At 38.0% G+C, this 288,358-nt stretch overlaps 2 protein-coding genes across 11 annotated transcripts; one reads left to right on the plus strand and one right to left on the minus strand.

The window, feature by feature from the left end:
• Positions 1-54,211: 54,211 nt before the first annotated feature.
• STS (steroid sulfatase) lies at positions 54,212-172,170 on the minus strand. 4 transcript variants are annotated; one of them, XM_072849525.1, is made up of 11 exons: positions 171,865-172,170; positions 170,968-171,103; positions 146,494-146,660; positions 144,594-144,715; positions 141,868-141,990; positions 131,678-132,101; positions 122,906-123,042; positions 96,065-96,202; positions 84,773-84,932; positions 81,982-82,103; positions 54,212-55,530 (listed from the first exon to the last, which is right to left on the minus strand). In XM_072849525.1, the coding sequence occupies exons 2-11, from the start codon at positions 170,968-170,970 to the stop codon at positions 55,148-55,150; spliced, it is 1,779 nt and encodes a 592-aa protein (XP_072705626.1). In that variant the 5' UTR covers positions 170,971-171,103; positions 171,865-172,170; the 3' UTR covers positions 54,212-55,147. The 4 variants fall into 4 exon arrangements, with proteins under 4 accessions (XP_072705626.1, XP_072705629.1, XP_072705628.1 ...); XM_072849528.1 differs by having other exon boundaries at positions 170,920-171,103; XM_072849527.1 differs by having other exon boundaries at positions 171,188-172,170.
• On the plus strand, positions 171,660-241,087 carry PUDP (pseudouridine 5'-phosphatase). Of its 7 annotated transcripts, XM_072849532.1 has the most exons (8): positions 171,824-171,895; positions 175,106-175,256; positions 176,782-176,881; positions 182,102-182,216; positions 192,615-192,704; positions 196,095-196,313; positions 207,524-207,753; positions 240,688-241,087. In XM_072849532.1, exons 5-8 carry the CDS (start codon positions 192,665-192,667, stop codon positions 240,862-240,864), a joined length of 666 nt encoding a protein of 221 aa, XP_072705633.1. In that variant the 5' UTR covers positions 171,824-171,895; positions 175,106-175,256; positions 176,782-176,881; positions 182,102-182,216; positions 192,615-192,664; the 3' UTR covers positions 240,865-241,087. The 7 variants fall into 7 exon arrangements, with proteins under 7 accessions (XP_072705636.1, XP_072705630.1, XP_072705632.1 ...); XM_072849531.1 differs by lacking the exon at positions 175,106-175,256 and having other exon boundaries at positions 171,755-171,895; XM_072849533.1 differs by lacking the exons at positions 171,824-171,895; positions 175,106-175,256 and adding an exon at positions 175,359-175,374.
• The last annotated feature ends 47,271 nt before the right edge of the window (positions 241,088-288,358 follow it).

The raw sequence follows: 288,358 nt of genomic DNA on the forward strand, positions 1-288,358 counted from the left end.
GCTGCAATATGTGTGGGAGGTGCTACTGATTTTAATAGTCCATACTGACTGCATCAGTCTGGTCCTTATTTTTCTAGCCTCTATGTACCTGCAAGGTAAATGCTTGCCACATTTAGTAACAGTAGAGCTTTAGCTGACAACAATATAATATGGCTTCAATATTATTTCAGAAGATACTCTAATTTAGGAGTGTTAAAAATAACAACATAAAGCATTTTTCCTGGAGCAATTTTACTTTTTTCTCAAAATTCACTATAAAGGTTGATGAGTTTTCATGCTCCCCTGGGAGGCTTGTTTGTTTGCTTTCAGTTTTGTGGATTTTTTGTTTTGCTTTGTTTTTGTTTTATTTCTTTCATTGTTATCTTTTTTACTTGTGATGTTGCAGGAAATGACAAAAATGTTCAAAAGTGAGGATAAATACATTAAACTTCAGATTCTGTGGGTTTGTTTGAAACAATTCAAGCTGATAAAAAATATTAATTTTGATTAAAAGGTCATTTTTCACTAATGTGCATGAATGTTCTCATGAATTTCTTCTCTCTACACTTATCTGCTATCACCTTGAGTCTAGAAGAAACTTATTTTTTTTTTCTTTATCCCCAAAGAACTTCACCAGGCCCAACCTCCAGCACTATTTCCTACATAAACAAATGTCATCCCACACTTTTCCCTCAGAGTAGGAAATCATAGAATCATTTAGGTTGGAAAGGACCGTTAAGATCATCGAGTCCAGCCATAAACTTCGCACTACCAAGTCCACCACTAAATCATGTCCCTAAGCACCACATCCACACGTTTTTTTAATACCTCCAGGGATGGTGACTCAATCACTTTCCTGGGCACCCTGTTCCAATGCTTGACAACCCTTTTGGTGAAGAAATTTTTTCTAATATCCAACCTAAACCTCCCCTGGTGCAACTTGAGGCCATTTCCTCTCATCCTATCAATTGTTACTTGGGAAAAGAGACCGACACCCACCTCACTACAACCTCCTTCCAGGTAGTTGTAGAGAGTGATAAGGTCTCCCCTCAGCCTCCACTTCTTCAGGTTAAACAACCCCAGTTCCCCCAGCGGCTCCTCATAAGTCTTCTTTACCCTTCTTAGGTGAAGACTTCTAGACCTTTCACCAGCTTCACTGCCCTTCTTTGGACACTCTCCAGCACCTCCATGTCTTTCTTGTAGTGAGGGGCCCAAAACTGAACACAGCATTCAGGGTGCGGCCTCACCAGTGCCCAATACAGGTGTACGATCACTTTCCTAGTCCTGCTGGCCACACTATTTCTGATAAAAGCCAGGATGTTATTGGCCTTCTTGGCCACCTGGGCACACTGCTGGTTCATATTCAGCTGGCTGTCGAATGACGCTCCCAGGTCCTTTTCCACCGGGCAGTTTTCCAGCCACTCTTTCCCAAGCCTGTTGCGTTACATGGGGTTGTTGTGACCAAAGAGCAGGACCCGGCACTTAGCCTTGTTGACCCTTATACAGTTGGCCTCTGCCCATCGATCCAGCCTGTCCAGGTCCCTCTGCAGAGCCTTCCTACCCTCCAGCAGATCAACACTCCCGCCCAGTTTGGTGTCATCTGCAAACTTACTGAGGGTGCACTCAATCCCCTCCTCCCAATCATTGATAAATATATTAAACAGAACTGGCCCCAATACTGAGCCCTGGAGAACACCAGTTGTGACTGGCTGCAAACTGGAGTAAAATCCATTCACCACAACTCTTTGGGCCCGGCCATCCAGCCAGTTTTTTACCCAGCAAAGAGTATGCTCATCCAAGCCATGAGCAGCCAGTGTCTCCAGAATGCTGTGGGAAATGGGGTCAAAGGCTTTACTAAAGTACAGGTAAACAGTATCCACAGCCTTTCCCTCATCCACTAAGCAGGTCACCTTGTCATAGAAGGAGATCAGGTTGGTTAAGCAGGACCTGCCTTTCATAAACCCATGCTGACTGGGCTTGATCACCTGGTTGTCCTGTACATGCCGTATAATGGCACTCACTCAAGATGATGTGCTCCATAACCTTCCCTGGCACCAAGGTCAGGCTGTCAGGCCTGTAGTTCCCTGGATCCTCCTTCCAGCCCTTCTTTTAGACGGGTGTCACATTTGCTAACCTCCAGTCAACTGAGACCTCCCTGATTAGTCAGGACTGCTGATAAAGGGTTGAAAGTGGTTTGGTAAGCACTTCTGCCAGCTCCCTCAATACCCTTGGGTGGATCCCATCCAGTCCCGTAGACTTGTATATGTCTAAGTGGTGTAGCAGGTCGCTAACCATTTCCCCTTGGATTATGGGGGCTTCCTTCTGCTCCCTGTTCCTGTCTTCCAGCTCAGGGGGCTGGGTACCTGGAGAACAACTGGTCTTACTACTAAAGACTGAGGCAAAGAAGACATTAAGTTCTTCAGCCTTTTCCTCATCCTTTGTCACTATGTTTCCCCGCACATCCAACAAAGGATGGAGAATCTCCTTAGTCCTCCTTTTGTTGCTAATGTATTTATAGAAACATTTTTTATTGTCTTTTATGGCAGTAGCCAGATTAAGTTCTAGTTGGGCTTTGGCACTTCTAATTTTCTGCCTGCATAAACTCACAACATCCTTGTAGTCCTCCTGAGTTGCCTGCCCCTTCTTCCAAAGGTCATAAACTCTTTTTTTTTTCCTGAGTTCCAGTCAAAGCTCTCTGTTCAGCCAGGACATTCTTCTTCCCCACTGGCTTGTCTTTTGGCACATGGGGATGGCCTGGTCTTGTGCCTTTAAGATTTCCTTCTTGAAGGATGTCCAGCCTTCCTGGACTCCTTTGCCCTTCAGGACTGCCTCCCAAAGGACTTTGTCAACCAGTCTCCTAAACAGGCTAAAGTCTGCCCTCCAGAAGTTCAAGGCAGCAGTTCTGCTGACCCCCATCCTTACTTCTCCGAGAATCAAAAACTCTTATCATTTTGTGATCGCTATGCCCAAGACGGCCTCCAACCATCACATCACCCACAAGTCCTTCTCTGTTCGCAAACAACAGGTCCAGCGGGGCACCTTCCCTAGCTGGCTCACTCACCAGCTGTCTCAGGAAGTTATCATCTTCCACACACTCCAGGAGCCTCCTAGACTGTTTCCTCCCTGCTGCATTGTATTTCCAGCAGACATCTGGTAAGTTGAAGTCCCCTGTGAGAACAAGTGCTAGCGATTGTGAGACTTCTCCGAGCTGCTTATAGACTATTTCATCCATCTCTTCATCCTGGTTGTGTGGTCTATGGCAGAATCCTACCATGATATCTGCATTGTTGGCCTTTCTCCTGTTTCTTACCCATAAACACTTGACCCTTCCATCACCATCATTAAGCTCTAGACAGTCAAAAAAATCCCTAAAATACAGGGCTACCCCACCACCTCTCCTTCCTTGCCTATCCCTTCTGAAGACTTTATAGTCATACATTGCAGTACTCCAGTTGTATGAGTCTTCCCACCATGTTTCTGTGATTGCAACTATACCATAGTTTTCCAGCTGCACAATGGCTTCCAACTTCTCCTGTTATCCATGCTGCATGCATTGGTGTAGATGCACTTCAGTTGGGTTATTGATCCCACCACCTTTTTGGGGGAGAAGCCCTAATTCCTATGTGGCTGTTCTCAGGCACTTCCATGGTTTCTAACTCATTAATAACCCTTGCGCCTTTGCTGCCACGTGTATCTCCATCCCCTGCCTCCACTGAGATGGCAGACTGAAGGACCTCCCTAGCATACTGTCCCTCAAACACTGGCAAGCCTGGTTTTATCCCTTTTCCCCTTCAAATCTAATTTAAAGCTCTTTCAGTGAGCCCTGCTAACTCCTGTGCAAAGATCCTTTTCCCTCTTTGAGACAGGTGTACCCCATCTGTTGCCAGCAGGCCTGGTTTCATGTAGATGGACCCATGATCAAAAACCCCTAAATTTTGCCAGTGACACCAGGCTCAGAGCCAGGTATTGATCTCCTGGTTCTTCCTGTTTCTTTCCTCACTATTCCCTGCAACTGAAAGAATAGGGGAGAACACTACTTGTGCTCCTGATCCCTTAACGAGTCGTCCCAAGGCCCTGAAGTGTCTCTTGATTGCCCTCGGACTTCTTGTTGCAACTTCATCGCTGCCAACATGAAAAATTAATAATGGATAATAATCTGATGGCCATACCAGGGTAGGAAGTCTTCTTGTCACATCTTTAACCCAGTCCCCAGAGAGGCAGCAGACTTCCCTAAGAAGTGGGGCCGGTTGGCATGTTGAGCCTTCTGTTCCCCTCAGAAGAGAGTCTCCTATGACAGTGATCAGTCTTTTTTTCTTTATGAAGGTGGTTTTGGTGCAGGACGTAGGCTGACTTAACCTTGGCGACACCTCCAATGTCGATGAACCATCATCCTCATCATTGTTTGGTTCCACTTGCAGAGTCTCATAGCTATTATGCAAGGGCTCCTGGGAAGGTGGAATCCCTGTTTGCAGTTTGAAATACCTCCTGGAAAACTTCCACAGGAGTGGATGGCACATGCCTGATTTCCCTTTTTATCTGTTGCTCTCATAGACAGTCTGCCAACAGTAGCAAACACAAATTTTTGGTAGCTTGCATGCTCCATCCTGCAGAGAGCAGTAGCAGTCACCAGGGAATGGCATAAGCAGAACTAATATATTACATTTAAGGCTGGGCCTGAGACTTGTATCCGTGTCTGCCATTACTCACAGAGGTAGATTTTATGATGTTGCCATCTTAGATTTTTCTGGTTTAAGAACTTGATACTGTAGATGTTATTTCCTCTTTTAGTAGCCCCTGGAGTGTCTCAGATATTACTTTATATTATTGATAGCAGACGCAGCCATAGTCTCTATGGTATATGGGACATTTCTGGTGAAACTGCTATCATTTGCTGTTAAATCTAATTTGAGAAAAGAAACCAACTGCCTCACACATTGTGTATGTATTAGAAAAATAAAGGAACAAAACACTAATATCTCAAAATAATGGAAGTAGTAGGTTTCCTTCTGTGGAATCACAGACTGCTCAATTGCAAGCCCTCTACATTGTGACTAAGCTCTCCAGACACCAGGGGTCTTCAAAAGGTCCCATTGTGAATTTTTCTGCTGTGAAACACAATAAAGGAATGTTCTGAAAAACAATTAAACCAATCTATTTTGGAATTATTAACACAGTAATAAAAATACATTACATTTCCTTTATGGTTCAAGCATAGATGTTACTGCCATATAGAGACTCAGTTTGGAAGTCCATAACCAGTCTTATGTTCTACTAGGGAAGTTTCTGCACTAAATCATAAATTATTGACAGTAGGTGCATGCAAACTTTTTGACTTTGAATTCTTGCCTTTCATTCCTTGTAGCTCTTCAAAGCTTATTAAAAGGCATCACAGGTGTTTGAATCAATCCACTTACTTCTTGTATCACTTTCCCATAAAGATAATCTTGACAAAAAGCAGCACACTTTTTAATTATTGTCTTTTCCCAAGAGAAGGCAGTTATCCTGATCATGAAAATTAGATATAAGCCAGTCCAAATCTAAGTGTCCCCCAACACCACTTGAGTTTCATCTGTGATTAGACCAGAAATTAGACCAAACCTTTAATGAAGGTCTGTAATATTCAGATAACGTTTCATTTTTATATACACAAATTTTCCTTATGGGTTCCAGCTGGAACTGCAAATGATGAAACACCAACAGGGTTTGTTGTAGTCTTTCAGAACCAAAAGCAGGCTTTAAATTTCCCAAGAAAATCTCTTCTTGTAACATCTCCAGATTTGTTCTAAATCTCAAACTATTCAAAGAGTTCAGCTGAACTCTGTCTACTCATCAAAATTTACTATATTTAGAGGAATGGAACTTAAACAAAAAACATTTATAATTTTACTTACTTTAATGAAAACCCACGTCAAATGTGTTTTCAGTGGCAACCAGGATGAAAAGATAAAAAGTGAGACATGGAGGACTGGGAAAGGTGTGTGTGGGGAGAAGTGAGAATACTGAGACTTAGTTTTAGTGATAACATTGTGATAGATATAGGGAGGAAAAATGCTCTGTGTGTTGTAGTGGTTTAAATCAGTACTGAAATTATTAAGACTTTTGGTGACTTTAATAGGTGCTATATCGTGTTCTTACGGAACAGGAAGAAATAGAAAGATGTATAGAAAAGTATTACTATCTGCCTTGTAATCACTGAACAAAAGTGTTTAAGATCCAAAAACATACCAATGTAAAAATTTGCCAAAACCAGCCTATCAGACAGTTTGGCCCTTTAATTTCTCATCTTAAGTGCTAGCAGTTATGAAAGAAATTAAGCTTGAAAGTCCCATTAATGGTGGACTTTATTACATGATCTGAGAATGAAGAACTTTACGAAAGTATGTGAATAACTTTCTATTTTCTTAAGTCAAGGAACTGGAAAAGCCAGAAAAATTAAATCTATCAGCAGAGCTTTTTTGCCTTTGTACGGTACATCAGCCTTACTCAAAAGCAACTTACTCAAAAGCAAAGAAGTATGTGCGAATATAAATAAACCAAAGTTAATTTGGAGCATGCAACGTTGTTAACCATTTTAAAAATGTGATAAAGCATTGTACCCTGAGAGTGAATCAAGAAATTAATGTATACCTTTTAAAATATAGGAATGCCATGTTCCCAAGAAAACTTTAACAGGGCATAACTGTGTAATTTGCTCTTTATAACTCCTAATTCTCTTCCTGCTTTGTCTAGAAACTGGACTACCTTCCATTTGCTTTTTGTAACTTGGAATAATTAAAAATCCATTATACTTCACTCTCTCCAATGACAGTACATAAATTAAGCCTCAGTAGTGTTGAAACACATGCAAAAAGTGATATGACCCTTTCAAAGTGTCACTTATCTGCAATGCAAATTTCTCCTGGGTGATCAGAAATTCAGCAAATATTTTTCATTTAAAACTCAATCTTTTACAGCTAAGTAGTGTTCATTTGTTGATTCACAGTTCACAAGTTACTGGGGTGTTTATTTTTGTTAATCAAATGCGCACTTCTCTAGTTATTTTTATACTCCAAAACTCCCAGTAGTCAGCCTCAAGGATGCCTCAGTGGCTCTCAACACTGAAAGCTGCAGAAATACGCAGCCAAGCTTTCACTTTAAAAAGTGTCCATTTTCAGTAACCCAACAAGATGTAACATGAAGCCAGTTCTGCTTTTCTAGTATTTACCTTTTTTCCTCTTTGGTATTTACATATTTCTATTTTAGATGTAGGAAATAATAATTAACCTAACCCAGTGCTCCTCAGATCTCTTTGACTCAAACCTAGTATCAGCTGATTGAATCTAACCTTGCAATTGTGTAGTTGCATGAAACCAAGGCTCATGCAGATCTGTAGTTAGCCTAGGTTAGATATGTGTATAACTTTTCGCAAGCATCTGACATTATTTCTCTTGATTAACGCTTTTCATTTTTAGTTTTATCCTGTGAAAAAAAATTTGTTCTTCTAAGCTTTTCTGAAGATGCTGCACAAGTTTTCCACTTCTCATTCTCAAACCTTGGCAAGTGCTACCAAGGTATGTACTGAAAATAATCATAGAAACGTTGGCTGGAAGCAACCTCTAGAAGTCATGTAGTAGAACCTCTTGTTCAAAGCACAATCAAGTCATATAGGACTTTGCCCAGGGGTCAGGAAGGCCAAGGCACAGCTGGAGCTGAACTTGGCAAGGGACACAAAGAATAATAATATGTACTTCTATAGGTATGCTAGCCAGAAAAGAAAGGTCAAAGAAAGTGTACCCCCCGATGAAAATGACTCCAAACTGGTAACAACAGATGAGGAGAAGGCTGTGGTACTCAGCCTATACAACTGGAAGGAAACAACTTTTTTCCTCAGTATTCACTAGCAATCTCTCTTCCCACACCTTTCGAGTGCATGGACCTCAAGGCATGGACTGGGGGAGCAAAGTCCCTCCCACTGTAAGAGAAGATCAGATTTGTGACCACCTGAGGAACCTGAACATATAGAAGTCTACAAGACCTGACAAGATGCATCCCAGAGTCCTGAGGGAATTGGCCGATGTAGTTGCCAAGCCACTCTCCACTATATTTGAAAAGACATGGCAGTCAGGTGAAGTCCCTGGTGACTGGAAAAATTGAAACATTGCACCCATTTTTAAAAAGGGTAGAAAGGAGGACCCTGGGAACTACCGAGCTGTCAGCCTCACCTCTGTGCCTGGGAAGACCACGGAACAGATCCTCCTAGAAGCTATGCTAAGGCACATGGAGTTCAGGGAGGTGATTCAAGACAGCCAGCATGGCTTGACCAAGGGCAGGTCTTGCCTGACCAACCTAGTGGCCTTCTATAATGGAGTGACATCAGTGGGCAAGGGAAGAGCCATGGATGTAATCTATCTGGACTTCTGTAAGGCCTTTGACACAGTCCCCCACAACATCCTTCTCTCTAAATTGGAGAGATATGGATTTGATGGGTGGACTGTTCAGTGGATGAGGAATTGGTTGGATGGTCTCATCCAGAGGGCAGTGGTCAATGGCTTAATGTCCAGATGGAGATTAGTGACAAGTGGTGTCCCCGTATTTGGACGACTACTGTTTAATATTTTCATCAATGACATAGACAGTGGGATTGAGTGCACCCTCAGCAAGTTTGCAGATGACACCAAACTGAGTGGTGTGGCTGACATGCCTGAGGAACAGGATGCCATCCAGAGGGACCCGGATGAGCTCAAGAAGTGGGCCCATGTGAACCTCATGAGGTTCAGCAAGGCCAAGAGCAAGGTCCTGCACATGGGTCAGTGCAACCCCCAGTATCAACACTGGCTGGGGGATGAAGGGATGAGTGCAGCCCTGTGGAGGACTTGGGGGTACTGGTGGATGAAAAGCTGGACGTGACGCGGCAATGTGCTCTCGCAACCCAGAAAGCCAAGCATATCCTGGGCTGCATAAAAAGAATTGTGGCCAGCAGGTTGAGAGAGGTGATTCTGCCACTCCAGAACCCACCATCAGTGAAGGAAGAGTTGGTATGTGAACTGTTACAGGAGCTTGACCCCTACAAATCAATGGGCCCTGACAATATCGCAGAATCACAGAATCGCAGAATCACAGAATCACAGAATCGTATAGGTTGGAAAAGACCTTTCAGAGCATCGAGTCCAACCATAAACCTAACACTACCAAGACCACCACTATACCATGTCCCTAAGCACCTCATCCAAACGTCTTTTAAATACCTCCAGGGATGGCGACTCAACCACTTCCCTGGGCAGCCTGTTCCAATGCTTGATAACCCTTTCAGGGAAGTAACATTTCCTAATATCCAGTCTAAACCTCCCCTGGTGCAACTTGAGGCCATTTCCTCTTGTCCTATCACTTTTTACCTGGGAGAAGAGACCAATCCCCACCTCTCCACAACCTCCTTTCAGGTAGTTGTAGAGAGCAATAAGGTCTCCCCTCAGCCTCCACTTCTCCAGGCTAAACAGCCCCAGTTCCCTCAGCTGCTCCTCATAAGACTTCTGCTCTAGACCCTTCACCAGCTTCGTTGCCCTTCTCTGGACACGCTCCAGCACCTCAATGTCTCTCTTGTAGTGAGGGGCCCAAAACTGAACACAGCATTTGAGGTGAGGCCTCACCAGTGCCCAGTACAGGGGCACGATCACTTCCCTAGTCCTGCTGGTGACGCTATTTTTGATACAAGCCAGGATGCCATTGGCTTTCTTGGCCACCTTGGCACACTGCTGGCTCATATTCAGCTGGCTGTCCACCAACACCCCCAGGTCCTTTTCTGCCAGGCAGCTTTCCAGCCACTCTTCCCCAAGCCTGTTGCGTTGCATGGGGTTGCTGTGGCCCAAGTGCAGGACCTTGCACTTGGCCTTGTTGAACCTCATACAATTGGCCTCGGTCCATCGATCCAGCCTGTCCAGGTCCCTCTGTAGAGCCTTCCTCCCCTCCAGCAGATCAACACTCCCGCACAACTTGGTGTCATCTGCAAACTTACTGAGGGTGCACTCGATCCCTTCATCCAGATCATTGATAAAGATATTAAACAGAACTGGCCCCAACACAGAGCCCTGGGGAACACTGCTTGTGACTGGCCGCCAACTGGAGTAAACTCCCATCACCACCAGTCTTTGGGCCCGGCCATCCAGCCAGTTCTTTACCCAGCGAAGAGCACACCCGTCCAAAACATGCGCAGCCAGTTTCTCCAGGAGAATGCTGTGGGAAACCATGTCAAAGGCTTTACTGAAGTCTAAATAGACAACATCCACAGCCTTTCCCTCATCCACTAGGCGGGTCACCTTGTCGTAGAAGGAGATCATGTTGGTTAAGCAGGACCTGCCTTTCATAAACCCATGCTGGCTGGGCTTGATCACTTGGTTATCCTCTACATGCCGTGTGATAGTACTCAGGATGATCTGCTCCATCAGCTTCCCCGGTACCGAGGTCAGGCTGACAGGCCTGTAGTTCCCCTGGGGCTCCTTCTGGCCCTTCTTGTAGATGGGCATCACATTAGCTAATCTCCAGTCAGCAGGGACCTCCCCAGTTAGCCAGGACTGCTGGTAAATGATGGAAAGGGGCTTGGTGAGCACATCTGCCTGTTCCTTCAGTACTCTCGGGTGGATCTCATCAGGCCCCATAGACTTGTGAGTGTCTAAGTGGTGCAGCAGGTCACTAACCATTTCCCCCTGGATTATGGGGGCTCCATTCTGGTCCCTGTCCCTATCTTCCGACTCCAGGGGTTGGGTACCCAGAGAACAATTGGCCCTGCTATTAAAGACTGAGGCAAAGAAAGCATTAAGTACCTCAGCCTTTTCCTCATCTGTGATCACTGTGTTCCCTCCCCATCTACTAGGGGCTGGAGATTCTCCTTATCTCTCCTTTTGCTGCTAATGTATTTGAAGAAGTATTTTTTGTTGTCTTTTACAGCAGTAGCCAGGTTGAGCTCTAGCTCAGCTTTGGCCCTTCTAATTTTCTCCCTGCACAGCCTTGCTACACCTTTGTAGTCCTCCTGAGTTGCCTGCCCCTTCTTCCAGAGGTCATAGACTCTCCTCTTTTCCTGAGTTCGAGCCAGAGCTCTCTAGTCAGCCAGGCCGGTCTTCTTCCCCGCCAGCTCATCTTTCAGCACCTGGGGACAGCCTGCTCTTGTGTCTTTAGGACTTCCTCCTTAAAGAATGTCCAGCCTTCCTGGAATCCTTTGCCCTTTAGGGCTGCCTCCCAGGGGACTCTGTTGACCAGTCTCCTAAACAGGCCAAAGTCTGCCCTCCAGAAGTCTAAGGTGGCAGTTCTGCTGACCCCCCTCGCCGCTCCTCCACGTATCAAGAACTCTATCATTTCGTGATAGGCCACGATCACGATCGGCCCCCCAAGATGGCCTCCAACCATCACATGGCTCACAAGTCCTTCTCTGTTCGTGAACAAGAGGTCCAGCGAGGTACCTTCCCTAGTTGGCTCACTCATCAGCTGTGTCAGGAAGTTATCTGCCACATGCTCTAGGAACCTCCTAGACTGTTTCCTCTCTGCTGTATTGTATTTCCAGCAGACATCCGGTAGGTTGAAGTCCCCCACAAGAACAAGGGCTAGCGATCGTGAGGCTTCTCCCAGCTGCTTATAGAATAGTTCGTCAGTCTCCTCATCCTGGTTGGGTAGTCTGTAACAGACTCCTACCACAATATCTGCCTTGTTGGCCTTCCCCCTGATTCTTACCCATAGACACTCCACCCTCTCGTCACCACCATTGAGCTCTAAACTATCCAGACAGTCCCTAATGTATAGGGCTACCCTACCACCTCTCCTGCCTCGCCTATCCCTCCTGAAGAGTTTATAGCCATCCATCGCCGCACTCCAGTTGTGCGAGTCATTCCACCACGTTTCCGTGATGGCGACCATATCATAGTTTTCCTGATGTACAATGGCTTCCAGCTCCTCCTGCTTGTTGCCCATGCTGTGTGCATTGGTGTAGAGGCCCTTCAGCCGGGCTGTCGTCTGTGTGTCCTTCATAGAAGAACACCCCTTGTGTACTTTGAGACGTTTCACTGGCATTTCCCTTTTGGCTCCTATTGCCTCAGTATCCCCTAGCTCAACTCTGTGCTCAACCCTCATATCCACACGAGGGCTTTAAGAGAGCTGACTGACGTCATTGCAAGGCTGCTCTCCATAATCTTTAAGAAGTCATGGAGATTGGGGGGCATCCCAGAAGACTGGAAGAAGGCTACTGTCACTGTCACCTACAAGAAGGGCTTAAAGGAGGATCCAGGAAATTATAGACCCATCAGTCTTACTCCAGTCCCTGGGAAGGTTATGGAATGAATCCTCCTGGGGTCTATCACAAGTCAAATGAAGCACGTGATTGGGAAAAGCCAGCATGGATTCATCAAGGGTAAATCGTGCTTGACAAACCTCATAACCTTTTACAACAAAGAAAACTGCTTGGTTGATGTGGGGTGAGCGGTGGACATTGTCTACTTGGATTTCTCCAAGGCTTTCGATACTGTTTCCCATAGCCTCCTCCTAGAGAAACTGATGCGTTACAGTCTAGACAAGTGGTCTGTGTGGTGGGTGGGGAAATGGTCGATAGGCTGCACCCAGAGGGTTGTGGTAAATAACTCCTTTTCAAACTGGCAACCTGTCACAAGTGGGGTCTCCCGGGGATTGATATTGGGCCCAATGCTGTTTAATATCTTCATAAGTGATCTGGATGGTGGGATCAAGTGTACCCAGATGAAGTTTGCTGATGATACCAAACTGAGTGGGGAAGTGGACACCTTGGAAGAGAGAGCCACCTAGCAGGAAGACCTGGATAGGCTGGAAGAGTGGGCTAACAAGAACCTTATGAAGTTCAACAAAGACAAATGTAAAGTCTTGCACCTGGGAAAACATAATCCAGGAGTGCAGCACAGGTTGGGATTTACCTGGCTGGGGAGCAGCTCTCTGGAAAGGGACCCAAGGGTCCTGGTGGACAACAAGCTCAATATGAGTGAACAGTGTGCTGCTGCAGCAAAGCAAGCCAACAGGATGCCGGGTTGCATGAACAAGGGCATTACCAGGAGAGATAGATAAGTCATTATCCCACTCTACTCAGGGCTTGTCAGGCCACACCTGGAATATTACATTCAGTTTTTTTCCCCGCTATACAAAAAGATGTGGACAGGCTGGAGAGGGTCCAGAGAAGGGCCACAAAAACGATCAAAGGACTGGGAAGCCTGCTATATGAGAAAAGGCTGAGAGAACCGGGGTTGTTCAGCCTTCAGAAAAGAAGGCTGAGGGGATACCTTATCACTGTGTTCCAGTATTTAAAGGGTTGCTACAATAAAAATTGAGACTCCCTTTTTACAAGAAGTCACATGGAAAAGATGAGCAGTAATGGGTACAAGTTACTCCTGGGGAGATTCCGATTGGACACAAGAGGAAAATTTTTCACAATGAGAACAAGCAGCCATTGGAATAATCTCCCCATGGAAGTGGTGGATTCCCCAGCACTGGACACCTTTAAGATTTGGCTGGACAGGGTGCTGGGCCGTCTTGTCTAGACTGTGCTTTTGCCGAGAAAGGTTGGACCAGATGATCCTTGAGGTCCCTTCCAACCTGGTATTCTATGATTCTATGATTGGAAATCAAGGTGGTGGCAGCCAGGATCTCTTGCAGTAATACTGAAGTATTTTTTCCACTCAACTGGCTATGTCAAATCAGTGAAAAATTGGTGGCTTATGTGCCAGGGGCCTATGTGCACCCTTCCCATGACCCCAGGGCCCACCTGGCTGCCCATACTCTGGACCAGACCTTCAGGCTGGCTCCTGATCGGACCTCGGTCCTCCCCATCATTGCAGTCTTGCCAGGAAGTTGTGGGCTCTGGTCTGGCCCTAGTCACTGTCCCTAACCCAGCCCTGCTCCCTCACTGGGTGCTGTGGGATGGGACCCTGCTTCGGGTGGGCATGGCTCTGCTGGCCCCATGGCCACTCTTGGCTCTCTCCTGCAGGGCAGCCGACCCTCACAGACACCCGATGGTCAGCTCCAGTCTGTCTGTAAGAATTTACTGCATTTTTGTGAACTAGAGAACAGGTTGCATCTTTGAAGACCTCATTGCCTTTCAAAAAGGTAGTAATTTTTCTGCTTTCCAGTGCTTTACCAGAAAAGCTTGAGCAAAAATCAAACTTAAACATTCCTGTATCCCTAACATCTACTTTTCTTCTTGCCTTGTTTCAAGTCTACTGATTTTTGTCTTCATGCATGGTCCACCTCACTATGAGATCATGAGATCTTTACCAGACTTCTTATCACTGCAGCTGTTTTCTTCAGTGAATCACACTTTCAACAACTCGGTTAAATGAAAAATGTTGAAAATTTGCTAATTCTGTGTGTAACTTGTCTCTTTTGTATTGAATAAGGCAGGTTTCTGGGAAAAACAGGAATCTGAAAAACTAAAAAATAGGCATAATAACTATGAATTGTCACATAAAAAGGGAAAAACTTTGAATGCTTGACTTTATGACTAACAGCTATAACTTTCATTTAGCTTTGCTTTGTGTTCTTGCAAATGTGTGAGCAAATTGATCTTAGCACAAAATGGAAACTTACAAGCAAGTCTTTTCTTTTTCCTTATTTCTTTCAGTTATTGGTTTGAATCTTCCCCAAGGGGTGACTTGACTGAAGTCTTCACATTACTTTCTGATGGCTTGAACTCCTTGTGGTATTGCTGTGCAGTGAAATGAGTAGAGGCCAAGGGTAAATCAAAGGGGGTAGGCATTCACTTCAGAGATGCTCACGTCACTATTGTGTCTCTGAAAATATTCTGTTCGTGTTTGGAAAGTTTCCTCCACATTTATTATAACGGCTAGAAGCCCTTTAGTTTAGTTTAGTTCTATTTTTAATTAAGTCTTAGGTTCTTTAAAAGGAGTTCATTATTGCATTTATTATGTGAATCATGAATATTTTTATTCACCTTTTCACTTTTTAATGCATCTACTCTCTGGTCTCATCTATTGTCTTGATGTATTTGTAAAGAACCCTTAGGCAGCTTTAATTTATGCTCATTTTTTTTTGCTCCTCTTCACTTTTTCTTTTCTTTTTTTTTTTCTTACTTAAACTGACTGTGAGGTATCAGATTAATCTTGGATGTTTGAGCAGCTATTATGATGCTATTGGCTGATGCTGGGCACCATAGGTAAGATTCGCTTTCATTCAGAAATAGTTCATAAGGTTTTAGTAGTAGCATTGTTCTTGTGTTTTCCTCTAGGTGGGACTTACCAGAGTAAATGTAAAACTCTGGCTCTATGTCTTAATTTCCTTAAGGTCCCTGTCTAGCTAAGTGAGTGAAGTAGGAACTTCCAGGTCATGACTAATCCTACTAATTAGCTAAAATAGAACAGATGAATAGAAGTCTAGAAGTGCCTCCTTTTCTCTGTTGACTGTAGAAGGAGACAATGAGAGTCAGCTCAGCTTTAGATATTTATATCATGGACATCTAAATGTAGGTTAGAAGAATCTTGCCAGAGATTAGTTAAATAAAAATTACTTGGAAGCAATGGACTCTGTGTGGGTGTTTTATTTTCTATTCTGTTTGGAATTAGAGGAAAATTATTTAAGTTAAGAATATTTAGTGAAGAATACTCCAGAAAACAATACTTGGGCATGTTGTAGAATCCCAGTTACTGGAGGATTTTATGACAGGGTAGACAAATATTTGTCCAGAATACATTGAGGAACAGAGAAAATAAAAGCCTCTTATAATTTCGATAAGATATACATGGAAAAGATGAGAGAAATATGTGGGCATTATTGCACTGGTATCAGGGACACAGTGCACAGATTTCTGTTATTCTTCCCTTGTAACATGAGACTAAAAAGAGTGGGAAAATGATGGTCATCTGTTTGTACATTGGATACTATGAAATAATTTTTCTTGTACTGGATATGAGGAACACTACATAATTTTCTACATCCCTGAGTAGGTCTTTCTTTCCAATACACTTCCAATTAGAGTTCCTCAGGGAGCCAGTATGTCGAACAAGTAAAAACACCTTGCAAGTGGAGACAACATGAATCCTATAACCCACTCACCATCCTACACTGTTCTGGGATGACAAAAATACTTAATTTTATCCCTCAGGAAACTAGGACATCCTGAAACCTTCTCCTATTATGATCTCAAAGCTGTGGGGTGGGTGGGGTGAAGGAGGAAATTAATCAGGATTTAGACAAGTATCTGAAACAGGCACAGTGACCTGGGGTGTCAGGCAGCCCTGATGGTGTGTCCAATGGCAAACTGGTCTATACTGCACTTTCTGTCTAATCACTCAGCCAAAACACTTATAAGCAAGCTGAAAACCTAAGGAAAAGGAAGGAAGCAGAGGGAGGGATAGTTCATAAAGGGTTATAAATTGGTTTCTGTTTGCCAGGTTAAGGTCTCCACTTTGGGATTACAAAGAGAGAATGATTTTTCTCAGCCCTGGCTTAACAATTTTTGAAGTGGTGACAGGGCGGCAGGAAGGGGTAAGACAAAGTTTGTGAGATAATAAGTGCTACAAGGACTTTGGGAAGAAAGGACAGAAAAGAACTTTTAAATGTGAATGTTCCAGTGAGTACCAGAAGAAGAGATAAAAGATATTACCCCCCAGTCTTTCCAGATGAAGGTCTGAAGAGAGAGAAAAATATTTTCTTCACACTATTTCTTGGTTGTGTCTGAGTTTATAGGAACTTGTCACACATCCCAATATATAACACCAAGATTCACAGATATTTCTTTGTGCCTGTATAAAGTAGTTGTCTTCTGTAGAGAATAATCCAATTTTTCATTTTCAGAGCTACTTTGCTAAAATTTGCTGCCTGCAGCCACCAGGTATCTCCTGAGAAATTATTTTAAGCAAACAATGGCAACGGACAAAATATCAACAAAAATAGACTCAGTAAAAGCAACCTCTGCATGCTCCTCAAAATAAGTGTCCTTTTAGGTAATAAAAGAACCCCAGTGTTGAATTCCTCTGGCTCCAATTCCTTTCTAAGTTGCCTTTTGCTTTTGTATGCTTCTTTTCCTTCCCCCCGTGATTGTTCCCTACGTGCAGCTGTTAAAGATATTTTTAGGTACAGACAGAGATTGCCTGTAGCACCGACTAAATGAGACTGTCACATAGGAAGGCTGTAAATGCACACAAATAATAAAGCAAAATCTAGGACTTCGGCTACCACCACCTGTTCCTAATATTCTCTCATGGCCCCTGGCAAAGAAAGAGACTGAAGATGAAACAATACTTTCAATTGCATAAGGGGGTTGTTTTGCCTGGGTGGTACTATGCAAAAGGTGTGTTGCAGGAATCATTGTGAGGGCTGGTGTAGAAAAGACATGATGGGAATGCAGGCCACTGTGAAAGCTCCCACATAAAGCTTATAGAAAGCTGTGCAGCGCCCTCCAAAGAGAAGTGCGAGCATTTGGCCTGTTTAAAACTGAACAATGCAGTTTCCTGATACACTGCTGGAAGGAAGAACGGGGCACTTGTAGGAGTATAGATGGAGGCAGAACGACTTTACTCCTTCTGCTCCAGAGGGTCAGTGCATGAGCCCATCTGTGGGTACAGATCAGACCTCTTGGTGTAAGGTTGTGTAGTTTGCTCAGAAGGAAAAGAAAGGTCAGTGAAGCATCAAAACTTTTAAGAACAAAAAAAGAGACCATATATAAAATGTTATCATTGGTCAGTCCTTACAGGGCCCCCTTCTTCTACCAGCTAGTGGCTGCTCTGCCCCACTGGCCACTATCAGCTCTCCAGGACATTTCAGCAACTCTGTCCTACTCATGTCATACCAGGTGCAGATTCTTTTCCCCTGGTCACCACTGTCTGGTCCAGAGTTTACATCTAACTCTATCTTCTTTAGGGAACATATTCATTTAGTGCTTGACCAGCTTGATATTGCTTTTGTCAGTCAGATTTCTTTATCTGAGGGCCCTTATGGTGGTTAACAAACCTATACATAGCACTGTGATCAAACAAAATTGGATGTCCTTGGCCAGGAGTCCAATATAAAAAATCAAAACTACAATTCCTCTTCACACAAGTAAGCAGTTCCATAGGCAGTACACTATTGATTTCCCATTGGTTATCATCTTCCAACATGAATTTTCTAATTAGTCAGTTATGCTCTTTGTATGCTGAGTATGTGCATAAGCAGCAGTCATTAGTAGCACTCTATTCAGTATACATTATGTATCTTTTAATGACACATTTGAATATTTTCCTCCATAAAGCATCATAGGAATCCTGTGAGAGCTCTGCTAGTCCCTAGACAAACTACAACTTTCTCATTAGATTGCTCTCCAAGTATTTGAGAGTCACATTTTCAAACTACTTAGCCATCATATTTTTCAGACCTTAGCACTTTGGTTTAGCAGTTATTAAATGAGGGCAATGGGCAATTATTATTCACAGACCGCCCTTATCAGAAATGGCTGGCTGAGGACTGCAGCAGTATCTGAAACATCTTTATATGCCCTGTCTTGGCTCTTCAGTCTTGACTTGTCCTAAACTGAAATACCTGACACTGATACCAGAAAACTGTGATGCCTCATTAAGCTTCCTACCTGGCAGGGCTTCCCCTGAAAGAAGTATAGTTATATCCAAAACTGCAAGGGTGGGCCTGAGCACCCCAGCCAGCTGTGGGCTACCACAGATGAACAGCTGTCCAGCTCCCGATGTGTGTCTCCTGAGTGGCAGCACATGTCTGTGTTCGAACTCAAGTGGGCAACAGCTTAAGCAAGGGTGTCTGAAACCTTCCCTCATTACAGCAGAGGCATATCCTGCCAGATGCCTTGCACAGCACTGCTGGGCTCCTGCACTGTTGAAAAAAAAGTAAATAAAGTCCACTTCCCAAACCCGTAAATTCATGGCACAAAAAGGAGATGTCACTCACAGTTGATTGAGCACCTCTTCAGAGAACAAACTCTCTCTTTTCTGACATGCTTTGATGAACAGTGAAATAGTTAACAGTCTTGACATTTATAGATTCTCAAGAACAAGTACACTCGCTAGAGCATACTGCCTCATGGTGGACCAAGTCAAGCCTTCATTGTCAGCTTCTACTTACAGGCCTATAATGCATTGACATGGGAAGATTTTTATGAAATTAAGGAGAAGAACAAATGATAATTTAAAATGCCTCTGGCAGAAACATTTTATACACATAAATGTACATGCAGTGGTTTTCTGTTATATAAAGACAGGTAATGCGTTTTTTGTATCTTTCCCAGAGATTAATACTCTTTGATGAAAACTATTCTGTAATCACATGAAAATATGAGACACTAAGATTCAGTGAGCTCATCTAAAAAGAAGATCAAATTCCCATGTTTCATTATCTTAAACATCTGTTGGGGCAAGAGCAAAACAAACAACAATATGAAATAGAAATAATTGGTACCTCAATTGAAAAAGCATGTAGGTGTGTGAGAGCAAAAGAGAGACAGAAATCTTTAATGAACCTACATCTGTTCACTCCTTGCCCAACAGTTAATTCTGCCCTTAAATCTCAGAATCAATATCGTTCTTTCCAGCATGAACCCAGTAAGTCTGTTCCTCCTTTAACTCTGTTTCTCACATAGCATCTGGGATTATTTAACATCATTCCTAAGGCTGGGATGCTGGTCTGCACCTCAGTCCTCCCTCTGCTTTTGCAGAGTCTCTGTGTATGAGCATTTATTAGGGATCTGGGTAGTTAAGGATCTGTCCTGTTGCTGTCAGACAGATAGATGATGTAGGAACGAGTGGCACAGTCCTGGTTTCTGCTTTATTTTTTCCCTTTTTCCTGTCAATGGAAGAAGGGAAGGGAGCTCATTTTACTCTTCATAATGTCCCAGATTGGTTGTTCTTCCCCAGAGGTGCGGTTTAAAAAAAAAGTAAAAATCCTGTCAAGCCAGAGAAAGAAGGTGGCTTCTTCAGATGACACTACATATATGCATAATCTCCAGAAAGGAGGATCACATTGTAAGGATTGGGTTCTTTTGTCTGTGGCTCGTAAGCACTGAAAATAATCAGCACATTCCTGTGTAGGTTCAGGCAGTTATCCACTAAGTTAAACCTCTGTTTTTGGAGCACTAATATCAGAGCTTTTGTAAAAGATGCTAATTTTCGAGCATGGCCATTTAGCAAGCTATTGTGGGCTTGCTGATATTTTAAAATAATCTGGGATGAGACTTTAATCCTCTGTAACTGCATGGCTTGTGGTGATACTGACCATTAACATCTGGAAAAATTGATACCTGATAAGGCTGTTCTTCGTAGCCTATTTGTGCAAGACAAATAAAGTGGGTCCATCATTGCAGTGAAAAAAATGTTCACCTGACCAGACAATGACACTAATTAAAGCTGATGATTAAGTAGATGTCCATTCTCTAGGCTCCTCCTAAAACCTGCATGAGAGCTCAATAGTCTAAGTGTCTTGTTTTCCAAACATAATTTTAGAGTAAACCCAACATAATTTAGAAACAGAGAAGAAATAAATCAGAGAGTATTAAGTTTATCTTGTACCCACTGTAAGAGACAGGCAGGAAAACATCTGGAATATGCCAGCTGGGTATTAAATACACAAATCAGGTCGACTAGGTCTAACTTACATTAGACCATTCATGAGGCCACGTGAAACATTCAAACAGAAAACAGCTTACAATTTTTAAGTATACTTTCAGGCAGGATGTTGGGAAGAAAACTGAAAGTCTGAAGTGAGAATGAGTGAGGTAGGGTTATCCACGTAATACAAAATACATGGAAAAAAATGTCATCCACCCAGCTCCATGTTTAGGAAACATTCAGCAAGCTAGAAGCTTTCTTGATACCCCTAGAGCCATCCTGTAAAACTGATGTTGTTTTCCACTAATTCCACTTGTAGACTTGACAAGATCATCAATGTCACTTAGCAGCTGCCAGGGGCTCCCCAGCCCACTGCTCCCAGTCAGGAGTGACAGTAGTCCTGGTGAGTGGCGAGTCCTGTCTTAAAACCAGAGAAAGTTCTCTGAACCCAATACTTTTTTCTTCTTATTTTTTAATATTTTGAGCTCAATAAATGCACACTTTTTTCTGAAACTTTGCTTTTGTGAGAACTTTGGGGTTTACTCTGGTGACGATTTACAGCTCCCTTGCTGATTTGGCAGCTGGGAAGAGGAAGGAGGTGGGGATATGCCTGTTGTAGGGAAGGTAATTCAGCAGGAAACAAGAGAAGACATCTGATAAAAAAAGTAAGTGGATGCAAACAATTAAGGGAGTATAAGAAGAAAAGGGAAATGAAGCAAAGGTATCACAACAGCGTGATGGTGCCTACTACAAATAAAGGTCCTGATAAACAATCAAAGTTGGGGGCATAATTTGATTATCACTCATAACTGTGAAAACCTGATTTAATAACTTCATGTCTCAACTGCTAGGTAAACTAGCTAATATTCTAGTTAGCTGATTTAAGGTGTGTTGCAGTACCAAATGGAAAGTTTTTATTTAAATGACCATGTAATCACATTGCAATCAAATGTACAAATAAACCTTTAAACATTGCATAAAACCTGTTTTAACTGATCGTTTTTATAAGCTTCCACTCAAATCTGTGGAAGTTTAGAACACAATTAAAAAGCTCCTTGTCTTTGTTCATTAAATATTCCCAGTGACATAGCGCTGCAGAGGGATAAACCATATCACAATAGTCTTGTATGCTTCAAAACTATATTGCAAAATCTGTCTATTAACTGTTATGTCAGCACAGACTAATGTGGATAGCCTTTAGTCATAAACAAAAATGTCTAGTAGCTGTTCAGATTTATTTTGAAAAGTCATGAGGATTTTCAGCTGAGCACTAAAAGTGAAATATGAACTGTATTTTGAGGCTTGTGTTTTGAAAGCACATTGTGTATTAATATTTAATTTCTAATATAACAGTTTTATAATCTGTATTTATATAAAGCAGTAAGATGTTACAGTATAATAAAGAACTATGACATATTTGTAATATAGGGTACTTTACACATGAAGTTGGAGGTACACTTAAGGGATGACAATGCACATAGATTTTCATGCCTTCAAAAGATGGACAGTATTTTGTTTAAAAGGGACCTATAAGTATATGTGGATCATTGCCTGAATTTCTGAAAATAGGGTCATACATTTCTGAGCTTATATTTTGCCACAACAGTTTGCACAGAAAAGTACAGGAATTAATACAGTTTTTATTATCAGTGAAAAAAGACAATAAACAGACTAAAGGATGGGTGAATGGGCAACTAAATTGTTTCTGGGTTTAATTAAATTATTGTGCCACAGAATCTTTCAATTGCCTTAAACAGAATTTTTCCCTTGCTTTCAATATTCCTTGTATTTACTAATATGAAATATAGGGTATACCAATTACAGGAGATAAATTATGTGTCAAATGCCATTTATTACATAAATATTTGTTTGACTTTGTTGTCACTACTGTTAATTTCCTTAACTGAGATAACTCCATGATATCAAAGTATTTAAAGGATCAAAGGTGAATCTGAGTTATGTAGAAAATAATTTTTTGGCTGAATATATTTTCTTAAGACTCCTACAGACTTTTTCCCTTCAAATAAGATTTTTAAAAAGTTCATGCATTTTCTGCAGCTAAAATCCTACAGTTTCCATAATTTAGTGCAAGATATGTATTGCAACAATTCAAAATATCACTACAATTTTTTAAAAATCATCTAATGAGTTTTAAGAAAAATTCATCTAAAGTTTAATCCTGAATCCTGCAATACTCATAGTTCTTGAGATGCCCTTTAGACACTCTCTCAACAGTAACAAATTTACCGAAACTTTGAGGGAGACTACAAAAGGACATATCGGTATGCATTTTATTTTCTGAAGCAGCTGACCTGTGAGTTGAGATTCATATTATCTATGACACCTACACTTTGTCTGCATGTGGATATTTCCATTTTTAAAAAAATCTGAATGATGTCTATATATTGTAATCAACATGTTTGATGGGAAAGGATGGGTTTAGATTTTTTTTTTTTGTTTTAAAGAAAATGTCAGAGAAAATCTTTAGGTATTTTACAAGTAGCAGAGGGAGCTGATGATCTTCTGTATTTATAAAGATCTAGAAAAGTTGCAATTTTTTTTCCAACAGTGGCAGCCTAAGAAAATGTCATGATAAACTAAAGTGACTGAACTATGACTGGCATGTGAGAAAATTCCAGGTCTACCTAAAATCTGACCTCTCCCTTCTGTCCAATGCAAAAGTAAGAGGGCGGATGACGAAATTTTATTCTTTCTCCTGCAGCTGCACTGGAGGTGAGGAGACGAGATCTTGGCAGAGCAGCTCTGGATGTATTAATGTCCTTGGATACAGATTATATGTTAAGAGCATCTGGGTATTCTGCATCATCTTGGAGTATTTTCCTCCAAATTTCAGTGGGGGAAAGGTCAATACAGAAGGAAGAGTGATTAGTTCAGTAAGCCAGTAGTAAAATGATTAGGGATATAGAGTGTAGTGGATGCTTTACCTTCCAACATCAAGAAATGTTTGACCTTAGTAGCCTCCTTTCATATCTGAGTGATCTGATCAGGAAACCTGTCCAAGAGAGGAAGAATCTTTTCACTAACCACCTATCTAGAGGCCACCCTGACACTGCACTGCAGTGAACTCCTGCTCTGGGTGACCACAAAGAAGAGGATACTGGCTGAACTTCTTTCTTGTCAGCCGGAGTTTGGGCACTGTGATCTTGCTCATCTGCAGAGAGGAGCTTGCCTTTCTGGACCATCATCACGAATCTCAAAAATTATGTAGGCTGGGGTTGGAGCACACGTGCAGGGTCAGCCTAATGCCCTGGAAATGAGAAAAATAGACTGCCCACTGATACCAAGTAGTTAACACTACATTTTCTTAACAAATATGGGTCTTTTCACAATCTGCAGTATTCTCTGTGTGTTTCTAAGATATCTCATTTTATATCTACAAAGGATTCCTTGAAAATCAATTCTTCTATAAGAGTGTTTGAAATTGCAATGTATCATTTTATGTTGGTAGGATAGGGTTTGTAGGTTTTTGTTGGCTTTTCTGGCAGGGATTTTAGAAATGATTCAGAGATTATAGAGCAACATAGACATAAAGACCAGCTTTGAAATATAGGATATACTGCTCACTATGATTTGTATGAACTAATCTCTAATGCCTCTTTGGGAAAAAACATCAACTGAAGCCTATAGTCCATTGCATACATTAGCAATGACTACATATTAATCTTATAACATTTTCTAATTAGCAGAGTAAATTCTAAAATGAATACAAATTGAATATATCCAAGGGTAAAATATATTCAGCTATGAAATGTGCCCTTACGTTTGCTGAGATATCTATGAAGTGGTGTGTCACAGAAATAATCTGTTTTATTTCTTTTTTGTTTGCTTATAGTCAACAAGAAAAGAAGTGCCAGCAGCTGGCACTTTGCAAGTAACACATCTGTGTCAATCTTATATATTATTATAGGCATGGCTAGTAAAATTGCATTGTTGTTGCCGCTGTTGCCATTGCAGCTGTTGCTGTTTACTATGTGCTACAGTTCTTTCTTCTAAATGCATGACCAATGAAAAATAGAAGAGAAATCTGAAGGGCAAATTTAGAACAAACATCTTAAAGTCATAAAGTGCAATATACAAATTAATCCCTGGAATGAGTGATGCTTATCAAAAAGATGTAAGTATAAATTGATGCTGTATGGAAATTCAGCTGTGTATGTTTCAATGAACAGTTTTTTCCATAAAATCCAGCACAGACAAAAGATAGTGCATGCAGCAACCATTACAATAAACAGAGGTACAAACGTCTATAGAGATCAGGACATGGCAAGATGCAGAAAAAATAGCTATGGTTATTTCCTAGCAGGAATCAAACTGTTATAGTTACATGAACAAGAAGTAAAAAATATACAGAGATTGGATCTAGTGGTAGACAAAATTGTATAGTTTGGTATCTCAAGGAAGGGAAAGAATTTATGTGCAGTCCTTTAGAGGCACCTGATTCTCATTCCACTGTCTCAACTGGGAATACAGAAGCTGCATTAAACCACCCAGCTTGAATTATTCTTTCTTATCCAGGAACCAAACAGAGGTCCTAGAGTAGAAGTGATGCATTACTTCAGCTGGCACCTATTTAGGCAAACTGAACTCTAGAATAGAAATATACATGTTTTTTATTTGGGGGAAAACAACTCAAATTCCAGGGCACATCTGCAGAACCAGAATTAATATTATACTGGGAAAAATTACTTAGAGAAAATGGGAAACATGAAGCATATAAGAATAAAAGCAGGACTGGTTTTCATTTATACTTGCCATAACAAAAACTCTAAAATTTCCAGTTAAGACAATTGTATCAATTACAGTGATATGCCAAACAAGTTAGGTAGCAAGAGGCATAAATCTGAGAATAATTGTGGCTCTATGTACGCCTTTGAACGTACATTTATGTGTGTAAGAATATATGTGTATAGGCAGGTAGGACCCAGACTCATTTCAGTGGTGCCCAGTGACAAGACCAGAGGCAATAGGCACAAACTGAAACACAAGAGGCTCTGTCTGAGCATCAGGAAACACTTTTCCTGTGAGGGTGACTGAGCACTGGCACAGGTTACCCAGCGAGGTTGTGGAGTTTCCATCCTCAAGATACTCAAAAGCCATGTGGACATGGTCCTGAGCAACCGGCTCTAGGTGGCCCTGCTTGAGCAGGGGGTTGGACCAGATGACCTCTGGAGGTCCCTTCCCAGCTCAACCATTCTGTGGTCCTGTGATAGCATCATTAAATCATGTATGATCATAATAAAAATCTGTGACTTAATGAAGTTTTCTGTTTAGTTAAGATAAGCAACTTCCATAGTTATGCCATAAAGCAAAATTGTAACTTCTTTGCAGTTGAGTAAGTTTATCCCAGAGACATTTTATAGGTGTTAATCTGTGTGGCTGAATGTAGATATTAAATATGTTGAGTCTTTTTGACCTACATCCCAAAAGGCATTTAGATGCTAAAGTTCCATGGACTGAAATTAATGAAATTATGATTAAATTGAAATTAACCAACTTTTCAGTGCCTAAATCTCTCTGAGGTATTTCGTCCTCTCTCCTCAACAGGGAAACATATCAAACAGGAAAAGTCCATCACTACATAGTTGCCTTGGTACAGCTCTTGTTTCCTGAGTTGTATGACTGACTTTGTGTTCTGTAAAATTGCCAAAATGAAACCTGATTTTTGAATGGCATTTTCTCTTCTTACTACCCCTCCAAAATGTATACAAATATTACCAAAAGAATAACTGAAAGTTAAAGCAATATCGTCAATGTACATACAGTTTTATATCAATATTTTCTTTCAAATAAGGCAACTTCCTTATAACTTTCTTTGAATGCTGTAAAGACAAAACCAGAGATGCTATACTAGAAAAAATATTAGATAAGCACAGAAAACAAGAAAGACCTGTGAAAAGCGAGACCTAAAAATGGAGTACAACAACCTCTTTCTTGAATTTGTACTGTATCTGGCTCCAAAAGACCACAGGATTCTGGGACACTTTTTCTGTCTTGTAAAGATTGTATTGTATGTCCTATTGTATTACCATGATTAGACGAGCATATCCATGCACACCAACATTAATATCTTTTTAACAATTCATAAGAAAGATTTAATCAGTGTTTTTAAATTAATTTCCACAACTTTGCAGTTGATATTAATTCATCAGAAGCATTCTTTGAGTTTTTATTGTAAGTTAGCATACTGCATCCTACCACCTAGTTTGGGAATATTGGATATATCTGACATAATTAAAGGAAGATTCTCACATCAAGGTTATTTGAGTTACATACATCTATTAAAGGATTCTGTATTAATTTGCCGTGTGAGATAAGCAAGGAGTCAGAGCTTTGGATGGTATGGAAAAGCTGTCAGACATCTCAAAATCTGAGTTTTGTAATTTGCAGTCCAAGCACACAGGCAAAAATCATAATCATTGCAGATGGGTGCTCTCTTGACTGAAAAAACAGCAACAACAAACAAACAACCCCCCCAGAAAACCCACATTTTGCATACAGAATAGAGTATCTGCTGGAGGGAAATAAAAATATGTTAAGTTTTATTTTGAGCAATACTAAACCCAGGTTTTTGTCACTTACTTTTTTTACTAACAGAGTGATAGAGAGACATGGAGCCACCACAGCATTAATGCAACCATTCTTCATAGCAGTTACTAACTCCTGATGTCAGACCATCTCCTTCACAGCTAGAACTATGGCAGGCAACACCACATAGCACTAATTTTTTTTTTAATCATTCAAACAAGTCTTCACTATTAGAAAGATCTGTGTTCTCATCTGGATATTCTTACAAGCTTTTTTGTAAAAAAGCAACTGATATTGCAGTGAGAAGGAAATATGGCAATGCAGGCAATTCATGTCTCTGCGGTGACCTCTGGATAGCTTCAGCTCCACAGGCAGCAGGATCTGGTAGTCTGCAATCCCTGACTGAGAGTTTGCTTGCTGACTGGCAGTATCATTTCAGAAGTATGTATGTAGGTAAATACAATTAATTATTCTCTGAATATAATCAAGCCCTAGCTCACTTAGACTCATCTTATGTTTCACAACTTTTTGTATTCACTGGAAATCTGAGCTGCAATGTCACAGGCATCTCCTACTGTTCAGCAAACAGATGACACAGGTGTTTAAATAGGACAAAAGTATTGGAAACACTAGCAATATCCAAGCATTCTGTTTCAGCATACTCTCCCATCTGCAGTCTGCCATCCATTTCTAGGCTACCATTCAAGAGTCTGGTTTTTTAAACTTGTCATTTTGCTCTGATTTTATATGCAAACTAGCACCTTGTGCATACAAATTCTTAGTAGCTGTTATGCACTCAGTTGTTTAGTTTGAGTACTTCCAGTGACAAACCATGCAACTGAAAGATAAAGCTCCACGCCTCCAGTTATTTGAAACAAGGTTTCTTAATATTCTGTATATGTTAAATCCTCTTTGCTTGCTGCTTCCTCAGTTTATCATAAAAGGACATCGTTCCCTATGAGATCAAACTTACAATAAAATTTGCATTCAATGGGTAACAGTTTCCCCTCACACAGCTGGAAAATGATTATTCTCTATCTGGCATCTTATATCAGAAAATCCAGTTTCCCCCTATGTTAAGCTTACCACCAGTGCAATTATCACAGAATCACAGAATCACAGAATTGTATAGGTTGGAAAAGACCTTTAAGATCATCGAGTCCAACCATAAACCTAACACTACCAAGACCACCACTATACCATGTCTATAAGCACCTCATCCAAACGTCTTTTAAATACTTCCAGGGAAGGTGACTCAACCACTTAACTGGGCAGCCTGTTCCAATGCTTGATAACCCTTTCAGTGAAGTAAAATTTCCTAATATCCAGTCTAAACCTCCCCTGGCACAACTTGAGGCAATTTCCTCTCATCCTATCGCTTGTTGCCTGGGAGAAGAGACCGATCCCCACCTCTCCACAACCTCCTTTCAGGTAGTTGTAGAGAGCAATAAGGTCTCCCCTCAGCCTCCACTTCTCCAGGCTAAACAACCCCAGTTCCCTCAGCCGCTCCTCATAAGACTTCTGCTCTAGACCCTTCACCAGCTTCGTTGCCCTTCTCTGGACACGCTCCAGCACCTCCATGTCTCTCTTGTAGTGAGGGGCCCAAAACTGAACACAGCATTTGAGGTGAGGCCTCACCAGTGCCCAGTACAGGGGCACGATCACTTCCCTAGTCCTGCTAGCCACACTATTTCTGATACAAGCCTGGATGCCATTGGCTTTCTTGGCCACCTGGGCACACTGCTGGCTCATATTCAGGCGGCTGTCAACCAACACCCCCAGGTCCTTCTCTGCCAGGCAGCTTTCCAGCCACTCTTCCCCAAGCCTGTTGCGTTGCATGGGGTTGCTGTGGCCCAAGTGCAGGACCTTGCACTTGGCCTTGTTGAACCTCATACAATTGGCCTCGGTCCATCGATCCAGCCTGTCCAGGTCCCTCTGTAGAGCCTTCCTACCCTCCAGCAGATCAACACTCCCGCACAACTTGGTGTCATCTGCAAACTTACTGAGGGTGCACTCGATCCCTTCATCCAGATCATTGATAAAGATATTAAACAGAACTGGCCCCAACACAGAGCCCTGGGGAACACCGCTTGTGACCGGCCACCAACTGGAGTAAACTCCATTCACCACCACTCTTTGGGCCCGGCCATCCAGCCAGTTCTTTACCCAGCAAAGAGTACACCTGTCCAAGCCATGAGCAGCCAATTTCTCCAGGAGAATGCTGTGGGAAACTGTGTCAAAGGCTTTACTGAAGTTTAGATAGACAACATCCATAGCCTTTCCCTCATCCTTTAGGCGGGTCATCTTGTCGTGGAAGGACATCAGGTTTGTCAAGCAGGACCTGCCTTTCCTGAACCCATGCTGGCTGGGCTTGATCCCTTGGTTATTCTGTATGTGCCGTGTGATGGCACTCAGGATGATCTGCTCCATCAGCTTCCCCAGTACTGAGGTCAGACTGACAGGCCTGTAGTTCCCCGGGGCCTCCTTCTGGCCCTTATTGTAGATGGGCGTGACATTTGCTAATCTCCAGTCATCTGGGACCTCCCCATTATGACTGTCACAATTATGACCCTCCCAGTTATGAATGTCACAACATAGTTGTCCCAGAGTAATGGGCTGAGTGCATCCCACTCAAATAAGAAACAATTAGTAATTAAAGTTCTCATTCTCACAAATTCCATTCCACACTGTACTTTTGAGAAAAGGGGAGTTAAACACAAGCCCTAGCTGCTGTATATGATTCCTGACCCACCACAGGCCTGAGGTTGCCTTCCTTACTGTCTGAATTAATTTTGTTCCTTCAGGAAGAAATTACAGCTGTCATTTCAAACTCTTATGTTTCAGGAAGCATTTTGCTGTCTTCCTCAGCAAGTACTCTTTCTTTATTCCCTCTTGGTTATATTTAAGCCACTTCCTACTTTCCCTGTCCTTATTTTCAGGTTTCTTTCATACTTTAGTTAACTTGGTTGATCTCCCTTCAAACATAGGGTCAAAGCTTTATAAAGCAACATATATACCCACTAGAATATATAGGAGGTCTGCTTGGTATAACATGGTACTTCAGAGTCACCAGTTCTTGGAGTGTGATTATGTTGTGGTTTAGTCCCAGTCAGCAACTAAGCACCACACAGCCACTCGCTCACCCTCCCCCATCCCCCCCCCCAGTGGGATGAGGGAGAGAATCAAAAGAGCAAAAGTAAGAAAACTTGTGGGTTGAGATAAGAACAGTTTAAGAACTGGAACGAACAAACAAACAAAGAAACAGATTCTAATGAGAAAGAAAACAAGAGAGTGAGAGAGGAACAAAACCAAGGAAAAAAACAAGTGATGCAACTGCTCACCACCCACCGACCAATGTCCAGCCAGTCCCCAAGCAGCTATCACTACCCCCTGGCTAACTCTCCCCAGTTTCTGTACTGAGCATGACATCATATGGTATGAAATAGCCCTTTGGTCAGTTTGGATCAACTATCTTGGCTCTGCCCCCTCCCAGCTTCTTGTGCACCTGGCAGATCATGGGAAGCTGAAAAGTCCTTGACTAGTGTAAACATTACTTAGCAACAACTAAAACATCAGTGTGTTATCAACATTATTCTGATACTAAATCCAAAACACAGCACTATACCAGCTACTAGGAAGAAAATTAAATCTACCCCAGTCAAAGCAAGGACAGTATCCACCCCTTATTCTGTACCATCTACATCATGCCCAGGTTCTACCCTTTCTAATACATTTAAATTAATCACCACCACTTTCCCTGTGTTTTGATATATACACACAGATATCATTCCCTTGGTCTATGGGCCATCCCTCTAAAATGTCCGTTGAGTTCATTTAGTTCATGACTTTGGGCTCCACCTGTCATAACAGTCCTTCAGGGCAGGAGAGCTGGTGTGTGGTGTTGGATCATTGCATGCTGAAGCCAGTTCTGGTTCCATCACGGCTGCACTTTGCTTGGTTTCATCAAAGTTCATTCTTCATTAATCTGGATGATTCTCACTGAAATACCATTGATATGGCGTATAGCAACAATAACAATTATGATATACAGTATTATATAGCAATTAACATCATACCATTCAGTTCATTGGCTATTCTCACACAAAATCAAATCCCCTTGAGGTACACAGCGGACTTCCCCAGCCTTCTGCATTACCCACCAAGTACACCCGGGTCCTTGAGCAAAACCAATCCCATGAATGGGCTTGCCTTTGCCCGAGGCAGGAATAACGCAGGCTGTCTTCCCCAGCATATTTTTTATGTGCACTACAGGGACTTTATCCCCTTCCACAGTGCGTAAAAGTCTTGATTGGGCAGAGCCAGCTCAATTGGCAGATGCCCTAGTGTTGACTAACCAGGTGGCTTTTGCTAAATGCGTATCCCAATGTTTGAATGTCCCATCACCCATTGCTCTCCGTGCAGCCTTTAACAGTCCATTGTATCATTCGATTTTCCCGGAGGCTGGTGTATGATAGGGGATGTGATATACCCACTCAATGCCGTGCTGTTTGGCCCAGGTGACTATGAGGTTGTTTTGGAAATGAGTCCCATTGTGTGACTCAGTTCTTTCAGGGGTGCCATGTCTCCATAGGACTTGCTTTTCAAGGCCCAGGATAGTGTTCCGGGCGGTGGCATGGGGCACAGGATATGTTTCTAGCCATCCGGTGGTGGCTTCCACCATGGTAAGCGCATGGCATTTGCCTTGGTGGGTTTGTGGGAGTGTGATATAATCGATCTGCCAGGCCTCCCCATACTTGTGTTTCAGCCATTGCCCTCCATACCAGAGAGACTTTAAGCACTTGGCTTGTTTAATTGCAGCGCATGTTTCACATTCATGGATAACCTGTGCAATACAGGTGGACTCAATGTTCACCCCTCAATCACGAGTCCATCTATATGTTGCATCTCTTCCTTCATGGCCTGAGGTGTCATGGGCCCACTGAGCTATAAATAATTCACCCTTATGTTGCCAGTCCAGATCCACCTGAGCCACTTCAATCTTAGCAGCCTGACCCACCTGCTGATTGTTTTGATGTTCTTCAGTGGGCTGACTCTTGGGTATGTGAGCATCTACGTGGTGTACTTTTAAAACCAGGTTCTCTACCCAGGCAGCAATATCTTGCAACAATGCTGCAGGCCAGATGGGTTTGCATCTGCACTGCCAGTTGCTCTGCTTCCATTGCTGCAACCACCCCCACAGGGCATTTGCCACTATCCATGAGTCAGTACAGAGATAGAGCACTGGCCACTTTTCTCATTCAGCAATGTCTAAAGCCATCTGGATGGCCTTTACTTCTGCAAATTGGCTCAATTCACCGTCTCCTTCAGCAGTTTCTACAACTTGTCATGTAGGACTCCGTACGGAAGCTTTCTATCTCAATGCTTTCCTATAATATGACAGGACTCATCAGTGAACAGGGCATATTGCTTCTCATTTTCTGGTAGTTTGTTGTACAGTGGGGCTGCCTCAGCACACGTCACCTCCTCCTCTGGTGATATTCCAAAATCTTTGCCTACTGGACAGTCCATCATTACTTCCAAGATTCCTGAGCAACTGGGGTTTCCTATTCAAGCCCGTTGCGTGATCAGTGCAACCCACTTACTCCACATAGCATTAGTTGTATGATGTGTAGAGGGGACCCTCCCTTTGAACATCCAGCCCAGCACCAGCAGTCGGGGTGCCAGGAGGAGCAGTGCTTCAGCACCAACCACTTCTGACAGAGCTCGAACCCCTTCATATGCTGCCAATATCTCTTTTTCGGTTGGAGTATAGTGGGCCTTGGATCCTCTGTATCTCTGACTCCAAAATGCTAAGGGTTGACCTCGAGTCTCCCCTGGTGCTTTCTGCCAGAGGCTCCAGGTAGGGCCATTCTCCCTGGCTGTGGTGTAAAGCACATTTTTTACATCTTGTCCTGCCTGGACTGGCCCAAGGGCTACTGCATGACCTATCTCCTGTTTAATTTGTTCAAAGGCTTGTCATTGCTCAGGGCCCCGTTTGAAATCATTCTTCTTTTGGGTCACTTCATAGAGAGGGCTTACAATCAGACTGTAATTTGGAATATACATTCTCCAAAAACCCACAACAACTAAGAAAGCTTGTGTTTGCTTTTTGCTAGTTGGTGGAGACATAGCTGTTATTTTGTTAATCAATCACATCCATTGGGATCTGACAACGTCTGTCTTGCCTTTTTATTCCTAAAAACTGGATCTCCTGTGCAGGTCCCTTGACCTTACTTTGTTTTATGTCAAAACCGGCTTTCAGGAAGATCTGGACTATTTTCTTCCCTTTCTCAGAAACCTCTTCTGCTGTATTGCCCCACACGATGAGGTCATCAATGTATTGCAGGTGTTTTGGAGCCTCACCCTGTTCCAGTGCAGTCTGGATCAGCCCATGGCAAATGGTAGGGCTGTGTTTCCACCCCTGGGGCAATCGATTCCAAGTGTACTGAACGCCCCTCCAAGTGAAAGCAAAGTGTGGCCTGCACTCTGCTGCCAAAGGGATCGAGAAAAACGCATTAGCGATATCAATTGTAGCATACCATTTGGCTGCTTTGGGCTCCAGTTCGTATTCATGTTCCAGCATGTCTGGCATGGCAGCACTCAGTGGCAGCGTGACTTCATTCAGGCCACAATAGTCTACTGTCAGTCTCCACTCTCCGTTAGACTTTCGCACTGGCCATATGGGACTGTTAAAGGGTGAGCGAGTCTTGCTGATCCCTCCTTGGCTCTCCAGTCGATGAATCAGCTTATGGATGGGAATCAGGGAGTCTCGGTTGGTGCGATGTTGCCTCTGGTGCACCGTTGTGGTAGCAACTGGCACCTGTTGTTATTCGACCCTCAGCAACCCCACAACAGAAGGGCCTTCTGAGAGACCGGGCAAGGTAGACAGCTGTTTAATTTCCTCCTTCTCCAAGGCAGCTATACCAAAATCCCACCGGTATCCTTTTGGGTCCTTGAAATGCCCTCTCCTGAGGTAGTCTATGCCAAGGATGCACAGAGCCTCTGGGCCAGTCACCATGGGGTGCTTTTGCCACTCATTCCCAGTTAGGCTCACTTCAGCCTCCAATACAGTCAGCTGTTGGGATCCCACTGTCACTCCAGAAATACAGATGGATTCTGCCCCTTTATAGCTTGATGGCATTCGGGTGCACTGTGCACCGGTGTCTACTAGAGCCTTATACTCCTGTGGGTCTGATGTGCCAGGCCATTGAATCCAGTCCAGTAAGGCCGGTTGTCCCTTTCCTCCACCTGGCTGGAGGCAGGGCCCCTCTAGTCCTGGTCATAGTATTCATTACCCACTTCTTGTATATACAAGTCAGGAGCTCCTTCATTAAAATCAGGAGTAAGATCAGCCCTTTTACTCTGTCTGGGGAACTGCCCACTGGAAACCAGAGCAGCAATTTTCCTGGAAGAACCCCCTTGTGTGATTGTTTTTCTTTGCAACTCACGTACCTGTGCCTCTAGGGTCAAGGTAGGTTTTCCATCCCACTTCCTCATGTCCTCTCCATGGTCATGCAGGTAAAACCATAGGGTGCCCCGTGGTGTGGACCCTCTTATCCTCTCTCTTGAGCAGAGGAATGCTGACTCCTAATAGCTGAGACACTGGTCTGTATAGGTGGAAAGTAGGACCTATCCTCTTCGAGTCGTTGGACCTTCCAGGACAGTTTCTCCACAGCCGAGACAAGGGAGGAAGAGATACTTTCTTTGTCTTCCCAGAGCTGGCTAGCTGCTTCATCCACTGTTGGACCCTCTCCGTCTTTCCAGGTCAGTATTGCCAATGAGTTGGCACACGACGTTGGTGTGCTCCGTACCAACTTCTGCCACACGGGTTGTGTGCACTGGACCTCACCTGGATCTTTGTGTAACTGCTCGTTGTCCAGGTCACCATATATCACCTCCAGCATGGCTAATTCCCTCAGGTACTGGATACCTTTCTGCATGCTGGTCCATTCCCCAGGGTAATATATAACATGTTCCTTGAAGGGATCTCTTTCCTTCATAGCTGACAGGAGTCGCCTCCAGAGGCTGAGGGCTGGTGCCCCTTTTCCAATTGCTCTGTCAATGCTCCCTTCCCTAGAAAGGGAACCCAGCTGTTTGGCTTCCTTACCCTCTAATTCCAGGCTACTGGCCCCGTTATCCCAGCATCGGAGCAGCCAAGTGACAACGTGCTCGCCTGGACAAAAGCTGAAATCTTTTCACATATGTCGCAGCTCACTCAGGGATAGGGATCGGGTGGTTTCTGTCTCATCCACAAGTTCTTCCTCTTCCTCTCCTTGTGATGGCCCTGCTTTTTCATCTTCCCTTTCTAAACGGGCTGACTTTCACTTCCAAGATTTCTTCTTGTGTATAGGGGTGACTGATACTGACACAGGCTGGTTCCCTGGTTGAACCCCAGTGCCTGTCACAGGAGGGCTGGAGTAGCTGCAGTGCCTGTCATTTTGTCACCAGATCCAGAGACCTTCTCTTCCCCTTGAAGGTCCTGAATAGTGTTGAGCAGGGCTCTGTAGGCACGGGCCAGGCCCCAGCACATTGCAGTGATTTGTATCTTCTTAGAATTGTCAGGGTGACAACATATTTTTTCCAAATACTTTACTAGTTTTTCAGGATTCTGCACCTGTTCAGAGGTGAAGTTCCAGAACACTGCAGGTGCCCACCGTCCTCGGCATTTGCCCATGCTATCTCACACACCCTGCCACTCATAACTATCCAGCCTTGGGGCAGATCTCTGGATGATATTCTTAAATTGCTTACTAACCTTAGACAAAACCGAAGCAATATTCCCAAGCAATATCAATAGATGTATCTTAACTATCCAAGGATGTTCAAGATACTGAAAAGTTATTGTAACGAAGGAGGAAACATTGTAGAAGAAGGTAGTGAAGGTGCCTTTTTCTATTTCCTCCATAAAAAACCTCTCAGAGGAAGAAGTATAATCGCTAATTGTCTCCACGAGGTGGTACACGATGTACAGTAATATTTTCAGTACGAAACTTGGATACCAAAATAAACTCAAGGTCACTGTTTTAATAACAAATCTCCCAGGCAAAACATCACTAATCACTGCAGAGCACAGCAAACTGCAAAAACCAACACCAATCTTTAGCGTGTACAGCAAAAAAGTGAGCATGGTGCAGATCAGGTAAACCAATATCGAGAACAGATGAATCAATATCATGGCCCGCAACTATTAACAGATCTAGATTCCTTAATACGCTCTGGTTAATGTTATTATCTCAAACCCTTTGTACCCCACGTTGAGTGCCAAAAAGGACTGTTGTGGTTTAGCCCCAGTCAGCAACTAAGCACCACACAGCTGCTTGCTCACCCTCCCCCCCCGTTGGGATGGGGGAGAGAATCAAAAGACCAAAAGTAAGAAAACTTGAGGTTTGAGATAAGAACAGTTTAATAATTGGAACAAAATAATAATAATAATAATAATAATAATAATAATAATAATAATAATAATAATAATAATAAATGTAATGAGAAGGAAAACAACAAGAGAGCGAGAGAGGAACAAAACCGAGGAAAAAAACAAGTGATGCAACCACTCATCACCCACCGACTGACACGCAGCCAGTCCCAGAGCAGCGATTGCTGCCCCCCAGCCAACTGCCCCCAATTTATATACTGAGCATGACGTCATATGGTATGGAATAGCCCTTTGGTCAATTTGGATCAACTATCCTGGCTGTGCTCCCTCCCAGCTTCTTGTGTACCTGGCATAGCGTGGGAAGCTGAAAAGTCCTTGGCTAGTGTAAGCATTACTTAGCAACAACTAAAATATCAGTGTGTTATCAACATTATTCTGATACTAAATCCAAAACACAGCACTATACCAGCTACTAGGAAGATAATTAACTGTATCCCAGGCAAAACCAGGACAGATTGCAAGGAATAATGCAATTTGGCTACCTTCTACCGGCCCACTCCATGTGATGGGAAAACTCCAACCTCCAGTACTTTAAGACCCTGCCAGTGAGAAATATTTTGGTCTCTCTCCAGTCTGTATGCGACACACAGCCAATGAAAGATCTTTTGTAAAGTATTTCTCCTCCCCTGAGGAGGTGGCAGACAGGCATGGGGATGGGAGAGGGTCAGAGGCATCAGCTGATACCTTTTACAAGCAGTTGGTAGGGCAAAACAGAAAAATCCTGTTACATTCAAAGCCACTTCTTCCCTTCCCTCCCTATCATTCCTCTGCTCTGTCACGTGTTTCTCACTTGAAACAGCTGTAGGGTGACACAGATAAAGCCAAAAGCTTGGGAAGGGGAATGGACCAGAGATCGCTGGAGCTGCCTGCTCCAGTACTGGGGTGGCAGGGGGACAGCAAAGCCCCCCCGAGAAATACAGCTGTCTTGGGGAATGAGTCCAAAACTGATCTACTCCTGTGAAAAAAATAGAAGGAGGAGGGGCAGGGGAAGTGCGTGATAGCTGAAAAGACTAGAAGCCACAAGACTGACTTTCAGGCTGAAGACATGGCCTCACCTCAAGTTACTGATTACCCCCATGACAGAGCTGGCAATTCCGGTTGTCCCAGATAGTACAATGCCAGCAGGTCTTTTTCTTAACCAAAAAAAAAAAAAAAAAAAAGCTAAACCTACAACTTTATGTTTTTTATTTGTTTTTTAAGCCTTTATGGCTGGGTTTGGAAAGGATCTCTCCTTTGGGGGAAACCCTGGCGTTGGGGTTGGCAGTTCCAGGTTTCCTAATGCTGCATTTATAAGAAGGACATCCTGTGCATCATGTCTGAATTAATGGAAAACTATAAGTGGTATGTCATGATGGCTTGATTGATGGCAAACAAGCTTGTGGTGAGGATGCAGAAGAGTCAGAGCTCTTGCAACACAACACAGAAGATTAATGCTATGTATATCAGTATTGATGCGGTCAGTAGTTACACATAATAAACTCTTTTAAACAGTATCAACCACCAAAAAATGAAAATTAGAATGAAATGGATGCAAGGAACTCACACAGACTGATAAACAATTGAATTTCAGAAGTTCTTTACAAGATCAGATATATCATAATAACACAGAATAGTTACAGTTCAGTTAGTAACTTCATCTTTATTGTTTCAGTGTTATAGCCAAAAGACTTGCATTCCAACACAGGGAAAAAACATCAGAAAACCAAGAAAAAACTTCCCCCACAGTCCCTTCTTTCTCATCATTAGGAATCAGTACTATATCTGATGAACTTCTCCAGGATGAAAAATACGGTTGTTTGTTACCTTGTACCTTTTATGTGAGAGGCCATTGCACACCCTATAAATTCAAAGATATGGATGTGGTAAAAGTACTACATATGATAGAGACTGATTTCTTAGCTATATGGTTTTGCTCCGCTTCTGTAATCTCGTTCAAGAATCTGTTATCTAACACTGAGCTGAATGGGACCTATCTGTGCTCTGGCAGTAACAGAGTGCCCTACTGAAATGTTGACTGAAACGATAACGTGTCTTGAACACTGAAATAATACATGCTTCAAAGACTTTCAAAAAAGGGCAGGCTCCACAATATGCTTCTAAAAGTGAGGGGCAGAGGGCAAGGAATACTCACAGAGCAGTAATACATATCACAAAAAACCCCCTCACCCTTTAGTTGAGAAAAAACTTTGTGTTCCTTGGAGACGAAAAATCTAAACTGGCTGAAAAATGTCTTTTTAAGCAATGTTGCATCACAACAAACTGTTATATCTGGTTGCAAAACATATGGTGTCTACCTCTCAGAGTTAAGTCACAGATAGCTGTGAGTACTTAGTATTTGAAAAATGATCCCCTTCTACTTATGAGTTGATATATGGATTTATATCCCTGATTGTAGGCACCAGATGTACATCCTTCCTTTTAACTTGGAATAATGTTTTCAGGGCATACACAAGAGCAGTGCCTTACAGAAAACAGGGGAATAACAACACTGACTTACCAGCAAAATTGTTCTTATATTTTCCACTAATGGAAGATAGCTTTTTTGTAAAAAATTAAAGTTCATCAAAATATGTTCATGTTTGTCTCAAAAAAGGAAAGAGAAAGGAAAAAAAGTCCAAATTTGCATAATCCTAAAACCAAATCTCTCAACAAAAAAGACAGAGGAGAAGGCAAAAGGAAGAAAAAAGGAAAGGAATAGCCCAGGAAAGAAAAATAATTTTGTCAAAATATTTCTTTTAAGATTAAAAAAAAAATCCAACCAGATTTATTTCACCCTGTTTTCCCCTATAATTACACAATCAAATGTTTTGTAATAAAAACAAAATTCACCAAGTCAACGTGACCCCCTAGTACCATATTCATTCTTGCCCACCTTCAGATGAATATTCTGCTTCACTACAGATAGTTATTTGAAAATATTGTGATTGCTGGGAAATGTTTGCCACCGTGACTACATATCTCACAGTTTGAATATGAACTAGTGTGGTAAACATTTGAAAAATAATTTAGAATGTATATTCTATAACCAGCAATCATGACTTTACAAGTACCACACAGACATTGCAAAGCTTTCAATCATCTCCTGCAGCTCCAGCCTTTCACAGAAAAATGTTTTTCTGTTACACTTTAAATTCCCTTTTTTTCTGTGAAGAAAAACTGCTTACATTAAGAATCCATTTATGTTCCTAGATTCCCAACACATAACATGTATTTTTATTTTATGTTGTATTTTGTTTATGATATTCCAAAGAGCACTCCATTCTGTGTGACAGTGGTATGCACTTTACCATTCTTATATCTTACAGAAAGATAGGTGCAATATTTTCTTAGGGGAACATAATTATTGATGAAAACTTATTAGAATCATTTTCACCCATTGATATTGTGGGTAAAATGAAGAACATATTGTCAATGTCACCTGTTCTGGTACTTTGCAGGAAGCAATTTAACAGCAAGTGTGGAAAATGAGATCATAAATGTTAACAGGGTAGAGATCATAACAATCATTTTAATGGAGTTTTAGAGATTCAAGTTGTATCCTTTTTCTTTTTTTTTTTTTCCCTGCAAAGGATATTCTGAAGGTTTATAAAGGAAACTTAATGATGTGCATGCTTGTGCATGAAGAGAGTTTGTGCATCAGTATTCCAGAACTGAAAGCACAACCAAGAAGACCTCTTTGCAATATGTTAGTTGTTGGTGTGCCTTTAGGGTAAAATAGTTACATTATTTTATCTGGGAGCCATGGCAACATGGAAGTACAAGATCAAGTACGGACTGAGTTCAAAGGATCAGGTTGTCAAGCAACATCTTAAATGAACTCAAGCCTGGCATGGATCTCCAGATATATCTATGCAAGTTAAACCAAGGCTTTTTAACTGTCAGTATTATTTAATCTTGCTGATACAAGGACACTGAGAAAAAGATGAGAACAGACAATGTAGTTGAACGGGCAGCATCACACAATGGCTTTAGTACCTGTTTTCAAAGGGCTCCTGACAATAAATTAGTTTAAATAAATAAAAAAAATCCTTATTGTATGGAAATCTCTAGAGCCTTTCCTCCAAAATGTTTACTGTTTAGTGTTTAGTGGCTCTCATTGAATGCAGTCATCATGAACCACTATATATTTTCATCATATACCCTTGAACAATAAGAAGCCTATGTAGCCAGGGAAACCATGTAGTCCAAGTCTATTTATAAAAAGTGGCATTCAAAGGACTGATGGAAACGTTCACTTTACTTTTTAGGGCTAAGATATTACTCTGCTTTGTAGTTTGGTGAAAAGAATATGTTTGTTGATTCTACAGCTTTGTTTCTCTGATGTATTTGCTGTTTTGTTCTGGTGCTTTGATCATACCTTCAAGTCTTTCTTCCCCTCACCTTCAACACTTTAGCTGGTAGTTCTTCTCCTCGCTCAGCTTGTATGCTACCACTCTAGCGATGGCTATCCAAACCCCTCCTCTGCACATATGCCCTTTGCTGCCTCCACCTTAGCTTTCTTATCTTTCCTCTCTTAGGTCTGGGAGACATTTGTAGAGGAATGTCAGTGTAGTGAAAGATTTAAAATCAATCAATATCACTACACAGCTGTGAGTTTAGCAGTACTTCACCTGATTAAAGCATACTTGAAAAAAAAAGAGAAGAGAAGAGAAGAGAAGAGAAGAGAAGAGAAGAGAAGAGAAGAGAAGAGAAGAGAAGAGAAGAGAAGAGAAGAGAAGAGAAGAGAAGAGAAGGTTTATATGAAATTGAAATTATTTAAGGGTGTTTTATTAGAGGTGTCCACCAGTTAAGGGAGCTTAGCTGCAGATTCACTTAATTGCATGGGTGTATCCTTTGAAACAGCGATTAAACCTTACTTCTCAACCTCATTCCCCCACTTTCCTGTATTTCCACCCTGAATATCTCCTGTTAATCACTTCTTAAAGTTGGTAACAGTGTTCATCTCTTCTTTAGAAAATGCTGCTTCTCATTGATGATGAAAATGAGCAAAATCGCAATGGCATAAAGAGGACAAAAACTTGATGGATATTTTTTATGTGGAAAAACTTTTCTGTCACACCATTCTCACCCCTTTCTACACTTCCCTTTGAAGGCTGAGAGTCTTTTCATATACTGCACTTAGGAATCATTTCTGGCCAATCAAAGTGACAATGACAAAAAAGCGCTTCAATTCAAGATACATCAATCATCTGCATTGTTCATGGCTGGGTAAGAATCTGAACATGGAAGATATGAACTTGAAAACTGCTTCTGGATTAGTGTTAGCCCTTAGTAGAACTTCAGGATTCTGGGGGGAAAAAAAAGGAGAAGAGAAAAAAAAAGAAAAAACAACCCCAGCATCAAAATCATATAATTGCTGAATTTGAACAATCAGGTTTGCAGAACTGACCGAATACATTGAAAACACCGCTGTGATTACCACACTGGGACTGGATGTTTCTGCCAGCTGCTGCACCAACTTTTAGAGTGCTGCTGACTGTACTGCAGGAGGAGGGAAATTGCTAAGCAGAACCGTAATGCCTGTACAGTGCCATCCTTTGCATTGGTGCATGCATGCTTCACCACTGGTATTATTCATCACAGAAATAGCTGGAACTAGATACTGCATTATGGCCCCAAATAAAAATGAATTTTGGGGGTTTTGGGACACTTAGCCAAAGTGCTTTTTTGTGTGTGAATTAGCAATTGAACAGAAAGAGAGGTACTCGGAAATCTGATGGGTCAGGTGGTGTGTGGTCAGTTGACAAAGTGTTTTCTCTAAGTATCATGACCACCTTTCAAATGACAGTATCTTCATGCCACATAATGTAGTCAGTATGGACAATGGTACGTGTCCATGAATTGGTCAGTTATGAATCATTTACATCTTAATAAGTATTATGTTAATAACTTTTCTTATTTTAACACAAAATTTGAATAAATCCTCTATTTACTGTATTCTAGGCTTTCACAATCAGGGTTTATGAGTAGATGATGGTTGTCATATATTGTAAAATGAGATCACAGGACAAAAATAGAAGAAAAATATAGAAAGACATTTCTGTGAAACTGAAATTAATCTTTCTGCTGAAATCAGGTTACTGACTTCTTAACTATTTGACACACATTTATTCCAATTAATTTCAGTTACACAAAAACAAAGGTAAATGGATATTGAAACATGGATAAAGGAACTGTACTTGTTGTCTGTGATCACTAGGCCTGATTTTCATCTGAGGTGATTAGCAGGACTTGTAGACAGTCCACTAAAATTTGCACATTACCTCTCCTAAACAATCAGTTATATTGGGTAGGCTTCAAAATATGACAGTATTTAAATAGATTATTATGCTTTGAATTTTCTAATGAATGTTGACATGTACATGATACTTTTGTTAAGACAGTTAATAATACACAAGAATGGAGAGTCTGCTACTTCAACTCTGAATTCTTTCTTTTTCACTATTTTATGTTCCAGAAAGATTCACACACTGGAATCTTTAGAAATATCTACTTCTCTTCTTGTTTTCTGGAGGATGCCCTGCTAATTTCTGTATTGTGTTCTTCTGTGAATTAAGAATTACTAGTGACAGAAACAAAAAATCTGGATCACAGCCTGTTTAGACAGTTAGCTGTCCTTTCCATCAGTGGAAATCTGCATCATCCTTTGGATATATTGTTTCTTGGATATATTGTATCTTGCTACATTGTCTGTTCTCTATAGTAAAACCAGTGCCAATAATTCATAAAAATGTGTGGGGAAATGTATGCTTATATTATTCATACAAAAAGAAAAGAAAAGTGTGTGCTATAGATCTGAGTCAGATATTTTGCTAACATCAAATTACTTCAGTTTTGGATATGGTTGTACTTCAGATTTCAGTGTAGCTAATGTAGATAGAATGAGTTTTTTACTGAGCTTACCCAGCTGCTGGTTTGCAGTTTAACCTTGTCAGCACAGAACTGAACAAAGGTTAATTTATGCTGCTAAGCAATGTTATTCACTATTCCTTTTGGAAGATACATTTTAAGAGGCTTTAGAATTTTATTTACTGGTGGTAGTAGTAGTAGTAGTAGTAGTAACTCTTAGTATTACTATTTTATTTGGCATTATATTTGACATATTATTTGACAGTACTTAGGATCATAATGTTACATTGCAATGCAAGTAGGTAAAGAGCAGAGTTGAAGCAGGGGAGGAAAATGAGAATGCAGAACTACTGACTTAGTGATTCATACCAAAACAAACTTACATGTTCCTAAGCATAGATGTGTTTAAAAAAAAAATTAGAAACACATGTATATATCACATTTTCAGTCCGGGATCAGAGCATTTAGTCCAACAAATCTGAGTCAGTTCCTGATAATGTCTTCCATTCAGAAAAGATAGAAGCAAATGAAAATAAGAGACTTGTCCAAACATAACATATTTTGAACATAGGTGAGGTAAAGAATAATTTCTTCATGCCTACAGTCAGTCATCATGTTTCTTAAATTAACATGTTTTATCTTCCACAAAATTTATTTTGTCTGTCTAATTATTTGGCCTATTATAACATTGACCAAAATAGTCTGGTGAAATCACACTTAAATGTTTATTTCACTTTATTCAGAGAATAAGAAAAGACTTACCATAAATGCTGTTGATGATGCTGGAGGATATCCTCTGTCCCAGATCTCCAATGACTTCAAAACCACTACTTCTAGATTGCTTCTTCCTCTAAAATTAGCCTTGAAAGCTTCTGTTTCTGCATATCTGGAGGGGGAACCTATGTGTTTAATTTTGTTGCTTACAATTAACACAAATTTGACCTTCTTCTAGAAACCTTCAAAGGCATCTATATTTCTGCACTAAATATATGTACGAAAAGTAGGCATTTAGAGGGACTTCTTCCACTGTGCACCCAATAATAATGCTTCATAGGTGTCTAAATGAAATAGTTTTTTTCCCATCCAAGTATAAGATTATAGGATAAGCCAGGCATCTGCCTTTCCCTACTCATTTCAATGAGAAATGTTTCTCTCTAATGCACCACCCATGGCAATAATTGTAAACGTGCTTTCTTATTCTGGTCTAGATTTTTTAATTTTGTATTTTCCTCTCTGTTCTGCTTATGAAGGTCAGTGGAGCTGGCATACATTTTTTTTCTTTTTTTATATCTTTCTCTGGTTACTTGTCTAATTCATATACTTCATGCTTGCATCCAGTTTTTCTTTCAGTTTATTTTCAGTCCTGCCAACAGTGTTTTATTTCTATGAAGCCATAAGCCAATGTGATGGTAGTTAATGCTGGGCTTAGCTTGTTTGTAACTCCATGTGAGAAACGTTTCTTTCATCTCTCATTTAAATTTTGTTTGTCCTCTGTTATTAAAAATGGAATCTAACAGATTCAGTTTTGCTTCTTGTGACCCACGTAAAAAGGTACATTTTATAGCTGGATAGTAGTTGACCCTCAGTGCCTTTGGATTTATCCCCTCTGAAAGTTTTTCATTGTTCTGTTAGGGTTTTTTTTATCTTTTTTAGCCACTACATTCTACATCATGATCCTTATGGTAAACGGTATCCTAGTAACAGAAATAATTGGCTGTTGAACTCAGAAAAAAAAATTAGCTTGCATTGTATTACCAACAAAGAGCAAGGCTGGAGGCAACCTTACAAATATCTGATGAACACAGCCTGAAATTACAGAATGGGAAAGATTGGAAACACCTGGCATTTAAACCATACACAAGATTTTTGGTTTAGAGTGAATTAAAGGTATTGACAATAAAAGTAAAATACTATACATGAATCAGTCTGTGTATCTTCTGTTGCTGAAGGGTCTCACTCAGCAAAGTTCCTGAACATTGTGGGATGATGAAGACAGCTAAATTGCAAGCCCATGGTCAAATGCCTTGCTGAACTAGGATCTTTCTGCTCATATTCTTACTAGATATGTACTTAGTTGTGATAACACAGAGTATGAAGAAATAAAATCCATTAAGGTGCTGCAACTAGTTTTATACCCATATAATGCAGGGTAAACATTTTTAACTTAAGAAACAAGCTCTAAAAAATGCTTAGCAGATGGAGCCTTAAAGTAATTTTTCATGCATAATTCAGAACAGTTTATTTGTTTGCTTGGCTAAGAAGTATTTCTAAAGATACAAGAAGGTGGAAAATGTATGATATGCATATAATAATGTAAACTTTTTAACACAGCAGGTAAACATTCACTGTAGTAGAGATTGACAGTTGTATATTAAATGTCATGATTTTTTCCAGAAGTTGAGCAGTATTCTTCGAGTCCAGTTCTTTCAACACAATCATAATTGATGTTAACAGAAAATGTAAATTGGAAAAGATCTTAATTTACTGTTGCCAAAACTCTATTCTAATTGAAATATCTCACCCTAGTAAAATAATTAAAATGTTGGCATACAAAATGATTAATATGACCTTAAAAACAAATTGCTTGACCTTGTATAGTGATGACACTTCTTTTAAATACTTTCAATAGGAAATTTCTTCACAGATTTGCAGAGCATGGTGGAGACAATAAGAACTGAAGGTCAGAGCCAAAAAACAAGCAAGCAAACAAACAAGCAAAGAAGCTTAGCCTTTACAAAAGTGTTTTAAGTGAAACTTAGGCATTTAGTTGCAAAATTCTGATTGTGAAAATCTCTATTTGGGTACTGTTGAAAGCATTTAAATTTCATACATACCTCACTTTTTAAAAAAGATTTTAAAGATTCCAGGACACAGAAGTGGGATTCAACTCCCTAAACACAGATGTCTTGAGATTTATGCTGTTTATACCAGTTATCCTATGCCTTTTTTTTTAGCCTATGAAAAAGCAAAAAAAGAATATTCTTAGGCATGACTGTTATAATCATTATGTAGCCATACAAGCTAGGCTAGATACGTCTTGTTTTTCTCTCCTTTAGGTAGAAATGCTCAGCTCAGCTCTAGATATCTTCATTGTAGGAGTATGAACTTAAATAAGATAAATCTCAGACCTACAACTACACTGCTACCTACAGTGATTTCTAAATCCTTCTGGAGCCAGGGAATACATCCTCCCTGTGACGTCTAAAGACTCTGATCCTACTTTCAGAGCACTCCTGGCAATGCAACAATGAGGTTCTTCCTGGATAAGCACAGTTTTCTTTCAAACCCTGGGATCAAAGAAGACAGATAATTCTTTTGAGTCTTCCCTCTTCAACATTTTTCTATATGGGACATGCAGTTAAAACAAAGCATTCCTAAGCAGCTGGCTGGGTGTGAGGAGAGGGTGGGCAAGGAGAAGCACAATGCACTTTCTGCCTTTCCTGTACAAGCTTTGCTACTCTGCAGGAAAGACTCCCAGACTTACCAGGTCAGGGAGTGAGTAACGGCAACAGAAAGTGACTTCGTAGCCATAAGGTATGTCCTTCTCTGCTCCAGAGGCAATGTGTGTACTTCATGTGATTAAAAATACTTAATCAGTCTTGAAGTTTTGTAGCAAAGCTGTCATCACAAGCCAGGTGAGTGCCCTTACTGCTAGGGAATATTACCCTCTTCCTGATTCCCTGGATTTAAAATTGTTCGCTACTGAGTGGCACAGTTTCAACCAGAAGATGAAGAGTGATTTTTTTTTTCATTCCCAGCTTGTACACTTTCCTAGATCTTGATTTCATCCCAGCCTGTATACTTGCATAGATCTTGCATCCCTCAGCCTCCTGACAACATTCTTACCTTCTCTAAGCTGGCTTGTGGATGCGTGCTCTGATGAACTCCACAGTCTTCTTTTTTCAAAAGTAAATAAATAAATAAATAGGCACCATGCAGGCTTATCCATGCCCATTTGGTCCACGGACTCTGTACCTTCTCCCCTATCACAGCAAGGCCTGCCAGTATGGAATGAGAGTGTGGCTGGGGCCCATAGCTGGTGTCAGAAGATGGAAAGCATGCCTAAGGCCTCAGTTTGTAAATCTACTCTGCATCGCCTTTTTATTCTACCTCTTTCCTGACTATGTATGCTTTTGGATTTGTCAGGCTAGTGTAACTACACAGGCTCATTTTTGGGACCAGTATTATTTAACATATTTGTCAGGGACATGGACAGTGCACCCTCAGCAAGTTTGTGGATGACACCAAGCTGAGTGGTGTGGTTGATACTCTAGAGGGAAGGGATGCCATCCAGAGGGACCTTGGTACGCCAGAGAGGTGGGCCTGTATGAACCTCATGAAATTCAACAAGGCCAAGCACAAGGTCCTGCACATGGGTCAGGATAATCCCAAACATAGATACAGACTGGGCGATGAGTGGATTGAGAGCAGCCCTACGGAGAAGGACTTGAGGATACTGGTGGATGAAAAACTGAATATGAGCCAGCAATGTGCGCTCATAGCCCAGAAAGCCAACCATATCCTGGGCTGCATCCAAAGAAACATGACCAGCAGGTCGAGGGAAGTGATTCTGCCCCTCTCTGCTCTCTGAGAGCTCTCTGCTCTCTGATTACTCTGCTCTTGTGAGAGCCCGCTTGGAGTACCATGTTCAGCTCTGGGGCCCCCAGCATAAGAAAGACATGGACTTGCTTGAGCAGGTCCAGAGGAGGGCCACAAGGATCATCGGGGGGGCTGGAGCACCTCCCCTGTGAGGACAGGCTGCAAGAGTTGGGGTTGTTTAGCCTAGAGAAGAGAAGGCTCCTGGGAGACCTTATAGTGGCGTACCAGTACTTAAAGGGGGCCTACAGGAAAGATGGGGAGGGACTCTTTATCAGGAAGTGTAGTGATAGGATGAAGGGTAATGGTTTTAAACTGAAAGAGGGTAGATTTAGATTAGATATTAGGAAGAAATTCTTTACGATGAGAGTGGTGAGACACAGGAATAGGTTGCCCAGAGAAGTTGTGGATTGTGTAACAACCATTAGAGTAACCATTAGAGTTGTGTAACAACCTCTCGAAAAGAGTTGTTACACTGTTAGATCAAGGTGATCATCCATTAAGATGCAGATTCTGGCTTTAATCTGTGAAGGCCAGAGTCTGGATCTTAATGGACGATCACCTTGATCCTATGGTGTAACAACCTTTCACGCAAAGAAAGGATTTACATTCATAAAACAGTCTTGGGTAAATCTGTCAAGCCAACTTTTAAAAGTGAAACTGCATTCCCCAACATGGGTCTGGAGAGCAAAAGGGAGAAACACCTGAAACTGAAAGGGAGAAACACCTGATACCTGAAACTGAGCTTAGGTTTAAAATGTGAAGATGGCATCCCTCTACATAGTCTGGTACTGAGTGCTTAAAAACTGATGGGAAAAACTAAGCGTCTGCAGCATTTATGTAGTGCACATTAATGCAGCTGCCTGAGCTCTAGCAAAACACTTTTATCATTGTCATTCATTTCCAGAAAGGGCAGAATGCCATCTAGCTGCTAGGGATGACCTCTCACAATTGAATTTTTTTGAAAGATAATCAAAGAGGGTTGTCATTCAGTAGCATAAATCTTAGTATCAGAGAGGATTTCCCTTTATTTTTAGTAAGTATCATAGGGGAGAAGGATGGGGCACAAAGCAGCTCCTTTTGCAGAATAATATGTTTTTTAAAAGCTTGGTGTGTGATGACATGTCACTGGATGACTGTGCTTTTCAAGTGTATCAGACAGGCAAGTGTTAGGATCTAAAATTCCTATTCTAACGATCCCCCTGGAGCTTAAATAGTTATCCGGACAGTGGCATTAATCAGTTACTTCCCAATGCATTACATATAACAGTGTAAGGTTGGCAATTACAAACCATATCAGCACATTTTCCTAAACCTGAATATTTTGACTGTTTGGCAGGAGGAGGTATAACATAAAAGATAAAAATAAGGAAAAAATGAAAGAAGTTCTCTCAGATGGTACAAACTTCTAGTATTCTTTTTATCACTATCAGCACAGGCAAATAATTTTTAAAGTTGACAGTTTTTTTCTTCATAGCTTGTTTTTTCATTTGTGAGCAATGAAGACAATATTAAACCAAAGTTATTCTCTTGCAGCCCAACTTGAGTCCATAAGGCTTTTGAGATGCTTTGTGCCTAGTCTTTTGTAATAAATATTGTTACCCAAAGCAACTTCATATCAAATTCTCTTAAAATAATTGTTACAATGAAGAGGTCTGCCTTATAATTTCAACTACTTCACAGTATTTTTCACATAAATCAGGTACAATAAAATATTATCTGCATAAAAAGGCTTTATTATTTGGTAACTGTAGAATAAATACTGTTGGAGGGTTTTTTGTAACTGAGCTGACCATATATGCTGAATCTGTTCTCTTCAAATATAGTTTTCTTTTTCAAGGAAAATACCTGTGGCACCATTCTTTTATAAATAAGACTAACATTAATCTGCATAAGGAATCTAGCATGATTTATATTAAAGAAATGTTTTTTAAGTATTCAGGAGATGCTGTATAAGCATTGCAAAGCCTATAATCCACACCCTGCAAGGTCTGCAATGTTTCATCACTTTGACAGTACAATTAGAGACGTGAGGATAATCAAACCAGTTTTTATCTTACTAGCCAGCATATGCAAACTTCAGTGGGAGTCTGGAATTCGGCATCTTTTCATATGCATAAGAAACCTTCAGTTGCTGAACCTTTTGTTGGCACAAGCTCACTGCTCTCAGTACTGAACTAACAGGTTAAAGCTATCGTGGGTAGTCTTAAAAACAATTTGCAATATCCTTTGTTTGCTGTACAGGTGAAGTTTTAGGCAGATTCTCATTGTTTTTTTATGTAAATAGAAGCTACCAAGAACACCAAAATGTTTTGGAAAAGCCATATGATTTATCAGGGTGTTTCCAGGGCTCCCTGAAATATTTGCAGTTTTAGCAGCCTGTAAAACCAGGAGTCAGTAGAGCCCGTCTCAAGTATTCTGGTCTTCCAGTCTTCCAGGGAACAAAATGTGTGACTGTTGCTGTCCTAGGCCCAGAGCTTCAGATTAAGATCTGTCTCCTCCTGAATGATGATTCAGGAGTAGCCTGTCTGGTGTGTTTACTCAGAGGCAAGGGGTCCTGCATCCTGTGGGCCCCTAGCACATTTCCACTGGACAGTCTGACACTGAAGGATACTGCTGCAGAATACACTGCAGTCCAGCCAGCCACAGAGGTGTTCTCCTTCCTCCTGGTCACCTGCAGTCCCCAACAGACCCAGAGGAACCAGCAATTCTTAGGCCTCTGTCTTCAGGTTGGAGATAACCCCCAGAAACCATTTGCTCCCTGGTGGTTCCCAGTGCAGAGTTTTGCTATGCCAGCCCTTCCTCCTGCCCACACGGCCAGCCACTCTGCTCGTAGTGTACTCAGGAAGGATGGACTCCTCTTGAAAGTGAGCTCCTCAGAGCATATTGTGGATGGTGCACAGGCAATGCCAGAGGAAAGAGAAATGACAGAGAAGATGAAAAGGTCTGTCTAGTGCACAGAACTATCATGTCCTAATGTAAGTCAAAACCACCTATGTTTAATGTATGTACTCTATTAGAACATAGGATTTTTGTAGCTATGCTTGCCCTCTTTTTCTTTCTTTTTTCCATTTGTTCCTATATCAGGTGACATCTTTTGTGAAATTTTCTACATTGTCCATGCATCTGAACACCCAGATCTCACATTACTACAATGTGAAAGAAGCTATTGCTGGCAAATGATGATTCTTACTGAGCTGTGAAGGATATGGACCTTATTCACTTAGTTCTCTTCAAACTTTCAGTTGGATTTCAGTAAGCTGACACCTATCTCCAAAGGCTTATATTTCCCTTTTTCTTTTTCTTTTTTTTCTTTTCTGACACAGTAATTTGAGGCAAGTCAGGAGACCTCAATTTTTAAGAGCCAGGAACCTGTGACATCCAGTCCCTGAGGGGGGAATACTATTTAAATAATTCCATGTAGTCTCCTATGTCTGCTAAAAGAGCGACTAAATATAATTAGAAAAATGTGACTAAAATCTTTCTCTGAATCCCCAGTGTGCATCTTTTTTAGCTACCTGTTGTCTCTCCTTCAGGCCCTGATCCCATATGTGCTAAACAGTAAGCACAGAACTTATCTGCAAACCTGAAGTTAAGGGTATCTTATACCTCCTAGTATAGGGGGATCTTATACATCTTAGTTTTCCAGCTCTTAAACTGTACCTTCTGTAGAGAAGGAGCTTATTGACTAGAAAGTGCACCTTTATCAGCTTACCACTTTCAGCATTTTTTGTTCTTTCAGTATACCCAACAGTTAAAGAAATACAGTTATCTTTCTTTGGGCACAGAGGAGGAACTGAGAAACAGAGTTAAATGACTTGCTCTGGGCCATACAGGGACTCTGTGACAAACTAGGATGTGATACTGTTAAATAATACTGTAGAGGAATACACTTTCCTCTGAAGCTTAACTCCCAGTTTAAACTGACATATTCTACAAACAGGCACCATGTTACAATACCAATGCTCGTTAAATGATAGATTGAAAGCCAGCCTCAAAGTACCAGAGCAGCACATTCTCCTTGAGCCTTCCTTGTTAATAAATTGTGAATCACGTACATCCCATCAATAACCTGTTGTGAAAAACAAAACTTTTCCTTGTTAGATCAGGCAGTGCCATTACAAAAATGGTATATTGTGCTTCTCATTTTATTTTGCAGATAAACAAGACCACTTTAATTGCCATGATGTGACATGCCATTTCCAGAACAAAAGGTACAGTACTGAAAGGCATACATTTGCAATACAGTACTGAAAGGTATAACATATTTGCAATAATGCATTAATATAGAGTATGAAAAATACTTCCCTATTCTTAATAGAATCTTTCTTGAAGGAACAATTGTAAAAATGGATTTCAGACTTTACTGCTTAAGTCAAAATATTAAATGTTGTACTAAATTATATTTTGGAAAAGATGAAGCTTGTGCCACAAACAAGAAATAACTTTTGTTATTCAGGGTGTCCTGGGTGTGTTTTAGTTTCTTAGATTTCTTAATGCAAAGTTAATCCTTACTAGGCCTTAAATAAGTAGGAGGTTAGCAGAGTCAAGGAGCCCTAAAAGTCAAACCTTTTCACAAAGACCACTTTTCATTTTCTGATTGATTAAGGCAAAATAGCCATCACTATCAATATGACAAGCAAATGGGAGGACTGAGTGGCAAAGAAATAGGTGGAAAAGCATTTGAAGGGTGTGGATGTTTTAAGAAAGGAGATTAGAAAGACAGCACCAGAAGTCAAGGAGGGTATAAAAGAAAGGCCACATTCAGGCAAGAAGAAATCAGAGCAGTAGAAAAATTATCATTTTTGATACCTCAGTCAGGCAGCACAGAACAGCTGTTGTGTCTAACAGAACAAACAATTCTTGCAGCTGCAGAAAGAAAAGAAATAGTAGCAACGTAGCATCTTCCTGATGAAAAGAAGTAGATGTGGATGTTCTTGAGAACATAAATTGAGATCCCTGTTAAGGTCACAGCCCAGCAACTGTGGGAATAAAACAGATCCAACGACACAAAACACCTTGTCTGATTTACTGCTTTATACCTAACACACAACATATTTTCTCCCCTATGCTTCAGCAGGAATATTTGCTTGAAAAGTTTTGTGTAAGCTGCAGGGGAGCTGTGGGAGCTGGAGAGAGCATCCCCCCATGCCGTGGTGCTCAGTGCCGGGGCAGCTGGCACTCAGGCCGCAGCCCAGGCTGCCCACCCGCTGCAGGGGGAGGCACACAGGCACCTGTGCCATGCCCCAAGGGTTTTTTAGGCACATGGTGAGGACCAAAAATTTGGGATGTAGGGATCCTGCTGTGATGTTGAGAGGCAGTCACTAATCACTGCAGAAGAGTACTTGAATTCAAACTGCAGGCATCTTTCTTCCTAAGTTTATGTATGTAGTAGATTCAGTGATTAAATAAAGCAAAGAGGGAATTATGCCACATGAATGGCCATCTGACAGCTTTCCAGGTACGATATAAACAGTCCTGAGTGGTTATCAGGGAAATACCTGAACAGACTAACTTTAACAGCATACACAGGACTTTGCTACCTACCGAGAGCTTGCAGAGCCCATGCTTACAATACACAACCATGAACATAAGGTGAAACATCAAAAATAGGACTTCAAGGAAGCAGTACAACATTTCCCAGGACAGGCATCTGGATATTGTTGAGAATTAAATTTTGAATGAAACTGCAGCAGAAAAATCAAATAAAGTCTAGGTTTTACAGACAGAGAAATATACTATATATCACAATATATTTTTATAGGACAGGCTTCAATAGTTCCCAAGAACCAGGCCACAACCTTAATGTTGGTTGACTGAAGCTATTGCATTACTATCATCACAGATCATTTTTGCATTAGTGATGTGCTAATACCACCAAAGAGATTTTAATACATTATAATGTTGGAATTTACTAGTGTTTTCTGCTAAGGAGAAAGTCACCTTTTATTATCAGGCATCAAATCATTTTAGTATTTTGCTGGTATGTTCTCCTCTGGTACAATCTGCCAAAGAAAATAGTTTGCCTGCCTGTAGAGTGGAAAGAAAATGTGACTGAATAAGATGGAGATAAAAATGGATACAGAAATTAGCCCTGAAGTACTGTAGATTTCCCAAAGCCTTGCTGAAAACTCAGAGACAGTTATACTTGGCTTTAAGTGCTCAAGCCCAATTTTTTTCTCAGAAAATGGTAGATCCTATTCAGAGAGCTTAAACGATGGCAAAGATATTTACAGGACAACTAAATTTTATTTATTTGTGATGCATACTACATTCATCAGTGGAAGAATAGGTATGGTAGATAGATAATGAAAGATATCTTTGTAGTATCATGTGAATTTGGAACTCAGCTATCAAGTATGGACCAAATCTTTCATTTTAGCAACTGGACTATGACCATAAGGGTGTGTCTGTATCAGGGATTGAAGGATTTGTGGGTTTTGGGAGGTTATGAATTTGGTTTGCATATATATATATGTGGAGACTTATGGTACACACTCAAGCACATGACTGGTGCACTTGAAGTAGTTTCCTTTTGAAACAAAGGTTGCTGCCATGCAATAGGCAGTTAGGGAGCACCATTTTATTGTGGACGCAAGGTCTTCAACTATATAGCTCTCTACATTTTTACGGCACATGCAATGTTAGATTGTTGGCAATCTGTTTATTATTTCATATCCATGATGCTTGTTGATAGAGATGCTGTTACAGGTCTGCTCTTTACCTATCTATCAGTTATCAAATTATAGTCACAGGTGGACCTCTCCACTATTATCTCTCCATTTTTAATTATTCAGTGCTATGTCCTCCTAATGGTGGATAATACTTAGCAAAAAGGACAGAAAATTGTGCATTTAGTGGTCTTAATTGACAGAAACTATACGTAAATTCCCCGCTGTGTAAGAAAAAAGCTGAAGCTGAAGATCTAGAAAATGATCTAATCTAGAAAATGCCTACAGCCTACCCATTTGTAGATGAGGACGGCAACATGTGCTTCATACTGATTCTTGTATTATAAAGACAGAAAAGGTGTCTCTTGCCTTCCTTCTCTTGGCACATTTTCTTGACTGAAATTCTCTTCTACTGCAATGATGTATTTAAAGACAGGTTCTCCTACGTAACAAAACCTTCTGAAGGCCAGTACTGCAGTGGTTGAAGTCAGCTATCCACACTCTCTTGTTCCAGTTTCTGAAAGGGAATTGCAGCTTGTTTATCCCGAGTGCAGCTCTGACAGGCTCCCTTCTGAGTCATAGTCACAGTAGCAAGACTGAAAGAGAGATGAACAGCACGGCTGGAGCCACGGCTTCCAGAGAAGGTTGTCCCACGACAGCTGGTCAGGGACAGCATGCAGGGATCTGGTGTGATTGTCTACTGCTAGGTGTATGACCCTGAGGATTTCGTAGAAATGGCTCTCTGTTTCTGGGGTCAGTGGGACTTTCTCTTCAGGGTCTCTGGAAAGATCGAAGAGCAGTGGGGGATCATGGCGTGTGATGAATCCTCCATGGCAGAAGCAAACGTGAGAATCATAGCAACCATTGGAGTCTTCAGGACTGAAGTTTGGAGTGAAGAAAAAGACTTTCCAGACAGATTCACCTGCAATTTACAGACACAAAACAGCTGGTGATAAAATGACAAACTAAAAGTCCCCTAGTCTTATGAAACTCTCATTTACACCACGGGAAATCAGTCTTTTGGTACAACCCCGCTCTGTACAGGAACTGCAATAAACTGAAAGAGTAAAACAAAATTGAGCAAAACAAAAATAAGCAAAACATGGTGATTTTTTGCTACATGTATTTATGAAATAATTATGATCATTTCATGCCCTTGGAAGAATTCTGATTAACTAAATCATAGAAGACTTAAAAGAACTTTGCATTTTTACATAAACAGTGCTAAGAAGATTTGCATAAATATTTACTAAGCCATTGCACTGTCTTCTTCAAGACTTATTAAAATGTACTTTTGCCCCTTGACCGAATCTAGACACTGTTGGGCCATGTCTGCTTCTCATTTTGCTAATCAAAATAATTTTATTTTTACCTTTTTCTCTCTTCCTGTCTTTGTTGTATTAACCCATTGCCCTGTGCCACATGCTTTCATTGCAAACACCTGGAGACAGTTTCTCATTTTATTAAATGTGATGATATTAAAAGGTATAATGGATGCTAAATTCCTGTCTTAGGCCCCTAGGTGTTTTTTCCAAAAATAAACTACTGTTATGGTAGTGCAATTTTTAGGTGACATTCTGCTTTGTAAAATGGAACCAAAGGTCTTCATTTATAGATTGGTCGTTTTCTCTCAGCTTGATTTGCTGTGTACAGAAACCGAAGTGTTTGCACTAGTGTAACTTCAGTCAGTATTTTCACTGTTTAAAAATACTAATTATTTCTTGGATTAAGAATAAGTAGATATCAGTTGGTTCCTTCAAGAAGCACTCTTAAACAGAAGGTACACTGGAGAATGTGAAAATACTTAACAAGAAAGGAGTAAACAAAAAATGGCTACTATTTTCCTCAAGTATCACAGGACAGGGAAGGCAGGAACAGACAGGCACTTCTAGGGAAGCACACCATCCTCCCACAGCCAGGGAAGCATACAGTTCTCCAGAAATGGACCAGAGAATAATTAATTGGAGTCAAATTCTGTACTTTATTCTTAATAAAAGTAAGAAACTAAACAGCTGAGGTCTGTGATGTCAGACTACCTACCCACTTGAGTGTATACAGACATCAGAAATACATATTCATCAGTAATTTACATTCTTCAGTACCCTATTGCAAAAAAACATTTTTTGTATCACCTCCTTTTTTTAAATACTGGTGGAAAAACTCTTTTTGGTATTTTGTTGAATTTTGTTAAGTTCACAGAAAGCTTGTTGATCTAGTAACAGATTGTCACAGATTTATGTGTGCTACAGTGGTTAATATTCATTAATCAATTCACCAGTTCAACAGAATGGAAAGCACTAGAAAATGTGGGAAGGGCAGAGATGAACTGGTACATGCCTTGCTGTAACTACATCACACTCAATTTTTAAAGATAAAAACAGGTTTAAAGAAAGAGATGTTTCAGCAGACTAAAGAGTCACAGGCTGCAGTTCTAGTCTGTAGCATGAATTTAAAGGACAGTAGGTGTCCTTAAGATTCTTTACAGGTTCTTCTATCCCACAGCATTTTTCACATTATAAGACATTTTACGTTTAGGAACCAGTTCAATGACAGAGCCTGGAGACTTCCAGTTCACTTAGTCTGCACTTAAATCAGGGTTGGAGGGGTGATGGTTATTATATGTATTAAACTGGGATAGCCCTCTGAATGCTGCTTGGAAGTCAGCTAAGGGGAAGGAGCTTTAAAGGCTGAGAGTGACTTGCTGGCACAGACAATAGGACATGCCAGGCTTTAAAAGGCTCTAGCTGTGACAGCAGCAATGGCACAGTCTTACTGGGGAAAAGGGAAGAGAAGGGAAAGAGAAGGGAAGGGAAGGCAAGGCAAGGCGGCATTCCTCCATCTGCCTTTCCAATAACATTTTGAAAGGTGGGTTTGATACTTGAATTCTTTGCTGTTTTCTCAGAATTAAAATAAACAAACAAAATCTAACACTCCCCCTTAAATTTATTTGAACTTATGCACGGAACATTTCCCAGAGCAGAAATATGCCTCTCATTTCCTAAGATTTAGTATTTACATTCTGGGAAGGTATGTGACTCTCTACTAAGCATGCCTTCAGGCTCTTTAAAAGTGTTTAATTGGCAAGATAGACAATGAATAACAGAAAAAGCCAAAGGGCTTTATTAAGCACTGCACCATGTACCTTTGTAGACCATGCAACATTTTCCCCACCTGAGAATGTGATTCAGGGCACTATAACACCTTGATAGAAGAAGAGCAGAAAAAATTTATATAGGTCTTAAAATGTCAACTAAAAGAAATTCCAGTAAGGCCATGCACATGAGAACTTTGTGGTCAGGCTGTCTTACCACACATCTATCTTTGACGGTACACTTCTGCTGAATGACATTGAAAAGAAATTTTCAGCCAACTTTTTTTGGTGTTGGGCACTGTAGCACCAGGCCAGTTCAAGGGCTTACAGACAGCAATATAAAGTTGGGGATTCTGAATTAATGCAAGTCAGTACCAGCAGCACATATAGGTAAGACACAGGGGAAAAGAAAGAAATAAGGAAGTTGTACCAAGATTTTTTTTTCCCCACAGAATAAAGAATTGTTCAGGTTTGCCTATATACAGAGCATACGGCATGCTGCAAAATCATGCGTGGGGTTGGGGACAGGGCATGTGTGACATTACATCATGTCTGAATCACATCACCAGTGTTTTGAAGAGCTGATGCTAGTTTATCAGCTATGTTGCTACATAATGCCATGATTATACTGTGCAAAACACTGAGCTCCGGGAGACCAAAGTCTGTTATTGTGCAATGTTCATCTGTTGCACTGCAGCGATGTTTCAGCGAGGATTTGGAACTACATGGGGTACTGGAGGAACAGCAACGTAGACTTTAACCGCTGACTTCCTAAGTATTATAAAAACTAAAGTGTATCTGTCAGAATCTGTGGCTATGGAGCAGCCAGTGTAATATACTAGAAGACATAAAGAGCTGTCAGACTTCTAATCTGTAAAGCTGATGAACTGTATAAAGCCCAATATTAAAAAGAGAGAGCTCTCTCCCAGTCTCTCTCAGCTGATATAAAATCTCATTTTGTCAGAGGGTTAACTACAAGGATCAAATTAATCTCTCAGTAATTAATGATACCTTTGTTCTGCAAAGCATCTGGATAGTAAACTCTCTTTTTATATAAAGATAACTCTATGTCTCCTCCTCAGTGAAGTTAGTAGTAAAGTTGTTAGGGCTCCCCCACAGTAAAGTGTATCATCAGGTCCCTCCTAAAACTGCAGGGAAGCCCTAGGACTGAAGGACCTTTCAAGATCCTTTCCCAGTGCTTCACAGCTACTTTATTTAGCATTGATTTTTCTTGCAATTCTCCAGCTCTCTGAATTGTCCAACAATTTCACCTATTCAGCTCTCAGAATATCTCTTTCCTTTACACATTAAGAAAAACAAAAACTACAGAAGTTGTACATATAAATAGTCTCAAATTAAAATAGGTTGCAATTAGTTCAAGCAAATCTGCTATTAACATAATTGTTCAGAGTTCGATCACCCTAACAGATTCCTCTTCTGTTTTATTATCCTTCACCCATCTATTTATCCTCTCATACTCATACAGACAACCGTAGCTCCAACAGACAAGTAGCAGCTGTGAGATTAAATAAAAGTCTCTCAGTAAGGTATATTAATATTTCCAAGATGAAGTGACACACTGGATATGGATGTCATTTCTCTTATAATAGCACCTTTCTTAATCACTGATGGCTAAATGGTGTTTTCTGATAAGCAGTTCTTGAAGTGAATAGAAGCTATTGCTGTGTTATTGCCTGGACCTCATTTTTACTGCATTTAAGCTATGACAGTAGCTTTATAGATTTGCTGCTACTGTCATCTCCTTTGTTCATATTCTTTTGTTTCTTCTTTCTGTAGACGAACAAGGTAAACAAGTCTGTTCTTCAGTGTAATTTGGGGAGCTGGTCTCTCCTTGACTTCATATGCCTTTGAACATAACCCTTTGGGTGTAGCGTACTGATGTAAATTGCCCACAGACTTTTCTTGTACCTTGAGTGTGCTCTGCAGCCATTGTCAGCTCCCATGCTTTAACTTACACCAGCTCTTCAACGTTTCTGCAGAGTAGCAGATGAAAGCTGCAACTCACTTGAAAATTACATTCTTCAGGTAACTGTTGTTATTGTTAGACTGAATCCTTCCTTCCCACTTCCTATATCTTTGGAGTCATTTAGAATTGTTAGGTTCTCTGATAATCTTATATGAAGTAGATCTCACAAGTGTATGTATTCACCTCTTCAATAATTTAGCAATTTAGAAAAGGTTTCGGCTGCTAAATTCTTGTAGAACTATACATAGCACTTAGAGAATAGTCTTTGGTTACTTTAAAGAAAATATATATATTATTTTTATCAGTATGTGCATTCCGCAAACAGTAATAAAAATCTGCTATTTGAGTTAAAAAATGTGTAACTTTATTGTTCCTTCAGTGAAAATTTCTATTTTTAGATACTTGTTTTAAGTATCTGGGTATGTTACAATGTTATATTGTACACCACTCAAAAGACAGCTCATTATGTCCCAATGTAGGTGGAGAGTAACTGAGTGATATTAAAAGACATAATGTTAGTTTATGAGAATCAGTTGTTGCTAGAAGAGACTTGCCGAAGTCTAGCAACAGTGCCGAAGATAGAGTATTTGAGGTAAAAATATGAAAAAACCAATAGTAGCAGTGATGTTAAAATCTTAAGGATAGAAAGTGCAGTGTTAAGTATCCTCTAAAACAGAAAGGACTGCACATTGGTGGATACCCAATAATCATACTGAACCACTGCTGGAGGAAAAATATAAGACATAGTGAAACCATGCTCAGGCTGCTGAAGTCAAGACAGAAATCTCATGACTGAGCTCATTATCTAGAGTAAGTGCTGTGGTACAAGAAGCTTCCACTGAATTCTATTCAAAAGTCAAGATTATGTGCTGAATGGTAGCAGCTGACAAAGAATTATTTTCCTGAATTCTTCATCATCATCTTCAGAAAGAATTGATTGATCATTTACAGTGTTTTCTTTTCTTGTTGAAGAAACTCCCAAATGGGAAGAATCTGCGGGTACCAAAACAATGCTGCTAAAATAGCAAGTGCTATAAGGCAATGCTATGCCTCATATTTGGAAGTCTCAGTTAACAGCAACATGGATGAATACATGTTGACCTGGAAAAAAATTCCATCCATAGTAATGTGATGCACATAATCCAGACAGTTGCTAAAGATTTGTTTGAAGAATCTATTTACTCGCTGAATGGTCCATGTAATTTCCAGTTCATCCAAGCAGCAGTTGATGGCATGCTGAAGACAGAAGACAATGTTGGCACAAAAAACATTACTGGTCATTTCCAATCTATATTCAAAAGTCCTTGAAAACAGAAAAGCCTTATTTTTTTTCTTGTGAGAGAAATAGTATTGATTTGCATGTACTGGTTTTCCACTGGAGTCAGTAAGAGATACAGTTAAGAACCGAGAGAGCAACACGCTTAAGATTGTAACAAAGCATAGCCACTTTGCCAAAGATTATAAAAACCAGAGAGAAACCTATTCAGAATTGTGTTTTGTCTTTTGTGCTTTCTATCCTTCAAAAAGGTTTTATTAATAGAAAATAAATTGAGGACAATCATTAATCTCCTACATAAAGTGGATGCAATCTTTCTGAGTGAAATGAACAGATATGCAAGATTCAGACAGCAATTTTCCTGATACTGAGCAGACATACGAGACAAAGATGCAAAGGAAGCCCTAAGCAACTTCTTCAAATATTTTCTGACAAGTTTGAACCAACCAAAACTAAAACCATCCCCAGGAATTTGTTTATAAATTATTTTCTCCAGATATTTTTCAAAAGTTGGATGTCAAAAAAAACTTCGACACACAGAATGCTAATGAAGTATTCCAAATCATTAACGTGAAAATTGATCATGTTTAACCTTTAGATAGCAAGAAGGATATCTAAAAGCAGAGAAATAACTATGCAAAGTTAATTTAAAAGTGAAAAATAGAAATTTTGTAAATACAGTAGACTGGAATTTTGTGCACTGACGAAGAACACTGAATATTAATTTGTTTTATTTTAAAAAGTTGAGGGAAAAGGTGACTTATTGCTTCCTTACAGCTGTCTCAGTTGAATTATTTTTTTTAATTTTTTTTACTTTTAAAAAGTTGTTAGGATACTTAGGAAATCTTCTGAAAAAATATTTTTGTTTTATTTTGAAAATTGAATCAGTTAAACATAAATGACAACATAGGAAAGGGGTTCCTTTTGTCAGAGTAAAAAAATTGAGTTAAAGAAAACAACCAGTTCTCAGTGACATGGTGCAAAAATCTCAGTATCAGTCAGCCCTAAATATTAAAAAAAAAATCTGAATGACTGAATTTTGTTTTTATTGTAAAGACTATAGCATGCATAGTTTAGCATCTGAAATATATGACAATAGGTTTCGTCCCACGGTTAGAAAATGCATGTCTTTTTGCCAGAATCTGAAAAGAGCAAAAGATTACAAATGGTGTTAAAATTTGGGGTGAAGAGCTGAAAGTAAATAAGAATTTGCATACTTCGTTTTTATTAGACAGAAAAGTTGGAAAAATGATGCCGGTATTAAGCCAATTAGAACTACAGAAAAGGATATTAACTGATAGCTTGGGGGTGTTCTAATACCCTGTGTTTCAGCTGGAAATTGAGTCTTGGGGGGCATAGAAAAGTTTAAACCTATTTCATTAAGGTCCTTATGAGCCTATTATTTGGAACCAATACATTTGAAGAAATGGAAAGTAGAAGTTTACTGAAGGTCTGTGATGCAGAGTAATGTGACTAACAAGCTTATGTTCAAACAATGCAAAAATCCCTCAAAAACCTGAATTAAACCTAAACACCAAAAGTACATATCATAGGATGTTCTCTTAAAGATGATCAGCAGGGACTCATATAAATTTATTCCTAAGAATATTTCTAGAAGTCTATTTTCTGTTTTCACATGGACCTGTTCAAGGTTAAGGTATTTCAGAGAAATCCAGCAGTTTGCTGCTGTGGAACTCTATGCAAAAAACAAACTTCATTTCACAGTTCTCCAGTCAGCATGAATGCTCTAGTTTGAAGAGAAGAGTTTTAGGAAAGCAATGGGAATATTTTCTTGCCTTGGTGGTATGCAAGATGGATGCAGAGATCTTCAGCTATGACAGTAAGTCAATGACAGTAAGTAAGTGATGGAAAAGGGAAAGAACCTTGACTGTCTCCTCCTAATTTCCAGCTTTAAGGAATGCATGTATGCGGCATAGGGAAAAACAGGCTATACCCTTCTGAAGTGTTGTTCAAATCTGTTATTAATCCTGTTAAAATCTCCTTCCTACTGAAAGCAAGAACAGAGAAGGGTCTCCTGGGGCTGCAGATGAGATGAATACATTTTAACTGTTCCTTATATAGGACTTAAATGGAGAGGTCAGAATTGTTTTGATGAAAGGTTACTTCAGATCTGTCACTCAATTAATACAAAATCATTTTGGCTAGTAAACTCTGTTCAGTCATGCATGAAGTAAACAAAATAATCAAAGGGGGTTTTTGCATTGTGGTTTGGTTTTTTTTTGGGGGGGGTGTTTGTTTGGTTGGGTTTTTTTAATAAGGAATAGTTCACTGGGTTGGTGTACAGGAGGTTTGGCTTGTGCCTTCCATCCTGCAGCCATTCCTGCCCCTTAGTTTGCAATCTAAACCAGGAGAAAGGAAAGTGCAAATAAGAAGAAAAAAGAAGAAAAAAAAAAAAAAACAGAAAAAAAAAGAAGAGACAGTCTCTACTTAATTTCAGCTCAACTGGAGTAGGAAGTTGGGTTTATGTTCTTACTATGATTAGGAATAGGGTAAATATTTTAGAAAAAAGGTCAGGCTTTAATTTTTTTTTTTTCCCCTTTATTTGTCCCTGTTTCCCAGAGTAAGTAGGGGAATGCTGCTAGGGAGTGAAGCACTACAAGTCCCAGGGTATAAATAGCTCTGCCTGAGCTTAACAATAACTCTGCTGCCACTGTCACAGAGCAGAGCAGAGGCAAGAAAATACTGTAACAGTATTTGTCATGCTTGTCAGGAGAAACACTTTCCTACCTAAAATATTGTTAGCAGAAATGTGTATCAGTTGATTAGGTCAATTTTCTTGAGCTTCATATAAACAGTTTTGTGGTGTCTGTTCAAGCTAGAAATGCTCTTCTCCCCTTCAGCAGTTATGTTATTTCACACTCACCAAATAATATGCCCATACTGTGTCACCTAAATTCAGCTGCAGCTGCTCTGATATGAGGAATAAGATAGCAAATTAAAATACTTAATGAGATAGTTTAGGTAAATGACACTTGATGCTTGTTCTGCTTCCTCCAGCTGTTGTTGTTGAAACACTGAACACAAACTCGGGATTTGGGAGACCATTTGGGATGCCTCCATGAAATGGGCAAGATCAGGTAGAGAGAGAGGAAAAAAAAAAGGGGGGGGGGGCAAATTAAGAGTGAAGATGATGCTCACAAAGCAAGTTAGGAAGCAGGGAAAACAAATATCTTCAATAATCAAGTAGATGAAAAGATCATAATGGACTTCAGCAAGAAACAGTAATAAGTGACTCAGATGTGTGATACTAAGCCAGAAAGTATGTCTTCTTGATATCATCAAAGAAGAAAACCAGGAGCAAAGAAAGCAAAAAGAACTTTAAAAAGACAAAAAACCAAAAAAACACAAAAAACACTTGTAAGATAAGAGACTTCTTTAGAGACAACAGTGGAAGTGAAGAAACTTGTGAGACTAAACAGAAAAGGCAAATGACAGGAAGACTCATGAGGGTCAGAGTTTATTACAGCTTCTGCAGTTGCAGAAGGGAAAGACTCGCACAAGGTTTTGATCAATTAAGAGGACCAAAAGGAGTTTCAGTATCAGTGAAAATAGAAGCTCAGAGATGAGGAGGGAAAGGGGAATAAACAGATGGGAAAAGGGTGAAAACAGTGTAAAAGGACATAGTTCAGAGGGGAGAAAGGTGCTGCTCTTTGTCCAATAAAAATGTGATGTAAGTAACCTGAAGACTCACAAGTTATTATTGAAGGAAAAGTGAATTTTCTCCTGTGACCTACATATTCTGAATTAGATACTTGTTGCTATTTTAGTCTTTCATGGGATTGTGTAGCTGTACCAGTGGAGAACAGACATAAATCATATGTGTGTGCTGACACTTCAGTGTTTTTCATGCATGGTGACTCTCAAAACCAGAAAAGTGGTCTGCAGCACTTGCCTATTACTGTTGAGGAAATCTCAAGAAAAAACTTTGCTGTAGACTATAACATACAAGTGTGTAAATATCCGTAAAAGATATGTCTATGTATCTATGGAAACTTATTACTTACTGTTACAAGTTTCTGTACAATTTCTTTGATAGACTACATTGCCATTGCATGTTGGTATTAAGACAAAGGCTGGTGACAAGGAATGAGGTTTAATGAGACTTAATGAAGTTTATAAAGTGATTTTTGGGGGAGGACATGTATGCCTCCACATTGGGAGCTGCCCCAATCACCAAACAACACTTACCTGTAAGAAAGAATAAAAAGATTCTCAGAGAGCTAACAGACACGGTAAATGGCTGTTTTAGTCTTGTGTTAAAAGGAAATTTGAACAAAAGAAGCAAATGGCACTTTCTTAATTAGATTTTTAAAAGACCTTTATGCCAGTGTAACTCAAATCAGGATCTGTATCTCATCCATGTTTTTCTTTTCTGTCAGTTCTTTCACGACACTGATGCATGGATAAAATGACATTCTCTACTACAAGACCAATTCACTCTTTGTATTTTACTACACAGTCTAACCTGGTTATCTTATTTATTGCATATTTTTAGACAGGCCTTTATTTGAACCTCTGCTGATTTAAAAGAAAAATGACACTAATTAAATGACATGATCTTAAAATTCCCAGTCAACTTGAAGAGACTCCCATAGTGTCATTCCTGACCCTTAGCAAAATATTAATGTTTTTCAGATTGTGAAAAAAGGTGGCAAGGCATTTCTAATTTTAAATTCAAGGTACTGAGTAGGATTTATTGCTCATCACTATGCCGCTACTTAGCATGCAATTTGACAATCTGGTCATCTCACCCAATTTTGGATCACTGCAATGTGGAGGTCTTTATGTAAGCTAGTTAGCAGCCTATACTGATCTGCTTCTTACCTTTGTTAGAAGTCTGCTTTAGGGTGAGAAGAATTCTGCTCGTTTCTCTTTTGATGAGAGTGATTAGCTCAGATTAGCTCAGCTGTAGGTGTTTACACTGCAGACATCTATATGTTGTCATCACCATCCTCAGAATTTGCTAAAAATCTGAGGTATCAAGAGCCTTGAGGGCACTAAAGAGTCTCACTGGCCTTGCCCAGCCCTAGGATGGACACCCATCCATGCACCCTGCCCATGGACTAGCTTTCCCATTTCAGCTCAGCCCAAGGCCATCAGTCCCTGCCCGAGTGGTGCCGCAGGAGTGCCAGTTCCAAGCCCTGACTCTGGATGGCCCTAGGTTCTAGCCTTTCTTCCAGCTCTGTCTGTGCTCCCATCTCCTCCTGCTCCTGACTGGACTCTTTGGATGGACCCTGAACCTGAATCACCACTTTGCCTAGCCAAGGACTATTGGTGTGATAACTCTGTTATCAGCACCCAGCTCTGCTCGCTCTGCTCAGGTGCTGGAAGACATTGCTCTGTCATTAAAGGCACTGCCAGTGCTAGGGTCACTTACAGTTCTGTTGGAGTAACTTTTAGAGTGAAGCATCACCCCAAGTTAGAGAGTCAAACTTCTTGTCTCTCCAGCATTCTCTAGTCCATCTTTAATTTTGCTTTCTAAGATCAAATATCTATCTGCAAGGTGCTGCTGCTTATGAAAGATCCCACAGTATTCATAGATACTGGGTTAAACATCTCATCCTCTCAAGTATATGTAAAACCTACATATTTAACTGATGTGGCCAGAAAATACAGAGAGAGGTTTGCCTTCCTTGTTCATATACGTTACTTCTGTATACTTTTTTTAATGAGTCTTACTCATCCTTAATTGTCATTCAATGACCTTTGAAATATAGTCACTCGCTACAGTACATCTGCATAGACTCCGCTTATGTGATGCCTGTATCCTTCTCATATTAATGTATGCTATGCGGTTTCCTCTGTTCCAGTTGTAGCAAATAAGAACAAAAGCTCATTTCAGATATTTCAAATGAATTTTCTTTTTGTCATCTAATTCGTCCCCCTGCCACTGCACGATTGTTCCCTACGATGTATTTTTTTAAGAGCTCTCTTGATGGATGGTGTCTTCTATTGTAACTTTTCTGCTACTATCATTCATTTCCTTTATTGCAGAAGACAAAGACATTTTATTGGCACACTCTTTTCATTTACTGTTTTATCTACTAAGTTTTTCAAACACAAATCCTTCATGAACTTTTGCTGGAGTTTAAATAAAGATTTTGGTGCCGGTGATTATCTCAGAGTTCATTTGGGTTGCCCCGTCCCTCAATTACCTGTTGCATTGTCTATTCTAAATTCCATTTCTACACCTTTTGTAGAGTTGTGGTGCACTGAAGTGAATGTTAAAATCCCTGTGAATTTACTGACAAGATGATTTCATCTTGTTTGCCTTCAGTTCAATGAAGTATTTCTACCTTAGCTTAAGGATACAAATAATAACCTTATGCTTAAATTTAGCAAAGTACAATGTAATCTGTGACTGAAGCTGCTGTGTGCTCAACTAACTGTTTAAGCAAGGATCTACATATGCTCCTTGACTCCCATCAAATCTCTTACTTCAAACTATTTGAGAAAAAAAAATGAGTAAATTATTTTTCCAGTCATCTATGCTGTTGCTTAATAAAGCAGTTAATAAAAACTGTTTTATTTCTTTGCTACATTGATACTGACGGATACACCGTGAGTGATTTATTTAATGTTGTCTCAAGGTCTATAGGAAGAAGAAACCTGAATCAAGTTTTACCAAGTCTAAGACAAGTGTCCTGTTCGCTGAACAACTCTACCTTGTAGAAAAATCAGTGTTCAGCATTCAGATCTTGCCTCCCTGAAGATTAAACTCATGTCTGCTTAGCAACATCCTCTAACTCCAAACAAATTCCTCAGTTACTCAAGTTCCCATTGGTAAAATTTTGTTGCCTTTTTTTTTTCTAGCATATACATGGATATGTATGCATGACATACTACCTAGTATATGCAGGTGAGTCCAGGTGTTTTTGAGCTATGTGGTGCATGAACCTGGGTTCAGTATTTGAACAAAGCCCTTCCCACCTCTTGGGCCTGCTGGAGTGATTCAGCAGCATAGAATAGTCCTACACAATGTCCAGAGTGGTCAGCTGAGATGTAATCAGCCCTGGAGTGAGTTCATCTCAAACTAGAAGCAAGCAGCAATGGAGCTGGGAAACTCCAGCCATTGTCCTTCATTCTCCGTGTTATATGTGTAAAAAAGACAAAATTTCTAGGATTTCAGGCAGTGTTTGATTTCTCTCCTAAAAATCACTATAATCCAGATCCTAACCTAAAACTTCTAGACAATCATTTTCATGGGCCGCAAAGGGTGGTTGTTTTTAGGGGTTTTTTTTTGCCATGATACATGAGTGGCAAAATGAATCCTGATTATTTTTTCCCTCCAATCTCTGAAACGCAGTTGAAGGAGGGTAGGTACTGCTGTGAATGAGGTGGTAGAGAAAATGTTTCTTCTCTTTGGCTTGATCTTATTTTTAATTAACTGTATAATTAAATGTAATAATTCTAACAAGCCTCAAAATACCTTTGAAGAAGGCGCTTACATCACAAACTTAATCCAACATTTATTATTATTTATTGTGGCACTATGAGATCCAGGCTTTGTTAAGCAAGACAGTTACAAAGATGAGTTAAACAAAGACAGCCTCATCCTTGAGCATGAAATCTTACATCTTTTTACCCATCTAAGAGTATGTTTGTGTAGATTATGGTTTAGTTTAAGGGCTTTAACCCATTATTTTAGGAAGTAATAGAAATAAATAGAATATTAACCAGCTTGTAGACTAAAGTCATTCAGTTACTCATTGTACTTCCTTGAAACTACTGAAAGTGCTTTTGGCATTACATGACAAGATATAAATCTTATATATGCCCTCCCTCCCCACTGCAGTTAAGAGTGATGACAGCACTCAAAGGATATTGTGAAATACAAACATCTGCATACTGGTAGTTGTTTTTTGACTTTTGAAGTTTACATTCAATTTTTAATTCATAGTTCTGCAAACTCAGTCTTCATCTCTCGATTTTAGCTGGTTTCTTTGTCAAAATACTCTTTAAAGATTTGTGACAGTAGTAACAGTAACAGGAAACACCAGGAAATGTTTTCCTATTGTATTCACTACCATAGCCCATTCTTCTATGCATTTTTATGCTATTCTCCACAAGGCAAGTAACCATACACACATTCCTTGTCTGTTGCAATGGAAAAGAAAATTGATTACATAAAAGATTTTCAGTTGTAAACCAGGTTTATTTTAACATTCAGCAGTTGTTTGCGGTAATCCATTCTGCTTCATACTATAGTTCATTGCACACTGACAGATGTTTACCACAACCTCAGCCTAGTGATTAATTAAAACATACAAATTCAAGCAATATTTACATGAGTGCTTAACTTTCTCTTACGCTTCCAAAGATGTCTCTAACTGGCTGGCATTCATGGTGAACACGCCCAAGCTTAAACTCTGTTTCTTTACTAATACTGAGTCAGTATTCCTAAGCGAGGTCTTGGCACTTAGGCTGTGTAGACGTAAAAAGGAACCTGAAATTCAATTTAGGATTAGAGATTAGGAAATCTCCCAATCAAACTGCATTCAAATTGAAGTCAGGCCAGGCAGATGGACTTGGTAAACAATTTTACCATCTCCCAGATCCTCACCTTCACTTTGAAATGAATCTCACAAGTCTGTCTAGTTTTAACTTCGGAACTTGGGATCACTATTTTCTTCTTGTCTATCTAACAGAAAAAGACCAAAAACTTAAATGTAAAAAAGGTTGTCTGCTTCCACAACCATCTCCCCAAAAGCAGACCAAAGTTTATCAGAGGACGAATAATATGCCCCTATACAGACATATTACACAGCCACGTAGATCCTCGAATGACCAAGAACACAGATCGTTTAAGTCTTCCTAAAGATGCTCCTCTCCCTGCCTGAGATATAATGTGTTCTCATACACCTTTCTGAATAGGTAGCAACTGAAATACAAAATCTAACAATGAATAGTGGTAAGGATATATCTGAGGTCAATTTAGTCCTCAAAGTGAACAAATTGTTTGAAATTGGTGAGGAAAGACCAAGTATAATTGCCATGGGAACTTTTTCGTGTGTGTCTAGGCAGAGACTGCATTAACTGGCTCAGCCAAGCACTGAGGTTCACATGTCGATGAGGTACAAATCTGTTGCTGACTCTTTCATGCCATGGAAATAACACAGATTTATCAAGCTTGACAACATGAAGAAATACTTAGTGGGGAATACTCAGGCCATTATGCATGTAGACACTGTCCTTGTTAGTTGTAATCATTTGCCAACAACTTAAGTTTGAGAAGTATCCACTAATGAATAAAGGAATTATTCCACAAAGGAATAATTTGCAACATTCAAATAATTTATACTTAATTTTCTTAATTTATGTAATTTGAATACAAGATAACAATTTATAAACTTTTGCAAGTTTAAGCTATGTTAAAGAGACAGAGTAATATATTGAATTTTGCATATTTTCTTCAAAATATGAACACTTCTCATGGTTGCTTATAATTGGATTAAATGCTTTGAAAGATACGTACTCAAAATATTCTGTGAAATACGAGTAGTACATTTACTTTTCTTTAGTTCAACCTGCTAGTTGCTAAACATTCAAATATACTTCTCAGAACTTAGTTCTATTTTCTTTTTTTTTCCAAAAATCAGTATGTTGTAGCTATTTCAAAGCACTGGCAGAAATTAAAACAATTCCTAACCAGATACCTGGAATATTTTGGCATTTGAAAGAGGGGGAAAAAAAAGAGGCCATTGATAATGCTTAGGAGCTACAGGCATTGTATAATCTATTTAGTATAAAGTTCCAAAATCCAGTTAAAGCATTTCTCAGCTTTTCTTGATTATTACAGCCTCATTGTGAACACCAGCATAGTTTTCTAAGCCAGCCTTTTGTTGCCACTACATAGTCCTGGTGTTTGGAGCTACTTGGCATTCTTGAGATCACCAGAACTTCTAAATGACCTAGCAGCTCTGCTAGGGCAGAGCTGAATGAACTGAAGCAGATGAACAAACAACCTGTATTCTTGTACAATTTTTTGCAATTCCCAGTTGCTTTTCTATCCACTGACTGATTATGTTTCCATTGACCGTGAAACTAAACTGAGACATTTGTGTTCAGTACTTACTCTTGTGCTAAGATAAGCCTATTAATACACTTTGCAAGATTTTCGGAAGGATAAACCTGCAAAATGTCAAAGTATGATATTCAATAGAATAATTTTAGTTAATTTTAGTTAAAAACCTGTAAATATTACTAATTTTGATAAACCCAAATGTCATAATCCAAGTATTTCAAGTATTGTAATACATTTTTCATAATGTTTCTGCAACTAAAGATAAACTAAAGATTACTAACCTTTTTTCCATACTAAAAAGATAAAAATAGAGAATGAAAATCAAAATAATGAATGAAGTCTCAAAGTTTTCCTTCAAAGTTTAAAAGTGACCATTGCAAACAGGACTCCAAACAGAATTCTATGTGCTTTCTGTATTTTTTTAAAAAGAAGTCAGCTATTCAAACCCTCAATTTCAGCATGAAAAAACAGCTACATTTTCTTCTCTCCCTCATTCGCCTAATTCTAGCTTTGGGCTTATGCTGACCAGCTCTGTTAGGATGAATTCTTCCAGATGTTATTTAGGTTTTTTAGCAAATCCCAAGCTTTTATGGCAAAACTGCCCTCTCACAGCACAATTCAAACCATCTTCACTTCTGTGAAACACGTTTCTCCTCATACTTATGCATAAGCTCATGCCTTCATGGCATACATACAAATAGTCCTTACTGATGAAAGTGATTTTCTCTGGAAAAAAAGAAGTTTTGTTTCTCTTCGGCTTTCTTCTAAGTTGCTTTTTGAAAACTGACCTGAACACTCATGGGCTACAGTCGTTTCTGAATCATAAAGATAGATGCTCTCAGAGCCTCTGGCTACAGCTGAAAATTGGCTTTAGTAGCAATTGCATTGTTTTCAGAATCCAAAAATCATTGTAAACTATAAATACTACAAGCAATTTACCACTCAGTATTATAGAACTGTCAGTATCATCCTCTACAGGTGCAACTCATAACTTTAAACTTTTATATAATAGTCTGAATCAAAATTAAGTTTGGGCATTAGGCTTTGAGAAATCAGACAACAAAAACATGATATTGTATAGTGCACCTGATGCAGATAAAAAAATGGGAGGGGCTTTCATACAAAAAGCATTGTTTTAGCTTCTAAGTTAGGTATGCTGCATAAAACAGAGAGGGAAATGCTACAGCAAATTCCATTTTTATATAAATCCCTTAATATCCACAGTCTACATACTGTAGGCAGGAATTGCATTTTCCCTTAGTACAACATAGCCACATCTAAGACAAAAAAGTAACAGCTGATTAAACACAAACAGCAATGTAGTTGCAACAAGCCCCCATTTGCTAGGCTGAATGTTGGGATAATTTGAGAGATGAAGAAGAGAAGTAAAGAAAGAGCATGAAAGTGCCTCCATGAGCTGTAGGAAAAAGAGTGGACCTAGACCCTAGCTGGACTAAAGGATTTGCAGTTCTAAGACACCTTGGCCATAAGAACTAATGAGTCCTAATTTTAATGTTTTCCACAGCATTCTAGAATTGGAGAAAAATGTATTCAAAAGAAACTCCACAGAGTGTTGAGATACAATTTTTAGAGAATAAGTAATTCTTCACTCAGGTAGATTTTTTACTCGCAATATCTTGTCTAGCATTTCTACCTCATGCTTTTGTAGCGCTGGACTAAAAATCTTCATGAGACCATTTATACTTTGCTATTACCTCTCTCTACTTAATTTTGTGTATATGTATCATGGTAGTGTTTTAGCAGCTCCACCAAATGATTAATTAACAGTGCTGGCTTTTGGAAGATATAAAGTATCCAGAGTTTGGAATTGGGGTGGGGGGCACTTTGTCTGTTCAGAAAAAAAAGAAAAAGGTGTGAATCAACTCAAACCTTCCAAAATGACAATTCTATAAGGAAGGGCCAGAGCAGAGAATTACATTTGGTTTGGAATCAGCAGCAGCACAGCAGAGCAAGACATTGTTGATCCCAAACTATAAAGCTTTGCTGGCTAAGTGGTTTTGCTATGAAGGATATGAACTGATGCTAAGGTAACTATACTGCTTTTAGGACTGAGATTCAATCTCCACTTGTCACTGAACAGGACCATATGGATGGATCAGAGCTACAGACTGAAAACGTGCCTGTACATCATCCTATGGCATTGAAGAGAGCCCAGATAATATAATTAAGTTAATTTTGAAGACTCTACTGAGTCTTGAAGGCTCTCCTCTTCTCACTGAGCAAGTGAGATGATTGAGAAGCTTGCTTTTATGATATAATACCATCTAAAAATTAAGGTACAACAGACAGGTAACAGGTTGTAAATGAAAAATTAGCACACTCTTGGTAATGACAAAACTATCTATGGGTGACTAACATTTCCTAATACTAAAAGGGTCAGCCATTCTTTATTGCACTAGTACTAATTCTAAGTGCTAAAGTATCATGATCTTGATGGGATTTTTATGGTCTTGTTGACTTTTGATGTTGTGACTGCACCATGATTTCTAACTTCCCCCTCCTACTATGAATGGTAGAAACCTATTTTGCTTTAAAATGCCAGTGTTGAACAGAAGTGAATGAGTGAGTAAGTGAATCTCACAAATGTTTGCATTAAAGTCCCACATCTAAGAGACCATGCAGTGAATAAAATAAATGTATTATATTGATTATTCTGCTGATTATGACTGAACTGCAGCTGAAGAATTATTTTCAATAAATTTTTGGGTAAAACTTTGAATAAATTTGAAAAATGTCACAATCTGTAGGAACTTGTTCTATACTACTTCATGGACTTTGCATTTCTACTAAGAGGTCATTGAAAGAACTATGACAAAAAGCTTTTACATAAATCCATCTACAAAATTTTCCTACTAAGAACAACAAAACAAGAAACAAATTTTAAAAGCTGGATTATTTTATTCCTTTTAGTTTTAGGAAACTCTGGATGTCTAAACAAAAGATACTTGAAAAATGTAATGCGTTATGTCCTCTAATAGTTTGAGACCACATAAAAAGCTCTGAAATCAACAGAGAGGTCACTGTTTGTACTGGGATGTGAGCTTTTCTCAGGCTGAGGACATTTACACTGATTATTGAACATTTCTGATTGTGTTGTCTTTCCAAAGTACTGGTCAGGACTTGCATTCAGAAGCAACTACATGGTAGAGTGCACATCATCCACAGATGCACACTGGCCTCTAGCATAATATTGTCCAAGTGCACCCACCATCCAAGAACCCACTGTTTTCTTATATAATTATTTCTTCTGCCTTTCATGTCACAGTCTTTTATGGCACACTGAGAAGTCATCTTGATCTTGATGGTCAGGTTTCCAGGGAATTTCTCTAAGAAACAAATACTTTGCCTTATTTTCTAGGAGTCATAGGATGTTAGAGGCTGTGGCACACAGAATTCTCTATGTGGGTTGTGCATGTATTAACTACTTCCCTTGAAGAACATTGCCTAAGACAACATATGCCATTTCAATCTGATTTTAAAATTAGGGTGAATCAGCGCTATGCTCTGAATGTAACATGCAGAATGCTGCAGGCTCAAATCCAACACTGAACTAAAGATAATTTTGGAAGTGTAATGCTCCAGAAATTGTTAAAGACCCACTTTTTATGTTACTTGGTAAGCTGAAAATAATTTTTGAAAGTTGCAGTGCATTTTTATCTAATCTTTTATGTAGTTGTTGTTATTTATATTTTTGACTGCAGTTAACTTTATAAATAGATAAAAAATTATCAGACAGTTCTAACTCAGGTATTTTTTTCTATTTAAGTGTTAGCTGTGGAGTATACAGAAAAAAAGTCTGTAAGATTTTTCCTTTGTACTGTCACAAGTTCATGACACAGTATCTGACAGCAAGCCATTCAAGCTGAAGTTTAAATAATACTGAATTAGATACTTTAAATGCCTTTGCCTTTATATGATCACTGAAACATGTCAACCTTTCTCTGTTCACTAAGAACATTACTAATTTAGGTCAGGATATCTTGGATTCAATAGACCAGTATGTTATGGTTGCTATTTTTATATGAAGAAAAAGCACTATGATATAATCACTGAAAGTCTGTGTATATAATGTCAATGTCAAAGGACATTTACCATGGTCTTTCACTTGTGGAAATGGCTGTCTGAGACAAAAGTGTTCCTACATCAATTTTACTATGACTAAAGAAGTCTATTCTTTTCAGCTAGAAAGCAAAAATTTTAGTGACAATAGGAAAAATGTTTATCCTTTCTTTCTTATCCTTTCCTTCTTATCCTTTCCCATCTGTTCTTTTCTGAGAAAAGATATAAGGTTGGTACGATAAGATTTGATTAAAAAAAGATATTTCCCTGTAAGAAAACAAAATCTTTCCTTGTTAGCAGTTATAGTCACATGGTAGTATTATCTCTCCTTTTGAAGATGCTGCACAGAAGAACAAGGTCCTGGATCAAACTTCTATTAAATTTACCTTCCTTTGCATTGTTAAGCAATGAAAGGAAGTAACTATAACTGCTGGCATTCTCAGGGTCAATGTGAATACTTACTAATCTGTAACAGCATCCTCTAAGTCCTTTGTTCACCACAGAGAAAGCAAGTAAACCATAAATGGAAAAAGCTCCTCAGGGAAGCAAGCAAAAGAATAGGAAAAATCTAGGCAAGGGTATGGGTTCTGCCAATGAGTCTACTGGGTATGACAAGCACATCCCACAGTTTACATATGAAGCTACCATAGTATTCATTCACTGAATGGCAAAGAATGCAATGAAAAAATTGCTCTCCTATTGCTAAGAAAATAATGAGAAGGAGGGTGGGAAACCCACTTATGAGGCTTCAGAGAATGTATGAATTGAAATTTCTTGTTTATATTAGAGAAAGTAGAATAAATATTAAGTGATATCTCTAACATACCAAATATTTACTGATATCTCTAATACTTTCTATTTTAGAGAAAACAGAACTGTTAATTTACTTCGTGGATGTCTGAATGATTATGTTTCTTAAATGCTCTAAGAGGACTGAACAAGAAAGGGTTGGAATTTTCAAATAGAAGCATATTGTCACCACTTACACTACAAAATATCTCTAACATACAAATTAAGGCTTTTTCATTTGCTACTGACAACCACTAGTCTCATCTACCGTCACAGTGAGAACTGGACTGTAGAAAAAAAGAGTTTTAAGCTGGTTCTATAGAGTTTCATAGAGGTTTCCCAGTTTTTGCTACCTGCCTAGACTCTGTCTCCTGAGCTCTCTCTTTCTCAGAACAATATTGTGTTCACAAGTAAGTGTTCTTTAAGCATATAAATTCAGTTTACAGTTTTTAACTATTAAGATTCAATGTGATATTACCAAAAATGAAGCTAAGAATGGCACTATAAATAGGTACTTATTACCCCTTAAGGTATGCATAACATAGTCTTTTTAAGAAGTAAGGAAAAGTGCAAAGTATTCCTCTTCTTATTTTCATTTCTTCAGAAATAGGTGTTATCTTAATTCCATTTCACAAGAAAGGCCGTCCAAACAGAAGTTGTTACAAAATGGACCTTCTGAGAGATTTTTCATGCTTTGTCCTCTCTTTATTATGACTCTAACATCTTTCGTCAAACAGAACCTGGAGGAACCTCTTAAAAACACAACCTAGTAAGTAAATTTATCCTACACATCCAATCTGAAAACTGCAAAACAGAAAATAGTCCTCTCTCATTCTCTTTTTGTTTCTAATCTGTAACAGCTGATACTGCAGAAAAGGCTAAATGCATGACTAGGAAGGTCCTCTCATCTCTAGCCAAAGAACAAAATATGTGTCATGAAATATGGTAGGCAGTTGGATACTGGAGGACATTGCAACACCCAGGAATCACAATAGATATGGATTCTACAATAATACAGAAAAAAACCCTGGTCAGTGAATTTGATTGAACTATTTTCAGTGATTGCAGTGGTTCGCAACATACAAGAAACTCAGAATAAGCACTAATTGAAATGTATCCTATTTGTTAAGTGAGACAAAGTGGAAAATTTCTATGTAAAGTTTTTCAGTGAACTTCTACTGTCTTTAAAAGTCATTATATTTGCATGATAAGCTAGTTTGATTCTATTGTCTACTGTGCTTCAATTTAACTTGCCATAGCAAGTCTCTTTTTCTTTTGTTTACTGAATGACATTTTCCACTGAATAATGAAATCCATTTTGAAACAGAAAAGGTGAAGTGCTGCTAGTAAAGTCACTCTAGCATTTACCAGAAACATTACTATATTTTTATTAGTAGTAAAAAAATACTGTGAAGGTTATTATTCCTTTATACTACAGAATGTATTGCATTACATTTTTCAATGTTTATTACACAAGATTACAATATATTTCCTCCTTATCAAATGAAAATTTTGCGCACAACCAGAGGCACCTGAAAGATGCAGTAGTTCCATTCAACTGTAGATTTGCTCTGTATCTGTTGAATTGTTTCCTTATAATTAAGTTGTCATAGCAATGCATTTTTAATAGTACTGATTCATATGCCAGTAATGTTCTGGAGACAGAGCTCTTGATAGTTCTTTAGTATGCAATTATGCTAAATTATAACTTTAGCAAATACACAAATACTGGTCTACTTGCACTAGCAGGAGAACATGTGATCAGAGTTAAATTAGGCCAAAGCATAATCTGACACACACAACTAACACAAAGCTACATAAAATGTTGGGTGGCTCAGCTGAAGAAAGTAAAGGCAAATCCTACACCTGCTTTGTTTTAAATGTAAATGTTTCGTGATTAAAAAACCCTAAATAATTACACCTTACCAGGCAGAAGGAAAAGTTTTCTTTCTTTTTTCTTTTTTTTCCCAAAGGTGTTGCTTTCATATAGTGGTACTTATATGATACACCAGGCAGCCGTGGAGAATAAGCATTGAAAATGAGAAATCACAGTATTTTGCTGACTCTGTTTTAGCATGTCTTCCTCTTTGTAGTTTTAACAGATCAATTAAATTACACGTATTTATAAGGTTTCAAAATAACAGGAAATCCTCCAAGGACTAGGACTGTATGTCTTGGCTGTTTCCAAGGCACTGATGGCAAGTGTCAGCATGCACGGGTCTGTGAGAGCAAGACATGAATCATGAGCAAAGAAAATTGCCTGATATTTCATTCCTTTTTTAATTCAGAATGTGAATAATAATGTGCATTATTTTTTAATATCAGGCAAAATGTAAGTGAATCAAAGAGAGATGAAGAAGAAAATGGTGTTAGCTTATTTTCTGTGGCTGGGAAAGAGAACAAGAGTAGAGGAAAGATTCTTTTCCTCACATCTCTCTAGAAAGGATAAGGCTTAAATTTTGAAGTGTTGGTTGAGAAGAGCATTACGTAGCACACATCCTCTAAATGCTCCTTCAAAGGGCTGATGAAGGGCAAAGTATATTGTGAATGCAGTAACTGACCTAACTAATACGTCTTAATGAAGATGTGTATTGATTCGGTTATGAGGAATGCTTAGCCTCCAAATATACAAACGTAAAATGGTAATTGTTCACCCTGAAGTTTCTGACCTTTCCTGGATAATGTGAGAAACACACTTGCTTAAGTCAGACTTTAGAAGCTTGCAAGCAAGGGAAAGGTGTGCAAGTATTATAAATTTCACATACACTAAATTTACCTGTTTCATATATATAGCCTAAGAGTCAAAAATTAAACCAAAAAAACTTTATTTTGGACTGAAGCACAGTGGAAATCTAACAATGGCAAAGATAAAGTTACTACGGGAACTGTGGAGTAATGGAGGCAACAAGGTACGAAATGACTAAGCAGAATTTTTGCTTCCCTCTCACTTCCTGGTATATGCATTTTTTCTTAGGATCAAAGCTAATCCTACACTTTGAGTATCTAGGAAAAAAAGCGGAATATGCAAGCTGAAGCTGACATACAAACTAAGACTTCCCAGAAAATAAATATAGTAAGAAATATGAGAATGTATGCATTAACAAGTGCATATATGCACTATATGCCCCTTTACTGTTTATTTAGAATGGATTGTACTTTAGTTAATAAATAAATAAATAAATATCATTTTCCTTAGCAGTTGTAAGCTTTCTCTTCTATGAATTTCTGGCTGTTGCTGCTTTCTTCTTCACAAAGTGCATCTTTAAAATGAATAGAAATTACACATTTAATGAATGGATCAGCAGGCTATAATGTAGTCTCAGACTAGTTGAACAATTGGGTCCTTTTAATAAGGGCCCACCACCAGAGCAGTGCGGAAGATGCTGAACATAGCTGGGGTTATTAATTTCACACTATCACAGTTTCTTCCACTACGGCTCAGGTCTAGTGAGAGGCAGAGTTGGTCAGCATTTGGTCCGTACATACAGGCATAATCTGCAGGTAACATGTTTTTACACAGTTCCAAAGTAGATGTAGTCAATCTAGTTAACTATTTGGGGAACACAGATCAAGAACAACACAAGTCTCTCCTGGTCTAAAAGATCATTTATGGTACACAGAGACAACTGTTCCTGATGATGTTTTTTTCAAGAATTTCCTGATTTTTCTTAGATAAGGAATATCACCTCTTCAGGACTATCCTTAAGAATATTAAGTATCTGCTTCTGGTGGTCCTCTGTGAATTGAGTGCTATTCACCTGACTACAGTCATTGACAAGGTGCAACTAAAAGATGAGGGATCCTACAGCCATTTCTGGATATTGGAAAATGTGTGTGCTCATGGAGGTATGTGGTACTCATTTAGGCCACAAAGTGTGTTAGACGTGGAATGTAGAGATAGGAATGATAGACATGTAGACTTGTAGAGATAGGAATGATAACCAGTCTATACCCAAATCCTGAAGACTTACAGCCTTGTAACTGATAATAATAGCATGCTGAGGTTAAGTGAAAGTTGCACAATTTTCCAGCTTTCTACTCTGTCTTTAATGAACATGGCTGCATTCACTTCCTTGGATATATTCCTAAGTATAGGGAATGAACTGTTGCTATAGGATACTTCTAATCTAATTCTTTGCTGCTAAGCAAAAGCTCTGCAACATTTTGAATTAAATGTTTGAAATAATTGCTTCTCCAGAAAAAAAAAAAAAAAAAGGCATTGCATTACATTTCTGCTTTACTTGTGTTCATTTTCATGTACTAAAATATCACTTAATAGTAGCAGAAATAGTGACTGTGGATGGACTCTGAGATGGGCTGTAAAGATCGAGCTGTGGTGAGAGGCTAGAAGACAATAATATTCTAACTAGTAATATAATGCACTTTGAACTTATCAGTTGCTTCATATAGAGCTGCTGAGATATCAGGAGAAAAAACAACTATACTCATTTTTCTACATGAGTATCCACAGCAATGCTGATAGTATCAGGTGCGTACAGCCGTAATGCAAGTATATTTATCTCTATACAACAATAACACATGGGAGAGAGATAAACAGGGGCAAAACTTTACCTGACTACAACAAATATCTTTACAAATATAATTGCATTGTCTACATGGAAAAGGCATTTTTGAAGATCTGAGACTGGACAAATAAGACAATTTTTCCCCAGGTGTTGAGCACTCCCAGGGGACTGGTACAAAAGAGAGTAGAGACAAGTATCTGGCTATTACCTACTCACACTACAATGTAAGCTGACAAGGTAGTATTTAAAAAATGCTTCCATACAAAAATCAGCCCAGTGTTATGAAAAAGTTATTGCCAGGTTCTGAGTGGGCTTTTTGCTTTGATTGCCTTAGAGGAAGGATAAAGGGAGAACCACAATCTACATTGTTGCCCCTCAAGTAAATACAATAGACTAGGCCCTCATCATTGCTCCCCTTCATTTCCCATTAAATTCACCTTCAGTGAATAACAAAGCTGACCCTTTCCTCAGACAAGGGGTACTTCATCTTGCAAAGGTGTATGTTTGAGAAAAACAGCTTCTCTGCCTGCCTGGAGCTCTGCCTACTTCTCTCCTTGTCATGACACAGAATAATTTCATCTAACCTCAGATCCAAAATGGTACTAGAAAACCACATCTTCCAATTGCTTGGTTCTTCCTTATGATTATTTACCAAATGCAAGATATACAGGCAAAGTAGTGGTAAATAAATGTTATATGTAATATTTTCCTTTTTCCTAGTTTAAAGCCCAAGACAGGTAGAGAGTGAGCCTACAGGTGACTAAGACAAAGTTTTCAACTCATTTTAAGTTTGCACATTAAGTATTAAGCAAGTCCTTTCCCAAGGTACTTAAACCAAAAAAAGCTACACTAAAGCTTGTCTTGGATCATCATTTTGAAGCTGTAACACAAGTTGTCACACTGAGTGTCAACTGAGATGAGACAAATGTGTGTTTGACTTCATTCAGCACAGACATTCTTATAGAAAGGGAAATATCCTTTGGCTAATGTGGAAGTTGCTACCAGAAACAGCAAGCTGGTAGTTAAAAAGGAGCAGATCAGTGGGAAATGCTTTTTTCCTTGGCCTACAAAATGGAATTACATCGTTCATAAAAAACATGAAAAGGGACCCTTTAATACTGTGTTCATTTATTGGATAATTGTGACTTTCACTCAGTGATTCTTCTATACTTTGCTATCTCAATAATAAAAATGGTCAGGTTGACATCATACTTGTGCTGTTATTCAGCAAGCCATCCTATTGCCTGTACGTTTTTAGGAAGATGTAACAGTTAACCTTGATGACTTCATTCTGTAACACAGACTATCTCTCAGGCAAGTTTAAAAAAATTGTTTCAGATACCATAGATCTCAGTATTGTATTGATATGTAACATTAATGCAGAGCAACAAACTATGTCAAACAGTAAAATGGTGAATAGGTGTGTTCTAGCAAAAGGAAAGGTGAAAAAGAAGGAAAAAGGCTAGATATTTTAAACAATTTATTTGTTACTATAGCCCAAGGCTTTTTCCTGATTCTTTTCAAGCTGCAATAAAAATTATATGAAATATTTAAAATGTGAACAGGCAAGTTTACTTACTGTTTCCTGGATGCCAGCGCACTGCATTTAAATATGCATTACAGTAATGGAAGAGAAATTCATGCTTGGATCGGGTAGCTTTTCCTTGAAGTAAGGGCATCAGATCATGTCCATCAATAATTCTGAGTAAGAAAGCATTTCAAAATCAGAAGAATAACCCAAACCTCACTTTACTGAGAAGATATTATAACTCTGCATTTCTAGTCCTTAAAAAAATAAGTCTTCTTCTCATGATCTGAATGGCCACCTCCAGTTGATCAATTCGGAGAAAAACCTTCAGGTGCTCTTCCCTTTTGATTTTTACATTATTTAAGGAAACATTAATTTTACATTTTGCCACTAGGAATGCTTGCTTCCTCGACCCATTTTTATCTTTTATCTTTTTTTTTTTTTTTTCTGAGAAAGTGACCAGACATATGTGAGTAAATTGCTACAACACAGTCCTCCAGGTATACAAACACATATACCTGCTCAAGCTGTCTGGGAGTAGTTTGGCCAAAATAACTCTAAACCAAGAAATATATGCTGTGCTGTGTTAGCAACCCTGGAAGCAATGGTAAGAACTCTGTCCAGCAAATTATGCATGCCAGAATTTAACACACAACTAGTCATTTTGAAATCGAAAACGAACTATGTTTAAATGTGTGTTTATCAACAACACACACACACACTTATATATATAAAAAATCTCTAAATGCTGCTGCACAATTTTGATCACGCTTTGAAGGAGTCAGTCAATTTACATCAAAATGGAGTCATAAAATAAGCAAGGCATCTAAACTTTTCCATAAATTAAGCCTTTGAATTTCTGGAATCAGCTGGCAGGGGAGAAATCACAATCTGCATTTTTGACCTGGTGTGAATTACAAATTTTACAAGAAGCTTTATAGGAAATTACTTTTTTGCTGATATATAGATTAGCTGGTAATTATTTTTTAAGCATTTTGAGCAACATTGCGTAAAAAATTCTTTGCAACTTCTAAACCCTTAAATGTCTATGTTACTTTTCATTACCATGTAAAACCCTTTTCACATTAGTGTAACTATTACAAGACAGGTACTATCTTCATTTTTTGTAAGCCATGAGCTATGTATGACTATGAAATTCTTGGCAGTAATTGGATGCAACAGCACCAGTCTGAGTAGGACTCTTCTCAAAGAATGGGCAGGAAAACACACTGGAATTCCTAAAGCAATATTGTCCGATAACTCTGCTTTCTGGGTGCATCCCTGTCTGTGGGGGTCTGTTGAATTAGCATCTTTCCCACTCTCAAATTGTTGTGTTTTCTTGCCTGTGTAATGCACTCTTGTCTTGCCCCTGCAGGTTTGCCCACTATCAAGCTGAGAGCAGGACAGATGCATGTCTATTGTACACTTTCTGTACTACAGCTTGTTGATGGAGAAAAGGGTGTCTCCAGTAATATGTGTCCAATACTCTTGCATTCCTGCATCTGCTGGTTTCAGGGCGGGGAGTATATGAGCCTTTTCTTTCTGATGACCTATTTTTCTTAACTAGGAACACCTCCTCCTTCCCCTTCTAACCTGCTCCTTGCTAGTGACTGAATCCTAATCATAGTAATTTTTTTTATTTCTCAGAAAGAATTCAGTGGAGTGATAGGAATTCAGCTGCTGTATCAAAGATGCTTCAAGGTAGTCCATGGCATCCCACTCTGATGTACCATGAAGCAGTAATTATGGCACCTAGTCTACACAGAAGAATCAGAGTGGAACAACTTGCAAGTGGAACTTACATGAGTATATTGGGATTTCTATCAAAGAGATCAAAATAAAACATCAGTGCTTAGTCTTCACTCAAGCAATATGAAAACAAAGTGCATAATATCGGCCCACATTAAGAACAATCTGAACTGCTTAGGTTCGACAGTTACTGCTTGTAGGGTCGACAGTTACTGCTTGTAGGGGATCTCTCAGGACCAGTCTGACTAATTTTTCATGTCTTACACATGTCCTGCCCTGCCATTTCCTTCAAGCACTCAATGAATCATCATTAGCAGAGTGTCTCTGCTCACCACTTGTTTTCCTCATGCGGATTCTGGACACTTTGTGCTCGAAAGCTGTTTATGTATGGTAGATGTGTTCAAAGCATATGCATATCAGCAGGTTTCTCCACTTACTGGATTTGCACGGCAACAGAGTTTAGGTGGAGGCACCTTGCTGCTGAGGCTGGGTATCTCCTGAACAAGACAAAGCACAGGGATGTAGGAGTATCGATAAAGCATCGTATGAATTTTAGAAGTCCAGTTGGTTTTCTTATCAGGCTGCAAAACTCTGTCAGGGATTATTTTCACTAACTTGGTAGAGAACAAAAAATCCTGTGAGAAAAGCCTAGCTGGCATTTTCATGTGTTTTGTTATACTAAGCAGGCCAAGGTTGAGCTCATAAAGTTTAAAATAATTTACACTTGCAGTTCCTTTTTCTACCACATTCACTCATGCAGAACACAGCCTTTTTTGATACATTCATTTTTGCTTTTAGTAAATAATTCTAGGCCATGATTTGATGGTATGTTGCTCGTGGTGGTATTCTCTTCCCCTCATGTAGCTTGGTGCTTGTTCTGCAAGTTAAGCTGTATTTACATACAGTGTTTCTGTAAAATATATCAGTATGGCAATATGAAAAGAGACAATGTACTACTGTAAGTAATGACAAAAAAGTGCTTTAAAAATGTAATTTTCTTTTTTCATTCTCATCTCTATCTTAATAGACTTCACCAGAATGTATAAAATGTTCGTGAGACTTTCTCTAAAACAGAGATAACTACAGAGCATACCTGTCAGGCGGTAGCTGTGCCTTGGCAAGTTTGACTATAGTAGGAAATATATCCATGTTACTTGTTGGCTCATCAATATAGGTACCAGCCTGTATGACTCCAGGCCAATGGAGAAGCCCTGGCACACGAATACCTCCTTCCCAGTTCATTGATTTTCCACCTGAAAAATGAAAGTTTTCTTTGCTAAAAAATCAATTTCTTCTTAGAGAAATACCCCCCCCCCGCAAGATTCAATTTCCAAATATTAAACATACTGTCTAGCTAGAATCTTTTCATTAAATGCATTTATTTTATTTTTAATTTGCTAGGTTTAGATTTTCCACCTACCCTCAGTACTGTTCTCATAGTAAATCTAATATGTATTAGAGAAAGCTTATAAAATGCATTTAGTTTACAAACAAAATTAAATAACAGCTGTAGGAAGTAAAAAGGCACCTTGCAGGAGTCTTCATATAGAATTTGGTCTAGATAGTGCAACACATAGGTATGTGAAAATACAACCAAAACACAGGAATCAAAAATAAATTGATGCATGCCTACGTCTGAGGAATGAACCCAGACAAGATATATGATATTTTATTAAAAATGGTACTTAGTGACTTTAGATAGAAGAAAGTACTAATTTAACTATGTTACTGAATTCTCCAGTTCAATGAATTACGAATAAATTCGCTACAGCGATGGTATATGTCAGGAAGCTGTGAAGACCTTTTCGACTTCTAAACCAGCACAGTTGCATCAAATACCCTATCAACTGATTGCATTCCACATTACATTGCAGCCATTTCCTTTGTTTCTACAATATCCATCACTGCCCAGTCCTCCCGACATGTTTGGAGAAGGACAATGTGTTTATTCTATGACAACATTTCTACCATTAGTTAATATAAGATTGATGAAACTCTGCATGAAGAGCTATCACAAGTACTATTATTAATGTCTTACACAGTCATGTGACTATGTACAGCACTTTAGGTTGATCTTTGAAATTAAAATATCACTTGGAAAAAAAAAATTTCTGGTAAACAGGTGGGGTTTGGATGTGGTTAAGCATGGTCTGGGCCAGGAATTTACAACTAAATAGAGATTGTTTTATATAATAGAAATGTCTGAAAGAAGAGGAATGTGCGTGTTGAACCCCCGCCACGAACTGAATCCAACAGCAATTCTTGGTTCAAACAAAAATACTATGAGCCTGTTTTTTCTGGATCTCCCTTTTTCAAGTTAAAAAAAAAATGCAAAAGAACAAAATATTACAAAAAAGTACATAATAGTTCTGTCTCCTCAGCCTCTTAGACCTTCAAAGCACCACACAGATTTTAATATCTTTATTGTCAAGACCAGGCCTTGCCATACATGCTGTCTATCTTACTAACTCCTCAATGAAATTTTCTATTTCAGCATTGGGGGATTCAGAATCCACTTGTTTTTCTACAGGTTTTTCACTGCTCAATAAGGTTTTCTACAGGTTTTTCACTGTTCATAAACGTAAGTGGCAACTTCAAAAGAGAAAACTATATTTTGCATAGATCTTTACCCATTATACATATATACAGTCTTATGGCTGAAAAAACTTTAGCTCATGATTCTTTGTTATACCAGATTTTTGCTTAGTTTTTTTCATGGGCTTTATCAGTATTCATAATATTGAATAGTCAGGGACACATTATTTTCTAGTCTGACATCAGAAAACTTAGACTTTTTAATATCCAACATTATGTCAAGCAACAATCTTTGCTTAAGTTGTCCTTGGAAAGCAGTGCCAAGTTCAGAGCTCAACAAGACTATCCATCTTCTAGAACAGTCTTAAAAATTTACTTTTGTCACTGCATCAAATGTGATTCCATTCTCACCATAACACAAGTGGCTACCCAGTCTAAAACTCAAGAATGAGATGCATGGATTATTTTTGTTTACATTATTGTAAAAAAAATGATTTTCAAAACCAAAATCTAAACCAAATGTAGATTTAAGTTTATAAAGGTGTTATTTGGTGACATTTAAAGCATCTGTCACCTTGCAGAAGGGAGTGTTCACCCAATGGTATGCTGATGGGTTGTCAATATGGATAGTTCGAGACCAGTGTAGATGTCAACAGACTGTGTGCATCTTCTATAGAAAAAGTGACTCTATCCATGTACAACACTCATTAGGATTTTAAAAATTTGGTGGGAATTACACATTACCTAGCATGAAAGCATCAAGATTAATATCCTGAGTTATAGTTCACAGAAAATCCTGCTGAGTGGGAGTAGTTAAATCTGAATAAAAATCCAGGAAAAGTATAAGGACATAAAATTACAGATATCCTCCAATTAAGATACTTCTCAGCGAACAATTATGCCAGGGAGATGATTTAGTTCATGAGCCAGACCCTAGTTCTGTGTAAACAATACAACAGCTTGTTGGCTGGACAGTATGGACAGACAGAAAACTCTAAGAGCTGATCTAAACCATAAGTAGCTTTAAGTGTAAGGTTCCTTTTATTTCTGTATACCTGTCTGAACCTAGTAACAGTGCTAGCTAGATTTGGTTTTTTAAATAAATCCTTGTTTTACTGTTGTCTTTTGTGTAATCTGAAGATAGAACAATTTCAATGTAAGTGGTGAAACCCATTCCTACACATGTTGCAATTCTTAAAACCTAGATATTGGATCACTTTTGCAGCTCCTAGGTTCACAGTACAATTTTCTTAAATCACTACAGAACAGGACAGAAAACTTGCACATTACTCAAGCATAAAGGGAGCGCTCAGCAAACTGCCTCCCTGCTGTGAGGTACAAAAAAGCAAAATGGACTCCACAGCAGGGCTATCTCCTCTCTTGTGTCTATGAAGAAGTGACTGCTGTTTTCCTTTCAAAAGACTAATTGGAGCATAATTTTTTTATATCTCTGGAGGTTAGGAATAGCAGGGAACTAGGGCAGGAATTACAGGTCATTGCAGAAGACTGTCCTCTATTATCTATGTCTATATGGTGTTCAACTTTATTAGAACTGTGTTTAGTGACATCGCTAGAGTTGCTTAATGCCATTATATGATTACAAATCCCTTGATATACATTGTTGTTAAAACTCTAACTGTTAAACATTGTTCAAGCTATCTGTATTCTTCTTTCCTTAAAAAATGAATCAAGGTTTCACTACTAATGTTTGAAACATGAAGCAAATATCCAAATGGCTAAAATATTTAAAGGAAAATAAAAAATCCACAAAAGGTCATTATTTAAAAATAAAATCCCTTGATATTTCAGGATCTGACTCATTAGTTTTGCATTTTGCTTGGAGTTAACAACACTGAAACAGAGAAAAGGCAGTAACCTAGTAGTCTGTATGCCTGGCGGACCCTAGGCAGCCTATCTATATATTATTTTTGTTCTCTTAAATTGTTCTAAAAGTGTTTTTAAAACAGCATAAAACACCCCAGGCTGTATTTTCATGCTTAGCTATCTATGCTTTCTGAGTAGTTGCACCCTTCAGTGTTACATTGAACAATAGCCTACATTCACCTCTCCTGAAAAATCTGCAGGAGCAGGCAAAGTACAGACATAACTCTCTGCAGTCATCCACAACATGATGTCAAATTTCCATTTTAACCTCATTTCAAATCTTAGCTAAAAGAATATTTTTTTTTTTTCTCCCTCTGGTTTAAATTGACTGCTATTACCTAACTCTGGGAATAGAGCTTTTACAAAAGATGATATATAAAAGAAAACTCTGTGGTATATCACTATTAATATTTTGAATGATGAATGATGAAAACCATTTAAAATAACTTACTGGATTATAACGGTACTACCCTTTCCTTCCTCCTTATATTCTTCTAAAAACAAAGCTTCCAAACCTAATTTATTCTCTTGAATGACAGAAAAATACAAGGAAATTAATTACTCTACCCATCCGTAGTGGACTTTATGCTACAAATATCGACAATCAAAACTGGTAACTATTACTTACCTTATAAAAAACCCAAAAATTTCTTTTCAATGGCAAGCCCATTCTTTATTTTACTGACTTTTAATCTGTTTCATGTACTGCTTTTGTTAATTTTCAACCTGAGCTGTTTTTGTACAGGTGAATCTAATAGATACAGCTCATTTGGACATCTTCTCATGTGACCTTTCTTCCAATCTAATGAAATTGTCTCTTAGGATATTTTCTGTTTCAGTCAAAATTACAAGATGGGTTGATTATCTAAAAATCTTGATCACTTCAGACAGAATATAACAATACAGTACATTTGAAAAAAAAGTAAATTCTTACTCTCATTAAAGTCAGAAGCAAAACTCCAACTAATACCACTAAATACGCAGTAGCATAGTTCCTGAGACCAAAGTAATGGTTAGTTTGATTTCTCTGTGGCTTACAGATAGGAAAAAGTTCACTAATAGCTTCAAGAAACACTTGAATGAACTTATCACTGCAGTATATGAAATTGTATAAAAATAATACATTTCAATAAAATATTAGATAATCTATTCCTCCAATCCTTGTTCAGCTCTCACAGATCTGCAGTAGATGTGATTTAAAAAACCAGTGTCTAAGTCCTTAAGAAACATTAATTTACTATTTTTCATGGATATTAACAAAGTAACTATGAATATATCTATTTCTAAGGCAAAAGGACTTAAAATGAATGTTGTTTAAATGGTTTACCATTAACAGAGTTTGAGTTCATTTCTACTAGCAGCATAACTCATGACCCACTCTAGCAGCATGACACTAGCCAAGTGCCTGTATGCATTGTGCTAAATGCTTCATAAATACAAAGAAAGACAGTGTTCCTAATGTGCCAGTCCAAGGTACAGTCAAGATATATTTAGCTATGTGTCCAAAAGAAGCTGACAGTAAGAGTATTAATAGATGCAAGGAGACCCCATAGAAAATCCCATATGTAAGAGAGTGGGATAGATGTCAAAAAGTGATAATGAGGGAGGACTTCCACTGTCTGCATATGTACCGGTGAAATAGTATAATGAGAAAAAGTGAAGAGAGAAATTTTTAATGCCTTCATTGTTCACTACAATAAAGTATGCAACAGGAGAGACATATTTTATAACACACTGAAGCTAATTCAAGAAAATAGTTACTAAGCAACTAAATAAAAATTACCACAAAATAATTAGATTCAATATCTCAGAGTACCAAAGAAGAATATAATAGCATCCTTTAGACCAGTCATCTTAAGCTGCTTGTTTATTCAATGGAGAGAATACTTTATTCATCTATTTATTCTAGTCATCTTATTCTAAAGTAGAGATTTAAATATTTCAGAAAATCGAACTTTATTTCTGTTCCTAAAGGAAAGCTAAGGTGACTAGCTCAAATGGACATGCTTAAATTGCAAATGCCATACTAATGAGAAAGATAGTGAAAAACACCTAAGAAGTTGTGCAGATATACTGGATATCACATACAAAGACAATACCTCAATGTTCCATACCTTTTAACAGAGAAATGTCACAGAACTGGAAAAAAAAAATTGCTGGAAAAATTACATAGAAAGTTTTAAGAAGAGACTTCAGTTAAACACAATAGTTTCCATATTTCAATATGAAAATGTTAATATTAACCTGATTAAAGGACCATAATTTATGTTATAAGTCATAATAACTTATATGTTATAAATAACTTAGAGGTTATAAATTATACATCAGATATGAATTATATGCCAATATATGAAAAAGCATTCAGTGATCTGGTATGAATGATAAAGAGCTAAACAGGAAAATTCATAGAAACAAAGATTTTTCCAAAAAATATACCACAAACTGGAAGTTCCGAAAGGAACTAGCAGGCCCAAATGACTTAAAGGACCCATTGGCCCAATAGGTCCACAGGAACTACTAGGTTTTTGAGAGAAACTGATACTTTATCTGATCAGTTTCTGACCAAAACACTAAGTAGCGAGGAAAAATATATTATCATGTATGCACCCAGGAGTCCTTCAGGAGTTCAGGTAAGAAGGTCTTGAGTTGTTGGGAAGAAATTCCTACTAAAATAGCCACTGTTTTTTGTTTTAGAGGCTGTATCTAGATTTAAGCCTTTGAAAGATCTTTGACAAGGACCTTCAGGAAAAGTTTCTGGAACATTAATCATGGGTTAGGAGACAAAAGGTTGTCATGAATCAAAATCTGACTAACAGGCAGGAAACAAAGAGATAAAACAAATAGCCTACAATACTTTGCAAAAAAGTCAATAGTAAGCTACCTTGATGCTACTCTGTATTAAGTCCCTTGTTATTTTAATACTTAATTCAGTTTTGGAAGGGAAGTGAACTGTGGAATTGAAAAATCCATGTATGACACAAAGTATCACAGATTGATCAAATTCAGAAGAAAAGATAATGGACTTCACACCAAGTTGGATGAACAGGAAACCAGATGCAAATATTCTGTAAAAATATTTGGAGTGCAATGACTATTAGAGAAAAAATAACTGAATTAGGGTCTATGGTCTTAGTTATTCATACCATAACCTTCACTGCATACTTAAGAAAAAGCACCTATGCAAAGACTAATGCTTAATGCACATCTGTAAGATACAAAGACAACAGGCAGTCTATAGGATGAAATGGATAATATTAAAAAGTAAGTATATAAACTTCACGGCAAAACCCGAAAGGCAATACTTGTAAAGTAATTTTAAAAGAATGTATTGCACAGGTAGAAACAGTTCACAGAAGAAAATAACAAGAAATTAGGGACAAGGAAAAACTCATCAGTTAAGACTGATGAGAGAGACTGATGAAACAATTCTTTTCTGAATGAGGTATTAAAGGGAAAGAGACACAATAAAAGTATACAAAACAAAGGTAAGCTAGGGAGTTATAATAAGTTTTCCCTCCTTTATCCTATATCAGTGAGGAAACAGTACTAAACTTCAAGATGTTCCATGAAATTTGCAGCTGTCCCATTTCAAAATAGTCAATGAAAGCACCGTGTTTTCATTGCCAACGGATTTAGGCTATGCTAAGAATTTAGAAAGACTCAAACTGGCATTCCATGCTTATATGATGAAAATTTATATAACTAATGCTAAAAATCTTTGTACCATCTAAATTGTCAGGATTCACACCTTAAACCAAGGTCATACTATCTAGGATTAGGAGGAGATCTTCTTGGGGATCTTCTTCATTCACTACACAGCTCCTGCATCTTCCTCCAAGGTTTCTGATGCTGACAACTGTCAGAAAAAGGCCACTGGAAGGAGACGCCATGATTTTGATCCATCACTTCAATATTACTGTATAATGTCTTCTAAAAAAGTATAGTGAAGAGGTAAACCAGACTGTATATGACAGCAACTAGTTAAACACTATGTTAGCTCTGGTTTCTAATTTCAAGGGCTATCCAAATTGATGGTGACTGTTCCACAGTCAGAATCCAGAGTAATAAAACCTTCAAATAGCAATTTTCCCTTTTTGCATTCACTCTTGCAGTGCTAGCCTAACTCTCCAAAATCCTCTTAAATTTTATTATTGGTGCTTATTTGGCTGGATATCAAGACAAATTAGTGAGTTCAAATTGTGGAGATCTGTTGAGAGCTTTTGATTTTAGGGCATAACCAATTATTGCTAAGCATACTGCTCCAGCTCTGACAAGAGGGTTAAGTGGCTTGATTCATATTTGCATTCATGCAGCTCTCATATACAAAAAGGTAAGTAGTGGAGATGATTGTCTAGCAGAGACAGTGAGAAAGGACGTGCATATCTCCCAGTTTTGTAAACTGTTCATCACATGAAGCAAATTCCTAGTGCATGCACACATGAGCACAAGCAGCATAAAGACTGTCCTTTTGCTTTTTTAGGCACATTGTGACCTCAGTGCCTGAGACTTAGAGCTTCACAGGTCTGGTTTTCATTAAATCTGCCAGAGATGTATGGACCTCTAACACTTTTCATTGTACATGACTGTTATTATGAATAAATTCTTATGTATGAAAATTGCTAATTATGCAAATATTTGATCACTTCCACTTCAGCCCTTTTGAAAATGATGCATAATATACCTGTTAAGTTGAGGATTGATATGGAGATGGAGAGAGTGGAAGATAAAGCAGAATTCACTGTATTTTAAAAGGGTAAAAATATATTCAACTGATTGCATGGGTCTTTTAATTTATTTTTATTTTATTAAGAATGCCTCTCATTCAATAATTATTTTGTTTCTTATATAGTGATAATTTTCTATCCCATAGTATATTACAACATTTGCCAGCATAGCATAGGTGGTAACTGTAAACCACAAAATTCATTTTAAAAATAAGAACCCCCATCACTCCCCAAATAACCCTATCAATCAGATTTTTTATTAATTCAGTTAAGATCTATTTCAAATTGTTCTCCATTTTGTAAGTATGAATACAAAATTTTGCAAGGCTTGATACAAAAAACTCCATTCAATCAAAGGTCCTCAGGAAGGCATATTCCCCAGTGTATTTGTCATTTTTTTCTCCTTGTCATTTATCCTGTGTCTTATGTCTGGCATTCTAGAAGGCAAATATTTTTTAGAGCTTCTAAAACACCTCAGGCTGTGCCTACAGCTACAGATATGTAACCATATGGTTCCTTAATTACTTAAATCACTATGTAAGGCCTATATGCTAATGTTCAAGACCCATTTCACTCTGGTGTTAGCCCAAGGGGACCTTTCTGATAGTTTGTAACCTCATGACTTCACCATTGCTTGTTTTGCTTGTGTAACATTTCCTTCATAGCTCTCTTAAAATATGAGTCGTTTCTCAGATGGATACCTACTGACTAAAAACTGTGGAGTCTTCTCACTTGAAAACCCCACTGTATTGTTTTTGCTTACTGTATATGTCTATTTTTCATCCTTTTTGCAGTTTTGCAGATGATACAAAACTGGGAGCAGTGGCTGATCCAGTGATGGTTGTGCTACCATCCAGAGGGATCTCAACAGGCTGGAGAAATGGGCCAAAAAGAACCTCATGAAGTTCAGCAAAGGGAAATACCAAGTCCTGCTTCTGCAGAGGAATAACCTCTAGCACCAGCAATGGCAGGGCTGACTGGCTGGAAAGCAGCTCTGCAGAGAAGGACCTGGGGGTCCTGGTGGACAACTAGCTGAATGTGAGCCAGCAATGTGCCCTTGTGGCAAGGAAGGCCAACATCATCCTGGGCCGCATTAGGAAGAACATTTCCCCCAAGTAAAGGGAGGTGATCCTTATGCTCTGCTCAGCAGTGGTGAGATGCACCTGGAGTGCTGGGTCCAAGTGCAGACCTCCCCAGTACAAGAGAGACATCGACATACTGGAGTGAGTTCAAAGGAGGGCCATGAAAATGATTAAGCAGTTGGAGCATTCAACATATGAGGAGAGGCTGAGAGAGCTGGGACTGTTCAGCCTGGGGAAGAGAAAGCTCAGTGGGATCTTGCCCATCCAGTATGGATACATGGATTTACCTGAGTAAAGAGGACAGAGCCAGGCTCTTTTCAGTGGTGTCCAGTGACAAAACAAGAGTCAATGGGCACAAACTGAAACACAGAAAATTCCATTTAAACATAAGAAAAAGCTTTTTTTACAGTAAATGTGATCAAACACTCGAGCAAGTTGCCCAGAGAGGCTGTGGAGTCTCCATCATTGGAGATTTTCATAACTTGACTGGGCACAGCCCTGAGCAACCTGCTCTAGTTGACCCTGCTCTGCAGGGGCTAGGACTACAGACCTTGGGAGGTGCCTTCCAAACTCAACTACTATGTGATTTTCTAGTTCTGCAATACTACTTTTTTAAAAAATCATACCTAAAGGCAATTTACTTCTTTCTCTCTACAACAAAAAGTTTCAAGTTTGGGAAATGACTTTCCAAAAACTGCTGGATTTCTTTGATCTTGTCCCCTGAAATATGAGGGGAAAACAAATTACACAGCCACCTCCTAGTGAAAGAATGAAAAGAACTTTATCTCTGGTAAAAGGACAAGAATATTCACTGCATTTCATTTAAAATAATAAAACCAAGCATTCTTACCCTATTTCAATAAGATTGAAGATTATAAAAAACATTTTGGCATTCATTTTTCTGATGCTGTGTGTCCAACACTTGCACACTGGAAAACACTGTTTTCTGTAGTTTGTCAGATGGAATCCTTTATTTTGTATTTGACAATGTTGTCTGTGAGCAGTCTGTAACTGAATAATCATAACCTTCGATTATGACCAATCCATGACTGAATGTTATAGCCATGCTATCAAGCAGAATTCCTCCATCTCCACATCTTTCATTCTCTTATCCTATTATCCTATTACCTCTTCTTGTTCTGCCTTTCTCAAAAATACATTGCTGACAATAATTATATTCATCCCCATGTTGGAACCATGTTCTCAAAGGTATCCAGTGGTGTATTACATTCCTGCTGACTGAAGGGATCACCATGCCAGCAACATGGGAATGAACAAAGTGAAGAAGGCTGTTTGCTAAACTTTGTCTTTCTACAAGATCAACATATTGCAACAAAAGCAGTGCCTTCCAGTATCGTTGTGTGATATCACCAGGAGAAAGTGTATTACAATAAGGTAGAGTTTAAACACATTTTAAGCCTCCACAGAATAAACAGATTTTGGAGTATTAATCTCCTCAAGACCTGCACTAAAAGAATACATCTAAACTCCGTCCTTTTAACTGAAGTCTCTCCATTTCCAAATCAGTCTTCAATTCAGTAAGTGTGTTATGCATTATTTTCAAAACTCCTTTCTCTAACTCAGTCTTTTCTGCTTGAAATCTTGTCCTCTTCTGGCTGTTGTTGAACTTGCCAATCCCAAACTCAATTCAACTTCTCTTTTTTTTTTTTTTTAACCTAACTTTCCTTTTCTACCTTTTCTGTAATGAATACACTGAGCTCTGTTACTGGTTCTCCATCTTCTCTGTATCATATCTTTGTGTGATCCCACTCACTCCATGGTATTTAGCTCCTATTTATGATTCCTGATGGCTCACAAACCACCTTTTTCCCCTTTCTATTCTGCTATGCAGCCATTATAGTAAAGTAGTATGATCCTTCCAAAGCTGTACCTCTGCCCAGTTCAAAAGTATATTTGCTAGTCTTAAAACTCCACAGAGCTCTGGCTGAGTATGTACTCTGGTTAAGCTGCTGTATTTGACAAGTAAACCCCTTATATTTACTGCCTATGTTTGAATTTCGAATGACAGTCATGAGAAGTTTACTATTAAGGAATCGAGTTTTGACCTTCTTGGCCACAGTGTACATTACAGTTTTGGAGCAAAACCAAGGAGATTATAGTTTCTGACACAGTTTTTAAGAATCATCAGAGAATGTTCACCTTTATATATGCCATTGTATCCTCCATGGACTTCTCCAGAACTGGAGATCTCTTCAAGATGAGCGCCTTGGTCAGATGTAAAGTATACAAGAGTTTTATTACTCAGACTATATTTCTCCAGCACATCTAGAATTTGCCCTAAAAAAAAAAAAAAAAAAAAAAAAAGAGAAAAGCAGAAAAAAGAACAGATTTAATGTCTTCAAGTGGCTTTTTTCATTAATGTACAAATGGCACGTACAAATATTTTTGTCCTTATGCCTTTTTAAGATCACTTTTAAGAAAAACATTATTATACATAGCAATTGGCACTATGCAGCTTACAGTAGGGGACAATTGCACAAGGCTTGCTGCGATCAGGACCATGGTTTGATTGCTGCAGGGTTTCTTGAAGTATAAAATGAGAAGATTTGTGCACATCAGAGAAAAGGGCTGATGCACAGAGAGCCAGTGACCTTTGGAAGCAGTTGCTCTCAATCAAGGAAACCCCTCAGCAAGAAGATTCAAACTGCTGAGGATATCTGAAAGTCTCAGCATGCAGAATAGAGCTAAGAGTTTGGGGGTAAAGCTTTGCTGCCTAGCAACCTATAGAGGCAGCATGGCAAAAATCTCAGTGTGAGTGTTAGAATAAGACATTCTAAGAAAAAAAAGGAAGTTAATATATGGAGTCCCTGTGGAGACCACACGGTTCCATTATCAAACCTACTAATTAGTCCCTAATTTCTTATCATATAAGAATAGACATTGACTAAATTCAAAATATGCAAGGTAGTAAACACACACACATGCACATATGTGAAAGAAGAATCCACATGGATACGCTCTGAAACTCCAAGGCACTATGGGCTAACATTTCATTTTCACAAAAGGCTCCTCACACTACCTTGGCACTGTGGAGAGCCTTGCAGTGCACATAAATTACATTGAAACCTATTTAGACTGAGTTCTTTAAAGAGGGTTTCTGTATGAATGAGAGTGAAGTTGCTCTTTGTAACTTGCTCCAGCGAATTTTATACTGATTATGAATCTAAAATTATTGGTCCTGGAAACTGACCAAAGTATAAGAATATACTTCTTCACATCAGCCTGCAAATGAGGTTTAACCTTGTCCTTTAGGGATCCCAGAGCATATAAAGATAATTCTGTCTTTGCAACCTTTTATCTTTATTCTTTTTACTTAAACATCCTAGAATGGTCCAATTTGAATGTTAATTTTGATTTGCTCACCTGTCCACTAAGAACTAATTCATCAGCTGATGCCCAATTATTGTGTCAAAGAGGATGAGATAAGAAATTTGAAATACAGAGCCTTCTTTAACGATTTTCAGATCATCATTTCTGTTACTATGCTCTTTTTTCTGGATAAGGAGTAGCTACCTTATTGCTAGTATTTCTACTTATCTTTTAATGTTATAGCATTCTAAAATTGCCTTGTTAAAAAGGTTGACTGTCCTCATTTCTCATCAGCTCAAATGACTGGGTCATGAATAAAGGAACATCAGCAGTTAAATAAGTGGTATCTGTTGGTCTTGTTTGTAAACTAGGAGCAAAGAAGAAATGTAACTGTAGGAGAATTTGTTTATGTAAATTTCGAAACCTCGTGGGAGTTGAAATTTCCCAACAGAGCTGAGGAAAATCTGTTACAAAGGCTGACATTTTAAAGTCGGTGGGTTGAGGGAAAATCATGCAGATCCATCTGACAAGCCATTCGCTTGCTGCAGCAGGTGGACTTCGTGCCAGGAAAGAAAGAGGCAATTTCCCATTGGCTTCTGAGATTGTTTGGAGAATGTACTTGCTAAGTAATTATAATATCCCTTGCAAAGGTGGCAATGATGATAAAAAAGTGGAGTATGTAAATAAATTAGGACATTATGTGTGGGTATTCAGCCACATGACCTCCAGAGTTCCCTTCCAACCTGTATCAATCTATGATTTTATGGTTCTATGATAATAATAATAAATAGGATTGCACAAAGAAATATATGTGCAATGACATGCACAAATGCAATTTTTTAACCTACATAGTTTTGCTTGATGAAATTGGATTTTCAAATCATCTTGTATATAAAACAAAATGAAAATAAATCAAGAATCCCACTCAGTACATCACATTAAGTGATCTCTGGTGATCAGAGATATCTGCTGTCATTCAATAATGGCCATTTTGATTTCCTAATTAATCTGGGAAAAAATGAGAAGGATTGAAAAATGTCTTGCTATCACAATTAATTAAATAAAGCAGTCATCATTATGATGACTTTTTTTTTTTCCCCCGAAACAAGATTGAGTAGCTTAACTTGGCCTGGAAAAAAAAAATTCTGACACTCAAATGTTACCTATTTCAGAAAAAAAACACCCCAATAAAATGCATAGAAAGTCTCATCCAAAACTTGTTGAACTCAATGGTAAAACTTCAATTTCCTTCATTTGGATTTTTAAAGACAAAGAGGATCGTCTACCTTAGCATTAATTAACAAATGCTAAAATGACAGTTTATTTCAGCAACAACATTTTTCAGTACAGATGGACTAATAGTAGTAATTCAAATAACACTATTGTCAGAGAATGGCAATCACAATGCACTCGCAGAAATGAAGCAAAACTTCTATTTCTATTTTCATCTTGAACACTGACACCTTCTAGAATGAAAACTATAAATAAACAGTAAAGGGTGTGCTACCAGGAGATAAGCCCCATTAAAGCACATTTGAATTATGTGGTTACTGTTAACACAAGCAATACATTCACTTATTAGCATTTCTAAATAGTAACCAATACAGAATAAAAATGCAAACAATGTATTGTGGATGTCTATGAACAGGTATCTTTCACATGCAATATTATATCAATTTTGGAAGTAAATAATACAAAGTGGCAATATACATCCTTTACTGTTTTCTTATAACAATTTAATTTCTTTTTTACTTTAACTCCTCCACTCTTACTATTTCTGTAGATTTCACAGAGACTTTAGAATTAAGTTAAAATTAATGTATAAACATTCCCAGGCAATGCCAGTTAGTGAACAAGGAGAAGTGTCATCTAACCTATTTTAGCTGCCTAATTTCGGAAGAGGTGAATCGCAACTGCAAAAAGGCCTTTTTTACCTGTTGTCTAAAAAAGAGAAGACAGGCAACTAGCTCAAAACTAAATGCCTTCATATTAGACATCAAGGACAGTATGATGAATCCTACCCAAAGTGCTAGACATGCAACTATATGAGCAACACACTTTAATGGGTGTGGTGAACAGGTAAATGATGTTTGAGTAAAAGAAGATGGTAAAACTGTATTGCTTCACCCATAAAACATGATTGGAAGGGTATCATACACCATGTGCTCTTGAATTACATAATGGGGCTTCAGCTGGCTTAGTATTCCCTTTGAGTCCCGTTGCTGGTTGCAGAAAGCAATACAAATTTTAAAATAATTTTTGGACGTAAAGACTTTATACAGAATACGAAACTGTAGGATAAACAAGCCAGAACACTGGGAAAACTGTAGCTCTGTTCAAGCAATAATAGCTTGCTATCCCCAGTGTAGGAAATTATCAATAAAAATTGAAGGATTCCTGATTGAAAAGATTCACTTGAAAGTCATGTTCTAAAAAATTAACAGCTGCACTGATCTCTGTGGATGCTACCATATACATTTTTTCTGATTTGAACAGAACAGATTTGGAAAGACAACATTTCTGAACAACAAAATCAATCTATCTAACACTGAAGGAGCTGCATAATTTCTGAAGCTATTTAGCAACTAGAATTGCAAATCAAGTTTATCCTACTATTACCGTTCTAGGAATGTATACCCCAATGTATGTGGCTAAGATTATAGCAGACAAAGGCATTGGGCAGTTTTCTTTCATTTGTATTTTTTAAGGTACAAAACAGATTAAGGACAGCATTAAGATGTTCTTTATTTTAATTAGTACATCAATGTTTCAAAATTTAAGTAAAGCTTCCTCAAAAATATACTGAGGATTGCGCTCTACATTCTGCTCTCCACTCTTGCTTCAAGCTATGTTGTTGCTTGAAGCTGTGCTTCAAGCTATATCAAGTTACAATTCAATAAAGAGTTGTTTCATTCTTAAAGTGAAAATGCCAATTTTAATGGTGTGATAGCCACATGAAAGTGATAAGAACAATTGACTCTGTTCTTTAGAAGGAGAGTGTCATGCCACTATTCAAGTTCTCTAACACTGCATGAATCATAGAATCATGGAATCATAGAATGCTTTGGAGTGGAAGGGACCTTTACAGGTCATCTAGTCCACCCCCTCCGCAAGAGAAGGGACGTCTTTAACTACATCAGGTTGCTCAGAGCCAAATCCAATCTGACCTTGAATGTTTCCAGGGATGGGGCCTCCACTACCTCTCTGGGCAACCTGTTCCAGTGCTTCACCACCCTCATTGTAAAAATTTTCTTTGAAATTTGAATGGTAGCTGAACCAACCTCTCTAATGCGGAGAATGTAATTTCTGGAGTTTTGAACCATGTAAAACTCCTACTGTACTCATCTACATAAGATATAGGGTTTATAGAAAATGATTTTTCATTTGAAAACAAGGTACAAACATTGAGAAACAATAACTTGTTTACAAATGAGTTAGTGATTTGGAAAATTGTTCAGAGGTTTAGTCAAGCAAGCATATGAAAAAATGCATTTGATTCATAAATTAGCTTACTGTCATTTGAAGTCAATAGGACATAAATATTATTTGTATTAATGGGAAATAATTTAGAATCTTGCTGAAATTATGAATAAAAAGCTCTAGAATACAGATACCTCTGTGTAATCTAGGCATTAGGACAACATAGTCTGTCTATTTGTGAGAAAAGCTTTAAAGCAGTTTGCCAGATTTGAACAACAGGATTCAGAAGGAGGGTTAAGGATCTGTCTCAGGACAAGACAGTTGACGATAAAGGGAATTCCTGTAAATATAACATTCTTTTCCCACTCCAGCAGACTTTCACATACCTGTGTTGTATCCAGAAGGTTACAGTAAGCTTGAGACAATTATTGGACAAAGAGTGATCTGGGAAGATCAGCCATCACATCTCTGCCTAGAAGAGGCAGTTTTGTTTTTTGGGGTTTTATTTGCTGTTTCAGAATTCCCTACTGATATTAATGTTTTGTTTTGAATAGCGTAATTATCCAGAATCACAACTAACTTGTAGTCAACTGAAGGGGTTCAGCTCTGTGAGTGGCAAGCTAGGTGTGCTTTGAATACATGCATAAACTCCTACTAATTAACCCTATGTGCATAAGTATCTGAAAGCCCATACTTCTCCCAGAAAAGATATTGATACCATTCAACTATATGGCCACTATATAGCAAACCTCTTGGGACCCTCTGCCTGCTACAGGAGTTTAAATTAAGGTAATTCCACAGTTCATCATCTCTTCAGGCCTCAAAGGCTAAGATTTTCACCTTATGAAAACTTAATGTTGCAACTTCTGTACACCATTATTCACTAGCTAACAATCATTTTAATCTCTATGTTGATTTTGTGCGATGAAAAAAGATACTTCATTTTTTAATGCACTGATCTGATTACAAAATCCACTGACTAAAACCTTTGTATAAAAACAAGCTTAGTAACTAAGACCAAGACAACCCTATCTTAATTTTAGCTTTTGTATATATCAGGTTATAAATATGCAAATGTTTCTGTGGTATGCTCAGAGCCATCCAGTTTCCCCTTGATAAATATGTAAATCAGTTTGTCTCTGCAGTGGGGAAGTAATTATCACTTTCAGACCTAGTCATTGAGCACAACACTTGAGGTAAAGATGGCAAATAATAAAACCATTGACAGCAACACAAGAAGTGGCTGCACATATGGTGAACAGTACATAAACTCTGCATGCAACTTGTTTAACATTCAGAGCTAGAACACAACCACTGGAAAGTGGAAATTCTGGGACGAAGCAATAGATTGATGTTATGGCACATTATCTAGCCAGTCAACAGAACACATCCACCTAAGAAGACGAGTGATTCTACATAGAGGAAACATTAGCATATGAACCTCAAAGGTGAGAGTGAATACTAGTTAATATAACTGTTTGACTAGAGCAGAAAATAAATGCATAACTAATTACAAAATATTTAATAATTCCTGCACGAAGAAAGTGGCGTGTAGATTAAGTGGAAAGTCTTGAATCAGTCCTACTGTGCTACCATATTTTTAAAGTTACACTACGGAAACAGCCCATACAATGAAGTCTTCTCCAAAGTACAAAGCTGGAGTCTCAAATATGCTAAATTCCTACTACGATAGCTTAGTGGGATCTTCAATGTCAACAGAACATTCTGCCAAACAAGTAGCATCTGGTTCTGAAAAAGCACATATATATTAGTGTTTTAATTCAGATCAGGAATGCACATTCACAGTAAATCCAATCATGGCCACTTAATATATTTCTGTTTTTATAGCAAAGCCCTCTTGGATTTCATGACCCGGATTCTTTTCAAATTAAACTAAACTCGATGATGAACTCTGGGAATGCACCTAAGGCACTTGCACTACTGATGGGCATTCAGACTACGGGACCACAGTAGAGCTGGTCTGAAGTGGATTTCCTGTCTCTGCTGGTGTGCTGATAGTCTCTCTCCAGCTTGAAAGACAGTTCAGACCTGCCACTGTTGGCAGTTCAAAACATGGTAGGATTGATGAATTCTACACTGAAACTCTGGTGCTAGCACAGTCAAGCTCCACCTGTGCATATTCTAGATACATAGAGGGTGAGATTTACATACAGTATGCACATCTACATCTGATATAGTTACTATAAACATTTTTTAAAGTCAATGAAGCAAAAGAAGCGTTTTCATACACAGCTCACCTATCTTAACACGAATTAATTTGGCCACAAAAATTCTGATTTCTTTTCCCAATGAGGTAAGGTGAGGTAATTGCCCCAGATTTAACTACCTACAATTACTATACAAATCAGTAGTTGTTAGGCCCAGATAGTCTGTAGAACATCAAACACTCTTCTGTTGGATTCCCCTTGTCTCAGGGTGAGACATGTAAAATCAGTGTAAGGGCTAGGAGAAGGGCAGTTTTTTTTAAAAAACCAAGGCAGCTTTGGTGTGGGGTCAGCTAAGCTATCAGTATGTATTTGCTTTCTGTTTGGATTTGGATTGCCATGTAATTGTAAACTTGTAATTAGCTTGTGACTGTTTATACAGTCTTATAAGTATAATGTGTCTTTCAGACCCTCAGGATAAATTTTCAGCATAGTGCACAGCAAATTTGGCATGCACTGCTTAGCAGCTATGAATAAATCAACCAAATTTTGACTTACAATTATGCATAAGTTTTTCCTAGAGATGAGTACCACACCTCTTATTTTTCTTATTCATATAGGGCTCAAATTATTTTGTAGATGTGAAAGTTGGAATGATACTTTACATGTATACAAATACATGTGGATAATAAAGCACAGACTAAGATGTGGTTATGAAAGTTGTGAAGACCTGTAAGTATAGCTGCAATATAGACACTGCAGGATGGAAAGGTTTTCATATTCAGATCAATACTACTACATTAATGATGGATCATTAAAGGTCAAAAGTATAACTATTTGCTGGCTATTTCCTTATTAGTATTTAAACTAGCTAATAAATGCATTGTCTGAAATTCACTTTTAGACCTTACATCTGTTGAACATAAGGCTCTGTATTTCTAATGTAAAGCTTAATTTTTAGCCTGCTTAAAATGCTGAACTATGAGAGATGATCATGCAATTTTAGGAAGGTCCATCGCATTTGCATTTTTCATGACAGCTGTGATAACTTTTTGGTAAATTTGCATCTTCATTCTGCACACATCTGAGAATAAGATGCCATTTCACACATACAACTAAGATGCATAATGCAAAAGACACTGTCTCGCTCCCCACTTCAGGTCTCCCACTTTTTCTTTTAAATTTTTGAAAGGATTTCTTTAGGTAGGACCTAGGCAAACTGTAATGAATGACAACCAAAGGATGTTACTCGTTTTTGAATTAAACTGTCAGGTGAAGTTAAGGCTTCAGCTATTTGATCATTCCAATATAAGCTGATGGTGATTGATTCAGTAATTGTGGGGTGATAAAAGAAACTCTTCTCTATATTTTCAAAGGTTTAAACATTTATTAACATCAGAGTCAGTTTTAAACTGAATATGTATATGCTTATAGATCCACATGCATAATGCCAACATTTTGCCAGATTAAAGTATGAAGAATTATGAAGAATTTAAAACAGGGCAAGTAACTTAACCCCACATTTTAATCCTCTGCACTTTTCTGAAAATTTCAAAGTATTTGTTGGTGTGTTTGTTTCTTTTTTGTAACTTATTAAATAAAATGGGAGCTGTGATAAAATTGGTTGACCTTAGAGCCTAAACATTTCTTGTCTTTCAACAGCCAAACTTTTTAATCTTTGCTGAATTTGGGAGTAGGTTTTAAACATTTGCTATAAATCATATACCATAAAGTTAAGAGGAGTTTTATCAAGATCGAATTAATATGCCTCATGAAATCTTAATTCTTTTCATTTCCCAGCTTTCTGATTTTAATTATGCAAATCTAATCTTGCATGAAAGTAGCTGTGCATTAACTCATCTCCAAAACAGAAGATGCCTTTTTTTTCCCTTCGACATGACCATCACCATGCACTCTTGCCAATTCACCTATTTCTCTAATTGCTTTTGGGCAACTCAGTACCTTTTGTGCCTAAGTGCTACTAGACACTTGAAGCCTACCGTGCAATCACCATCTCCAAACCATGCTAGCTGTGAATGTATCTCTGTACAGACAGTGTTAATACCAATAAGAAAGCAAGCCTGACTGTGAAAATTGTCCTCAAGGGAATTTTCCACTAATGAATGTAAACTCCAATTTGTCTTCTCTAGATGACATTCTGAACTTAGGAAAAAACAACAAATAAACTGAAGGCCACAAATCTTTCTTTATGATTCATCTTTTTTTTCAACTTATGCTCCTTCTTTCCTTTTTTTTTTTTTTCTGGTATATGTGTGTGTTCAATATGACAGTATCTATGCTGATTTAAACTCCAGAGGATCCTTTCAGAAGGGAAGGCAAATAATTTTTCAGGTCATCCTCATTGATCATAGATGACTAGCTCAGAAGATTGCTCACTAGCTTATGAAATGAGACTTTGATTCCTTAATTCATCTAAGTGCTCTTGAAAAAATATGCCCAGCCTATTCAGAAAGAGCTTTTGTTGAAGTTTCAGAGTAGTATTCAGTAGCACAGCAGGTGTCTACAAGCAAAAAATAAAAATCTGCCTTTTTCTGGTCCGAGGCCTGGAAAGAGAAATATGTCACTCTCGTCTTAAATTGGTTTGGAAATACTTTAGGTCTCTGCTTAGGCCAAGATGTATTCGATGCGCCCAAGACGTGGTGGGGATATGAGATCATGGAGGGCCCCGAGATCATCAGGCCCATTTCTTTGCCTTTTCTCTACCTAATGAATAAAGTTAAAAAAACTTTATTCATTTATTCAATTCACTTTATTCAGTTAAAAAAACTTTATTCTCTACTTATGAATAAAGCAAAGATGTGAAGTGAAATTACTAATACAGTTATTGATCTGAGTTTATGAAGGTTCAACAATATGAATGCTATGTGTCATTTGGTTTGTAATGGGAAGTTACAAAAATTGAACTATGAGACTTTCTTGTGCGAAGGCAAGACAGACTGCTGGAAGGGCTCTGCTTTGCATACAGGGATCGAAGTCAGATGTGTTTTTTAGGATAAATCTGAAGGCTAAATTTGACATGAGGAAGGATCATTCACACAGCAACACCACAGATCAGCTGAAATATTAACATAGATACAAGGAACAAATTAATCTAACTGTAAATAGATAGTGTTTGGGGAAGAGAGGAGTTATTGCCAAAGTAAACTCCCCAAAGCACGGATGGCAAACAACCACTGGAAGGGCCCAGCTAGCACGTTTCTTACTTATAGGAATAGCACTATTCCCTATGGATAGAGAGGCAGGTACAGAGTTAGTCCCTCCCTATTAATGTATTTTTTTAAAGGACTAGTCCTTTCTGAACCTATAACATCAAATCTTTGGAAGTTGTATATAGACAGACATCCTTGAACAGGAAAGGTTTGAAATCTCCACGTTTCACATGAATAGTTCTGTAACAGACTGGTGTTTCAGTATCACATACAGGGAGAAGTAAGTACAAAACAGCAAACAGATTTCTGCTCTCGAAGGCACTGGAAAAGCATGGCTAGTTTTACTCAGCAACTGACTGTATTGTTATCAAGATTCAGCAATTAAATATGACAACAGTAGGACAGAGCATTTGCATACATTTCCTGATAGTGTATTTATTATACCAGTGCCTCCTATTTAAAACAATTATTTTCTACTCTCTTACTGTGTATTCCTAAAGTTAATATAGAACAAGGGAAGTAATTAAATGTCACATCAGAAAATCAGTTTACATTCTGAGAGAGAAATGTGATATTATTCTCTAGTATTTTTTGCCAAGAAAGTCCTCTAAGCTCTCTTTAACTCATCCATCTACTTTTTATGAGCAGCACCTGGGGGTTATTGCAACAACTGGTTGACAAACTACAGCAGAATCACACAAAAGTTGAAATGTGAATGGACTGAGAAATTTGGGATATGGGGCTTGACTATCTCAGCTCTAAACTGGCAAGAATATTTAGGATATGTCCTGTAGAAATACTTTAGGGATTTTTTTTTACGGACAACTGCCAATTTTGTGCCCTATTAAAATAATACTGGTAAAAAAGCCATCATAGCAGCACTTTGCCCATAACACCATGCTAAGATGTCCGAACTTTGTCCTGTACGATGTGCTGTGGTGGATACAAAGGAATTTACTTTATGTTTTGCTCTGTCCTGAATTACTTCTTTTTATGTTGTTGGAAAGTTTGGCCCCAGTCAGGACTTCATAGACAGATGGGACATTTCAGCCCACTTTCAGCTGCACAGACATCATCCTTACCTTTGGCTTTGGTTTTCCCTCTACTTTCCTGTTAATGGGCATTTGACACTTGTATGGTGTTGCTCCCTCCCTCTGAGCTTCTGGCAGCCACCTCTGCTTTCCTGCTCTGCTTTGCCAGCTATTGCTAGCCACATACTTAGCACTGTCTTGCACATATTAGAAAGGTGGACCATTTGTTCAGTATCTTTTTGACATTATGGTTAAACTTTGAAACTAAGTATACACTTCTTCCATTACATGGTTTTCACTTTTTTTTTTCCTTTTTATTAAAAATAAATCAACAGAAAATACAGATTGTTTGAAGTTTGTGATGTCATTTTTTTTAAAGAATCACAACCTTTTCAACCTTTCATTCATAGTTATTGACTTCAAGTCAGCCCAGTTCCACTGACTTCAGTGCAGTTACATCATCCTGCAAACCAAAGACCTATCCCAGCATGGTTAAAAAAGAACAGATGTTTATCACGGTATTTATTGTCTTGCTTAGTTGAGTGACCACTTTCTTCTTTTCCAACCAAGTCCCTAAAAAAGGCCTCTTTTTAAAAAACAAAAGTAGTTTGAGGGACCTGGGTATCTGGCAACTAGAAACACTTCTATATTGCTACATAAAGATCATGGTATTTTTAATTTAATCTCATTCTCTTTGGATTTAGGAAGATACCTTCTTCAACTCTTAGGGAAGAATAACTACATATAATACATATACATAAAGAATAATACATAAGTTGCATGGAACTGAGAAATGTTTACATATAAAAGGAAAGTTTAAATTAAATTAAAAAGTTCCGTTAGCTCATCTAAAAAGAGACAACTTCCAAAAGGAGGTGTAATATTAAAGTATGTCAAATTGATATCATCCTTTTAATCTCAATTGTATGACACTTTTGTTCCTGCTTCTTAAAACCTAGTCTTTCCAGAACTGCTTAAATAGTGATGTTCCAATAAGCTATTATCAATAGGGACTGATCATCGTAGGAGATGCCAAGTAATGAAAAGCAGCCAAGTGGAGGGAAAAAATACAGTGTGATCTCCTGTGACAATCCATTGGGAAGAACTAGCAAAGAATAACAGCAAAGAAAAAAAGTACAAATTATCTGCTTGTGGCATATGAGGAGCTGACGAAAAGAAGACCAGATTCGACTCTTAGATGAAAGTGCACCTCCTCACATCAGGAAGGCAAAAATTTATTTAAAATAAGATAAAACTAGTATTGCAGATATGGAAATACATTAAAGTTACCCTGACTACTCAGTTCGACGGGACTGTTCATATCAATATGGGAGAGAGGAACCTGGTGCTAAGGCTGTTTTTGGACCACTGCATCATAACCATATTTCTATATGTATACCACTGGATGGGCCAAGATCTCTTCTGACATCTAGGGAAAGAAAAGAATCTACCAAAAGGGAAAGAAGTCTCATCTTCAGAGATGGTAACAGACCAACCACAGACATTTTGTTAAAATCCATTTCCTGGCTGCCACTTATGGCTTAATTATGTATGAAAATAGCTCAATTGTGTATGAAAATAATTTTATAAACAGAACTGGCCTGTTTTCAAACATTGGTTATCAATGCTTCTGATATTCTCAAGTCAATGTATTTTATTTTTTAAATGCTTGTGTCTGTTTTAGGGAAAATGCTCTTTACTGTGTAACACCCATAGCAAACTTTTGAATACATTCATTAAAGGTTTCTTATCGACCCAAGTTGTCAGCAAGAAATTGAATCACAGACTTCCTTAGCTAACAAAATAAATTCTAACTTCAGATTTACAAATTTCAGAGCTAAGGAGTCCCAGAATTTTACAAAATTATCATCTGAAAAAACCTAATGACAATGGCTTTTTTATACTTTTTGACATTATACGTTATTAAATGTTTCTGAAAATTTCAGTATGATGTGATGATTTTACAAAGATCATAGAATCACAGAATCACAGAACAGTTTGGGTTGGAAGGGACTTTCAAAGATCATCTAGTCCAACTCCCCTGCCATGGGAAGGAACATCTGTCACTAGGTCAGGTTGCTCAAAGCCCTCTCCAACCTGACCTTGAAAACTGCCAGTAATGGGGCACCCATAACTTCTCTGGGCAACCTAGTCCAGTGTGTCACCACCCTCATTGTAAACAATTTCTTCCTTATGTCCAACCTAAACCTACCCTCTTGCTGTGTAAAAACATTGTCCCTTGTCCTGTAAATACAGGCCCTGGTAACTAGTCTCCCTCTGTCTTTCTTATAGCCTCCTTCATATATTGAAAGGCAGCAATAAGGTGTCCCCAGAGCCTTCTCTTCTCCAGCCTTAACAACCCTAGCTCTCTTGGCATTTCTTCATAGGAGAGGTGTTACAGCTCTCTGATCATTTTTGTGGTCCTCCTCTGGACCTGCTACAACAGGTCCATGTTTTTCTTGTAGTGAGGACCCCAGAGCTGGACGCAGTACTGCAGGTGGAGTCTCACCAGAGCAGAGTAGAAGGGCAGAATCACCTCCCTCGACCTGCTGGCCATGCTTCTTTTCATGCAGCCCAGGATATGCTTGGCTTTCTGGGCTGTGAGAGCACATTGCCGCGTCATGTCCAGCTTTTCATCCACCAGTACCCCCAAGTCCTTCTCTGCAGGGCTGCTCTCATCCCTTCATCCCCCAGCCAGTGTTGATACCAGGAGTTGCCCCGACCCAGGTGCAGGACTTTGCACGTGGCCTTGCTGAACCTCATGAGGTTCACATGGGCCCACTTCTTGAGCTCATCCAGGTCCCTCTGGATGGCATCCTGTTCCTCAGGCATGTCAGCCACACCACTCAGTTTGGTGTCATCTGCAAACTTGCTGAGGGTGCACTTGATCCCACTGTCTATGTCATTGATGAAAATATTAAACAGTACTCATCCCACTACAGACCTCTGAGGGACACCACTTGTCACCGATCTCCATCTGGACACTGAGCCACTGACCACTACTCTCTGGATGAGACCATCCAACCAATTCCTCATCCACTGAACAGTCCACCCATCAAATCCATATCTCTCCAATTTAAAGGATGATGTTTAAAGGATGTTGTGGGGGATCATGTCAAAGACTTTACAGAAGTCCAGATAGATTACATCCATGGCTCTCCCCTTGCCCACTGATGTCATCCCTCCATCACAGAAGGCCACTACGTTGGTCAGGCAAGACCTGCCCTTGGTCAAGCCATGCTAGCTATCTTGAATCACCTCCCTGAACTCCATGTGCCTTAGCATAGCTTCTAGGAGGATCTGTTCCATGATCTTCCCAGGCACAGAGGTGAGACTGACAGCTCAGTAGTTCCCAGGGTCCTGCTTTCTACTCTTTTTAAAAATGGGTGCAATGTTTCAATTTTTCCAGTCACCAGGGACTTCACCTGACTGCCATGTATTTTCAAATATAGTGGAGAGTGGCTTGGCAACTACATCAGCCAATTCCATCAGGACTCTGGGACGCATCTTGTCAGGTCTTGTAGACTTCTATATGTTCAGGTTCCTCAGGTGGTCACAAATCTGATCTTCTCCTACAGTGGGAGGGACTTTGCTCCCCCAGGCCCTGTCTTGCGGTCCATCTGCAAGGAAGAGAGGTGTTCCAGCCCTCTGACCATTTTCGTGGCCCTCACCTGGACCCACTCCAACAGGTCCATGTTTTTCTTGTACTGGGTGCCCCAGAGCTGGACACAGTACTCCAGGTGGGGTCTCACGAGAGTGGAGTAGAGGGAAACGATCACCTCTGTCGACCTGCTGGCCGTGTTTCTTTTGATGCAGCCCAGGGTATGACTGGCCTTCTGGGCTGCAAGCACACATTGCTGGCTCATGTTCAAATTTTCATCCACCAAACTGAACAGATAAATTCTATCTGTTTGAAGTGTAAATAAAGGAAAAAAAATGTATTCATTTATTAATTGCTTAATGTGTGCTCTGCTGTTTTGTGGAGCCAAAATCCACTGTACTCTGGATTAGAAGCACTTTGATACCTTTCACACAGCCATATACTATACACATGGCTATACTTTTCATATTGCCAAAAACATTCTCTTCCATGGCTCTGCTAGAAATGCTAAGATATCCTGAGCTACTCATTTATTTCAGATATCTGACATTAAGTTATTTTCGGGTTTGCAGGAAGATAAAATTCATATTGCTTTTCTGGGCCAGGTCATTCTTTTCTTTAAGATTAAAGTACATTTACATTTGTATTATTTCTTGTTTGCCTGCTTTGTTTTTAAATTCTAGTGTGATTCAGAAATGGAAGTAAAATAAATTTCTAACCCACAAATATCTCTTCCACTGAAATATAAGAGCCTAAAGATCCTAAATCCTTTATCCTCATAACATGGAAACGGCAGCAGTACTTTAAAACCATGTAAACTGAAGCACCTAAGGGTCAAGTTAATCACACACAATTTTAGGCAAACTAAATGTGACATTAGAGATGAGTCCATCTAGCAGTTTGCTAAAAGGGAGCTTCCTGAAAAAGGAGGATGCTTCTCCTCTTTCTCCCCCTTTCTTCTTTCCCTGGAAGCTGGTTAGAAAAAAGGAGGGAAGGGAGGGAAGGGTGCTCTGCCTCCTGTGTTGTGGTAGCAGCAAGCTGCAAGATCCACTGAAGCTGTGGAATATAACTTCATGCTGGTGTCTAAGGTAGGGATTTGATTATCCTGGAGTCTCTCTTTCATCATCTCAAGGAAGCAAATCAGCCCTTAGGGGTCAGGTGTTCCTTTGGATATTGAGCTTACTACTGTAACATAAAATCTGTTGGGTGTTCTCAGGGTAACTACAATGTGCTCCTCGTGAGGAAATGTTATAAAGAAACTTCCATAGGTGGGGAGGGAGAGGGAATAATTTAAAAAGAGAATTGTGTATACAAAATACTAGAACAAAGCCAAAAGAAAGAGAAAACAAAAAGAAAGCATTCAAAATAGAAAAAAATACCCTGAGTACACTACATGAAATATGCAAAAAAAAACCCCAAACCAGTAACATTAATAAATAACAGGTAGGAAAGCATAATAAAGATTCAGTATCAGTTTTTCTTAAACAATACCCTAGATTGAAACATAAATGCCTTATTTTCCAATCAAGTAGTGAGGGAAAAAGCTGGAGAAGAGCAAAGTTTTCACTTTACCAGACTGTCTTTCACTGATCACAGCATCACTATTCTAGTGCTTTCTCTAACCTTAAACATGTCATTATTTACCTCATTATTATACTTCATTATTATAAAGAAAGAGATAAAAAGCTTTCTGTAATGCAAAATACACAACTGGTTTCTAGAAGAATAATGATCTTTGGTAATATTACCAGCCTGCCCATTATATAGTGTGGTTGTTTTAGCAGTCAGATGTACCATTGAAAAAAACCCAGTCATAGTCAATAAAAAGCCAGTTCTACCAACCTCATCAATAAGAGCTTATTACCACCTGGAATTTGAGCCTTGTGATTCAGCAGTTTGAAATTTCTGCATGGCAATTCACTAATAAGAATCAGCCTGCCAATGAACAATAGTTTACAACACAGAATTGATACTCTCATAAGCTTTATTGTATGATTATCGTTTTCACTGAGAATTAGTTCCCCTCTTTTTTAACAGTATAGTCTCAAAATAATTAACATACATTTCAAAAGAAGCATGAAAAAGTTTCATGTCTTTCTCCAAGAAACAGCAGGGATGATTTTAAAAGAACCTCTAGGGTTCTCAGGATCATCACTGAAATTGAAATGCACATGGTCAGTTTCATGTTTTTTCTACAGTTAAATTGAGATGCAGCCAGCTATGAATAAATGGTAAAAGGCTGGAAGACATTTCCTAAATCATCACAGAAACTGTTCATATCATTATATTCATATGTTGGTGAAGGTATTTAATTATCCTTAAAAAATACCACTTAATCCCCAAGACCAGAAGAAAACCTGAGTTCCTAAGTTCAGGTGTACATTCTAATAATTTCCCACCTCCAACATGGATCAAGACTTGGAAGGATAAATGGCTTGCTTCCCCCCTCTTCCCCATTCCCATGCCAGCTGAATTAAAGTCCTGATGCTTTACTATAGATCCAGAGCTGGATTAGTGGATGACTGGCAGCAAAGCTATACCTCAGTAGGTGAATCTAAACATCATCTCTGTGCCTCAGTTTTTCTTCTGGGAAAGAGATTAATGAGATCCCCCTACCTTACAAAGACTTTGTGAAAATGCTTATTTGTGAATCTGTTATATACTCTAGTGAAGTAATGCCACAGAAAAGATGAGGTGTCAAAGAAATCTGTCTTCAAAACAGAACTTCAATAGTGTGTGTTAAATAAAACATGATAATTCATCTTTAACAATGAGGAATACACCTACCGTTGAGTAGCTGCTCATTAAGAAGGCACTCTGTGATGAGGAGACAGGGTTCCAATGGGAAAAGAAATGGCATGTAAACATATGCTTAAAAACTGTACCATAAGACACAAGCATAGGAAGATTGATTTTTCCTATCTTTGAGTACTTGACTTCATAGCCTTACAATGTTCACTTGTGCCTTCTGCATGTTTTTATGAATGTATAATTATTCACGGACTGTATCGGTTATATTAAGGTACTGCGTAATCCGCTACAAAACTATCTGAAGGTACAAGGAAGGGGGGTGGGTGGGAAGGTTTAAACACCCTGATTAAAAATCCTTAATATCTTTAGTTTCTCTGCTCCTTTGTTTCACATTTAGGCTTCTTTCATAGAGATGTAACTTCTACCAGCAACATCCTTCACCTACTAGCTCAGTTGCATACTTTATTAAAACCATGATTACAAGCTCTATAAATACCTAGACAGATATTGCTTTCAGTGCCCAAGTGTTGAAGAAAAAGGATGGCAAAATCATGCTCATAAGTCAGTGCTGAAGGTTTCAGGTTTACAACAGGGACATTTTCACCAAAGTGAGCAAAGGGAGCTGTAAATCATGTCTCTTTCTGCCATCCTGAGCCCTTGCTGTAGGTGACTGACTTACTAAATTCCTGTAGAGTTTCTTTGGGACAGGGCAAATGCAATCCCTCTTAACAGCTTCATAGTATCTGTGCTAAAAAGGTTGCAATGCAGAGGCACTCCACCAGCAAAATCTTTAGTAGCTTCCTTTAAACTGCTTTCCCGGTCTGTATTTTGGAGATTATCTACAATTTGGATAAAGTTAGCCCCATTCAGTTTCCTCGTTGCAACCTTCATCCAAGTATATATAGAAATCACTGTATTCCTGCAGGTCAGTTTTGGCTTAAATCTTTACTGTGTTCTTAAATCCCACTGATAAAGACTTTCCCTACCCACCTTAAGCAAGGAGCAAAATACAACCATACCATTTATATGTGAAATTAAACTTTAGGGGCAAAGGTTAGACAAAAGGTTGGTAGTACATTTCATTACAGAACTTCCTATCGTCATTGCTTGGAGAGTCGTCGGGATCCTCTTATCCCCAGCTTATCTGAAACAAGCATTGAGCTCTCTGCTACTAATAGAAATTAGTGTGTCTCAAGAGCAATGCTAATTTTTTCACTGATTAGAGCATTTTGATCACAATGTTAGATGTACTTTCACTGTTTTTGTATTAGACCACATTTTTATAGGTTCATAACTAATAGAAAGCCTTTAAAATTTTGAAAGTTATATGATTACATTTTTGTAAAGTAAAATGCACAATGCACTAACACATCTTGTGCTGACAATTTAACTCCTGCAATATCAGATGCAAATGAACTCTGTTCAGCAGCTGGCAGCAAATTTTGAACAACACAGCAATACCACCACAAGCTGCATTACACTGAAGTTTTCCATCATGGAGTCTGTGTTACTAAGACATTATTTAAACTTGCTGATTAAAAATGCTATAGGAATGGCTGCTTGAGATGTGCTTTGTAATCTTGTAAATAATGTTCTATGAAAGAGCTTTGCTGTGTACAAAGATGTAATATAGAAAAAGGAAACTGTACTTAAGGAGGATTAGGTAGCTCAGGGGGCTTATCATAGTGGAAATTGGAGTCTTTCATCACTTAGTCACCTCTTAAATTCAGTCCTGTTCAGTAGTGACTGAAAGTCATTGCTGCTTAGTGCCATATGAAATGAGTTTGGGTTTTAGCCCAGGTCGTAACTGGAAAGCATCCACATCATAAAAGGCAGAACGACAAATGTCTTTAATCGGCACCCTTACTGACAATTTTCCCAGATCTGACCTAAAGAGTGAATGTGCTTCAAGAGCTTAACTACTGTCTTAGCTGAAGAAATCTCTTGATGTTAGGGTAAGAGCAGGATGGCAGAACAAGGTGGGAAAAAGCTGTTCTAGTCACAGAGCACCTGTATTGGCTGAATACCTTCTTCCTCAGAGATGCTGACTGAACACCTTTTGTGATAACAAAAACAGCTTTAAAATAAACCTTCTAGACTTGAGACGTATACCAGTATAAATTCAGGAAAGCAAGGTCAGGGAATGCACCATTTGCATCAGGCATCACTCTCCAGATTTTTAGTTCCATCTTTAAGTTTTCAGGCTTAGCTAAGTTTATGTCACGTTCATAATAGCTGGATAAAATGATCTGAGCATGATTATCCGCCACTTCTGATAATGTGGCATCATTCTGCTTTGCTTACCTTTTAAATCAACTTTGCACTGTTACAAATGACTACATCAGGTGAAAAGTAAGGATAAATTAGGCTTATCTCTGCATACAAGATTTTTTTCTGAAAAAAAAATTGAAGATAGCTCATTCATTTTTTTACTCATTTTCCTTTCATATTATTAATGTTTATTTTGATTTTTAGCATAATTCAGAATTCTCAGAGGATTTGTGGTACATTTTTAGATCAGTCCTAATAGAGTAGGATTCTAAATAGAGATTGAAATTATACAAACACTGTAAAGTAAAATAAAGATGTAAAAATTCACAATAACGGCCACTAACAATTATATGTAAAAGAAGAGACATGGATTTCAGATGAAACTTACCAATACTATGCTGTTTCCCAGAAGGAGAATAGTTACTGCTCAATATAGGAAAGAACATTATAAAAACCCAAAACATCTAGGAATATTCAGGGCAGAACAATTTCAGGGCAGAACAACTTGAAATAAATATTAAAATTATATTTTAATTACTTTTTAATTAAAAATAATAAGTCAAGTTTAAGAGCTCATAGGCTTCTAAGTTTAAAATAATTATTTTAAAATGAGAAAGAAAATGCTTTTACTAAGAAACTGAAGACATCACATGCTATTATGAAGGCATATAACAACCGAGAAATTGGGGGAACGTAACATGCTTCAGAACCTCAAGCATTCTTCGGCTGTAACATTTAGAACCTTCTTTTTGTTTTGGGAATGCTTTAGACTATGACACCTTAATCAGAGCAAGAATTTTACTAAAAGTCTTGTGGGCATAGTTCAGTTTTCTGTCTCCTAAATATTTTACAGTTTTCCAAAAGTAGCTTTCATTTTGTTTCTGAAAACATTCTTTCATCTATTACTAAAGCAGTGGTACATCTATTACTAAAACAGAGAAAAAAGCCACAGGGGTCAATAAAAATGGTTTATATTAAATTGGAATGGTTTCCACTTAGACCCTTGATTCACATCACTCCAGAGTTGAATAGAAGTTAAAAGTAGAGGATGTGGTTGATCCACACACATTGCGTATTATCTATTTGACCATGCGCACATTCATCAGATAAAAGGAAAATAAGCATTTAGTTTTTATCATCTCACACTTAGGCACTGTAGGAATTAAGAGGCACAGCATAATCCTGAACATTGGTATAATCTCTTTTACAACACTGGGAAATCTAATTATAGAACAAGTAAATTAGATGTTTCCTCAAAGGTCTGGACTTGACTTGGCAGAGCTTTTGCTCTTCCCTTCCTCTTTGAAAGCCCTGTGTGAAAATACACGTTTATAGACAATTCTGAATCATGGTAACAGCTGAACCAAAGAAAAACAGTGTGAAAAGTGGTCCAATTTTCAGTTAGTCCTACTAGATTGTAACCTAGCTGGTCTTTCTCAATTAACTATACTTTACTTCTGCCTTGCTGTATTTTGTTATAGGCCACATATCACCCCAGAGAGTTGTGTAGCAGACTACCACAAATGCTTCGACAAGTCCTAAATGTTCCTCAGGTAAGGTTCAATTTATTCAGATGCCCAAGATTTTAATTACATAAGTACTTTCAGTTAAAAAATGTTAGGTACTGTATTTCCTTGCAAGGAAAACCTATTTAAGATATCATTAGCATCCTCAAAATTTGTCATCACTGTAGTAACACAGTATCACAGAATGGTTTGCATTGGAAGGGACCTTCAAAGGTTGTCCAAGCCCCCTGCCATGGGCAGGGACATCTTTCAATAGATCAGGTTGCTCAAAGCCCCGTCCAGCCTCATCTTGAACACTTCCAGGGAGGGGGCATCCACAATGTCTCTAGGCAATGTGGTCCAGTGTCTCACCACCCTTATCGTAAACAATTTCTTCCTAATGTCTAATCTAAATCTACCCTTTTTCAGTTTAAAACCGTTGCCCCTTGTACTGTCACTACACACCCTGCTAACAAGTCTTTCCGTTTTTCTTATAAGCCCCCTTTATATACTGAAAGGCAGCAATAAGGTCTCCTTGGAGCCTTCTCTTCCCCAGGCTAAACAACCCCAACTCTCTCAGCCTTTCTTCAGAGGAGAAGTGTTCCAGCCCTCTGACCATTTTTGTGGCCCTCCTCTCAACCTGCTCTAACAGGTCCATGTCTTTCTTGTGCTGAGGACCCCAGAGATCGATGCAGTACCCAGGTGGGGTCTCAGAGAGAGGAGCAGAGGAGGAGAGTATCATGAGAGTATCTTGCTTCTGTTTGCTTCAGTGAAGAGTTTCTTGGTTTCTCTAAACTGACTTTTAAAGGTTATGTCTGATTTTGTTTCAAAATATGAATTTACTTTAGTGAATAGCTTTTTCCTTTTCTTCAGCATCTCACAGGATCACAGAATGGTTGAGGTTGGAAGGGACCTCTGGAGGTCACTTTGCCTAACCCCCCGCCCTGCTCAAGCAGGGCCACTTGGAGCCCAGGACTATGTCCAAATGGCTTTTGAATATCTCCAAGGAGGGAGACTCCACCACCTCTCAGGGCAACCTGTGCCAGTGCTTGGTCACCCTCAGTGTAAAAAAGTTTTTCCTGATGTTCAGAGGGAACCTCCTGTGTTTCAGTTTGTGCCCATTGCTTCCTGTCACTGGGCATCAATGAGAAGTGCCTGGCCCCATCCTCTGCACCCTCCCTTCAGGTATTTATATACATTAATAAGATCCTCCCTCAGCATTCTCTTCTCCAGGCTGAACAGAGCTCTAGTCTCAGCTCTCTCAGCCATTCTTCATAGGAGAGATGCTCCAGTCCCTTAATCATCTTCGTGACCCTTTGCTGGACACTGTCGTGTAGCTCCATATCCCTCTTGTACTGGGGACATATGGAGCTACTCTCTTCACATACAATTCTACCAAACCTTTTAAGATATTTCAAACACAAGTTACATGTAAGATGCATTGGGATGTATTTCCACTCCTTTTCTTCTAATTAACTAACACCAGATGATGGTAACATTTTCTTGGCATAACTTAATCCTAAAACAGGTCAAAAGATCATGGCAGAGAGGCAGTTAAGTTTTTTTCAGCTTGCAGGGCATTCAGAGAATAAAGATATCCAGACAAGGCCCCCACTCTACAGTTACCTAGCTTGTGCCAGACTACAATTTCTGAGACTTTTTTACACTTAAGCCATTCAGTTGTGATTGTTCCAGAGAGGATTAAGAACTGATATGTAGTTTTGTTACTGTTAACAGAACAATAAACAGTCATTTGCAAAAGTGGTGTTGAATTAGTTTGTCTTCACACAGCTTGCATGCATGTCTACAGGGGGCTCCAAAACTCTTTGCAGTGATCTGTTTTGGATTAAATTAGTGTAATGCAATTTACAGCAAAAAACAATTTCTGAACATATCCATTTCTCTTCCTATACTCAATCAGGAACGAAGGAATGAAGGAAGGGAAGAAGAGAGGAAGGAAGAAAAGGATAATATTGCATTCATTCATTCATAATTTCTTTTTCCATTTTTAGACTGTAAGATTATTTCATCTGCTCTCATATGAATTACAATTAATAGCATTAATAAGGTGCTTAGCCTACATTGAAAGAAAATTAATGTTATTAGCCAGAGAATAACTCTCTAAGGCATGTCACATGCAGTGACATTATAACTGTGAATGCTTTAAACATTGAATTCTGTTATACACACATCAGTATGCAAAAGCAGTAGACATACATGGTCCCAAAGCTTATTCAGAGACTGTATTTTCTATTTTTGACAGGGACTGTAATCATACTCTTCTGTATTGGTTTAACAAGTCACAAACATGAAATATTCAAAGGAGTATTTTATTCATGTGTCTTATAGGTTTTTCTCCTCCTAGCATGGAGATTGCCTTATAATTGAATTATTGAGATAATTGATTCTCAATAAATAAACAAATGAAAACACAGAATTGTCCTCTATTTAGAATTCTGAGTGGACTTCTCTGTCTTAGGAGAAAGGCTGTTGCTTTTTCTCTTGCAAATAGCAGCTAAAGTCTTCTTTCTGATTCCTTTGATCTCTCAAATCAGGAACAATATTTCATTTGCATTTCATGGTCCCATCTGGATATAGTTTTTTCATCACTGGTACCTGAAAGTCCAAACTTCTACTTCTAACTTCTCTTCTACTCTTTTTTTTGTTTTAGTCATCCAAAAGGGTTTTCCACAATATATCCCACTCAGCAGATAACTGTAAGTTTCTGTAACATTGTAAGTTTCTTTTAGAATTGAGTTGAAGTTGGTGTTTCTTTTCCTACCAGATGCCAAGTATTTCTGATGTTGTACTATAATGCAGCTTTCCATACACTCATTTTTTCTTCCTATGCTTGTGTTGTCTTTAATTAGAAGGTTTTGCAGCGTATTGTTATATCTGGGCTATTTTGTTCTTATTGCTTTTGCAAGCTACATTCATCTATGCACAAATACTAATTTCTGTCTAGTGAATGATAAAACCTCTCTTTGTGGAAAGCTTATAGTTTTCACTTTCTCAGCTTTTCCAGACAACTTTGTTTCACTTTTCTACTGTAACATCTTCAGAGGCATTCCAGGAAAATACTGGTTACCGACATCAGCAGTACAGTGAATAAATCTACTTTGTCTGACATAGTTGATGCATTAAGACTGGAATATTCAGTGGAGGTTAATGGAAATAAGTACTCCCTTCAATTGAAAATAAAAGAAAAAAAGCTATATTATTCCTTCAGACTTCTTTGGAAATGTCAGCCTGTTGTGGTTTAACCCCAGCCAGCAACTAAGCACCACACAGTCGCTCGCTCACTCCCCCCACAGTGGGATGGGGGAGAGAATCAGAAGAGTAAAAGTGAGAAAACTCGCGGGTTGAGATAAAGACAGTTTAAAAAGTAAAGCAAAAGCCGCGCACGTAAGTAAAGAAAAGCAAAGCAAGGAATTCATGCACTGCTTCCCATAGGCAGGCAGGTGTTCAGCCATCTCCAGGAAAGCAGGGCTCCATCACGCGTAATGGTTACTTGGGAAGACAAATGCCATCACTCCAGATGTCCCCCTTCCTTCTTCTTCCCCAGCTTTATATACGGAGCATGACATCACATGGTATGGAATAGCCCTTTGGTCAGTTTGGATCAACTATCTTGGCTGTGTCCCCTCCCAACTTCTTGTGTACCTGGCAGAGCATGGGAAGCTGAAAAGTCCTTGACTAGTGCAAACATTACTTCGCAACAACTAAAACATCTCTGTATTATCAGTCAACACTGTTTTCAGCACAAATGCAAAACATAGCCCCATACCAGCCACTATAAAGAAAATTAACTCTATCTCAGCTGAAACCAGGACACAGCCATAACTTTTTTTCATCATTCTAATAATGGAGGAGAAAGTAACAGAGGAACTAAACACATTTTCTACCTCCTGGAGCAAATACACAATCTGTCAACAGAGGAGTCTTACAAGACATAAGCAAAACCAAGTAACCAGATCCCCAACTGAAATAAAATTTGATGCTTGTATACTAGTTTATGACAGATAAGGATCTGTGTCCTGATTGATTAAGCTAGCTCTGCTGCCCCTGATGCTCCTGCAATGGATTGTAAAGGACAATACATGAGGAAACTCATGTATCTCTTCTCTGAGTTTGTTCAAAATACCTATGTTATCACCACTAAATTTGTATCTCTGATTTATCCCAAGCTTTTTTAATAATATGTTTCTGTCCTACAGTTTGGTTTGTTTGACACATCTCCTAAGCACCTGTGGTCATTCTGGAAGGGAGCAGTAGTTTTCAATCTGTTACCAGCTCTGCATCATTAAATAGCCTGAAACAGCAGCATGTCAGCTGCCTTGGTTTCCAACTTGCTGTTTAAATCCCAGAGCCACTCTCCTGAAGGAGGCAGTAAAACGTAACGGCAGCAGCAAATGACCAATTAGGCTGGGATAAGCTAAATATCATGAAACAGAAAAAGAAACAGTAAAATCAAACACACACGGTAAGACCAGATAATGCTCAGTAGCTTACTACAATGCGGATGCAAACAGAAATGATAACACACACATACTTTTATCTAATGCAAGCACTTCATTGATCAAATGCTGGTGGCCACTGACAAAAGTGATAAAGATTCAGGGTGTAATACAACTTGAATGAAAGCCACTCTCTCTTTACAAAACCTGATTTACAAAAGAGTTTTTTTCTGTTATCTTCCACATTGAAAACCTTTCCTACTAAGTGTATCACAGTTTTGCACAGAGTTTTCCCCTTTTTTGCTAGTACTGCACTAAATACATTATAAATCACTAAACGTACTGTGCTGCTGTTTGTCCCCTACCTTCTGCAACTAGACCTCTTGATGCAAAATATGGAAAGAAATATACATGATGTTTAACTGCACGTTTGCATAGTTTAAAAATATGTATGCACCAAAGCTGAATATCTGTTTATAGCAACTTAATAAGGAAGCAACATTTTCTTGAAGAAAGTCACTTTGCACTGGGCTGTACTGAGAACAGAATTGACTTGGGGTATGTAATGTGAGCTAATCTTTAGCTCCTAGTACTTCTATTCTCCAATATGTTTATTTTAAAATATGAACTGTTTCACAGGTGATTATATCTGGAATCAGAGAGCCATTCCAATACACCTAGAGATAAGGAAAGCCTGTTGAAAGATGTAATGGTCAACTGTTCTCCAGCCTCAGAGAGAATGGAAGGCTCTGAAGGGCAAATTGTTTGGTTTTGACTATTCTTCATAAACAGAAGTAGACCTCACCTGAGTGACTTCACTAATTCAGATACCTCACTAAAATAATTAGCAAATTACTTTTGCTAACAGTGCATATTATAGTCACTTTATTTGAAAATATTTTGATATCAATATCTTGTGGTCATTTTTTGAGTTAGTGTATTGTTTTATGAGGACAACCTACAGAGGCCAGATGGCATGCAGAAGCTCACAGGGTTGGATTCAACTACTCTGCTTCAAATGTCCACAGTTAAGGTGTCCATATCTCTGCTAAGTCCATACTGTACAGACTACCTTCACAGTCAAAGAAGAAAGCAGGCATTTATAGGATACAATAATTGTGGTCATAAAGTAGATATTACAAGAGGTCAGATTATTGTGACTTTGTTTCCCCTAAGTATAAAGGACAAGTATGTCAGATATACCGTAGACATCCAAATTGTAGAAGTCTGCATTTGGTGGACATGAATGCAAGTCTTCCATTAATTCCCTCCATTGATGTTAGAAGCACATGTAACATACCTACACTCCAGTCCATTTCCTCCACTGCATCCCCATATAAACCATGCTTGCTCTTTCCTCTGAAATTTTTTGAAGCATATAGAGCAGTATGGACGTGAAGATAAGTCAGGACAAGAAGAAATGGTGCATCAGTGTTCCTGGAAAAACAAAAAAACACAAAACAAACCCCCAAACCCTTAGTATGTTTTATAACAAAATTTCTACAAAGAAATCTTTCTACAGTAGAGCTCAAAAAAACCCCACAACACCAAAAAAGAAGAAAAGGAATACTATAACTGATTACACAGTAATCTTGAACACACACACACACAAAGTAAAAACGCCATTCTTAACTGTATATTGAATTGAAAGCAAAAATAAACAACAAAATCTAACTAATTATTGTTTGCTATATATATTGAAAGAGGACTTGTTTAAAGCCAGGAACCTAGAAATTTCTGGCTACAAGTACCTCTCTTCATTTTACAAGTACCTATTTAAAAGCCTGAATAAAACTGCTGTTCAAAAACATACCTTCGGAAGTACATACATACGTGAAACACAATGACCCTCCTCACAAGGTCATATGGAAGCTGATCAACTAGATGATTATGAGGACCAGGGTCAAACATACCATAATATCATTGACCATGTTAAACCAAGTATACTAGTACTTTTCCTCCTCCTTTATCCTGGACTAAGGTAGATGACCAAATCTTCTCTTGTCATTTAATGCTCTGTGTGTACGCCTGTGATCAGTACATAACACTACAAGTATGTTGTACCAAAGAATAAGTAATCTCAAAGTACATACTAATATAAAGAAATATTTTTCCTCTCACAGTACTGAACGGTCTCCATTGTCTTTGGTCTCTTTCCTGAACTGATTCAAAAGAAAAAGTGCAATAAACAGACTCTCTGTAAATTTTGGTGTTCATGTGATCTGTCAAAGTGATATTTATGATCAGTTCCAGCAGGCTGTGAAACCCCAGCTCAAGTAAGAACTTTTTTTATGCATTATTTATAGAACTTTACTCAAAATTGTGCAGTACTAGCCAAATTTACTGCTATATGCTCTAACAGCATTTGTAGTACATTATGCATATTCTAAATATCAGTTGAATCACAAAAGCACTACCTGGAAAACCTGTCTGGATCTCACCTTAAAGCACACAGATAATTACAGAGGGTTTTTGGCTTTATTTACCTTATTTTTCCTCACCAATCTGTGGCAGATAATACCTGTCATTCATGTCAACCTCAAAGGGAGACTATATATGTCCTTATGCAGCTGATTCATCCACCCTTTAAAGGGGGGAGGAACAATACAGACATGCACATACAAACTGTTTCTTTAAAATGAAAAAAAAAAAAAAAATTCTAACCTTTAGAACCTGAAAGCAAAGTCTTTTAGTAAAAAAATTCATATGATATCAATACTTTACTCTTAAGGAAGAATAACTAGGTTTAATCTTGTATATTTATGATCCATTTTTCGTCTCTCCTTGGTTGGATCTGTTTTTGCACAAGTTGCACGGTTAAAGCTTTCTTTTTTACTGGCATAGGCAGCAGTACATAAACACAAAATGGGAAAATTTTATCCAGATTACTCACTTGATAAGTGTGTTTCTGACTGGGACTTTTTCTTCATAAAAAGTTTATCCTTTTTGACAGAATAAATAGAACATTTTTCATGTGGAAAATGGAAACAAAATTATTTGAATTCCCTTCAAATATTTGTGCATGTATCCTTTATTATGTTAGTATTATAAAGTACAGATTCAGAAAAATAAAGAAAAGACAATGTTTTTGATAAAAGATACACTTTCCATGAAGTTGTGGTTGTTGCTATTTCAGAGGTCATATATGTGAGAACCTTCGCTTACTCTAGCAACAAATAACACGAGACTTCTAAGTCAATTAAAAAGACAGAAAATGTCAGCATTTCAAGTAAAAAAAGATGTATACTTTTAAGTTTAATATTTCATATGTATATTAACGTAACACTGACCTTTCATTAAAGAACATTTCTGCAAGGCAGCTGATTTTTGTTTTACAACCTGCATTTTTTACTGCATGGGATTGCCTTTGATGTTTTCCTTAAACACAGTTCACTGAATTGAGAGTAATATACACATTCTAGGGTAAAATACCACAAAAATCTACTTGATACTTATAATGGTGCAGGCACAATTTACTTTTCATGCAAACTGCCTTGTTCTAATGTCACAGAGATAGTGCATACGTCTAAATGTATATCTGTATTGCTAAAAGTGAGTATCAAAAGCCTCCACTTTAAATGTTATTTTCAAGAGATAATAACTCAGGTCTCTTTTTTTTTTAAATTGAACTGACACAAAGATCTAACTTTCATGAAGAGTCATAGAATCAATGATTGATATGGAAGGGCACGACATCATTCTCTTCTTTGCAACTCAAATTGACAGGTTCTGATTGACAGCTCACTGTCAGGTAGAGAAGTGTCTCACCTATTAATATCCTATAAAAGATCACAGGCAGCTATTTATCTCCTGCCAAAACTCTTCAAGGAGAATCATAACTGACTACCCTTACTGTGACCTTGAAAATGGAATGACAATATCAGCTAGTAGGCAGGAGAGGAATTTGACAATAACAACTTAACTCCTGAAACACTTCAGTAAACAGCTCCTTCAAAAATGAATTGCCACTATCTTTTACACAGTTCAAACACAGGGACCTTCAGTTTCAAAAGATCTGAGATTCACCTACTCAAATATAGGAAAAATTTTCATCCTAACATGCATCACAGAGTCTTTTCAATTTACTGAGTAGCCAGAGAGATTACACATATCCGACATAAGACATCCTTTAATGTGTGCTTAACTGATCTTGAAAAAATCTAAAAGCACCATGTTGCTGGTCACTCCTCTGCATATTGCATAGTACTAGATTCTTCTTCGTTAGTGTGAGGATTCTTTATGTTACTTGAGGATTCAGTTCAGGCTTGAGCTGTAAAACACAGCTATAAAGTGGGTGAGAGAGCAAGTTACAACTAATCTGACTTCGTGCTTCACACATCGGTCTTTTAACTTTTTTCCTGCAATTTTGCTCTGAATACTTGCTGCACTGAAAACTCCTTGGGTATTATTGGGGTTTTTTTCTGTGCATTGATGTTAATCTAAGACTGCTGCAGCAGAGCAACAGGTAAGGCTCTGAATTTGTTGGCCTGCGGTTGTCAAATCAAACTGAGATTTCAAGTATGATTTTGTACTCGAAACAAGATGGGAGCATGACATGACAGGGTTCCATTTTACTTTTTCACAATACATTCTAAATTAACTTTTAATATGATGGACAGTATGATCTTCCTGAACAACATTTTTTTTTTTTTTTTCTAGATGTGAAATTATCCTCACATTCTGTCATAAAGTACATATTTTTAACCTGTTAGACCACTACACCTCCTATACCAGTGGAGGTACTATGATTCACAGCAGCTGACTATGAAAGCAGATATACTTGGCTTTGCCTGAGCTGGGCAAACACCGTGCTGTGTTAAAATTGGGTTAACAATTGTTTCCATAATCCCCCAAATCCTATAAATTACAGCTAATTCACCCATAAGACTGAAATAGCCTGCAAAGAACTATTATTTGAAATAGATATAGGGGTAAAATATATTACCTCTTATAAGAATAAGCACATATGATTTAATAAGACTTATTGAACATGAATATGTCATTTTCACAGTCACAGTACATCAGAGTCACAGCTAAGATGAAAGAAAACAAAAATGTTACAGTATATAATCTGAAGATACATTGTCAGCACAAATATGTAACAGTGTGTCGATACAGGCAGATGCAAAACTAACTTTTCCTTTCCTGTAACTCTCCTTTTACTAAAAACATTCTTTATCTCCAATATCTCCCCAGTGTATAAGTTCATTCAATGCTTATTCCCCATGGCTCCCTCCTCTACTTCCAGATTAGATCACTAATTAGACAGTGCTCTTTGTGACTGGACTGGCTGAATGCACTTCATTAAGCCTTGTTCCTGTAGAAGAAAAAGGTAAACCTTGGCTTAGTTGTATCAAAGCAGGACTTTGCCCTACAAGCTGGATTTTGTTTTGTTCTGACTGCTAACAGTGCTAAAATCCTTGTAAGCATGAATGAATTAATGAATGAATATTTCTGTCCTACTCTTTTAAAAGACACACCTTAAAACACAAATCTCATATTTTCAAAATTTTTCAAAATCAGAAATAAGAACTCCAGACCACTTGGGTGTAACTTAACAAAACCAGAAAGGGTGTTGAAAATGGAATGAGAAAGGGAAAAAAATGTAAAAATACGGAAAATCTGACTCTTTCTAGAAAATATTAAAAGTAGGATGTGTTACTATTATATCTGCATTTTTAAAATTATTCTTCCATGCAAATAGCCAAGGTACTTTTGACATCTCTAATTTCATGCTTATTTCTTCCTTTAAATGCTTAAGGTACACAATTCATGTATGTTTTTATTTCCTTTGTATATAACCTTTTTTCTCCCCTTCAGAAAGTACATTCTCATAAGCATGGGGAAAAAAAAGAAATTTCTCACCTACTACAAATTATACTTATTACTAAATCCCTCTCCCCCACAAAACTTTGGAGCCCAGTATACAGACATACTGCTTTTTAGAAGTGTTCCATTTAAAATGCAGTCTGTCACTCATTGCAGAACTAGTTAGGTCCTTAATCATTCTTAAATGACTTAAATGACTAAAATCTTCAATTTTCAGATGGTCCTAAAGTATATGAATAAATATTTTAGTTCTTCTATTCAAAAGGAACATGCAGAGGGCTGAGAAAAAGGGATGAAGATCCAGTAGAGTTGTTATGGCTTATAATTTACTACCCTTTTTTAATACATGTGGACATACACATCATGTGTATACAAAGAGATACAAACTGTTCTCTATAATTTGTATTTTGCTGTAAACTATAAGGAATCTTCTTGTAGGATTCATAAAAAACACTTGATTTCAGAACTTTAACTCCAGTACAACATGCCAACTGCCTGATCTTAAGACTTAGTGATATATGGAAAACCTCTAAACCACAGTCTTCTAGATTAGATGAAAATAAATTTGAATATGTGTTGTAACAGTGTTTCAAGGCCTGAAACAGGATAGATAAAAAGAAAATTAAAAATGTATTAACTGACATCGCAAAATTTTTAATATTATGGCTATGCAATCTATGACTGAAAAAATAAATCTGCATGGAAATTGTTCAACATGATCTTCAACATAGCTTTTGAATATAAACATGTTTGTATGCAACTACTGTTTTCCAGAAGTTAGATTTCATTAGGATTTTTTTAAAAAATATTATTATTAATTGTGATCAGCTATCCAAAACTGTCAGGGAGGTGTTCTGTACCATAGAGTGTAACTTTTGTCTGTTAATTTCTGATACGTTAAAAACAGGTCTCTGCCATTTTCCAAATTTGGATTGTGCAGCTGGTCATTAAAGGACATGCTGAAGACACGAGTGACAACCACATTGAACTTAACATGAAATAATTAGCATCTATTTGTCTTTCAAATATACTGTAATGTCTAGAGAGTATTCTGATAGGTTTATAATATGTACACACACTTGCTCTTGGGAAAAAGTAATTAGAATTAAGGTACACTGAGCTGACCCGCCCACTTACAATTAGGGTAAGCAACTAAATTAGTATGTGTTTTCATGCACTGGGTCTGACACTTGTAATTTTATATTGAATATAGTCTTCTCCAGTGCCATTTCTGAGCATTGAATATTGTATTTGCTCTCTTTCAATCTACCTAGGGACAAAAGAAAACAGTAATACACATATCCTAGACTAAGGAAGAACAAATACAGTATCACGTCTCCAAAAAACAGATCAAAGTAAGTGTAACAGCACATAGCTATATGCTATGAAGAAATTATAAGACTTGAAAAATACAAAATCTAATGATTATATACATGGTAAGAAGTCATAAAGCTGACAATACAACTGAGAAATAGCTAGGAAAGAGAATAATGTCAGGAAGTCCACTGCCTGAACTCTGAAGAACTTATAAAGGTAATATAGGTAATAGGTATAATAAACTTACATAAATAAAACATATATGTTGCAATTTATATATAGATATATAACTATATATATTCATATATATTATATATAAATATAGCATAAAAAGGTTGTGCTGTTGAAGATTGGAGTTTCATCATATTTTTATTGTAAAGATAATTAACCAATTAAAACATGCATGATAGCTGATAATTTTTAGTTTGATGATAAAATGTACTAAGAACCAGTGAAGGCAAATGACTCTGAATTCTTCAAATTCATGATTGTTTGAACTCTGGTATACTTGCGCACAGAGACTACTGGTGTACAGCACCGAGCTTGCTACTTATTGTATTATTTAAACAAAAGAAGCCTGTATGACAAATAAAGTTGTTGAGTCAAATGTGGCTAAAGGAGGGTTGAGGGAGACTGCTCGCTGAAAGAAGTGGAACCATAAGAACGCTGTGGAGCTTCCAAAAACCCGGTGGCCCTTCACTTATGAGTGCCAGATGTCTGACTGCTGCTGCAAACTGGTTGCCTCTTGACAGCCATTCCCCTACAAATGGCCAAAGTCAGTATATTAGTCATAAAAGCAATGGTCTACTGGTGCACTGGAGTTGACAGGTATGAACTATATAATGTCAGAATCACTGTGTCAAAGCAAATATTGATTTTGTTGCTCATACTATCATATGGGACAGATCAGTTCAGTGAATATTAATCTAATTACTTCTATCCCCAGAAGCAAGTTTTATGGTCATATACTTTGCATGTGAATACACTACAGGGCACAGCTAAGATTGCTTGAATGCCCTAATTGCTTCTCAATACCTTAATGTGCTTGGATATTCTTTAATTTAACATTGACTCTGAATTGTCTGGATTATAATTCTTACTGTAATTGCAGCATTCCTGTAACAAAGTTTATTGTAAATTACGAATATGTGCGATTAACCTTGACTTCAATTTAACACCAGTTTTGTCTGGAAACTACATTGATAACTGCGGCCAAGTGCCCAGCTGATGTAAAGCCACTTACCTCCAGCTGAGTCAACAAAGCTATGCTGACTTAGATGATATGTTGTTTTGCCAGCTCTAAACACTGACTAAGCTATATAATAACATTGTGCACATTATGAATATTAATAAAGTTAAAGGAGTTACTAGTTTTCTAGTATTGATTTCGAGTCTTGAACTTGTTTTGGGGCTACCACTTTCTTGTCATTGCATTGAAATCAATGAAACATTCAGCAATATCCAAAACATTACGAATCACTACAGGCACATTACATACTTGTAATTCACGGAAGAATCTGCCAACATATAGTTAATGTACTCAACAGTCTTTTAAAATCACCAAATGCTTGGTCACTAAGCAAATAACTTCTTAACAATTTTCAAAGGGCAGTATGTGTGTGTGTGTTTGTAGTAAACAAAGTACTTCAGTGTTAAATTAGTTAGAATGTAGATGAGAAGGTATCTTTATATCTATCACCATTGTCAAGAGGAAATAAAGATGTTTTAGTTTATTTATAAATACTCATGAGAATGTTGATTGTTAGGAAGACTTACTCACTTAAAAAAAATTTATATAAAAACATTTTATTTTGGTATGATGAGTAGAGATGGCTACATCAAATATTTATAATGATAGAAATGATTGAAAAATTGCAGTATGAGATCAAGATTTTAGGTAAATATTTTTCCTTGCTAACAATCTTGATGACTACTGCATGCAGTCATTAAGTCTAGAAAATTTAGCCTCTGATTCTTTGGTATAAGTTTTCATTCAGCAATAACACCATGTGAATGTATTTGCAGTAACTACTTGGTACATACTTTTCAGAATAGTAATTAAGGGACTTATGTCTTAGAACGTGTTCTTACTTTTGATTAACTACTTTTAGAAATGGTGCAACCTGTTTCAAAAGTGACTGAGAAAAATACTTTGGCATATTTTTCAAGTTGTTGAATGGATAAAATATTTTTGCTTGAAATATATTGATTTATATTTCAGAATATACAAATGCATACTTTTATGATTTGATCCCATTAAAAGCCTTGTAGTGACAATTACACCAAAGTAGCTAACTTTGCGAAAATGAAGAATGACTAAGGATGATGTTGTACATCCAATATTTAGGTGACCCAATGTGATGGTTATTAAAAAATCATTGCTTTCAAAATATCATTTATTTCCTAACTTCTGTAAATCAAATCTTTTCAAAATGAATCTGGCATAAAAGTGGAGGCATCTAAAATGACAGTATCTTAAAAAATTGGCCTTATGAATGCCATTTAATGGATACATCAAATCAATGACGAAGAACAGTTTCCCTTTCCAGAAAAGTCATGGATTATGATTCTGCATTGTGCTTTCACATAATTAAGTGACACCACAAAAGATTTTTCATATTTCAAGTTACATGAAATTCTCAAGAATGAAAGTCCTAAAAAATTAAAAACTTTTTGAAAAATTTTTCTGAAACATGCAAACACAAATAGTTTTTAATTTTTGTAGAGAAAATAATGACATACCTGAGAGAAAAAAAAAGTCACTTTCACTAAAAAGATTAACTGCAGTCATCTTTTAAAGGGAAAAAAATATGATATGATATGACATATTCCTCGTGCCCACCAGTTCACATTTTTTTTCTACTTTTTCAGAAGCTTTGTCATTGTGGAATGCCAGCATTAACTTATAACACAGTTAGAAACCTACCTTCTTATAAACTGCACGGCTTCCTTTGTCAGCCTCTGAGTAAGGTTTTCATAGGATAGTGGTTGCTGGATAATCTGATGGTTCCTCATTAAGAAGCAGTTCAGGTATTGAAAATGATAAAAGAAAAAGATCAAAACCGCAAGTGAAACAGCGGTTATTAACAAGCAGTAAGCCAATGCTTGGAAAAGTACTTTGAGGAGGCCAATGTACTGCATTATTGCCAAAGAGACCAGGGTGATTCCAGCAATTTGGATTGGGATGACAAGGGATTTCTGAGCCCCTTTTAAAAATACGCTGCCTTGGCCAGGTTTGCAGTCTCTAAAATTGGTCACAGTAAGCCCATAAAAGTAATCAAATCCATGACTGAGGGGGTGGTGACAGAAGTCATTACTGCTTTCACAGTTCATCCCAAGATGCCACTTTCCTACAAAGAGAGAAGGACATTCAGTATTTTTGTAGTTAAATCATCAAACTTATAATGTCCACTGTTCCAAACTGTCACTATCTGACTGATATCCCCCACCCTAAGGACTTCTTGTGTGGACCGCTATTTTCTATCTAATCTTTCTTTATGCCTTCATCAAAGACTTTGTTTCATGTCTGCCTCTTCGTTTTAGAAATAGCTTGGCACAGCTCTTGATGGAGAGCATTAAAACCTGAGTGGGCTAGCAGGTCACTGAAGAACAACAGAGCCCTAACAGATAGTTAACTTTGAAAATGAATCCTTTCTGCATGTATAGTTAAGTAGTCATAAGAAAATACCATTTTGTAGCAGCTACTTAGGAAAAGCCAATATGGAGTTACGAAATATCCTTTCTGAAAAACTGATAAACATTATATAAGGCAAGCAAGGTGTTACATAACACAACCCTGAGAACAAATACAACAACTTTGAGACCAAATAAATCAACATTGTGACCAGAAACTACTAAAGTAATATAATGAATGCTTATAACAAATTTGTTTTAACACACTCTGGTCAGATCTAACATTATTTCAACCCTTCAAGCCACTTGTTGGGCGCCAAAAAGGACTGTCATGGTTTAACCCCAGTTAGCAACTAAGCACCACACAGCCACTCTCTCACTGTCCCTCACCCCCAGTGGGATGGGGGAGAGTATCGGGAGAAAAAAAGTAAATCCTGTGGGTTTAGATAAAGACAGTTTAGTAGGACAGCAAAGGAAGAGAAAATAATAACAATAGTAGTGATAAAAGAATATACAAAACAAGTGATGCACAATGCAATTGCTCCCCACCCACTGACTGATGCCCAGCCTGTCCCTGAGCAGCGATCGCTGCCCCCCGGCCAACTCCCCCCAGTTTATATACTGAGCATGACGTCACACGGTATGGAATAGCCCTTTGGCCAGTTTGGATCAACTATCCTGGCTGTGCCCCCTCCCAGTTTTTTGTGCACCTGGCAGAGCATGGGAAGCTGAAAAGTCCTTGACCAGTGTAAACACCACTTAGCAACAGCCAAAACATCAGTGTGTTATCAATATTATTCTGATACTAAATCCAAAACACAGCACTATACCAGCTACTAGGAAGAAAATTAACTCTATCCCAGCCACAACCAGGACACCTTGGGATGTTCAAACCATCATGTTCTTACTGCTATGTCTCCTGAATGTGTGTCAGGTCTTGCTTAGGGTTAAACAACTATTTAAGAATACTGCATCTACTCCATCCCCTGCAACAGGTACCGCGTCAACTCCAACCCCCACGACAGGCACTGTGGCTACTCCAACCCTGGTGACTGCTCCACTGCAGCTGAACAAGGGAACCAACCCGTGCTGGTATCAGTTGCCCCCATACACAAGAAAAAATCTTGGAAATAAAAGCCAGCTTACTTAGTAAGGGGTGAAAAAGCTTCTCTTAAGAGGGAGCAGGAGGAAGCAGCATACCGCCCCACCAGTGAGGAGGCAGACTACTCTAAAGCAGGGCCATCTTGAGAACAGGAGGAGGAAGAGGAAGAATTCCCCTCTTCCCCCCGAGGGTTCCTCCTCTTCCTCAGAGGGAGAGGAAGAATTCATAAATGAGACGGTAACCACCCAATCTCTATCCCTCAGTGAGCTGCAAGATATGTGAAAAGATTTCAGCTATTGTCCCGGTGAGCACATTGTCACCTGGCTGCTCCAATGCTGGGATATGGGGCCAGTAGTCTGGAATTAGAGGGTAGGGAAGCCAAGCAGCTGGGATCTCTTTCTAGGGAAGGGGGCATTGATAAAGCGATTGGAAAAGGGGCACCAGTCCTCAGCCTCTGGAGGTGACTCCTGTCAGGCGTGAAGGAAAGGTATCTCTTCAAGGAAGATGTTATATGTCACCCAGGCAAGTGGACCGCCATGGAGAGAGGTATCCAGTACCTGAGGGAATTAGCCATGCTGGAGGTGATTTAAGATGATCTGGATATCTTAAATCCAAAGAACCAGATGAAGTCAAGTGCACACAACCCATGTGGTGGAACTTTGTATGGAGCGCACCATCGTCGTATGCCAACTCATTGGCAGTAATGACCTGGAAAGATGGAAAGGAAGCAACAGTGGATGAATTGTCTGGTCAACTCTGGCAATACAAAGAAAGTCTTTCTTCCTCCCTAAGGGCCTGCATCTCGGCTGTGGAGAAACTGCTGGGCATGATAGCCGAGAAACTGTCCCAGGAGTTCCAATGATTCAAAGAGGGTATGTCCTGCTCCTCACCTGTACAAATCACGATCTCAGATATTAGGAGTCAGCGTTCCTCTGCTCAAGAGAGAGGATATAGTGGATACATACCAGGGGCCATGCTGTAGTTTTACCTATATGACCATGGAGAGGACATGAGGAAGTGGGATGGAAAACCTACCTTGACCCTAGAGGCACGGGTACGTGAGTTACAAGGAAAAACAATCACACAAGGGGGTTCTTCCAGGAAAATTGCTGCTCCCGTTTCCACTGGGCAGTTCCCCAGACAGAGTAGAAGGGCTGATCTTACTTCTGATCTTACTGAAGGGACTCCTCACTCATCTCTACACAAAGTGAGTAACAAATACTATGACCAGAACTAGAGGGGCCCTGCCTCCAGCCAGGTGGAGGAAAGGGACAACTGGGCTTACTGGACTGTGTGGATTCAATGGCCTGGCACATCAGACCCACAGGAGTATAAGGCTCTAGTAGACACCGGTGCACAGTGCACCCGAATGCCATCAAACTATAAAGGGGCAGAACCCATCTGTATTTCTGGAGTGACAGGGGGATCCCAACAGCTGACTGTATTGGAGGCTGAAGTGAGCCCCAGAGGCTCTGTGCATCCTTGGCATAGACTACCTCAGGAGAGGGCATTTCAAGGACCCAAAAGGATACCAGTGGGCTTTTGGTATAGCTGCCTTGGAGATGGAGAAAATTAAACAGCTGTCTACCTTGCCTGGTCTCTCAGAAGGCCCTTCTGTTGTGGGGTTGCTGAGGGTCGAATAACAACAGATGCCAGTTGCTACCACAACGGTGCACTGGAGGCAACATCGCACCAACCGAGACTCCCTGATTCCCATCCATAAGCTGATTCATCGACTGGAGAGCCAAGGAGGGATCAGCAAGACTCGCTCACCCTTTAACAGTCCCATATGGCCAGTGCGAAAGTCTAATGGAGAGTGGAGACTAACAGTAGACTATTGTGGCCTGAATTAAGTCACGCTGCCACTGAGTACTGCCATGCCAGACATGCTGGAACATGAATACGAACTGGAGTCCAAAGCAGCCAAATGGTACGCTACAATTGATATCATTAATGTGTTTTTCTCAATCCCTTTGGCAGCAGAGTGCAGGCCACAGTTTGCTTTCACTTGAAGGGGCGTTCAGTACACTTGGAATTGACTGCCCCAGGGGTGGAAACACAGCCCTACCATTTGCCATGGACTGATCCAGACTGCACTGGAACAGGGTGAGGCTCCTGAACACCTGCAATATATTGCATCATCATGTGGGGCAATACAGCAGAAGAAGTTTTTGAGAAAGGGAAGAAAATAGTCCAAATCTTCCTGAAAGCCAGTTTTGCCATGAAACAAAGTAAGGTCAAGGGACCTGCACAGGAGATCCAGTTTTTAGGAATAAAATGTCAAGATGGACGTTGTCAGATCCCAATGGATGTGATTAACAAAATAACAGCCATGTCTCCACCATCTAGCAGAAAGGAAACACAAGCTTTCTCAGGTGTTGTGGGTTTATGGAGAATGCATATTCCAAATTACAGTCTGATTGTAAGCCCTCTCTATGAAGTGACCCAAAAGAAGAATGATTTCAAACGGGGCCCTGAGCAACGACAAGCCTTTGAACAAATTAAAAGGAAGACAGTTCATGCAATAGCCCTTGGGCTAGTCTGAGCAGGACAAGATGTAAAAAATGTGCTCTACACAAGCAGCCGTGGAGAATGGCCCTACCTGGAGCCTCTGGCAGAAAGCACCAGGGGATACTCAAGGTCGACCCTTAGGGTTTTGGAGTCAGAGATACAGAGGATCCAAGGCCCACTATACTCCAACCGAAAAAGAGATATTGGCAGCATATGAAGGGGTTCGAGCTCTGTCAGAAGTGGTTGGTGCTGAAGCACTGCTCCTCCTGGCACCCCGACTGCTGGTGCTGGGCTGGATGTTCAAAGGGAGGGTCCCCTGTACACATCATGCAACTGATGCTATGTGGAGTAAGTGGGCTGCACTCATCACACAACGGATCCCCCAGTTGCCCAGTTTCCATTCCCCCACAACAGAAACCCCAGTCGCCCAGGAATCTTGCAAGTGATCATGGACTGGCCAGAGGCAAAGATTTTGGAATATTGCCAGAGGAGGAGGGGATGTGTGCGCAAGAGGCCCCACTGTACAATAAACTGCCAGAAAATGTGAAGCAATATGCCCTGTTCACTGATGGGTCTTGTTGTATTGTGGGAAAGCATTGGAGGTGGAAGGCTGCTGTATGGAGTCCTATACAACAAGTCACAGAAACTGCTGAAGGAGATGGTGAATTGAGCCAATTTGCAGAAGTAAAGGCCATCCAGATGGCTTTAGACATTGCTGAATGAGAAAAGTGGTCAGTGCTCTATCTCTGTACTGACTCATGGATGGTGGCAAATGCCCTGTGGGGGTGGTTGCAGCAATGCAAGCAGAGCAATTGGCAGTGCAGATGCAAACCCATCTGGGCTGCCGCATTGTGGCAAAATATTGCTGCCTGGGTGGAGAACCTGATTGTAAAAGTATGTCATGTAGATGCTCACGTACCCAAGAGTCAGGCCACTGAAGAAGATCAAAACAACCAGCAGGTGGGTCAGGCTGCTAAGATTGAAGTGGCTCAGGTGGATCTGGACTGGCAACATAAGGGTGAATTATTTATAGCTCAGTGGGCCCATGACACCTCAGGCCATGAAGGAAGAGATGCAACATATCTCATGATCGGGGGGTGGATTTAACTATGGACACTATTGCAGAGGCTACCCATGAATGTGAAACATGCACTGCAATCAAACAAGCCAAGTGGTTAAAGCCTCTCTGGTATGGAGAGCGATGTCTGAAACACAAATATGGGGAGGCCTGGCAGATTGATTATATCACATTCCCACAAACCCACCAAGGCAAACGTCATGCGCTTACCATGGTGGAAGCCACCATCGGATCGCTGGAAACATATCCTGTGCCCAATGCCACCGCCCAGAACCCTATCCTGGGCCTTGAAAAGCAAGTCTTATGGCGACATGGAACCCCAGAAAGAACTGAGTCACACAATGGGACTCATTTCCAAAACAACCTTATAGACACCTGGGCCAAAGAGCACAGCATTGAGTGGGTATATCACATCCCTTATCATGCACCAGGCTCCGGGAAAATCGAATGATACAATGGACTGTTAAAGGCTACACGGAGAGCAATGGGTGGTGGGACATTCAAACATTGGGATACACATTTAGCAAAAGCCACCTGGTTAGTCAACACTAGGGGATCTGTCAATCGAGCTGGCTCTGCCAAATCAAAACTTTTACGTACTGTGGAGGGGGATACTGTGGATGGGCTCGATGTCATCATTCCTCTTTCACAAACGACAGAACTAAGGTATGGGATGGGAATGTCATGTGCCCAAGTTCACCCATCAGCAAAGGTGGAGAAAAATACCACAGAAATCTTGAGCCTAATTGAATGTTTAGTTGAGAGTCCAGTTCTCCTCGTACATGTCTGGATGGTCTTAGGTTAGAAATACGTTCTGTATATCATAGAAGCAGGTATAAAAGCATTTTCATGTCTGCTTATGTGCCAGTGGAATGGAGGCCTCTACAGCTTTCTCATCCCATCAGAAGTTTTCCCACAGTCAGATGGCCCGCCTCACCTGAGGTGGTATTCTACTTTCCGCAGGCAGAATGGCTGTACTGACTGATTTTGACATGGTCCAGTGAACATTACTGTGGCTGATTACAAAAATAGCAATGTAGACCACTGTACTGAATTTTTAGATGTTATAATGGTGCTGTAAATGGCTACCTAAGACTGCAACTCTGAATTTCATTCCTAGCAAACAAAGATACAGATTTTGGAAAATAAATGCTTCCATGTTTTCTCTTAGGTTTACATAACTGTCTTTATGGAATAATTGTAAAGCCAGATGTGTAGCAAGGTCAGCATGAAATGACTCTCATCAAGTTAGATAACTGAAATAAAGGTAGAGACTTATAATCACAAATATAAATGAACTTAAAGCTTTAATTTTAAACTTTTTGCTGTTATTTGTCAATCTCAAAGCACCTATAATTCAGTTAAAAAAAATATGAAAAAGAAACCCAAACAAATTAAATATACTTTCAAGGTCATTTATTATGACATAAAGAAGTTTTTTAAACTGAATCTCAATAAAACTATTCACTGCAAGCCAGGACAGAAGAATCTTGCAACAACAAATGAGGATAGGGGAAAATACAGGACCTATTTTTATTGCAAGGGTGTTAGCAAGCACAACAAATTGTTCAATGTCAAGATGAACTTGGGCCTCAAAAAAAGATTTGTTCAGAAGCAACTTAAGCCAAACAAAGGAGAGAGCAGGTTAGCTGGGAAAAGCAACAAAAGCATGGAAAGACACAATTGCCATTCTCAAATGGCTGATGAGGTAGAGGGGTTTAGTAGGTCCTGCGCTACTCTGAAAAAGCAAGTGATGCTTGCTTTTTCCAATACACAGGGTCCATAATACACATTTTGTTTCATTCCCTGTGACAATAACCTCTGCTTTGAGCTAGCGTTTCAACAGATTATTGTAATGTCCTTTACACTCTGGGGATTTTCTGAACCTGAGAGCAGTGCAAAGTGCTCTCACCTCTTTGCCAAGTGAAGCTTCATAGTATGGACACTTCACACAAGCATCATATGCATTTCAGCAGACTACCAAGCTTTGAGTGAAATTTATGTGTTAATTGTAAATTACGAGTACCTTAATAGTTTGAGACCTAGGGTTTTTTCCCTCTCCTTCTGCCACAATTAAGATTTCTGCAGTGCAAAAGCAATGCAATGAAAGGCAAGTGGAAATGAGAGGCAAGTCCTATTCAGCCAAGAAACTTCATTTGGAACTCAGTTTTTCAGAACCTAGAATGCTGGAAAGACTGCAAAAATCTATATTTTTCCCTCTATTTTTCCCTCAGACAGTTGGAAAGGAAGCAGTCTGAAAACTGAGTTGTATATACTGATATATTTCTTTTGGTATGGTTTTGTGTTCTTCAGATAAATAGTAAGATGCAAGATGCAGAGCAAGATGCAAACAAATATTTTATGTGCTCAAAGAAATATATTTATAACGTATACGTAGCAATAATAATATAAATTATATGCATATATTATTAATACGATCAAATTTTAAGCTGTTCTATTAATCCTACTTCTTAGACTCAGCCAATCTTGTATTTCTCACTACTGTGATGGTGTGTCCAAATATTACAACAACTCATTCTGGAGGAAAGATACAAGTCCTGGTTTATCCACTAGTATTTTAAAGTTGGAGATAAGTTACACAGGTGGATTTTAAACTTCTCTGGATGCTAGAGAACACACTGGATAACAGTAGTGAGGAAAAGTTGACCTTTACTCAACTGTAATTGAGTATAGCAGTGGTTAAAATAATACCCATTTACTTTCAGTGGAATTTTTGCATTATGAATAGCTATTTCCTACAAAACATCAACATTTCTTGCTATTCTCCAGGATCCTTGACTGGTGAATGTTACATATTCAATGCATCTGCCTTTTTTGAGAAAACTTGGTTTTGTTGTAGATCTGACTGTGTCTCTTCCTGCCAGATCTATTGGATATCACCTTCTTTGTGTCACAGGGGAAAAACAATGAGGTAAAAATGTGTATACATAAAATAGATTTATAGCTAAAATATATCTAGGGATGTATCAAGCAAGAGGAAGCATATATTCAGAGGAGGGAAAAAAATTAAAAAGAAAGGAAAATGCATTTAGGAAAGAAAAAAATGTCCTTTGAGAGTAAGGGGGAGAGAAACTTGGCAAAAAAAAGAAGTGACAGTACAGGCTTGAGGAACTGAAAAGCTTCAAATTACCCTTATGCCAATCCATCACTGGTGCAGGATTTGACAATTAATTGTTTGGGAACTGCTGAGTTAGACTAAACCAAGCAAAGACTCCCTGACCTAGACCAATATGATGTGATAAGAATACCAGCAGAGGCAGCAAATGGGCTGGTTGGGAATCAGTGTCTGTCTATCTAGTCTTCAAATCTACATAATTTTTCTTTTTGTCATTTACATATATTTTATCCTTAATTTTAATGCACTTCTTGATTTTTGGAAGCCTTCATTATACACTAAGGATATGGTAATATTACATCTTATGGTTTCATAGCTATCATTCAGGCCACTTGGAAGAATTGTTCATTAAGCATCATGGAGATAACTTCTGGAGATCTAAGTGGCAAGCTGTCATGTTGCAGTGAAAGTAGTTAAAAAAAGAACATTAACTAGGTCAGCCCCAGAAAATGAGTTGTATTACAGTGCTTGTTAAAAACAGAAAAATTATTTTTTTGCAGTCTTTATTTGAATATGGAGCAATAGGAATTAACTCCATGAACATGATGAAATATGAATAGCCTTTTGGCAATACGGTTAAAATACACCTGCACTAAATATATTTCTGTTAAGATTTTCTTGTTTTCTGTTTTGAATCTGTCAGGACATGAAGGTATTTTATACTTTCTAAGACTGGGGTATAGCTAAGTAGGATTTTTTAGTGAGGAACATCAACATTGGTTACTTACATAATACGGATATTTTTTGAACAGTGGTGTGAATTGTTAGCCTTGCTAAACAACCTGATTTTTAATAAAAAATTACTCCCAAAATTGCAATCTTTTGTTACATTTAAAAATAAAATTGCATGCATCCAGCTTCTAAAAGAATGTAGTAACATTCCAGTATGATATTCTCTAAACAACTACTTCCTGGCAATTCCAGTACAGAAATGTATGTTATGTAATACAGGCTGTATTTCACAAAATCTTCTAAAATGTAAGCAGTGTGGAATAAGTCAGTGGCCAAATTAGAAAAAAAATCCCGTTATTTATATGCTATACCTTTATGATATTCATTCCAATTCCATTTAATATTCACCTGGTGCGATTCCTTTTACCCATCACAGGTTATTTATGCTGCAGTTAGTTGTCTGAACTATCTTTATAATGAGAAACACATTTTTATATTAAACATCTACCACAGGATGAGACAAATTTCCTAGAAATGCCCATTTCTGTCTGATGACTAAGAAGAGAATCCAGACAGTTAGCCCAAGTACTACATTATCTACTTTATGGATATTTGAAAACTGGTGAAATGAATCCCACCACTGTGCTGACTTGTACCCTGTGATTGATCCCTCATTGTCTCTCTGTTGTAATCAAACTCCTATTTATACTGAAAACTTTTCAAGAGCTTGACTAATTTTCAATTTGTTCATCATGTTTCTTCACTACCTTGCACAATGAGACTCTAACTACGCAAGTGAATTAGACATACTTACCTGATTAGTGTTTCACATATGTATGGGAATGTGCTCAGCTTTGTGCTAGAAAAATAAACTCATTATGCTGTGGGGGAAAAAAGCTTAATGCAGACCTTTAACAGCCTATAGGGAAAGCTAATGTTATTTTGATTGAAATGAATGAAAAATAAGTGTGTATGCAATTTTACCTATTAGAGCTGTTGCATAACCTCTCTGCTTCAGGAGTTTGGAAAAAGTTATTTCTTCAGAAGGAAGTCCCCCAGAAGAGGCGGAAAATAAGAAGACACCAACTCGTGAGAAGGCAGCCATTCCTAAATATAATGAAAATGTATGAGACTTGGATAATATAATGAAGCAATTTCCATTCATTCTTTCTGCATGCACTTTTTTGTTTTAGGTGGTATCACTTAAATGACATATTACGACCAGATGCTAAATGTTGCAAGTGGCAGATACAATCATCCATTTAGCTGAGCGAGGTCTTTTCCGTATTGACACCAGAAATTGAGAAGTGGAGAAAAAAATTTCTGCTTATAACTGTGGGGCCAGCCATCACATAAACAGCTACAGCCCTTCTGTAGAAGTTCTAAAGTATAACATATCTGAAAGAAGTTGAGCTTGCATAATTTATTTTTGTTGTACACAGGGAAGGAATAGAGCTGAGGACTAAGCGAGATCACTCCCAAGTTCTACTCTCAGAACTTGCACTTTCCTCATAAGCATTTTTCTACAAGCCTTTAAAGTTATTTGAGAGAAGGGAGTTGAAGGCAGTCTTACAGCTGGGCATGTAAATATCATGAAGTCAAAAAAGAGCAAGACAGAGTCTGATTCTGGAAACAGAGTGGCTAGGGCACTCAGCTTTGATGGGAAAGGACCCGTGCTCCAATGGTATGAAAACACATGATTCAATGCACACAGAGTGCATTAATGCAGCATCAGGTATCAGCTAACAAGACAACATCTAAATAAGGCACAGTAATTTCTACATACTGAGAGTCCGAGAAACACAAACTTGAGCTTATAAACTACTCTCAGGATGAGGAACTTGAAAGCTCAGGTTCATGAAAATTAGATTACTAGTATTCCAGATGAGAGCTGGCTCTGAGTATAGACAGACAGAACACAGAATATCTATGCAAATCTGTGCAGACTTCTCCAGGAAGTCTGAATTATGCAACTGGATGATTGCAGTGCCAAAGTTACATGACTGATGATGACAACCAGAATCTTCCCTCAGGTATCCCTTGTGGTTAGATGAGAAAAAAGACTCGTTAGACTGGTTTATTAAAGAGAGCTCAACCTACCCTTCAAATGTTGACTTCAGTTTTTCACCCCAGCTAGCTTTATTGATCAACAGTTTAGGTAGTTTTAGTCATCTATACATATCTATATTTATTATATATGTATTTATATTTATTTTTATGTACTTTGATCTTTTGTAACTGAAATCAGTGTAATTCCCTTAAGTTAACAGAATGAAAGTACAGAACCATGATTTGGGTTTTTTTTTCCCATTGTTACCTTTCTCTGAGTTTACGTCTCATCAAATACTGCATTTTGGAATATTTTTCTTCAACACTATTAGCAGGAGTTTTAAATTTCTAACATTTTATTCCACATCATGATTCTAGTATCTTCTATAACAATCCCTTACTACTTCTTCACTGATGTTTGGAAGTAGTCCATATTTAGCAATTTTGTAATTTAATTAAGACAAAGTTTAATTTTTGCACCTACATGGAAATGATCAGGTATAACTGAAAGCAGATCAGTTAAGAAAAAAATCAGTTCAAATGCTAATTTTTCAGAAATAAGAACAAAGATCGTAATGGAAAGTGACCTGTGGCTTTACCTACAGTAAATATTAATAGCAATATAGCTGTAACAGGTATATAAAATTTTCCTTTGCAGCTGAATGTAATGGAAAATTTAGCAAGTTATATTAGCTGGCACTTTTGCAGAAGCTTGTTACTTGATTTGAATGAGCACGAACATATCAAGTAGGCTCCAGAGTCTTGCTTTGCTTTCATTCCCAGAAGCAAGGACAGGATGTTTTATCACTAATGAACAAGTGATCTGATTAATGTATAATGATCCTTGCTAAAAATGATGTTAAGGGAATGTTAAAGTTGCATGTCTAAGCACTGAGAGGCTCAGTCTCAGCACACTAAAATAAACAGACTGGATCTTTACTGACTCAACTGGGCTTTGGATCAGGTACTTGAAAAGTAAGAGAAGCTATTAAATGCATGTATTCATAGGATACTTAACACCGTGTATGGGTAGATATGGAAGAAAAATACTTACAAAGAAGGGAGATATTTTGCTTTCTTCTTCCCACCTTTAAGGGCTACTGGAATACCTTAACAAACTGTCCTTTCCCCCCCTCCCCTGAAAAAATAACAATTTGTCTAAACCAAAAGGTTTTGTAGAAACAGAAATGTCTGAGTAGAAGGATTCACACCAGCTTCTTTCACTGTGTCTTTCTAGATGCATTTCTGTGATGTGCAACACTCAGGCTGCCCACCAACATTCTGGGAGCAGCCTGAATGCAACAGGGGAGGCAGGCAAAGAGTCCACAGTCATTTGGACAGTGGAGGAAGTTGATGCGATTTGGCTGCTCCTTACATTAAATAACCATAATCAGATTTTTTCCTCAGTATTTAAAAAAAAAATCTTTTGCTCAGTAAAAAAAAGCTTTATTTTTGTGTTAACTCTTCTGAAACATGAAAATTTCACATATATATGGAAGATTTCAAATGTTGAACAACTCTGTTGAGCTTGATTAGTCACTGAAATGAGTACTTAACCCGGTAATGATAAAGTTATGAAGAAAAGCCAGAGAAAAAAATGCATACAATTTACTGCAAATAAAATATGATATTTATATATAAATAAAGTAATGGGATTTTACCTGATCTGATAGGATATCGCCCTGTCAGGAAAGCTGCCCTGCTTGGAGTACAAAGTGGGGATGCTGCTATATGCTGAGTAAGTGTTACTCCTTCCTCTGATAGCCTGTCAATATTAGGGGTTCTAGAAAAACATAAGCAGGAAAAAAAATAAAAGAATAGACAAAGATGATTATTTGGAAATAGACATGGTGACATCAAGGCATCCGAGGCAAAAACTATCAGGAAAATCAAGTTAAGACTTACTGTATGCAAATTATCAAAACCATTGTGGTGTTGCAATTCTAAACACTATTGTGTGAAATATTCTTACGTTAGGTGTCAATATTGAACTGAGACACTGTGGCATTGTGCCAAAAATCTTTTTCCCTGCTTTCATCTACTCTTCGTGGCTAGTACTAAACTGTGACACCTGGACGTGTTGTATTGCAACCCTTTTTAACACATTCCTTGACCCAGAATTGTAACTTTGCTACTTACATGGCCTTTCTGCTTCAGCAATGGGGAGAAGAGGGACTGGAGAAAGGTTGTCCTTCCTTACCCTCTCCTTGGTGTCACTTCTCTCTTTCCCTAGCAAAAGTTTTTTGGGGTAGGGGTAATGTTGTGTCATGGCATCAGTTATTAGGAGAGATTCAGACAGTCATGACTCTGTGTTAGGTTCTATATTAACGATGTTTACATGTCTGAAATGACTATGTCTGCAATATTAGACCCAGGAGCGCATCCAAGTTTCCATATCTGCATGGGAAACCTGTCTGTGACCTGGCTCATCATGCAGATGAAAATTGGTTCCTGGAGGAAGAAATCCTGTACCTTTGGTTCTACAGAAAGAAAACTAGGAATGCAGACTGCTCAGGAGCTGCAGCATGTTCCAAAAGGTCCCTGACCTGGGAGGTTAATGACCATGACCTCAAGGCACACTAGCGCTCCCATCATCTAAGTCTGAAGAGTCAGAAACATTAATTTTCCAACAGACTTCTTTGCTATCGATAACATCACCTACTGATAACAAGCAGTATGATGAAATTTCTTCATACTCCAAAGATCCAATTCTGAATTGTCACATCAGAGAACATAGATCTTGGAGGAATTCTGGTCCTTGGGAAGGAAGTGATCCAAGCATCAGTGTTGTATATATTTTTTTCCTGTTTAAAACTAGAAGCTGTAACTTGAGTGATTTTTGTTGAGTTTGAGTTATAAGGAGTTTTTACTTCCAACTAACTTCAGCAGGAATAAGAGTATTTAACATTTGAAAGGATGGTGCTTTTAGTCTGAATGTTGTATTTAACTTGATCAAAGACTTTGCACCACTGAAACACAATGACTAGGTACAACTTGTGCTGTTTACACAACCATCACACCTAAGCTGGTAGTAAGGATCATACTGGGGAACACTGATTACTCAGGTATATTAACATTTGTTTTAATGAATTTATTGAATGACGCATGAAGATAAATTAAGGAAAAAATTCAGCACTTTATTTCCAATTGGTTAGTGACAAGCTTGTCTCAAATCACGAGAGCTGCAAAATAAGCTTAATTTGTAGTATTTGCATCATGTATATTTTAAAAGAAAATTGTTGATTATACTTGGCTTCTCTAGACCTACGCTTATTTGGTTGGTTGCTCAATTCTCTGTTTATGATGCAACTTTTCAGTGGGATAAATACAACAGATAAGTCTTTTTTTCTTATTAAGCAAACAAAGATCGAATATGCTGTTCTCTGGAAAGGTTATTAACTTTGGTTACTTACAAAGAACCTAATCAAATCTCTGAATATTTTGGGGTTTTTAACTTTAAAAATCTAAAAAAATCCTAAAATATAAAAAACTAAATGTAAAAAAATAGCTAAATAAATAAAAAAATATAAAGCTATACCTCCCCCAAATGTATCATCATACCTTAAAGTTCTGTTCCCATAACATCCCAGGTCTCCAATACCAAGATCATCAGCCATCAGTAAAATGACATTGGGATTTGAAGCATGGTGGGTATTGACACTGTTTATGGCACACTGGCAAATTATTAGAAATAAAAGGAGTTTCATCTTCCTGGTGTGTAAAAACAGCTGGAAAACATAATAGATAAAGACCTTTTTTAAAAAAAATTGACTGTTAATTTAATTTAAACCTCTTATTGCCCTAGATTGTATAGTAGAAGATAAAAAGAAAATTAGATTGTTTATTTTTATTTGGCTTTTTTTTCTCAAGAGGGTTTTATTTTTTACATTATTTTCTCTTTCATATTTTTTAAAAATACAAATGCATCTTTTAGTATATAGCTAATCTTTCCTTCCACACCTCTACACAGATGAAGCCTTTAAATAACAATGAACAAAGAACTAGTGACAGCCTCAGTGACAATCCTTTTGCATACACAGATGCACTACACAGCAGTAAATCATGAGACCAAATAAGGCTTTTTTTTTTCTTTAGGTATAAATGTGACTTGAAGAACACAGAAACTGAAATCATTTAGGACCAGAATTTCCAAGGTTCATTGCAGAAAAAAGTTCATAAATTCTGCTACTGAAGTAAATGACTGAATTTCTCTTCAGCAAGGGAAAAAAAAATCCTGCTCAAGCTTCTTGACAGGAGTAAGTATTATGGCAAAGGGGATGAAGAGATGCACTGCCAAATTATTGAAAGGAATGCTTAAGAAAAAACTCTTCATAAATGTTTAAAATATCAGGGCCTATAGCAAAATTATGTAAAAATATTTGATATCCTATCACAATATTCTACAAACAATGCTTATGTTATATCCAACTTAAAACAGGAAGAACAATGTATTGTACACAATACTACACACCATTATATGCTTTTATGATAAAAGCACAGTCTATTGCAGATGTGCATGCTATGAATGCTATTTTACCTAAACAGGGACTTGTCATATCTCTGTTTTAAACTGCATTGACTATGCCCTGGCTGAAATTGAGTGCCTCTAGGCTGTGATGGACTGTGCCAGGTACACACATCAAAAAAGAACAGAGACTCTCTCTCTTTTGCCCCTAGCAATACTCCCATCTTTTCTGGATGCAGGCAGCCTTTTTCAAATGCAAATGAGACATGAGTCACACCTGCACTCTGGATTATGCTGGGACAAGAAGGAAAGCAGAGGAAACCAAGACTGAGGTAGAAATTTGAAAGTGAAAGAGTAGGAAAAGGAACTAGAAACAAGATTTTCCAGAGAGAATGGGGACAGCAGGTCAAGAAAGAAAAAACTTGTAAATCAGTGAATTATGGTAGATAAAAGTAACTGAAGAGAAGATAAAGAAGCCAGAACTGGAAGAGCTTGTACAAAGAGACTACACATCAAGGGAGACAGAGTCATAAATCAGTGAGGTGTGGTGGGTAAAAATATCTGTAGTGAAGATGAAGTAGTCAGAACTGGAAGAGCCTGCACTGATTTGAATAAAGAGCAAGAAGGGAAGCTTGAGACCCAGCTGGAATGAGAATGAGAATTGCAGGTTGAAATCATAGAGGGTCTAAGAAACTGGAAGGGATGGTATGACAGTGGATAGGAAAACAAATCAAGGAAAAGAGGTGAGAGAACTGGGAGTGTCTGGGATGAAAGAGCTGAGGAGTTATGATTAAGGAAGATGAAGGGAACTGATTGGAAAGAAGAGCCTGCGCAGATAAGACTCGGGACTGACACAAGCGAGAAGAGATCAAGATAGTGGGAATCAACCAAGACAGACTGGGACTTCTGATTCTCAACCTTCATTATTGCTATTCTGTCAGAAAGTATATGTGCAAAGAGGATTTTAACTCTTCTAGTACTTGTTCACATACAGATAAAACACTAATAAGTATATTAGCTGATTTTTACTGCTTAACATACACTTTATAACCCATTGACCTCACTTTGATGACAACAGTTCTGGTTTAGACTTCAGCTGACAACACATAAAGATCCTACCTAGCCTTATCACTGCAGCAACAGATTGTTACCTGGTTTACCTCATGGGAAGCAATCTACTTTGTTTCAGACATGGAAAATACATACACAAACTTTAAGACTAAAACACTAACCAAGTTCTGCCTGGTGGGATGCACGTAACCAACCCTTCGTCAAATTACCATACTAATGAAGCTGTGTAGCACCTGCCATAGTGCAGACTTTTAATCTGTGCAGTAGATTTACCTTTCTTCCCTGAAAAGATAAACAAGCATGAATTGCTTCCCACACATTGCAAGAGAACAACTAACACATTGACCCATAGGATAGGAATAACTTGCTGCCGTATCTTATGTTCCTACTCTATTGTTCAGACTGCGAGGGTCTTAAGACACATGGTAATAGGGATGTTGAAAAGGGTGACGTATATGTTGGTGACATTATATATAGAGTCACATGGATGCTTACAGCGCCTGCACATTTACTTCACAGAGTGCCCTCAATTTTGCTGTAGGCTTCACATTGTCTGAATAAAACCTAGAAATATGTACTCCTTCTGCTAATAAAACCATCATTTTAAAGGCAAAAAGCTAGCTGTTTTGCAAGTTTTACAAACAGTAATTCCAAGGTTTAATTCAACTGGTCCAAGCAAAACATCCTGTGTTCTAATTAGAACGTATGGAGCTATGGAGAGTAGTCTTTTTGAATATGTGTGGGGTCTTTAGCCACTAATGAACAGAGCAAATTAATTTTCCTTCTACTGAGCAAAGTTACTGTTGGAAACCAGAGTAGCAGCTGTCTTTTATTTTTCAGAATGAAAGAAATCTAAAAAATGAGTGAAATATCTTAGAAATTAGCTGACTACAGTTTATCTGAATTTTAAAGCGATTTCAAGTCTGTGTAGAGACAACATCAGCAGGAAAATAACCTATTCAACCAAAATACCTAAGAAAATTAATCACCTTCATCAAAATTTAAAATATTCTGCTGTATATGTTATATGGCCTCTTCATATAATATTATTAAATAAATCTACACAGCAAAGTTAACAATAGCTATGCCCAGTATCAACTGGATCATTGTCATTTGCTAAGTGGCTGAAAACCTCTTATTGTCTGGATCTATTCCTGGAGAAGTTAGCCTCATTTAGTACCTCCATTTCTCATTTTGCAAACCAACAAAAAAAAAGTTATTGAAAGATGTCTCCGATACAATATTGCTGGATACTCCTCCAGTCTAAAGGAGTATCTGTAGACACTGTCCTGCATTGGGCTATTTGCCTCCAGCTGATATCATGTCCCTGAAGTGAAAACAACAAGGAAACAGGAATAAAAATTAATCCTAGCAACTCTGATTTCTCTGGTGTACTCTTTCTGCAGCAGACTTTCATGCATCCTGAAGGGATGTGCTTGGAAAGCAAGAAAAATTGGATGGATGAAATTGAGTGGAACAGACAACAGCAAAGAAGTACGGAGGAGTAAAAAAGGAAGGACGTGAGAAGAATGAAGCTCTGAGAATGCTGAGGCTCATCTGTGTCACACCAGGGTTTTTAATGGTGAAAAGACAGGCATGTGCAGGCCTAACATGAAAAGGATTGCACCAAATCAGATGACGCTTTCACTTAACCTAGTATTTGGTCCCCAACAGCAGCCAATCCAAATGCTTAAGGAAAGAACATAAGAAACTTGGCAAGTATATTCTTTTACTAGTGCGCCCTTCTAGCTTTTGGCTGTCAGTATTTAGGGTATTTTGGACAGCAGAGGACTGTATTTAACAGGTCCCCATGGATCTTTTTACGTTCGTGAATTTGTTTTAGTCCATTTTGAACCAAGTAACTTTTTTTTTTTTTTTTACTTCCACAACATCCTTTAGATGTTACTGCAGTAGGCTTCAGCTTTGAAGGCCTATATTCTAGATTCAGGTGGCAACATTTTTCTTTACTTGCGTGTAGGACACATAAGTGCAATTTTTAATCCCTGCTTCACTTTTCCTGTGGTATAATAGGAATAATAGTACCTCCTTTCTTCCCCAGGGGAATGCTAAGTTGGGTAGATTTAAGAATGTGCTTAATTTCCTACAAGAGCCATATAAGAATTCGGATTTCATACATGCTATTTCAAACTACAATACTTTAATCACTGTATATGAACATATATACATGCCTACATACATAGATGTGTTGATATACACATCTGCACGTGCATGTGGGTGTGTTACACACATATCCTACTTTTTCTACATATCTTCGAATTACATTATTGGGATTCTAATACATATTTTTTATTTGTATTAAAACAAATTAAGTATAAATATGTAAGAACAAATGGATGAAAACAAATAATAGATATAAACCACTATTTGTTGATATTTCATATGAATTTACCAAACGCTTCCTTTAAGTTTTAGTTTTATACATTAAAAAACGTTGGCAGATCATATAGAAGCCAAAGAGTTGTCTTCCCCCCCTGCTCCCCTTCCCCCCCCGCCAGTAACTGGCTCAAGATGTGACCAGTTGTTTCATCCTTGTCCTGATTACTACAGACACATGCACCTCTTACAAGAACGATGATATGAAACTCTTTCAAAGCCCTCTTCCCAACCGAATCATCCCAGTATTTTTATTAAGTTTGATTAAGCAATTTAGCTCTAAACTACTCTTTTAATATAACAGAACCCTTTGAGAAAATGCTTAATATACTTTATCCTTGAATGTACAGTATTTTCTGATGAAATAAGCAACATTTAAAGATATTCACCTCATTAAAAATGCTGTGCTATCCTTAAGTGGTAAGAAAAAAAAAATTACCTTGCTTAACTGAATGTCAGAACTCCAAAAATTTCCCTAAGAATCATAAAAATCACACTGCAAACAAACTAGAAGACAACCCTGCCCTCCATAAGATTCCAGAAAGAGAAATTTCCTCAGCTTCATGGGAAACAAAAAAGTAAGTTTTTAAATTGTAACAAATGGTAAAGTAATATTATATACTATTAATAATTTTCTGATATCAGCTTAAGATTCATTCAAACCTCTCAATTAATTCCTCTCTTACAAGTCAGTCATATCTGTTGCATCTTTTATGTCATATGACTGCGAAGAGAGACATAAAACCATACACTTTTGGCCTGCTCCTAATGCTAATTCATTTAGACAAACATTACTTTGCATTTGCAACAAGCTAAGACCATGCAAAAAGTCAGTTATGGCAACCTAATTGATCACTGGTAATTCAATGTTAGTAATATGGTTGCTTCTAACATTTATTTTTATAGTGCAAACTTACTATTTCTTAATGCTGATTTTTCAATATTTTGCTGTTTCTCCTACTCGCTGGTAAGATATCTTCTCAGAATCCTCTCCAGCCCTCAGAGTCAGAAGTGCTCCTCCTGTTTCCTCAGGTCCAGGCACATTTGACGTGCTTATTAGTTGTTGGGGTTTCTTTCCAGAAAAGCCTAAGTGACACGGGAATCCTCCATCCTACCTATCGGTTAGGCACTTCAGATTCAGTGCCAGATTAGGATGACTATTTGTTTTCCAGGCTAGAACTGATTTGCATTCAGCCCTCTCACGGTGTGGGCAAAGAGGGCAGGGTCTGTCTGTATCTGTAAACAGGTATCCGTGCTAGTAAAAAAGCTGGAATGCTTTTCTCAAAAGTGCCATTAGATTTCAATATGCATCTTCAGGTAACTATGTACATAAATGAAAATCTGTATTTAATTTATTAAAAGTTGTCTCATTCTAAGACAGAAATTTCACTTAACACGAGCTGGGAAAAACACCAGAACAAATAATCATGTTTCTTGTTCAAGCATGATTAATAACTGGGTCTGAATCAAATAGAGATGAAGCCACACAGCCTCCATCAGATATAAGTTCAATTTAAGAATTTTTTTTAAATGGTCTCTCAAGAATTTGCTAGTTTCATCTCAACTAAATTACAGAACTTAATGGCATTATGAATAAATAATAAACATTATTTCTGGTAGTAAATTATAACCTGAATGGAAGCTAAGATTATCTTTTGTGATATAATGCCATTATTTTATTTGTAATAAAAACCCTGTATAATTACATACACATATTAGAGCATATACTTTTTTCTATGATTACTGTTTCATAATATTCTTTCTGTTAGTCAAATGCTCATTAGAAATTTGACTTTTAATATAGGCTCTGGTCAGCAATATAATACAGGAGAATCACAAGATAACACAGGTAGTCATCCTATTTGTCAGTTATGCACCATACTGAAAGAGAAAAATCTTTTAATGTTTCTTAAAAAAAGCTAATTATGAGTAACTACTAGTGACTGTGTCATGTCACTTCCTTGAAAGCAGAGACAAGTGTTATAAACAATTAAAAGAAATCTTTCAGATGCAGTAATTGCACATTACTAAAATGTGTAAGCATATATGAAGGATGCACTTCTGCTCTGTCTTTACAGTTCACCACTTCACAAGGATTTTAGGTCTATATCTCTCTGCATACATTTTGTATTTAGCATAAATATATAATAAATTACCATTAGATGTTGATGGAACAGAAAGATGAGAGAGATGAGAAAGCTTCGTTTCTGAAATCCGTATCAACTTCAGCAAATATTACATGATGCTGACTGACAACATGTGTAAAGCTGTTGACATATGCTATTATTAAGTATCTGTTTTAATGTGTATGTTTATTAGAGTAAGAACTTTATAACGCTATATTAACCAATGTAATATGACACTTGTTCACACACCTTGAGGGCTTAGCTAAACCCATCCATGATATCCAGCTTACTTAATAGTTTTGAAAGCTGTTGAGTCAGGTTTTTTTAATACACCAGAGCCAGATGATGTGTGAAATGACTATTTTTGATACTGCCTTCTTCAGGAGTGTCAAATGGACATGAGCAAGAAGAACTTGTGTGACTAAAACTTTGTACTTCTGTTTTTATGATAAGCAAGCAGATAAAGACAGTACAGCTCTGCAGGACTGTGAGTCTTACACATGGAATTAACAGAAGAGTTTTGTTATGTCAATTTCAATTGCACCAAAATATAAACCATAGCTTCATCTCACTGACTGGTTACAGTCTCTTCACGTTCACCCAACTATAGCCAAACTGGTCTCTTCTGAGTTTCCATTCACATTCAAAGTAATAGTCCAGAAAATGTTTAAAAAGGAAAAAAAAAGTCTAATTACATGTAACATTGGACTAAAACACTAAACTCCACCAATACACTGCCTTCACAGGGATAGTGCACAGATGTGAATGTTGGCATGTAAGTCCTGCTGTAAGTCTTTGGAGGGACAGTAAGACAAATGGCCAACCGCTTAACACTAGATTTTAATTTCATTCAATTTGAAAGCAGTTTCTAAGACTTTTTCACTGAAATGGTAGTTTTTAAATGCCTATCAGAGGAAAACATGAAACCTAACAGGAGGAAAAAAAAGAAACTTGTAATCCTCAAAAACGCATCCTTCTCCCCTGAGTTACTCACTGGTATCCCCTGGAGTCTGTCAAGATCAAAGCTTTGGATTTTATAACATAATATTCCTCTACCTACAACCACTTTTCTAGTCAAAGTGGTTTACCAGAGAAATTACAGTGAAATGGCCAGTTAATTTTTCTTTGCTACATAAAGCTAGCAAGTAGCACATCAATAAAATGATCCAGTATGTTACACTATTTCCAAAAGGATGCTTCATTTAAAGAAAAGAGAAGTTGCATTTGCATTAATTTGTTCTCAAAGTGTGGGATTATTATTTTTAAAACAGCTCTATTGTTATTTATACTTGCATTATGATAACACACAAGGGCTCTCAATACAGCTGATTGTACCAGATAGATACAAAAATTGAGAAAAGGCTGCATTCAGCCAATACTAATTTTACCCATGTAGAAGTTAAATGCCTAGATGGCCCATATCAACTAGGCACTCAGGGTGCAAACCAGTCCATCTGAATTTATTCATCTTAAAGTTATGCATTTAGTCTGAGCTAATTATCTAGGCTTCCTCTCTAATTAATAGCAAGAGACAGGCACCTTAAGAGGATGATTCATCTCTTAACATTGGTATAACGAAATGTTGGAAGTGATGCTCATGATCTTTTTCCACAGACAAAAAAAAAGAGCCTAAACACCTAGTTGAGACTAGATGTATACAAAAGGAATAAAGTTACATGAAATAAATCCCACCTCGATGGTGGGTTGCCTGTGTGCGCTCAGCATAAAATATGAAATAAAAACTTTGTGTAATAAATAACCGCTACATTTTTCAGTTAGCATAATGTGCTCTACCAACCTTACTGGTGTAACAGTTTCTTACTCTGTAATTCCACTGAAATCTGAGAACTAGGGACAACTCTTGATGAGTTTTAGTTGCAAAAAATTTTGCTCCAAGGGATGCATATAAGTATTTTTCCTTTCCAGACTGTATAGCAATCTGATGAATATTCCGTCTTAAATATTTTATTCCTTCATTACTCTCAAACAAAAGATACTTGATATAAGAGTGATTACATCCAACAGCAAGGATTATTTTATAGGAATATTAGTAATTCTCTGATTAAAGTCAGCTATAGTCAACTCTGTATTTAGGTTACAATCACAAGTCTGATCTGACAAATAAATGTTATCTCTGACAGAGTTCTGACAGAATAGAAATTACATTCCCCACTGTTACTCAAGCCACATGATATTTCAAGGAAGCTGTTGTCAGAGGTGACCAACCAACAGACTGTGAGCTCAGCCTGACTGTGGTTCACAGCCTACTCCCTGCTGCCCTCTTGCCTAAGGGCTACACACACACAAGGCAACCAAAACAGCCTGTGACTGGCCAGTCATTACTACATCTTATTACCTTCTTTCATGAGGTCCTTGTCACAGAAGAAAAAACAACTCCTGACATATGACAAGAACAAGTCTGTTAATGTGCATGGGCACTGTCCAGCGATTCACATGGATAGCGTACATTTTGGTCATGTCACTGGAATGCACCTACTCACATGTTCAAGTATCACACACGTTCCCCTGGCTCCCATCACACCATGGGGGATGCATTCATTCTCATCACAGGACAGTGATGCACATGTGTCCTGTCACATAAGGGGTAGGAGAAGAGAGAGTAACGGTGTACTTATACGATATAGATATACTCAGATCATCTGATGGAGAAAGGGGTACTGCAAGCAGCTGTTCAATCTGTCGCATTGCAGAAACTGAGAACAGCTGTATTAGAAGGTACGTAAACTAATTGAAAGGAAATGGTTGTGTCTGGACTATTACTTATGTCCAACCTTTGCGTTCTTTCCCAGAAACACTACCAGAAAGAACATGTATTGGAAAAAGCATTAGAGTATAAGAAAAAACCACGCCTCCCATGTTTATCAAAACAAAATATCACTTGTATCTGCATTTGGATTATCTCAGTTTACCAAGCTACTGAAACCAACACCACTTTTTCATGGTAATGTATTGGATGCAGGTGTCAATGTGTTAGCAGCAGGGGGCTGCAGGGGGGGCCCTCTGTGAGATGAGACCAGGGGCTGCCCTGTGCCGAACACAGTCAGTTCCAGCCAGCTCTGCAATGGACTCACTGCAAGACACAGCTGAGCCCATCAGACAAACTGGTGGCACCTTGGGGAAACATATTGAAGAGAGGGTAAAAACACTGGGAGGAAGGAACACAGAGAGAAGGGTGCGGGGGGGGGCAGAGGGAGGGAGAGAGGGAGGGAGGAGCAGGAGCCGGAGCAGGAGCAGGAGGAAGGAACAACAAAGCCAGAGCAGTAGGAAGTGCTCCACACTGGAGCAGGTACATGCCCAAAGGGACTGCAGCCTGTGGAGGGCCCATACCAGACGATAGGAAAAAAATGAGCAACACGGAGTGGCAGAGGGAAACGGCTAAGCACTGACTTTGTCCTCCTGTGCCACCCATGGCTGAAGAGACAGAGTGCAACCTGCAGCAGTAACATGGCAGAAGGAGATGTCTGGAGTGAAGGTGTGAAGTGGAGACTAGGAGGGTGAAAGAGAGGAATCTGAAGTTGAGCCGGGGAAGGTGGGAGAAAAGGTGGTTTTCCTGCATGTTTAAATGTTTGTCCTTTTTTGTTGTTTCCCAATACTCCCATCAGTAATCAAATATTTATGCTACCAGGCAATAAATTAAGTTAAATTCCCCAAGTTGTTTTGCCCACAACAGTACTTGGTAAGTGATTTCCCTGTCTTTATTTCAACCCATGAGTCGTCTTCACTCCTGTTCCTCCTATTTTCTCCCCCATCTCACTGGGGAAGGGGGGAAGAAAATGAGCAAGCAGCTGTGTGGGTGCTTGGCTGTTAGCCAGGGCAAACACACCATGTTTAAAATGAAAAGGGATGAACGGATCCAATGGCAAATTACTTTCATTGATTACTATTAGCCAAAAGCTTCCTTGCTGTGATCCAATCCATCTAGATTCTAAAAGTGAACCTTTTGCCAGGGAGAGAAATGGCAAAGCTTTTTAAGTAAAAAATAATTCAATTTGAGATCAACTGACTTATGGTGTTGCTGGTGTAAGTAGGAGGCTCACAAGACATAAATGAATAGCTTCTCCTTCCTCTTAATTTGCACAAGTAAGAAACATTTAAATTAAACAAGGGTAGCTGCTTACTGAAGACTAAGTTCCTTCTCTACAGTTTCTAAAACAAAGGAAAATCTGGTTTATGTTACTTCTGTCATACAACTAATATTCAGGAAATGGTACGTCCTCATTATGCAAATAGTCATGAACATGTCATGACAAATTGTTTGGCATTTTTTTTACAAAAAAATCTTTCTAGTGGGGAAAAAAAATTTTAAGGGAAAAAAGTTTTTTAAAATGAAGCAATTTAAAAATGAAATAGTTCTCCTTTACTTTTATACTTAGAAATATAGCCTGTTTAGCATTTACAAGGTGAAAACAAACCACTTTAGTTGTTCTTTTGGGCCAGGAGATATTTTTACTATGTTATTTTGAACAGAGTTAAAAGATTAACCCCCAAGCCACCCATTTTTTATGACCTAATGCAAAGTTAGAACAAAGAGAATAGAATTATCCGTTCATAATTTTTATTTTTGCCCAATTAACATGGTAAAAAAAAAAAGCTTCAGAAATGGGGGGGGGGGAAGTTATTTTCTAACCACTTCTAATGCAGAGATACTCCACTAGCATTATTCACTGTAAACACTAAAAGTACAAAATAGCTTTAAAATCAAATACAATTATTGGAAAATAGATTTGAAAACAAAAGGCAAGGATAATGAAATTAGGAGGTTGTACAAACCAGGAAAATATTTACCCTGAAAAGAAGGATTATGAGCTGCATAGTGGTTATATAACTGCCTGATTGCAAACTACATAGATCAGAATCTTCTAAAAAATGTGCAAGCCAAAGGGCAAAGACATTTACAAATCAAGGCATATATATTAGCCAACATTTTATCCCAATTCCAAAGATTTGATCATTTACCAATTTCAGTAAGCATACAAAGGAATAACTGACTTAGTCCCTCATCAAGAAAAAAAATAAAAATAAAAATTGTGAATATACTTAGCTTGGCAAAATATCTGAGGGACAGAATTTAAACATCATAGGATTAGACAACAATTAGAATGAAAGTCTTAAAATGAAGGATATCTGAAAAAGCAAATAATTCTAATACTAAAAATATCTGCTTACAGTACAACAAGAGGCTAAGTGGGTCCTTAGAGTCTGACAGAAAAAAACCTCATCTTGAACAAACTATAGAAATGCATATATTGTATTACAGCAATACAGGAAAAACAGCAGTTTAAGCCACAAGGTATCCAGGTTCCTTCTGCCCTGTGTGAGTAGAAAACTGTTGCTCCTTCCCTCCCCTCCTCCCTCCCCTTCTCTTTCTTTTCTCTAGTTCTTTCTTTCTCCCTTTCATAGGGACTCTAGGAAACTTGTAAATCCTTGCTGTTAAAACAGAACACCATCCCTTCACACATAGGAGCTAAGAGGCAAAATCCCAGCACAACAAAATGAAAATTATCATTAGCTCAGGACTATAGCAATTCACTTCATTTTCACCTTATTTTGTATGACATTTTAAGAGCATAAATAAATATAAAAAGTATTCCAAAAAGGCATTTTTTCTATTTTCTTGTGGTACACCAGTATTAACTTCCTTTTAACATTTGAACAGTTTCTCAATAATAGCTCCAGGGTTCTCATTATCTTTTGGCCTGGACTGGAGCATGCTGCAAGTATGTTTGAAGCAAATAACATGCTTTTTCAATCATATCAGAATGCCTTTAAATAAGTTTTTAAGAAAGGACGTTTTCCTTCACTCTGTGCCTTCAGGTACAACACAACCGTATGTTTTTAAAGGATGGATTCTGTTCATCAGTGAAAAAGAACATATCACTCCCTCTGTCCAACATGCATTTTTCAGGACTAATACTTTACTGCTATTATTAGACAACTGCTATAATAGACAACATATCCAGTTGTCTACTATAATAACTTATATGAACTGGAGACATGATGATTCTTACATAGCTAAGAGTAACTTTTGTACATGACTAATCTGTGTCAACAGCTTCTAATTTTCTTCATAGTTGCCAGTTCTGTCATCAGTGCAGAATATAAACGTTAACAACAACAACAACAAAGGACAAAGTAGCCTTCTAGCTTACTGACTTTGACTTCTAATTAAATAAATTTTGTAACACTAGGGATTCCTGCAGAAAGCATGTTCACATGCACCACGATACAACCACCAATCTGGCTAGTTCAAGACAATGTCAGAGGAAAACAGGTCCGTCTGAGCTCTATACCCTAAGTTTTCCTTATGAGTATGGCTGATCAACTGATTCTTTAGCATGGTAGAAAAAAGAAGAGGCCATTTTTACACCGTTACCTTTTAATTGAAAAAATTTGTCCAGGATGCGAAAAATCCAAGATCAGTATCATTATGAAACTGAGGCAGTTCAAACTTGTGTGTTCACAGCCCAGACTGCCATAGCCACAATTCTTGTTAAGGATCTCTTAACAATCTATCTCAAATGTCTGTCTTGCTCCTATCCCTCTTCTCACCCTAAACTAAACTTCTCACCCTAAACTAATTTTATTTAATTCCTCCTCATCCCCAAGCTTCCTCTCATACAATCAAGAAGCCACCCCACAAACTCTTCTGCAAACCCAATCTTTCTAAACCATGCCCTACCAAATCCCTTCCTAGTCAAGAATCTCATATTAATGTGCCAATGATCTAAACTCACACTGAATACCTCTTGGATGAAGCTGCTCCACTCCTCCAGTTCTGCTTGCCCAGGTACTGTTGTTATCATTACCACTCTACCATTACTACTCTTGATGCTGCTGTGTCTCCCTGCTTGCCTCCTCCATGTCTCCTCTCCCCATCACATAGGCTCTTCCACCGGCCAGCACCATACAGTGCTCCCTATTGGTGACTGTGGCTCTCCTGGTATTAAAGCAGCCTCAGCTGCTGGTCTACCAGGGATTTAATACAGGAATGCACTTACTAAAATCCACCTAGAGAGCCCCCGAAGGGGAGAGACAAAAATATGTTTGTGAGAAAACAGGATGTATGGAATCCATATTATTAAAGAGTCATTACAAAACTGCATAGCAAGTAATACGTGTGGTCAGGTTCTCTTCAACACTTGTTTTGGTTAAATAGGCTTCTACTCTTTCATCTTCCTTCTTCTTGTCTCAGTGTGGTTGCCCTTATGTAGTCTTTCTGTTTAAGTCTGGCAGATACAACCTATTCAGAAGTGATTACTTTTCCTTACCTTTTCTCTTTCTCTATTATTCCTTGCCATACTCTCTATCTCAGTGATTCCTCTTATAGACGCTGTCCCCTCAGTAGCTGTGTTTACACCCAGTTAGCAGGTTGGATGTGTATGAGATTACAAAGGAAGATATTAGATTTATTTAATATCACTTAAAAAGTTACAGTTAAGTCTTGCAGGCTTCCATCTTTGAATCAAACAGATTTTGTCAGATTATATACACTGCACACAAACCAGAGTCACTTCAAAACTACAAGCTTATTTCAGAACCTAACCCCCTCCAAAACTATTTAACAATTCATTTCCATTTGATTCTTGAAACAGAGTCCGTAATCAAAATTACATACACTTTTAACATTATTTTTTAAACAACCAGAGCTTAAGTGGTAAGGGAAAAACCACTGCTGCACAGCTGGAAAATGTTCTAGTTCACAAGCACCCCACTTTCTTTTTTGTTCAAAATGCTTTCACAATTCAAGTGAAGCTTATACTCTTCTTAACCCTTTGTAGGCAGAGAATGTTCCACTCCATTGCAATACCTAATAACAAAGCGCATTTTGTTACAAAATAATTTGCCACTATAGTTGATAGTATCTTACAGACAGGAGTAGACAGTATTAGCATCCTTTTTTTTTTCTTTCTTATATAAAATACATTGCATTAAGTTAATGAGGAAAAGACAACACAGCATATGTTACTACTTCTCATAATTGCTGATTTCCTGCATGAAGAATTTGCTTTGAGCTGTGAAAGAATATGAACTCCAACTACACGTGACCTCAATGTTTACAATGAAACCATATATAAATGATAGACTTTGGGGCAGGAGGGGCATTTTACCTTGCAGCACGGAATTGTTTCAGTTTCTGCCTCTAGTTTTCAAACAAGATGGTTGTGCACTTATTATCGGTAAATGGGTACAAAGTCCAGTCACATGAACTGAAACAGAAAGGTGGAGCGGAAGAAAGGAGGACAACACTGAAAAAGACAACTTCTTATTATACAACGCTGACAATATTTCTTGGTAAGACACAACTTCACTAGTAGGAAACAATCTCAATGTGTTTTCATAATGCATATATACACATGCCTAACCAAGACACTTGTTTTAGTTTGTTGCTGAAGATCTCCTGTTAGGCTTTTCAAATGCTAGTGACTTTGCATTGTATTTTTGGAAAACAAGGGCAGTGCCAGAATCTCAGGTCCATTTCTGCCTTTGGTACACATGGTAAGCGTTCCTGCAGAATACCTACATAGCAACTTCCGAGAAACTGCATTAAAACACCTTTTAAAGTATAATTTTGGATCAGTGGCTTTCAAATTTTTCCATTCGAGGCACAGAACTATTTACAAATTCTCTCTACATAAATACTGTACACCATAGCCCATCCTGGTTTGTGCACTACGCAGTCTCTTAGAAACTGTATGTGACCCCAGAAAATGACTGCTCCCAGGAAGTCCGAGGACCCTAATATGAAAAATCATTCACTAAACTTTTAAAAGTGCTAGCTAGTTTATGTATTATTCTCCTTCCTCCACCCCAATTTATGTATTCTTCATAAGGAAAATTGATCAGGAAGAGAAAGATGTATGTTTAAAGATATGTGACAACCGATGCCACTGAAACTTAACAGAATCCAAGCCTTACACGCTAAATATAAAATTTTACTTTTCTTCCAGGCAAAATACTGAAGCTAACAATGACTGGGGGAAATCAAACTGAATCAATGTTTTTGAACAACTGTCTAAATGCAAAGTTTCAATTACGTTTTTCTGTGGTTCAATAAATCAGTACAGCTTGTTCAGAGCTTTTCTCCTGCGTTTTTCCTCCCTCTACTTTAAAATAACATTGTACTGTAACAACTTTGAAACAATTTTAAATGGCCAACCTTTTCTCTGTCTCAAATACAAATAGGAAATGCTAGCTCTACCTTAAACCTTTGAAAAACTCTGCACCTACTCTCTTGCAGAAAGCATTAACAAGTGAAAATAAAGACAATTAAAAATAAATCTTGTCAACCTCCCTAAGACAACCAGCTAGTTTTTAATCTCTTTGATAATCATATATTTAGGTAAATAATATTTTAGAAAGTACTGAGAAAAAACCCTTCATATAGACACAGGAAGCAGTATGAGAGATACAACAGATGACATTCGACATCCATTGGCAAAACACAAAAATATTTGTATTTCACCAAGTTTCTTATGTACATACACTGCAACTCTTCAGAGATGTATAATAATTATTTACTTCAATAAATTTTATTAAAACAATTTATTAAGCTACATTAATTCAAAAACTTGTGATCATGTAAATTAGAAGAAAGTAGTGATGAAACAAGGATATGTATGTCAAAATGGATTGAATGAAAAGCAGCCTTGTCTGTGCTAATTAATGTGACAATTCAAGGCATTTGACATGGAAAACCAAAATGTAGCATAAAAAGCTCTATTCATTGTAACTAAAACAGTATACAAAAAATTACTATGAGTTAACAAGTGAAAAAAAAGCCATGCTCGCCCTCTCCTATCCAAACTGAATGAAGACTGAATGGAGGGTTTTTCTTTCTTTGGGTTTCTTCTCCATGTTTGATTAGAAATCACTAAAGGGTGCTAAATCAACAGTTACTTAATAACTTCAAAGCATAAGTAGGACTGAAAACTGAAATGCTAACAGGGAGGCTGCATTTAGGTTATGGTAAATAGGGTACTACATTAACCAGTAATGTATTCTCCAATGATATGGAACAGATCTATGTTGTTTAATGGATTATATTATCCATTTTGACCAATAGGTGTTTTTGTGGTTTGCTTGGTTTTTTTCTTTCCACATGGATATGAACACAGCGTCCAACTTTGTTTTTTCTTTCATAATTTGTTAGAAACATTTTTTTTTTAAGATACTTTGGTCTTCTGGTGACCAAGTGGGAGACAGTATCTACTTATTTATATATGAACATTCATATGTATAACAGAGTTCAACTCATCGAATTGGTAAAGGAAATTATTTTTTAAATAGTGTTTGGGAAGAAAAGGAGATAGAAGGATGCATGACTGGATTTATTGGAATCTAGTGGAAGGGCAGAGCTGCAGTGAGGCAGACCTTTTGTCTCAGTTCATCAAAACACTTCTGCCAAAGCTTTAAAAGTTTAGGATCAAACTTAATCACACCACTAACTGTTAATCTACCAGATACAGTACATAAATCTTTGTAAAAACAAAGAACACTGCTGTCTTAGACTGGCTGAATGTTGTTGCACATCTAAATGCTTATGTTTCCACATAAATCTGCTAATACAAACTTGCATTTAACAGGGATTCAAATGAAATACACCAATAACAGAGCTAAAAATGGCATGAAGGATATTTGTTAACTTCTCTTACCATAGTAAAACCCAAGGAACTTAGCTAATTTCAGAAGATATTTTTGAATGTTACACACATCCAGAATTAAAAGATACAGCTCTGCTATTCCTAGGGACTTTGTACATACAAATCGGATTATTGGATGCTAGAGGATATTTATTTTGCAACAAATCTTCAGTGAAAAAAGATGTTTAAACTTCATTCATTCTTCGGCTTACTCCAAAAACACCAGTGAAAATTTTCACTTTAAAAATTCTGTAGTCACGTAGTTATCCTGAAGAATGTAGGAGAATCATTATATGAACTTGTGAAATCTGTGGATTGCAGAGGACTTTGTGCAGTTCTGAGGAAGTCACAATGGCTTTTATGTATGGAACTCTGACACGGTCTAATGATTTTGGTATTTTTTTTCATGGTTGTGCTTTAGTTAAGACTTACATATAGGAGTTTAGCTGGACAAACACATCAGCTATGCCATGTGAGAATAAAGATCCAGTTTTTGTAGTCACTATAGCCATAGTTTCTGACTATCAAATAACACTTGTCTAAGCTACCTCAAGTCACACACAGAACAGGATCTTTAAAGAAAGATGGGCTTGAATAGACAGGAAAAAATATATTTCATTGGATCTACTAGATAATGTATTTTATTATACTTCCTGGATGTGAAGTCAGAAAAAACAGATGAACTTGCCAGTCCCCACCCTTTGTAGGTCCTTCAAGAAGCAACAATCACTCAGCTAAATACATTAAAAAATTGCAAGTGGGCAAGGGTTTACTATATTTCCACCAACTTTAAAAAGCTTTAGTGCAGACACCACCCTGGAAGACGCTGGTAGAGATTCAGTGACAAGAGTGCCATCTACTGAGTGAACCTCTATGCTTCTTGGAGCACGTAGGCTTTCCTCCAAGCTCTGTAACTCAATACAGCCTAACCCTACCTCATTTCATGACCACAACACAAGGTGGCTAGTCTCTGGATGGCACATCCTACTTAATTAGGATATACCGCCACCTTAATATTAGAAGTCTTGTTAATAGCTTTTGGAAAATTGCATTAGTCTAACTTTTCCAGATTAGAGCATAATTGTTAGCCTAAAAAGAAAAATCAGCAAAAAACAGATTAAGGAGCCAGGCTGTCAAACGTCGTCATTAATATAATACTCATTCCCCATTGCTTGTAGCAGCCACTGGTCTAAATGCAACACTTTTGAAAGTGATACAACTCATTCTGTAACACAGCTTCTTGCAGATAGCTGCCTCATCAGGCTTGCAAGATAATAGGTTAATTTTCATACTTAAAAATACAGAAAAATCTCTCAAATGGTATCAAAAAGTATTAAGCTCTTCATGGGCTAGATATGTTGCCACTGATCTCTTTCAGTGAAGTATAATACTGACTATTCTTAATTAATGAGGATACAGATAGAAGTGATCCATACAGAAAATTTTAAATTGGACAAGTGGCAACAAAAGTTTTCAGCTTTTGGCTTGGTACAAAATGGGGAACAACCTGCCTAAGCAGCAGTAGTAAAAAATATTTGTAAGAATTTCAAATCATTCATTAGTGAACTAAATAAAACTATGGCAAAAATGGTAATTCGGTTCTTATGTTTATTCAAAGGGACTCTATATCTGGGACTAAGAAGGCAGTCTATTAGTAGAAGATGGCCTTTCTATTTGTCATTTATAAAACCAACAGCTACAAAAATTTACCTGAGTGCTGGACTTCTCTGAGGATACAGAAAAACTAGAATCCTGAAGAGCAAGCAAAATGCTAAAAGCTTCAGAAAGCATAAATTATGAGGGAAGGTTAAAGGAATGAAGTTTGTTAAATAATAAAAAAAAAAGTAAAGGAAGAACATGGGATATCCCAGAAGAGCAAAAGATTCACAGAAAGATTTAGAAAAATTTAGGCATAATCTCTGGACAGACATTTTAAGCATATACAATTCTGTCTCAATGCAAAGAATTCATGAAGATCTTGAACATCTCTTGTGTTCTTACCTATATGTAAGCATATGAAATGGAAATCTAGGAGTCTTTCAATCCTGCAGTGTCACTGTGAGCAATCATTCACTTTACAGAACCCAAGATGAAATGTTTGAGATGCACTTAGTAGGTGGAGCTAGCTGGCTTGAGGAAAACAAAACAAAAAAACCAAACCAAAACAAAAAATCAGGTTCTCACTGGCTTGACAGCACTGGGACTACAATGCTTCCTTGTAGGTATCCCTAATATCTAACTGTATCAGAATTTACAAGTGGTGTTTCTTGTCTTACAAATGTTTTATGGAAACAAGTATCTGTTACTGACCTTCTGCTAAGAAAATTTTAGTTCAAAGTATAAAATAAGAAATAAGGCTATGTTATTTTCTCATGCAGTTACAACACGCTGAACCTAATTCCTCAAGACATGTAAACATATGCTTAACTTAAAGTAGGTGGACAACCTAATGAAGGGACTATTTCCTCACTCCAAAATTACTCAGTGCCCTACATGCCAGTGCTCACAAAGCATATTTGATATTGGCTGTCCACAACTGTATACTACCAGTACGTGTTTGCATGTCTGCACACATAGGGAGGAAGAGAGGGCAGTAGCTTCAGGAGGGAAGAGAGGAATTCCCAAAAGGGAATTATGACTTGGTTGGGAGGTACACTGACTCCTGCAGCCAAGGAAAAGTCCCAACTCCCCCAGTCAAGAACAGCCTATATATCCAATATAACTCAGCTGCAATAGGGACTCAAGAAGCAGTTAGCTAACTCTGCTTGGCACTGCCCCCCTCTTCTCTCCCTTCCCACCATTTCTGCTTCCAGATCAGAGTTGCTACTTCTTATGTTCCAGTATGGTGTTATGGCTTCTCTAGCTAGACAGATCTAGACCCTCAGACTGCTAGAATCGCTGCAAAAAAAGAAAGGTTGTGGTACTGTACAATAGTTGGCCTCCAGCAGTCTCCCTGTACAACCTAGGCTGACAGCATGTTTACCCTGATCACATAGACATTCTGGGCTGAGTGTCAGCAAGCTCATTTATCTCTGATCGACTCTTCTGGGTAGGTACAAAATTGTAAGGGCATGCACCCACAAAGTAGGCAGAATGCCTGTCCTCTGGAGATTAAACTCTCCAGCTTGTTGCATGCTGAGTAGGGAATACGCACATAAAACCTGAATCTGGAGCATTACAGTTCAGTGGCTCAGAGACCTTGTGACCCAGAGAATCACAATTCCTTCTCCCTCTTTTCCATCTGCAGATGTAATTGCTGCAGCCTTTGAAGAGGTTTTGCTTAGGAGCACAAGACTGAAAGGGACCACTGGAAGGGTGACTGCATTCAGTTCCACCCTTGTCAGCAACTAAGTGAGAGATGACTTGCTCAGGAAGGTTGACAGAACGTGTATTCCACGTGGCACTACAAATGCAAAATTTTTCCTATAATCTGTAACAATCAAACTGTAGTAAAATGAAAAAATATAGCCATAAAATTCACATGCAGACAAGAAAGAAAACCAAAAGCAAAATCAATGTTTTAGGCTCCTGCAATAACAGAAAGTTTGATAAATAAATAAAAGTTGCAATTGATCCTACAGAGGAAGCCCATATCACACAGGAAAAGCAAAACAAGATACAACACTTCAGATCTTATCTGGGGATGCAATCCTTTCTGCCTTAATCTTTGATAGTTTAAGGCTAAGCGGGACCCACCCATTAAGCATTTCAGGATTTCAATTACAATGACACTGCTAATCACCTGAACACTTTGCCTGTGTGCAGCCAGTATTTTACTGAAGACCAAAAATGATGTTAAAAAGCCGATTCACAAGCCGTAGAGGAGAGAAAATTATTCTCACTGACTTTAATGGTCCTGAAAGGTGGCAGTAGGTCCTGAAGCATGGCAGTAAGCCTTCATTTCCCAGCTTCAGAAACTGTTCTGTTGTACAATCCCATCAATAAATGCAGCAATTGACATCTAAAAATATCTTAGATCCCTTGTTCCCTCTTGTGTACTTGGTTGGCTTTTCTAGAATTTCACCCCTCATTGCTGCTTAAGAACTTTTAATAGTACCTCATCTAAATTTATAGATGACCAACGCATGTCTTCTTCACTTTGTTCTCCTGAAGCATAACACATCATCTTTCTTGCCTTTATAACTAACTTCTTATCACTGGTGGTAAATATCAACATCCAGAAAATGGGTGGCTCTCCTCCCCCTACTTGCTTGGCTGTAAGAAGACCCATATGATTAATTAAAGAGGACATACTCCCTTTTGACTTATGTAATCAATAAAACATGACTTAGATCAGCAGGTGTATGGTATTATTTCATTGCCTTAAGACATATACTCATTTTCCCTTTTGCAAACATAAAAACATGACCTGAAAGAATAAAATTCACTTAATTCATATTCTTACAGTGAAAAGATCTTGTTTGGTGACATCCAGCACTGGGAGGGGTTTCATTTTCTGAGAGCTTATAGGCTCAACTATAGCAACTGTTGTGAATCTCAGCTGATACCTGAATTAAATTACATTTAACTTTAAGTCATTCCAAGTAATTTGTTACTAATAGTGGGTTTAACAGCTGTTCATGTAAATCATTGTGAAAGCTTTTAAATTACTGGATTTATTCAAGTCTTTAGATTCTTTTTTAATATTCAAACCAAAACAAATTATAATCTGTTTATCCTCTTTGCCAAGGCGCCTGCAGAACAAGAAAAATAAAGTCAGTCATTTCTGTGTGAAACACATAGTGCATGATGCTCCTATCAATGGTACAAAAATATGTAAGCGAATCCATGTTTCGAGCACAACATGAAGTAGTGAAATAGGAAACTGCAATTTTTGAGTCAACTGTATTACCCAAGAAAACACTTAAGCATATTCTGGAGCTTTTACTCTCCAGGAAGAGAACTTAGTCATGTAAGTTTCAGTGATGTGGAAAACTTTTTAGCTTTAAGGTAAATAAAACACAAACAAACATACAAAGGTTAAAAAAAAAAGGTTATGAGGACTGTGCATGCAAAACATTGTGTTGTATGCTTAATAACCCCATGGATACGGATCCAAGTATTTTCACCTTCTCTCACATGCATGAACAATAAAAACAAAGTGATTTTAACATATTATTACAAAGCCAGAGAAAACAGACTTGTTTGGGGTAAGAAGGGCTACCTGTATGCAGCTAATTTACAGCCGTTCAAAAACCTGGACATCCAGCATGTATATGTACCATGTAACACCATAAAATTTAAAACTCGGCAAAGGTTTATTCATCTGCTTTGCTATGTGCCCAGATACCAGGTTAAATTTGTTAAAAAATGTACATGGAGTTAACTGTGTTCTTCAGACTTTGCAGGATTCAAGTCTACTTGCATGATTACTCCTCAGTAACCCAAGTTCACCCTTCTCAATAAGCAGACATCAGGTTCAGAGGCATATAATTAACTATCTGTTTTCATGGTTACTGTACCTCCACCACAGTAATGCTCCCACAACTCAGAAGTTATTAAAATAAAGTCCTCATCACTTGAAACAGGCTTAAAATAAATAATAATTAAAAAGTAGTAAACAAAAAAATCAATTGCACAATTCTCAATCTAAACTTCTTCACTTCTTAAAAAAAATAACCCCACAAATACTACCGCTGAGACATTTGAGACAAATATTTAAGACATCTTGAATAAAACTTAGATCAGCATTTTCACTTACTTGTGCATCTAGAAAACTATGGTCCACCATGAATTAAAAGTTCTGCTTGGACTTTCATCCCATTTCATTCTGTTAGTAAGAAGACTTAGTCACACTGAATAAACCTAAACAGTGTCTATATTGGGAAGACTTTCCTGTGTTTGAATGTAGCTTTGAAGAATCAAGTAAGCTAACATTACACTGATTATCACTGATGAGCCAGAGTAAAGCAAAGCAAATTGAGGTCATCAGCAGGTCAGGTAACCTGACTGTCTTGAAATATGCACAGTAAGTTTTGTAACACAGAAGACCACTTAACCCTAAAACGGTTCATCTCGTGTATTACACTTTAATTTTATGGGCTTTTTTCATAAAGGTTGTCTTTAGGATTTATTTCCACTTTAAATACTCAAAAGTTTTCCATAAGCCTTATGTTTTCTGAGACAAACTGGTGGTTTACACGCCAGAAATAGTAAATATCTCCTCTTTCGAGGAGGGTGGAGGAGGTGGAGTTGCGATCAAAATACTTAGCTTTTCTCTAATTAGAACAATGAATCAAGATACCTGACTGATGTAGCTTTTTCTTGTTAACAAGTACAGGTGTTACTATGCCAGCAAATACAATTAAAGACAGATTTTTTAGAATATTTGATAATTGGAAAGTGGATGAATCCACCTCAGGTACAACTGCCACACAACCTCATTACTCACCCTCTTGAAATTTTTGCCACAACAGCATACACTCTTACAGCAGAAACACATTCTTTCTTAGAATAGCAGAATATTACTATTGTAAGTATTGAAATGACTATAATGATTTTTTCCTTTTAACAGATTAACACTTTTTTGGACATACTGTGTTTAGGATTTGACCTTTCTTTTGATTCTAGCTATGCTCCCACCTAAGTGAACTACTAAGGAACTAACGCATTTGCTGTCTGAAGGAAAGTTGGAACATTGACTTGTTGCATAGTGTTTATTGCAGAAACAAAAGAGCTGTGGGCATTCTTAACACTCATATTGTAAGGTTACAAAGAAAAATTTAATCTGGAAGCACAGAACCCATTTTCTTAAATCTACACAAGAACTAACAGATGCATGTCATGACTACACATGACATTTTAAAGACATTTAAGGCACTGTGCACAGTCTTTTTGCTAGCCTACAGAGACAGAGCCTAAGCAGCATTATCAAACATAATTATCACAAAATGAGACAAGTTTAAAAAAAAAAAACAAAACAGAAAACCAACCCAACACTCAAAAAACTTTGTTTGAAAGTCAAGTTTTATTATTAAAAATGTAAAAGCAAAGGCCAAGAATGTTTTATTTGTCTTCTTATTTCCAAGACAGGAGGAGGTATGAGGACTTTGTCTATGATATTTCTCACAAATGTAGGGCAAGGGTTCTTTTAAGGGATAGGTTTTGGGTGTAGGCGAGATGCGTAAAGGGGCTAAATTAAAATTCAAATATGATTGTATGACACCTACAGTTAGGGCTTTAAAAACTACCACTGACTTTCTAAAATTATGAATATCGCAATTCAAATGAATGCACTGTCAGAAAAAAAATGAATTGCTGAGAGGCCTACCTACAGACAAAAGAGACAGGACTTCCCTTATGCGAAGGTGCAACTAACCATTGCCTTGACACAGAATTGCAAAGCAGTAGAAATCTTCAAGCCAGTAGGTCACCTTGGGAGTCCGATAAAGCTCTTTTCACGTCTGCTTCTGCAACTTGTATTTCAACAATCTTGATGCCCAGTGGTGAGTTACCTGCATGAAAAAATAAAAGAGGGGGCTGATGAGGGAAGTTACCTCCTTCCCTCACAACTGCCCAGTCAAAATCGGATAGCGTACCGTGTGGGAAGATTTTGCTTCATCTCAAGAACACTGGCTTGCTTCTTGAACTTCAGTATTTCTTGAACGTTTCAGAAAAAAACCCACCCAAAACAACCCACAATTAACTATTCTGACAGTCAGCAACCCTTAAGAGATGGGTTTACACACCGTTACTTTACTCTTTCCTTGCAGTTTTACATAGTTTTGCGCCTTTTTGTTTATGGCTCCAATTATGACCCAGCAATAATAGCATCCTTGTAAATCTCTACACAGGCACGCAAAAGTTCTGCGAGGAAACGCTGTCTAAAATGCCAAAACGCGAGCAACTCCCCAGTCTCTCCCGTAAGCAGTACCAAGCGGCATTTAAAAAGAAAAGTCCTCCACGAGAAGAGGCCCACGAAAAGAAATGGACTTCCTTTTAAAAACAGGACAACAAAACAAACTCATCCGTCCCGCTGGCTGTCGGCCCGCCCAGCGGCGCTCCCGGCACCAACACCCGCTCGCAACCGCCACACGGCCTCGGCCGCGCCGCGCCCAGCCCGGCCTTGCCCCGCGGCGGCACCGCTCCCCCGCTCCCCTTGGCTCCTGCCGCCGCGGCGGAGCGCGCTTGCGCCGCTGCCACACGGGCTGCCGGCTGCTCTGGCCTCGCCATGTCCGCTTCCTCCTCCGCAGCCGCGCTGCGGCCGGTCACTCACCTGATCTTTGACATGGACGGCCTCCTGCTGGGTGTGTAGCCTTCGCCCCTCTCCCCTGCCGCGGCCTGGCCCCTGCCCCGCGCCGGCTGGTCCCACTGCACGGCGAGGCCCGACCCGGCCGTCTGGGGGGCCAGGGGCCGTAGCTGGCGACGCGCCGCCCCTACGCCGAGGCGCCTCCCGGGGCCGGGGAGAGTGGAGCGGAGCGGGCCGGGCCGGCCAGGCGGCCTGTACCCTGCGGCCGCTCTTTCACGGTCTCCTCGCTCCGGGCGGGCAGCCAAGGCGCCCCGGGTGGCGTTGCTTAAACCCGGCTGATGGGATTAAAGCAACAGGAAACGATTTATTTCCTTCTCCTCCTCCCGCCACCCCCTGCCTGTCGTGGGCAAATTTCGCCTCAATTAAAAGATCCGGGGCAGAGATTGGCAAGGGCGTTAAGGAACGGTGGAGGACTGAATGAGGTTAGGGTGGCTGTGGGGAGAGAGGTGAGGGGTTAAAAGCCAGGGAAAGCGGGTATGGAGAATGGGTTTCGCGTTTGCAGAGCTGGAGGAGCCCGAGGGCCGCCACGCTGCCCCGGCGCCTGCAGGTCTGCGGGCAGCGGCCGAGAGCAGCGAGTCCCTTACCCTGGGGGCTGCGTGTGCTGTGCGGGAGGGCATTTTTAAGCATTTAGAGTTGCAGTCTCCAACTGAAAAGTCTGGAAACCACTGTGATGGCCGTCTCCCATATTTTGTATCAGTAGACTTTCAGCTTTGCAGGGTTGTTCTGAAATCTCTGGGTCCCTCGTGCTACAGCTAGATTGGGTCTTGAGGTTTGAATAGTCGGTATGACTAGAACAGTATTTAAGTCTGCTCTTAACTGTTTGCTGAATCAGGGCCTTCTGCTGCACGTCTGCTGTAGAATAATGGAGTATTTTTGTATGTGACTTGGTTTTTGAAATAGTGCGTGTGGATAATCGCACAGGAAGCAGCTTTGGATGTGGGTGAATTCTTAAAAAGTGTGAACTTGAGGCATGTGCCTTCCTTCTGCAAAACCCGAATTGTTGCAGTTTCTGGAAAGACTGCTGTGAAGTCTAATGAGTTACTCTGTTTCCAAGAAACATGTACTTTTCCCTCCTTCACGCCTATAACAGGCGAAGGCAATCCAGTTATTGTGGTTTAAAACATAAAAGACTTTACTCACACTATCACCAATAGTTTCAAGCATTTTAGAGCGGTTGGGTTCTGTTTGTTTCATCTGCACTGTCAATATGCTATGCAAAACAGTGATTGAGTTATTTCAGTTTCATTTTCAGTTTCACCACTGGAGTCTCAGTAGCCTGGGGTTATGTTTTTGTTTTTTTTTTTTTAATCTAGAACCAATTATTTTAATTTCATTCTTGTTTAGAAGTTTCAGGAAAGCTTTTTTAGTTACTACTGATTTTTAGCATAATTTGAAAATTTGCTTCACACAGAATACTCACCTGAGCGGGACAGTCTAGGTAAGCAATATAAATATTTAGGCAGTGATATGGATACGGAGTTCTCCGAACTCCTGGGGTTCATACAGTGAAGAAACATTAAAAATACTCTAGATTATGAACTGTACCTCATACTGGGAAAGTAATTATAAAGGATCCATAATTCTTGGACCTAAGTTTGCCAAGATTGAGACACTCAAGGTATAAACCTACTCCTTGCTGTTATTAAATTTATCTGTTGTAAAGTACAGCTCCAGAGAAATACTTTGTCACTTTCTAGATTCAAATAAAATAGCAGACATAAATTATGGCATTTTGTGTGCTTATATATAAAATATACTTACATGAAGAGTTTATGCATGCTGGTATAATTTATTTTTATCTCTATATATGAGGCATACTTTGCACTGATAAATATTTGTTGTGTTGTGTTTTCATTTACCTAGTTACTGTTATGCTACAATGCGGATGAGATTTATTTTATTTTAAAAAGTTGCATAGCAATAATGTGTTGTATTTCAGTAATCTTTCAGCTGTGATTAAAGCCATAATTATGTATAACATTAAACTGAAAATACTCTTAAGTGTCTTCCAGTACAGAGGCATAAAAGGGACACCACCTTGATGATTTTCATAATGTATGCTTCCTGTCAGAGGACTTGTAGTTTCAGCCTCTAAATACTTTGAGTTCTGTCACAACTTTAACATAATTTTTAGTGAACCTGTTTGTTTTATGACGAGTTGTGACCCTTAGGAGGCAAACAGGCAGTCAGGAGGCTGCTTGGACTTCCCCAAGATTCCTAAATGTTTCAAGAAATTTGGAATACTTTTGGGGAAGGAATGAAGTAAGGGGTGCACAGGTTAGATGCTTTCTGCCCAGCCTGTCTGCTGTAAATCTTCTGAATGAGACAAATGGTTATATTGATGTAAACCTGCATGAGAAATAAGATCCTCATCTTTAATTTTCTTACAAAATTTTTAATGTCACATAGTGCTTATCGAAGATGATAAAACGAATTGCATACATATTTCTAGAAGCTATAGAAATATGCATAAAGTTACTTCTTTTGAAAGAACACAAACAAAATTTTCGGTATTGTGTATCTATAACTACTTTTTTTTTAGAAAGTTTTTGTAACTTTCTAAAGTACCTCCATAGCTGATTGTGTTTTTCAGAATCTGAAGCTTTAGGTATTGCAATAATTTTCATAACAAGGTAGTGTGTGAAAATGTACGTGACTGGTTTTGGAAGTTTTCATATAAACCTTGCCGATTTTATAGAAGAAATATTAATTGATCTATAAATTATTACAAATTGAATATTAAATTGACCTAATGTAATGTGCCATGAGCTTGCTTTCTGTAGCTCACATACTTGCTTCTGATTAAAGAAGATAGGATATCTTCTGATAGGAAGATTTGCAAAATATTATTGAATACTTCATAACTGTGAGTGTAAAACACTTAAATGAGGTCTCAGGCACTTACAAGGTTCTTGACTTTGGAAACAATCCAGGTGTTACCCTATAGACCCTGCATCTATATACTTTAGTGGCTAACGCTAGGCAATGTGAAAGCGTTGCTGAGTCTGATCTTCTGTGACTTTATCTCCCCCATCTCTTTAACATAATTGAGACTGATTAAGTTGTCCTTGAGTCCCACCTTGATATATCAGCTTACCTTCAACAGGGAAGTTCTTGCCTCTGAACTGCCAGTGGAAGTACTTCATCCCTTTCATTTGGAGTCCTTCTGTATCATTATTTGAAGTGTTATTTAACACTCTTTTTTCAGCACTTACAATCAATGTGGTTCACTCTTCTGGAGTTTTCTCCTTTGGATTACCTTCTCTTTCCCTTCGAGCTGTTGGATGAAGTCTTACGTTTTTTGTCTGTCATACCAGTTGCCAGGAAATTAGCGCACTGGAAAATAGTGCTCTCATTTAGTAAGTATAATATGTGAACAGCACCTCTAGACAGCTTGTTATTTAATAAGTAAAATTAATTGAAGGGCTTTTTTTTCTTGTAGGAAACTCCAGCTGTAATAGAAAAAACAACCTTTGTGTGAGTGTACTACAGTTACATCCTGCTTTATTATACATATGCAGCAAGATTTAATTAATGTAGTTTATAAGTGGTGCTCACGTCACTGTGTAGTATAAACCAGAGGAAAAGGAATAACTAAATTTTAGTTTTTCGTGTACTGCTGTACCTTTTAAATTTATTTTTAAAACCAACACTTTTGTAGTGTTAAATTTCTACTTGTTTTCCTACAGTATCCTAACAATAAATAATCCTAACAATAAATGCTCAGAACTTGTACAGTAGATTGTTTTTTCTTAAAATGCTTTAGTCTTTTCCTACAGGTTACTGTTCTAACCTCTAGTATGTAATATAATTAAAACTATTAAACCTACTTGTGTGTGCGCTTATCTGACACACACAGTACAGGATTTGCTGGCTAAAATAAAAAATAAAAAACCAGAACAGAAGCTAGAGATCTTTGATACCTAAATAAATACTTTTGTATTGTTTAATACCTGATCCTGGCATTTTAGCATATTGTAAAAACATATAAAACCAACGCTGAAGATACAAAAGGAAAAATCTATTATGTTTGTACAAAATATACAACTAGAGTAAGGCCCCCTAGGATCTATCTTCTCAACTTACTGCACAGGTTGTATTTTGAGCTATGACAAGTGGTTTTGTTATGTAATTGTAGCCAATAGCTACCCCACCACCAGGACAGATAGGATTGACTGTTGCCTTTGTTGATCTGTGCCTAAACTTGTAGGGGGCTGAAAATATTTTAAATTAGAAATTATATTCTGTACAAACTGCGTGTATAATATTAATCTTTCCTAACTGACAAATGAACTTAGAAAAACTGCTGCAAAGATAAGATGTTTCTTAGCATTGTGCTTAAAGCTGAACTAAAGCTAAATTAACATGCCGAGAACATGACACTTTAGTATAGAAAGTTTAGTCATGTATTTATTTTTGGTTAAATTTTTGTTAGAAGCAGTGACTGTTTTATGTAAATTATTATCCTTGCCGGTGTCCCTTAGTGTTGTGAAACAGCATCTTTACATAAGGTAAGTCAGCATATTCAAGTAAATCTAAAAGAGAGATGGTTTCTAAAGCAGATTTGTTTTGCAAGATACCTTCACCATAACTCAAAGTCATGTTGGACTGTACAGGCACAGGTGTGCCAGCTTGTCCTGACCATTTGCAGAGGCGCAAGAAGTAGTTCAGGCAACTGAGATCAGAAGTTGCTGCTTTTGCAGCTGCTATCTCCTTTGTATGGAGAAGACTGCTGGTTCTTGCGCACCGCTTCTAAGCAACTCCTGCATGGCTAGTCATACAGGTAATATCTGGTCTATAATGTAGCAGAAATTAATTTGCAGTTAAATTCATTGCGTTGTTGTGAAATTCACAAGAGTTTTGGCATGTTTTCTTTCTCCCCAGTGTTACCTACCCATTGTCACAAGGTCAGCAATCAAAAATGTACTCTTACTTTCATTTCATTGCACAAGTTGCCTAGGAGATTGCTGTTACAAGAAAACTGGTAAGAGTTCTATGCTGGAGTTTGCTTATGTGCATGCTGTCTTTTATTTTACAGCGTGAATGGGAGGTCAAAACAGCTTCCTATTTCTTCTGCATCAGAGCAAATAGCACCAATTCAACTAAACATCAGTCCTCTCTAGATTGTCCTCTATTATGGCTTAAGTGCAGGAATTAATCTTCTTAGGCTATAAACTGGCAATCTTGTAAGCCAATTTTCTGCTTCTAGGTAGTGGAAACTTGCTTTCTTGTTATTCTCCATTTCCATCTGATTTTGGGGAACAAAGAAGGAAACAAAAATACTGTCTTGCCCCTGTGTTCTGTACTTGTATCTTGTTGCAAAAACAAAGAGATTAAGGATATTATTAGATTAAAATATCTCGTAGATGCTTCATGAGCAAATTTTGGAGATAAGTAAAAAAGCTCCTCATTAAGAATTAGCTAACCATAGAGTAAATAAGATTTGCCATATGCTTGAAAGCTAACATTTTAATTTAACAGCAAGGAAAATTTTGGCAAGAACATAAACGTACTAACCTAGAGTCTAACTTCTAATATTCCCATGATTGAGTTGCAAATTGTCCACACGGTTGCCTGTTGTTTGTGGTTAGAATAATCCAGAATCGGAGCTTAGTCAGCATCTGTAGAACAGGGGTTTTTTAATTTCTGTAATGGTTACCACATTTCAAAACGTCATGGGCAGCATTAGCAATGATCTGTTTTTTTTCTCTTTGGGGAATGAACAAAGGAATGCTCCCAAGCTGAAAGATCCATGATTTGATTTTAATATTGTACATAAATAACACGCAAACGCAATGCATTTTTGGTGCTTATTTATTTATTAGTTGCACCAGACACAAAGCATTTGGTTTTAAAAGAAAAAAAAACGAAACATACTAAATAAATGAATCCCAAGAGATTTCAAATTTCCACTGCTAATAATGTGGCTTTTGTTTTCTGACTGTTACACACATTCGACTGTATAGAGGGCCTTTAGCAAGTGGAGAGGTATGTTTTGAAGGTGCTGGGAGTCTAAAGGTTCTGCTTAGTGATTTTAAAGATGCACACAGCAGTTTGACCATTTATAAAAATTAGTCTCTTTCTATGCCTAAATGCAGATTTTCGAATCTGTTTGTAGATGATAAGGCTTTGTATGTGTTTGGCTACGTACACTGTTTTGTGTATGAAGTTCCAATTATTTTGCTTTGAATGTAAATAACGTGTCATAAATGGAACAGGATTTCACACAAATAAAAGGTGCATAGAGTTTTCCCTTATAATAACACTATTTCCAGCTGCTGCATTCCAATTTTCTTTTTACTTAAGAAGAAAAACAACATTAACAACCCTGGATTTATTATTCTGCAGGCTGGCAGTAGTTACACTGTATGCCATCTTGGGCCCAGCTCTGCAGCTCTTGTTCTGAGTAGTTGTAATTCATTCATGTAGCCTTGTTGTGAGTTGGCTAATTGAACTCTTGAGAGTGGAGTTTTTAAGGACACCTTAATTTGTCTGGGTAGGACAGTTTACCAGCAAAATTCTGCTCTGTGAGTTCTGCTGGTATATTTTTTCCAAGAGACAATCTTATTCTTGAATACTGGCATTTATACTTCTAATGTTTGGGGGGGGGGGGGGGGGTGGTGGTGGTTGTTGTTATTATTTTTAGCTAATTTTTTACTTCTTTATTTATTTATTTTATTGGCAACAGACCTTAATGGTGATGATAATTTTCACAATATGATCATTGCTCTTTTAAAGACCACAAGCTATGTTAACTAATAACAGAAAAGCAATTGATCTAAATATCTTCTCCCTTCAAACTTGATATCTGTTGCTTTCATTATGGACAACTGATTTTCTTTTGCACAATGTAGAGACTGCTAGTGATCGTTGCTGCTTCTGTTATGTGTTTCTGTACTTCTCTGTATTGATCCTCATTTCTTTCACAAGACTACTGAGAAGTATTTAACCAAGATCACTTTTGTATCTTTTAATGGTTCTGACAGAGATTCCTGACCTTGATTTATCCTTTTCCTCCCCCTTAATAATAATAATAAAATCAGTGTTCTGACCCAAAGTTCATTAAAGTATTGCCAACCTTTTTGATTTATCTCACTTTTTACTTCCTTTCCTTCAATAAGCAGTAAGTAATGCTTGTCTCTGTTTCTTGTGGCTCTTTTTTTAATGGCTGACAACTTTTTTCTTTTTCTTTTTTTTTTTTGGCAATATTTTGCTTCTTGAAGGGTTACACACCTATTGACAGTATCAGTGTTTGCTGTCTACGTATGCTTTCTGTTCCTGTGCAGCTTTTAATAATTTTAATTCCTCTTATAATAAATACCATTTTTCATAGTAGTTTGGCAATAAATCTGATGCTGCAATTTGGAAAAACTTGCATCTAAGTGTACACTGCTCTTTCCCAAGTGTGGTTTTGTAATAGCTGGTTTCTTTTTAAAATGTATTCTTACTTTTCTTCCTCCTTCCCTTTTGAGGTATATGAAGTATTTTCGTAAAAGTCATCAAATAAGCCCTATTTCTAGTAGACTGTGTGTCTCTGATGAAACAGGTTTATTTCTAGTTCTTGAAAGCTTTCCTTTGGGCACCAGTTATGTATCAGCACTCCATATATTACTTTTTCCCTCTGCTGTTAGTTTTCACCTCTGCTGTGCCAGTGTGTGGCTCTTTTGGGTAAATTTCGTGTTCAGTTTGTCTCACGATAACGCAAGCCAGCTGAGAGGAAAGCCCAGTTTGTTATTTGTCAGCCCAGTCTTTCTTTCTAACATCCGTAGGAATTTACTCATGACCGTTGTCATTGTATAGCGTGTACGGCGTTATACAGTGTCTCATTCTCCCAGCTCATTAATACACATTCTCTGACCTGGTGTAATAGTTCTAGCAGCCCCTGTGTAACCTTCGCTCTCCAAAGGATAGATACGTGCTAGTCCTTTGCAGCAGTCCTGTGCTTGTGGGTGCTGAACTAATTGGGTTTGCTGCCAAACAGCTCAGCCCTCTTGTCACTCCTGGGTATTGATTGTCTGCTGTGCATAAATATTAGTTCACTCAGGTTCTCTTTCACAGTGTCGCCATATACTGCAAATTGCCCACTCATGTTAGGGCATCTTTTTGAACATTATGTTTTTAAAATTGTGTTCTGCTTTAATTGGTCCACTCGGGTGTAATGTAAACTGCCACAGAGTACATATTCAAATTAATAGACCTTTATTTGATTACTGACCAGTCATGAGAGGAAGTGTCTTTGTTAGATTGGGATGTTTTATGAGTTCGACGCTGGTACTGTCCATTTGGGAACATTTCTAAGGAAGAGGAAAAAATTTGCACTAATACTGGAAGAAGAATGGAATGAAAGATAATGTCTGTTTAATGAAAAAATTGGGATTATAGTGTATCAGAAGGGCTGAAGTGAGAGAAATTAATGGGTTTGAGGTGGAGCATGAGTACACTGAGATGTAATTTCATTTGAATAAATTCTTCTATGGTAAAGATTTTTTTTTTGTTTTTGTAATTTACGTACAGAAAGCTCATTTGACCTGTCTCTTCAGGGCAAAAGAATAGACCCATGTGTGTCTGTAAAGTGACATAACCTTGGATAATGTCATCATTCTGCTACAAGACCATTACTGCAAAAAATTATACCATGTGAAATGGCGGATCTTTTTATGCTAGAATTGAATCCCCTCTATAGCATTATATTATTATTGGACTAACAAAATGTTCTTTGCTTTGTGGCTCAGGGGAGATGGAGCGACAAAGAGTGTATCACAATGCAATAAATTTCTAGTCTTTAAAAATTAAAAACAGTGTTTCATGGGGAACGTATCTCAGGAAAATGAAAATATTTGGGTCACTAAGGTATTGTAGTATATCTAATTGCTACTCTGCTACCTAATAACTTTCATTGTTATTATTGTTGTAGATCATATTTTTATGATATTTATCCTTCTCCCATTTTTAATTTGAATGTCTTCATTTTCCATGAATGAAGATATCTAAGAGTAAAGAGCAAGAAGTAGTGTTGCTATTCTGGTTTTGTGTGTTCTAGAACTTTAAACTTTTTATGTGGCAGTTGATTGCAAATTGTACAGTATTGTAAAATTTAGTTTTTGAAAATGTCTGACTCACCATTGACTTTGCATAGTTTGCTGTTTATCATGGCTTTGCCTTTTTCAAAAAGGAAATGAACTATTCCCCTTCCCTCTTTTGGAACTTGTTACAGAGAGCAGGTAATTAGGGTGTGCACTTGGAAACACTGTAGAATAACAAGATAAAATAGAAGTTCTAGGTTCTAAGGGTTAAGTTAAAAAAAGTTTTGCATCTTTATACCACTTGTTATACTAATGCCAGTTCTACCATTTTCTTTCATTAAGAAAACCTAGAGTTCTCTCTTACAGAATAAAAAAAAAAAAAAGGGTTTTGGTTTCACCTGCTAATTGTATTCAAAGTTTTAAAGAATTCTGGGCTGTTTTTTAACTGCCTGTTAGCTGAGTCTTCATGCCTTTAGAAACAGCTGCATCTCCTAAAAATCTCACACTATACCACGGCAAAATTTCTGGGTGGCTGTGATCTGTCACACACAGCCTCCTCTGCCCAGGCTGGTCCCTGAACTGCCTGGAGAGGAGAGCTTTCTGGAGTCTGCTCTAGCACCATTACTTTTTGTCCAGACCATTCTTTTCCTATAGAAAGCAGGATAGTGAAGAGAGAAGACAATCTACACATATGTTGGGACAAGATTTGAAATAACATATCGCCTGAGTGCTTCTAGGTCCCAGGGTTTAGAAATAGCCTATGATTTCTGAAATGTATACAATGAACCTACAGAAGTAACTGTACTTATTAATGGCAGTGTTAACAACATGTAAAACTTTATCCCAATACTTATGCGTATATACAAATATACTTTGTGTAGCAGTCTTCATGTGGCATCTTGGGCTCAGAGAAAACTTCTGAATTTTGATGGCATCTTTGGAAGTGTGATAGCATTAGGAATTTTCTTTTTATGTTTATTTTTGTTGTTAAAGTTTTTCTAATACTGTGCTCTAAATTCTGCAGTTATCATTCCTTGGATATCATTCCTTGGATATGTTAGTATTGCTTTTATCTCAAATATATTTCATAAACAGGAGAAAGTCTATGAAGTGTTCATCATAGTATTAGGCTTTCTGTATATGCTAATTTTTTTTTCTATGTGTATCTGTTTGTTTTACAGACTTCAGAATCTCTCAAATAATATTCTTTCAGTTTGGAAATTTCCAGTGCTCTACAAAACCCTACAGGTCGTGGATAAAGCTTCGGAGATACAGGGGATGTCTTTTCATGTGTGTGTATGTATGCAAAGGAGAGGATTTCTTCCATTTAAAATAACTATTAAGATAATGAGCATGTTTTCAGTAACTCTGAATTTGTCAAAGAAAAATGCCTTAAAAATATGTCAAAATTTTCTTGGAGGAAGTCTCTTTGCATAACAGAGAGTTAACAATAAAAGTGGATTATATGGTTTGTGAATTAACTAGGCCTTGTTTTTCCCTAATCAATGCTCTTGGCTTTCAGAGTTGGTATTTCAGGATCTGTAGCTGGTACCTGTCTGCATTATACTGGTTAAAGCTGCTCTTTACGTAAATCTTTCTATGTTTCCCCCTGCCTCTCCCCCAGGCAATAATACAAGATGATTTATTTGTGTGTTAGCGTGGGTTTTCTCTCCTCATTGCCCTGGTTAATTGAGAAATGGCTATATGTTCTTAGAAGTTTCTACTAAGAGGGGAAAAAGAAAAGCTATATTCTAAGATTTATAGCAAAACCATGGAGATTATTCCTCTTCATCCATTCCCTTTTCTAATACTGTAGTTCAACATGGAATAGATTAATGTTTTCTTTTTCTTCATTCTGTTATAATTGCAGCTTCCAGGGAACTAAAACAAATATTCCTGTTTGACCCAAATGTTTCTGTATTTGTATATAAAGAAAAGGAAGGTAGAATATTCTTTTTGCTCTGTGTACTCTTCAGTAGATATTTAGTTTACCTTTCCCTTCATAGTATCTTGCCTACTGAAATTGTGAGCTTCAGTTCTCTGCTTTATATTCTAACTGTATGTACAATAAATTATGTTTCATTGATGTTCTAACATTATTCCTAAGTATATATCAAAAGAGTTACAATAAGAAACATACTTCCAGTACCCATTCATTCTTTCTGGGTTGGATCCTACATTTACCTTTCTTCTCTCCTCCTGTTTCTTTAAAGTAATCTTCTTGTGCTGTGAATTAAAAACAGACTTGCTTTTGAAAAAAAATACTCTGTAAGTTTAGGCCCAACAGAGATTTGATGTGATTTTCCTAGAAATCATTCTCACTAAAGTCTTGAAATCCTCATCTTATCTGAGTCTTCTTGACTTGGCAGCTGGTTTAATAGTGCTTATCAATAACTTTTCCCAAAAACCTTGTTCTTTCATGGCATTCTTTTTTTAGAGATGAGTGCAGCATGGAAATACATCATTCAGAAAGATTATATTTGTACTCATGAGTGGTTACAAGGTGCCCAATACATAGGTGTTGTACCATATCAGAGGTGTAATAAGGTGTACCTTACAGATATCACTTTCCTTGGATAGAAGTAAAGGAATTGACACAGATGTTACAAAATCCTACAGTTCTGTTGAAATAACAGTACCTACTCCTTTCCTCCAAGCTATGAAAGTTTTTATCAATAATATAGACCCAGAAACATAAATGAAATATTCAACAAAATGGTTTACAAAGATCAATGATTACAGGTATTGTATAACTGTACTTAATGGTAGTCTAAGTTTGAAAAATGTATTGCCCACTTGAAATGTCTATAATAGAGCCTTTGAGACAATTACAGACTACCAAGGAAATTATTTTTTTCACAGAGTGATGATGATGCATTTTAATGGCTTCAGTACTGACAATGCAGATGCTTCCCATTTCCAATTCAAGACCTACTTAAGCTCCTCTGACAGTCCATGGGAGGGAGTTAAATTCTCAAGAGACAGGCTAGATTTTCTATAATTATTAATAAGGTAGAGGGTACTGTCAGAAGAAATCCCTTTCCTGAAGAAAACAGCTTTAATTCTTGTATAATTTAATTTTATTTATTTGTTACCAGCGAAGTTTTAAAGCTCTAAAAAATACAAGTTCATAACAGAAGTGGTGACAGGCCAAAAGCCCTGTAGCAATACCACCATGAACCGTGTCAACCTAACACAAGAAAAAACTTCCAACCTCTTCACTTGTGACAAGCTCAGTGACTAAAGTTGCCCTTTACATTTTAGAGGGTGGACTGCAGCCATGTTCAACAGTGTTCAGCTCTGTTTTCTTTGATTGCAACGTTTCATACAATTGGATTCTTATATTAATTGCCAGATTTGCTCTTCAGACAACAGAAAAAAAACCAAAAGGCTCTTCAGCTTGTTGATGGAATACCAGATTTGCATTTTTGTGCAAAGTTTTCAATCTCTTTGAAAACTACTATCCAGAGGCTATTAGAAAGATGTGGCTTATGGTGCATTTGCCTCTTTTTCAGAAGAGAAAGGCCTTTGGTGACCAGCTGTTTTATTATTATTGCAACTTGTATACCTTCTAATTCTTTTTTCCCTACATTTAGGGAACACATAAGTTACCCTGTTTAACTGGATATGCAGCTTTAACTATATGCTTAGGTCATGGTAGTCCTTCTAACAGTTTCAAAACATAAGGGTCAAAAGGTATAGCCTTAGGACTTAATCTTTTTGTCTAAAAGTAATTTAAGTTAAGTCACTCAGTTCAGTGTATTCAACAAGTGAAGCAGACACCTTTTATTTTACTGATTATAAGCTTGATTTTAGATCAAGCAAAAAGAAATTACCAGAATGGGGTCAGGGAAGCTATTTATTGAACAGTGTCTGTTACAAATGGCATTTTTCAGAGTTATTTCATATTCAGGTGTTAGTAACTTCTACTTCATTCTACATTTTGTATGTCAGATCTGTTTGGATACTGCTGAATATGGCTGTTCATAATTGTTTCATAGTTACTATATATAGTTGCTTAAGTGATGCTTGTATTAATGGTTTCTAGCTATTATTTTTACCACACCTTGTCAGGTGTTAATCAGAGAGACTAATTGTTTTCCTAATTTCCTTAAACTTCTTGCCCCTTTCCAACTAGGGAGCTGCCTGCAATGCACCTTCAAAAACAATTTTCCCATTTACAAGCAGAATGATAGCAAATCGTTGCTATGGAGCAAATAAATTTTTGTTGTAAATCTCATTTCAGATTAGCTACTGTGGAATTGGAAATTTGTGCCTTATCTAACGTATTTATATTCAGAAACTGTGAGCTTCATCATCTCTTGCTTGGTACCATTGTGACTTAATTGATTTCAGTAGATTTGTACCTAATTCTGAGCAGTGACAGAAGGGCTACTGGATTTTTTTTTTGTCTTCTTTAGTTTTTGGTTGGAGGGAAGTTGGGGCTATTTTTGGAAATAATGTAAAACCCCTCCTCTTACCTGCTTATTGGGCATATACTTTGCCAGCCTGTCTTTTGCAAGCGCTGTTGCAGTAGAACTAAGCACACCCCAGCGAAGTAATTCCTGTGTCAGACTTATTAAATTCCAACCACAGGAGAGTGAAGCTGCTTGTGTCTCAAGATGTAAACTTTGACCTCAGCTTGCAGAACTGAGGTAGAAGGGAAGAAAGATTGAGTGAAAGTGGAACGACTCCTTGTTTGGTTCACAATATCTGCTTTTATTTTTAGCACGTTAATCATACAGAAGAATGAAATGACAGACTAAAATTTCTTGCACTCTTTGAGTCTCTGAACACATATTTTTTTATTTCATTTAGTAGGATACACAGCGGTGTTTCTTGTAACTCTAAGCTGTCACACTCAAAACAGAGTCATAACATAACAGTTCTGCTATGCCCAGAACCACTCTCTAGCAAAATAAGATTCAGCCTCTCCCCTTTGAGATAGCTGAAAATATAACCTTAATAGCTACCATCAGAGAGTCTTCCAAATTTCTATTTCTCCTGTAGTCCTGATGTGAATTGGGTTCACTCCTGGGTCAGTGAGATTCTCTGTCTGAACCTTTTTGTAATCACTGTATTCTTCCAGGATTATAGTATGCATAAGTTTTATGTCTTTTTATAAAACATCCCTGGTGCTGTTTTGTTATTTTTCCCCTGTTTTAAACAAGAGATAGTAGAGTTTAGGTTAAGTGGATTTTGGTGTTTGAAGACCTTATGCTAGTTTAGCATTTTCATAATGTGCTAAAATAATACTAGGTCAGTTTGATCTGTGGACTTAACAGTCGGATCTGTTCTCAGTCACCTCCTCTCTGCCAGGGAATACCACTCTTAGAAAAGCTTTAAAAGCTAAAATATTTTACTTGAAAGTTGGGACTGGGTCCAGTACATCCACCTTTAGGTACCTGATGTGTGCCAAATTTTTAAGCAAGCTGATTATAGTCTAAAACAAATTACAGTCTTCCAGTAGTTCTGTGCTTCTACCCATGGTGTTAGGAAACAAAAAGAGTTCGTGTACCATCAGCGACGATAGTCCACTAGCTTTGAGTGGTCCTGCTCTGGGCTGCAGGCTGTATTTGGCCTAGGATTCAGTTAGGACCTGCCTCTGGCTTACTGACGAGTCTGGAGGTAGGACAACTCTTGCTATCACCACATGAGATTTTTCAATGCTCTGTGAGAATAGCCCTCTGATCCTCAGCCCCAGGTGGGAGGCAAGGGCTGTGGTCATGCGACTTCAGAGAAGCCTATGGCTCACCTGGGTAGAAGCCCACACTTATCACATGGTGTTGGAAGTCCCTTAAGTTAGTATCTATACCATGGTTCTGAGGTTTCATCTACAGTTTTCAAACAAACAGTGACTACAGCTCATAAAACAATTTTCAGTTTGCTGTATCATGTTTGCCTCATGAATCTCACCAGTCTGATTATTTTTTGTATTTTAAATTGTAGTTAGGATTAGGAGTTCTTGGTATACGACTATTAAAGAGAGACTGTGATTGGGTCTTGCAGTATTTCTGACACTTTTCTCTTGACTGTAGGCAGTCATCCATGATGAAATATCCTCTGTCTTGGAAAATCAAGCACATTGATGATGTTTGGTTTTCTCCTCTTAGTGTTACCACCACAGAGAAGTTACTCCATCAGCATATTTACTTCAAAAATTTTAGGCACTCTTGAGTGGACGGAAGAGATTAGCTTTATTAATTGGTAGTTCTTTACACTTCCTTTGTGGTAGTATGTTTGACACATTGCTGCAGTTAAGTTTAGAACATTGTCCAAGGCCACACTGGAAAAATAATGTTTTTCTTTTCTATTAGAGCCACTCTGTCTTTTGAAATGTTTCCACTGTTTAGGAAACTGACTTTTGGACATTATTACAGAAAGTGATTTAGAAACATGTAACACTGAAAATCAAACAACTTGGAATTCACAACTCGCTTAAGTCTTTACATATATGTAGTCTCCTGGGCAAGCAAAAGCTTTCTGAGAAAAAGGAAGTCAGTATTAGAAGAGAACTGTGGCATGCTGAAGATAATTTTATCTTTGGTCTCATTTTGTTGGGTTTTCATTGAGGGAAGAATAAAGCTTTCTGACTCTTTTCCCCCTCTCTTGACTATTTTTTTTTTTTTTTTCCTGTTTTAGGTTGTGGGTTAAACAGAACAGCTCTGGGATGTCTGTTCAAGGAAGGTTATGTTTCTTATAGCTTTTCCTGGAGAAAGTATATCTTAATTAAGATATATTTGGTTATTCTTCTGCTGACTTTGATAACATAGTGACCCTTTTGGTTTCATCTACCTTGTGTGGTAGTTTTATCCAAGTGCCTTGGAACATCTGATTTCAAAACAACTTTTAAAACTCTGTTTTGCATTCCTCAGGTCAGTGAACTGCTACCATGCATTGTCAGCAACGTATTAAGAAGAGATACCCCCTTGGTGAAAGGCTAACTTCCTTGTGAACATGCTATAAGCTGTTCTTCCCAGAGCTAGTAATTGCTCCTCTGGATGAGAACAGTCCTTGATTAATACTGTTGCCTTGTTATAGTAGCTCATATGCTAATGACAGAGTAACTGTTACATGACTTGGGCCTTGTCATATACATTTTAAGAAGCTACGTCTCTGTTAGCCATAGGTTTTGGCCCAACAAGTGGTATTGTGTGGGCATCATATCAACTGGTGTTCACATAGTTCTATTTTTAATGGTTAAGGGCCTGCGTGAATGCCTAAGAAAGCGTATCGAGCAGTTTCTATGAATGAATAGCTTTTATATTTTTAAACGAATGAGGTGCTGTCACCTAGTTGTTGTTTAATAAGTACAGTATTAGAATGTTTTGAATTAAGTCATATATATTGCCTGCTATTTCAAAGTTGGGTTCCCTGATGCTTCAGAATTGAAATACAGACTTCTCTTTACTTTTTCATGTGCTATTTTGTATTGGTGGTGGAGTATTTGTTTACACCTCCACATCAGAAGAGTGTTTGCATGGTTTATTCGTGAACTATTTCTTTGACTTCCCTGTGGCATTAAAAAGCAGGATAAGGTGCACATGTGAATGCAAGATAGCGTTAAGATACGTCTGCTGTATTAATGTAAACTAAAAGCCTTTTGAATTTGTTCAGAAGCTTCTTCCCCTCCCCATAGAAGTAAAATTTTTCTTTGCATATAAAATGAGAAATTGGCTTCCTCTGTAGCTGCCATTTGAGAATTCTCCCAGTAATATAAGCCCAGAGGGGCAAATATGTGATACTCATTTGGGAACAGTTCTATGCAGCTATTATTTTTTGGGCACCAAACTTACTTTCTTTTTAAGCCTCTTAGCAATAACTTGAATTCATGGTAGGATGTCTCATATCAGAGAAGGGCAGACAGACTGACAGCACTTTGAGTGAGTTAGCCAGTGGCAGTGTGTTTCTCTGGATTTACTGAAGTAATCACCATGTAGCATATTCGTATATCTTGGAGTGTACTTACATTAATATTCTAGTACAACAGAAAAAAAGAAATAGATTTGCAAAAATTAAAGCTCCAGAACAGACTTCTACCTGCTCCCTACTAAAATGAATAATGGATCATTTAAGTGAATTTTTCTAAGTGCTAATCAAAAATATAATGATTTGCAAATCATTACTCAATTAAATTGGAAGCAGTAATTTTAATTTTCAGCAATTATAGTCATTATTTTTTCTTTAACTTTGGAAGTTATGGTTTATCAGTCACGTAAAATGCTTTACCAAATAAATTGCTCTTTGTAACTAGCTTATGATTTTGAAGTAGCCATTATTTGGTGCTTGCTATTTATTTTAATAGAGGCCTTACCTTCCTTTAACTTCTGTAAGATGAAGTTAAATGGCACCGGTTATGAGAGTAGATCAGTTGAAAGGTACAAGACATGAATACTGCAGCAGGATTTCCTTTGGTTTGATGGGACAGACTGCATTTAGGTTCAGCCTGCCTGGTTGGGCACATCAGCACCACATGCCTTGAAATTTAGGCATGGCTCAAATATTTTGGTTGAGCATGCATAAAAGCAGTGCTTATTTCCTCTTATGACAGTGACTGTAGTAAATGTCTCTGTAAGGTAATAAATTTAGATTTAATTTTTCTTCATAAGCAAGTTCGTTTGGAAGGCAAGGGGGGAATACTACAGCAAAGAATAGAACATTCCTGTTCCTCATCTCCTCAGGAGGCCTCCTCTGCTAAGGGGTTTGAACCAACATCCCTTTAATGAGCCGTTAAGTCAACAGGCTCCAGGTTGATTGTATTCACTGGCTAGCATTCATCTGAGTTTTATTCTTTAAAAGGCAGCTTTTGTCTTTAAAACACAATACTATATATATATACACACGCACACACACATACACTATATATGTATATATAAAAATATGTTTATATGCTTTATATATATATACAAGCATATAAATGGTTTATCTGTGTATATATATGTATATAACATAATAGCATACAAAAATCTTATGGGATGTTAGAGAAGTAGGGTCAGGCCATAAGGGTAGATTGAAAGGCTGAGTCTCATTTTCTGGACTAGTGCTGTAACACTTAGGCTATTGTGCAAAATGTAATTTCTGTTGCCTGCCTTCCTCATCCCCACTCTTGCTAAGCTGCTGTAAGTGATTTTGAAGTCAGCTGTTAACTGCTGTTTTTTTTCTCCTCTTAGCCATCATGGGTAACCATAGTCATGCATTTTTAAACTAGCTTTCACAGTAGTGAAAGTATGAATGGAAGGATATTGGGAGGGAACTGCAAGACTGACCTTTTGCCACAAATTGCAAGGTAGTTGTCTACTAAAGATCATTAATTTAAAAATAATCTTCAAATTCTCCTTTCCTTTTTTTCTGATTGTTTTGGTAACTTAGGAGCTTTCAGCTCTAATTCTTCAGTGGTTCTGGGTGATTTGCACTAAATTTTGCAATTTCAGACCTGTTCCAGTGACAGTTGTATAGTTGCTAGTCTTTTGCATTGCTTATACTGGTTTTGTCTGTCTTGTTTGACTGCTAATATCTTAAGGGGGAAGTCTCAGATTCACACTGACAGAAATAATAAGGATAGAAAAAGAATGGGGAATGAATTATGCACCATGCTTTATTCAGTGGCATAGTCTATTGCTCCGTCAGTGACTCGTTTTTATAATGCTGTTGTATATTTATATTTCAGTAGTTTGTCATAATGTATTATTCCTTCTTAATTTTTTTGAGATGCAGCTGTAATTGATAAACTGTGGATAGTAATATCTTGAATTATTCTTTGGGTTGAGAGGATGTTCCTTGTTCCATTCTAAGTTTGCTGTTCAGAGGCCATTGGTTTCCCAATCTTTTTTTCTTTCCTGCTTACCAAAACCACCAGAAGGGTCTTGCAAGTTTTGTGGAGAGTTACGTGGGTTCTGTCTTGGCAGTGGTGTCTCCTAAACTCTGTGATAGTCCACATACCGTTTGGAAATGTGGTGAATGTACCACTGTTTGATGTTCATGTCCTCAGTTATATGGATATTTCAAGAATATTCTGCATGTGTTAGTCAAGACTTGACAAAGTTAGTCTTTCTGATGGGAAATCTGTCACTATTTTGATTTTGCCATTTCTATGTTTAAATCCTGTGTTCTTTAACACTGTTCAGTTGATATAGTGGGAGAATAAACACACAAAGGCCTGTGTTACACGTAAATTCAGAAATGAGAGAAAATATAAATGTTATTACTCTTACTATAATTCCATGAGTAGAAGAGACATCTAATACTCTCTGGAATGTTGATTGCCCCCACCATTTCAACAATTGCATAGATTTGTTTGCAGGTTAACACTTTATACTGTGCTAAATGCCACCAATTGAGTTCCAAAAAGCAAAACAAAAATTTCCACTTCTATAATTATGTTCTGGTTTATAATTATATTTATCTCTTGTACCCCAAATGAGCATTTCAGTAATAATGTATGGCTTCTTACACTGTTGCATACCCTAAAGGGATTAAAGGAATATTGTGAAAGACTGATAGGAAAGCAAAATCATAGTCATCTGTGTGTTCATTCAGTATTGATGGTGATAAAAATCTAATGAAATTTTCTCAATCTTGTGCCAAAATTTTAGTAAAAATTACTAATTGTCAATTGACAATTGTTTGAATTTGGCTAAATTGAATATTGAAGATGGTTCTCTTGTACATATGGACGGAAATCTGCCTCACAGGTATGGGCACAAGAAACCTATTGCTTGAATTAAAACTCCCCTTTAACCATTTCTTTATCCCCCATCAGAATAAAAATCTTGCAGAGTTTAGGTGTCCAGGATCTGATTTTGTCTTACTGGAATATATTGAAGGTACAGAATTAAAATTCTGTTTAGACTCCTAGCAGAAGGATAAATCATAGGTGTATTTCATCTGGGAAGCTTAATACAAAGTTGGGATGGGTTATTCAAGCAAAGAAGAACTCAGAACCAATGGTTAAGATGAGCTAAGGCTAAGATGAGCTTTCATGCCTACTAACCTCATCTCCTTCATAAACTAGAGATTATTTTAGAATTACAATAAAACAATTTTAATAAATTCAGAAGTTGTGTGTAACCTTCTGAAAAAAATCGAGTTCCATATTAATTCATGAAGTCGTAGTCTGTCTTCATGTATAAGTAAGTGGTTGACAAAGCTGAGGTTTAGATACTGCATTGATACTTGCTGTACGCCCAGCCTAGCTAGATCTGCACTTCTAATTCTGACTCTGCAGTGATTTGAGAAGATCATACAGTCCAGTTATGCACTGTGGCATGATGCCAAGTGACCTGTAGGTTTTTCTAAATATGCATCAGCATATTTTTGTGCCAGATCACAAATTGAGTAATCCAGTGCCTCTGTCATTCTTGTCACTTTATTTGTATTTATTGTGACTGGCTTTTACACACTGTAAACAGCACCAGTGGAGTTGACTGTGGTTTTTTTATATAGAAGAAGGGTTGCTATAAAAATGACTAGAAGGTGATGTGTGGCTAGGGAATGAATATCATTCATTCCCAGTGAAATGTAGTGAGTGGATGGACAGTATGTCGTGCTGATAATGTCCATGTAAAAGATATATCAAGGGACGAGAGCTAGAAAGATGAAGAGTATTTTGAAAGGTAGAAGAGAATGAAGCTGAGGTTATACATTTACTGCAAATTGCAGGAGCTAAGAAGTCTTGCTTTTCCTTCCCCCTGTTAGAACAAGCCACCGCCACCTGTGTCCTGCTGTGTTCTCAGCTTGTATTCCTGATGGGAGCTAGCAACTGGGGCTGGATTCACTTGCTGAAATGTATGTGTTTATTACCACTTGGGATGCTGTAGGGCATCTGGCTGCTCATGCAATAAGGATTGAGTCTCACCCAGATTATTTTTTTAATGTCAGCTGTGTGTGCATATCTTGGACATACTAGGGTGTCTAAGATACCAGTAGGTGCCTATAATTAGGCACTTGAGTTGAACTTCTAATTCTTCTTGCTTGTTTTATTTTATTGATGTGTTATATTTATGTATGTGCATGAGATTTAATTTCTTATTGTATTGCAGATTTATAGTAGTTTGAAATTATGATTCTTTGGTATAATTAAACTCTGATCAATCCATTGTGCTTGTTACAATGATGAAAAAGCTAGCCTACCTCATATTTGTTAAGCACTTTTTTTGAGATTCTTCCATTTCAATGGGAATAAAAAACCTTCAAGTTGTATCATTATTTAGTATTTATTTACTGCTGTCTAATTATAAAGGGGACATACAAATTTTCCTTTTTCTTCAATCAAAAGGAACATATGTCCTTATCTGTTATACATGTATGTAGGAAGTGCAGCGTTTTCAGCAGTAGTCTCCTCAGATTCCGATTGGAGATTTTGCAGTGTGTGTGTGTGTGCTCATATGTGTGTAATTTTTTTCCCCAGATTTTATTTTTTATTCATGTGCTGTAGTGAAACATGTCTATTTGAGCCAGTAGAATGTCCACATCTATGCTTTTGTCATCCAATCATGAGAATTAAAATCGTGTTGTTTCTCAATAATAACATATACATAGAATCTTACAGGAGGTCATAAATCTTGAGATTATGATAATTTTCATTGCAACCAAGTGGATGTCCAGGGTCCAAATGCTATGACATCAGGCAGAGTGAAAGTGATCTCTTTAAAAGAAAAGTTGGAGGTTTTGTAAGCCAATTCTTTTAACGGATAATTAATGAGGAGAGGGAAGGAAAGAAGGCTTTCTGACATCCTGCTTGTTTAAGCATTTATGTTGCTTTAAACACTCGAGTAATATGTGAGACTAACTCACATTTAAATTAAATGTAGGCAGTGATCAGTTGTGGTGTGTTAACCAGTTTGAGGGGGGGGTGTTGTTTATTTTGTGGTTGTTTTTTTTTTTTTTTCTGAGCACTGAGAAAACTAAATTCTAACACAATACGAATAGGATAACAATTATTTTAATACATTTGACTCAAACTTCTTCATGTGTGCTTTTCAGTTAGCAAACTGAATGTCGCATAACATTATTTTTAGGTCTGCAATCTGGACATTATTAACCATTTCTTTAAGAAGTAAAAGAAAATTCCGTTCACAAGTCTGGTATGTGATATTTAAAAAGCAGGAGGCTATTAAATTGAGTATCTTTAGCTATACAGTTGGGTCTTTCAGATAGATTAACATGTAATTATCATAGAGACCTGTAGGAAAACTTCCATGTTCTACAATTATACTTTTTGATTCTTTGTTTTGTTTTATTTCTGCTTAGTTTGATATGTATTACTTAATAGGATGAAGATTAAGTTTCAATTTTACACTTAGGGTAAGAATTTTATGTCCTTCACCTGGTGAGTCTGAGATATAGAAGAAAAATTAGTGTATTAGAAAAAAAGAGACAACTGTGAAATTTTAAACACTGTATTCTTAATTCACCTTCTCAGCTTGCAGAGAGTACCACCTGGGAGTATCAGGCTAACTGGGGGATTTTTTTGTTGGTTGTTTTTTTTTTCCTTCCTGGTGCTAGACAGCTTAACACTTTTTAAAGCCCAGTTGCTTGTTTCTGGTGTGATACCTTTCCTGTATGTTTTATGGGTCTCCAGGATTTCTCTTAACTTTTTTCCATAAGTATTGTTTAAGAAGCATTTGCAAAGAGTAGTACAAGTGCTATTTTTTTTTTCTTTCATTTTTAAGGTAAGAGGTTTTTGTGAACCATTTGCTGCCCTGTTAAGCAGTCCAGACAAGTACGTTGGGTCTTTAGCTGATCTTTTGTCTCAACGTCCCTTCTAGTTACTGAAAGGGAACATGGAGGAGAGTGCTCTGGTAGGCGGCAGAGCATGTCTGCACTGCTGTGTGTTCACATGATGGTAGATGCGATGATGGGAAACGGCCCCTATGTTTCTCATTTGATTCCAGATGGGAATCATCTGCTGATCTCAGGACAAGCAGATTACTGTGATTAAGCAGTGAGCATTTGTCAGACTGCAGGGAAGATCTTCATGGATATTGTAGTCATGGGCTCTGCTCTTCTTTCTTCAGTCTGTCTTCTTCATAGTATGTATGTTAAAGTTTAAACTCTGGTGCATACTTCTTACGTATTCAGAAAGTGAGGCAATGTCTGCATGAATAATTTCACTATTTTATTATCTCTATAAAAATATTTTTACATGGCAAAGGACACGTTGATAAGTGAAGTCCCTCATTTCTCTAAATAAATCTCCTAAGAGCAGGTACTTTCTTTTCTCTTTTGCCTTTCGTTGCTAAAGTGATAATAATATACATAGCTTTAGAGATAGAGAGGGCAAAGACATTCATGAGAAGGAAATTAAAAGCATGGTTAACAGCAGTAGCTGGTGTTTCAAAGGAGACTACTTAAAAAGATAAACAGACTGGTAGAAAAGCCACTGTTCAGGATCTTTGCTGAAATAAAGCCAAGAGTCGAAAGGACTTTTCTTCCCCATTTTAGTGTTAAATTAAATGTTATTGACCTTCTTTTTCAAAGATTTGTCTGGGGGGAAAGACAGGAAGGATTGTTTGTTTGTATTAAAAAAAAATAGTTTGAAAACTAAAAACACCTTTGACATAGAAGCTGATAGTTTCACTGGCAAAATTCAGCCTGAATTTTACTCTTGACAGAAACCCCCTGGAAATACAAGTGGGTGTGTTCTGCTTGAGTAATCACATGTAAATGCAGAGGTGCCAGCAGCACTATAATAATGACTGTAGTGTCTTTGAAGGCACTCTGAAGCTTCCTTTCAAAGACACTCTTAAATAATTAAATCTTTTTTTTTTAATTTACATGGAATATGTAATGACATCCCTCAAGTACCAGATTTCCTTCCCTTCTTTTCTTTCTCATGCAAAGAATAGAGTATTTTAATTAATACACTGCTTGCTAGTCTTTACTATACATAGTAAAGAAAAGTGATGAAAGAGCAGGTCCAGATAGTTCTTTGTTGTGACCCTTAGTAACCTTTTCTTAACACACAAGTGACATCTTGAAAAGCCTAGGTACCTCTGAGGTGATCTTAGAAGTCTGGCTTCCCCTCTGCAAATAAAGGGAGGCAATTTTGTCCACTTCGATATGCCCTCTGGCTCCTGTCAGTTCACTCTGTGACTATTTATGTGGTCCTCTTTGTAAGATTGGCTGCTCAGCTGGCAGTACATGGTTTTAATATTTTTATTATTATTTTGGCAGATACTGAGCATCTGTATACAGTAGTATTCGAAGAGATCTGTGGGCGTTTTGGAAAGACCTATACCTGGGATGTGAAATCTTTGGTCATGGGTAAAAAAGCCCTAGAAGGGGCACAGATTATTCGAGATGTCCTAGATCTTCCAATAACCAAAGAAGAGTTATTACACGAAAGTAAAATGAAACAGGAGAAGATATTCCCTACTGCTCAATTGATGCCAGGTATGTTTCTCTTCAGTATTTATAAACTGTTTATGGAATTACTTAAATGCTAACCAAGGTAGAATTCTTTAATCTGCCTTCCACAAAACAGTTTCTCTTACAGATTCAGTTTCATCACTCTTGTTTTAGCAAGTTTTACTCAAATCTTGTAAACCTGTTATTTACCTGTTAAAGAGATATTTTACCTGTTAAAGGGTACTGAAAACTTTTTTTCTTGTCTACTTGGAGAACAGCTTTTTTTCTATATGTTTTAAAAGAAGAAAAAAGACTAAGTAAATGTGCATGAATTCCATTTTGTAAACCAGACATTCTTTATAATTGTTGTTGACAGCTGTGTAATTCAGCAAGTTAATTTTCTCTGGCTATGAGTGTAGTCCGACTTTGTTAAGCACAAATACACTTTTAAATGTGCGGGCAAATGTGTGAGCCCATAGGTTCTTTCAGCTAGGATTCATCTCACCTAACCTGAACATTAAAACTTAAGTGTGGCGTCTGAGTCAGCTGTGTGTCAACGGAGAGGGAGGTTTTCTCAGGTTATCCTAAGACAGGTAACTTTCATCAGCTTCTGAAGATACATGTCTTTTACCAGTGATTGTGCAGGAAGCCCAAATGAGTAGCTTAAACCAGGTACCTCAAGATAAGCAAGAGGATGAATCTTATCTGTGGTGTGAACTCAAACTTTTATATTCCATTACATTTACATCTGGAATGCTTAGAGAAAAATCCTCAGCTATGCAAGACAAGCAATACCTAAAGCTAGGATTCCTGTTAACTTTTTGTACAATGTTAAACTTCCTGGAGCAAATATCAATAATGTATGAAGAAAAAAAAAAAGGAGGGAGGAGAGGGGGAGGAATAAAAAAAAGTATTAAAAGTGAAATAACTGCATGTCACTATAACAAGTCTAACTGTTATAATTTTTTCGCTTTGAATGTGTGCCTGCTTGTTCTAACAATCTCTACAGCACATTAATGATGTTTTAATTTTTAGATGCATTTTTATACCTGGTTTCATAATACATTAAGAGGATGAAAGTTAAAAATATGTGGTATGTTAGGAATAAATAATAAGCATCAAAAATAAAAGGTGTAATTTTTTTAAGCAGCTTAAAAACTTGAGTATTTTGTGCAGCCAACTTATTTAGTTATGTCTCTGATGTCTTTTATATGCAAGATTGTTTAAATTGCATCTTTCTCACTTATAGATCCACCTAAAACTGTAAGCCTAGTTAAACTCTCCAGGAAAACAGGAAAGATGGAGGGATGTATTTTTTGTGTCAAACTTCTGGGATTAACTTTGCAGCTATATCTTTTGCAAGACAAACAAAAAAACCCTAGTCTGGGCTTAGAAAATGCCAGATGGACTGACAGGGTAAAATGTTAGGAGGCACTGAGAAGAGTCACTGTAATGTAACAGCACAGGTAATAGAAGCCATTAAGTGGATATTCTGTGCCTGCTCAGGATTGTGATAATATGGCTGAGCTGGCTTGAACAGAGTTGCAGAGAGGTGATAGAACAGGTTAGCCGAAGGAAACATGAAGTTTTGTGCTGTTCCTGCCTTCAAAAAGTGAATTCTAGGCTCGCTGAAGCTGGGCTATTATAGATGAAACAAGCAAAATTCTTACTGGGACAAGCAAGTAAATATTATCATCACCAGAATTGTGCAACTGATTATCTTTTCAGTTCAACTAAATACATGTGATAACTTTTTTTAGGCTATTTTCTAAAGCAGAATTGATGTGAACTTTATTCTCACTGGCCATTGTGGGGAGCAAAGGCAGCCTCGGTCACTGAAGTAATGGGATTTGTACTTTACTTGGTAGCAGCATATGAGATAGAAGCTGAATTGCCATGAATTTTGAGAAAATCAGGTTGATGTCAGCTAATAATCTAGAAAGAAGTGGCTCCAGCTACTTACTATTCAGTTTCTTTAAGGACTGACCTATTCTTCAATCTGATAACCATATTTTTTAATCTGATAATTTTCTTCTGTCCTTTTGTATCTTCTGAGGATATTTATTAACATAATCCTTGTGGATTTATTCTACAGCCTCTTAATGTTCTTTAATTAAGAATGGACTTGATGCAGGTGTTGTGTAAGATGTAAGACTGTGGTGACATTTTGTGTTTACAATGTTCTCTGACTAAACTGATCTTTCAGATTATTACAGGCAAATACAGGAAACTGAAAGTTAATGGTCATAATGGCATAAGATGACTCTGACATGCTGAGTCTCTGACAATCTTTTGACGGTTAATAGGCAGATGAGGTTCTATTTTTCAATCAATTTCTACAGTTCTTCCAAAAAATAAGATTCAAATTTGCTTTGGTGGAGAGTAGTGCTGAATGATGACCAAGAATGTTTGAAAAAGTGACTCAAGCAAAGCAGCACTTGTTTCTGGAGATAGATTGAGCTATGCACATGGTTTTGCCAGCAATGATAACTGTGTTAATTCCCAGATCAAGTAATTGACAGGTGTGTCAGTGATGGTTAAGGATGGTGTGGAAGTTGTATGAATATACGATTGGCAAAGGAGTTTTTTGCCTGACAGGCTATATCACAGCCATGGCACTTAATGTACAACAATTCTGAGACATTAGTGGTTGAAGATAGAATTTTCACTATTTCAGTATGGCTGAACTCACTGACAAGCTTCAATCAGGCTGTGGTCAAAATACAGATTTCCTCTACAAAGAGGATATATCAATTTCTAACATGGAATCTTCCGGTAACTATTTGAGAGTTTTTCACAGTCAGATTTATTTTTAGTTCTGAAATAACCTTAGGGAAGGCTACTTTTGATTCAGTGGAGAAAGGAATTAATCCAAGACAATGCTGACAAAATGACAGGGCTGCCACTTGTGCTGCTTTTCTAAATATTTCTGTCAGACTACAGACATTGTTATCTGCAAGAGTAACATACTAGGCTTTCTGTTTCTGCAAATGCAGTACTATGTTGCAGGGAAGTGGGTCGTCAGAAGAATAAAGAGTGAGGTTTACCTACACATGTATAGGTGTGCTTTTGCTTAACATAAACGCAGAATATACACAGAGCCAGAAGAACCTAACTCCAAGTTACACAGCTGCCAACAGTTACTATAATCATGTCAGAGTTATGAAATTAATGCCATTCTTTCATAGCAGTCTCTGTTTTTGGCTCATCATCATCACAAAGCACAGATCCGTAAGAATTGTGTGGTTGTGTATACCTTTCAGATGTTTTCCACTCCTGGGTCATTTTCATGATAACTGGGATTTATTTGTTGCAGCTGCTGTTCAGCCAATACAGAATGTGATATGCAAACTATTTTCCAGTTCAAGTACAGTTGACTGTCTCTTGCAGACATAAGGAGGTAATTTCATAGCTCAGTTGTAGTACCAAATGAAGCCAATCAGAAATCACAAGAAGAGAAGAAAGAAGAACAGTTCAAGTTCCAATGGCAACTCACTCTAAAGTCATGTATATTTTTTTTCTTGAACAGTTCCATTCAACCAGCAGTCTAGTCTGGTTAGCTATTGTTCCCTTGATTCGTGTTGTGTCGTTAACAGCTAAACAGACTTCCTTCCATGTTATCTTTTCTTTTCGTTGCTATTATTGTTTTAATGGTAGGAAACTCTAGTGAGTCCATGCTGGGCTCAGTGAACCTGTAACCCCTGTAATCAGTCAAATAGCTGCAAACTCAGAATGATGCTGTCTATTTGGCTGATTTCAAACATTTGACCTTTGTATTAAGTCCTAAAGGATTGCAACCCAAAAATGCTTTTACCAGGAAGTCAGCAACACAGTTGACAGAGGTTCTGAATTGTGTAAAATTTAGTACTTATAATTTTTCCATGGCCATGCATGTGTCAGTATGTCCAGACTAAAATGACATTATTGATTTGGTGAATGAGGAGTGTCTGCTACCAGAAGGATCTTTGGTACTTTTTAGAGAGCAATAAGATGAGAAGATAGAATTATTTATTGATAGCCAATTACCTGCCAAATTAGGGAGTAGGTTATTAGTTCCACCTCCACTTTTGTAGCTCACTGAAAGGATAACATATCATTGCAGATAACATTTTTAAACAAAGTCTCAGAACAAAAAAGAAGCAAGTGGATCTGAGAGTTATGTTTCCATAGTCTCATTAGAGTCAGGAATAGAATAGAATAGACTATTTCAGTTGGAAGGGACCTACAACGATCATCTAGTCCAACTGCCTGACCAATTCAGGTCTGACCAAGTTAAAGCATTCATGGCAGTTACACCAAGCGGTGGATAGCTCCACCTCTGTCACACTGTCACCTTCACAGCAGCAATGCTGACTTCACTGAAGGAGTGAGAGCAAGTGTAGATAATGAATAGCCCTGTGCTGATGGGCCTGCAACTGTTGTAGCACACCACACTACGTAAAAATTCTTTTTAATCAGTTTGTGACTTAAGTGAACAGACAGCTGCTTCTTGTCCTAAGTGTGATTATTTTTTTTTTTTCTTTGTTGGTTGCTTTTAGTGTTCGGAGGCTGCTGAGGTTTTTACCATAGAATTGCTTTTATGAACTTAAAGGAGTATCATTAAATTGGCTAAAAATCCAATCAACTTGACAAAGCTCTGAGTGGTAATATTAGCTTTTCTTTAATCAAAGAGAGTGATGAATTCTTGAAGAGCTTTAAGTTTGGTCTGATATCACATTCAATGTAGGAACTGTAAATGATTTTGAAAAAGAAGAGCATCTTTTCATACAGAGGCTATATTTATCCTTAAGATTTCTGTTTGTGCACAACTGGACATAAATCATCAAGACATGCATAATGCATGTACACAGTTAATTTAAACAATATATGGAGCACTTTGGTTTCCTTTAGTCTTTTTCTCAGCAGTAAATCTTTTCTTCCAAATACACACTGAATGCTCACGGACAGCTTGTTTTGTGTAACGTTACAGCAAAATGAAGTGGGCTTGAATATGGGTGTCTGATTTTGGTGCCCCAGAGGTCAGATGTCCTCTGTTCTCATGCTGTCAGTGTGAGTAGAAAACTAACTGTATCTGCGCAGTGGTGAATGAAGAGCAACACTGTGGTAGATATATATGAAGATCTTTTTAGAGGGAGTGCTGAAAGTCTGCAAAAAGAGTATGAAGTTGTATTTGGGCTCATAATCTGTGTGCAAGCTATGTGAAGAAAGAGCATGGTGACCAGTATAGTTCTTCCAACAAAAATTTCAGTGCACAGGGCAAAAGTCTGTTGATCAAGACAGCATTCTCTAAAAAAGTCTGTAGCCGTGTTGTTTCTTCTGCAGAATATGCTTCATCTCAGCTGCAAGACTTAGCAAGTATAGCTGTATTAGCATGGGCTACATAGTGTAGATGAGCTTGGAGCGTATCGGGGAAAGAGAAACAAAACGTGCACATACACCAGTGAAGGAAAAGGAAAACAGGATAAAAGAGGTAGTAGATTAATCGAGTAGTCAAACATGATACAAAAAGGAAAACAAAAATGAATATTTTTTTGGACAAGAGTAAGTAGCTCAGATTAAATGAAGAAATAAATAAATTGTCATGAAAATGCCACTGTTTGTTTATTTGAGGCCTTCTCAGCCAGGTAGGAGCTCCTGTAATGTAATTTTGAAGCTTAACTTTCATAAAAGCTACCTTGTAAATTTTAGGATACTAACTTCTTGTCCTATTTACAATGTATGGTTTGGCTTAAGAGAAGGCCTTGGGGAGTTCTGTGCATTTTTTAAGGGCTTTTTGTTACATACCTTATGTTCATCTTTTTAGGGTTGAAACAGACATTAGAAAAGACAGTGGGACTGTCTGTGTAGGCCTGGGCATTTATGTGACCTTGTTCCTACACTCTGTGCTGGCAGTACACAAGCCAGCTGTATTCCTGAAGCCATAAGACTGTAGGACTTTGTCCGTGCTTATAAGACCATCAAACAGTGGATTTTCAGGTTAAGGTACTGGCAGAGCTTAGTGTGTGATTGTCTGCCTGATGGTGTAGTTAGGCCTTCAAATGAATCGACTGCAAGCAGAAATAGGAACACCAGAAATCATTCAACTGGTGAACAGAGGAAACTGAAATTACGGTTCAGTGCTGAAGCGGCATGAATAATCCTTTTCCCTATCTCAGATGTTTGCCCAGTTTGTGATGGAGATCGCTCTCTTTTCTATCTGAAAAGCATTGTTGTATTCTACTATAATGTGTTCATAGAAACTTAACTTTAGGAAATGAGAAAAACAAACAAATGCTTTGTAAGACAAAAGTTTGGTTGGAGACTTATATTAGAAAAAAATAGAAGAGCTTTATATTATCTCCTTATTTGTCTGGAGGCATTCCACAAGGAATAGATCTGAATCTGGAGTTCCAGAAGTTATATAAGTTAAGAACAGTGTTCTGTTCAGTGGTAGACAAACACAAGAAAAGGGATGGTATGAAAATTTGAAAGTATATCAAATAAAATGTAGCAAAAATTTATGTGTTGTTCACTATTCTGAAGTGTTCTGTATGACACCCAGCTCATGTTTGTATAAAGCTAAAAGGAAAATAAAAATTCCCTTTGTTTTCCATCAATTTGAATTAGATCTCAGGATTTATGTCTTGTTAATTTTCACTTCATAATGAATAATGCCATTTGATTGTAAAATGTGATAACTGAAAAATATCATGTAGAAGACAGTGTTGTAATAGCATATAAATAATTAGATAGGGACTGTCATTACATCATTTTAGCGTAGCATTATTTGGTTTCCTGAACTCTTGCTGTACATGTTTGTATTAGTCAATGAAAAGGAAAATGCAACAGTTAGCCCAAGGGTTTTGTTGTTCAGTATAAGTCTTAATTTTAGTTTGTCTGTTGATCCAATGTATTAGTCACCGTGGTTTCAGCTGAATCTAAAGAGAACAAACACCACATTGGCAGTCCAGTGGAGGAGTAATACTTCCTTCTTAAAAAAAAAATAAAAAATTATTTATGTTTTTCTGCAACTTTCAGAACAAAAGTGCTGATCTCTTCCTTTAAAATGCATCTGTGGTCTCAGAAGAAATAACTCCTTTCTGTTGGTTTAGTTAATTTTCTTTTTATTTTCCAAAAGTTGTTAACTTCATTGACATTTGTAATTAATCAGGTTTTTAAGATGCTGACATTTAAAGTTGATCCTTCTTCTTTTCAGCTTACAATTCTTTTCACCTATTTTTATTTCCAATAGTCACCAGTGTTTAACTATTACATTTAGAATATAGTAAGCTTCTGTGTCTGTTCTAAAACTTAGTATTTAAAGAGACAGAGGAAAGAAACAGTATTTACCTTTTTGATTATTTGAAATGAAAGAGTACATTTGGAAATAAAGCATAGCAATGTGGGTTATTTATTCCTGATTTTTTTTATGATTACCTGAAGAATTTATGTTGTACTGCCTAAGATTGTTATTTCATGTGTACCACATTAGGAGTATATCCTTATGCTGGAAGAACAGAGATCCTTATTTCTTTTGATCTTTTTTTTTTTTTTTTTAATCAAAGATGCTAGAAGGAAAAAAAAAAAAGAAAAGAAAAAGAAATAAAAAGAACTTGCTGCACATGGCTAAGCTCTCAGTAGGAGGGGTGGAGGATGGTCCCAGGAAGCCTGGCAGATACATCCCTCTGTGGTGGATGGGCCTCAATCCCTTACATGGTAGCTACAAGTAAGTTAGAAGTTAACGAGTTCACAGGAATTTTCACCATACTTCTTCATAGCCATTGAGTTTTTAATTGGTTGTTTTTGATGTACCTGAAGTCTTCATTTGATTGAAAAATCTATGTAGCTATAGTGGATATAATGACAAAGTATATGCCAGAGGAATTTTCTTACAGATCTTTAAGGCAGTTCCCCACTTCCCATTCTGTTGATGTTTTCTGTAAAAAGAAAAAGCACAGGAAAGATACTAAGAAAGATATTATCTCCCTAATGAAGAATTATATGCTGAATTAGTACAATAATTGTGTCAGTAATTTGATGTGGTGGCAAAGTGCCTAGAGCTATACTGGTGGTAACTGATGCAAACAAAAATGGATTGTGTTGATCTATAGTTTACACAAAGAAATAACAAATCTGTAATGAAAATATTTTTCAACTGCTACTCTCTTGAGCTTGTTAAGTTATGCTAGCTATTCTTCCATATGCAATTTAATTTTTTTCTACACAGCTGATTTTCCCCTTGTATTTTTTTTCTAATCTATCTTGCTATGTTTACACATATGCAAATAATCATTTTTTAAATGGCATATTTTTATTAAAGTGCATTTTCTGAATAATGTAAATCTTTGCTCTCTGGAGCTATTAGGGACAGCTGCATTTTAGCTCCCTTGTAGAGAGGGAAGCCAAAAAGAGAAAGTAAACACACACATGCACACATTTACACACCGAAATCATGACATGTGCTGGGGGAATATAAGAGAGAACCCTGAAGAAATAACCTTTCTGCAACAGTGCTTTTCTGTGGCTGGCTACCTCCAATAGAAACATAGAATAAACATACCCTGTGACAGATGAACTGAAGCTGTGATGCAGTGGGACTGAAGAAAATTAGCTATTTGAAAGGAGCACCACTTTAGAGAAAACTAACTGTATCATAGCAAGGGCATAGAAGATAGGAATAGTCTTCTTACTTGTGTAATCTTCAGACTTCTTTATATTACTACACACACGATACGCTAGCCTTGCTAAACATTGCAGATTATTTAGAATAAATTCCTTTGAATGAATGCATTTTATTTTTAAAAAGACACATTTAGGCTACTGCTTTACATTAAGAGATCTTAGTAGTTCCATTAATGTAATATGGACTTACTTCACATGTTTCAGATGAAGACATAATCTGTATCTGGAATAAAAAGTTAACTTGTATTTAGCATCATATTTCAATGAGAGGACAGAGTAGCATCATTTGGGAAAAAATGCACTTGCTTATTATTAGTATAACCATTTAAGGGGGCATAGGAAAGCTTTTAAATGTGTGATGCATTGATGTTAGAGGAGGAATAACATTCATGTTATTTCTGCCCAACTGGAAATCTAACATCACAGAAGTGCATGTATTTATAGTTTAAAGGCTGTCTTCAAATACAGTCATGGAGCTGGAAATGTCAGTTATTAATTGGTTGATTAGATTCTGTAGAATAGAGAAGAAATCTGTGGAAAGCCACATCTACTGGTCATATTTCCAGATAGAAGGGTTAGTTAATGCACCTATTTACTAATCTGCACACTTTATTATCAGTAGTAATTATAACTTCTCAAAGTTGGGCATATGACTATACTTGGGAAGAATGTATTGCAGACAAGATTGTTTATAGAATTGTCAAAATGGCGTAATGGAGCAGAAAGGATGGATCACATGGGAAATGCAAATCAGAGATGTTGGGGTGGCAAAGGAAAGAATTAAATGGACATTAGAAGTAGGAATATTTTGAGGGAGTAGGGTCCAGACATAAGTATGACAGTGACATTGGGAGGAAGGGAATAAGATTACTTCAGTAGAGCCAGGCATGAAAAGTAGGATAAGAATTTATGCAGTTGGAAGATGAAAACAAAGAATTGTTCTCAAGTTGGTTCAAAGAGCCAAAAGTCAACTGGAGGCTTATCTGCCTGAGACTAATATCCTGTGTCCAGCACAGTTTGGAATCATGCCAAGAAGCAGAGCTGAAATGACTTTACAGATAGGGAGGGATTTTCTTTTGTGACTTGGTAAAGACTGGACATCCACTCTCGTTCACCATTAGACACTGCTAATTGTTTTTTCTGGGAGAGGTAGCCAGCATTTAAAATGCTGCAGTGAAGAAGCATTGAAATGTCTGCACAGGAAACTAAAAACTTGCACCGAATAATGAAGTATGTTTCCCTCTTACACAAGCTACCGTGTTTTCACTGTTTCTGCATTAATCTTCCCTAGAAGAATGGATCGGATTGAAGTTTCTACCCATTAAGCTTGAGGTTTTCATTACTCTGGTTTCACAGCATCAACAGATAAACCTCTGGTATTGACAACTGTGACTGACAGCTCTCCTCCTCTGCCCAGTGTTACTCGCTTTAGTAATTGCAAAAGAGAGAAACTGAGCTCTTTTAGGGGCTGGTTTAAGCCAGTTGGATGCCTGCTTCGGAAATTAAAACTATACCATTCAGTTAGAAGAGCATATTTATTTAACTTGGAATCCCCACCCCCCCCCAGGAGCATAACTCTGTGTATAAAAGAAAATGTTCTCCTGTGTGCTTTTCTCTCACTTACAGAGAGTTTGAAATAATAATAACACATAGCGTTGGAGACATTGCTTAATGAGCTTCTAGTGGGTGTACTTACACAACGATGTTGAACCCATTTTTGGCATATTTTGAGAAAAGCATCATTTGATTACAGAACAGGTATATACCTTGAGGAATGTTCCATGATTTTTGTGTGGGGAAGGCATGTCTCAGATATAGCAAGAATTTTCTTCTACATGAAATGATTGAAATGTGTTGTGGTTTAGCCCCAGTTGGCAGTTAAGTACCACACAGCTGCTCGCTCACCCTTCCCCCCCGCCCCCGCAGTGGGATGGCGGAGAGAATCAGAAGAGCAAAATCAAGAAAACTCGTGGGTTGAGATAAGAACAGTTTAATCATTGGAACAAAAATAATAATAATAATAATAATAATAATAATAATAATAATAATAATAATAAAAAATTGTAATGAGAAGGAAAACAACAAGAGAGTGAGAGAGGAACAAAACTCGGGAAAAAAAATGATACACTTATTACACCACCCGCTAAACAATGCCCAGCCCGTCCCTGAGCAGCGATCGCTACCCCCCGGCCATCTCCCCCCAGTTTCTATACTGAGCATGACATCATATGGCATGGAATAGCCCTTTGGTCAGTTTGGATCAACTATCCTGGCTGTGCCCCCTCCCAACTTCTTGTGTACCTGGCAGAGCATGGGAAGCTGAAAAGTCCTTGACCAGTGTAAACATTACTTAGCAACAACCAAAACATCAGTGTGTTATCAATATTATTCTCATACTAAATCCAAAACACAGCACTATACCAGCTACTAGGAAGAAAATTAACTCTATCCCAGCCGAAACCAGGACAGTTGTTATATTCAGTAAGACAACATTGTTGAAACACTGCTAAATATATTGTAAGTAGGTATAAATATTAATACATATACCTACATATATATATATATAAAATAAAATGTATATATTTGTTTTGCAGGGGTTAATAAGCTGATCCGTCATTTACACAAACACAACATACCCATAGCTGTTGCCACCAGCTCAGCTGAAGTGACATTTCAGATGAAAACAGCCAGACACAAAGAATTCTTTGGTCTTTTTCATCATATTGTGTTGGGAGATGACCCTGAGGTGAAGTGTGGCAAGCCACAGCCTGATGCATTTCTGGTTTGTGCAAAGAGATTTCACCCTCCTGCACCTCCAGAGAAGGTAAGAGGGGGAGGGAACAAATTAAGGGAAAAGTTAGGAATATTCTGTTTGGGCTATATTTGGATTTTTTTTTTAACGTGATAAATACTGAGATTAAGATTTAATATAAACATTATAAAAATCAACAACCTCTGTTTTCAAAGGTGTTTATACTGTTGAAGCAAGAGATTGTTGGAAAGCATCATTTCCCCCCACTACGTATAGTGTTTGTAATGCAGTTTCCTCTGATTTACTACATAGTAGTGTGCAGTAATAGGAAAGTGTAATGATTTTCTGCTCTATGCATAAATCTGCAAACTTAACTTCACTACTCAAAGTTTGGAAGCCGTTATTTAAACATAGATCAGTTTATTTTTAATACATTCATGGCTGATTTACCTCTTAAGTGTCTAAACATTAAAGATACTTCTTTGTAAAGAGTGCATATATTTTTCCGAAGCCATCTCTTTCCTCTTGCGTTCTAAATCTCTGAGATCATAATTCTTGTTTCCTGATTTAAAACCAATCAGTTAGAGCAATCTTTCTCAAATAGTAGAGGTGTTTAGTTTCTCCCTCTGATATATAACTTTCCAAACTTGATTCTGAAATAGAAATCTGTAGGGAGGATATTTGAAAGACAAATTGAGAGTTACTTCAAATATAATGTTTTCGCTTTTATTTTAAATTAAATTGCCTTGCTCCTTAAAATAGTGTTCTCACTTCTTGTCTTACCTGAGTGGAACATAAGTTCTCAAGTTTTCATTACTGCAGAAAAATGCATTACATACTAATTTTTAAGGAACAACTTTAGGTGGATTAGACTGCAATTACTGTTTTCTCAGTAGGATTATTGAGGAAAAAATGGTTACACAAATACATACGAAATGATTAGGTAAGATTCTTCAGCCTTTCATATTTCAAGTTCTCACCCAGAGTCTAAATGGTATTTGCGTTGCCTGGGCATACAAAGTGACATAAGTTTGATGCAATGTGGCATGCTATTAACAGTGTTAACCAAACTGGTTTTGGGTTTTGTTTTTTTGTGTTTTTTTCTGTTGCAAGTTCTCTTGACATTCTGTGTATGTGCATCAACTTCATTTGAAAACTTAGATGTTCAGCAAAGATACACCAAATGTACAGTCATGTTCATGCAGATGGTGGTTATATGGACATGTTAGGTACTTGTGTGAAGTAGGCCTTGTATGTATGGTACATTCCCAATGTTGAAGAATCTGAGCAGCAAGGCTGTAAATCTCACTTTAGAATCAATTAGTTATGGATTTTGAACATGTTAATACTCACTTGAGAGCAAATGTTGGGAAGCAGCCCAAGGTTTTGGAGGGAGTAAAAGAGGAGTTGAAAACAAGCTTAAACCACAGCTTAATGTTGCTTTCTTATAAAATTATTCTGTCCTGCTTAACTATATGTCGTAGGGAACAAAAAATCAGGGTATGTTCCTATAATGTTGTATGGTGTGTTTTTTATGAAACAGGATGAGAGGTGTGTAATGCATACTTTTCAAGTGGATGGAGGTGTGGCTGTAAGCTGTTCTGTAATCCTGAAAGTAAAAGAGCATAAAGTATTGAGAACTTATATAAAGCTGGGTCATAACTGGTATTTTATCTGAAGGAGACGTAAGGAAATTGAATGTCAGCTGTGTTAATGACAAATTAAATTACTATTTCATGTGAGGAGCCTAATAGTAATATCCAGAGGGACAGCTTCCCCAAGGCTCTTAGTTTATTTGGCTCTATTTCAGAAAAGTCACAAGGTGGTAATAATTAAAAAGGACAAAAACATTTAAAAAAACCAAACCAAAACCAAACAACAACCAATAAAACAGTGACACTGTGTTGTAGATGTTTTTATTCATTCAGCAGTAGGTAGCCTTAGCTGTGTTAACAATGAAAACAATATTTGAAGACAATAGTAGCATCTGTATTACACTTAATAATTTTAAACTTTAAAGGTATGTTAGACAAAATTTCAGAGTGTTCATCATAGTTTTGTATAGTTATTTTCTTTAAACTTTCTTTGAAGAAAGGCATAAATGTTTGAACCCATGCTTTTCCTTCATATGAAGTTTAACAGCATTCAGAGTTCCCTTTGTGCAGATAATTTGGCTGAACTTTTTTTGTCACATCTACAAAAGTCACAAATGTCGAAGTGTGGGAATTCAGCACAAGCACAGAACTCCCAAGAAGAAGAACATCAAAACAGTACATGTGAAACTATCTGAAACATTCATGACCAATTGCAGTGTAGTGATGGCATCTGCAGTGTTTAGTCCCAAGCAATGAACTAGTAGAACTACAGGTTTGGATTTCATGCTAAAAATCAGTAACATGCAAGTTTGCAGCAAAATATCAGGAGGTATAGGCAATGTCTGCATAAGCAAGTAATTGGACTCAAGAGAAACAGATTATTAGAGCAGTGTATTTGGTGCTTAGGCCCATTCATCTATGCTATATATAATTTGAATGTTTTCCATTGGATTAGATTTATTCTGATCCCTGGCTGAAAGTTGTATAAGGTTCTTTGGAGCTTTATGTCCACTTAAGCATTGGAGATTGCTTTATATGCACCTTCAGCATCCTGCCAAAGCAACCTAGTACACACCAAAACTACTTAGTAGCAACTGAGATTTGCTTCAAAACTTCACTGCTGCTCTAAGTGAAAAATACAATGTAGCCATAGAAGGCCAAATCCAGAATTTAGCTGTAGCTGCATACCAGCCTGTGGCTGTTGCTGTGCGGGCATACTTCTACAAGCAGGCAGTTCTAAAATGACATAAAACTACATATGATGTCTGCTTTACTATCATTGAAGGATGTCATAATTGTCCATCTGGGAATTTCTTAAATGTTGACCTTTTGTTTTTCAGTCTTTGGTTAACTAGGAACATAATAAGCATAATGATGAAACCATAGCACAGGAATTTCAAACAAGGTACACCCTGAAAATTCAGCCTAGGTCTTACTATCTTGCGATGCATGAAGTTTCATATGAACTTCCAACACTTGCAACAATGCACTGTCATATGAATAATTAATTAAATCAGTCAGGTAGTCAAAATGTGATCTGCAGATTAAATACTAGAAATTTTGACTTTTATTAAAATTCAGTTTGTTTTGTTTTTAAATATATGCCAAATTCTGCTCTCAAATACACAGATACAACTCATAAGAAAACCAGCTGGAGCTGTACATATGTAGAAACAATGTGTGTTTGAATATTGTAGAAATTTCAGGCCACAATGTTCAAAACACTGTGTTCTTTTCCATACATTTTATTTAGTTGAAAAAAAAGTTTCAAAGTTGTTTTTTTTTGGTTTTTTTTTAATTATTTTCCTACCTTTATATGATCATAATTTGGAAACTAAGTTGTTTCATATTTTTCTAGAATTACTTAGTATTTTACTATGTTTCAAATTTTTACAACAGGAATTCCTTTTAGGGGAACCTTTAAAATGTGCTGCAGAGGCAAAATTGGAGTTTCGTTGATGACACTACTGTGAAATTTTATAAATTCAGCTATATATGCCAAGGGATGTCGAAGACAATAAGAAAGGCTTCTATAAGTATATAGGAGACAGAAGGAAGACTAGGGAACATGTGGGCCTGTTGCTGAATGAGATGGGGGCTTGGTTACACAGAACATGAGAAAGGCTGAAGTACTCAATGTAGCAAGTCAGGAATGCCAGGTCCCAGAGACCGGCGGAAGGGCTGGAGCAAGGAAAATGTACCTTTGTTGAAGAGAATCAGGTCAGGGAATACGTAAGCGAACTGGACATGAGTAAGTCCATTGGCCCTGATGGGATGCACCCACGAGTGCTGAGAGAGCTGGCAGATGTTATTGCGAGGCCACTCTCTATAATCTTTGAACAATCATGGCCATTGGGAGAAGTGCCCAAAGACTGGAGGAAAGCAAATGTCATTCCTATCTTGAAGAAGGGCAAGAAGGAGGATCCAGGGAACTACAGGCTGCTCAGCCTCACTTCAATCCCTGGAAAGGTGATGGAGCAACTAATGCTGAAAACCATTTCTGGGCACAGTAAGGACAAGGAAATCATCAGGAGTAGTCATCATGGCTTCACCAAGGGGAAGTCATGCTTGACCAACTTGATACATTTCTACGATGAAATGAGTGGCACAGCAGATGAGGGGAGAGCAGTGGCTGTTGTCCACCGGGACTACAGTAAGGCCTCTGACACTCTCTCCCCTAAGATCCTCATAGAGAAGCTGTTGCTGTATGGGACAGATGAGCAGTGAGGTGGGTTGAAAACTGTCTGAACAGTTGAGCCCAGAGTGTGGTGATCAGCAGTGCAAAGTCTAGTTGGATGCCAGTGACTAGTGGTGTGCCCCAGGGGTCAATACTGGGTCCAGTCCTGTTTACTATCTTCGTTAATGACCTGATTGATGGGGCAGTTTGCTGATGAAGAGAAAAGAATGCTCAGGGGGTTCTTACTAATGTATATAAATACCTGAAGGGAGAGTGTAAAGAAGATGGAGCCAGGCTCTTTTCAGTGGTGCTTAGAGACAGAACCAGAGGTAATGGGCACAAACACAGAAGGCTCTCTCTGAGCACAAGGAAGCACTTTTTTACTGTGAGGGTGACTGAGCACTGGCACAGGTTGCCCAGAGAGGTGGTGGAGTCTTCCATGTTGGAGATGTTCCAAAAGCCATCTGGACATGGTCCTGGGCAAGAGGCTTTAGGTGGCCCTGCTTGAGCAGGGGGCTTGGACCATATGAGCTCCAGAGGTCCCTTCCAACCTCAATCATGCTGTGAGTCAGTGATACACTTCACAGATTTGATCTGGAAAAAAAAGTAAGGAAACAAAAGTGCTTTCGCGAAACAATATTTTTCTGTTCCATTTTGATTTAAAGGGCTCAAATTATTTAAAATCATGCTTTTGGAATTTATAAATATTAGAATATTAATTTTTTGCTTTAAAAGAGTTCATAAAAACCTTGCTGTTTGTGTGTTTCTGTGTGTATTTGTATATAAGATATATATATCAACTATAACTTTTCAATGTTATCTTGAAGCGATTTTTTTTATTATAGTAACAAAAATGTTATGCTACTAAATTTATTTCAAATATGGCTCTAACTCAGAAGGTTTCAGACATTCCCATGCAGACATTTATACTGCATGGGAATACTTCCAATATACTCATGTCATTAAAAACACATGAATTAATTATTTACCTACTTGAGGATGTGGCAGGTCAAGGCTTTTCTCTCCAGTATTTTGGTTGTTTTGCCTATAGCTTTTCTGTAAAATAAAGGACCTTACTAGTAGTGTAATTTAAAAACAAACAAATACCATTTATATCCATTGTTTAAAAAGAGGAAAAGGTTGTAGTAATACAAATGGTCATAACTCTCTTATGAAGAATCTATCATCTGTTCTATTTAAGAAGTTCCAAGTGATATAAATCATCGCCTTAATTTAAAACACTATTTCTTTGCAGTTTCTTCCATTTGTAATTAATTAATTGATCCCATAGTTACGAATAATCTCTACCAAATCTAGTGAGAGCTCATTAAAATTTTTCAGACTGATTAAATGGCATTAGGATTTATAAGTCTCAGTGGACTTTTTATGTCACAGAAAAGAGAAGTTCAAAGAGAAATTTTCTGAGACTTTTTTGCTACAAAAGATGTAGTGAAAGAGTAATAGAGATTCAGAACATTATGACCATTTTGTAATTTTAGTCTATATTGTACAAGGAAAACAGAGGGTGAAGAAGGCTGATTTAGCACTTAATGTGACCATCATTATTGTGAGCTTGTGTAAAAAGGATGCAAAATCTTTTTTATTTCTTATCCCCCCCTCATTTTTTTCCTTTTTCTACTCCCCCCCCCTTCAACTGCACCACTTTTAGTGTATGTATGTAGTGTATGTATTTCACTTACTATGGTTTTCGGATAAACAGTTATTTCATTAGTGATGTTTCTCTTATTCCTTATGTATACCTGGAGGTTGAATTTATCAGGAGTAATTTAAATAAGGTACAGAAATTACAAAGGTATGAACAGCTGTTCTAGGTGGTGTACTGAGCTGTAAATTGGAATCCCTGCTGTTGAAATCACATATTTTAGTCATCATAAATCTGCCCCTTTTCCATTTTATTAATAAATTGACTTGCACTATTTCCTAAATGTTTACAATTCACAAATCAGATATTTTATTTCAGAAATAACAAAAGCATTAAAGTAAAAATACATAGACATTTTTCAACTTAGTTCAAACCTACATCAATGGCTGTCTTTTCAACCTTGGCTCTAGTCTGTCCTTTGAATAGGCCTATGTTCCCAATTTTTCCTCAGCTGAAACAGTCTTCTAAACAGCTGTTCATGGTATAAACCATTCTGATTTACCCATGATCTTTTGTCTTATCTCCTTGGACTCACAATTTTTACCAGTTATTTTAGCATATTGCTAGATATTTGCTTCTCCCAGTGGTATAGCCTGCGATCATAATGGTCATAGTATACCTGACTTTTAAAGTGTTGGCTGCATTCAGTGGAACACATGAGTTTGTAGTAGATCACTGTTGTTCACATACACTGTGGTCTGTACAGAAGCAGATAGAGCACGTGCCAGCGGCCACTTACTGCAGGAAGAGGGATCAGTGTTGCTCCACGACTCTTTCTATCTGCTGGTGCATTTTGAGGTAGAAGGCAGAATTTGGGCTTTCTTTTCGGAAGCCACTTGACTTTCTTGTCTGTACTGATGTAATTACAGTTCATTGATTAATTCAAGTTAGGCAGTTGATGGGTTAGAGCCAATAAAGAATGTCCTGTGTTGTCTGATTTGTTGGTGCCAACTCCTGTGTAGCCAGCCAGTTAGTACACTGACTGAAGGTCTGGAATGTTTGAGTGTTTCTGGTGTGTGTGTTTTCTTGGGCTTTTTCGGAGGCAATTTCCGCACTGCTTGCAAAGAGTGCCCCTTTGGAGTCCCTTATCTACGAGGTTGTGCTCCCTCAGCATTCCCATTAGCCTCACATCTTGTGCTGCACAGTGGCCAACTTCCAAACAGGGCGGAGAAGACTCTCCCTTGGCAGCAGTGTGTTGTGTGGGGGGATGGTGCTCCCTGGGAGGTGGTGGGACTGCTGAGGAACTGGTTCAGTGCCACAAGAGCTTGAAACCGCTGCTCCTGTGTATGCACGGCATGCTTAAGTTTGCAGCAAAAGCAGAGTTCACTCCCTTGACAAGTTTAGATTACATATGGCAGATTTTACTGTTACTGTACGTGGGGTGATTGGGAGGTGAACGAAGTATGTTGCATCATGTGCGTGTAGCCCGATTAGTTTAGTTGTTCCATGCAAACATACCCTTAAGTGTTGAGAGTGGCTAGCAAGTGAAATCTGAAAGGGTATATCTATTGGCTTGAGAACAGGAGATTTCCACTTGTCTGCCTTCTAACCAAGATGAGGTGCCAAATTCAGTAAGAACTTCGCTTTCTGACTTTATAGTTTTTTGAGAAACGAGTTTTTTGCTTTCATGTGTGCATCCAAAATTGCCCAGTCTCAACAGCTTGTGTCTGTTTCTCAGGAACTAAACATCTCTTGCAGTTAATCTTTTGTAAAACATAATTGGAAAAGTAGTCCCAGCACATTCCTAAAATGTCAAGAAAAATTAGCTCCATATAGAACACAACAGCAGTCTGGGACTTCTATTTTCTTTTTAAAGCAGATCGGAAGAGAGGGTTGTCCCTGTCTTGTCCACTGTGTGGAATACTTCCTCAAAAAATTGGGGAAAACAGCTTTTTGAGCACTCTTCGACCTGAGGAGTTCAGTCTTCCAGTTTTTGGGTTTCCTTGGGGATTGTCCTAGTTACCACATGGTACACCAGCTGTTTGCTCAGGAAGGTTCTTGACTAGAACTTTTTCCTGAATTCATAAAGCCTTTACTTTTCTTGCTCTGCAGTGTGACTGAAGACTTATTTCTAGATGGCAAGTTGTGATTTAAGTATTTAGTATGTGTTGCTGGCCTAGCTCTTGAATTCCTGCTACTGTGGGGCAGCACAAAATAATAAACAGCATAATTTCTTTTTACATTCCCCACCCCCGCTGGAGAAGCTATTGATTTCAGACAGACACTGCAGAAACTTAAAGGAATAAATTATTAATAAATTACACCTTGAAATTGTCTATTACGCAATTTAAAGGAAGTAGATATTGAACAATGTAGAGTTTTATGTGTTAAGACCTCCATCTTGAAATACTGCTAGAAGCTTACAGCTTGAGATGCAAAGATCACAGCACTCTAGTGTAATGTACTTCTTAACGTGATGTGCTGCTGGCCAGTCTGTTGGCTGAATCCTGCACCTTCCTCAGCTTCTGAAGAGTCTAAGCATGTAGCCCTTATTTGTGTCTCCCAGGCTGGATGACGAAGTCTGTGATTATGAAGCTCAGATTCCGGCTTCCTAAGTGTAATGGACATGACTGTACAGAGAAGAATGTGAGGTATTTCACCACCTCTAACAATCGAGGACTTCTGCAGATCGGCTATACACATGCACCTTTTCCCTAAATCCGTAATAGGCCACTATTTTATATTTACAAGAAAATTAAAGGAAGGAGACAGTTATAAAGTTGTTTGTTTTGTTTTGTTTTCAATTATCACGCTCTCAGTTCACATGGTTGGTTCTCTTCCTCCCTCTTCTCCTGAGGCATGTGTGCTTGTGTGTGCACACTGCCCCCCTCCCCCTGCCCCATGCTGGCAGGCTTTATTGTACATTTGTGGAAGAAAAATGAGATGTTGCATGGCTTGAAAGTAATTTAGCTCTTAAGTGTTCCAGACGTTGCCCTTGTTACTACAGTGCATGTTTATTTATGGATGTATTTGTCTTATGGAGATGAAAAAAGTCATTGAAATTCCATGCAAAAAAATAACCTGGTCAAGGTTTGCTTTCCCTTAATGTATTTGATTGGAAGAGGAAAGAAGGATTATAATTGGTTCTTAGTCTTTGGGGTACCCTACTTGGGGGTGGGAAATAATTTTTTTTTACTTGCATTTGTCTTGATAATGTATCAAGTAGCTGCTAAGGGACTTGATGAAATGTGATGCAGAATAATAAATTAAGTTCTGCAGCCGCCTTTGCTTCTACGTGAGGTGAGTGTGTAAGCACAAAGAGACTGGTACACCTACAAATTCTAAAAGCATTATATTCAGATTAGCAGGTCACTGGAGATGTGTTGCTAATTGTTTTAGGGAACTCATTATGGGTATTATCACATATTAATTATGCATGGTAAGTAGTAAAAAAGAGGGGGGGAAATCCTTCTTTTATGACAAATTGCTCACTGAGTTATCTTTTCTTTCTTTCAAGACCTTGAGCGTTTTTTGGAGATACTAAACAGAGCAGTCATTGAATAATTAGATTTTAATTAACAAGAACTTTCACAAAAAATGTTTTCAATGTCTTTTGGGTTATAGCAAGCATGAATAAATCCTCTTTCAAAAAGATCTAGTGCACTGATCCTCTCTGTATGTCAAGTTACCTTTGTAATCACCCCAGAGCTTGTTGTAACAATGCATTTCAATAGTTTCAGGACAAAGAATGAAGACTGAAACAAGGAATTGCGTTGTTGGCAGTATTTTTTGGTTGCTTCTTTGTAAATTATTGTCATGGGGAGACCTCCGGAAGCCTTTGAAAGACTAAGGTCAACTATGTGTTTTTTTAATGCACTAAGGCTAGGGGAGGGAGAGTTCATTTGTTTGCTTCTTTTTTTGTTTGTTTAAGTTACTTGCTTTTGTGGAGATGTGGTTGTAGGTAATTTTCAGAGAGCTGGTATTTGTGGCAGGGTTCTGCTTATTCTATTGTGTGGTAAAGAATTTGTAAGAGTCTGTTTTTTTGGCACAGTTGCAGAAAACCTTCATACAGGACCATCAATTAACACTGACATTATTTATAGTCTAAACAGGGCAAAGCATTTTGCTTAGGCTGATTGCTGTATCACAAAATAAGTGCACTTACAAGATGATTAGAAAGTGTACTCCATAAAGCAATGTTTGAGAATTTTTTTATTATTATTATTATTATTGTGATAGACTGGGGGTATAAAGAAAAAAGACCTTGTAGCACACACAAGAGCTGAAGAAGTGACAGCTTTATCTGCTAAAAAAGGATGCTTAACATTTCCATTCCAGCATCTCTTTATCTTAGAATAATAGCGTGATTCAAAGCCAAGAAGGAAATGCTTCAAGTTAAGCTTCAGTAAGACTGAAGTGATTCTGATTTAAAGTAGAAAACAATTCCAAACAGTGGTAGAAATGCTGTCCTCCTATTCCATCAAAGAAAGCTTTTCTTTTTTGTCTAAATAGTACTGAATATAGGAATTGCTGTTCATGCTCAGATTCAGTGTCCGTCTTGTTCGGTACCATCTCTGAAGACAGCTAATACCAGAGGCTTAATAATCGCCTTTTAGCTAGAGAGGGTTAATTTATCCACTTAAATTCTCTTGCTCCCATATCAAGTAATTGAAGGCACTTTTTTTTTTAAAAAAAAAAGGGGGGGGGGGCTTTATTAATGCTTTCACAGTATTTGAGTTTTTTCTTAATGCTGATGACTACCTGGGGCAATGAATTCTGTAAATCTTCTGCATATGTTCTGAATTTCTCACCTTCTAACTTCTTTGAATGTCAGCTTTTTTTTATGTTATGAGTGAGAAAGATAAGAAGTAATTGATCTGCCACTCAGTATTTTAAGTACTGCTCATCACATCCCTTTTTATTTCTTGCTCCATAAGTAAAACACTTTACAGTCTATTCAGACTCCCACCATCTGAAATGGTTGTGTTTGGGATTTTTTTTTTTTGGGGGGTGGTGGGGGTGGGGTGGGGGTGGTGGTGTTTTATTTTTTTTTTCCTCATAAGTGTTCTGATTGCATTTCTTCAGACCTTTCCTGTCAAAAACATTTTAACATAGACTAATGTCTGTGGCATACAGTACATACAGTATTCCAGATGAGACAACATTATATATGTCTATGAATATATACAATATCACCCAAGCTCCGAATTTTCACTGAGCTGTCTACAGTGATGTCCAGTACTTAAACTGAATGTTACAAGATGTACATGTCATTTATTTTTGTCCAGCTAATGTGTATTGCTTACATTTCTTGACCATTTTATTTCATTTGACACATGACTGCCCAGTAGACTACCTTGTCACTCCAAGTTTCTTACAGATGTTTCTTATCTCAGCTAACCTACATAACTTTGTGTCATCAGCAGATTTTACCAAGTATAGAAGTAAGGTTTACTAGTCAATAATTCCCTGAGTAACACCAGAATTCTTTTAAAATGCATCTAGAACTACTTTCTAAAATAGTAGCATGGTAATGAGAAATGGTTTTTAATGTTAGTAACTCCTTCACTTCATAGTTTAGTTGCTTCAAAGCCTCAGGGTCTTGCTGACTAGCAAAGACTAGCTGATGAGATTTCATCCATTATGGAAAGTATCTGTTACAGAACATCTTTTCCTCCATTGGGAAATTGTCCTCTTTCTCCTGAACAGATACCTGGTCACAGTGATCCATTCAGTTGCTGTCTCCAGAACACATTATTGCATCCTGCAGCTTCAGAGTAGAGTGGAAACATTAGAGGTTGCAGCCTATTGTCCTGAGCTTCAAAGCTATTACAGACTCAAAATATTACTAATTCAAAAAAAGTGCCATGGGCAAAAAACATAATAGTATGTAACTTATCTTAGTGCTTTCCACTTTCAGTAATGCAGTTATCCCAAGAGAATGCCAACAAAACCTTTTATTCTACAAAGAATGATCATGTATCTTAGGTAGAATGCATTTGCAGTTTTAAGATTAGCTATGATATATCCTTTGAAGACTGCTTGCAGTTGTGAGTTTTTAACTTTTCAGGCTGAAAATTTTCATTGAGAAGATTTTTTTTTTCTTAAACTTCATCAAAAAGTGTTTGCAATTATTTTAATATTTTCCTCAGAAGATAACAATATTTTCTAATTATAGTAATAACTAGTAAATGGTCATATGATAACTTCCATGAAGAGTTATATGCTGTAGAGCAGGTGTTTGAAGTTTGGGAAGCTGAGAGTCCTGCAGTCAGGTGTTCTAGGAGTCAGGAATAATGCTATGACTCTACCATACTATGACCATTACTAGACCTGGGAGTGCTCCTGAGTTTCCTGATGTTTGTGTGCCATGGCTGCTCACTGTGTACATGATATTTATATTTAAGTACACATTAAACCCTGAGGGGAAAAAACGCATCAAATCCATGTACACTGGATGATAGCCATGGAGCCTGCTCTGAACAACTGTCAGAGCACTATGAGATATATATAAACGTCTAAGACTATAAGAAGTACAGATGTAGCTTGCAGAAACTAATCACTCCCCACACACACACCCCCCGATTGGCATTTATTTAATGAATGTTGTGGCTTTTTTAGTGAACAAGTTTCCAAGTTCCTATTTTAGATGGCAAGCAAGTATTGTCCCTCAATTTTCCTCAGAGTTAAACAGTTAACAGAAGTCATTTCTGATAGAATTAAGAAGTGAATCAGCTAGCTCTGCATTAGCTTTCAGCTGTATTCTCTGCTGCCCTGGTCCAGCAAGGAGCAAAAGTGGTTTAAGCAAGACAAATTTCAGTTAATAGCTCAGCAATAAGAAGGGGAGGAAGAAAAGAATGTACCAATGATTCCTGAAAGAGGGTATTTTTAAAGATATTGCTGAAGAAGGATGAAGAGTGTAGGCATGGAGATTGTACAAGGCACAGAGGTCAGCATGATATAAGACATACAGCTGAAAGTGGGAGAAAGAGATAAAGAACGCAATTAAGTGAAAGGATAGAAGATGTCTAGGGAGTAGAAGGAAATAAAAGCAAGACATACAGTAATTGTGGGTAAGATAATACAGGGCTTTGAAGGTGAAAATGAAAACTTGAATTTGTGACTGCATTAAGTAATCTATGTAGCTTCATTACAATTTATGAAGAGTTAATAGTGTGCAGTAGCCCATTTGTCCTTAACGCTTTCCCAAACATTTTTTAGGGAGTGTAGATGAAGAGTGAGGAAACAGTAGATAAGTTAATGATGTATATACTGAAATAGTAAAAGCATTTACTTTTTTGAGGCTAAGCATTCTGTCTCAAGAGGATTGGTAGATGATGTGACAGGGCTAACATTACAGCAAAAACTCTTCAAACATTTAGGATGCTACATGTCTAAATTTAAAATCTCATTAAGATAGTGGAAAGAAGAGTCAGCTGCAAATGTGTGCTTTGGCATGTCTCTCAAAGTAAAGAGGTTTTCTTTAGAAACACTGATGTCGGAGTTTCATCTTCTATTCAGTCTTGCATTAACTAGTAATTCTAAGGCATTTGGACAATTTATTACTGTCCCTTTCTCCTGTCACTTGATTTTTTTTCTTATCATCTTACCCATCAGTTGAAGAGCAAGTAAGCTTGAAAGATGATGGTTGACTTTGAGTAGGCTGGTGGAAGACTTTACTGATATCTTACTATTTACAGCTCTTCTTTACAGCTGTGGTGTTAGTGCATGACAGCCTTAAATTTCTTTAAGATGATTAATATTCAGTGGAATAACTTTCTTCTTGTTTCTCTGATGTTTCAGGGAACTGATTTTACATTAATAATACTGTGTTGATGAAGGATGAATAAAATGTTCCATAAGCTAATTATTCAGAAAAGGCCTTCAGTGTAGTTTCTCTCAGAAATTATGAAATGTATCCATTATTTGCAGGAACAATTCAGTCTCACTAGTTTTCACACCATTTTTAAAAATCTGTGAATTGAGTCCTTAGCTTCTCTGAGTTGAGTATGTGATCTGGCTTTGTGTAAAGTGATTACTAGTAAGAGCTTCAGGCTCAATGTCAGTCCAAGGATGAAGAAATCCATCACAGAATGCTGTATTTTAATAAAAGGATTTCAGTTTACTAGGCAGTATGAAGACATAATAATGCTTGTGACGTGCTGTGCTGTATTGCTTTAGGATCAGACTGAACATTGGAATAATAGCAGCATCAAGAAGAAAGAAAAAATAGGATGTCTGGTTTGAGCATCTCTTTTCTTCTATTGATTTCTATATTTAGCATAGTGTATCGTATGCCAGGCCCTAGTTATAAATACCTGTGAAAGAAACTACTTGGATTCCTGGTTTTGCACGTTAGGAATCAAGCAGCATGTGATGCATAAACTTGCATAGAATTGGATAGATCCTAAGGAAGATCCTCCACAGGATGCAGCTGTTAGGTTGTGTGATAAAAGCTCTTCTGCAGACCCACGAAAGAGCTCAGAGGTGACGGCAGGTGGGGGATCCCAAATCGCACCCAGCCCGGCTGCTCCCAGGCCCACCACAGCAGCCATCAGCCCATCAGACGCCCGTCTCCACATGGCCAGGGGAGCACAGAGTCCCGAAGGCAGGCAGGAGCCCAGATTAAGGACTCGGAGGGAGGGATGGCCTGCCCGGGCCCTCCCAGGGCTGTCCCAGGAGAGCCATCAAGGTGAATCATCCAGCCATGAGACCCATCGAAGTGAATCAATGCTGGATCCCCTTTTGGACTGAGGGGAGATGCTGCCTGGGGCATGGCACAGAGTATGGGATGCAGGGGGAGAGTGTTTTGGAATTGCTCAGGATTTATTACAGGGAAATAGAGGGATAAGGGGATAAAAAGGGCTGGATGTATGTAAATAGGTGATAGGCTTGTCTGGCCATGCCCTGCTCCTGACCAGCGCAGTCTGTCCTATCTTATCAAATTCCACTTCTGACTCTTTTCGTGGCTGAAGGGCATCTGTTCTGTGTGTCTCTGTGTGTGGCCAGCAACTGGAGTCAGGCCCCGGGTGGAGGCCCACATGTCCGCGGTGCCAGCGGCCGGAGCAAGCGAGGGTCTGGGTGCCAGCAGCTGGGCGAGACCAAGTGCCAGCCTCTGGCATGGGACCACAGGTCACAGGGGCCCGGCCCATGCATCTGCGGTGCCCGTGACTGGACTGAGTGAGGGCAAGTGTGTGAGCGTTAGTGAAGAGCCAGCTGAACGAGCCCATGTGTTCATGCAAGTGCTGAGTGTAACTGTGTGGCTAGCCATGTATATATATATTTATGTATGTGTTTGTGTGCATGTGCTTGCTCGGGATACATGCTCAGCCTCGCTGCTGTTTGGACCAGGGGGCATGGAGCTGCAGCTGCCTCCTCTCTGTCAGACCACCAGCTTAGGCCCTTTCCCAAACAGCAGTAACCCGGTCCCCAGGATTACATGTTTCTCTCCACAAGGGGAGACTAGATAACCAGTTCAGGTGTAGATGTTCCAGGTAGGTATCTTAGTCCTTCTGTTTCAGTCTCCTAGTAAAACCCCTTCTTTCTAAACATCTCTCAGAGCCATTTGAGCTCTTCCACCCTAGTTTCCTAGTTTCTACTGTAGGATCTACAGTAGATCTACAGTATTGTATCTTCTCCCATGTTTTCTGTTGCAGTTCTGTTGGGACAAGTCTTGCCCTATTTGTGGGAACATCACCTTATTCTACCTGCTTTCCCCACCCCCAGCTCAGGAAATGGGATGTCCTCATTGTCTAGACATAGACTAAGAGATCAAAATGTGTCTAAAGTTAATATTGATAATGTTATCATAGAATCATCTTAGTTTATGGTAGGAAAAATCTTTCAGTTCTTCAGATATCTGTTGATTTTGCTTTGTATTGCAGAGATGCCAGGAAGTGGAGTGTACAAGAAAGTAAGTATTTCACTTTGGCCTGGCAGGCAAGGCTTCTTTTAGGTAGCAATTGCTCTAACATGCAGTGGGTACAAAAGGTCAATATCCAGTGGTAGTATTCTCGAAATTGTTCTTGATGCTTTGAGGGATTGAAAACTGAAGCAGAGGAATGCTTAATGATACTTAATACATTGTTTTCACTCTTCTGTAGAGTTATTCTGGTTGGAATGAACCTTGCAAAGTAACTAATCCAACCTTCTGAGAGCAGGTCAGTACCAAATTCAGACCAGGTTGCTCTGGGCTTGTCCAGTCAGGTCTTAAAAGCCCCTGAGGGTGGAGACCACGCACCTTCTCTGGGCAACATTTTCCAGTGCTTAATTCTTGCTGTGATTTTTTCTGTTTTCTTTTTTTTTCCGTCTTTCCTTTTATCTAGTCAGACAGAACCTCTCCTATTTCAATTTAGGACCATCATCTCATGTTCATACTACGCACCTTGGTAAAGAGGCTGTCTCTGTCTTTTCAGTAATGTCCTCAGAGATACTGAGCAGCTGCTGTTTGGCCCTCCTGAAGTCTTCTCTGGGCTGAACAAGCCAAGGTCTCCTTCAGCATTTCCTCATAGGGCAAGTTGCTACAACCCCAGCCAACTTGGTGGCCCTCTGCTGGACTTCCTGAAGTTTATCATCATACTTCTGTTTTCTTCTTTCCTAATTTTAATGACTAATGAACTTTTCAAACATAAGCCTTGCGTATTTGAGAATTATGATACTAAATAGTAACAGAATTTCATAGTCAAGCTTCTGCTCAACAGATACTATTAACTTAAATTATGAGCAAAATGGCCTTCCACAATTATTTAGATTTCCTTGGAGTCATCATTTTGTTCTGTGTTTAAAGATTTCAAGAGAGTACAGAAACCTGACACCTCTTAGCTTTAACTCACAGCTAGGGAGCTGCATAGCACAAAATACACAAAGTAAACATGGACCTGAGGCCCTGTTCTGCTTCCCCTTCCCCTCTCATCCATATTCCCCAAATGTGGGGGGTGTTCTACATCATCTCCTGGGCCGAGGCCATCCCCCTTTCAGTATCGTGACCACCTTTAATGTAAACTATTTCTCATTTCTGTGCCCCTGTTTGATTTTGTTTGATGTAAGTTACTGGCACCAAAGATTTTTTTCATTAGAGGTAGTCACTGTAAAAGTCTGGTTTAATTTCTAACTTTAGGCTTTTTATATCTTTGTGTAAATAAGTTCATGAATACTTCTTTCTATTTCACTTAGAATTTCTTTCTCTACCATGCCTTCCTTCTTGCTTCAAGGAGAAGAAAAGGGACAGATTGTTTAAGAATCTGGACTTTCTGTTTACAGAGCAATAAATGTTCAGAAATGAACTGCAATTGTATATGTTGTAAAATTGCTTTTGTTTGACAGGTTAATAAATCTCAATCGAAGCTCTGAATGACTAGAGATATTAAAAGCTTGTGTTGCCTGACAAAAACAAACTAACCAACCACCTTTTTGCATTTCTTTATAAATACAGCAAAGGGCTCTGTACTGTTCCAGTTGACTGTGGCTCTCATTTTATTTGCAAATGCCTTTATTTATGGGTCTTACGCACAGTTTGTATTTTTTTTTGGGGGGAGAGAGCATAAACAAAAATAACCTTAATTGGAAAAAAGTTAAAAATGCCGTGGTTCTTCAACAAGTACATGTGTTCATGGTGCAGACAATGCAATGACAAACCCTCTGTTGACTTCATAAGCTGTTGCTAGTATCAATAAGCTTATGAATTTTAGAGAACTTAAATCTATGTTTTCAAACCTACACCTATGTTGATCTTCTGGATTCATCTGTTTTGTCACTTTCATGCGCAGACATGCGAGACAAATCTACCATATATTCCAACTGCAACAACAGTCAACTAGGATCTTTTGATAAACGGCTTGGGAAGCAGTATCGTAAAAGTATTTAGGGCTTGGCTATTGATGTCATGATTAATTTAAAAAGTGGAAAAAATTTTGTTAGTTGTTTAGAAACAGATTCTTAGTAGAATGTAGAAGGACACTGGGATGAATAAAAACAAAAATCTGGGCAGCTGGATTTAGGTACTCAGCTGGCCCCAGATCCCAGTTACCCCAGTGGCTGGCACCTGGAGGCATGAGCCCCTGAGGCCACAGCCCCACTCTAGCCCTTGGTGCAGATTCTTCTCCCCTTCCCCTTCCTTCCACCCACACAGTGGATGGCTTAGACACAGCCCATCCGGTGCTCCTGGATCCTTGTGCTCCCCTCCATCACCTCCCACAGAGACTCTCTCATGCACACACAGGTGGATCTCTCGGACAGCCCCAGGTGCCACAATCTCTACAGCACCTGGCCAGGGCTACCCTATGCCTACCCTGCCCCTCCAAGAGCCAGTGCTGCTTATGTTCTCGCCTGTAGAGACACACCCGGCTCCCAGGCCACTTCACCTACTTGCCAGCTAGTCCAGCGTGCTCTTCACTAGCGCTTACATGCTCACTTACACACCCACCCTCACTGCAGGTGCTGCACTGTGGGCACGTGGGACCCCTGGTCCTGTGGCAGGGCTGGCACTGAGACCTCCGCGCACGTGTGCATGCACAATAGTAAGCCCTTGCCCAAAAAAACCATCAGAAATTGAGATAGAGGAGACAGGACAGGCTGCACTGGCTGGCGCAGGCATGGCCAGGCATGTGGACTGATAGCCCCTGCTCACATCCCACCAGCCCCTTCTGTCCCCTGTTCCCATGGGGCACTCTGACCTGTAGAGCCTCTCCCGCTGGCATGTCCAGGTGAGTCTGGCCCTGCCCCAGGGCCCCTTGGGGGCTCCTGTGGCACCAGGAGTGGCTGGACCAGGAGCCTCCACTGCCCTCGCAGGGCTGCTGGGGCTCCCCCTGCCCCTGCGCCTCCTGCCATCAGGCAGCACAGGGATGAGCTTCTGGTAGGCTGAGGGCTGCTGTGGCAGGCCTGGGAGCAGCTGGGCAGGGTGTGATTCAGGCTCCCCCCCCCGCCACCCTTGTGGCTCCTGCGTGCTTCTTCCTGTGTGCAATGATGAGCACTTCTACCGCATAAACTAATGTGTGTACATATATATGTATTTCTAGATAGGCAAATGTACAGATCCCTCTCTGTAGAAATATACTTGGCAATTTTAACTGCTAATGCTCTATAGATGCTCTTTGGACTTATTAGTAATGTGATGTTTCATAACCACAGAAGATTTGGAAGGAAAGATTCTTATTAATTAAAAACTGCCTAGCTAAGCTGTGCTCCTTTTCTCCAAGGAGAGTATTTAGGAAGGCACCCAATGCAGGGAGAAAAAGTTTTAGTTGATAGGGAAGTAGGAGAACACGTGGGAGTGAAGAACCTCGGCTGGCAGCCTGCAGCACTGCCACTGCTAAGCACAAGAACATCTGATTGAGAAAAGCGTTTAGAGTGTCATGAGCAATATCTTTGCTCTCCATATAGATGCAAGACGCTGGTAATCTGAAGAAGCTCAAAATTACAATTGTCACTTGATTTTGTAAGATTTTATTCCTGTTTCTTTTGGTAACAAAGTTAAAACTTGATCTGATTGAGATTATAATAACAGTAGTTCTACATAGAGTAAATGTTTCTTTCTGGTTTTAACCCATTATCTCTCGATATTCCATGGAACTACTTGTTAAATTACTACTTGTCAATGAGGAGGCTGTCCTCTATGGCTTTGAAAGTATTGAAGTGTTTTATCTGCAGATGCAGGGTCAATGGAGAAAATAGCAGTTTTAGTGTCTTTTCTCACATTGTTTTCCTTGCTAAGACTAGAACTTACAAACCTTTGAAGAATACGAAGCAGATGTGTTTAGCTACACCTTCAATACCTGTAAACCCAGAACATATATCCCCAAGACAATCTTTATGTGTGGATGAGAAATTTCAGTCCTCACTCTTTAGACATATTAGCCATCTGATTTATAAATTTTCTCTATTCAATAATGAATCTTACCTGTATCTCACTAGAAGTAGTTGAAATCAGTTAGCGAAGTTTTAAAATATAATAGAAAACACCGCAACTTCTAATCAGAAAAAAAATGGGGGAAAAAATTACTTGAGATATTTCCTGTATACTGAATCATGGTGTTTGAAATTCTCTTTCGCTTCTTCACCTGACAGCCTGTCCTCCTTTTTCTTTGTAGTCACAGCGTATTTTACCTGGTAGCCAGAACATATCTTTCAGTGGATTGTGTGGCAGTGATACTTTGTCACCTTGACATACCTGCTGCAGTCTAGTTTCCCCAGGGAATCCTTATATACTGTCTGGGAGCTGAAGGTTCCAAGTTATCAGCAAAATGCTGCTCGTAGCACTCAGCTGCCTGTCAATTTATCCAGATTCTTGGCAATACCTGTGGCAGCATCTATTTCTGAACTGATCGTGTTGCTGTATTAGAGGTGGTTTCTTTCAGGTCATGCGTTGTGATGGTTAGAGCAATGTAAAATCAATGTTTGCGGTATGCCATGGTAGTCTTCCTAATATATAAATATACCTAATTTGATTTTAAAAAGAAGAAAAGAGAGGTGGCCTGTGCTTAGGCAGAGACAACTTCATTTTTTTCCCCAAATAAGTATGTGTTATAAGCACGTGAACTCTCATTCAGGTGCTTGTTTGTAAGTTGACTGAAAGCGTTTGTAGAGAAGGCAATTTGCCTTTGACTTAACTGTGAAGAAATGTGTTTATATCAGTATTGGGGTGACTGAGACACTTCCTAATGGAGTGTTTTATGTTCGTAGGTTCTCTAATGGTCACTTAGCAATATGGTTTGTCTGTATTTTTTGCACATTTGTCATTCAAACCTTTAAATTTAGAAGTTCCGTTACAGTGCCATCTGTCTCTGCACCAGTGAGTGTGGCTGCATACTTTTGAACAGGAAAGAAAAGCAAATTGATTTCATACTCTCAGAAAAAAAGATAATTATGATGGCTGGTGGACACCAAGTTGACCATGAGCCAGCAATGTGCCATTGCGACAAAGGCGGCTGATGATGAGGAGTGTTGCCAGCAGGTTGAGGGAGGTGATCCTGCCCCTCTGCTCAGCACTGGTGAGGCTATACTTGGAGTACTGTGTCCAGTTCTGGGCTCCCCAGTACAAGAGACATATGGAGCTACTGGAGGGAGTCCAGCAAAGGGTGACAGAGGTGATTAAGGGACTGGAGCATCTCTCATATGAGGAAAGGCTGAGCGAGGTGGGACTGTTTAGCTTTGGAGAAGAGAAGGCTCAGGGGGGATCTTACTAATGTATGTAAATACTTGAAGAGAGGATGCAAAGAGGACGGAGCCAGGCTCTTTTCAGTGGTATCCAGTGACAGGACCAGAGGCAGTGGACACAAACTGAAACACAGGAGGTTCCCTCTGAGCATCAGGAAACACTTTTTTACTGTGAGGGTGACCGAGCACTGGTGCAGGTTGCCCAGAGAGGTTGTGGAGTCTTCCTCCTTGGAGATATTCAAACACTGTCTGGACACAGTCCTGGCAATGGGCTGTAGGTGTCCCTGCTTGAGCAGGGGGGTGGACCAGGTGACCTCCAGAGGTCCCTTCCAACCTCAGTCATCCCGGGATTCTGTGATACTGTGAGTCCATATGACATTTATGTAGCATTTGCGTATTTTCTGTGTGTGTATGTATATTATGTGTGGGCATCTGTAATCCATAACGTAGTAGCACAATAACATGGTAGCAAGCTTTAGAGTAACAATTCCAACAGTCACAGAGAAATGGACACGTTTAGTTTAAATGGGAAATCAACCCTCATGCCATTTCCAAAGACTCACTCAAACTGTTGAAGGTCAGCAAATGAAGGATACTTCAGATCAGTGGATTCTTTAGGTAAGTGGTGATTCTTACCTTTAATATAAAATCATTATTGTGTTGGATGAGCAAGTAGTTTTCACTTAAGCATATGGCCTGTTGCAGTGTTTTGAGGGCTTTGCCCATGAGAGGTCAATTTACAGGCAGGTAGGTGGTAGTTTTCCTTTTAAATGAGTCTGCCATCTGTCAGGTTTATACCCTGTTGACATCTGGACATTATTTCTGATTGAAATATACAGATGAGACTTTTTAAAAATAAAAATGATATTAAGAAAAAGCTGATGAGAACCCAGATAATGATAAACTTGTTTCTTTGAAGAACTGAGTACCCAAAAGAAGTTACTCATGGCAGAAGTTGTGTGACAAGCATAGTTAGTAGTTGCTGATACCATGGCTGGTATTCCCAAACTAGTGTTAATGTTAAGCCAGTGTCATGGCTGTGTTAGTTACTAATCTAATATATATTAACCTGAATAAGCCTTAGGCCACAGAGAAAGAGACTTATCTGTATAGAGACCATATATACACCATGTATTTGTACACATGCATACATACACAGAGTTAAATAAACATATTTTTCTATTTTTGCTCACTGTTTACTCTGAAATGTTCACTTACATCTTACGCCCTTTATTCCTTTCACTGAAAATGAGCTGTTATTCTGCCTGTAAGCATGCTTGAGTCAAAATAAGAACTGATAGCCTTTTGTTGAGGCGACTAGTAGCACTCTCTTATCTGGTAGAGCTGGTCTAATAGAAAAATAGGCACAGCTTGATAACTGTGGGTCATCAATGCATTTAAAAAAAAGTGTTTCTATGCAGTCTTTTAAATAGCTAGATGATATTGTTAGGGGAATTTTGACAGAAGTGTTTTGAAATATATTGCAACAGGAGATTAAGACAACTTTCTACATGTGAATTCATTGTAAGAATGTATTAATGTTCACATTTATAGAAATATTTGAACTTGGGGTTTACAGTGCAAAGAAATTTTTTAGAGGAGTAGTCTATTTTAATGATTGATTCACATAAAACTGCCTGATATTCACTGGCTTTCCATCTTACAGTTTTTGTAGCTTGAAATACCTGGATAATTATTGCTTCCCTAAAATAAACAAAGCAAGCTGATAAAAACCAGGTAGAGATTAATGTGAAAGGGATTACTTGTCTACTGAATGCTTAAAAAAAAAATTTTGACATTTTCTTTTTAACTTTCCTCTTATTAATACATTTTTTTTTACCAATAATAATTGTATTGATCTAGTAGATCTTGCTGTGCACTTAAAGTTAATCCCTCATTCAGGGTTAGGAGAGTGCTCTCCATTGAATTAATTATTTCTCATAATAAATAGTTCAATAGTTCAAAGTTCAAATATATATCATATATATACAATCGTATATATATATCGTATATATATGATGTACATACACTATGTATATCATACATAGTGGTGTATGAAATATGGTGTTTATTATTAATTCTGTTACTTTTGGTGGTAGATTTCCTGTTCTTTAGAAATACTGTATTTAGCACACAGAAATACTTTGTCAGGTGGAGAAAATGTTGTAAGAAATTTTGAGTTCTGAGCTCTGTTTGCCTGCACAATCAAAGCAGCTTTGCCAACTAAGAGGCAGAGAAATCATCTTTTGAAATCATGAGTTACTTAAATAGATCTGATTATCGATGTAATGAGGCATTTCATTTCAGATGTGATATTTTTCGATTGCTATGGCAAAATAAATTTTGGAATTGCGACATTCATAACCATAATCCCATGCCCACAGTTGGGCTTGTGTTGAAAGAGCAGGTTCTGCAAAACTTTGCACAGCCATTTTGTGGTTTTACACATATGGTCTGCTCTAGGCAAATGCAAGGCATGCCAGGAATAAGACTGTAGTTTGAAGGGATGAACCCCTCTATGATTTATCACTGCCCAAAAAGGAAGATTTATATTCCTCTTCAGTCTTCCTATTCACTCCCAGCTGTTATGTGGTTGTTCTCCAGTTTATAAGCCTCATAGGAGAATAGTTTTCTGTTAGGGTTAGGTAGGTTGATTCACAGAAGGGCACACAAACAGAACACCCATCACTAGGAGACAGATGGAAGCATACACCCGTTAACAGAAGATTAAAGAAAGAGAAGGAAGAAACAATCTTTCATTGGCAGCAAACCATTAATTTGGCTCAGCTGCTTTTGAAACTACCTCCTAGGAACAGGTTAGGAGCCTGATCAGGAGAAAATTGTCTAATTTGGTCACTTTTGCGTTTGTCTTAAACATGTACATGGAATTTAATCTAATGGCATATGATGGAAATACATTAAATTGAAGCATATATTATCCTTGCATAGATGTAACAGACTAATTTTATAACAATTATTGTTAATACTATTGCTATTTTACAAGTTCATATTTTAGTGGAAATAGTACTTTAAATATCAATGAGTTCAAAAGAAGACATTGAAGTAATTCTGTTTGAGCAAATGTCCCCTGAAATGACCTAGAGTCAAACCTTCATACTATTATGTTTCAAAATCAGAAGCTTTCCAGGTTTGTATCTCTTTATGATGTGAATTTATTTCCTTTTTCAAAATAGTGTGTTATTTCAGATTGTAATGGTTCTTCCTAGTGCTGATTATCTTAAGCTTATTCCTGTTCTTTGGCTCTTCCATTTCTTTAACCCTCTTATGAGGTGTGACTCTCTCCCAGATACTACATTTTTAAAAGATTTTAAGAGTTGTTCTTGATTTTGGTTTGTACTGGAGTAAAACCAGCTTTTAATTTCCTGCTTTCATTCTCTTGTTTTTTGTGAAGCCAGTACTATTAAGTTATTCTTCCAAGCAATGTCATAATTATTTTTTTTCTTTTAAAAGGTACAAAAGCAAATTTCCACCAGAAGGTCTGTAAGATTCAGTTCAGGTGTTTACCCAAATTCAACAAATTAGCAGTTAATATTTTTTCCAGCTTACTTTTGTATTTTGTTGTCCACCTTCCTCTTAGAAAATCTATATTGAGAACAGAGAATTGCCATTTTTAATATAAATATTTGTTTACTGTAGTTGAAATATGTAGAAAATTATAATTTTGTTAGTGTTTTGCTTGTTTTACTTAAAGGTGCTAGTCTGTGGCTTCATGCTTGGAGTTTTGTGCTATTAATCTTAAATATGCTCTAAAATATAACTTTTAGCTGTTTGAAGTTTGAAGAAAACCGCTTTTCTTCCTGATCATGAAGAGTTAAAGTGTAACACAGCTACATCTCACCAGTCACTACTGTTGTGTAGGGTTCAATGAGAAGCTTGTACTGAATAGAAAAAAAAAGACCTTTTCCATGACTTTTTTTCAGTCCCAATGAAAACCTGTTTAAAGGTGAATGCCTCTTCTCACCCTTTCTTTCTTTACTGAAGAAATCAGGAAATTATTTTATGTCTGAAGCATATGTGGGTTGTTATTAACACTTCTGTCAAAGATTATACAATAATTAAGATTATGTTTAGATCAGATTAAGGTACATTTCAGTATGCAGGCTAGTCTTTTTGTGTGGGAAAATAACACTGGTCAAGGAGACATTACAGAACAAAAAGAAACTATTGCCAGAAAATTATGCTGCTTGAAAAAATTGGATTGCTCCATGAGAGTCAGCTGCCTTCTGCAGCACCTGCTGAGTTGGTTATAGGCAAGTGGTGGTGTCCAGTTACACAAAACAGGCAGGGTACCTGCCATCGTCAGCCTGCTGTGCTGCACCTGCAACTTCGGAGACATTCCCTGTGGCAAAAAGGTCATTGCATTTATTCAGGAAATACTTTTCATACCTACTTCCAGTTTCAGTTTCAGACTTAGAATTTGGATTCATCAAAACAGCTCCTCCTTTGGATGTACCTGGTTCGTATTTCTGATGTGTTTGCTGATGAGATGGGGCCAGCCTCTTCTCCAAGGTGCAGAGTGATCTTGCAATAGGCAACAGGCACAAGCTGGAACACAAGAAACTCCTGATAGATGCTCGGAAAACCATTTTCACCATAAGGGTGGTGAAATATGGAAACAGGTTGCCCAGGAGGTATGTGGAGTCTGCATCCTTGAAGATACTCAGAGCTCACCTGGTCAAGGCCCTGAGCAGCCTGCTCTGGCTGGACATGTGTTGAGTAGGGGTGTTTCTAAATGGCCTCCAGGGATCCCTTCCAGTGTAAATTATGCTACGGTTCTGAGCTCTGCATGCAAGGTGCAGTTATTTGAATGTGTTGTGTATTACATGTCAAGACAGTCAGTGGTTTTAGAAAGGTACTTCTGTGTGGAAGGGAAAGCAGCACAAATTAACTATTTAATTGCACCGAATTCCTTTTTAGGCCACTTTTAGAGATAAGTGACATAAAAACCCAGCATGTTACACGATACGAGTAGCCTCAGTAGAGAGCATCTTGAGTATTTGCCTTGTGTTCTCCATAAAAGAACAATACTCTTCTATGGCTAATCCAAGCTGCAGTTGATTGAGTTAGATTTCTGCTGCCGGGATAATTGGACACTGTTTCAGAAAGCCTGGGAATTTCTTGAGGCCTGTAACACAAGTTGCCATACAAAGTTCCCAGTGTGCTGTCTTCTAAACACACAGTCCTCTGTGAAAAGAGTGCTCCAGCCATCCAGAATGATCAGAGTAACCCCGCATGTAAATGTGACCTTCTCCCTGCCTCACAGAGCCGCTGTGTCTGGGTCCGACTGTCACTCACAGAAGCACTTTCTTTCACTTGATCGAGTCTTGAAAACAAGCAAGAAATTTGAAATTTCTCCTCCTTTTTCCCCATCCAAACTGTTTTACTCCTTCTGGCCCACCTTAACATAACATCCTGTGAACTGGTTTGTGAGAGGGTAGCTGCTGGTGTGGGCTGAAATGTAAAGTGGCATTTATGCAAGAGCTGGAAATGCAGAGTGATCTAATTATGTGCAGATATAACACACTTCCTTTTTTTCTTTTTTTTTTTAATTATGCTAATGATTTTTGTGTTTATCTTATAAGTCTTCTGGTAAATAATTTGATTCTTGTACTGGTGTGCAACATACTCCTAGTAGCAAGTTAATAAAAATCTGAATTAAAAAGCATATGGGCATATAATTTCCAAACAGTTCTTAATATGAATCATTGAATCATAAAGAATGGTGGCTGGTAGTTAGTATTCTGGATACTCTGATGCTTAATTCATTTGATTATAAGTTTCCAGCTTGTTTGTTCATTTGTTATAGCATTTAAAAACATCTTGGCTTACTCCTCATTTTCCTTAATGGAGCTAAGTCATGGGGCTGTAAGCTGCATGACTTTTTTAAACAGCATATTAAATATGATTCTGTTATCCCTGGCTAGTCAAATTGGCATATGTCCTTAAAATAAAATGAAGTATAATTCATTATTGCTACTGAGAATTTTCCCAACTGTTTCTGGAGAGGGTAAGTCCAAAGATTAGGAGAGAAACATGAATCAAGTTATTTCATTATTGGTTTTTGTTAATTCTTCAGAGGGTTAACACAGTGGGAGGCCAAAATTGCAAATACTGTAGCTGCTTAAAATGCCTTTATTCAATAATGTTTAAGTAACTCTGGTGGTAAATGGGTCACCCAGAAATACATTTTCTCCTTGTTCCTAGATACTTTGTATATCAAAGCATAGGAAAAAAGAAAACACAAGTTACGTAAAAAATAGCCCAGCATCTGTGTTATGACATGTTAGTGAAGTTGTTGGTGTCCTCTCTCTTTTTGTGAATTTCCACCACCTCCCATAAATGATAAACAGCATCTCAACATTTTATAAGGGATATGGATGGGTCTGTGTTATATTCTGAATTATATTATAGTTCTTGAAAATTCCTGGGTCACTCACACTAGTAACACAGTTGGTCAGTAGTGGAATTATTTTGAAAATCTGAAAACATTGATTCAACAAGGAAAAAGAGATGAAAGTTGTTGAACAAAATGAAAACCATGATTGCAGTAATAGTATTTTTCAGACTGATAATTTATTTCTTAGATACTACTTAGTTTTGAATTATGACCGCAGAGTATGAGCTAGTTTTTCACAACGAGGAAAGGAAAAATACTTTTGGAAGTGAACAGTCAACAAGTTACCTGTAGAAATGAAAGGCCTGACCGCCTTCTGGTTCACAGAGATGAACAATTTTGTTCTGAAATCAACATGAGCTGGCTGTACTCAGTGGATTTCTTCCTGCAGCCTGTTTTGGGGCTCAGTTTGATGCCCATTGAAATCAATGGGGATTTTTTTAGTGATGTGATGGAATTTGAATTAGGCCTTAAATGCTTATAGCACAGACTGCGTTGTGCATATATATGTAAATTAATGAAAAAGGTTACCGACTGTTTCCAGAATGCAAATTTTTAAAAATAGCATGTCACACTTTTGACCAGTTGATTTGATCATGAAGTAGAAAAATCAATGATAAATAAAGAAGTTACAGAAGTATAATATGCAATCCATAAGAAGCTCCAAACATAATACATCACATTCTGATACCAAATGTTTCTGTGTCATTTGAGGACAGAAGGTGCAATAATCTTCTACTGTCTCTTCTCATCAAGCACAGAAAGAGTCTGGTCCTGTTCAGAAGTTGGAGAATGAACATAGGGATAACCTCTCAGAGGTCTTACCAGCCCTTTTTGAAACTGTGATTTGAAACCTCAAAATTCCACTGTTTTCCCTTTTTACTGTCATTCAGCAGGAAGGAAGAATAAAACTAATTATTATTCTTTATCTTTTAACCACTTTTGTCCCCAGAATGCCTGATTTTTTATTATTTTTTTTAAAGTCAGAGTACATACATGCAGTGGTTTTGAAATGGGGTTTTAGGCATGGTGGGAGAGTCATTCTGTCAGTAGTTCCTCAGAAGGCTCGGTAGTTTTAACTTAGTTCTGTGTAAGACTCAATAGGACTGAAATTTTTTAAAGTATATTTTGCCCAGTGAAAGACTTAACCATGTTAGCTTCAGTTTGAACAGACCACAAGGTAAATGTTACAGCGATAACAGAAAAAAAATGAAAACTGAAGTTCAATATTTTCTCATTAATTCCATAGGAGCTGTTTCCCATGGAGCATATGGCGAATACAATGTAAAAATAATGATATATTAAAAGAAAATGTTTAGGGAAGAAAATAAAGGAGTTACCAAATACTCAGTTCCTTTTCTTCTGAGTCTTTTTATCAAAGTAATTAAATACTTGATACTCTTACCAGTAAGACTCTGGTTCAAAGACAAAGTGCTAAAACATGTGGTTTAGTCCCCATGTCTGCAGATGTTTTCACTGAGATTAAAGGCCTAACCAGACCAAACCAGAACCAGCAAATGGAAGATTTTTCTAATACAATATGAAAGAATTTGAGGCTATCTTTACCCATTTTAAAGATGATGAAAATTATCTTTTCATTCTTTCTTTATAGAACAATAGATGGTAGTGTTTAATTTGCAGATGAGTTCTATGTGTATAAATTATGCTATCTTTAGTCTCATCCTTCATTCTGTTTTAGAGTTGATACAGTAGTGTCATATGTGGTCAAGGATATTTGTTCGATAAGCACTCCCTGTGCATATATATTATCTTCACAGGTTTTTGAAAATCTTAATTTCAAAACTGATTTTAATCTTTTATCCTTCCAGACTTCTTGGTTATCACTAATAGCGATAACACTTACAGATATCCCTGTTAGTTACGTAAATATTCAATCCAGACCTTTACAGTGTATAGGTTGGAGAGGGCATGCTGTACATACCAAGGGCCTAACTAACACTCTTTTCTTATATTCTTAAATTTCATGTAGGAAAATGAAGTAGCGAGGTGCTGCAGTGATTTTGTTATTTCTTCCTTTGGTTAAGTGATTAATTTTTCTTTTTCTAGATTCATAGAGTGAAATATAAATTAGTGTGCTTTACTACTTTACTTTTTTAAGCATCTAGTTCATTCCAAAGTGAAAACTGTCCTGTTTTAGTATGACCTTTTGAGAGATCTCATAGCAGTAGTATTGATCAGTGACACAAGTTTTAGAAATAATGCAGAGATGCAGCCAGAATCGCAGCTGAAGTCTGTATAAATCTCATCTGTCTCTCTCTGTTGGAGTGATGCTGATATTGCAATACATATGCAAAATGGGGAAGAACTTGGCTGCTTTCACATCTCTAAATTTAGTATGTGGGTGGGCCAGGACAGTGAACAGTTTATAACATCTCTGTGCAGCAAAGTTAATAAATCCATTTTGTATGTGAACCTTTGTAAACCTTTTGTTATTCGTTAAAAATGTTGCTGTGCTGTTGACAATAAATGTCAGTAGCAAGAAAGACTGGAGGAAGACCTAGTACACTTATTTCCTGTAACATTAAAGCCACTGTAATTATGGGTCTTTTGCCTGGCTTCTTTGGTAATTAAAGAGTTTTAATTGCATCTAGTTCCAGGGAATTAGTTAAGCTTTTCATTATGCATCTTGCCTTCCATAATCATCGGCTCCTCTCATACAGTAAGCTTAGTGACATTGTGGAAGTCAATTAGGTCTTTCAAGGCAGAGCAGTGAAGTACATTTCTTTGTATGGGCTGGATTATAAAAGGTTTCTGAAAGGCCTTGATAATGCTGTTCTGTGCAACATTTAAGCTTACTCTTCAAAAGGCAAAGCCTGTCAGGGTTTCATTTACTGTCCCCAGTCCTCAGAGTGCTTAGGGTCACAAACTAAGGTATTGTTAAGAACAAAACCTCCAGGCAGAACTGTGCTTCCATTCTAATACCAATTGTTCCAAGCTTTGCAGGATCAGCTGGTTACATATTTGTAGTTAGTAATAGTGATAATGATCAACATTTGAAAGTATCACATTGTTCAAACTGGAACGCAGCAACTGTATAAAGGAAATGAGCACAAAAGACATTGGTGTGATTCCGTTGGCTCACTACAAATCATTAATTAAGTTTTGCTTTATTACATGCAAGGTAGAAAGCACCTCTTACTTTCTCTTGGCAGACTCCAAGTGGTTGCTGACATGTTGACAGGCAAGAATCAATATTTTAAAAATAAAAGAAAGCAGAAAGAAAGAGTTCATTCCCTGTTCTTCTTCCACAGTCTCTGATACAGATGAGTATTTATAGTGCAGACATCATGAAGTTCAACAAGGCCAAGTGCAAGGTCCTGCCCAGGGGTCGGGGCAGTCCCAAGCACAAATACAGGCTGGGTGAAGAATGGATTGGGAGCAGCCCTGAGGAGAAGGACTTGGGGGTGTTGGTTGATGAGAAGCTCAACATGACCTGGCAATGTGTGTTTGCAACCCAGAAAGCCAACTGTATCCTGGGCTGCATCAAAAGAAGTCAAGGGAGGTGATTCTCCCCTTTTACTCTGCTCTCATGAGACCCCACCTGGACTACTGCGTTCAGCTCTGGGACCGCCAACATAAGAAGGACATGGACCTGTTGGAGCGAGTCCAGAGGAGGGCCACAAAGATGACTGGGGACTGGAGCACCTCTCCTCTGAAGAAAGGCTGAGAGAGTTGGGGTTGTTCAGCCCGGAGAAGAGAAGGCTCCAGGGAGACCTTATAGCAGCCTGCCAGTACCTGAAGGGGGCCTACAAGGAAGCTGGAGGGGGACTTTTTACAAGGGCATGTAGTGATTAGACAAGATGTAATGGCTTTAAACTGAAAGAGGATAGATTTAGATTAGATATAAGGAAGAAATTCTCTACTCTGAGGGTGGTGAGGCCCCACCCAATCCCTGGAAGTGTTCAAGGCCAGGTTGGATGGGGTTTTGAGCAACCTGGTCTAGTGGAAAGTATGGCAGGGGGGTTGGAACTAGATGATCCAACTAGGACTTTAAGGTCCTTTCCAACCCAAACCATTCTATGATTCTATGATTCTACATCTTGCAAAAATATTTTCTTTGAACATAATAAAGTATTTGCAGGTTGCAACTTGGTTCTCTTAGAGCACAGCCAGAACAGAAAAACGTTGTGCATCCCTAATCTTTCCTGGTGAAATAGTTGTGTGTTAGAGAGCCTAAAAGGTGCAGCATGCTGTTGTGTGGTCTCCCAGTGTGTCACATCTGGATTCAGTCAAAAGTTAAACTAAGTTTAACAAATCATTACTCTTACCCATTTGGTATTAGTTGCCACAGTCTATTGCATTGTGAAGGAAAGGATAAGAAAATCCATCCTGGGTGTGTAGGAAGGGATTTGGTAGATCGGTAATGACCGTAGAGAAGGGCTTAATGCATGAGAGAGACATTGGTGATAAGGCAGAGCTGCACTGTCTGAAGGGTGTGGGGAAAATTGCACTAGCCATCCCAACATCTGTGTTGAATTACTGAAATTACTTGTGGCAGTGATTTTGGTATTAGTAGTAGTAGCAGTAATAATAATATTGATAATAAATGCAGTCTGAATTGCAGAAGTGTTAGAAACCACTTGTCAGTGTAGGTCAAAATTTTTTGGATGATTGGATGCCAAAGGTTGCTTTGGATTGTCCATGACGAAAAATTCAAACTCAAGACTAGGTAATGTCAGGAAGAGATGCTTCATTATATACATTCTGAAATGAACTCCAGAAGCATTATCTTTTATTATATAAAAGTTCAGACTAGATTATTTATTATATATTTATTTACGTTATATATGTATTATTCAGTATTCTGATGTTAAATTACAAAATTCACATAAATAATGTATTGATTATTTTTAACAACTTTGCTTCCAAACTGCGATCTTGAATGATTGTGATTATTGTAAGACATGGAACTTTTACCTGACTAAACTCTCTCTTCTCTAAAAGTAACCTTCCAATGTAATTCCTGATTTTCTTTCTCACCATTGTTTTGGAAGAATTAAGCAAATAGAGCATGAATTTGACAGCAGTCTTCTGAGAAGTGACTTCTATCTTACTCTCCACTCATCCAAAGTCCTAATATTGACCTAGGTATTGTAGTCTTCCCTCTCTTGTATATGTAGGAAATGCCACACCTGTAAGTGAAAGCACTGCTTTTGCCATTTTGCACGTTGTAAAGTTGGTCTTGAAGAGTTAAATTCCCTGCTTATAAAGGTATTTAAGCATGTGCTTAACTTTACTTTAAGCTTGCGCTTAAACCCGTTCCTATAAAACAAATCACTTATGAACATCTGGATAACCGGTTGCTGGGATTTAAGTATGCGTGTTGATGGTTTTTTGAATTGAAATGAATTTAAGGTTAATTACCATGCAGATGTTCGAACTGAGAGGTTTGCCCTTGTTCCAATTAGGGGTGTCTAAGCCAGGAATTGAATTTAGCTTTCCTACTAAGTTTTATTTGGGATCATTCTCTCTTTTAAAACAAAAGATTAAAAGTTCATAGTAACATTATTCTTTAATTTTTTCCCCTCACCTCCTTGTTTCTCAGTGTCTTGTGTTTGAAGATTCACCACTTGGAGTCCAAGGGGCCCTGGCAGCAGGAATGCAAGTGGTTATGATTCCAGATGAAAAATTGAATCCAGATCTTAAAAAGGAGGCAACACTACTGCTGAACTCCATGGAGGATTTCAAACCAGAACTGTTTGGTTTACCAGCATATGATTAATGTCTTATGTCTATGAACATGCACTTGACTGGAGATCAAGAAAGTGGAATGAAATTTTGTTATGGTTTTATGATTGTTTTGCATCTTTTTCTCTCTTCCTCAAAACTAAAGCACAAAAAACCTGTTAACACAAAGTCTTCCACACAGTACCTTTGAAAGCTGACTGGAATGCTTATGATTTGTCCTCGTGATAAATGCTAAATTAAAGCAGCGTTTCATCTTGTGAAGTGAATCCAGCCTTGTTCTCTGCACATCATAATGTTTTCTGGGAATATTATGAAACTATTTAGACAATTTATTGTAACTGCATTGGAAGCTTCTTGTTCTGTTTCCACTTCAATTACTTACTGTTTAGATCTTAACCAGAAATCTGTTCTGGATTGGCTTTTATCCCATTACATTGTTTTTGATACAGTTATCGTTATCAACATATTTATCCATTTCCTCATCCTGTACTTGCCCATCTATTCCCCTTTGTATTCTGTTGTCATTTTTTTTTGCAGTTATTTGCAGGGTTTTTGTTGTAATTTCTGTGTTTTCTTATTTTGTTTTCTTCTTGAGGGTTGAATGAGATGACTTCCAGAGGTCCCTTACAACCTCCATTATTCTATAATTCTGTCATTATATTTTTTGGCATGGTGATTGCCTTCTAGGAGCTATTCAAAGTGATGTGATCCTACAGTTTAACCAAAATGCTTTGCATCTTCCTTCTTTCATTTCCTTATATTCTTCTCATTTTCCATGTTGCCATGTAGCCTTCCCTTTCATTCTTGTGAAATGAATCCACCCTGTGTCCTTGCTTCAATTCTGATAAAGTTATGGCCTTAACTCCTTCATATCCAAATAGCTTTCTGTAGGCCATCCTTACTTTTCCCTTCTTACCTCTTTCTTGAGCCTTTTTTTTGCGAAGTTCCCTACAGAGAGTTTGCTGTCTTTTTAAAATACAGAAACTGTAGTTTAGGTTTATTTAAATACTTAAAATTCATTTTCCTGGCTACCATAATTTCCACAAAATGTTTGTGTTGTCATCTGTCCCTCTTACTTCTGTCTGTTTCTGGCATCTTGTCAGGACAAGGGTAAGGGTCTCTTTAGAAAATGCTAGACATGTAGACAGGTTTTGGTGGAATCCACAAGTACATGTATGACATGGTGGAAGCAATGTCTTTTACTTTGTCTAAAGAAATCTATATTATGAAGCGTTTATGACTTTTATAAAATGAATGATTGTATTCAGCATTTAAAAAACTATATTTCTAATTGAGTGTCCATAAGGTACTCCAAAATCTTGGTAAAATATCAAACTGCATAAAGACAAGGAGCGTGAAATAAGTCAAATAAGAGAATTTCCATGTATTATGAGAAGACTTCTCTGACCTCATTTTTTTTTTAATATCATCTGTTTTTCTATGATCTTCCTCACAAAAATCTTTTCTAGGCATTTCTGGTGTTTAACTGTTTTAGATTTAAGGTTTTTTCATCAGGAACAAAAATTAATGAATCATAGAACCTTCAGTATTCAGGGTGAGTTTCCTTACATTTTTTTCCTCCTGGATTAAAAAACCCCCAAACTTTTACATCTTTTTTGTAGGCTGTTATGATTTGCTGTTACTGTAGTTTGTTCACACCTCAAAAAATTAAGAAAATTTTATTCCATATGGTCAGTCAAATATGACCTAGATGGTCCAGAAGATTTTTAGTACATATAGTATAATGGTTTGCAGTTAAATGCTTTTCATCTAAAGATCTGGAAGCATTTTTTTGAAAAAAGAGTAAATATTGTTTCAGTGTAAGTATTTTGCATATTATATTATTTCTTTAGGCCCATGGATATTGCAGTCATTAGTGTTTGTACAGTGACAACCCATCCCATCCAATATGAATTCCATTTCTGGTCTTTCCAGACAAGATAACAGAAATATTGCTGTATAATTCCTCCTTTGACTTACGTTACGTAACACAAAGTGTTACTGTAGAGCAATAATTCTGAGCTTTCAAGTGTAAAACAGGTGCCTGTTGGGATCCCCTTCATTCATAATTACTGAATTCCAACAGGGAAGTTACTAGGTAGAACAAGCTTTAATAAGCTGTAATTAGTAACTTTTTCGAAGTTTTGCATATATTTAATTTAACTGGGGAGTTTTAAAAAAATAAAAGTGAAGCACATCTCATTTACAGTTTACTTCGAAAGAACTGCCATCAAAGTCTTGAATTTTCTTTTTAAACATGTAGAAACATTAATAAATATATCACTGACAAAATCAGACTTCATCATGACCACCATGATGAAGCATATCCTGCAATTCTGATTTCATAGCCTTATCTTTTGCTGAGAATGAATAGTCAGAAAACTATCACTTCTTAACAGTAAATCCTATCCCATTCATCTATTCTTCCATGCATTTAGTATCATGCCGGTCAGTTGTCAGTGAGATTATCGCCCCAAACTGAAATCTGTGAACTGAGCCATATGGTATAACCTTCTCCTCCTTTTAGTAAAATTCCCTTCCATGTACTTTACTGCTTGCTTTTGGCCAACTTCCTGGTCCTGTGCTGAACCATTCGACTGTTATTAAAGTAAGTATCAGTGTTGTGGTTAGCTTTTCTCTTGACTGAGAAATCAAAAGATTACACAAAATTAAATTCTTCATCTATAGTAATCTAAAAAATCCTGTCATCTGCATCTCAGCAAGCAGACTTCAATCCCAACAAATACTTAAGTGCATGCTTAATTAATTTTTATTAAGCATAGAAAGTAAGCACCAGCTTAATTTTAAGGATACGTTTAGTTTTATATGGCTTAATATAGAACATGTGCTTCAGTCATATCTTGAGAAGAATTCCAGCCTCCAGAAAATAAAGGCAAAACTTCATGACCAAGTTTTTACCATTGGAAAATAGGATAAGTGCAGCAAAATGGAGCTAAATTCAGCCATGAAAATATATTGGGGCGGGGGGGAGGAAGCAAGTTAGTGATGTATAGAGTGTTGTATTGGAACTTAAAACTCCTTTCTGCCTTACAAGTGAATTAGTTTTTACATTTTACTGGAACTCCAATGGGATTAATCTTGGTAGAATTTCCAGGTTGCAAAGATATACATAAACAGGAGTTTCATGGAATATATTAGGGTAAAAATTCATTGCATTGGAACAGGATTAATTTCAAAATGCAGTCTGACTTCTGTGAAGCTTGGCATTTGCATTCTACAAATAAAGATCAGAAAAAGCTGAGATGTTCATTCCTCATTTGGATTAGATGTCTTTCTAAAGAATGCTATAGTCAAACCATAGAAACCTCTCCCCAGAATCAAGCTCATGTTGCATATATTCAAAAAAATTTCAAACTAGATAAATTAGAAAAAATTGCAAGAAACTTCATAGTAAGAAGAAATGAAATGATTTTCCACCACATTAAAATTCATCCATATCTTTAACAATTAGAGAATGAAGCTTGAAATTTTCTGCTTTATTACTAGCTCTAGATACTGGTTATCCATACAGAAATCCACTTTTAAAAATCTTGATAAATTTAGACACCAAAAACACTAGCTAGGCACTAAATTCCACAATTTCATGGGCCATACAAAGAATTTATTTGTTTCTAATATTTTAATATTAGAATAATATTAAACAAAAAATAAAATAAAATTTAAAAATAGAAACTTTTTTTTTCAAATTAATTTGGTTCCATTTATTTGTTTCTAATTTACTACTTTGTAACTTCACTGAACTTCCTGTGTTTTGACATTGAGAGGGTAGAACTGTTTTTTTTGACAAATTGGTGGAAATAAATGGAAAGACTGGAGTGGAGGAAAAGGAGCTCTCTCAGAACACTTCTCTGTCCCAAGAGAAACATGACTGTCATCAACACTTTATGTTAACCTTCCCTTTGTCTGACACTTCACAAATTATGGGTCTAATCGTGTTATTAAAGTGGAGAACAGAAGGAGGACGACAACTCAAACTAAAGCCTGTACCAGAACTTCCAAGAGCTGAGGGGCCTGCCCCAGTAGCAGGGCTCACTGAGTGTTCTGGTTGGCTGTGTCCGCACCAGGTAGCTCAGTGCAACAAAAAAATTGATTTTAGAGGGCAGGTGGTAGCATGAGAAAGGCTGTTGTTCTCTTCTCTTCTGCAGCCCTTTGACCTATGGGCTCTAGGTCATCATATTCAAAATGGTAGGAGTTGGCTCGCTCTCGTGATTAAAACAAGCCCCAGCAGGGAGAAAGCATTTCAGGTCTTACCCCTCTCTTTGCAGCTCTTTCCCCAGAATATCTGCAATGTGAAACTGGAACATGAAGCCGAATATTAACAGGATCATTGTCAATATCCAAGGTTCCTTTGATTCAAAACATAGCAGAGAGCGCATTATTTAATGGAGAAAAACAAAATGGTAGAAGAAAGGAGCTGGAGACAAGGAAGCAAACCATGGTATAAACCATCTTGAACCAAACACTCCAATGAAATGAAGGAAAAGGGAACAGAAGAGTCAAGCCTTCCACTTGTCCTTAGCAAAAATGTAAAAACAGTAATTATGGAGGGAAAATCTTTGCATTAACAGAAGCAAAACCCAGGTCAAAAACATATTCAAAGACATGGTGTTATGAGGCACTGAGATTTATAGAGATAAGAGACAACCTCCTGAAGCTCATTTCTTAAAACCAAGATCGAAAGAAAATGAAGCAGTTGGAATCCAGAATCAAAAAAGATGTGTGAATCGCCTTTGACAAGCATCAGAGCACAAATAAACTTAGAAAATATCAGTAGATGCCTCAGTTCAGATGCTGGTAAGATTGTGAAATTGTTTCAGTTTTGACTTCAAAATTCTGGATTTGTTGAACAACTACAAAATTGAAAAGTATGTCATCAACTTGAAGACAACTGAAAAAAACTGCTGCATACCATTTTTCTCCATATTCTTTAGCTCAAACTACATACTGATGGAGTTAATTCTTCATTCTTCGAAGTCAACACCACCCCTATGGCAACTAGGTCAATTTGCTCATAGAAGGGGATATTGGAAATGGACTTTTAACTTTCTTTCGTCCATGACATCATGGTTACTTTAAAAAAGTGTATTGTGATGGTGTCATTTACTCCTCATTTCACAAAGAGCAATAACACTATATAGCCAGCAACTCCTCCTCATTTAGAGAACTTTGGAAGTTGGAGAACAGAGGTTTAATAAAGATCCTCTAGATTTGACAAAGCAGTTTCCACTGTATCATCTGGATGTCTTGCTATTAATTTAATTGATACATACCTAGGATGTGGGCAATGTATCTAATAGTAATGGTATCCAATCCAAATCACTGTATGACTGCAGGTAAAACTGCTAACTTACACTCAAATGTGATAAAATCACAGAATTAGGAACTTTGAACTAGAGGTTCATTGTCCAGATCATCCTCCTACTTTCTGTGAAAAGGAAGTGTTTAGTAGGGGATCATGTAGATCTACAACAGATAGTCAGAAAAACACACTCGCCACGGGCTCCTCATACAAAGATGCAGCTTGTTTAGGGGAGAATGTAAATATGATGGTTCCACAAAATAGTTGTATTTCTAATGACTTTTTCCAAAGGCAGGGTGTAAATGTGCAGGGGCAAGAGGAAGACACAAACAGATCAACCATTCTGAGCCTCCTTTGGTTCTTCCAGAGGTGCCCGAGACCAAGAAAAAGAGAGGAGTTCTTCTAGCTGTTAACCAAAGTATTGCTTTGTCACAACAAATTCAGATAGATACACAAATTTTATCTCTGTTCTCACAGTTTTCTCTATTGCATATGAACTTTAGAGGTAAACAAAAATATGTGAAACGCAGTTAGGCTTCAGTTGCAGAAAATTCTCTGTATATGCTGCCAGAAATGCAAACAAGCACCTCTGTGACATACCAGCACAACCACTGTTCTCAGTGGTTGCCCCAGCTGCAGCTTTTCATGCTCTTTAGTTAGTCAGCTGAGACACTCAGCACCTCAAGCACTGAACCGTGGTAGGTAAGCTCAAGAAAGAGAAGGTAAGTGCTACAGCTGGGGGGGGGAAAAAAAAAAAAAAAAAAAAAAAAAAAAAGAAGGGAAGGGAAAGAAAAGAAAAGAAATAAAGGAATGTTTTTCCTTTTCATAAAATGGTGAAAATCTTTCAGTAGTGTTGTACCTTGTGGAATGTCTTTTTGCTGTGGCACAATGTAATTTCAGCAAACAGTAGTTTTATCACATAAGAATATTTCACACATTTAACGTGCTGCAGAATATCCACAGAGACATGGATGTCATAAGCCAGTTTTAAGTAGGGAGAACACAGTTTTCATTGCAGTACCAAAAAAGGGGGAGGAATGGGGTACACAAGATGGAGGAAACCAAGCTTTAATCTTTGCTAAAATACCATCTTGATTTAAAAATTGTGAAGACTGTGCAAATTGTAGCGAATCATTTTATTACTGTGTCTTCATTGCTTGGATATGATCCAGAAGTGCTATATTTTACCTGAAAAATTAGAAGTCTAATTAAGTCAAAATGGATTTCCTGGTGGCCTGTGACTGCAGCCTTGTAAACTTATTGATTGTGGCCCTCAACATTGTTCTTATTGATGGCTGCATCTGAAACATTGTAAAACCCACGGTGTTCACTTTCTTCAGACCAAGCACATTAGGAAAGGCACTTTATGTTTTCAATGGAATATGAGGCAGGAAAACATGGTGGATTTTTTTCCCCTCTCTAAAGATAATCTTACTGTAAGGAAATTTATTAATCATGTAATTTCATCCTGTCATATTTCCTTAGCCTATCTTACATAACTCTGGTTAGTAATGATTTTATTGAAGTTACAGAACACATAACCTAACTGAGATTTGTGACTGGAAATGAATTTATTTGTCTGGAGTGTACTAAACACATTCCATGGCTATCTTATCAAATTATTGTTAATTTTTTGTGGGTATGGTTGAAGGAAGGTGGTTTGTGAAATTGTATATGGGGCATAGGTCCTTTCATCTCTGATTTTCTAGTAAAGACTCCACTGTATTAGGAACAGCTTGTAAACCTCTTCTGATATGAAGGACTTTTTGACATCTGGATGAAAGGAGCTGGTGCATAGCTGTCATCTGCACTTCTTAAAACCATTGCTGTATCTGATATGAAATTAATACTCCTTATAAACTCAGCAGAGAGTGCTTTATCTTTAGTGAAGTTCACACCTGTGTGAAATTTTGCTGAAGGGAAGTGAAGAGCCAAATCTAGCTCTATGAAGGAAGGGAGGAAAGAAAAGGAAGCAGCAGGACACCACCTGCCCGCTGCGTTGACTCCAAGCCTTCTCAGTCAAGTGAATCATCAGTATGGATGTGGAAGACAGTTATGATTATGAGATCTGTTTGGCTCTTCTCCTTCGAAGCTGAGACTCCATGGGCTTTAAAAATACAGGGTATTTCTCAATGACATTTACTTAGATTACCAACCTTCCCCAGGAAATTGAAGTAAACGCTTATCACCATAAATTCTGCTTTAAAGAGAGAGATTGCTTAAAGGACTAAACGCTTAATATAAGCACCCCACAGGGAGGTTTACATTCTGTTTTCCAGTGATACTGGACCAGGTGTAGACTACCTAGTCTGATGTTTAGCAAATAACAGCACCTAACATGAAGCAGCCTTCTTTTCAGAGCAAGCTAACTGCATTAATACTTATGGGACTATCAGTACCCAATCTAGCTATTCTATAGATAATCTGGACATGTATTACATCAGCTTCTAATTGCTATAATGACCACACCAAAAATTGCACATTTAGGAGAGTATATCTGTGAGTGATTACATCCTGAGTATCTGAGAGATCCTCTCACAAATGTGACCAGAACCATCCATCAGGATCTATCATAGTTATTTGTTCTAGTCTGTCTATGATTTTTATACAACTCCCTGCATTCTTAGTTCAATAATTTTCAAAGCTTTCTGCTTACACCCTTCCTTCCATTAAGCCATCCGGAGTTACTACCACAGTATTGGCCTTGTTGGTTGTTACTAAGATGTCTTTTTCACAAGAGTATTAGTTTTTTGGTTTGGGTTGGGTTTTTTTTATTGTTTGGCTGATTTTTGGTTATCTTTTTTTTATAAGAGCTAAGTAACTGCAGAACAAATTAGTCACTTCAGAGAAGTACCAGTAAAATATATTTTCTCAGACGTAGTGTTTCTAAGCACCTACTAAGGGCAAGTGAACATTAGAGACTAGAGAAACCTCTGACTCCAGGAGGGTTGGGCTTTCCTGGAAGACTTCCAACACTGCTTTGCACTGAATTTGTTCTATAGCTAAATGTCCAGTCCACTTTCTGCTGTGACACTAGGCAAACTTCATCAACACTTAATTGATGTAAATTAACATGTACTGTAGAATTCTTCATACAATTCTATAGAAAATTTAAAAACAATCCTGCAGGCTATGATGATTTATGACAAATCATGATACTGTCTTCCTACCTGGTTCAGTGGTAGTGATAAGACTAAAAGGGTGCCACACACATTTCTTGTTTGACTGCAATGGCTAGAATGAAAGAAAAATATCTCTCATGAGAGGTACAGGTAATTGCAGCTCATAAAATCCTCTGTTAAATGGGCTATACATCGCACGAGTATATGCAGGCAATTTCCTTTTAGCCAATCTCCCTCTCTCCCCTGTTACCTTCTTCTTTCCCTTCCCCTGCCACATATAAACATTTGGGTTTAGCATGTGCTAAAAGTTAAATGCAAGGGTTAAAATATGTTTTAAATTCCTAACAGTAGATCAATACTTTTGACATGATTGAACACTATGGCTTGCATGAATTCATCTTTGAAGGTAAGAAGTCGTCATATTTGTGATTCTAATACTAGTGATTAAATACCATCTTCCCTTCTGGGTTCCACAGCTGGGGTGTCATTCTTGGTATGGTATTTTTCAGTTCTGCTAGGTTTACATCAAAAGTATTAAGATAAATGCTCTCTTCAAATGTATGGATGTTCATCGGGATAAATATCCTACTTGCCTTGATAATTAGAAAAACCTTCAACTATTCTTGCCAAATTATTCTTATTTTTTAATATTTGAGGTTTGTACCTGTATAAAAAGTACAAATTTATTGTTCTTATCTGTTTTATTCAGTAACTCATGTCTTTGTAAAGTAAAATGTCCAAAGAAATGTCTGATAAAATTTTAGACAATCCATTCAAAAGTAAAGATTCCAAGAATTCCAAGTAACCACAGTTGTTTGCACTTATCCATTAGGCAGAGACCTTGTCTTTGATATCAGATTCTGACCTAAAAGGTACCCAGGGGAATCACAAGCCATTTCAAATGTGAAAAGGGAAAAAGTGCATTCTACTGATTAAATGAAAAACAACCTGGAATTTATTTGTCAAAAGGTAAAATTTGTTACCTCATCAAGGGGTCTTTTGGGGAAACACTACCTAGATCTTTGTTTTACAGTGAATCTCATCCTCAGATTTCTCAGTTTACAGCCCAGTGTGCTGGCACAGTTATCCCTAGTGATCAGAACACAAATCACTTTTGATGTTGAAGATTAAAACTAATACACTGGGACTCCTGGAAATACAAAGCTAACCCATTGCGTGGGCTACACTTGCCATGTGCAGTCAGGGTGAATAACTAGACTATTGTATGCTAGAAGAGCTTCTACATGATAAAATAGCTGCTATTAGTCATGTTCTCCAAAGGGAAAGACAGGAAAAAGGTATCAACAACTATGAGCAAGATGTGCATACAATCAGTGATCAACTGATCACTGCAGAGCGGCCAGATGGCACTTCAGACCTCGCTGAATTGTCACCATTACAGAGTTATACCCCTTTCTGACGTCCAAAGCATAGCCATGAACTCTGATTATAGTTCACTAATGATAGCACGATACTTTTTCTCTCTTGTACTTGCAGGTTTTTTCAGAAGTGCATGTAAATTTTAGTTGAGTTATTCAACTCCTTTAGTTGTCTGATTGCACAGCTGATTACAGATGTAAACAATCAGCAGACATGAGCTTTGCAGACGCAATTAATCACAAAACACACACACAAAAATATAATTCTGCGTCATAAAAGTTAAAAACTTGTAAGCCAGAATGCAAACAGGGATTTGAAATATTGGGAAAATATTAGTGATACATTTGGATTTTTTAACAGGAAATTTGCTTTAATATTATTGTATAATATTTTAAGTAAACAATTTGTAATTAGTTTTTTATAAGTCCATTGCTGTCAGGAATATTGTAACTATAACTGCACAACTTAATCACCATTGAAAGGAAAATGTAAAATTTACCCAAATGCTTTTTTTTTGCCCATAGTCCAAATAATTTCATTTTTTAATTATAGCTGTAAATTTTACAAAGACAAACTTCTGATTAAGATTAAAAACTAATATAAAATAAAATAAAACCTGTAATAGCAAACAAAAAAATGGCTCCTAAATCTAGAATACACGTAAATCCCTAGCTGTCCATTCTCTTTACAAAGAGAAGAGACAGCTCTTTTCTACCTTTTTTATTTATCCCTCTTTCTCTTTTATCCCTTCAAATATGAAGCTTAATCACCTGGGATTACTATGTGTACTTCCTCTGATCAACACAATAAGAAGTTAGCATCTCAGAATAATAAAAAGTATTAAAGACTGAGGAAAAAAAATCTCTTTGCCTACATAAAGCCAGGGTAACTGGAAACAATGCAGTTGAGCTGTCTTTCCACACTGTGGATAGGAGTATTGCATACTTCAGGTCTAGGGTGGATGGAGAAGGGTTAAGATACCGATTGAGTGGATTTTGTTCAGGTTGTTGATTCAGCTTCTTTTTCAGTTTTGTTCCAGTGCAAATGTGATCAACCACAATGTAAAAGTAAAGAAATAGTGAAGTGAGCTGAATGTAATTGCAACCCTTCATCTGCTTTAGTGAAATTAGTATTTCTGTGCCTTTCCCTGCAATGTGTTGACTGTGAGCTAATGTGACTGTGGAGCTTCAGGAGGTCTCCTGGGAACCCTCCCATCCGTGCCCATCATGGCAAAGATGTTTCAATACACTGTCCTAAGTAATGGACCCAAAGCTTCCAGGGTAGCAAATTGGCAAAGAAAATATGTGGCTAATTTTCTGTTTGGGGCATGGCTTCTTTGTGTTTGAACACGGAATAAACTAAAATATGATGAATCCACAATAATTATCATTGGGCAAAGTAAAAGGTTTCCTTCCGTATTTCTGTTCTCTTTTGGGAAACATCCAGATAATATAGTCCCATCATAGTCGATGATAAAAAATTTCCATTACAAAAGTTACTCTGAAGGATGTTAAGCTCTTTCTCTCTCTCACTTGGATGTACCATCAGCATGTCTATGTAATTTGCATCAAAGAATTATAACAGAAGTGTCAGAGGAGTTCTCCACACTGTCAAAGTTGATTTTCAAAGGTATTGAAACATGGAGGACATTCAGGAAACATCTGGAAGAAAAATTAATGTTGTGCCAATATTTAAAAAGGAATAAATAAATAACCTATTTAGTTCTAAGCTTGTCATCATAAAATCAGTCTGAGGAAAAAAAATGGACTCAGTTTATAAAGAATTAAAAGAGAGTAATTTAATTAAAGCAAATCAACACAGGTTTCTGGAAAACAGATCTTGTCAAAGTAACTTGAGGGCTTTTTTGACATTTACAAATTTGACTTGCAAAGGTACTGTTGCTGTAATATTTTTGGATTTCTATTCTGACCTGATATGGCACAGTATCTTGATAAATAATGTGAAACAATTTAAAAAATCTGCATGCTATACATAAAGTGTATTAAAAGTTATCTAAATAATAGCTCAGTGTAATTATAAACAGGATTCATTGTTAAGTGGCTACGGTGGTTGATTCACAGGGATCAGGTTTTGGCTCTAAGCTATCTAACAAGGTTATGAATGTCTTGGGGGAAAATAATTACGGATACAGTCTTCAAATTATGTACAAATTACAGAAGGAGGGAACAAGCAGGTAGAGGCAGAAGAATGACTGGATATTGGTCAAGAAAAGTCTTCACAGGTTATTAACTGTGCCTCTCAGTGAAGTGTTTATGAATGCAGTCAGTTCCCACAGGAACTGTGTCCTGGTAAGCCTCAGCTCCGAAAAAACTCAGGATCATACTGGATGGGTCTGCAGGAAATGAGTCTCCAGTGCAGCAGCAGACATATTGTTTAGGAGTTACCAAATCTTGCAGTGGGGAGGCAGCTGCAGCTCCATGCCCCCAGGCCTAACCAGCAGTGAGGCTGAGCATGTATTCCCAGCAGGCACACGTATACACCACATACATTGTTCAGTATAGTATAGTTCAGTAAATTGCCAGCCGCACAGGTAACACAGACAGACGCACAGAGCACTTGCACAAACACAAGCAGCACCAAGGGAATCACCCTGTCCCGCTCTCTGCCTGAGCAGGGTGGGGGTTGGCTGCTGAGAATATATATGTACACATGTGCAATGCGGATCCCTCCAGCAGCTGGGCTCAGACAGCCAGTCTGCCCAGAAGAGTCTTTATCACACAACCAAACAATATCTGCACTCTGGGACCCAGCAACACGTTCATTTTCAAGCCAGAACTGGGAACACACCATCTACCCCTCCATGTGACCCCATTTCCAGCAAAGGCATCCTTGGCACCCAGCCTGGAAAGCGCTTGCCATGTTGGCTCCCCCTGCCCAATGGGGCATTGATGCTGGAGGGGCTCGCTTGTGCATGCCTGCCTTGCACGAGAGGCAGAGCCGCTGTGAGCAGAAAGGCTGAAGCCAGCCTTGCGCACGTGCCCGGAGAAACGTTAAAGAGGAGCAGAGTAGCCTCTGGGTTTGGTGCTGGTGCCACCACTATGAGAAAGGAAACTTTGAGAAGCTCTTCAGTTTAACAGGGCTTTTGTAAGCTAGAAGACTTAAATTTGAAGCTAGATAAATTCAGATTAGAAAGTAGGCATGTTTGGAACAGGAAGTTGTTGCTAGAACAACTTGTCAATCAATGTATTGAATTCGCTATTTCTCAAAATGTGGAAATCAGAATCAGAAAGTTTTTGGGGTTGGTTTTTTGTTTTGCTTTGGGGTTTTTTTGTTTTGTTTTGTTTTGTTTTAAATTTATGCTTAATTCATGCAAGAACTAATTCAGGGAAATATTTCATTGTCTGTCAAGGAGTAGGTCAGATCTGAAGATCATAATAATTTTAATTTGCCTTATAATCTATGAAAATGGGCTTTAGGAGCTGTTTAGTCCTTGCTGAAAAATATTCCCAGACTTTCATCCCATTGAAACATTGAGTTGAAACATCCTTTTACATCATGTCCAGGTCTGCTAAGTGAAGTTTTTTTTACTAACAAAAAAACAGCCAGGCATAATCTTTCATGCATTTTTAGTACCAGATATATGAATTAATCTCAAAAGCAATTCAGCAATTTTTAAAAAGAACAGTATAGCTATCTGGACAACCATCATTCTTTATGGGCATTAGAAACATATGGCTGTATTGTGAAACTCACTATAAAATACAATCTCACTTTTCCAAACTAGATTCAGCTTAAATCTCTCAAGGTAGAAAGCTATAATATGTAAAACATAGTATCTCAGGAAATGCCTTGACAATTAATTTTCATGGGTTTGGGTTTCAAGGGGCTTTTTTGTCCAAATAGGAATTTCAGAAATGTCCCTGCTCACAAGAATGCTGAGAACAGTGGTGGCAATATAGCCAACAACTTTGTCTCCCACAAGAAAAGTCAAACCATCATTTTTTCAGTTTGCAGAAAGAAATAATAAGGTAAATTAAAGGGTCACCCCCATAGTGATCTCATGCAAGCACTGACATAAAAGTTCTATGAAAATATTAATCCTTTTGCAGTTGCTTTTAATAGGATACTAACAAAACCAAAAAAATGTGACCTACGGGGAGGAGAGGCAAGGATTCAAGTGATAATTTTCTTATTTTGCTTAAAAAAAATCTCCCAAAACTTTATTAAGGCAAATATAATTTTAAAAAAAGCATTAGATGGTCATACCAGAGTTGATGAGAAGGGGAAAATATTTTGTCTAGCTCATTTGTAATGATATTTAAAAGTTTGATGGATGAGGACTACTGTTTCTAAACATTATCAAATTCACCATGTCATATTCAAATTCACCAGGCTAATATACCATTATTTTAAATAGTTCATAATTCAACATAAGAAATACTATGTGTGTACTCAGGGAAAAATAGAGTTTATGACCTTTGGAAGAAGGGGCAGGACACTCAGGAGGACTACAAGGGTGTTGTGATGTTGTGCAGGGAAAAAATTAGAAGTGCCAAAGCCCAACTAGAACTTAATCTGGCTACTGCCATAAAAGACAATAAAAAATGTTTCTATAAATACATTAGCAACAAAAGGAGGGCTAAGGAGAATCTCCATCATTTATTGGATGTGCGGGGAAACAGAGTGACAAAGGATGAGGAAAAGGCTGAAGAACTTAATGTCTTCTTTGCCTCAGTCTTTAACAGTAAGACCAGTTGTTCTCTGGGTACCCAGCCCCCTGAGCTGGAAGACGGGGACAGGGAGCAGAATGAAGCCCCCATAATCCAAGGGGAAATGGTTAGCGACCTGCTACACCACTTAGACACACACAAGTCTATGGGGCCAGATGGGATCCACCCAAGCGTACTGAGGGAGCTGGCAGAAGTGCTCAAGCCTTTATCAGCAGTCCTGGCTAACCAGGGAGGTCTCAGTTGACTGCAGATTAGCAAATGTGACGTCCACCTAAAAGAAGGGCTGAAAGGAGGATCCAGGGAACTACAGGCCTGTCAGTCTGACCTCAGTGCCAAGGAAGGTTATGGAGCACATTCTGTTGAGTGCCATCACATGGCACGTACAGGACAAGCAGGTGATCAGGCCAGCATGGACATATAAGAGGCAGGTCCTGCTTGACTAACCTGATCTCCTTCTATGACCAGGTGACCTGCTTAGTGGATGAGGGAAGGGCTGTGGATGTTGTTTACCTGGACTTTAGTAAAGCCTTTGACACTGTTTCTCACAGCATTTTCCTGGAGAAACTGGCTGCTCATGGCTTGGATGGGTGTACTCTTTGCTGGGTAAAAAACTGGCTGGATGGCCAGGCCCAAAGAGCTGTGGTGAATTGAGTTAAATCCAGCTGGCGGCCGGTCACAAGTGGTGTTCCCCAGGGCTCAGTACTGGGGCCAGTTCTGTTTAATACCTTTATCAATGATCTGGATGAGGGGATTGAGTGCACCCTCAGTAAGTTTGTAGACGACAGCAAGCTGGGCAGGAGTGTTGATCTGCTGGAGGGTAGGATGGCTCTACAGAGGGACCTGGACAGGCTGGATCGATGGGCCAAGGCCAATTTTATGAGGTTCAACAAGGCCAAGTGCAAGGTCCTGCACTTGGGCCACAACAACCCCCTGCAACGCTACAGGCTTGGGGAAGAGTGGCTGGAAAGCTGCCCAGCAGAGAAGGACCTGGGGGTGTTGGTTGACAGCCGGCTGGATATGAGCCAGCAGTGTGCCCAGGTGGCCAAGAAGGGCAATAGCATCCTGGCTTGTATCAGGAATAGTGTGGCCAGCAGGAGTAGGGAAGTGATCGTGCCCCTGTACTCGGCACTGGTGAGGCCGCACCTCGAATGCTGTGTTCAGTTTTGGGCCCCCCACTACAAGAGAGACATGGAGGTGCTGGAGCACGTCCAAAGAAGAGCAATGAAGCTGGTGAAGGGTCTAGAGCAGAAGTCTTCTGAGGAGCGTCTGAGGGAACTGGGGTTGTTTAGCCTGGAGAAAAGAAGGCTGAGGGGAGACCTTATCGCTCTCTACAACTACCTGAAAGGAGGTTGTAGCCAGGCGGGTGTCAGTCTCTTTTCCCAGGTAACAAGCAATAGAACAAGAGGAATGGCCTCAAGTTGCGCCAGGGGACGTTTAGACCGGATATTAGGAAAAATTTCTTCACCAAAAGGGTTATTAAGCATTGGAACAGGCTGCCAGGGAAGTGGTTGAATCCCCATCCCTGGAGGTATTTAAAAGACATGTAGATGTGGTGCTTAGGGACATGGTTTAATGGTGGAGTTGGCAGTGTTGGGTTTATGGTTGGACTCAATGATCTTAACCGTCTTTTCCAACCTAAATGATTCTATGATTCTATGTATATATGTGTACATTATATACATGTATGCGTTCATAATATACCCATTTTTGCTTTTTTTTTTTTGTAAGCAAAAGAATGGAAACCAATTATTTAACATTCCAAAGTAAACATTTCCTTCCACCTGGTTTTGAGTGCTAAAGACATTGACTTGAAAGAATGAAAAAAATGTAGAGGGCAAAACAGATTGTCTAGCTCTAGACTGCTAGACCAAAATGACCTTTTGATATAAAAGACACCTCCCTCCCCAGCTCCCCTGGATCTGAAAGATTTTAAGAGGATCACCTCTGCTAACTTTGTGCTACAGTGACATTTCTCTTTTATTCCATCATGCATATATTATGTCCTTGAGTACGTACCTGTCTCATGTTTTTTAATCTGTATATTGTGCTAATAGTGTAGCACAGATTTCCATAGAAAACGTCATACTCCTCCAAAAGGCTACGGACTCCAAAAGGTTCTACTGAGGGATTTTTCTCCTCATTTTGTTAAAACAGAACGTATAGTTTCTGCCCTTACCAGTAGAAACATAAAATGTAATCTTGTCTAGTGGATCTTCTAAGATCTACAGTTTTTCAGATGCTTGAATTTGCATTTTGAATTTTCATAGATTCAAGACAGTTACAGGGTCTTCATTGTTGGCAGCTCTGTAAGGTGAGGGATCTGAGATCTGAAGCTGTCTTCTGGGAATCGTGTAAGTTATTCTGCACAGGCATGAGGACCCAAGCTGCACCTTTGCTTGGTAGGAGCTTTATCAACTCACTACTGTAGGTTTATTTCATTCTTTGTGCTATACAAAAAATGGCCACAGACTACTGTCAAATATCTCTCTTTAGAGGCTTTTAATACTCATAATTACAGTGTTAATTTGGCAGCAAATCTCCTCTTACATTTGCCTCTTGTTCGTTATTCCCTTTCCCTACAAAAGTTATTTTGCTTAAGCTCTTAGAGCATCCTAACAACACCACCACCAGATTCACCCTTGATGCTGAAGCATATAGATCCTGATACCTCTGATTTAACAAAACCTTCACATAAATCTCTACTAGTTAAACAGTGGTTCAGTGATTAAAATAATTTTATCAGATCTTCGTGTCACATTTCCTAAACACACACCCCTTTATTAGAATACTATTAATTTTTTAAAATTGAAGAAAGAGGAAAAATAAGATCAATGTTATCATTAGAAGATATAGCAGCTGGTATAGCTATCATAATTTTGTACTCTTTAAATGATTCGTGAAAGTTAGCATCCTAAATTTAGTCTGGTTTTTGTCTGGACAGTTATACAGGTACTTTATGAAAGAAACGATGCAGATTTACAATCAAATATACTTTATAGTAATAATATGAGCTTGAGTTTATAGTCTCCTGCCCATTAAGCATTTAATTCTTTGGTTTCCTTAGAAAAGAGACTATATGGCCAAATTTGGTTGAAGACGTAGACATTGTAAGAGGAAAAAAAACCTGCTGTGAAACTTTTTTAATAATGTAAAAAAGATAACCCAGGGTTTGAGGTTTTCTTAAGATAAAAATTTCCTTTTAGAATTTACAGAAAAATCTTAACTAAGGCATGAAAACTTTTAAAAAGTAATTTGACTGGAAAGCTAAATGAAATTAGTTTTTCAATAAGTCCAAGCTTAGAGAAGTAAAAAAATATAAATCTAAAATAAATTATAAGAGTATATTGGATTTGGAAAAGATCTGGGAAAATATATTCTTCAATGTGTAAAAGGGATTACTTTTGTTAGTAGTTCTTGCTGGCAGAATGTCTTGTTAGTGAGACAGATCAGGATACATGCTTTTGTATACACACTACTTACCTTTAATGGCAATCTTTTAGTTTTCATGGTCCTTTTTCCTTTCACTACCAACCCTGTCTGGAGCTAAAGTCAGGCATTGGACAAATGTGCAGCTCCATAGACTTGCCCATAATACTTTGTACCCTTAACTTTGTACCGTTTATGCATTTGTGAAGACAGTAGTTATGAATCAGCTAACCATTGCTTGAGAAGACAAGAATCCTTCTCAATATATAGTTAATTCTTTTTGACCTGAAAATTAGTGCAACTGATTCATGTAAGAATCTCATGCCTGCTAAAAGTTTTGTACCTGTAAGTTTCCAGGCACTACTTAGGCTTTTTTGTTGGGGTAATCTGTGGATGAGGAGGTACGTCTTCCTGTGAAGTTAGAACATGCCATTCCTAAGGCAGGTATTTTTAAGGTATGCTTTTGGAAGTATCACTCTTCCATAAAGCCAGATGTTCTCCCTGTCACTTCTTAGAGAAAGCAACTCATCTCCATCTTTCTCTTTACTTTGCAGGAACAATGATTCAAGAAGGCAGCAGAAGTGTAAATTTTAATACATCCACTGATGTAACTAACTCAGCTGCTCTGTCTTGGCCTACATTAGCTGTGAGTGAGATCTGCAACTTTTTCATCGAGTGATTAACAGTGTAATTAAGCTGACAAAAAATTCTCATATGTATTCGATTTTTAAGCAATAAGAAGAATTAAAGGAAATGAGCAACACACTTTGGAAGTTCACAGCAATATCGTCTTTGTGTATCAGCACCAGGACTCATTTTACTCTGCAAAATGTATACAAGAAACACATTCCCTTGCTGGAAATGAGACAAAACACTCTGAAGTGTTGATACAATCTGAGTATGCCATACAGGATGTACAAACTTTGAATTTAAACAATGCACACGGAGGGGGTCAGAGCACACTTATAAACTATTCATCAGATCACTTTTGTGCATTGAACTGATGCATATGCATTATACATTTGCTTTCCCTTCTCTATCTCTCTCTCTCTTGAGCCGTCCATATGCAGTTCGTGCAAGCTTAGTCTCTCAAGTTCAGTTAGAATCAGTGGACAAATCTGGAGAAACAAGGCTGCAAGCTACATTTCCGTGTATGCCTGTGATTTCAGTATATGCCTGTGACTCTGAAGCTTCAAAAATACAATTGTTTACAAACTTCATACATCCACTATGGCGCTGTTGTGATTTACACTAGCTGAGGATAATGTCCTTGTGAGTCTACCTCACAAAGAGCAGTGCAAACAAACTGAAAAGACTAAAAGATTGCAAATTACACAAATTGAAAATAATTATAGTTTTGGTCTTATGACCTTGAAGTTAAAAAAGTAAAATACAAACAGATGTATATGTATTTTTTTTGACATGTTTTTTGTTTCCCTCCTCATGTCCTCCTCCTATTTTCATATCTTCTCTGGAAAATGATTAACAGATTTCACAACAAAGGACAGATAAACTTGAAGATGGTTCCTTCCACTCTGTTTCAGAGATCTTTCTTTGACAGAGAATTTAAGGAATTGAGGTAATTGCTTCCACTCAAGAGATTCTAATCCAATTTAAGAGGAGAAGTTGAGTGAAGTGTGGGAGTTGAAAGTGGAACAAAAAGGTTATCTTACATATTGTGATCAGGACAGAAATAAAAAAATAGTAAGTTATGCTTACCATGGTGATGCTGATTTGATTATCCAAAGAAACCTACTTTCTAATTCTAGTCAATAGCTACAGTTTTAACGTGAGGTTTTATCCATAAATATATCTCTAAAAAGAAAAGCAAAAATGCTGATTAAGGTAGCTACACATACTTATAAAACAAGATGTATTTCCAATATATTGTCTTTAGGAATTGCCGCTTTCCTGTCTGTTACATGTATGCATCACAGCATGTGTCAAGGAAGCAAAAGTATCACTGTCTTAAGTGCAAGAGGTATTACAGTTATGATAACTGATAGCAATCATGCATACATTTCTGTTCAAGGGAAATACAGAGAGATGTAACTGAATGAAATATTACTTGCATACAAAACAAATGCACAATAGTACTAAAAACTTCACTGCTATTACAAAAATCATGAAAGATAAAATTCTCAATGGAAACATTTAACACACTGTCTGTAAAGCAATGTATTGTCATGCACTGAATATTAACATCTCAGGGAAAAATTATGTAAGAATAAATAAGTACATATTTTACTAAACAGTAAGGAACTCAACAGCTTTTACATTAGCCCACAGGTCATAAAAGAAGTGTGAATCTAGTAAAGATTATCTCCATTGGGACTGAAAAGAAAACAAACCAAAACCAAACCCACCTGTAAAGGAGTCAAAGTAGCTCTTGTTCACTGTACACCTGTGATAAGAGCTCTATTAGATGAAATAAATTACATGCTACCAAGAGAATGTGTTCCTGCTCTGAAGACATAAGGGACATTTCAGTTCTGCTTGTGTGCTTGTATGGATGAGAGAAAGAGGGTGGGCATGACTCATCCTGACAAACAAAACCTATTCCCAGAATAAATGTGCAGACCCTAAAAATATCAAGGCAAACAAATAAAATGTGTAAAAGAGAAAAAGGAGAAAAATATCTTACATAAATAAAGGAGGTGAAAGAACAGATACCCATCCGAGATATCAGTTAAATATAAAATAATGCATTGGTATGCAAGCAGGGAAAAGCAATCATTCAGAGCTTAATGTCTTATGCCATTAATATCATGTACGCATAAGTTGTCTCTTACAATATTGCTTCTAAAAATATCACATTTTCGTCTTCCACAAGTTACAAAAAGAAGTGCACTTCACAACCATTAGCCACATCTCATTTTTGTGATAGATTCTCAGTTGATATAAACCACTGTGACTTCGTCCGTGCCAGTAGAGCTTTTTTATATTAATTTAAGCTCAACATCTTTTCCTTAGATGTTCTGCACAACGTGGAATTTTGTGCAATTAACAAAGTTATTGAATAGAAAATGTTTTTAGTATTCATTAAAATCCAAATAATATTCAAAACAAATAAGCTTCCACAACAACAATATCTAAATACATGTCTATTTCACAGTTGTATGACCACCCGTGGAAAAGGTCCTCCCTCATTTCTCTCTCTTGTATAACTCCCTTCAGGCAATGTATTACAATATCTATTTTTCATCCAACAACATTCCTCGGTTCTTAGACTGGCTGGAGGATCATTAGTGGGGAGAAAAATTCATCTATCACAGACATAATATAGTATTTATGTCTCATAAATCTTTGATTAGTTTAGAAGACCCAAAATCCTCTAGGGACTGTAGCAAATTCTAAAGTTGTTCCTAAATGATAGAGTAGATGCTTGAGTTTCTGACCTGCCTACCTACTAGGTAATAAAAAAAAAATACAGGCAGACAACAATTTGTTATATGGAACATATATTTGCCTACTCAACATCAGGGCTAGCACACACCCAAACTTTGCACCTACGTTTGCAAAATGCAATGCACTAGATGTCATTTAGTGCAGATTGGCATAATACTGCCAAATAGCACCTAGAGAATCTAGTTGGTTGCTGTAACAAGGTTTTGTATGAGGAGTAAGGTCTTGAAATCACTGAAAAATAGTGATTTTTTTAAGATTAAGATTACGAGAGCTCTTCATCTGTCTCTAGTTCTTCGCCAGTGCTTCAGAACATTTGAAAATGGCTCTGACAGTAGGAGAGAAAGGAAAATGTAGATAGGTAGAGACAAGATACTCACAGATCACAGCTTATGCTTTATTATTGTTTTTCCTGCATTGATAGTGATGCTGATTTCTACTTTTTGGGGGCAACTAGCATTTAGCAGCTCATTGGAAGATGGCCAAGGAATATTTCAGTTTGATTTATTATTTTAAAAGCAGTGCCTTGGAATACAAATCTGATTTGGCTCTCAGATTAGGAGAGTAGTACTAAGTGAAAATGTTAATTAGGCTCCTAGTGGCCACTTAACATAGCAGTCCTCAGTTTCAAAGAGCAGTCCTTGATGTGCCACAAGGAGCTGCACCATCTCACAGTGGTACCAGTCCTCTGAGATTTCCAGCAGCAAAATTGTATTAGAAGATGGCTAAAAATATGTTTTATCTCCTAATATTAATTTTCCATGTAAACAGTTGCTGTACTTGCCATAGGAATGTTATATAATTGCGTATTGATGGTGGGGTGGCTTATGTGATTATTGAGTAGGAAGAAGTCAACATTATGAAGTATTCAAAGGGCCTTTGGCAGACTTAAAGGAATTTTTCAAGCATGATATGGAACTGCTTGGAACAGAATAGAAATGGTTAGTAATGGTTTCAAAATTTAGTTATTGCACAGGTATACGTAATGCACAATCTCCTCATCGTAATGCATAATCTTATTTTCTCCTGAAAAAGAAATAAGCACCTCCCTATACTTGCATCCGGTTGTCACAGGCAACCTTGGGAGTGCTGTTATGTTCACATTATGGTGACTATACTGTGCCTTTTTGGCATGTAATTCATGCAGTCAAGCTGCCCTGGGTTGTTTGTGAAATGCTGTGAATGTGGAAATGTGACTGATTTGACAGATTTCAGAGTGCACTAAAAGATTTGGGATATGAATGCAACATCACATTTTTAACAAAATGCCATGAAGACAGGGTCAAGCAGTAAATGCTTGCTGGGTAGTATAGAGGAGAGTCCTGAGACTGAGTTATTGGGATAAAATTCCAAAAATATGGACCCAGCCTCAGGTTCTGCTGTGAACCTCCTTTTCATCTGGTCTGAGTACTGAAAATCCATGACTGCTGAGTTCTGTGATGCTGGAAATATGCGTTTGCAGATGGACAAGGATGTATCCCTGCTTCTGCAACAGGAAGTATGGAAATCTGAGCCAAAAGAAAGAAGTGATCGATCCCAGACCACCAAAGATGAGAAAAGTTGAAGGAAAATTAGATTTGTGGTTAATTTTCCTAGTGACTATAACTGTACTAATATAAAAAAACCTGGCCACATCCTGTTTTGTGGCCCTGGCACAGCATAGTTTATGTCTGTGCAACTAAACTCTCATCTTTCCACAGGGTCTGCTGTTTGCACATCGGGAAGCGTCTCTGGCTTGTGCTGTCTCTCGAACAGGGTTCAGGCGGGGGTTATGTGGCACAAGCTGCAGCCATGCCCGAAAGCAAGCTAACCTCTGGATAGGAGAGATTGCTCTCATGCCTGTACTTCAGACCGTGCCTTAGCCAGATTTAATTTACTAGTATAGATGTAACTAACAATGAACTGTGGTGACAGTGAGTTTCACCAATACGCTGAGGGACTGGACTTCTCAAGAAAGAGCAAAACATAGGAAGAGCAGGAATGATTTTTTTTTTTTTTTTTTTTTGTGATTAGACCTTTATGTCTCAGCTCTTCTTATCAGAGTAGATGCTGACATGCTGGGCTGACTGCAGCTTAGTATTGCCAACATCAGTTCTACCTGTTGAATCCTCTCAGTGGAACCCTGCCTTTGGGCCAGGGAATGGGCTAGATGATATCCAAATATCTTTATTTACATGTTTTCAACAAATCTAAATAAACTACTGCTCCTGCCTAGGACAGCTTATGTGGATCCTGAGCAATGCCTTAGTTCTCTGCATAGTTGCATACGGTGTAACAGGATGTAGAAACACGATAGCAACATGAAAAGTTTTGCTCCCAGCATCTTGAAGTCCTTGTTCTTCTGAGCATCCCTCCTACCCACCACAGGCAGTTTTCCATTGCCACTGCTTCTTAGTTACCTCAGCACACTGGACCCACCAGACCCTCAGGTTAAAAGGAGATGATAAGACTTAGCTGAATGAAAGCTTGGTTTTCAGGTTCAACCGTTCATTCACTGGCACTATGCTGAAAAGTCTCCTTCCTCCCTCACATTCCCCAAGGATGTTTGGATGGAAAGTTATTGAAAGATGATCAGTATGCTGCCACATTCTCAGCTTGGCTTTTCTGACCGGAGCAACCAATTTTGACTGCAAACAGAATTGCAATGCCAAAGTTAACATTGCCTGTGTCACCAGCTTAATAAATAGAGCAAAGAAACCCTGGCACAATGCACAGCACAGAACTGGAGCAAAGTCACTGCTAGCTAACGTCTCCAGTAATGGAAAATACACTAATGATTTCCGGGTCTGTGGTTTTTCCACTGGCTTTATTCCAGATGCTGGAATCCCAGGGATGATGCATGCAAGATCTCAATGGCTTTATGATAAAAATTGTGTGGATGTGGATTTTTATGATATTAGTTTCCAATAGATACCCTGTCTGACAATTTCTTATGGGTGATGCTTGTTTTAAATGTCATCTGTTGTATGTTTGTCCATGCCTTGCATGTATTTTAAACTGTAGTATTTTGCAGAATCATCCATATAGAATAAGTACTGTAGTCCAAGAAAGTCCATGTGGAAACAATGAAAGTAAAATCACCTTCAAAAAATAAAAATGTCCAGTTTTTAATACTTCGGGCAGTAAGACTGATGGTTACAAGAGGTCCTAAAAGTGTCTCTTGAGTCTTCTTAAAACAGTATCCCTATTCTCATAGTGTATTTTTAAATAAACCTCTCTGAAGATGCCAGAGAATAAAATACATCTATTTATTTTATTATTTCGTTGCTTTGAAATAATGTTCTTAAAGTACCAAAAGACCAACAACACCTCCACAACAAAGTTACATTGTACGATTCTCTTATTTGAACATATGGACAAGGAAGGAATCTTCAGTGTTTCACCTGAATTATGGCTAACACATTTTAATGTCCACTTTCAGGTAAGAAAATTATTTGGAGCTTTGTCATACTACCAGCATTGATAAGATACAAGCGAGTATGGGATATATGATGTAAATGAAGAAGATTATGTCCTCTAAATACTTGCATTTATTTGTTTCTTTTGCTGTCTTCCAAGCTCTAAAGTTCACTGATGACAAAGTGACTGAAATGTTGTAAATAAATAATTTCACTTGCATGCAAAATAAGACTCTGCTACAGTAGTAAGAGAGCTCAGTGCAGTATACCAGTACATTTTGCAGGCAGAAAACAGAGAATTACAAACCTGAGATTTTAGAAAGTTATAATTAGTTTTTAATCTCTCAGAATAAAATATATTCACAAATTATTCACAATTTCAATTACTTATATGGAGAAAAATTACTTGCAAAGTGACATGGGGTTTTTTGTTATTGAGATTTTTCTTCTGCATTCAAATGTAATTCAATATTTGCTACCTGCAAGTCTAAAAATATCCCTACTGGAACTTTTTTTTTTTAATTGGTGAAGGCAAAACATGTAAAGTTTGTGTGATGAATTAAACTTGAAAGCTGAATATTAACTTCTAAATTCATCGTATTGTTCTGCTATGCAATCTGATATTTTTCTACAATGGAGATGAATTTTTTATTCTCTTGGGAAAGACAGATAATTAGCAGGGGAAAAAAAATCCTAGAAAATGACCATAGCTATCTCCATACCCTGGAGACTCGTTGCAGAACAGACACCTTCATCCCAAATTCAGTTATTTGAAATGCATAGAGATATTGATCAACACAATTTATTAGTGATATCTGCTTTTTATCAATTGTTTATGTAATATCATAGGTATGTATTGGGGCTTTACAGAGAACTAACTGTGCTTGTTACCTCTTTGGTTGTCCAAAATATACCATGTATTTGTGGTGTTAGGACAGCCCATAAAAGACAGATTATGAAGTACTTATGGAAAAAACAGAGCAATTGGAAGCAATTAACCCTTTTGCTAACAAAGACATGAAAGAGGCTGAAATGGACTCTGTTTAAAAAAAAAAAATTAAAAAAAAAGAGAGAGTTTCTTTGTCAGGGAAGAAGCCTTCTGACAAATCAGTAAGAAGGAATGTGCATAACTGATACCTACAGTATATTAGTCCACTGAATCAGTTTGCAATGTTCAGGCATACCCTTGCATCTGTGGGTGAATAAACATCAAATTATTACTCCATTTTGTTAAGTTCTCATCTAAGTTTTAAAATCACATGTGGTAATAGGATTTTCCACATGGCTGCATTCTTCTCTTAATCAACTCTGACTTCTGCTAGGGTATTCTGTCTTCCATCATGTGCCTAAAAACTTCAGAAGCCAGATGTGAATTATGTTTTTAAGTAGTATCTCATACCATAAAGATTTCAAACCTCAAAGAAGGTAGTGGGAGAAAAGCCACCTCCTACTGGACTAAGCATTCATGTTACTGAAAAATTTAACTGCATCTTCCATGTGTGGCTTTGAAGGACGTAAGATTGACGTATAGGAAATGATATTTTTATTTAATGAAAATGCTTGTTTTGAAGCAAAATATTTGGCAGTATTTAGACTATTATCTTTGAACAGTCATAATTTCTTTGTTTTGTTTGTTTGTTTCGAAGTATTTAAATACAACTTCTCTGGTAGAATTTTAAACAACTATATAACTTTAGCTTTATATTCATATAGGGAAAAAATAATTCTTAATTTCCTGCCTTCTGCCAGAAGATAGTTCAATTTTCCTCACTTGTTAGTTACTAGTGGAATGAGAAAATAACAGATAAAATAAAATTTTCTCCATGGAAATGAACAGATGTTATTCTTAAAATTATTATGAAGTTTTGCATTTCTTGTTGAAAAAGAAAATTAGTGGGAAAATTGATTAAAACAAAAAAGAAATGTTGCCACAGACTTCTAAAATAAAACAAACCAGTGGAAAATCACATTAAAATTCCAGTTAGACACTGCCTAGGGGAAGAGAGAAATTCCAATAAATGTTTGAGGGATCACAGTCTTCACCCTGCTCGGCATCTGAGAAAGGCACACAGTGCTCAACTTGTGTGATTTACAAGCTCACTATGGGGAACAAACAGGGCTATAATGAAAGATGACTTACTAATAATATTTAATTGAGGTTCAGTCAACAGACAGTTACTCTTTTCTGTGAATACAGGCAACAAATTGAATGAGAATGAATGGAAATTCATCATTAAAAAAGTACTTTCCCTTTCACAATGGAAATTAAAAAAACCCCAAAACATTGCAGCCAGCTATTTTCTTCAGATTTGCTTATTTTGTTTGGCTTTTATATCTTATTACCTTCAAGTACTTTGGAACAGTATTTTCCCTTCCTGCTGCTTTTGCATTCCTGGGATATTTCCAATAAAAGTTTTCTCTCTTACTCTCGTGCTAATTAATACATGGTAGAGTACTATATTGTGCAGTGTATATGCACATTACCACTACTAACATTTTGCTACTTCTCTCAGTAATTAGCACGAGAGGATGAAAGGAGACATTTTTCGCTAATGAATGCTCATACAGCACTTTGAGCATGTAAGGCCCTGTAGAAAGATGAAGTGCAATGTTTCCGGTTCTTTCCCTCAAGCTTTAAGTCCGTGTTTGGCTGGCTTCATCTTTTCTCCTGTGGCTAAAACCTTTCATTTACATATTGAATTTCAGTGATGTTAAACAATAAAATTAAAAGATTGTGGATATGGAAAGATTACAATTTGTATTCACAGGATACACCTATATGAAAAAGCAACAATGGGACTGATTTGCTATTACACATTTCCAGTTTATACTAAAAGAGCTTGTGAGGGAAGCAACAGTGGTGATCTAATCCTAGTACTAGGTAGAATAAATAAAAAACACAAGTCTTTTAAGTACAATAAATAAAATCACAAGTCTTTTAAGTAGAAAAAAATACAAAATACAAGATTTTTTTTTGTTTAAATAGGTTTAAATTATTGCCTAGACCTGAGCTGGTGTGGTTTGATGATACTCTTCTGATATCAAGCTAAGTTGATGAACTCAGCTTGTAGAGATGAAATGCTGTGCTCCTTTGCAGATGCCCATGTGCATTTTTATAAGACTTGTTTAATGTGATGGGGAAAAGTGCAAGTTTTTCTGCAGAAAATATTTTTTTCAAAATTCAAAAGTAATTAGGAATTCTTGCTGCTCACCTGAAGACATTTCATGTTCTAGAGAGTGCTGAGCACTTTTCTGGTGTAAAAATATGCTCAATTTTTTTCTCAGTTTGGACACCCAAAAGTTGCTGTACAATTTTTTTCTTAGTTTCCTTCTCTCCTGCAGTTTACAGTAGTTGTCTCAGAGGATCTTGTTTCTTTATTAAGTTTGTCCTAACTGTTTTTTCTGCAGAACTGAAAATTTAGGCTCTGTATATAGTTGCTTTTCCAAAACAATAAAAGAATGATGGATGTTAAACCATAGACACAGTCCCTTAAAATGTAATAGTTGTGGCACAATAAAAGGAAAGTTGGATCTATGATAGGACAGAAACTTAAACAAGCAGTTTTCTGTCTGAGAAGAAAATGCCACAGAGACTGTTTTTCAAGAAAATATAGTTAAGTAAATCAGGTCTGTTTCTTTTGTTTTCATGCATTTTTATTGCAAAATATGAAATCTGAGCATTTCAGCAGTATGCACCTATGAAAAAAAATCAAAACAGATTCTTATTCCATGTTCCGATACTGTGTTTTAACATAAATTATTTATTCAGAAGTGGATTTGGGTACAGGACTATCTACTTCCTTATAGGTATACTTGCCAATGTGATAGGGTAAAACATTAAAGTACTCATAAATTATCATAGCAATAATGATACCTGTCAGCCTACATTGTCTAAGTTCAGAGTTCTCTTGAACTCAAAATACTTGTGCATGTCTATTTTCAGTATTGTTTCACTAACTTCTCTGAATGCTGGTGTTCTCAGTGGTGTTCCATGTGATGTAAGCATTCTGCCAAATTTATTGACATCGTGACTTTCCAAATACAAAGTTTTCTGTTCCTGACATAATGAAAAAACATTATTGTTTACCCTATAGCACATTTAGGTAATTTCTCAGTCTCACAGAATTCCACTCTACAGCTCCCCTGAACACTCAGCACGAGTAAACTCTTAGAATATCCAGATCAATCAGGATGCTTTAACTGCAGGATATCTCTGTCATTTTTAATGCAAGAAAATGAAAATTGAATACAATATTCCACATGAGGTTTTAGTAGTCTTTTGTAAGAGAAGAAAGGAGAATTGACACTGACTTCAGTTTATGCAATGTATAGCTGAATAGTTTCAGTTACTTTCTCTGATTTGGATAGTTTGGGGAAAATATCATAGTTCATATATCCATGGAAGACACTAACATTCTTCCCTACATTTGTGGTATTCTACTGGTCTGCTCACGTTTGACATAATATGTATTTTCTTTTCATTTTTTTACTTTTCAATTATTGTAATGCTGACGTCCATAAGCCTCATACTTAGCAATATCACCTTAATATTGTCTCTTTCTTTTATTATGTTGACTAGACTTCCTTTTGTGAATAGTCATTCCTATCTGAAGGAACTGAGCTAGAAATATGAGATGATTCTAACCTCACCACTGTGGCATTCTCCTGAGCCATTTCCTACTCAGATTTTATAAATTTTTATTGTTTTCCCTGAATTTATGATTATTTCTTTCAGCTTTTACTTTCTGACAGTCATTCCACCTATCTTCTCATTCAGCAGACTAGTTTTATGCAATTAATACAACTAACATGAGTTGTAGTATAGGTCTTCTGGAATAAGTCAGCCTTATATATATCAGAAGAGTAGACTGCAAACTTTTTCATTGCCCTTGTATTACAAGTATATTGGAATCTGGCTAAAACAACATTGTGATCTCAATAGGAAATATTTTATAAGTATTAGTAAAGTAGATAATCAATTTTTTTTCTTTGATTTATCGAAACTTAAAACGAGTCAGCACCAACATTTTCTTGGACAAAATAATAACAACTCTTCTTCTGAGCTAGCAAGATCAGCCAAGTTCTCTTATTATATGACTAAGCTGATATAGGGAAGTTTTATTGCTCAATTCCTATTCAGTTCAGTCTAAGAAATGCATTAATAAACTATTTCCAAGATTTACAGGTGGATATGACATGCTGTTTTTCTGTGACCACAAAGCTCTGCTCTCCTACTTTATCTCAGGGGATCTTTCTAAGTAATTGTCTTCTGCTGGTCCCTTGCGTTTGTAAGAACCTCTGGTATTTTGCTGAAGTGGGATTGTTTTGGTCCTTTCATTATGGAAGACTCATAGTTTCTTCTCTGTCTGTATTTTTTTGCTGTGTCTCTGATAGCTTCAGAGAGACCCACAGTTTAAGTAAGAATTGCATGCAGTTCTAAAGCTTCTTTGTTTCCTTCTTGGATATGTCCTTCAGGTTTTGTTGATACCCTTCTGGCTACATGATGTTCTGGCTATGTAATTCCTCCTTGGGTAATGTTTCAAAGGCTGGCATATTTTGTTCTGTAGTTTTCATAGGGTTTTTAAACAGTTTTCTAAAGCTTTTTCACTCAATCCTACATTATCTTTGCATTAAGTTTCACTTTAATGCTTCTAATATACTACTAACTAGTGATTTTTTACTCAATTTCTACAATTTAACTTTATCATCTGTATGCTTTATTTTAATATTTTTATTTAGAATTTTTCTATGTATTAGTGATTACCAGTAGCTGATCTAACAGAAACCTGGTTTAACGTATTGGCTTCATTATTACTGCTGTGTGAAGAATAGCTAAGCAAGATAGGGGGAATTTTCTATAAGCCTAATAGCTCCCAGATGGCTTGATAAACTGGATGTGATGTTTTGAACCTGAAAAATCATCATGGGCTTGTGGGAAAAACAATGTTAAGCAGAAAAGTAAATTTTATCTGTTAAGTACAAACCTTCCTAAACAGGAAAAGCATAGAAATGGGGAAAAAACCTCAAAAACAAACCCTCACCTCAAAAGATTTATTTCCTTATTTTGAGACAATTCAAGTACAGCCAGGCTGTCCCTGACAGAAGCATGTATGACTTCTTTTAAAGCTTGAGATTATACTGTTTCTGCAGCCTATTAAACAGCCTGTTCTTACTTAACTATCCTTATAGTTAGAAGCATGTTTTCCTGATCTATCCAAACTTTTCTTTGCTGTAAATTAAGCTGAATTCTTAATGTACTGCACTCAGGGGACATAAAGAACAATTGATAGTGCTCATTAATAGCAACCTTTTATATTGGAAAATTCAGTCGCAGTCTTTCTAATCAGAGGCAAATTCCTTTAACCTGTCTTCACATTCAAATTTTCTAAATTTTTTAGTGATTTTGATGGTGTCATTTTGATTCTAAATTTTTCAAGTGCCATTGTGAAATCAATGTATAATACCCAGCAGAGGCCTTTCCATTGCTACTAGTGCTCATTAGCTACCTTTTAGTGCAATCTCGCTCTCCTTTGCTTGTCTACCTAGTAAGTGCTGTCTGTTTGGTATTATCATTAGTATCAGGACTTTACAACTGATGATCATGGCAAACTGCAGAGATAATTTTGAACTCTGAAGCTTTCTTACAAAAGGCCTGAGTCCCCTTCCTGACCAATGTCATTTTAACATTTTCTCATCACTTTATTCCACTATCCTGGTTATTAATGAAAATACTGAGCACTACCAAACCTAGAAAAGAAAGTATATCCATAGTCCTGCAGTCGCTAGATTCTGCTCTGCCACTTGGCTACTGATATTTATCACTTTTAGTAGATGCCATACTTGTCCTTACCTAATTTCATCTACTTTCCCCCTTGCTTATGAGAACACTATAATTGTAACAAAAAAAAAAAAGAAAGAAAAAGATACAACTTGAAGCTTTACTGCTTCTTTCCTTCCCCTTATCATAGAAGTGCATTGAATTGCTACACATTGCTTAGAAAATGATCTTTTAAGAGGATATAAATGGGGATCCTCCTCAAGGCACCTTCTGCAGGCATCTGAGGTGTCACCTGCTCTGCACAAATTCTCAAAGACAAGCCGTAACATTCAGTGCTTGCTTTAAGTTTTTCTTAGACCACATTTCATCATGCAACATCCTCGCTGCTATGTTAGACAAAAGCCAGTAAAAAACTCAGTCTGTACTCTTTTACATTCTTCTGTAATACCTAAAAGGAAGAAAAAACCCCTTTCCAGCAGTTACAAGCGCACTTGGAAATTGTTAGCATTATTACAATACTAGGTCGATATTAACTTGTACAATGAGTATAGCAAAAAGAACATTGTTTGGAGGGAAGCGGTATCTTAGACTACTTACTAAAATATGGTGTTGTTGGATGGAGAGATGACATTCCCATCTTCCATTCTGATTTTCCTGAGAGGGACTATCTTCTGTATAATAGGCCTCTGCAACTAGCTCAATAACTTCCCTGCATCCTGCTTGATATGTAAGCAGAAAGTGGATACCACTTAGGTTCCTTAGGATCTTACCAGGTATTAACCAGTGAAAGAAAAACAAGCCTACATGTACTGAGGAATTCTGTAATGATTTCTCTCAAACTTCTGGCAGATTCACGCAAAATTTATGAACAGACATTGCCTGTAGGAACATGATAGGTACATAAAAGGACTTCTGAAGTAGTTTCTAAGGTAGATCTCTTTCCAATACTATGAATACCTGTCTAGGTTGCCACTCCATTAAGCATTTAGAATAAGTCTGGATCACCAAGGTATGATAAGGCACCCTCCTGATTAGAGTTTTGGGCTTGTTTTTAAAAAGTTTCTCATCATCATGCTCTTCTTGAATGAGATGCTGATTCTTTTGGCAGATAGCTTCGACCTAGGTGGTGTCTTTTATCCCAGTTTCTGACATACCAAACAACCGTATGAAAGTAAACCAGAAGCTGGCTTTCAAGTGATAGTACATAAAATGTATTTTAATATCAGGTCATGGCTAGAGGTAACTTTTAAAGATGTTCCTTTTGTCAGGTCAGCTCCAGGCAGTTTTCAAATACATTCTAAGAGGTACCTTGTTCTGGATAAACATTTTTTTATGGCTGCATTTAAATTAGTGACCTGGGTCAAACCCTTTTACAATAATAAATATAGATATACTTGCTGACTGTACAGGTAATAAGTGATTTACATGTCTTGGGGATACACTGATTTAGATGTTACTTAGCAAACCTAAAGAAAGGTAGAAAGTAAAACAGTATGACCATAAAGTAAAATAGTATGACCATAAAAACATATAAACCAAATGTCTAGAGATCCATTCACTGCCACTGAAAAAAGGGATGCAAGATATGATCAGATTAGAGAAGGTACCTTTTTGCAGACACTGTGTGGGAGCATAAATAACCATGCAAAAATGCAGAGTAATGATGAATCAGCATACCCATGGTTAGCAACCAAACATGGAAGAAAGGCTAGGATATGATGCGCCCTGGTACATTATTCAGATTATATTAAAATCTGTTTATTTGTCACAACTTATGAGGGCTGCTGACTGGTCTGGTGCCTGGCTGAGCTCAGCACATAGCTGATGAGAAGTTAATTGAAATTAAATCCAAGTAAGAAGAGGTTATGCCTGCAGGCAGAAGTAAAGCCCTAGGGAGCTTTCCATCATATTCCTTTCTTCATTTGAAGACATGTCGCACAAATCATCAAAACAGCCTTTGGTTTCTTGACTCCCCTCTGAACCTGGACTTATAAATAGCAACCTATACACGAACATCAGGACTAAGAGACTTCTCACTTTTTGTTTGGTGATGAAATGACCTTAGTCATGTATAACTTCCTTATCTCATGAATTAATTATCATGATGAAGCTTACTGAAGCCTGAACACGATAAGTACCTACACCCACTGTTCTGCTCTTGGCACTAGCTCCTTATAGAAAGAACACTGAGTCACATTTAATGTTTCATCTAGTGTTTTCCAGTCTCTGAATGAGCAGGGCCAGGGTTACTATGACCTTCAGAATGTAACTACCTAACTCCATGAGAAAGGAGGTGAGTCATCATATTTTTGGAGATTGGAATAAAGTAATGGAGTTGACTGCTTGGATAAACTGAGAAAGACCATAAGATTCACCACTTTCTAGTCCAAATGCCCAGTACTTTGAGGTTTCCTATGATAAAACAAGTTGAAGCTATCTCAATATTTAAGTAAAATTGACCTGAAAATATCAGATTTTATATATGTTAATTTTATGCAGGAAAATAATGGATTTTTTTTCCTTCTGGAAAATGAGAATGATGACTACTGGTGATACAAGTTAGGTTTGTGGTAAAAATTTTCAGGAAGACCTAAGAAGTATAAAAGAGAAAAAAAAGGCCAGTTCAGGTTCACTGTAAACATTGTTTCTTGATCATCACCTCATTTAAAAGCTAATGATTTATGGCACTTTTCCCCCCCCCAGACATTTCTATCAAAATCAAAAGTTTAGGTCTACATGGTTAGGTTTTAATGCTATAGACCCCATGTCACACCAGAAATATGGAGCTGATCTCCCTTCCCACTTCCAACCAAGTGGTTATCCTATTAGAAAGGGATATTGGAGATCCAGTACAAAGCTTACATTTCTGTCTCATCTCTGAAGCCTTCTTCTTCCTTCAGCAACTACCAATTGGGCTGTAAGAGATACGGAGTTGTTTGCATAGCTTATGATGAAACTGATTTACTTCATATAAAATTGTTTATAGACTAACATTAAAAGAAATCATTGAGACAGTGAGAAAAATTGGTCAAACAACCTCTTTTGAATTAAGCAAGTGGAGGAGATGAGACTAGATTGCTTAATTAGGTTTCCTAGGGATACTTCCGTTCATCAAAGTAATTTCACTTCTACATGAATGAAAACCAATGTTTTGGAACTACCAGAATCAACTATTTCAATACTTCATTTTTTATCCTCCTATATTTTAGTCATCCAAAACTATTGCTTGAATTCCTCATAACCAGCAGTGTTGTGTTTTGTTTTGGTTTGGTTTTTTTTAACCAGTTTTCCAGTATAAGCTCTGTCAACAAATAATTTGCTGATGACTATACTCAAAGGGCTTCTGAGTCTCAGTTCTAGTGGTTCTTCAGAGAGATCTTCAATACTTCTGAGGTGAGGACTTCCAAAATGCTACCCCAACCACTGTTTTCTACTGTGCAAGAGGTAAGTTAGCACCCCTGGTATTATGAAGTCAAGATCAGAAAACAACAGCAAGATTTTGCTTCACTCATTTTCCAGCCATTTCTCTCCTCTGAAAAAATGAAGATCATAATGAATAAATAGCCAGTTTTACTTACTTAAAAAACATTGTCCAGACCGTTATATATCGAGAGGCTTCATTTAGAGGCTCCAGGAACCCAAAATAGCTATAGGTAGATTTCAATTTTATTTATTGCCTGTCTGCCCCCAAAGCAGAGTTATTAAGGAAGGAATATCTCACAGGACCATCCACATACTCTCTCACATATCACTTGAGGACATAAGGGAATGAGAAGAGAGCTTGTGGTCATATTTTCACCGACATCTTTTCAGAAACCTGAGGAAGTTAATGGACAAGGGAAGAAATGTCAGTTTCCCAAGTGGAAAGGAAGCTTAACTTAAAAAGGGACAAAAAGAAATGCTTTTAACTTTATCCTCACTGGAATCTGTAGAAGTCATGGAAACACTTGTGAGTAAAACCCTGCTCTTGCCCCAGAAATGGAAGAGAGCTGTGGGAAGCATGCCTGACAGAGAGGCCCAGTGCTCACTTCAACCATAAATAGTCAGTTAATATTCTTGGCATCAATGTGGTGGTTGTTCCCTCTTGTTAGCCTTTTAAACCAGCCTTTGGGCAGAAAAAAAAGAAAAAAAGAAAGAAAAATAAATAAGTCTGAGCCATTGCTAGAGACCAAAGTTCCAGCTTTTCAGGGAAGGAGAATGCCCTGGTATGGGAAAGGCACTGAATGCCATCAGCTTCAGGAAGCAGAGTTTTGTTCAAGCAATTTGTATATAGTAGTTAGTGTTGTAAAGGTTAACCAGCTCCCCTTTAACATATCTCTCTAGCTATTGCAAGAGTCAGTGTTCAGGTCACCTGTTTCTATCTCAGTCTTGCTGAATCAGTGACCCACAAACCTAACACATCCTCCAGGGTAAAAAATGCATGAGCTTGTTCTTTAATGCATATCCTTAGGGTACATGCTTATTTTAAGTCTCTCTGCTGCCTATTAACATTAGCGAAGATTGCTATAGCATTCCCCATTAAAAAAAAAAAAAAAGGGAAGAAGAAAAATTGTACTAAAGTTGAGTGTAATGAAGACTTTATTATCCTGACACAGCAAAGTATCCTTTTTGCTATTTTGCTTTAAAGAGTATAATTATATGCAAGTGAAAGCATACAGATAATTAGTGCAGCTTTAATAATGTTTTAATTTATTGACAAGGTAAAATCTCCCTGGATGCTCTGGGAATACCCACAACACACTCTGAGTTTGAAAGGTTTGGGGCAGTTCTTGTGTTGGAATAGTTTACATTGATTTCATAATGTCAAGAATCCCAACCATTCTCTGATTTTTTTTAAACTCACAATCTATTAATTTGTTTAATATCCTACATGAGTGTATGGTACTAGGAAGCATGCCAAATAACTTTCAAGTCAATTTTAGATGTTCTGCCTTGGAACTTACAATTTTCTGATGTTATCAGTCTATTTAGTGAGTTTAGTCTTCCATTCACCAAATCATTCTTTTGAGTCATCATATCATGTATATAGCTGCAGTGAACAATCATTAAAGAATTCTGTGCAGTGCTTGGAGATGACTGTCTGTCTTTAGAGACTTTATATGTCCCCAGGTCCTGTCATTTTCAGGAGAGACTGCTGCTGTTTCAAAGTCACTGATTTGTACTTTCTGCCTGACTTAATTTGTATGGAGACACTCACACACACAATAAAACTTTTTCTGAGGACAAAACAAAAACAGGCAAACAAAGCTTATGTCCAAAACCCTTAAAATCCAAGTAGCTCACAAAGCTCATTTCATTTTGACACAAAGAAAGGCATCATGCTAAGTCAACTGAAGTATAAGATTTATTGATGCCATTTTTTACCAGCTCCAGGTAAATAGTACTGATCTACTTTTGAACTTAGACCTTGTCCTATTTATATTTTTTCACATTAAAGATGACAACTGACTTACAGGTAGACTCTTTGGTTGCCAGAATTTAATAGCTGAGACTACTGTTAAACACAGCATTAACAACCAAACTGTGCCTGGTCAAATTTGTCACTCCTCCACTCCCCCTTCAGATATTCTCTGTCTCTTTAAATCAATATGTTTTCATCCAGTTTTGAGGCAAAGTGTTTTTCAATTTGTTGCCAATGTTGCAAATAATTTTAAAAGAGGAATTAATTGATCATATTATGCACTGAAAATAGGATACAAAACCATGAAACAACGGTGCTTAATCAAATGAGATAAAATTATCAGGTATTTAGTAAATCCAGAGCTTTCTACTCTGTAATTTAACCAGTTCCCAGTTGAAAAAACCTAGATTCCTAAAGGAGTTTTAAATATCGAGGATTCATGGAGGACATCTGGTAAGTTAAGACTATTTTAAGACTTGCGTGGAGAACAGCATTTTTTTCTGATCCAAATCTCTTCTGGAAACTTATACATCTCATGACTTTATTAGTGTATAGCATTTCCTAAAATGTTTCCTGCTTGATATAATGTGTCTATTGACTGACCATCAGTTCCTGAGTTTCGGCAAGGAGTGATGTATTAAAATACAAGGTTTAAATGAAAAGAAAAATTTTAGTAAATTGCAAGTTTCTGCCACATCTGGATTCTTCATTGTATATGTTGGAACCAATAGCCAGAACAGAGTAGAAAAGATGTATGATTATGATTTCTTTTACAAAGCACAAACCTTTCTTTTAAACAAACAAAGCCCCTAAAACTGCAGATCCATCAGAAAATAAGGTTCATTGCTTTCTCTATTGCCTGTAAAATGCCAGGAGAGTTTCAAACAAATAGCAATAAATGTGAAAAAGGGCCACTCTGTTCTCTTCACCTAACTGGAGTGCCACAATAGCCTGCAGTATGTTTTAGCATCAGAATATACAAGTTTTATATTTGAGTAGAGGGGGAGTACCTTTGAACCAAAAGATCTGCAGACCTACCTTAATTGCAAAAACAAGTAGAATGATAGAGACTTTTAAAACATGTCAAATAAGTAGCTATTCCATTTGTCAGGCAGAGTGCAATTTATGCCCAATGGAGGTCACAGAACATATTTCTGAACCACATTTTGGAGCATATTGTAACAAAGATCTCAGGCATCAGAAACTTCAATGGACATGGTAATTTCCTGTGCTCCCAGATGAAGCTCAGAAATCCACTGAAACACATATCTGAAGAAAACAAGAAATCTAGGGGAAAAAATATTGTAGGTCCAGGTCCTTGAAGGCATTTTGGCTTTGCAATGCCCAATTCCTAGCTGACTTGTTGCCACAAGGTACATGCCTTAGCCAAGATTTTTCAGAAGGCAACTGCCTTAGGCAAGCCAGGGTTGAACTGCAGGGAAAGAACAGGTCTGTCATTTGTCTAGCTCTGGTTAGGCAGGAATCCTCCCTTGTTTTCACAATTACACTGGAAAGTTATTATGTTTTAGATATATAACTTTTCTGGGGTAATGCAATCAGATGTTCAGCAGTGCTTTACGAAGATTCTATCTTTAGGTGTATTCGATACCTGCTATTGATTCAGGCCACTGGCAACAGTGATTTGGAGGATTGTCTAAGCTTCAGGTTGAGCTGAGCTCTGAGCAACTCACTTGAAGGCAGCACTGACTTTGCATATGTCTGGCAGCAGAAACATGACTTTAAGCAGAAGTAGGTGGCACCGATTATAGGGATTGTAGTAGAAACTTGATATTTAGATAGGCATATACCTGACTATGCCTGAAATTTTAGCCCACAGGGAATATTTTTTCTAACTTGGTGCTTTTTGACACTTCCAGTGACTTGAGTGGGATTGCTGCAGAGTTTGTGAGATTGTTGCCTTATTCAGTGAATATGTTGATTTAATTAATTTACTCAGGGGAAAACCAAATATTTTATAGAGGAATTGGCTGCTTGTTTAACAGCCAGTTCTGCTGCTTTTATTGTAAAGAATGCACCTTTCATGAAATATATACTTAGCAGACCAAAATAGTCAAACTAATTTAGTATGCCAAAAGAATCCTTCTAATGCCACACATAAAAGTGAAGAGGGAAGGGAAGGGAAGGGAAGGGAAGGGAAGGGAAGGGAAGGGAAGGGAAGGGAAGGGAAGGGAAGGGAAGGGAAGGGTTAGGGAAGGCAATGGAAAGGGAAGGGAAGGGAAGGGAAGGGAAGGGAAGGGAAGGGAAGGGAAGGGAAGGGAAGGGAAGGGAAGGGAAGGGAAGGGAGGAGAGGTGAAGAGAGGAGAGGAGAGGAGAGGAGAGGAGAGGAGAGGAGAGGAGAGGAGAGGAGAGGAGAGGAGAGGAGAGGAGAGGAGAGGAGAGGAGAGGAGAGGAGAGGAGAGGAGAGGAGAGGAGAGGAGAGGAGGAAAAGGTTGTGTAAAGTAGCTATCATGGACTATCAACACCTGGGAGGAAAACAAGATGTTTTCATTGTTGGCTGCTAAGCTTCAGGGACAGCTATCCAAAGATGAGGAACCTCACTGTGGTTCTTGATGTTAGCACAGTGCTCATAACCACTGAAGCCCAGGACATAGTTAGCTGGCTACACATCCCAAATGCAGCTCAAGATGAACGTTTGCACAAGTTTTGTGCCTAAGTGCGCTTTTCAGTCAAAAAGGGCAGAAAAGAGACAATTGTGGGTTAGTCCGTGATATCTTTAAAACACTTGGTTTCATGCTTAGATACCTAAGAAGTGAGGGAATATAACAGACTTTTCTATATAGTCTGGAAAGAAGCCTATAACTTTCTGCCTTTTAGAAATACGTTTCAGAAATATGCAAACAATTGCCATTAGATACCAAGCTTTTCTCTGTCAGTTCAAGACCAGGGAGTTTTCTGTCTAATTTTTTCTCCAAGTGAGGGTTTGCTGACGTACTCATGTGGAGATCAAACATCTGCTTCCAGCTATAGTCTCTCCCCAGGTCTGGGTTAATTTGGGTTTCTTTTGCCCTCCCTGAGGAACTTTGGTGGACTTATTGTTCAACAAGCATCTGGATCTACAATTCCAACAGGAATTTAGTCTGAGATTACTAAGTGTCACAATATCATGCTAATGTACTTAGTGAAATATAGAACTCTCAATTAAGTTCACAGGATATACATGTAAGAGTGCAGCGAGGGCTGGCAGCTCCCTGAGGTACAGGGAGCCAGGGACCGAGGGTGACCCCATCACAGTCTGTGACCTCTCCACGGTGGGCAGACCCGCAGGGTAACAGACCCTGCAGGTAACCAGACACTGCTGGTAACAGGGTCATCAACAACCCCAGGCACAGCAAGCAATGAGCCAGGGCCAGAGGCCAGCCGGGGGCACCAGTGAGGGGCAAAAGGAGGTGGGCACCTGAGGGTCCACCCAGGAGATGAGCTACATGCAGAGAAGAGCCAAGGTCCTTCTGGGAGACAGGGCCAGAGAGAGGGCTGGAGACTGGCACTCCAGACGTGGCTGGGGCAGGGACTGATGACCCTGGAGTGGGCTGAAACAGGGCTCCTGGGCCCATGGACAGTGGGGTGGGGAGCAGGTGGGGCTGGGCAGGGACAATAAGGCCTGGTAGTGCCCTGAGGGGCCTGAAGATATATGTGTAAAGATATATGTACAAGGTCCATAAATGTATAGGGATACATGCTTTATGATCACAGGAGGAGGCAGACACCTAGATATAAGGCTCAGGTAAATCCATATGCTCACTAGGGTGTCATCTAGGCTAACTACTAGGAAATACCATGGACAGAGTCTAACCGATTAATCCAATAACTTGACATCTAACTTTGAGAGAGAAGTCTTTCTGGCTGCATAACAGTATTCACTTTGGACACAGGATAGTCTTGCCAGACATTTCTCCTAATTAAAAATTTGGTGTCCCATATTCCATTAATTTTAATCTTAATTTCAGCTGTATGAAACATGCTTTTATGCATGAGTTGACTCTATATGTTTCTTTGAGGTATATTACAGTGTGGAAAAGTCTCTCTTGTTAAACTTCTCTGCAGTGAGGAGGATGTTAATAAGGATCTGGGGCCCTGGTGACTGTGCTAATCATCTGTCCACAGAGTCATTGTTATTTTCTGGCAAAGCAAGTGTTTTAGCATCCATAAAGCAGACCAGAGTAAGAATAAATAACTTGCTGCCTGTGCTGCCTTACCTACAAGGAAGAGGATGTGAGAAACTGAAGTACAAATTTATACTCCAGATCAAAGATTAAAGAAAGGAATTTAATCTGATCGTCCATATTTCTTATACAAACCTTAATTACTTATTGAGAAGTAGTTTCTTGGCATTATTTATGTAGAGTCAGAAGCTCTGAGCTTGCCCACTGAATCAGAGTATGTAGGTAAGTGAAATAATAAGAATAATTGTTTTGCAAATCAATCTCAAACTTGGCTGTAAACTAAGCATAAAATCTGTTCAGTCATTCACTGCATGAACAGAAATTTAGAATTGTAGGTGGCAAATAAGTTGGATTTCGTAATTGCCAGTGGCACCTAACAAGACAAATACACATCCAAGTCCACTTTGCAAATTTTGCCCTTTATGCCTTTCTAGTTCTTCAGCATTGCCAGTGAAACAGTAGCTACTGTCACCAATCCAATTTATAATCAATCTAGTGGTGTAGATTTGCTTGAATGAACAAGAAGGTTTGTTTTAATCTAAAGTGAGATTAAAAATAGCAGCGTAAGGTTGCTGCTAAATTGCCTCTACAACTCCAATCAAATAAATGCAGTTAAAAAACCCCCAACTTTTAAAAAAAGGCATTTGGAACCAGTTGGAGTGCACAGATGTTGAAGTCATACAATGCTGATCAGCTAGAACTTAAGCATTGAGGTTTAAAAGTGTAAACCCCTTTTGCTCTGAGTGATTATTGAGCAGAGCATCTGGCTCCTGAAAGAAAAGTTAAGTTTTATATAGTATAAATGACATAATGGATTGCTATTAATTAGCTGCATTATTACTCAAGAGGCTGTAGTTATAGACTACAGTTCCTCTGTGCACTCTTCCAGACACACTAAAAATACAGAACAAATGCTACCATCCCTTCCCAAATAACTGACTCTCTGCATATATCATCATAGCCAAAACAACTTCCTCACTTTGTCTGGAATTAGGAATTGATCCTATTTGACCATGGTTGAAGGGAAAACTGATACGACTTTTCTTCAGGTTTTCAAGGTCAACTACTGCAGCTCTTCACCTCTAAAATCTGTCTGAAATGCATCATCAGGCACAGGAGGAGACAGGTGAATTCTTTTACATTTGTAATTTTAAAAATCTTCCTCCCTCAGTCTCTGTTTCTCTGTTCCTTGTGTATAGCTTTTCCTTCTTCCCATTCCTAAAAACAGAGTTATTTTGGGGGTCATTCTCTACTGAAATTAAGTTTATTAATTGCCCAAATGGCAAAACAGTGTATACCTGAGTTAAGTCTTACAAAGATGGGGCACTTTTGGAGCTATTAGTGTCACAGGAATAAACAGACCAGCAGATACTCTTCATTTTCTGTTTAGTACTAACCTATTAATTATTCCTTTACTTACTTAGAAAAAAGGAGTTATGTGCTATTAGAATTATGTTATCTGCTGATAAAGCCAGACTGGAATCCTTGTTTCTAACAACCTCTAATATATATTTCTTCTACAAATACATTATTTTTAAATGTATATACATTTTTGACATCCACATTTTCCAATGGCTATGAGCTGTATGCTTCTTGTGTTTTATAGGTATGTCCTACATCTATTTCTGTTTGTTACTGTTCCAAAGATTTTTGACCTCTAATTAGGAAAACAAAACACCAAACCCCCCTGTATTTTGTTAATGAATGTTATCACTTCAGCCAGTGAGCTAATTAGAAACATTTGCAGAATACAGAATAGAATGCATAGGCATTTTTAAGCCATAATTTTATGGTTCTTTTAATCACAGACAGGAAAAAAAATCTGCTTTTTCTTTTGGTAAATGGAAAAAGAAAAAAGGTAATCTTGTGAGCATTAAAATGCAAGGAAGGAAGAAAGTTTCAGTGTGATGTAAAAACAGCTCACTCCTTTCTGGGAAGTTTTTACTGAAGAAGTGAAAATATCAATTGAAAACTATTTTCTATTTTTCAGGAAGGAGGTGTCAGATTTTTTTGTAATTGTATTGGGTGTAAGTGTACAGGTGTTGGTAGTAGAGGGGGGACTGCAAGGCTGACCTCTGTGAGAAAAGGCCAGGGGCTGCCCCATGCCGGACACTCCAGCTGGTTCCATCAGTGATGCTGGTGGTACCTCCAGGAAAACATATTTAAGAAAGGGCAAAACGCTGCATGGCAGTCTCTGAGAGAAAAGAGTGAGGAAAAAAATGTGTGAGAAACAATCCTGCAGACACCAAGGTCAGTGAAGAAGGAGGGGGAGGAGGTGCTCCAGACACCAGAGCCAAGATTTTCCTGCAGCCCGTGGGGAGGCCAAGGTGGAGCAGGTTGTCCCACTGCAGCCCATGGAAGACCATGGTGAAGCAGATATCCACACTGCAGCCCATGGAGGACCCTACACTGTAGCAGATGGATCTTCCCTGAAGGAAGCTGCAGCCAGTGGAGCACCCACACTGGAGCAGGCTCCTGGCAGGAGCTGCAGCCCGTGGAGAGGAGCTCATGCAGGAGCACGGGGAGAGCGTGAGAAAGAAGGCACAGAAGAGAGGAACTGTTATGAAATGACCATAACCCCCATTCCCCATCCCCCTTGCTCTGCTCAGGATGGGGTGAGGTTGAAGAGCTGAGAATAAAGAAGTGAAGCTAAGCCTGGGAAGAAGAGGTGGAGGGAAAGTGTTTTAATTTTTTTCTTTGTATCTCACCATCCATGTCTATTTTAACTGTCAAGAAATTAAATTAATTTTCCCCAAGTCAAGTCTGTTTTATCTGTGACAGTAGTTGGTACAGGATCTCCCTGTCTTTGGCTCAGCCCATGAGCTTTTTCATCTTATTTTCTCCCCCTGTCCTGTTGAAGAGGGGGAGTGAGAGAGTGGCTGGGTGGGTGCCTGGTAGTTGGCCAAGGTCAACCCACCATAGTGACAAAATTTAGTTTTTCAAAACTATGCTATGAAATTCTTGGAACAAAGATACCTTCATTTGGCTGAAAGCATAATTTTCTGTGAAGATGAGTTTTATTATTATTATGGGACACAATATTTTATATGAATTTTTATATCTAAAATTCTCAACCTGTTCATATTTCTAATTGGAATAGTGCTATTCCCACCACAATGATCAAATCACAGGCACAGAATTTTTGACCATTAATTTCTTGATGTAGATTTAAGCTTATATTCTGTGAGTATGCAGTTGTATTCATACAACCTTGTTCTACTCTCTACATCCTCTGTCAGATGGAGATCTGCATGAAATGGTTGCTAACCCTGCCTAATCGAACTAATGGATTTGCTTAGTATGTGTTATCCTTTTGAGGGCTTTCTAAGACTGCTAGTGATGTTTAAGAGCTGTTTTTTGGAAGCCATCCAAAAAGATGATATTAGGATATGCACTTTTATTTAAGTTACATATTTAAAAAAGAAGTTGTAGTCCTACTTTATGTTTTCTTTATGTTACTTATACTGCTTTTGCTGTTTAAAGCGTGAAAAAAAATAGTACATGGCAAATTTTATAGTTACAGAAGTGCCCGTCCTGACCAAAAAGTCACTCTTGTCATCTTTGCCAAGGATAGCCCACAGTCTGGTGGTCCTTTGGGATTGCATGCTCTTCAGGCTGAACAAAAACTCATGCTGAAATTTTCCACATCCTGTGTGGGAAATATCTAACCGCATCTAACCTCTCAGGTATCTCTCACAGGCTTCAGCAAAACTGACTTATCTGTGCACAACAACATGGAGGTAAATGCCTTTCTTCTCAGAGAAGGGGCACTCCCCTGAGTCTGCCTGGGTCACTCATTCAGGGAACGTTAGGTTAATTTGTGGTGCCTAAAGAAATTAAGATCCACAAGATCTGAGCAGTCCTGGAAAATGGGAATAAATGGGGCCTAAGCACTCGTACAGCATAAGCATATGCTAAGTTTGTAGGTGTTGCATCACACTTCAGATACTTATCTGTATCACTCGGAATCCAAGAGACAATCTCAGCTTTATTTTATTTTACAGTGTTCTCAGAAAGTTCCCTTACAATTTTAATGCTACATTTAATTTTGTCTCAAATGTTTTCTACTTTAAAAATCTTAAGTGCTTTCAGAAATTTCTTCCAATAATATTAGATACTTACATTTGTCAATATAGCCTCTCTTCTTTTACAAGAAAATCTATACAAAAGATTTTTATCCCGAGTGTGAAACATAAGCAAAATTGTTTTAATCAATGTTTCCACCAGGGCAGAGTGAAGGCTGTTTGTCGTTATAATTCATGAGGAGGCAGATTGTTTCCCAGTACTGAATGTTTGTCAATATTTTCCATGAGAAGTCAGCGAGTCTTTAACACTCTAAAAATGGTTATAATTATGGCTGGAACTTAAGAACTGCATAGAACAAAGGGCATAATTAATTTGCATGCAGTTCACTCACCTGTGTAAAACAAAAAAAGACATTTTATTATTTGTTCTAAGTGAGATTGCATAACATCCCATGTATGTGTCAGATGCTGCCTGTAAAAATACAGGTTTGGCCACCTGGAATCTATTTGTTAAATTGCCTTGTGAACCCTGGGACAAGGCTATAATTCCCTCCACAGACCTGTGCAGCAAAGAGGCTGAAGGAGCTTGCTCTCTCCCTGCCAGGCCTGCCTTACTGCAGTTGCAGCACAAGCTGTGCAGAAAGCTGCTCCCTGGGGTGCTTATCAAGGTGGTGAGACTGTAGTTCCCTGCAGGTACATTGAGTAGTAAGTGGTATCAGGTTTACTCCTGCTAAAGCAGGAATAACTGGAAACTAAACTGTGATTTTGTCACAAACTCTCTGCTGTTTTGTCACAAGCTCTCTGCTGTTTATTACAAACTGAAAATTGAGCTCTAAGCATTTAAGGAGTCAAATACTGACTTTGACATTAAAATCCTATTCAGATGAAAGACATCCACACCTCTGCAGGTGTTATATTGTTCAGTCTGTCTTGACTGCAAAGTGAACAAGACAGAAATCTATTGATTTAGGGAATGAAGGCTATTTCCACAGCCAAATGGTGTGAGAATTTATTTTTACATGAAAGCTTGCATTCTGAGGAAAACAGCAAAATCTGTAAAAAGATGTTTATGGAGTATGTTACTGTTGCCTTCAGTGAATATTGACTTGGTATTCAGTGCTTTAAAATATAGGGTTTGTAGAGGCCATTTCAAAGAGGCCATTTCAAGTTCCATGAAAGGTGATTGAGCAAACTAAATTTATAAATGTGATGCAATTTATGGACAGAACTTCTGAAATTGTCTACAACTCCACTGAGGGGGGAAAAAAAAGGACTGCGAACCAGAAATCAATAGGGTTGAAAAACAGTTAATGGATCTTGAAACTGTTTAATTACCAGAATGAACAGCAATACAGAAGTTCCCTGTACTGCATTTTTATATGCTTCTCACTTGAAGTCTAAGAAATAAATTATTTTACCTCTTAACAAAGAGATAAGCTTTACTTACATTTACCTCTTTATTTAACTTTATCTCCTAACCTAGAGATAAAATATTTTGGTTGTGTCAGTTGTGAGGAGCCTGGACAAGTTTACGAACCACATGTTAAAGAGAAATCCTGGTGTATATTGCCCATCACTTTCTGAGAAACTGTCACTTTCAAAGCCAAATCAAACACTCAGAAGCTTTAGTCATTGTAAACAATTGTGGTCCTACTACTGGTTTCTTGCAGTGTTAGTTTTTTCTCCTCTAGGCATAGTTCATCAGAGCATGGAACAATAGTTGCTTAAACTCCAATGCTGCTAATATTTGACAGTTGCATTATCTGAACCAAAAGGAATTAAAAATATGGAATTCAAAAGTAGTATTCTGGAAAATTGAAAACATTTAATTTGGCTTTATAAAAAGGTTCCACTTAGGTATATTAAAAATAGGTTTGTTTTGGTAAGGCTGAAATGTTTTGTTTTCACTTTATTGAAACAATGATTGCATTATATTAATATAGAATTTGAAATGATCTATTTCTTTGACCTTATGGAAATGAATAATTTGTACAGTGCTTCAATAGAAGTGTCAATGAAATGGATATTCTTGTGGAATGAGTTGATTTTGCTGAATTGGCATTTTCCAATGGAAAATATTACAGCAGAAAAAAATTCAGCCATTTCTTACTTCTGACACATGCTACTTGTAAAATTGTGTCATGTCAGTTCAGTGCATTGGTATCTCAGTAGCAGTTTTATGTGTTCTTAGTGACTGCGTATGTCTCCCAACTGACTAAACCCCACAATACAATATAGATGTGAACTATCATATCAAAACCTCTCTCTGCTCAAAAATCCCACACTATCCTCATGACATTGAGGCTTTTGTCAAAATCTTGCATTGGCTGATGAGCTAACATCTTAATTTCAGACGTTGTGCTTAGTATATTATGACTCTTTACATTAGTGGCACCCTAGT

Source organism: Ciconia boyciana, chromosome 1 (assembly GCF_034638445.1).
Source record: "Ciconia boyciana chromosome 1, ASM3463844v1, whole genome shotgun sequence".
Taxonomy (NCBI): domain Eukaryota; kingdom Metazoa; phylum Chordata; class Aves; order Ciconiiformes; family Ciconiidae; genus Ciconia; species Ciconia boyciana.

Coding starts and splice junctions, on each gene's coding strand:
- STS (XM_072849524.1), bottom strand. CDS start 169,380: ATGGTGGACCATAGTTTTCTAGATGCACAA. Junction 123,043..131,677: donor GCCGTGCAGTTTATAAGAAG/GTAGGTTTCTAA, acceptor TTGTTTTTCCAG/GAACACTGATGCACCATTTC. Junction 82,104..84,772: donor GCACAGCTACCGCCTGACAG/GTATGCTCTGTA, acceptor TTTCTTACTCAG/AATTATTGATGGACATGATC.
- PUDP (XM_072849535.1), top strand. CDS start 171,820: ATGTCCGCTTCCTCCTCCGCAGCCGCGCTGCGGCCGGTCACTCACCTG. Junction 171,896..192,614: donor CATGGACGGCCTCCTGCTGG/GTGTGTAGCCTT, acceptor TCCCCCTGTTAG/AACAAGCCACCGCCACCTGT. Junction 207,754..240,687: donor CTCCTGCACCTCCAGAGAAG/GTAAGAGGGGGA, acceptor CTTGTTTCTCAG/TGTCTTGTGTTTGAAGATTC.